This window comes from Toxotes jaculatrix, chromosome 15 (assembly GCF_017976425.1).
Source record: "Toxotes jaculatrix isolate fToxJac2 chromosome 15, fToxJac2.pri, whole genome shotgun sequence".
Classification (NCBI taxonomy): domain Eukaryota; kingdom Metazoa; phylum Chordata; class Actinopteri; family Toxotidae; genus Toxotes; species Toxotes jaculatrix.
In genome coordinates, this window is record NC_054408.1 from 8,898,926 (window position 1) to 9,167,709 (window position 268,784).

The 268,784-nt window shown below is 40.5% G+C and overlaps 24 protein-coding genes and 1 non-coding gene across 45 annotated transcripts; 14 read left to right on the forward strand and 11 right to left on the reverse strand.

Annotated features, from left to right (window-relative positions):
- Window positions 1-926: 926 nt before the first annotated feature.
- Window positions 927-11,454, reverse strand: jam2b (junctional adhesion molecule 2b). Its single transcript, XM_041057571.1, has 10 exons — window positions 11,304-11,454; window positions 8,149-8,214; window positions 7,822-7,932; window positions 7,491-7,640; window positions 5,944-6,125; window positions 3,065-3,173; window positions 2,864-2,971; window positions 2,048-2,066; window positions 1,902-1,947; window positions 927-1,747 (listed from the first exon to the last, which is right to left on the reverse strand). The coding sequence occupies exons 1-10, from the start codon at window positions 11,353-11,355 to the stop codon at window positions 1,709-1,711; spliced, it is 882 nt and encodes a 293-aa protein (XP_040913505.1). The 5' UTR covers window positions 11,356-11,454; the 3' UTR covers window positions 927-1,708.
- A 12,330-nt stretch (window positions 11,455-23,784) lies between these two features.
- On the forward strand, window positions 23,785-26,938 carry mettl21cb (methyltransferase like 21Cb). Its single transcript, XM_041057651.1, has 4 exons — window positions 23,785-23,906; window positions 24,101-24,264; window positions 24,348-24,465; window positions 26,322-26,938. Exons 1-4 carry the CDS (start codon window positions 23,786-23,788, stop codon window positions 26,717-26,719), a joined length of 801 nt encoding a protein of 266 aa, XP_040913585.1. The 5' UTR covers window position 23,785; the 3' UTR covers window positions 26,720-26,938.
- A 979-nt stretch (window positions 26,939-27,917) lies between these two features.
- On the reverse strand, window positions 27,918-31,429 carry LOC121194369 (rhodopsin kinase GRK1-like). Its single transcript, XM_041057225.1, has 7 exons — window positions 30,731-31,429; window positions 29,763-29,890; window positions 29,113-29,270; window positions 28,941-29,024; window positions 28,697-28,821; window positions 28,393-28,594; window positions 27,918-28,207 (listed from the first exon to the last, which is right to left on the reverse strand). The coding sequence occupies exons 1-7, from the start codon at window positions 31,427-31,429 to the stop codon at window positions 27,918-27,920; spliced, it is 1,686 nt and encodes a 561-aa protein (XP_040913159.1).
- Window positions 31,430-33,291: 1,862 nt separating this feature from the next.
- Window positions 33,292-42,687, reverse strand: tfdp1a (transcription factor Dp-1, a). Of its 2 annotated transcripts, none has more exons than XM_041057054.1 (12): window positions 42,544-42,687; window positions 40,380-40,464; window positions 40,112-40,178; window positions 39,781-39,902; window positions 38,952-39,073; window positions 38,628-38,793; window positions 38,327-38,473; window positions 38,145-38,213; window positions 37,438-37,589; window positions 35,702-35,868; window positions 34,880-34,958; window positions 33,292-34,751 (listed from the first exon to the last, which is right to left on the reverse strand). In XM_041057054.1, exons 2-12 carry the CDS (start codon window positions 40,389-40,391, stop codon window positions 34,613-34,615), a joined length of 1,242 nt encoding a protein of 413 aa, XP_040912988.1. In that variant the 5' UTR covers window positions 40,392-40,464; window positions 42,544-42,687; the 3' UTR covers window positions 33,292-34,612. The 2 variants fall into 2 exon arrangements, with proteins under 2 accessions (XP_040912988.1, XP_040912987.1); XM_041057053.1 differs by lacking the exon at window positions 42,544-42,687 and adding an exon at window positions 41,290-41,375.
- Window positions 42,688-45,435: 2,748 nt separating this feature from the next.
- On the forward strand, window positions 45,436-50,429 carry dcun1d2a (DCN1, defective in cullin neddylation 1, domain containing 2a). 2 transcript variants are annotated; one of them, XM_041057056.1, is made up of 7 exons: window positions 45,436-45,486; window positions 47,300-47,516; window positions 47,672-47,840; window positions 48,145-48,275; window positions 48,360-48,442; window positions 48,830-48,926; window positions 49,028-50,429. In XM_041057056.1, the coding sequence occupies exons 1-7, from the start codon at window positions 45,484-45,486 to the stop codon at window positions 49,105-49,107; spliced, it is 780 nt and encodes a 259-aa protein (XP_040912990.1). In that variant the 5' UTR covers window positions 45,436-45,483; the 3' UTR covers window positions 49,108-50,429. The 2 variants fall into 2 exon arrangements, with proteins under 2 accessions (XP_040912990.1, XP_040912989.1); XM_041057055.1 differs by lacking the exon at window positions 45,436-45,486 and having other exon boundaries at window positions 46,996-47,516.
- A 1,930-nt stretch (window positions 50,430-52,359) lies between these two features.
- LOC121194571 (growth hormone-regulated TBC protein 1-A-like) lies at window positions 52,360-57,134 on the forward strand. 2 transcript variants are annotated; one of them, XM_041057509.1, is made up of 8 exons: window positions 52,360-52,527; window positions 53,050-53,198; window positions 53,297-53,455; window positions 53,583-53,707; window positions 54,185-54,281; window positions 55,173-55,345; window positions 55,451-55,636; window positions 56,334-57,134. In XM_041057509.1, exons 1-8 carry the CDS (start codon window positions 52,466-52,468, stop codon window positions 56,433-56,435), a joined length of 1,053 nt encoding a protein of 350 aa, XP_040913443.1. In that variant the 5' UTR covers window positions 52,360-52,465; the 3' UTR covers window positions 56,436-57,134. The 2 variants fall into 2 exon arrangements, with proteins under 2 accessions (XP_040913443.1, XP_040913444.1); XM_041057510.1 differs by having other exon boundaries at window positions 53,053-53,198.
- A 920-nt stretch (window positions 57,135-58,054) lies between these two features.
- lamp1b (lysosomal associated membrane protein 1b) lies at window positions 58,055-63,452 on the reverse strand. Its single transcript, XM_041057932.1, has 6 exons — window positions 63,055-63,452; window positions 61,430-61,620; window positions 61,208-61,336; window positions 60,948-61,014; window positions 59,874-60,041; window positions 58,055-59,787 (listed from the first exon to the last, which is right to left on the reverse strand). The coding sequence occupies exons 1-6, from the start codon at window positions 63,113-63,115 to the stop codon at window positions 59,648-59,650; spliced, it is 756 nt and encodes a 251-aa protein (XP_040913866.1). The 5' UTR covers window positions 63,116-63,452; the 3' UTR covers window positions 58,055-59,647.
- Window positions 63,453-66,125: 2,673 nt separating this feature from the next.
- Window positions 66,126-72,257, forward strand: LOC121194177 (T-cell surface glycoprotein CD3 zeta chain-like). Of its 2 annotated transcripts, XM_041056847.1 has the most exons (8): window positions 66,126-66,372; window positions 69,181-69,247; window positions 69,435-69,532; window positions 70,285-70,320; window positions 70,504-70,536; window positions 70,644-70,703; window positions 70,802-70,831; window positions 71,493-72,257. In XM_041056847.1, exons 2-8 carry the CDS (start codon window positions 69,196-69,198, stop codon window positions 71,559-71,561), a joined length of 378 nt encoding a protein of 125 aa, XP_040912781.1. In that variant the 5' UTR covers window positions 66,126-66,372; window positions 69,181-69,195; the 3' UTR covers window positions 71,562-72,257. The 2 variants fall into 2 exon arrangements, with proteins under 2 accessions (XP_040912781.1, XP_040912780.1); XM_041056846.1 differs by lacking the exon at window positions 69,181-69,247 and having other exon boundaries at window positions 66,132-66,372.
- On the reverse strand, window positions 72,257-94,108 carry pou2f1b (POU class 2 homeobox 1b). 7 transcript variants are annotated; one of them, XM_041056844.1, is made up of 14 exons: window positions 94,063-94,108; window positions 87,199-87,264; window positions 86,392-86,483; window positions 84,277-84,456; window positions 83,231-83,348; window positions 83,019-83,110; window positions 82,691-82,864; window positions 82,330-82,471; window positions 81,979-82,124; window positions 81,528-81,716; window positions 81,268-81,382; window positions 80,844-81,180; window positions 80,637-80,725; window positions 72,257-79,152 (listed from the first exon to the last, which is right to left on the reverse strand). In XM_041056844.1, the coding sequence occupies exons 1-14, from the start codon at window positions 94,106-94,108 to the stop codon at window positions 78,881-78,883; spliced, it is 2,058 nt and encodes a 685-aa protein (XP_040912778.1). In that variant the 3' UTR covers window positions 72,257-78,880. The 7 variants fall into 7 exon arrangements, with proteins under 7 accessions (XP_040912778.1, XP_040912773.1, XP_040912777.1 ...); XM_041056839.1 differs by having other exon boundaries at window positions 81,979-82,133; XM_041056843.1 differs by having other exon boundaries at window positions 81,528-81,713; window positions 83,231-83,351.
- A 3,847-nt stretch (window positions 94,109-97,955) lies between these two features.
- On the forward strand, window positions 97,956-101,873 carry LOC121194747 (cell surface A33 antigen-like). Its single transcript, XM_041057755.1, has 7 exons — window positions 97,956-98,007; window positions 98,372-98,538; window positions 99,605-99,821; window positions 99,973-100,137; window positions 100,279-100,395; window positions 100,986-101,109; window positions 101,198-101,873. Exons 1-7 carry the CDS (start codon window positions 97,956-97,958, stop codon window positions 101,871-101,873), a joined length of 1,518 nt encoding a protein of 505 aa, XP_040913689.1.
- A 1,174-nt stretch (window positions 101,874-103,047) lies between these two features.
- Window positions 103,048-116,790, forward strand: ildr2 (immunoglobulin-like domain containing receptor 2). 3 transcript variants are annotated; one of them, XM_041057903.1, is made up of 10 exons: window positions 103,048-103,177; window positions 107,248-107,577; window positions 108,126-108,245; window positions 111,576-111,632; window positions 112,651-112,797; window positions 112,912-113,073; window positions 113,398-113,511; window positions 113,931-114,132; window positions 114,498-115,164; window positions 116,143-116,790. In XM_041057903.1, exons 1-10 carry the CDS (start codon window positions 103,138-103,140, stop codon window positions 116,176-116,178), a joined length of 1,875 nt encoding a protein of 624 aa, XP_040913837.1. In that variant the 5' UTR covers window positions 103,048-103,137; the 3' UTR covers window positions 116,179-116,790. The 3 variants fall into 3 exon arrangements, with proteins under 3 accessions (XP_040913837.1, XP_040913839.1, XP_040913838.1); XM_041057905.1 differs by lacking the exon at window positions 113,398-113,511; XM_041057904.1 differs by lacking the exon at window positions 111,576-111,632.
- Window positions 116,791-119,299: 2,509 nt separating this feature from the next.
- ildr1b (immunoglobulin-like domain containing receptor 1b) lies at window positions 119,300-128,027 on the forward strand. 2 transcript variants are annotated; one of them, XR_005895406.1, is made up of 9 exons: window positions 119,300-119,566; window positions 122,043-122,213; window positions 122,457-122,606; window positions 122,792-122,911; window positions 123,042-123,188; window positions 124,757-124,882; window positions 125,139-126,040; window positions 126,385-126,487; window positions 127,082-128,027. XR_005895406.1 is itself a non-coding variant. In XM_041057790.1 (8 exons), exons 1-8 carry the CDS (start codon window positions 119,518-119,520, stop codon window positions 126,421-126,423), a joined length of 1,704 nt encoding a protein of 567 aa, XP_040913724.1. In that variant the 5' UTR covers window positions 119,300-119,517; the 3' UTR covers window positions 126,424-128,020. The 2 variants fall into 2 exon arrangements, 1 of the variants encoding a protein (XP_040913724.1); XM_041057790.1 differs by having other exon boundaries at window positions 126,385-128,020.
- Window positions 128,028-128,804: 777 nt separating this feature from the next.
- On the forward strand, window positions 128,805-138,621 carry me3 (malic enzyme 3, NADP(+)-dependent, mitochondrial). Its single transcript, XM_041057294.1, has 15 exons — window positions 128,805-128,970; window positions 129,421-129,650; window positions 132,539-132,672; window positions 133,519-133,668; window positions 134,101-134,176; window positions 134,271-134,432; window positions 134,670-134,773; window positions 134,847-134,956; window positions 135,285-135,382; window positions 135,527-135,640; window positions 135,725-135,830; window positions 136,460-136,602; window positions 137,015-137,188; window positions 137,330-137,428; window positions 137,810-138,621. Exons 2-15 carry the CDS (start codon window positions 129,426-129,428, stop codon window positions 137,969-137,971), a joined length of 1,857 nt encoding a protein of 618 aa, XP_040913228.1. The 5' UTR covers window positions 128,805-128,970; window positions 129,421-129,425; the 3' UTR covers window positions 137,972-138,621.
- A 472-nt stretch (window positions 138,622-139,093) lies between these two features.
- Window positions 139,094-144,903, reverse strand: nxpe3 (neurexophilin and PC-esterase domain family, member 3). The gene is made up of 6 exons (XM_041057295.1): window positions 144,875-144,903; window positions 144,078-144,271; window positions 143,227-144,002; window positions 142,763-142,833; window positions 142,425-142,646; window positions 139,094-142,325 (listed from the first exon to the last, which is right to left on the reverse strand). The coding sequence occupies exons 2-6, from the start codon at window positions 144,168-144,170 to the stop codon at window positions 141,760-141,762; spliced, it is 1,728 nt and encodes a 575-aa protein (XP_040913229.1). The 5' UTR covers window positions 144,171-144,271; window positions 144,875-144,903; the 3' UTR covers window positions 139,094-141,759.
- A 221-nt stretch (window positions 144,904-145,124) lies between these two features.
- cep97 (centrosomal protein 97) lies at window positions 145,125-150,258 on the reverse strand. Its single transcript, XM_041056820.1, has 11 exons — window positions 150,143-150,258; window positions 149,099-149,241; window positions 148,783-148,941; window positions 148,546-148,647; window positions 148,317-148,430; window positions 148,015-148,181; window positions 147,743-147,907; window positions 147,454-147,632; window positions 146,660-147,314; window positions 146,403-146,478; window positions 145,125-146,249 (listed from the first exon to the last, which is right to left on the reverse strand). The coding sequence occupies exons 1-11, from the start codon at window positions 150,177-150,179 to the stop codon at window positions 145,743-145,745; spliced, it is 2,304 nt and encodes a 767-aa protein (XP_040912754.1). The 5' UTR covers window positions 150,180-150,258; the 3' UTR covers window positions 145,125-145,742.
- Window positions 150,259-150,763: 505 nt separating this feature from the next.
- On the forward strand, window positions 150,764-154,173 carry rpl24 (ribosomal protein L24). Its single transcript, XM_041056821.1, has 6 exons — window positions 150,764-150,819; window positions 150,946-151,021; window positions 151,912-152,022; window positions 153,137-153,273; window positions 153,768-153,831; window positions 154,043-154,173. Exons 1-6 carry the CDS (start codon window positions 150,815-150,817, stop codon window positions 154,121-154,123), a joined length of 474 nt encoding a protein of 157 aa, XP_040912755.1. The 5' UTR covers window positions 150,764-150,814; the 3' UTR covers window positions 154,124-154,173.
- On the forward strand, window positions 152,248-152,429 carry LOC121194973. The gene has a single exon (XR_005895423.1). It is a non-coding gene; the product is annotated as a small nucleolar RNA SNORA23 (small nucleolar RNA).
- An 871-nt stretch (window positions 154,174-155,044) lies between the features above and the next one.
- Window positions 155,045-159,970, reverse strand: mpc2b (mitochondrial pyruvate carrier 2b). Its single transcript, XM_041056822.1, has 5 exons — window positions 159,599-159,970; window positions 157,779-157,819; window positions 157,408-157,492; window positions 156,767-156,878; window positions 155,045-156,135 (listed from the first exon to the last, which is right to left on the reverse strand). The coding sequence occupies exons 1-5, from the start codon at window positions 159,690-159,692 to the stop codon at window positions 156,087-156,089; spliced, it is 381 nt and encodes a 126-aa protein (XP_040912756.1). The 5' UTR covers window positions 159,693-159,970; the 3' UTR covers window positions 155,045-156,086.
- Window positions 159,971-161,495: 1,525 nt separating this feature from the next.
- On the forward strand, window positions 161,496-183,371 carry dcaf6 (ddb1 and cul4 associated factor 6). Of its 4 annotated transcripts, none has more exons than XM_041056535.1 (21): window positions 161,497-161,890; window positions 167,121-167,182; window positions 168,355-168,447; window positions 169,218-169,403; window positions 169,519-169,632; window positions 170,968-171,103; window positions 171,917-172,128; window positions 173,939-174,032; window positions 174,383-174,502; window positions 175,189-175,542; window positions 175,850-176,026; window positions 177,793-177,852; window positions 178,747-178,939; window positions 179,330-179,430; window positions 179,923-180,289; window positions 180,474-180,515; window positions 181,167-181,305; window positions 181,781-181,937; window positions 182,041-182,129; window positions 182,479-182,584; window positions 182,760-183,371. In XM_041056535.1, exons 1-21 carry the CDS (start codon window positions 161,794-161,796, stop codon window positions 182,816-182,818), a joined length of 2,958 nt encoding a protein of 985 aa, XP_040912469.1. In that variant the 5' UTR covers window positions 161,497-161,793; the 3' UTR covers window positions 182,819-183,371. The 4 variants fall into 4 exon arrangements, with proteins under 4 accessions (XP_040912472.1, XP_040912469.1, XP_040912471.1 ...); XM_041056534.1 differs by having other exon boundaries at window positions 161,498-161,890; window positions 175,850-176,032; XM_041056538.1 differs by lacking the exon at window positions 175,850-176,026 and having other exon boundaries at window positions 161,496-161,890.
- Window positions 183,372-183,881: 510 nt separating this feature from the next.
- On the reverse strand, window positions 183,882-192,730 carry gpr161a (G protein-coupled receptor 161a). 3 transcript variants are annotated; one of them, XM_041056539.1, is made up of 6 exons: window positions 192,555-192,692; window positions 191,286-191,673; window positions 188,625-189,346; window positions 188,035-188,142; window positions 186,931-187,056; window positions 183,882-186,741 (listed from the first exon to the last, which is right to left on the reverse strand). In XM_041056539.1, the coding sequence occupies exons 2-6, from the start codon at window positions 191,627-191,629 to the stop codon at window positions 186,464-186,466; spliced, it is 1,578 nt and encodes a 525-aa protein (XP_040912473.1). In that variant the 5' UTR covers window positions 191,630-191,673; window positions 192,555-192,692; the 3' UTR covers window positions 183,882-186,463. The 3 variants fall into 3 exon arrangements, with proteins under 3 accessions (XP_040912473.1, XP_040912474.1, XP_040912475.1); XM_041056540.1 differs by having other exon boundaries at window positions 191,286-191,676; window positions 192,555-192,660; XM_041056541.1 differs by lacking the exon at window positions 191,286-191,673 and having other exon boundaries at window positions 192,555-192,730.
- A 2,266-nt stretch (window positions 192,731-194,996) lies between these two features.
- Window positions 194,997-199,361, reverse strand: otc (ornithine transcarbamylase). Its single transcript, XM_041056543.1, has 10 exons — window positions 199,199-199,361; window positions 198,928-199,066; window positions 198,732-198,813; window positions 198,200-198,287; window positions 197,865-198,018; window positions 197,657-197,779; window positions 197,362-197,415; window positions 197,124-197,273; window positions 196,497-196,634; window positions 194,997-196,375 (listed from the first exon to the last, which is right to left on the reverse strand). The coding sequence occupies exons 1-10, from the start codon at window positions 199,279-199,281 to the stop codon at window positions 196,316-196,318; spliced, it is 1,071 nt and encodes a 356-aa protein (XP_040912477.1). The 5' UTR covers window positions 199,282-199,361; the 3' UTR covers window positions 194,997-196,315.
- Window positions 199,362-201,335: 1,974 nt separating this feature from the next.
- LOC121194748 (X-linked retinitis pigmentosa GTPase regulator-like) lies at window positions 201,336-204,649 on the forward strand. Its single transcript, XM_041057756.1, has 10 exons — window positions 201,336-201,366; window positions 201,640-201,765; window positions 201,898-201,990; window positions 202,265-202,327; window positions 202,427-202,585; window positions 202,681-202,830; window positions 202,998-203,156; window positions 203,734-203,889; window positions 203,999-204,123; window positions 204,404-204,649. The coding sequence occupies exons 1-10, from the start codon at window positions 201,336-201,338 to the stop codon at window positions 204,647-204,649; spliced, it is 1,308 nt and encodes a 435-aa protein (XP_040913690.1).
- Window positions 204,650-204,780: 131 nt separating this feature from the next.
- Window positions 204,781-211,426, forward strand: LOC121194751 (transcriptional regulator ATRX-like). The gene is made up of 5 exons (XM_041057759.1): window positions 204,781-204,792; window positions 205,057-205,609; window positions 205,764-205,843; window positions 207,693-210,229; window positions 211,399-211,426. The coding sequence occupies exons 1-5, from the start codon at window positions 204,781-204,783 to the stop codon at window positions 211,424-211,426; spliced, it is 3,210 nt and encodes a 1,069-aa protein (XP_040913693.1).
- A 2,166-nt stretch (window positions 211,427-213,592) lies between these two features.
- Window positions 213,593-228,214, forward strand: srpx (sushi-repeat containing protein X-linked). Its single transcript, XM_041056323.1, has 11 exons — window positions 213,593-213,610; window positions 214,336-214,514; window positions 219,797-219,853; window positions 221,547-221,735; window positions 221,979-222,155; window positions 222,642-222,768; window positions 222,892-223,013; window positions 224,131-224,310; window positions 225,728-225,861; window positions 227,195-227,316; window positions 227,474-228,214. Exons 2-11 carry the CDS (start codon window positions 214,454-214,456, stop codon window positions 227,655-227,657), a joined length of 1,353 nt encoding a protein of 450 aa, XP_040912257.1. The 5' UTR covers window positions 213,593-213,610; window positions 214,336-214,453; the 3' UTR covers window positions 227,658-228,214.
- A 1,365-nt stretch (window positions 228,215-229,579) lies between these two features.
- sytl5 (synaptotagmin-like 5) lies at window positions 229,580-264,548 on the reverse strand. 3 transcript variants are annotated; one of them, XM_041057986.1, is made up of 18 exons: window positions 264,450-264,548; window positions 246,363-246,705; window positions 246,056-246,271; window positions 245,051-245,163; window positions 244,198-244,315; window positions 243,551-243,694; window positions 242,853-242,955; window positions 242,614-242,743; window positions 241,447-241,547; window positions 240,890-240,985; window positions 238,369-238,434; window positions 236,565-236,743; window positions 235,729-235,831; window positions 235,448-235,609; window positions 235,239-235,347; window positions 233,803-233,941; window positions 233,497-233,705; window positions 229,580-231,934 (listed from the first exon to the last, which is right to left on the reverse strand). In XM_041057986.1, the coding sequence occupies exons 2-18, from the start codon at window positions 246,479-246,481 to the stop codon at window positions 231,792-231,794; spliced, it is 2,250 nt and encodes a 749-aa protein (XP_040913920.1). In that variant the 5' UTR covers window positions 246,482-246,705; window positions 264,450-264,548; the 3' UTR covers window positions 229,580-231,791. The 3 variants fall into 3 exon arrangements, with proteins under 3 accessions (XP_040913920.1, XP_040913919.1, XP_040913922.1); XM_041057985.1 differs by having other exon boundaries at window positions 242,847-242,955; XM_041057988.1 differs by lacking the exon at window positions 238,369-238,434 and having other exon boundaries at window positions 242,847-242,955.
- Window positions 264,549-268,784: the final 4,236 nt, after the last annotated feature.

Consider the following 268,784-nt stretch of genomic DNA (forward strand, 5'->3'; position numbering starts at 1 on the left):
TCTGGGACACAATGAACACCCAGCATGTACATTTTTACCTTTTACCTCGATAAAGTTAAAGTAGTGACTGTATTTCCATCTCGAAAACGCCGTCTTTCCCTGTGACTCCGGACTCGTCATCTGATAGTTTGTGTGTGTGCTTCTATGTGCTGGGTTTGTGTGCAAACACCCGCCCACCTGATGTCTGTGGTTGGCTTAACATAAAATCTTACTCCAATCATCATTACTTATGCGGTTATCCCCCGCCCCCCCTCACTAAAGGGGGAAACACACACACATTTGGAGCTCCTGTGTCTCTGTGAGCCACTTCGGAGCTTCAGTAACTTGTAGTAACGGCATGTTGGTAATGGTAACGGCGTTCTAACGATAGAAAAAGTAATTAGTTAGATTACCCGTTACTAAAAAAAAGCAACGGCGTTAGTAACGGCGTTTATTTTAACTCCGTTTTTCCCATCACTGGAGACATGCATGTGTTGTGTATTATTTAGATATCTATGTACTATCTCATCAATACACCAATGGCTCCCAATGATCATTCTAAAATGCTACTGTTTAGCAATAATATTTTCCACATTCACTGTCTTTTTTAGCATGCAAACTAATTCGCGCTAAACAGGAAGCACAGCTGGGGTGGAAATTTGCAGATATTTGGTCATTAACCAACTTTGAAAAAATTAGAGGGTGACATGAGGATCTGTACCAAATTTCAGACTCATTTGTGTCTAAATAATAAAATCAAGCAAAGCATTAACTGGGTTGTGACATGCAGGTATATCAGTGCTGGATCATAACTATGTACATTTCCTTTTTCTGACACCGATTAGACCTCCTATTCCCTCTGTGTGCCAAGAAAACTGATCAATTGGGCACATTTGATTCAAATATGCTGATTTTTTTTTAAAAAATCTTTGTTTATTGATCAAAAAATAGATTCACCAAATATTTGAGTTTCAAAAATTTGAAAAAGCCTCCAAAGCACCATTCAGTGTGTGCAGACACCTGTTCATTTGTCACTCGATTTACATCATTTAAATTGATACAACCAAACGTTAAACAAAGAACAATTATGAGATCAACACACGAGCAGGTTTATAAAAATATATAAAAATGACAAACAGAAAAATTAACCTCATATAAAACAACATCTCTATATGTAAATATTAACTGAAAGAACTAAGAAAGATAAAGCTATTTGTGACAAGCTATATACAGCATTTACCATTATCAGTGTGGACAGTTACGTGCCTATAGGTGGCATAAGAGAGCCAAGACATCGTCTTGCTAGACTTGTCTGAGAGGAGGTGTAAAAAATAGATTTAAAAACAAGATTTTAAAAACTGGATAAACTAAAAAAAAAAAAAAAAAGAAGATAATGAAACATTACACAGCATTTGAAAAAGTTGAGTTGAACCTTGAGTTTACAGTACTGGTAGTGTGTAGTAGATTTGGACATAGGAACCCTCTACCAAACTGGCAACACACAAATGTCAGTGTTTGGGAAGCAGCAAGGTTTTTTTGCAAAAAATCTTGTTCAACTCTTCGGTTTTTCTTGATATTAGAAGATATGCTTGTTTCTATGTCCGTCAAAGGCAGAAATGGGCAGACATCCAAAACCAAGGCGCCAGCTGAGTACGTTTCCAGTGTGATGAACAGTGAGTGTACACTTTAGAATCTGGATGGTCTGAAGTCAGACTGACAGAGTGTTTCCTCAGATCATGAAGGACTGAGTTTGTTTGTAGTGCTTGAGCTGCAGAGAGCAGAGAGACATACAATGAACCATTTCCTTTAATTCGCTAGGGACCAGTGTTATCAGCAACCTATCAAAAGCATTTAATGGCAACCCAATCATGGCAGCAAGCAAAACAAGACCTGACACGATAACAATCCCTTTGATCACTCACATTGCGGGTGGGAGGAGGTGGAGGAGGAGGGTTGTAAGACTTGATGCTGAAAGACAAAGGGTGGCAGTTCAGTCTGAGCTCATTACCGGTCAATAACACATTGCTAGAGGCGAAACAAGAGTCCGGCTGAAAAGTGAGACACTCACCTTTTTGTTTTCTTTTGCTCTGTTCAAAGACGAAAAGGAAAAGTCAGTGAAAACAGCAGAATTAATGTTTTCTATGATCACTCTCACACCTGATGTTGGACATGTTCCTCATTACATGCAGCCAGTAACTAACATGTTTACTCATACCTTTTTCTTTCATTGTCCTTGTTACTCAATTATTACAAGGCTTTCCATGCACAACATATGATCAGCTGACAAAATATGATGCATTCATCAAACTGCCCAACAAAAAAAAATGTTAAAATTAGCTCTACCCCCAACAACTACAACATGAAAGAGCTGCTTACACAGTAATTCATCAGTAACAGTAATTAATTCATTATTAATTAATAACAAAACAATAATTAACACGTGTAATTCCTCCACATAATGAGTACTTTTACGCTGCTTAACACAAACACTCTCTCCAGCCTGGTTAATGTTAATATTAAGTAAATATCTATAATCCTCAAAGACAGTTCTATCCAGCAGGTTAAAAAAATATTGAATTTCATACTGAAGGCGGCTGAAATCATAAAATACCTACTCATAAGTTTGTCTTATTTGGTCAATCTCGAGAAACAAACCAAAACTCTAATTCACTTAATGCTGAAGGAAATATTTTTGCATCAGTTGGATAAATTAGAGGAAGAGTTTTACGGGTGGGACAGAGTCTAAAAAAAGTTTTAAAGTTTAAAAGTTAATTACTCTGACTCAAATTTATTTATTAAAGTAGGCTAAACACATTGCATATGAAGGCAGTGATTACACGAAATAAACCAAACCATACATGCTGAACAGCAGTACAGTACTCACTCTTGCAGCAGCCTCGACGTCGGCAGACACACACACAGATGCAGCAGAAAAGGATGAGCGTCAGAAAACCTGCAGCACCTGCTATCAAAACTGTCATATTCAAAGGATCTAGGAGGAGGGGAAAGAGATTATTTCATCAGTCTCTAATCAGTGGAGCATGACACATAAACACCAACAAGTAGTTTTATCAAAACCACTTACATTCCATAACTTTCAGGTGTTGGGCCACACAACTCTTGGGTGCCCCCACACTGTTGGAGGACTCACAGCGGTACATGCCTGCATCTGTTTTGGACACACTCTTAAACTTCTGCTCCGGACAGAAGAATGAAAGGTGAGAGGGGAAGTGAAGATACATAGATAGATATACATTTGTCTGCATTTGTATATGTGAGTCCTTGTGTGTCTACCACTACATCAGTATTAAAGGCCAGTTTATACTTCTGTGGAGAATGAACACCATATTCTCCTGAGACCCGGCAATTCATTTTTGTTCTCTGTGGGGGACATGAGTCTGAGACCCCTAGGTCAAAATATCATTTATAGAATCTATCTCAATCGTACTGTCCTTTTAAGTGGACATCCTGGGCTTTCCTTTGATGCCTCAGTTGTGGGGTTGTGGCCAAAACAGCAAATGCACTGTCTTTTCAAAGTGGCGGGAAGTCCAACTTCCACATTTTATGGCAACAAGAGAGATAAGTCATTGATTTTTTTGCAGATATCATGTTTCTGTTGCTAAAAAACAAGATTTTTCTTTAATATCAAAGTCTTGACTTCAATTCAGTAAGTTTTTTTTAAAAGCACAATAATTTTTACCCGTTCAAAACACATTTTTGATTCAATGTCCTTTGTAGTGGACATCAGGGCTTACTAACCCCAATTGTTAATACATTAGGGAGCAGAGGGCTAAGTGAGGCAGAGAGGATTTTGCTAAGAATTGTGGAGGGAGATTGTGTAGAAAGGGAAATGAAAGCAGTTTTAGTGAGGCACAGTACACAATCATTTAAAAGCTTGATTTGGCAAACTACTTACCTTGTTGATTTGCAGATATCTGCTAAAAATTGATTAAATTTATGTCTCCTTTCTTTATCACTTTTCAGAATTCATAAGAATTGGAAGCCCTCTGGCTACTTCCAACAGAACATCGATGAGAGTTTATTTGAGTATTAATCTCAATAAAATCTTGGGCGTTCTAATACGTTTAAATTCTGAGCTTTGGCACCATGTTTAACTACCTCGGTTGGTAAGACTGAATAATTTTGTTAGATAAAAAAAAAAAAGAAAAAAGAAAAAAACCTGTTCTCTCCTTTGGCCCTGATTTGCTAGCTGGCATCTTTCATCTTTGCACACAGACTAACTTTCAAGTTGCGATAGTAAAGGTCTGACCAAAATGTGCTGATTTCCTCCTTCATTTAAAAGGATATCCATAAAAATAGCTCAAATTTCAAGTGTTCAAATATGTATTGTTCATGTAACTGTTTTTATCTACTTTAATGCTCATGAAATGAACATAATTTTTAAAGGATACAAAAATCCATACAAAAATGATTTCAGTATTATAACATTACATCATTACATTATGTATCAAGCAAGACCCGATGTCCACTACAAGGGACAGCTGAAAAAAATAAATAAACAATGTGTTTGGGAAAAAAAAAAAAAAAATTGCAAAAACAGCACCCTGAGCGAAAGGGGTGTTCCTTGTAAATGGTAGAGTGCCCAGGTCTTGGCCGGGGGCATGGCTGGAAAACCCTGAGTACAAGGCCACCCTCCTCTGTCATGGTTTTGCCTTTTATACACTTCCTCATCACAGGTCACGTGGCCCCAAAGCCCGCCACCCTCCTCTGTCGTGGTTTTGACAAAAATTATTTCAGTATCATAACAATACATCATTACATTATGTATCAAGCAAGACCCGATGTCCACTACAAGGGACAGCTCGTAAAAAATAATGTGTTTGAAAAAAAAATGGCAACATGATTTTTTCAACTACAATACTAAAATTATCATAAAAAATCAAAAAGGCAAAACCTTTTTTCGTCTAGGTCTCAGGAGGTTATTTGCACATCCTGCAGTTACAGAGCAACATTATCATTAGGGTTGTGTCTCTGGCCAAATGGTGAGTGTAAGTCCAGTAGTCACTCTTTTGTTTAGCTCTGATTTAGGTCACCACTCCTGGAGGAAATATCTCGCTCTTTAGCTGCTAAATACTCCAAAGTATTCAACAGCTATATGTGATCAGGTGTCTCCTGATCTGAGCAGGTAGTGCACAGTCATTTTTTAAAAACCCTTTTCTCTTCATTTTTCTGAAAACCAAAACAGTAAAGTTGTGGGTGGACAGCTGAAAGCAGAAAAGTACCAGCTCTCATAGAGAAATTAAGCTGTTTTTATCAGACTGTTCAAAATGAATGTGTAAAGTAACTGTTAGTGGAAGATCCATAAAGCATTAACTCGATCATTTTTAATGATGAGCAACAGAATTTCAGGATACATCCTGAATTAATTCATACATTAAATCATCAAGACTCATCTATTAGTTAATGTGTTACTTAAGCGTTTTGCACCCTTGTTATAGAGTGTGCCAGATTTTTAACCTTTTTCTGTGAAACATAAAGGTTTCAAGTCAAAATAATAAATGGCTTGACTATAAATAAACAATGAAACCTAAAATTTCCCATAAAAGTAGTTCAAAATTTAAGTAGATGAGAGCTACTACAGGCTCTCCCGGGCCTGCAAACCCACGAGCGAGGAGCCCGTTCACTGTGAATGCTATAGATGGGAGCTACTACAGGCTCTCCCGGGCCTGCAAACCTGCGAGCGAGGAGCCTGTTTGCTGTGAATGCTATAGATGAGAGCTACTACAGGCTCTCCCGGGCCTGCAAACCTGCGAGCGAGGAGCCTGTTTGCTGTGAATGCTATAGATGAGAGCTACTACAGGCTCTCCTGGGCCTGCAAACCCACGAGCGAGGAGCCCGTTCACTGTGAATGCTATAGATGAGAGCTACTACAGGCTCTCCCAAAGCCCGTCAATCCTACACAGAATTATAAACTGGCCTTTAGATATTTTAGTGCGTACTCACCAGTGTGCCCTTGTTTGTGTCAATGCTGTATGGAGTGTCTGCTGTGGCCGTCAGAGCTTTGTTGTCTTTGTACCAGCGGTAGGTGGCAGGAGGCATGCTCAGTTTGTCCTTACAGAGAAGTTCAAGGTCTGAGCCGACAAACACAGAGCTTGGCACCTCACAGGATGGGACATGAGGAGGCACTAAGAGGGCAGAGAGCACAGCTTAAGTACTTATGAATAAATAAGAATACAGCATTTATCATTTTATGAAAAGATATATCCCCTTTAAAACATTTCAACACTTAAAACGTTAATTTTGATGATGGACTTTGTTGTTTGGTGGATCCAATCTCTCTAGCTTCAGCAATACCCATGATCCAGTAACAATAATATTAGTATTTAATGGAAACAGATGTATGTCTATAGTGTTATTTTATATGTGGTGTGTAGTATTAGAATTAATTGAGAAAGAAAAATAATTAGCACTCTTGAACTGAATTGCCAACTTAGAGTAGGCGTGGGTTAGTACATTTATGCTTTATTTTAAACAAAAGAACAGACAGACAGACAGATAGATATAAAATACAAACTCTACTCAGTCTTTCCTCGAGAATGTTTTAAAATGTCAGACACCACCCATGCACCTATTATTTCCACTTGTCCTGCAGTGGCATGGTCACACTCAGCACACATTGCGTGAGAAGCAGAGTAGAGCCTGGACAGATCGCCTGGCTGGCACATACAATCCAGAATCTCCATTTGACTCAACCTGCACAGTCACCTTTTTGAAGGGAGATGACAGTGGCAGCAACTGAGCCAATTAAGTGAATGTCAGATATCATTCATGCCCTTCATATTTCATTCCTAAGTGTGACACTGAAATGTAGAAAATATAAAACCAATTACCTTTGAGAAAGCATGGTAAGCCAAGGTAACATGCTTTCTTTTGTTGTCAGTTGCTTAGCAACAGTGATCACACAAGTTAGGATCAATACGGAAACTGAATCATGACTGAGATCATTTCAAACTCAAAATGAAATTGTGTCAATCAGGAATCAGGCATGTAGTCATGGATGATCTGGTGCATGTCAGTATGCCACGGTATGTTATATATACTTTATGTTATATATTTATTTAGTAAACATTAAATAAATAAACCACTTGAACACAGAGTATGTTCTGGGCATGTGATAAAAACACATACACACTTATACAGTACTGTGTAAACATTCGAGGCACTTAAATGTTTATATTTAATCAATATTTTAATCTGTTTGCAATATCATCTGATCAGGTCCCAAATCCATTCTGCAGCAAGACAACAACCCCAAACATGCAACCAAGTGTCCCAACAAGAACTGGTGCTGCTTTAAAGACAAAAGGGGCGGGTACACCAAATACTGATTTGATTTAGGTTTTCCTGTTTTTTTTTTCTTGTATGAAGTTAACTAATAAGAAAAACTATTCATGACATTACTTTTCAAGGCATCCTCATTTTACTTTTAGTGCCTAAATCTTTTGCGCAGTGCTGTACATCCATATTTATATGTTGGCACAAACACATACCAAGCACATTGAGGGTTACAGTAGCCTCTCCCAGGGTAACATGGTCCTCGCTGGCAGTCACCTCACAGCGGTACTCCCCCGAGTCTTTCTGAGTAACAGAGTGTATCGTCAGCGTCGCTCCTTCTATCTTGGCCCGCCCCAAGTAAGATCCTAAGGTGGAAGGTAATGGAAAGATGACAGAGGGTGGACAAAGCTTAACCAAGACGTAAAAAGAGAGAATCAAAGGTAATAAAGATGAAAGAATGATGGCAAGAATGGATGACAGTAAAACATCAGCTTTTTGAAGTCAGGGCAGTTAGAGGAATGTATGCAGTAAAAGTCTGTCACTCACCAGTAAATTTGTTATTAAAGTACACAAATGTCACCCCCTTTCCTTTCTTCTTCCACTCGATTCGAGGGTTCTGATCTTTCTCTGTCCTAAACTCACAGGCGAGCACTGCATCTGAGAGGACGGGAAACAGGCCAATTTTTACTTTTACTTATTTATTCATCTTTTTATTTTTTAACTCTTTGCTAGTGTGTCCTAATTAAACCATTAGCAACCATTAATAAATATTATTAAGTGTAAATACTGGACATTAAATGACACTAGACAATTTTAAAGACAGATGCATGATGTTCAGAAAGGTGAAAACACAGTGGAGAAAAACAGTCTTACTTGTGTGCTCGTGGACCTCCACTTTGGGTTTACTGCTGCTCACAGTCACTGACAGACAGACAGGACCTGATTGGGATGAGAGATTAAACATTATAAACTGTAGACCAGTTTTGACACTCAGGCCACAAAGTACTACAGTCTTAAAGTCCATTTTTGTCACATTCTTGCTTAGAAAAAGAATCGCATCTCTCTGTATTTAACATGCTAAATATATCTGTACTTCAGAGTGAGGTACTGCCAGGGTGTTTTGGTCTCCAGTGCATTCAGAGACCAGTAGCACAATCAGACATGTAAACAGGATAAAGAAACTCATGCGACTGAGACACAGCCTACACATACCTAGTCATACATACATAGTCATGCGTTCACACAGATATGCACATCCTCACCATATAGAAAAAAAAGGAACAGTACAGGAATTTCAATTTCCCACAACAGAATGTGCATATCTGCCTACTTTTTGTATGGATGCAAACACACAAAGGTCAGTCTTGTCCTTACTCTGACGGTTCAAAACTGAAATTGGTCCTCACAAGAAGGCAAGGAAGACAAGCAAGCTATGCAAACCCACACACACACACACACACACACACACACACACACACACACACACACCGACAGAGACATATATTGTGTGTAGCTACACCCTGGTGGTGCCAGGAGCGGTGGTGTGTAGGAATGCAGGTGATGGATGACTGTCTGACAAGCTGCTTTATCCCCACCTGATAACCTCTTTTAGTGATCAGTCCCTTCAACAATCACACACACACACACACACACACACACACACACACACACACACACACACACACACACACACACACACACACACACACACACACACACAGGAAAACAAAATGCATTTAAAGTGACACTCCAAGCAAAAAAATAGTATCAAACACTCAATTGAAAGGTGGCTGGAAAAGTTAGTGTTTTCATTCTCAAGTAACAGAACCTGTAGTTAATTTGACTTAATGTTAGTTACAATAGATTTTACAGGTTAAAAGATTCAACAGCAGAAAAGTCTATCTAAAGTACGACTTTAAGCTACAAAGCTTTGAAGCTCAAACGAGTACAACAAAGTAGCTGTCCTTGATACCACACAGCACACAGATGGACAGAATTATTATGCTGCAGATTAGAGAAGTTTCTATTGATGTTATGCTGCTTTTATGTCATGAAAACTTATATCTGCCATGAATCCACTGCAAATAATATTCATTCAAGCTGTCCTCAGCTGTTGTTCCCTGTGAAAGCTATTGAGTATGCATTTATATCAGCATCCAGAACCACAGGGGTGAGTGATAATTAAAAAAGAAAACTGTAGTTGGAGAATCCCTTAAGGGGTTTTTATTTGAGAAATATTAAAGCATATTTCTTTGGTAGGATGGAGAGGGAGAGAAAAAGTTCAAGGAGAAAGACTTTCACTGTATGTGTGTGTGTGTATGCATGACACATGCAGTATGGAGCACACATGCATGAGAAGCTTGCTTTTCTTATTTATACAAAGCAGCTCTTTATGGCAGTAACCTTACACCTCTCAGCTGGCATGACACACATACACACACATACACACACACACACACACACACACACAGACATCAGTATTACACACTTATGAGGCTCTATGCCGATTGAACTCTTAACCCTAAGCCCTCTGCAGCGTATGCTGTACTCTGACCTTCAGTCTAACCCTAAACCTGATTCTGACTTAACACCGAACCAGAATCCTTGCAATCAACTGATCTTAACCCATGAAAACAGAAATCATATTTGAATATACAGGCAGTGAAATACACTGAAAACCAATAAAATAATGGTTCATGAACATACAGTATTGTGTTGTCCATATTGATTGTCATTGATGTTTTAAATGCACTTAACTTGAAATGCATTTATGGCATTTGGTTTTTATTGTAATTCATATAAAAATGCATGTCTTTCTGATTGATGGCAGTTAATGTTTTTGGCAATGCTCTTTTTTATATTGGAAATACCTTTTAGAGACAGGCTGTTGCAATTGAAACACCATCCAATACACTGGAAACTCATCAAAAAATATTCCAAACACATCTCTGTACTCGCTTTGTCCAAACAGAAGTTGAAGATTTCGATCTTTTCCTCTCATTTAGGTCCTCATGAGTAAATTCAAGAAAGATCAAAACACACACGTCAAAGATGCAATTATTGACATAGAGCATGTTGTCTGAAAAGCTCTTTAAAATTCCCACAGCAACTTCAGATGCATTTTTTCTAGATAACAAGTGGTCGTTTTCATCTCTGTCCAATTAACAGCAGGGTCAGTCAGGGGCTATCTTCAAACTGAAACAATGGCATCTCACTGGGCCACGTGATGTGTCCCATCAGCCTGTGGATCTCGGGTTCAAACAGCATCAGAGTGGGTTCAGTGTAAACATGACGCCCAACCACAACCACTCCCTGCACAATCTCAGCCCCTGGTGCAGTCTTTGGACACATCACACCTCCTCCTCTGCTTGTGGGGTTGTGCACAGCCTCAATCACACAAATTAATTATCAGCAAAACAAATCCCTTCATACTAAAAAAGATAAGAAGTTATCACAGTAAACGAGTTGTCGGTGACACCTTCCATTATTTACATAAAATGTAATTAATCTAATTAACGTCACATTTGAATAATTCGTTAATGCGGCCTTTCTGTGGGACTGTAAGGAAAATGTGATGGAGGAAGACTGAAGAGAGGGCAGACTGACTCCCCCCAACTCATAATTTTCGTGGAGTCCCATACAATAGTCTTAGATATAGGCTTTACGTTAGTTTTTTGTTTCTTCTGAGCACACCTTCAGAAACTTTCCTATTTTTCTCTGAAATTAACGTTACATTTAACATACATAAACATGAAATGTTTCAAGTAGAATTAAACATCTAAGACAACAGAATCAATTGGCAAAGTGGCAAGTAAAAAACAAACCACAGACCGTGGAAATACTGGCCACCAGAAGGTAAAAAGCTCCTTCTCAACATGTCTGCGCACATCCTAAATTGACCTAGACATGCGTGTTTCCCTGAAAACTTTTAGCGGTGTCTTTGTTATGACAACAAAGCCTATCACAAATTCTTTTCCGTTAATAATAATTTTTAATTACAAGTTTCTAAAATCAAAGAACAAGCTCACTGTGCAACAAAGCGATGAGAAGAGGCAACGCCAGCATCTTCGCTGTGGTCATCTTCAGTCTCGTCTCAGGGGTTCGGATCCGTCCTGCCAATTCTGCGTGTGTCCGCCGAGTCCAGATGAGATTCAGTTATTTTACTCCAAACTCTCTGCAGCTTCCTCAAGTTTCATCTGCAGCGTGCGAGCGCGCGTTCACGTATCCCGGACAGCTGACAATGAGCGCGCACAGGCGGGAGAGCTGCTGCTGTCTTGAGGTCCACTGTCCACTCAGCAGGCATAGCAAGAGGGGAAAACATTTTTACGTTTTTAATGACTGTGTTCTTTAATCGTACCCAGTGGTGGTTCTATATTGAATTACTCCATGGACTCCCACTCCAAGCGCCCCCCACCCCAAAAGAAGAAAAGACATTTAACACTAACAGCCATGTTTTAACAATATTTATATTATAACAATCTCCAACTCCAACATTGCCAAAACAGTTCAGAAATTAAAGTTATAAGAAATTAAATAAATATACTCTATATACATCAATTCATTCATCTTGCTTTTATAATATACACAGGGGGCTCACACTCTACCCACAATGCCCGCCGCCCGTCCCTTGTGTCGCGGTCTTGCTTTTATTATATACACAGGGGGCTCACACTCTACCCACAATGCCCGCCGCCCGTCCCTTGTGTTGCGGTCTTGCTTTTATAATATACACAGGGGGCTCACACTCTACCCACAATGCCCACTCAAAACTTTTTGCTAAATTCTGCTGAAATTCTTCTACTGTGTAAAAACTCCAGCAGTGTTCATCGCAAAGGCCTTCTTCTTTTACAAATATAGTCACATATTAATCTTAACTGCCTTGTTTGCTTTTATTCATGCATTTTTCTTAAATTGTTTTCTTAAAATCATTTAATCTTCCTTTGAACTGGAGGTGAAAAGATGAAACTCACCATGGTTATTGGGGTTGTGGATTGTCCACGTCACTAGTGATGAGTGTAATAGGAGGTGCAGAGATGAAACAGCTGCTGGCTGAGCTACTGTGTCCTTGGCTATTAGGTTTCTCACCACCAGCGCCCACACAACAGCACATTGTCGCTCTTTCTGGTTAATGTGCACACATGCTTGCATTTGTGACCATATGCACACACAAAGACCCACACAGGGGTCGTACACACAGACACGTGTGCATAAACACGCACGGAGAACAAGAGTGAAACACTAACTCACAAAATCTCAGCTGCAGCACCTGTTCACAATCAACAATCCCAGCTGCTCTGCTGTGAGCAAGACACACTGATGTCAAGTAACAGACACACACATACATCCATAACAACAAAGCTCAGTACCCACAAACATGTTTTACACAGACTCTCCCAGATACTGAATTCTGTGTGAAGAAAGGGGTGACTCCGAATGCATCGTGATCTCTAATGACAGCAATGTTCAAGTTTCATTTTAGTTTCATTTTAAACTTTACTGCACAAAATTCAACAAAATGCTGTAGCTGGTTCGTGACAACTAGCATTAAATCCCACCCATGTGTTCATTCTCTTGCCTGAATGCATTAACCCTGACCTAAAGCTAAACAGGATCTAATTTTAAATTCTGGTTTTAAAGCTTTAGGAGTTTTTATTTATAATTTTATATAGCGCTTTCCACAATCAAAATTGTCTCAAATTGTCTCAAACCTTTACAGAGACCCAGAGCTTGACCCCAGAGCCAGCACTTCAAGCAACAGTGGCAAGGAAAAACTCCCTTTTAACAGGAATAAACCTTGAGCCGACCCCAGCTCATATGGGGGACCCTCCTGCCGATGGCCGGGCTGGGTAAAAGGAGGAAGATAGAACAGCTGGGAATGAAGGATAGGAGGAGAAGAACATGCAGCATAATACAAGCAGGGCTGGCAATGGACAATGTTAGAGGGCCAGCATTTAGATTACAGATTAGTGAACAGTGGATAATGTGTGCTCAGCAGATTACAGTTATGATAGGAGACAGAGCACAGGAGCATAAAGCTGTCATAATTGGTAATTGCATAGAATATTAATCCAAAATGTGGGGCAAAGTGGAACATTAAATGTATAATAGTAGACAATAAACAGCAGCAGGTGGGTGGAGCCAGGACCACAAACAGAGAACATGCAGCTCCGGAGCCAGAGATACCCACAGAAAGGTACAGAGAAAGAGAGACCAGAGAGAAACAAGCACAGGGGTGTCACTGTGGTCCTTTACTGTAGGCCAATGGTATCACCAGTTCAACTTTTACTGGGACCTTTGTTGCATGTCCCTCTCTCTTTCTCTCACAGCAAAGGTGAAAAAAACCTAAAATAAATAGCGGCAGTGTTAGTGTAAATTAATGTTGGTGAGCAGCGGTGCTGTGGGTGAAGACATCTTTGATAAGTGAGCCCAGACAGACGTGCCACATTAGCAAATCAAGGCTCAAAACATCTTAGAAAATAACTTTTCAAAGGCATCACAGTATCAGAGGATCAGGATTTGGCCATAAATCACCAAAACTCGGAGACTGACCTGAACAAATATCCATTCTGATACAGTAAACCATAATTCCTGGGACACGTTACTACAGGAGGAAATGCTTGGTCTACTACATGCTAGACCAATTAATAATTATACTCATGGTCTAAGTATCACAGTGAACCTTTTTTATTTTTGCTGAGCAGATCCATTTCCTCCTGGCCATGAGAGACAGAATACAAAGTAATTTCACCACCCTTACCAGGAGGTTAAATGTTTTTATGGTACCAGTGAATAATGATCAGTTATTCTTTCATGCCTGTTCAACAGGTCAGAGTCCAGATGCGAGAGGAATGTTTTTGTGAGAATTACATGTCAGCTATTCCACTTATAGTTATCAGTTATTGTCTTTGGTCTCCAACAAACCTTCTTGACTACATTTAAATTCAACAATCAAGAAGCACCATCTACACTCACGCATCTATAATTATTTTACACGTCTTGCCTCTGAAACAGATGCACATGAAAACAGCCTCCTGATTAACTAATATATTTCTCTACTGAGATTTAAATTACTGTGTTCATTTGTCTGGAGGAATAGCGCTGTACCAGGTTTGATTGTCTGATGAGGCCTTAATAAGGTGAGCTTTCTTCCGCCTTAATTATGGCCTCGTTCTTGCCACAAGGAAACAAAAGAGAACAAAATATAGACAAGATTTTTATGACTTACTGAAAGAAACAAGAAATAAAAAGGGGCAGGACTTATGTTGTTCATAAAGATTAGGAGTACCATAAGCAAACCCTGATAAACAGCAGTTACAGAGAGAAGAAAGACATAAAGGCAAGTGGAAATAACTGATTGGTATGAGGCACATTTGACAGTAAATCACAATCTACTACTCTAAAAAAATATCATTCAAATTTTTTCACAGATCAAGATGAAGACGCTGGTATTGCTCTCACTAAGCCTTGCAGGTAAAAGATTTAATTTTTTACATTAGTGTGTTCTACAAAAAAAAAAAAAAAAAGATTTCTTCTTCTCTTGTAAATCAGGATTTACAATAGAAATGCTGTACACTAGTCATCAACACTCAATTTTCAAGCTATGCTTTCAACTGCTTTGCTAAAAACTAAAACTGTAAATTAAAGCAGAGCACCTGTTTGAAGTGACTGTTGAGCTTTCTTACTGGAAAGTCACTCAAAGGACTACAAAAAGAGAGGAAAAGACTACAAAGAGATGCAAACTGAGATGTGAAATTACCACAAAAAGACACAAAACAACTGCAAAGAGATGAAAGATTAAAGAGAAGGGATACAAATCACAGGCGTGTGTTGTGTCTCTTTCAGTCTGAGTGACTTGCCCCTGTAAAGCAGCAGTCAGGGGCCTTTTAAGTGTCCATTGGTCCATTGTCTCATCTGCCTGATTTTAAAATGAGCTTTTCTTATTTACTCTGTGTAGTGGCTCTGGCAGGGCCCGCATCTCCTCCTGGTGTGGCACAAAACACTGATTTGATTAAAGACGACCAGAGCCCCCTGCTGGGGGACTGGGTTCCTTTGCAGGGTCATGTGGAGTTGGAGGATCCTGCACCACAGGCCAGACTGGGCTCTAAGGAGCCGCAGGAAAAATTGCCTCCAGTGCCAGCGGACATGGAGCAGAGCCAGATTCAGAACGTGGTGGAACTGGAGGTTAAAGCTAGGCCGCATGTTAAGGTGGAGCAAGAGGGTGAAGTAAAGACAGAGGTGAAAATGGAGCCAGAGCTCAATGCAGAACCAGGGGTTAGGGTGGAGCAAGAGAGTATGGTGGAACTAGAGATTAAAGTAAGGCCAGATGTTAAGGCGGAGCCAAAGGTTAAACCAGAGCCACAAGTTAAGGTGGATCCAGAGCCAGAAGTACATCTGAATGCAGATGTTATGGCTGAACTAGAGGTTAACATGAAAGCTGAGATGGAGCCTGAGCTCAAAGCTGACCAAGACTTTAAGGTGGAATCTGAGGTTAAGGCAAAGCCAGAACCTGAAGAGGACCCCATGTTTAATGAGGTCCAAGAGAAGTTTCAGGTGCAGATGAACCTTGAGGCAGAGACTGAAACAGGTACAACAGAGTCTGAAGAGAAGCATATTGACATGGAGGGAAACTATGAAATGGTGGGTGAGCCGATCATGAAGTTGGAGCCGCAGGATGATGACAACGTGTTTGGAGAGGAAGCAAGCGACACAGAGCAGTCAGGAGTGGAAAAGTCTCTGAGGGCGGCATTTCAGAGTCCTGTTGCTGAAGAGGAGGAAGGGCTCATGAGGAAGAAGGACCATGTTTTAGATGAAGAACCAATCATGGAACTGGAGCCAGAGATGGAGAAAGAGCCATTCCAAAATGAAGAGGTCATACCAGATGGTCCTGCCATGGAAGAAGGGCCAGCTCAGATTGGTATGGAGGTAAATGGAGGTAAAAAAAAAACCCTGTGTCACATTTTTTTAATTCTTAAAACTACACTCACATGTTCTTATGTACTTTGAAGAAGTTGCTTTTTGTCCATGAAATGAATCCCTTCCTACCACAGTTCCAGAGTAAGAGATGGAGGTATGCTTTGTGATTACAGCGACCAAAAACTACCTCGGTGTTTGCATGTGTGTGTGTGAGGTTTTTTTTATGATACATGTTAACAGTGTGAGCCTATGCTTTCATGAACAGCACGATGGAAAGTGTAATTCTACCTCTTGGCCACAGGGCAGCGCTATTGTCCTGGTGTGGAATTCGAGGGTAAGTGCTACCAGTTCTTCAAAGGACCAATGAGGGCTGCAGATGCTGAGGTATTTACACGTTGTCTGCCATCTCAAAGATAGCACAATAAAGTATTTAAAAAGTTAGACACCTGTTGAACCACTCTGTTGAAGAGATGCCTGATTCCTCTGTCACTGTCTCACTATTTCTTTGCAGTTCTTCTGCCAGAGACAGTTCCCCCTCGGACACCTGGCCTCCATCACAAGCCAACACATCCACAGAAAGGTGATGAATATGATGCTGCAGCAAAACGGGGCGTATACACGCACCTGGATTGGAGGACTCCGATATTTGGAGGTGTGTATGTTCAGTCAAGGAGTGGGTCATATTTCTGCTGCTGCAAGTTCAAAACAAATACTTACCCTTCACTGATCGCACAGTGAGAGGGGTTCATGTCATGCTAGTATTTGTATCTGCAGAATAAATAAAATAAATGACTCCTCTGTCTGATTGCTCCTCTTTAATCTCCTGTTGCCTGTCAGACCGGTCTCTTCATCTGGTTGGATGGATCCCACTGGGGCTATGCTGATTGGCTGTCGGGGGAGCCCAATGACACAGCAGGTGTGGAGGACTGTCTGGAACTGCTGGCATTTGGTATGAGCAAGTTGGCCGTTTATCCTTCTGGGGGAGATCAGTTTAGTTAACTTTTGCCAACTTTCTATGCATGAGTCCTCATTTTGTCATGTATAAAGCTGCAAGGAACCCAAAATTCAAGAAATAAGAAGTATTTCATAATAAAATAATCAATCAAAATATGATTAAAAATAATAAAACATACTTTTTTCCTTTTGTGTTTTGGCCAGATTAATGATGATTATTGAACTGTTGCTAATAACTCTCTGATTGGTTTGCCTGTCTTTCAGGAAATGGAAAGTTCAATGACTTCACATGCTGGGAACCTCAGTCTTTTATCTGCTCCTACCCTTATCAGTGAATGTACTATGAGCACTTCTTTGTCTGAGGTGAAGCAGAGTTTGCTGCTTTTTCAGGGTGCTTCAGGGTCTCTATGCATGTTGCACATTATATTTAATGGTGATTTATTTGTTTTTAATAACAGGAAAATATACTGTAAATAAAGAAATATTTTATTCTTGAGTTTGTTGTGATTATAACTCCTGTATATTGTTTATTATTATTATTTTACTAGCCTCAGCCACCCTGCATTTCTTTGCATATTTGAAATATATGTGACAAATAAACCTTTGAATCTTGAATCTTGAAGTGTGTTTTTTTTTTGTTTTTGTTTTTCTAACAATGTACCTATGTTTTAATGACAACTAATTATCACATATATTGATAAATAGTTTAGTGTACTCAACTGTCTGTTTTGAGAAACCATTAAGTTCGTATTAAATGTGTGTAAGTACTTTAAGTCTTTTTGTATTGATGCTGTTCTTTTTCTAAAATGTACTTTGTATATTTCGAAAATACGTTTTCTGGCAAATTTTAGAATAAGTAAAAACAAAATGTTTAACCTAAAGTGTGTCTATATTTAGTACAAAAAAGTGTACTTAAACACACCTCATTACAACTTCATGGCGTCTCAAAATTAAGAATATATTATAAATTGCATTAATTATTAAGTGACAGTTAAATATATAGTTAATACACCAGGTACAAACATAGCATACCAAAAAATAGCTTAAAAATAGTTTAACAGTTACGGACATTGTAGCACACTTTGGACATACACGCGTAATAACACACCTGAATGTGTATATAAATTCAGTCTTTATATTCCCTCTCAGTTGAAGCTCCACTGTTGTCCTGCAGCATGGGGCCTTGTTGGGGTTTAGGTGATGAGGTGTGTTTATCAGGAAACAATCATACAACCATCAGTCTGACAGATGCATCTAAACCTCCAGCTCATCCAGGACCCATATACAACATCCTCAAATCACTAAACCCATGGAGTCCAGGCATTCCGGTTTATTTTACAGGATCAGGGAGCAGTCGCTCTGTCTGTTCCGATGCCAAAAAGCTGTCATGGTGGCAAAAGCTGTTCACACCCAGATTTTAGACTTCATGTTCACAGTTTGCAACATTGCTGGCTGGATACGTACTGTATGTTTGATTATGTTCTACTGCCTATGTGCCATCTGGACTCATTGAATATCAATCTTCACCCACCCTATTACAGGAGCTTAGCGCCCATTAACTAATGTATTCACACACTCATGCTGCACATGAGGCTACTGTGAAACCTTGCAGGGAATCACATGTTGCTGTGTGTGACTGTGACTCATTTTCCACTGGCCTATACAACCTCTTCCTGACCTTTGGACATGGAGGTGAGGATTATCAACTCTAAGGTGATGACTGGTAACTCTTTATCCTTCTATTTAACTGTTCCACATACACACACACACACACATACACACACATACACACACATACACACACATACACACACAAACTCATCAGTGAATGTGACTATTCAAATTATACAGGCCAACACAACCCGTTTTTTGAGAAATACAATCTTTGACACATGTGAGCTTAGCACATTTTCCATTGTTCCCCTACCAGGAAAACTGACTTTTGCTGGATTTAAGAGATCACAGTTGAATGAGCATCTCCCGTCTATTACTGGAGAGATATATCCAACAGCTTTGCTGAATACATTACAAAATCATATTTTTAGACCCAGTGCCTAACCCGATCTGGTTAGTCATCATCACCAGTCAGGTACATGCATCAAAACTGACAGATAATGCTGAAAAAACTGGAATGATTTTGGCAAAACTTGAGAGTTTGTGCAAAATGACTTTCATTAATAGTGATTAATGAATGAAAGAGAGTGGGGCCTCCCGGTGTCGAAATCCTGATGCTCTGGAAATCCCCTAATACCTTGACTGATTATTAGTGTTGCTGTTTAGATGAGAGTGACTCAGTGTTGATGCTTGCCATCTGTCAGTTCAAGTCATTTTCTAGGTTTGTGCAGCACAACCAGTTGTTTGCTGGCGTGTGTTTATGCACTGAGACTGCGAATCCTCCCACCTAAAACCCTACAGCCAGGCTTACAAGCACTTGGTAAAATAAATACCACTGTATCCATGCTCAGGCGTAAACTTTGCATCAGAGGCTAGACTCTGCCAGTGGTATAAAAACAGACTGTAAACAGTGTTTACACCATTGCCTTTTATAGTACAGATACATACCAGCACTAATCTGTGTGCTTCAATCATCTGTGTATGTGACAGAGCCATGTAAACAAATAACCGAATTAACTTGTTCGCAATGCACTAAGGAAATTTTTCAAATGTGTAAAGTAAGCTCTGCAAATTTTGACTTTATAATATTTTGGACCATTTGTGAATGTATTCTACTAACTTCTTTTAGATTTCTTTGGTTATTGCTGCCCGTGTTTTTGTTAACAATCAGCTTGCATTAATTCCTGAAATATTTGAAAATCAGTTCACAGACTCATAAAACTTACCTGAGCTGCAAAATCCATCACAATAAAGCTACACCACAAAGCTACACATTGTGGTAATGCAGCTAAAATGGCTGATTGATTCATAACAGTGATGTATTTTGATGCAGACTTGTCAACTGCAATGGACTGATTGTCATACTGCAGGTACATGCAAACCAATGACTGATTGAATTGGAAGCAAAAGTAGATTAAAGCTTATAGGACCAAATAGAATTTAGCCTATTTTCTACAAATAATGTACAGTATACTTTAAGTCACAGCTAATCATTCTGGAAGGCATGTTGCTGTGTTTTAGAAGTTCAACAGTGCTCATGGCACAAGTTGCACTTAAACTGCTTTGTAAGTATCAGTTCATGAAGTTATTGTGAATTTGTTTAGCAGTGTTTACAGTGGTATTATCATCTTGATGTACGGAGAACATAATGATGCAGCATCTTTTGCACTGTGTGGTCATTTGGTCATGTAAAACAGCCTAATTAGCTACTGCATTTTGATGGTTTGCATCCCTGCTGGTGATTCAATCTGTTACCTCTGTTCCTCTTCACCAATGCAGTGGGTTGGCATATGGTGTTTTTCTCTTGTCACACTGAGGGATTGTGTGAAAATTATCAGGGGGGGTCATTAATAACAATGTGTCATTAATAAAACACTCGAAGAACTTCAGACAGAAGTTTGCAACCTACCTGGTTCATCCAGTCTGGCTGATGACGTTTGCTGTGTCTCTCCGCTGTTGCTATCTGGTAAAAGAAAAACAAAGTGGAAAAAAATATTCACATGTAAATCAGGATACATGATTGAAGAAGTTCTACCTGGGTTGCACTGTTAATATTACTTTTGACATGTTGTGGGGAGGATGTTGCAGTCAAGAGAGAAAAAATTAATAACCCTGGGGAGGCTCTTGCCTATTTTTTTTTAATTTTTTTTTTTAAGTCTCCCTCACCACCCTAAACATTTTCACACAGTTCCAAAAATAGTTTTCCAGTTTTTCCTAAAGGTCACACAGCTTGTCACTGGATTTTAAACTTCTGCAACTCTGTGTTGTTGTATTTGTTGTTGTTTCTCAGCCATCTGAAAGTTTTATTCTGTGGTTGATTGACTAATACACTTCAGACCACGGTGTTTATGTACACAGCAGATACAAGGTGGAGGGGAGCAGAGAGATGGTGAGACATGCGGGATAATGTCACAGGGATAAAGAGGGGGAAGGATAAATGCTTGATGAAGGTATTAAAGGTGGAGGCATTAGCTCCAGGTCAAGCCTTGGTAAACAGTTTCCACCCTGTGCTGCCGATTGCATTAGAAATTAACACCATTTTCCTTGGAGCATGCCAGGTGGCAAACATCCATTTCACACATGCATGACAGACATCATACATATCTGCCCTATACCCTCCAAGGATAAACATAAATATGCAAATTTACTGGCACAGTGCACAAAGTGAATACATTTTGTTGTCAAATGTTTGCATGTCCCTTCCTGAAACTCCTGCTCAAAGCCAGATGTCTAGTTTGTTAAGGACGAAAGGAGGGAGTAAGAAGCTTAGCGCAGATAAGTGTAAATGAAGTGAAAAATCTTCCTGGTAAACAAAATGCTGGATATGATTTTATAGCCACAATAGAGCATGTTATATCCAGAATACACACACACACACACACTCTGACAAGAGTTGATGTTAGAGTGCTGGGAGGGGTCTGGATTGTGTATATCTCTCTGTCAGATGTTATAAATCTGTTTGTCTGCTTCTGTGTCTCAGATCTGGCTGCCAGAGACCACTGCCTCACTCAGGGGTGTGTCATAGACGATGCTGCCTCTATAAACACAAGAACACAGCAGAGGTGGACACACAACGAGAAAGGAAAGAAAAGAGGCCACTTATTCAGACAGGTAGGTCTCACTCATGCACTCATTCACAAGAGCAACATATTTAAAGACTTTGTTTTGTTTTTTTACTTTTTCAGTGAACAAGAAGAATAAGGGGGAAAAAAAAAAAAACTATCACTTTCAGGGATTTCAGATGACTGTAATTATATTTAAATTACATCAAGCAGCATCCTTTGCATGTTTGCATGGAAGTCCAGTTAAATGTGGCATGCGTCTGAGATATAGCGCAATTTAATGTATCCTCTGCATCCCTGTAAGTAGCTTGTTGACCTCTGTGGGTTTAACCAGCTGTGGGTTTCTGGGCTCCAGACCACAATCCAATGGCAGCCAAAGAGACCAGTGAACTAAATCTAGTCCATTTTGAATCTGTTCCAACTTTTACTGAATTTAAAATAGGTCACAAACACACAAGTCATTTAACAAATACACTAAAAATAAACACAGATCGTAGCTAAAGAATAAGCCACAGGATTTAGGATAAACCAAATACAGGAAAAACTGAAGAAATTATGACATGAAACTGCAGAAAATACCATTTTTAAAGGTACCATATTGTTTATTTTAACACATATTTGTACTTGTCAAATATATTGTGTGGGCAGATGTTTTAGTAAATACAGTGGGTATGGAAAGTATTCAGACCCCCTTAAATTTTTCACTCTGTTATATTGCAGCCATTTGCTAAAAGCATTTAAGTTCATTTTTTTCCCTAATTAATGTACACACAGCACACCATATTGACAGAGAAACATGAAATTGCTGAATTTTTTGCAGATTTATTAAAAAAGAAAAACTGAAATATCACACAGCCATAAGTATTCAGACCCTTTGCTCAGTATTTAGTAGAAGCACCCTTTTGAGCTAATACAGCCATCAGTCTTTTTGGGAATGACGCAACAAGTTTCTAATACCTGGATTTGGGGATCGTCTGCTATTCCTCCTTGCAGATCCTCTCCAGTTCTGTCAGGGTTAGGGTTAGGGTTAAAGGTGGTTTCTGGAGCTCAGCCACAGAGATCTTTGGGTTCTTCTTTACCTCTCTCACCATTGCTCTTCTCCCCCAATTGCTCAGTTTGGCCAGATGGCCAGCTCTGGGAAGGGTTCTGGTCCTCCCAAACATCTTCCATTTAAGGATTATGGAGGCCACTGTGCTCTTAGGAACCTTAAGTGCAGCAGAATTTTTTTTGTAACCTTGGCCAGATCTGTGCCTTGCCACAATTCTGTCTCTGAGCTCTTCAGGCAGTTCCTTTGACCTCATGATTCTCATTTGCTCTGACATGCACTGTGAGCTGTAAGGTCTTATATAGACAGGTGTGTGGCCTTCCTAATCAAGTCCAATCAGTATAATCAAACACAGCTGGACTCCAATGAAGGTGTAGAACCATCTCAAGGATGAACAGAAGAAATGGACAGCACCCGAGTTAAATATATGAGGGTCATAGCAAAGGGTCTGAATACTTATGGCCGTGTGATACTTCAGTTTTTCTTTTTTAATAAATCAGCAAAAATGTCAACAATTTTGTGTTTCTCTGTCAATATGGGGTGCGGTGTGTACATTAATGAGGAAAAAAATGAACTTAAATGATTTTAGCAAATGGCTGCAATATAACAAAAAGTGAAAAATTTAAGGGGGTCTGAATACTTTCCGTACCCACTGTATTTGCATCATGCAGTTTGTTGTGTTTGTTTATCAGTTTTTAAGCATTGGCATAAAATAAACTAATAATTTTAGTGATTGTAGTAAGGATACAACTTTTATGCAATGTTTAAATTATTTACAGCCTTTTAGATGAAAACATGACTGAGAGTTCACAGCCATGCTGGCAGCTCTCTGAGGCTGTCCTCAGAGCCAGACGCTAGAGCCGGCATGTTCACACCCAGTAAAAACTTTCCTTTCAACAGTATTCAACACTATTTACAGATCATGGAGAGATTGTCCAAAGTCAACCAACCGGTCCGACAGAATAATCCTGGAAACCAAAGGGAGCCGAATGATAAGATCCAGGATGGGAAAGTGCACCTGAAGCAGGAAGCCACAGATGAAGGTAAACTTGGATTGAACAGTCACATCATTTCAAAAGAGACTGTTCCAAAGTGAAAATTACATCTACTGTATCCTGTACTACCCTCACTAGTCTAGTTTCTGTAGTGCAGAGGAGAGATTCAGATTTTTTTTTTCTTAAAGTAGATTTGCAGAGTAGGTCTGCAAAACTGTAACTTGCCTATTCCTGCTCTCCAGCATCAACAGACCAAAAAGTGATGGCCGGAGAGGCTTTGGACAGGAGGAACATCTGGGAGCCGAGTGTTTACTACTCGCTGGGAAAGGAGTCTTTTTATTTTGCTGGTCATGACATCAGCATCCGCGAATCTATAGATACTTACGGCGCTCTGATCTGGCCTGGGGTATGCCCTGTATTCCATGACGGCACGTTGTTGTTCATGTTGGCTGCTTTGGTTTTTACTGACGATGAGAACTTGTTCTGCAGGCTGTAGCCTTGTGCCAGTTCTTGGAGAATAACCAGCAACAAGTGAACCTGATGGACAAAGCAGTGCTGGAGATTGGAGCTGGGACTGGCTTACTCTCCATAGTGGCGAGTCTACTTGGTAAGTCTATGATAATGAAGCGGAAATGTACAGTATGTACATACTGTACATTTCCGTCTATGATAATGAAGCGGAAATGTACAGTATGTATGGAACAATGACATTGTCCATAAGAATTTCACCACTCACCAGTAAGTTTTGACACTTAACTCTTAAGTAATGATATAACTCATAACAGCCCTTTTGCCAAATAAACAAACATATTTGTCATTACATACAAATACCAACAATAACAGTTAATTGTCTATCAAATTGATAATTGAAATATTATCAATCACGATTTTTTAAAATAAGATATGTCTTTTTTTTTATTTAGGACATACTGTGTTACTCTTTGATTGTGATGCAAGAGGAAAAGCCATAAAGGGGCATATTTATGCACTGAATATTTTACAGATATCTGTTCATCTTTTGCATAAATCTAAAATTTCTGCCTGGTGCTGGAAGTCGAGGAAAATCAGGGAATCACTGAAAACACTGTGATTCATTGTCTGAGGACCATGACAGTCCACCCACACCAGATGTCTTGCATTGCAAACGGGCCAGTAACTGTAAAGAAATTGTAAAGATATTTTAATGAACAAAGTGGTCATTGGACTGGTAGTGTCATCCTTTGACCCCTCTATCATTCATGCAGTGGAAACATAAGTGTCAGTGTATTCCCCATCAAATAAAACATCTTTTCAGATAGAGGGAATCATCACTTTGCCACAGAATTGTTTCCTCTGTTTTCTGTTCATTGGTCTGTCTCTATCAACAGACAACGAAATGAAATCCATGAATTTATGACCATTAATTCACAAACACTTCAACATAAGCATTGCTGACCTTCCAGACAGACCTAGGCTTTAACCACTGGCCTGAATGTCTTCTCTGTCTCTAAACACGCAGCTGGTCCTCCCAAGGGCAACAAGATCCAAGTGAGGTTGTGCAGTATTGGTGATATAATCAAAGTGGAATTGGTTTAGGTTTTATCATCAAGTTCAACCTTTTAGTAATCCACACGTATGTTTTCCTTTTTCTTTATAGCCTGTAAGATTCAACACTTCTGAAAAGACACATGATTAAGAAATAGAGCACAGATTTCACATAAAGTGAGATTTGAAAACACCAAAAAAAAAATACCAAGAGCAAGCAGCTTTAGAGCTGCTAAAAGTTAGTGTCTCCATTTTTTGGCAATCCACAATTATTTAAAATACTGTGTGTGTTTTTAATTACACATTTAAAAAATACAAGGCTGTGTATCCAATGAAAAGACCAAAAGCAAGGCTAAAGTCCATCCTTCAACATGTTCTGATTGTCCTACGCCATCTGTAGTTCTCAGTCCCAAGTCCATTGGTTCCTACTGAGGACATAAATCTTGACCATAGATTTTAGCAAACAGGAGTAAACAGTGCATTTGTTGGGGACTATTTTCAGACTCATATTAACACAGTGAGTATTTACGGCAGCAAGATGGTGTTTGGTGAGATTAATTCAAATAAACCACAGTGCCCATGTTGATCATAACAAAGAAGCATGACATCCCAAGGGCATCCCAAGATGAGGTTGATTTATCATTTGGAGCTCTGTGACACAGGAATAAGTTACATCAGGATTTGGGTATATAGGCAATACTTGATAGCATCAGAAATGTATTGCTGGTTTTGGTCTTTTCATGGGATTTGTTCAAAATGGCGAATTTTACACATTGCCATGTGTATTATGATTTAAGTGCCAGTTCTCTCACCATAGAAGTCACAGGTTCAGAAAAAAATGGGCAAACCAATAAATTTGCTGTAGCTCTTTAAGAGTGTCTGTCCATGGGTCTTCCCTCCTCTGCTTCAGCTGCCTTGTTTTTCTCTACTCTTTTCCAGGGGCTTGGGTGACAGCTACTGACCTGCCAGATATCTTGTCTAACCTGGCCTTTAACCTTCTGCGAAACACCAAGGGCCGATCCCGCTACACCCCTCAGGTGACTGCCCTCACCTGGGGTCAGGACCTGGAGCGAGACTTTCCCTACCCGTCCTACCACTACGACTATGTGCTCGCGGCTGACGTAGTTTATCACCACAACTGTCTCGAAGAACTGCTGAAAACCATGTGTCACTTTTGCAGGCCAGGAAGCCGAACAACGTTGCTGTGGGCCAACAAGATCCGGTTCCAGTCGGACCTGAGGTTCGCTGAGCGCTTTAAGAGCAGTTTTAACACCACGCTGCTCACTGAGCTGCCACAGCAGGAGGTGAGGATATACAAGGCCACAGCGAAGGAGTGACAGAGGAGCCTCAAGAGGGGGAGTTTGCTGAAAAGTTAAAAGTTTTGTGTTGAGTTTGAAGACATTTATCATTCAAAAAAACAGGAAATTCCATTTGCTCTCACTGACTGACATTCCTGGAGAGCGCTGTAATTGTCACGCAGAAAGCAGAAATGAAGTTCCTGACTCAAATTTCCATTTTAATAAGCTATTTTATTTGCCAGTACTTTTTAATACATTTATTTCAGACTGTTTTTAAAAATAAATTGATTTACTGTAAACATTTCTTCTATATTCAAATTTGTCTCTTGATAACTAGTCTACATAAACCCTTATCAAAGGTGCTCTGCTTTTGGCTATTAGTGCAAAGAGTCCATTATTAACCATGAAATAAACACTTCAGAAAATGTTTTCCAAGAGGATGAGACTTGGGATTTCTGGTGCCTTAGCTTTTGGTAATTCATTTAATATAGCTGTAAATGAGTAAAAACTAAGAAAACAAAAGCACTTTCCATAAGTAGTATACACTCTACAGGAGCACATATGCAACAGAGAGAAATAAAGATCTTACATGTTCAACATGTGACTGTCACTTAGCACCAACGGTGCCACATAACTCTATCCTTGCTAAAAAAAAAAAAAAAAAATGTGATTTTTAAAAATGCAATTTTAAATCTAAAAGCATCATAATAATGTAACAAATGCACACATTAAAGGGGCAATGTGTAAGAACTGGCCAACTGTCAAATTCATACTCCAGCCAAATGGGGGGGCAGCATGTCCACCTCTATCATAAGAAACGAGGAAATGCACTCTGGTCCCTTCTCCCCCCTCACCTTCCCTTGTGCCATAGTCGGACTCGCCACTGGGCCACAACATTTTGAATGTTTTAAACTAAAATACTTACACATTGCCCCATTAAGAGTAAGAGTAGGGGGGACAAAGAAAGTGAAGGTTAAGAGAAGGAGGGACTGTGGGGACCAGTGAGGATATAACGATAAGAATTTTCAATTTATACTAAATCAATGGTTAAGTCCGCTTCAGGTTGGAAATCCACCTCCGTTCTGTTACTGTTTCTTGTGCCCACCAATAAAAGTTTAAAGTAGCAAACATTTGTAATTCTGTGATCAGAAAGTTCAGAAGAGACTTGTGTCTGTCCTGAGTGTTTGAGTCTGTACACTGTATAACTTATGTGTTTTCAGGGTGTTTCACAATGACTCTACGATATGCAGCAGGTTGATGACTTTGGCTGCTCTAGTATGGACTCCCTGCGGAGGTCGTTCGGGATGCTGCCTTCAGGACCCCAAAGGTTGAGTTCTCCATAAATACCCATCTCGATCATCTCCTCTTGCCAGGGGATGGGGATGTTGCCAGAGGAAAACTCATCAAAAAAGGTCTTATCAGGATCCTCCAAGGTCACCCCCTTCACCGAGGAGAAAGCTCCAACGTCATCCAGACTTTTAGCATACACCACTTTAGGGTCAGGGACAAAAGGAGGAGGTAGAATACCTGAAGAGGTGAAATACGGAAATTTAAAAAACAGTCAAACTGTTGGAGGAAGGAAAAAACATCCAGGTCTGAAGAAATTTGAAATAAGTGACTTTGAACGAGGCCATATATATTTTACACTTCAGAAGTTATACCCAACCCTGAACAAGACGGAAGAATAAAAGAGTAAAGGAAATAGATCATGCCTGCATTCAGTTTCCTCCAGTTGATACCATTAAAGAATGGGTGTGCTCTGATCTCGTCACAGGATCCGTTCTTAAAACCCATCCTTTTGTCGACCTCTTTGGCCAGCAGCCCATCGCAGAGCGACTTTGCATGCTCACTGACATTGTCTGGATAGGCCACCACCCGTGTCAGAACACGCTCCTTCATCTCCTCACGTTCAACCTAAAGAGGAGATAAAGAACCTCTCATTTATTTCACAGAGTCAGCCATTTTTGTGCACAAGGTAAATAAATCTTACGTTGCAAAAAAAAATAGGCAACTAACTTTCTCCCCTCTGTTTCTGAAAGGGTTCTTAGCAGCCATGAACTCAAACAATGTCACCCCCAGAGTGAAGTAGTCGACCGAAGTGTCATATTTTTCTCCTTTCAGCATCTCCGGAGACATGTACCCTGAAAGTGAAACAATGACAAAAAATAATGTTCTGATCAAGTGATCAACAGTGAGTGAGATTACACCTTTAGATACGATATTGTTTATTCATTGCTTGGTAGATGCACATGAGACCCACCTGGTGTCCCGGCATAGCCTTTAGTCATTGTTTTGCCTTCTTTGAGCTCCACAGCAAGACCCAGGTCAGATATACGCACATTCCCTGTTCAACAGCATACAGAAATTCTCATCAGCCACTAATTATACATGGGTGACAGTAAGTTTACCTGTGTTTGACTAGAAATTATTACCGTCATTATCTAGCAGCACATTTTCTGGTTTGAGATCTCTGTAGATAATTCTTTTCTGGTGGAGGTGCTCCAAGCCCTGGATAATCTGAGCAATGTAAAAACAGGCTCTGGGCTCGTCAAAGCCCGGGTTGTTCTCATCCACCAGGTAGATGTGGTACCTTCAGGGAAGACAGAACAAGTAAGCTTTGGGTCTGTCCAGTTAAGTATTTCTTTTGACTATGTGACTTAAAGTGACTGGTGCTTTATGAGGAACCGCTCAGGATTATTCTTGTCATCAAAATGAATTTCTAGCCCCCAGGGGAATAACTGTTTGCATAAAGCCTGCAGTCAGGTGTATCTTCAACAACTGGCTCTCCCATGAAAGTTATTGAGATACTGTAACTAATTCGCATTGGTGGCTCTACCACACATGTGTAACTACACCCATGTGCCTGTAATCAGACATACAACAGTTTAGCAACTAAATGTGCTGTAATTTCAAATTACCACTCAGAGATTAAATGTGGCACATTTGCCACAATTGGTTCTATCTGCCAAAATTAAGAAGGCTGCAAATAAAACAACAGCATGATAGAAAGAGGGAAACAAATGAGTGCTATCACTGTTCCACCAATGAGCATACAAGAGAGTTTTTCAGAATGTGAAGTTACTTGAGGTCTCCTCCATTCATGATGGTCATGACCAGACAAAGTTCTTCCTTTGTCTGGAAGGCGTACGCCAACGACACAATGAAGCGACTGTGAACCTTCTCAAGAATCCTCTTCTCCACCATCGCACCCTACAGGAGAAAGTTAGGAAAGACAATTTTGAAAAATAATACATGAGGGGCCCTTTAAAAAAATGTGAAACTGCAGGGACTTTCCTTCCAACTGCTTGAAGAAAATGTGCAATATGTTTTCATATCTGTGCCAGGTTGAAGTATATTTCAAAGAATGACCTCAGACAAGTCAAGGGCAAGATATAACTGTGCCAAGGAGTTCCATTCAGAAGAGCTTTTCACTAAAGCTCCCTGTAATCACTCTATCCCTGTCTCAGTGTTTAATACTGCAGGCTAAAGCCAAACAAGACAGAGGCAGGGACAAAGATGATTAGCACCATTGCAGGCTGCAGGCTCGGTGCAGGGCACTTTCTCTGGAACATACAGCCAGTAACACACCTGTATTAATCAAAACACTACAAGACCAGTTACATGTGTACATGTGTTTCCCTTAAATCTCATGTGAGGAAACACAAAAATACTGCATTCATATTGTTTCATAGGAGCCAAATTTCATCTTTTAGCCAGAAACATATTTATTTTCATAGATTTATTACTATTTGACTGATATTGAGATCACTTATGTTAACTGCAGGCACTAATATATCACACACTGAAAAATATTCAATTTCATACAATAAAAAGCCCAAAACCTGCAGCATGTGTTTCATTGTGTCCTTAATCGATCCTGTTAAACGTGTTTGGGCACAGTTAATATAAACAGGATTAGTGTAAAGTTCAGTCCCTCGTTTAAAACTATATGTCTATTAGAATTAAAAATTGAAAACTATGATGGCCTAAAAAGACCAAGATCACGGTGATTAAAGGAACATACTTTATTTACATATTTTGTTCTCTCACCTCATAGCCTTTCCTCTTCTTCAACCTCTTCTTGTTGAGTTTCTTACAGGCATAAAGTTTCCCCGTGGCTTTCATCTGACAGGCCGACACCTCCCCAAACCCACCTTTCCCCAGCACACGGAAGTCTAGGAACCAGTCTGCATCCATGGGCTGCATCTCCAGCCACTTCCACTGCAGGAACCTCTTCAGGTACATGCTCTCCAAGAAGAAATTGTAGGGGGCCTCCCGCAGATAGTCCAACGTTGTGGCCAATGCTGCAGCAAACAAATCATCCCCGACAGCCTCCTGGCCTTCCTTCACCTTAGCTATGATGTCCTCAGACAGGAATGGGCAGTAGTGTTTGGCAGAGGGGTCCATGTAACGCAGGACAATCTTTGAGGCCTTCTTTGCCCTGTCAGAATCCTCTGCCAGGTCATAGTCCTCGATGTCTTTCCACAAACGGCAAACCCCATGATATTCTTTATTCGCATCCAAGAATTCTCTAAAGAGGCGTTTGCCAATAGGTTGTTCCACACAGACCAAGTCAAAGGCCAAATCCAGGGTTTCCCTCAGGCCCTCGCACACAGTGATGTGAGGCAGTTTGAGGCGAGAATGGTACTTCTTATCCCGAGCTGCTGAGGCATTAGAGCCATCGATGCTTCCACGGGCATTGATGTAAGCAGAATTTGCTACCACTGTGGTCAGTCCTCCAATATCCATGTTGAGGGTAGGTGACTGTTAGGCGACACAAAGGGGAGTCATTGCAAGAGAAAACAGAGGCAGAGGATAAATGCTGCTAACCGATGTGCAGGGGTGAGGCAATAAAAGAATGAAGCCAAGGTGAGAAAACACGAAACGAATCACAGAGGAGTGGCAGATGGCGCATGAGAGAGAAACAGGGACACGCAACTGGTGTCGAACAAGATCCCAGCACACTCTGAGCACCGTACCACCCTCATTCACACACACACCTGAGTCAACACCTTTTGGTAATCCATTAACACCCTAATGCCCCAGACAAAGTGTGCGAGCACATGCTGGAACAGAACAACACAGGCAACATTCAGTACACAACTGGAGTGACACCAGCAAACCAACTGGCAAATAACAGCAGTGGGACATTCATGTGGACTTCTCGTGTGGTTGCTTCACAGGCTAAGATTTAGGAAAGCAGTTGTGTTTATGATAAACTGGGAGCCCCCACAAAATCACAATACATTGGAATGACGTTCGTTTCTATTAAGATGTACCAGATGGTGTTTGTTTCTAAAATAAATCTTCATTAAAACAAGATGCTCCTTAAAGTGTGAAATATTAAAGGTTATGTTCATATATTTTCAAATCTGTCTTAATACTGACATACCTGTATGTCCATTGGAAGGATTACTGGTTGCTGTAATCATTCCTCCTGTCAACACTGGCTGCAATGAAGTCCCATCTCAAAGCAAATTTAAGGCAGGCCAATATCAGGCCTCAGCAGCCTCAGATTTTGACAAGTCAAGTGGGTGTCTTCCAAAACTAGCAAATCTGGTTCCAAATCACTGCCTTAAAATTTAATTTCAGAGGATACTCACTTCATAAAGTTTAATATGAAGTTTCAGCTAAACCTTTGAATGCATTTCAACACAGAATGAGGACTGAATCCTCACACTGAAACTGCTCCAGGAAGAGATTTCTTTGCGGCCACTGTGGACAGGAGGAATGATTACAGTGGCCAACGGCACTTTCAATGTACAGATGGGCAGGTCAGTATTGTTTTAAAAGACTGCCTCACTGATTTATCATCGAATGCCTATAAATACAATCGAACTGAGTTTCAAAAAAAGGATCAAAAATGATGCTGCAGAACCAGATATATATTTTTTATTATGTGAATTCTTCTTCCTCATCAAATACCTGATACCTGCATTACCCACAATACAGCGCAACTGCTGATAGCTTGGTCAGAGATTGAGGTGTAAAGCTAGCAGCAGCTAATGTAGCCTCAAGCTGCTAACTTGAAGCTGAAATGAGGAGCATGAGGAGCAGGGCTGATAAACTCATTCAGCAATAACTCCCCAAAAGCTGGAACATACTTCTGTTGTGTAAAATCAACTGAGCTCCCCATTAAGATAACTTGTGATAAAAATGCTTTAAAACATGACATATCCTGCTGCTTCTGGATCAGATGTATTAACAAAGAGCACAACATATGACATTGGAAAAACATCCACATTAACCAGTGTCTGCAGCATGTGCTACATTTTGGCCCTTAGCGGTTCTCAATGTCAAAAACATTTGGGCACACCTCATTAAAAACAGGGCCCAGTGTCAATGTCAGTAGTTTGCCCTTGTAAACCCATGTCTATATTACTTAAAGTCAAAAGAAGATGGACGTAAAACTATATCAGTTTAACGTAAGGACCAAAGGCATGGAGAGTAAAGGAGTGTATAATCGTTCTCACCTCACAGCCATCCTCTTCTCGAGTCTCTAGCATGCAGTTTCCCTGACACTTTCCTCTGACAAGCAGACACCTCCCCAGACCCACCTTTCCCCAGCACAGATATATAGGAGGTACTGTAGATCCATGGGTTATTTTTTGTTGTTGTTGTTGCTGCTTTTTTTGTTTGTTTTGGAATCTCAAACAACTTCAGACTCTTAAAAACAGAGCTACTGAGATGTAGATGGCTTGTTTGAGGAATACAACTTACAAGAAGCCTTCATCTTTGACATGGCAGAGAAAAAAAAATATATACTGGGGCATAAAGTGTGCCTGTCTGAATTACCTGTAATTTGAGGAATATTAACATAATGCTGTTCCAGGCCTGATACAAATAGAAAGTCAACTTTTTGTTGCAACAAACTTGCATAAATTATAGATACAAACTTATTAAAACAATCTATATTTAATTTGCAAACTTATATTAGATTACAGAAAAGGTTTTTGGAAGTCAGTACATGTGTTGCTCAGTTTTAAAATGGAGATCTTTGAAGGAGCACATCAAGACCTACACAACCACACATTGTTACATCAATAATTTTGAAGGTTTATCTTTACCACTGGCCTCTAAAGGATACTATAAGCTACAATCGTTGTAGGATTCATATATGTAATTAACAAACAAAGCTTATTTACCTATCAGGAGCCTGGGTTATGAAAGTCCTTACCTTGCTGGTGCCATTATTTTGTAAACACTACCAAGGCGTTAACAGGGCGGTGATGGAGAAGTCCTCAACTCCAGAAATACAAAAAAAAGAAAACTAGCAAACAAGATCAGGAAAGCAGCTGCCTACAGAACAGAAGGAAGCCGGCCCAACACAATGGGGGATAAGGAACTATATCAAATTATTTCCCAGAGCACAAAACAAAAAGTACCAACACATCTGATGGAGCCCCATCCTGAGATGCCATGGCAACTGTATTAGGCCATTCAGAATCCATGGTGTTGCTCTAACACGTTAAGCAGACAGTTTGGCCATCTTGTAACATTTTGATCATCATCATCATGTCCGCCATATGTAATTGCAAAAATAATAGGAATAACTATTCAAACAAGTACATTATACATTCTCCAACAGCAGTAGCTTTTACAGAGGGTTTTTTTTAAGTGGGATGGCTTATTGAGAAGTGGATTAGACATACAAAGACTTTAGCGTGGTGGCAGGGCCGCAGACCACAGTTCCCTTGGACGACACCTCCCCCAGAGCTGTAGTGCAGGTGCACGTGATTCAGGAGCAGAAGAAGATAGGTGCAATACACACCTCTGTTCAATATTCGTCTACACCCCTGAGAAAGCCAGACAGAAATACAGGCATGGGAAACGGGGAAAGGCTGAAGAAGCACACACAAAGGGGGACTAAATTCCCATGATGAAGGTGGTTTGAAGGACTGTGCTTGTTGGAGCGGCGAGGCGTAGACAGGTTTAGTCTTCATCGTCATTCTCATCGTACTCGTCCTCGTCATCATCATCACCCATGTACGACACTGGGGTCTCCACACGGGACCCGCTGTAGTGAGAGTCATTCGAGCTGGAGGCCATGGTGCCGTCAATGCAGCCATCACTAGAAGGAAAAAGGGGGATGAGTTTATCACTTAGATAAAGGACAAGGTGATAGAGCGGGGGGGCTAAGCATAACAACATGTGCTTTCTGTCACATTTGTTTGTTTAATTACAGGTAAGGCTTCTCACCTGCTTGCAGGGTAACGAGCTCCATTAGCTGAGGATCCTCCAGTGATGTAGACGTTACTGATGGGGCCCTTTGCCATCTCTGGAAAAAGAAACAATAAAATAACCTAAAGAAATAAAATAGCCTGCATTCATCACTCTCTGCTGAAGTCACACCACTGTTACAATGAACACCCCCTGGAAGTGAAGAAATCGCACTAAAGCTTCTCTGCAACTTCTCCCTCACCGATGAGTAGCTTGCTCACTAGCAAATAATGTGTAAATCAGCAACCTACGATTTCTTTCCCCAACAATTTATGACTTTGTGTCTCTTCACTGTCAAAAAGCATAAAAAAGATGGATCCGTCATTAAGTAAAAGCAGTCATTTTGTAGTGTAAGGGTTCAGAAGGCTTCTTTTTAAATAAATTACCAAACTGGGTGTGTATCATGATTCGCAACAGAAATTACACAATTGCATTACACAGCATTTGCTCCGCATGTGTCAAATGACACCTGTTGTATCATAAGCAATCTCTGCCATGGACACATCAAATGTGGTTTAAAAACAAAGGCAATGGCAAAGTGGACTGACCCAAACTCAGATCAATCTTAATCTAACCAGTATCTATTCACTAGTACTGCTGCTTCTGTCACTGTTCAATTCTTCATCTTTAAAAGTGACAAAAAAAAAACTCTGAAAAATGTCCTACAGTTTGTCTTCACATTGTTTTGCTACTGTCTCAGACTGCCTTTCCTCTAGGTGCTTAACAACAGCACATTTCCAGTGGATGACCAATGAAAGGCTTTTGATGTAAAGAAGGAACTCTAGGTACATTAGGACTAACCTATAACATAGGGCTCCAAGGCTTTGGGCACCAGATTGCGTGCAACCTTCAGATCCTCTGCAGAACACTTTCCCACCTCCAAACCACAGGCCATGCCCATACGTTTCAGCACCTCGATGTCATCGTGGATCTCAAACATGCTGTCAAAATTGAACAAATACTCAAACCTGCAATGAGAAAGAAGAACAGGAGAAAGTGTGAATCTGTTCAAGGAGCAGAAGACAATATTATAGTTCATATTTCACAGAATGATAGACACTAGAAATTACAAAATTAAAATAAATTTTAAAAATTAAATTAAAATACACCAAATTTTGTTCACTGTGCAGTGCACTTTGTCAGTGTCTAATTTTAAACTGTGAGTTAGATCTGCAGTTTAGAAACACACTCATGTCTTGAGAAGCAGTACAGTGCAGGAGGGTTGCAACCAACACATGTAAGCCAATTTACATGTATTGGTTCTTAAACGCTCATTTTTTTAAAAAATGCCACAGCTACGAAACTGTGGGTAAACACCATGAAACGTTATGACAAGAATGTAGGAGTGCTTACATTTTAAAGTCAAGAGATTTTTAAAGTATGTGGCTTGACGTCATTTGGCTGATAGAAAATGATTATCTACTTGGTTCTCCAAATTTTGTGGGATATCCTGAGACACTCAAATGCCATAAAAAGCATTAAGGGTTCAACTTAACTCACATTTGGCTGGGTGCAGGCACTGCAGTAGAAACAATGTGACTGGCTTTGTTTGTTTCACAGGTAAATAGAATTTACTTAAATGGCCTAACCAGCCTGGCTTTTCCTGTCCTAGTTCCATAGCCAGGTTAAGAAGCTAACAGTCCATTTTCAGACTAGTGTCCAATAAAAATCTCAGAGACAACAATGGTATAGTGAAATACTGTTGGCAGCGTATTTAGTACACATTCTTTACATTTCCCACCAAAATAAAATGTTCGACTGTGGGTCTGAGGAGCAGTGCATTTAGTACATGTGTTTGTTGCAGATTACACTATGATAGATTAGATTGGGTTCTTGCCCCTGCTGATGTGACTACTGCTTCAATTTTCACAACCAAAGGCATGTAATGAGAACAGTAAATGTCAAATTTATATACAAGGTGATTAGATTCAGGGTGCAGCATTTAATCTAGCCATAACTGCCACTAAGCTGCATTTGAGCCATGCACCGCAGCACCATGAGCAGCACACAGTGCTCATTAACATCATGTATTATTCTTTATGTTGGTTTACATAAACAGAACAGGATATAAGGGACCCGGGAACAGGACAAGAGTTTAACTGCATGTCAGTGGGATGGTAATGTTCCATCTGTTGCTGCTGTCTGTCATTTGTTTTTCAAAAAGGTGGACATATTTCTATCCTACATTAGCCTTAATTAAAATTTTGCATTTAGGTGCCAACTGGAAAGTCTCACATCTACATCTCCAGAGTCAGCTGCTTAACAGCTACATACTGAACTGTTGAGTCATGTTCTCAAGAAACTGCATCTCTGTCTTTATCAGGCTCATCCTGATGACCAACCTTAATTACTTGGCACTCAAAATTTTCAAACCACTTTTGGCTTCCTTACCAAGAACTGGAAAAGTATTAACCTGCAAATAATACATTTTATTGTACTGAGTTGGTAATAATGTGCCTTGAGTAGTAGAAATTTTCTACTACCCCAGAATTGCTAGTGAGTACAAACATTGCTAGTGCTGAAAATGAAGTATGTACTTGTCATTGGAGATGCTGCAGTCGATGACAGTTTTCTTGCTGGTGTTGACAATGATAAACGGAAGGTGGATGATGGAGTTGGGAGGTGGAGGTCTGTTTGCCTGCTGCTCTGTCTGTCTGTTCCGCTGAACCAGGTTCTTAAAAGCTATTTGCTGTAAGACAAGATCAAAGAAAGATGAAAACTTTGATGCAGCTACATAAGAGCGTTGGCTTTGGATTAATATCACATTTGACGCTTCAGAAACAAAATATTTCTGCTACATCCTTCAGGCACACTTTAGCTGGATTTACTCTCTAGCATTGTTAGAAAGATCCAGCAAAGGAAATGTACGTTATGTAGGATATAATGGACATTACCAAGATTTGCATTCATTACGCACCCTAAGTGATCCTACATTTCTTGAACTCACAACTGTCGTAGGAAGAAAGTGAGAGGGGACATTATTTAACGTGTTCAATGTTTACTTCACAATGAACAATCTTTCCCAGCATCATGCTGTCTCAGAAACATGTAGAGGAACACACAAGCGGGCCAATCTCAGTTCTCATGGTCTCCACATTGTATCTTTATAGCTGCTGTAGCACTGACATGTGGTTACATTTGAAGTGGTACATGTTAGCTCCAGCAAAACTGGCATCATAGCTATGGAAGCTAGATATAAAGATAACCCTGAACAGACAAGTGCAAGCACTCAATTCATTCCCACCTGCAGTATGAGCTCCTGAAGCTGTGATTGTTTCTGCTTAATCCTCTCCAGCCGCCTTTGTCTTTCCACCTACAGTTAATATAAAGGAAAAATGATTAAGAGGAAAAAAAAAAACTGGTGACAGAGAGTGGACATTCCCAATACAAGCTAATATAAGAATAGTCTTCACTGTGTGTTTCTACCTCTAGGTTTTGGCACTCTTGCGCTGAGTTGGTGGGCAGACCAATCCACTTGATTTCTTTTTTCTCTTTAGAGATAATGTTCATGGCCATGAGCACATTAAGTGCATCGTACACACGCCGCCGAATGTTCTTCTGGTCATACACATGCTAAAAGGGGAAAAAAAACACAAGATTAAAAATATTAACAAAAACATTTAAATTGTTAAAAGATAATTGTAAAATCTAACCCTACAAAACCCTTTTTCAAACATGTTTGTGCATGTTTTAGGCTGAGATAATGTCATGCAGCTGTAGCACTTACTGAGTCATTGGGCGACATGTGGTTGTCTGAAGAGCTGAATTCTGCGACCAGTTCATCTGCCACCTCATTGTAGGTGGTTACTCCTTTCTTCTGCACCTTCTCACACACTTTCATGGAGAAATGCCTCAAGCCCTTCCCATTTTTTTCCCCTTTCTTACCACGCTTTCTGCGGACCGAACAGAAACGCAACGATTAGTATGTAAACACCTATGTATTTTCTTTCTTTATATGAAAATGTGTCAGATTTCACACATACTAAAAACACTTAACAAGAGCTCAACAACGTCCCAAACTTATAAACTTAAGACCCTTTAGAAGACTTACCCTGATGACCAAGGAGAGGCATCGGATGGTTGAGTCTGAGTGAGGAACTGGGAACTTGGTGTATGTGGACTATTTACCAAAATGGTATTCGATACCGTGGGCCTCTGTGGTGTTCCAATCACCTGCAAAGGACAGGGTAAAGTAAACATTAACACTAAGCACTGGCAGTAATTTTGTGAGGCCGTCAATGTAAAATGAGCTTTTCTCTAAAATTAAGTGTATTCAAATCTTGATATATGATGAGGGTATACTTAACACCAACAGTACATTTTTAAAAATCCATTTTTTTTTTTTACTGAAAGGAGTAGATAACACTTCAGATGGAAAAACTGTATAGGGCTCACTCGCATCAGGAAGAACACTTTTAGTATTTCAGACATCTATACTATCAATTATTGGTGATGAACACAGCCACTGATCAGATTAAGAAATTGCTTAAAATTTGCATCCTAAATAGTAATGATGTATCTAAGAGATAGGTGATCTATTCCTTCACTAAGGTAATATCTAAGCTGATTTCCGTTATGTATACATTCCATGTATATAATGGGATGATGGGTGTAATCCTGCTGACTGTAGAGTTGATAAGCTTAGGATCAACTGCCTCCACCTACCCTCTGCCCGGTCACCTCACAATGATAATGGAGGGGCTTACACAACAGTAAGACACAGCAGAGAAACCCAGTAAGCACATCTCTACACAAATGCATCTACAGGTAATTGGCAATTTAGAAAGCTGAACATTTTATATCTATTGAGAAGTTCTAATCTCTCATACAAATGAGGTTGTGAAAGCAAAAAAGGCGGACTTTTATGGAGCATCACTCACCATATGTGGCACGTGTTGCATGTGTGTTGCAACATTCACATTGGATGGCCCTAGGGTTTTGGGAAGTAGCTGTTTGGCCACAGGGGCAGCTGTAGGCTGGACAGTAACCAAAGACAGGACACCTAACAGAAGACATGGGAAGACCAGTAATGAGCAGAGATCTTGATTGAAACTCCATTGCCCCCTATCGTCCTGCCACCATCACACAGGCCTACACATGAATACACATTTTCCTTGAGGGCTTGGCAAACTATACTGTATATCACATATGTCAAGTAAAGAAAATACTGTGTACAATTTCTGTACAGTATTCTGTACTATAAATTTGTACCTTTGCTGGGGCTCAGATTCTGATCGATGAAAACCTTCAGCTCTCCATTTGTTTCAATCAGACCAGCCTGCAGGGAACAAGATATAAATACAGTACAATATTCACCACATTAAACATACTGCATGAATCCAGTTAAACAAAAAGTGTACAGCAGAACAAACATGGTATTAGGGGACATGTCATAAGTAAGTTATAGGAACTTAACATCTACCATCAGCAAACTAAACAACTGCTTTCCAGTAAAAACCATGTATAAAAAATTACTTACATCTTTAGCCATGATCCCAAAGGACCGGAGGAGTTGAGCTTTAGGCTAAAAAAAAAATTTCTTCTATCTGTCACTCTTCAGACCCCTGTAGACAGAAAGAGGGCAAACCATTAAATAAAGACTGCAGCTAGTTTCCAACTTCACCTTAAACATTACGTTTTTACAAAATATTTCCCAGTGTTATACAAAATAAACACAGTTTGTGTTTTTTATGTGTAATTAAACTAAACTCTGAACTAAGGCCCATCTGAAATGCTTGCTGCCAGCACACTGTTCAAAGCTACATCACTAACGTTAGCTTGAGTCACCGGGCATTCTTCTTTCAAGACAAATTAACCGTGTATATGTACATATTTTAGCCCAAGCTCAATTATATGAATCTTTGACAGGTGTTTCTGAATGCATAGTGTATGCAAAAAACTACATTAAACCATCCCTGGATGGTCACAACTTTTACTACGCTAAGTGTGCACAAGGCCTACTTCAGGTACCGAGCACGTCCGGAGGAGAGGCATCGTCGAACTTCTGCTACAGGTCACGCAAACATGCTAACTTTATCACAGCAGCGCAAAACTATCAATGTGACTAAAGTGATAGCACCACATTGTTACATATATTGCGGATGCATGCAGGAGTAACAGCATTCATATCATACCACGACAGCATTGAACAATCTTTTGTTGAATGCAGCTAGCTAATTGTTACAGCTAACAGTTAGCATTACATTCAGCTTACTTGCGTTAGCTAGCTAGTTAGCTTCTGCACGTTTTGAACAGATTCCCATAAAATTTAGCATTTATTGGTTCCCTTCTGCAGATTCCCGACAAAGCCGAGTATGGGTTAATATTTACGGAATGTGTGTGCATGACGCACGGTGAATAAAGTTAATATAGTGATTCTGTGCACTTACGAGTGCACTCTTCTGTTTCTTCGACGGCTGTTGTTGTTGGCATTTGAGAATGGAGGAAGAGGAGGTCTAAATCCCTTCCAAACAGGAAACAAACTAAGTAATGTCTAAGTACTTTTTAACAATTCTACACATAAAACCAAGGATAAAATATTTCTTTGTGTTGAGTATTTAACTCTTGTGTTTATTTTCTCCTAAAGTTTCTGTCCTTCGCCGTTGTACAGTAAGTAATACCAGAATTTGCCGGTTGGTCGATAAGGGAAGCTGCATTTAAAAAAATGATCGTTTTCAACTGAATATAAACGGATCGCAGAGAAAAAGCAAAAAGCTGAGTTAAAGCTCAAATAACAACAAGATGCTCTTTTTTCCGACCCTGAATGTCACATTGCATTTAAAAATAACACCCAAAGTATTTCGTCACAACCCCTGAAATGCCTGTTACTTGTAATTGAGATTATTCTTGTTTAGTTAATTGTGGTTTATTGACAGTTGCGGATCTCCTCACTGCCTATCACCAACAAACATAAGAATAGTGGCCTCTTTATCCCGAATTTACATTAAGAAACAACTAATTTATTTTCTTCTATCAATATTCAAACTACTTATAAAACAGGCTGAAATTTTAGCTTTAAATAAAATATTGATATTTTCGTCGTATATCGACTAACTTTGGCTAAATTAACGTTACTAGTGCCATCCTTTAAACGGTTGTTTTCATGGCACGACACGATATGTAACGTTAAAAGCTCTAGAAAAATAATCGTGTCGCTGCACAGCAGACGTTAATGCAACCGATCGATCATAATCACCGCGGATCGTTACACCAAACTAAAAGCCTCACTAATGACTCCGTAAATGTTAGCTATATAAGCTACGTAAGTTAGCAGCATATAAGAATATATACTAAAGTTAACGCCTAGGGTACAGCACTTGTACTTTACTAATCAGAAGTGCTTAATAGTTATTTTAGCAGCGAGCTAACCCGCTATTATGGTTGAAAAGCCAGGACCACCGTCGCTTTGTTAGCCAACTGGCGTTACGCTAGCTCGTAGCTAGCGGGCGAGCTAATCTACAGCTGTCATCGACAACACTACCAGAATTTAGCTTCAATTTTTACCATGGTTAGCTTTGTGTCTGTTGGCAGTGTATTTTCTAAACATTTTAAAGCACAACAATAAGTAAAGCAGGTATTAAACTTGAAGAACTGTCTTTTTCTGCCGCTTGAGAGCGAGCCAGAAGTCAATAAATGCGGCTTACCGGTGCACTTCGCAAGTTAGCAAACTGATTGTTAGCGCTTTCTATCAGCTCTCTGTTAGCCTTGCTACAGCAGCGCGTCTCACAATCTGATCTTGGCGGTGTCTCGCTTTAGAGGTGTCTGATTGGACAGCATCGATGAGACGAAAGCAGAGCAGTCAAAGTAGTTCATGCCCACAACGCGCATCTCTTGGGACTGGAGGATATCAACGAGCTTCAAAGATGCATATACCGCCATCTTCTGTACAGGAGTGTGAGGGTGCATTTCAGCTGTTTGTCTAGCGTTGACGCCTCAAGACAGCTGACTGTAGGTAAGTTTTGGTTGCACCAAAAATGCAGTGATGATACATTAGGATCTCATTGCTTCAGCCACATTAGGAGATGGTCAGGGATGACTACATATGAATTAAACACAAATGAGTTCCTAAATGGATTAAAGGACCAATTTTGTTGTGTGTAAAGCAATGCAGTCAGTGTTGTTAAACTTGCTGGCTACCACCTTGGCTTTATGGCAGAGTGCAAAATGTGCATTTTTTCCATTTGGTAGCAGTCGTAGTTTTCTATAGACAACTGTGAGATGGGAGGCAAAATTTTGTCACAAGTGGTAAATCAAGTCATTGAGACACAATCTGATTTCATGTGTGAAGAGCCAACCAGTTCAGCTGTTTGTCATATAGACCAGAAACAAGGAGGTCTGAAGGGTCAAAGAATCAAACTTGATTGTTTAAACCTGTATAAACATTCCACCACCTAATTCTGTCTCAGGTCCATCAGTCAGCCTAGATGATGCCTTTAAGCCAAGTCCAAACCAAAACCTGTTCCCCAGGACCACATCTCCAAAAACCCCCAATGTGCACCTCCTTCACAGATGGTGGTCTGAAGGTGGTCTGTCCCCCTGTCATGATTGATTTTTCTTGCGAGTGCCACCCAGCAGTACCTGAACATCTCTTCTACTGCATTATCTGTAAAAATATCTGCAAAACAAACAGTTTTCAGTCATACCATCCATCATACCCAAATCTTTAAGAAAAAAAAAGGTTGAACATTCCCCCAAACATGCCAACCCATAATCAGCCTCCCTCTTCCATGCTATTATATACTGTCCGTCAAGTTTTTAATACTGTGTTTTAGTATTTTCGTATACATATGAATCAGTGTAGTTCTAAATTAATTCTTGTTACCACAAAATATGAAAGTAAGCAACTGTAAGTGAACCAAGAAATGTCACCTGATAACACACCTGATCAGACATCTGACCACAAACACCACATCCTAATGTTTACAATCAGCGTAGAGTCCGTAAATCAGTTGGTATGGATGACAGTAGTTTTCCCATCAACAGCGCAGTAACTCTCACTTACATGCTGCACCCTGTGAATGTGATTGTACTAGGAAGTGTATTCAACTCAGGCTGCCATTTAGTCCTTCCTCACTGTAAAACCAAACACACAAAAAAAGGAAGGCTGACGTCCACAGATACTCTATCAGCTACAGTGCTGGGTGTGCTATTCTCACTTATTGAAGGGTGGATTCATTTTCACATGAGATAAACTCAGCTGAGCTGTCAGCCCAACAGACTGTCAAATATTATTTGTGCTGTATGATAAGTCCTTGGGGTTTTTGTCACATTATATGAGGACTTAAATTCCTCATTGTTGACCAAGAACTACACAACAATGAAAACAAAAGAGATGAAAGACACAGTTTTGCTTTAACAATTTTTGGAGCTGGAAAGAAAGAACATCTGCTAGTACAGGCTGAACCCATTGCCTTGAACATTATTAACATTATTAACAACTATATAAGGTTTACAGTGACAGGATAACAATTCAGAGTTCAAAATAAAAAGACAATAGTCCACTCTTTGCTACACTACATACAACTAACAACATACATTAGTATACTGCACTAATTTCTAAAGTTCAAATAAAACTAATACTGTTGTACTGAACACACTTTTGCCCCTTGGTTGGATTAACCTGCCAAAGAGCAAAATGAGCTGCTGAGCCCCCTTCATACTAGAACGCTGCATGGATCCAGATTTGCTGAGTCGTAATTTGATTGAACAGTCAATATATCTGTTATTATAACACTGTGTTATGTGTGGTGAAGGAAGTACTTCTTATCACAGATGTAATGTTTTATGGTGTTTCTCCTGTTGGTGTTGCTAGAAACACGGTAGGGTTCTGTTTTATTTTCAGCAGTGTTGTTTGCAGATTTTGGGAGATTTCCTGTGGTGTACATGGTAAAACAATGCAGTGTCAAAGTCTCACTTTTTTCTCAATCACACACACATATGCAAGGACTAATCTTTAGTTGACATTTGCCTCCCTCTGATGCCTGCCGAGACTCATATTGCTTTTAAGAACCTTTTAACTGGCAAATTAAATACAGGTGCACATAGTCAAACAATGGTCAAACAGGCAAGCCTGTAAATGTACAGTATCTTGTCTGCTACGATTAAGTGATCAAGTCTGAATCTATTTTCAAATGGAATTACCAAATTTTGGAATAAAAAAAAAAATTCAACTCTCGTATTTTCAGATATTCGTATATCTACCATCAACTCAGAGTAGACTAATGTGGTCTAATGCAATACTCCTGTAATAAAGCCTACAGTCTTAGTTATAATGTTCAGTTTTGGTTTAAAGTGTTTCAAAGAGGTGTTGATTCAACTTTGCGGTTGGTTTGAAGGCTGTAGTTTGTGGTGTAGCTGAATTATATTGTGTTACACTGAGAGACATTTCTAATATTTAGTCTACCCTTTTTGATAAACAGCTGTCATTATAAGCCAATACACTTCAATGGCAGGCAAACGACAGCAGCAGTTAGGGCAAACCTCATCTTTCTAATGAAACCTTTAATAGCTGTTCGACTACTTTCGCGCATGCGCATAATGCGCGACTGTCGGGCTACAAAACTGGTCAAACAGCGGGTGTAAAAATGGTAGGTAACCAAAATAAACACAAACCCAGGCATTGGCTTTAGTGCCATTAAGGCTTACCTTCAAGACTAGTGTCGTATTATTAAAGTACATGCCGTGTCGCGTTTTGGCAAGCCTACAATGGTCAGGTACTTGTGTTTGCTGCTATTACAGGGAAGGTCAGTTGATATTTTGAGAGCAGCTAGCTAGCTACACGTCCCTTTTTGGCAGTCTGGCAACTTGGGCTGCGAGCAGGTCAGCCTTTAGACCTCAAACACAGACAGACACAGGGTCGTATAAATGAAATCCTGGCATATCGACGACCATACTGACAGCCTGATCATGTGGTATTAACTCCATCGTTCATGTCAGTGATACATTCCGGCTAACTTAGCTAACGTTAGCCAGCAGAAGTTACTAGCTGGTGGTATGCAGACAATGCTAACCCAACGTTACCCATTTGGTGACACAGTAATCCGTGCTGTTGTCACAACAGACTGTTGACTTAATGCGGTCCTTATTAACAGAAATCAGTAACTGTTGGAGAAGCTATTAGCAGCTCGGTGAACTCGCACTGTTTTAGTCTCCGGTTTCAGGAAATGCTGCTCTTCAGTGAAGTGCAAGTGCTCAGCTACTGCATCTGCTGTGAGGAGATGGCATGGTGATTTTTCGACAGAGCTGCGGGATATTTCAGGATAATATCCACTGGGGCTAAAATATAAGATAACTTCCATTATCAATTCATCTGCTATTTTTTCTTTTAATTCGGTAAGCCGTTTGTTCGGTAAACTGTCAGAAAATAGTGGAAAATGCAAATCACAGTTTCCCAGAGCCTAAGGTGTGCTTGCGTTTTCAGATGTCTTGTGTTGTCCGATCAAAAGCTTGAAATATTCCAGTCATTATGGTACAAAACAAAAAAAATCAAATCTGCACATCAGGAAAAAAATGACTAAAATTATATTTCTATTATGAAAACAGTTGCTGATTAATTTCCAGATGACTGACTAATCAACTGATTGTTTCAACTGTGCAATTGACGAACTGATTAATCGACTAATTGTAACTGATATAGTGTTAGGAAACCAGGTATCATCTGGAATTTGGTTGAAAGTTTTACAGTGACTTTAAAGCGTAACTGTTGATTATTGCTGCTCTTTAATGGCTACATTACAGTTTAATGATGCTATTCTGAATTTACTTGACTAGCCCTTGCCAAATTAAATGTACACTGAATGATCATAACTGATTTCTTAAAGATTTATAATGTGCATGTTTAGTGCAGGAAAGTGCGGTTTTCCATACCAAAATATATCTTCACAATGCCCCTGTTAAAGTATTCTGACAATATTGTGTCATTTGATTTTTTTTTTTTCCTAATTTGATATTTCTGAGTATTTTAGGCAGGGTGCTTGTGTTACACTCCAGACTTGTTGCACCTCTAGGTCCCGGTGATGGCATCCCATTTCCCTACTCATGTTACATCTATGACTGTAGTTATCTGAGGGGCCCTCAGGGGTACAGCATGTGCTTTGAGAATCCACAACATCCCCCCTCAGAAAAGACCATGTAGCTTTTGGACAGGACATAATTACCACCACAGCGTCTTGGCTGGCCTCCTTTAATGTTTGTCTGCGTGACAGACTAACCTTTTAGATATGTGTGAGTGTTTCTGAGTGTCTCCCGGTCTTTCCTGTCGCTGCTGCCTGAATGCTTGTAGATGTGTGTGTCTCGTTGTGTGTTTTTGTCTGTGTATCGCTCTGTGTTTGCATGTTGTTGTCTGTACTCCCTGGCCTGATCGCGCCAGTGTCTGACAGCCCCTGTCCTGTACTTGCACAGCATAAGCTGAAGTCTTCGCAGAGGGACAAGGTACGACAGTTCATGTCCTTCACACAAGCTGGGGAGAAGACAGCTGTGTACTGCCTCACACAGAATGACTGGAAACTAGAAGTTGCGACTGACAACTACTTTCAGAACCCAGATCTTTACTGTAAGGAATCCATGAAAACCTCAGTAGACCGGAAAAAGCTGGAGCAGCTCTACAATCGCTACAAAGGTAAATGGGATAACTTAACAGTCTGTGTTTTACACTGCAACATAAAATAAACATAAAAATAGAATAGAGTTGTTCAAAAAAGGACAGTATTTTTGGGTTATAACCACTACATGTTTGCAAAAGGTATGTGTTATATATGTATATTTTCCTGCTAGATCCCCAGGATGAAAATAAGATTGGTATTGATGGGATCCAGCAGTTTTGTGATGACCTCTCACTGGACCCAGCCAGCATCACTGTGCTGGTTGTTGCATGGAAGTTTCGCGCTGCCACTCAGTGCGAGTTCACCAAGAAGGAGTTTCTGGATGGAATGACAGAGCTGGGGTGAGTGTTGACATCAACAGCGTGTGACATCCTACGAAATGGGACGTAAACACTGCGCCTGAAGTATCTTTGCATGGTCGATCTCTTAGTGTAGCTCCAGGGAGGGAAAGCTGTCTCTATATATAGACTCACTGAACCACAGCTTGAGTATTCTGTGTCTTCGTGGAATGACTCAATGGAAGAGCTGCAGTGATTTGACTTTTGAGGTTCATGTGTCAGAATCAACTGCTGTAACTGTTTGGGTTGTCCATGCGCAATCATGTGGAGTTTATTTATTTGTTATTTAAATTCTCTCTTAATTCAGGTGTGACAGCCCAGAAAAATTGAAGGCCCTTTTGCCAAGATTAGAGCAGGAGCTAAAAGACAGCGGGAAGTTCAAGGACTTCTACCAGTTCACCTTTAACTTTGCCAAAAATCCTGGACAGAAGGGCCTAGGTAAGCAGAGTGGCAAGAATAACAACAACTTGTTTAGTGATATCACTGATTCAAACAAGTGTTCTCTTTTGTGTCTCTGAACAGACTTGGAGATGGCTGTAGCCTACTGGAACCTTGTTCTCTCAGGACGTTTTAAATTCCTTGATCTTTGGAATAGATTTCTGTTGGTGAGTCAAAAAAGTGAAACTGAATGCTCAGATCAAATATGTTGAATTGGTTTTGGCGCCAGTATTGGCTGCTTATCATCCATTCACATTTTATACAGCTTCTTTGTCACTGTCAATTCATTTACATTCATGAGTCATGGCAGGCCACCCACTGAGTTTTTCTGGCCACACCCATCGCTTGCCTCATGTTACTTTACATAAAAACAATGCCATGAGGTATACAGATTTTAAATTTGAGATTTTAAATTCAAAATTAGAGCAATATAATTCGATTGGCATTGGAGTTGAGGCAATGGAAATAACTGTGAACACATCAGAAATGATTTAAAAGCAAGAAGTGTGAAGCCGTGCATATACCCATGTAATCACCAGCATTGTCCATTACAGGAACACCATAAACGATCCATCCCAAAGGACACATGGAACCTATTGTTGGACTTTGGTAACATGATTGCAGATGACATGTCAAACTATGATGAGGAAGGTGAGTTTGGAATGGCAAAATGGATAAAAAAAAAATTCCTTCAGATTAATAATTGGTCCATCGCTGTGACACTAATGCTGTCTTGGTATTTTTTTTCTCAGGAGCGTGGCCAGTCCTTATAGATGATTTTGTGGAATTCGCTCGACCAATTGTAACAGGATCAAAACGTAAAACTCTCTAAATCCAATTACAACTCTGGAAAACCAGAATGTTTATTTTACAGTGACTTAATAGTTTTTTTTAAGACTTGTAAAAAAAAAAAAAAAAAAGTGAAAAATGTAGACTTCAGAGAGCAAACAAAAGCACTTGAAACTGTCAGGAAACCAGCTTTCAGGGAGCTGAGTAAAAACAACTGGCCATATTTTTTGCCCTCGTGAGACTGAGGCGTCATATGGACATGGCCAGATCCACCTCTGTCTCTCCTGTTGGATTCTCAGCATCCTGGACGCCCCTCTGCTCTGCTCCAGGAGGAGCACTACCTGTCAAGCCACAGCCCTGTAAGTGGGAATGGACACAGCACTGAGAGGAGGTTCACTGGCTGTGTGTACTCTAAATGGACTGGAGAGGAGAAAGCAGTGTGTTTTAATATTCTTCCTAGTCAGCTTTGTTTTGTTACATGAAGCTCTGAGTGACTGTGCAAAGTTCCCATGTCTTGCTCTAACTTCGGGACAGAGTGCTCTCTACACCAGCACCAACAGAACTGTTGCAGTTTTTACTGTACATACTGTATCTATTGGGACAGTTTACAAAGAGAGCTATATGAAGAATAATATAAATATGTTGAATTTATAAATGCAAAAGATGATTTCTTTTATGTACAGGAAATGCTAAGATCTCTAACGGGATGCCTCAATATTGTGGATAATATGCTGTTGGTTTAAATGTTAGGTGGATCTGTCAAGTCATGGAATTGTGAGCTGCTCACTGAAAGCATGTTAAACACATTTTACTTCACTTTGGCCTGGTTTCACAAATAAATTTTCATGTAAAGGCAGTGCTTTAATTTAGGTAACTGATATTGATTTGTGGTATTCATGTACGGATAAACGCAGATGGGAGTGGGTCTTGAATCCTAAATGTAATCGGTTCTGTCCACAGTACCATGATTTTTGCTTTCAAAAAATAATTTCTTTCTGACTGTTGAGGAAAGAGTTTTGTTTTTTTAATCTGTTTATCCCTCTGAGCAATCTGTTCAGCAGCAATTAAGAGAAATTTAAAGTTAAATTACGGACCCTTAGGATTGCATGGCACATATCTGTATGTTATGGCAGTGCGAAGCCCTTTGTTCGGAAGCCAGTACACTAAAGAGGGCAACAACAGGACAACAAAATAAGCCTTAAAAATAAATACCTGTCTGTTCAATATTTATGTTTCTGTTCAAGCCCATCTGTTCAGTGTTACTGCAGGTAGTGAAAATTAGAATATATTGTTAATACATCATGTAAGTAGCCTAAGTATATTGTTCATTTAAGAAAGATGAATAAAGCATGAGTTTTTCCATAATCATAAGTGTATTTAGTTCTTTTGTTGTTAATAAGATAGATAATGGACATGTTTTATAACACACATACAGTACAACTGCTTAGACAGTGTGTATGTATGTGTGTATTTAAAAAAGCAGAATTAGAAAGATGGCAAAACAACTGTAATAAGTATTTTGTTCATGTGCTTTTTTTCCACAGCAGACATTTTGACATGTCACAGTACAAATAGCATGTGTAAATAAGAGAATTAATGATGGCTGATTTCCATTTAGCTGAATTTGAACTGGAGCAGAGGATAGTCCAGATCATGAGTTAATTACTGTAATAATGTGTTTTTATTTACTCTTTGTTTACAACTTTAAAGTGAAACAGATTGATGATCAGCATCTCTGTACCTCTTGGTTGTTCAGTTTCAACATTGCATTTTTTTTTATTCCACCAATAATTCACAGCAGGTCAAGTGACTGAAATCATTTTAGTCCCACTTCTTCCTGCATGTTGTGCCATCCTTTGACTACTTCATAGCCATCCTCAAAAATTTCTTTAAATACTATTTTTATAACATTAGCATTCAGAGTTACAGGACAGGAGAGAGAAAGAGTGGGCTGTACTTCAAATGAGAGGAGACAGGATCAGGGGCCACTGCTGAGCTAATATCCTCTGTATTGTCTTTGGAAATTTGGAGGATTTAACAACCTGAGGAGGAGTTTTGTGTTCTTGTGTTCAATTACAATTACACATACATCCTCAAAGGTGGCTGCAAATAAGTTCAACCTGCATTTGTTGATTTTGTTTGGATGAGCTGTAACAAAGCACTGACACATTATCAATCACCTTTCAGAGAGTAACTGAACACCCTCTGAGAGTCTTGTTTTTGCTGACCTTAAGTGGTGGCACCTCTCATCTTCCTGCAGTGATGCTGACCTGTCCTTTCTTTGTCAGGTGTGGTTATAGGTGCAGCAGAGCCTGACTACACCTCTGATAAGTGCTGGGTGTGGCTGAGGGGTGAAACAGGCTTAAAACTTTCAGTCAGAGAGGGCAGCATAACTCCGCTTCTCAGCCTGATTTACTCTTTAAGTTGATGTGAACTTTTTTGGCAAATAGTTGCTTATTCATACATCAAGCTGATACAGAGCAACATTATGATTTATTTGCAGTGGTGTCTCTGGCCACCTGATGAATTAAAGTCCAGAATTCACTCTTAATAGCTCTGCTTTAATCAGCTCCTTTGTCAACTCCTGAGGGAATTATCTGGCACTTGAGCAGCAAAATGCTCCACTGTGTTCACAAGCCAGTCGTCAGCTGTGTCTGTCAGCTGTTAAGAGCCGGTTAGGGAAATAGCTGCTGGCTGTGACCAAAAACAACGCTGATGAGAGCTGCACCTTGAGGGACAGAACACCAAAATAATGACATGAAAGACCCTAAAAAGCTGAGGCTAACTGCAGAGTTAGGTGACAATTCTGTGTGGGGTCATGACAATAGACCTTTTTCTGTGTGGGGTCAATCCACTGATTATATAAAAATACAAATCATGGGTGCTTTAAATAAATTTAAAGAAGTTTGTGTCCATGATAATAATATTTCTGGCAGCAGGGAGACATGGTTGCAGTGGGGGAATTTTGAATCATCACTAGTATTTCTAAAATCCTTGTTCCAGCCATGGCTAGGAAATAATATTTTACCATCTGCATTACAGCTGCTAATACTATTACCATTATCACCACTACCATTACCACTGCTACTAGTATTACCACCATTTATCGTCATGGACTGAGATGTGCAAGAGCAAATAAGAGCAAACATCACAGTTTCTCCTCCTCCAATAGTTTTGCATGCAAACAAAGCATGTTACCTGTGGATATTATCTGGGCGTTTCTTGAACTGGCCCCTCCTCTCAGTGAGTGTTGAAAGGTGAGACATTTGAAACTCAGATGGCTTTGTTATTTACCTTGACAGCAGCCAGTTCTTTTCCGAGTAATAAAAATGAAATAGCCTCCACGGCGCTGGTTGTTCATAGCCTTGGTGGATTACTGTACCTGCAACACGTGACACACAATGGAGAGGGAAATGAAAGGAAATGCTGCTCAGCCCCTAACATGCAATAATGACAGTGAAAGGTAAGCTTCATGTTGACAGGGTGTTCTCTCTGACTACATGCGTCATCTTTCTTTTGCTGAGTTTCTAGTTGGTTTTTAGATGTTTATTCTTGCTGTTTCCTTCCTGGCTACCAGTTATTTACATCACTGTCTTTCCTCAACAACTCCCTGTGTTTGAACGTAATTATTTTCACTTGACAAACTTATAAAGCTGCTACCAGGCTTATCAGAAATATTATAGCTTAGCACTGTTTTGCGGGGGGGAAAAAACATGACATTTTCTTGGTTATTTTTTTAGCTTGAATTTTGCCACTTGCTCCTAATCCCCCTTGACAGTAATTTAAAACTTACCCGTCATCCAGCTTCGGCATTTGATCTCCCCGCTCCAGAAACCCTACCCAGTGGAGGCTGTTGTAGTGTCTGTCATCAGGGAATAGAGAAGAGAAAGGGGGGGTGACCCCCCTGTCAGTTCTTTCTTCACAGTATTTATCAGCTTTGTTCATTCATTTGTGCGTGGTTCTGGACTGTGTGGATTTGTCCCAGCAGGATTGACCCCTATGGCTTTGAGAGGCATCATGATTTTGAATCCTATAAGGAGATGATGAATGAGTATGTAGCTGTCCTCAACAGAAGGTCCATAAGATGGTCCAAGCTCCTTCAAGAGAAACCTCATGTAGAGAAGAATTTGACAGGTACAAGACACATGCATTCAAACACACCAGTGCTTTGTTTTGGTGCCTTCTGGTGCTCTGCGGTTGTGTGATTGTGATTATAAAATCTCTTTTGGAAGTGAAGAGGTATGTGCGTAAAGGTGTGCCTAATGAGCACCGTGCCAGGATATGGATGGCAGCTAGTGGTGCCCAGGAACAACTGGAGAGTAGCCCAGGGTATTACCAGTCCCTGCTGTCAATGGAGCATGACACCAAGCTGAAGGAAACTATTCGTACAGGTGAGACAACACTGTCTTTCCACCCTTCCTACAATCCATTAGCACATCAACAAACCATGCAAACCTCAATTTCTCTCAACACTTAAATTGGATTAAATTAGTAAATATAAATCTCCTTTTTTGGCAGATATGCACAGGACCTTTCCTGACAATGTCCTCTTCAAGAGCAAAGCCGAGCCAAGCCTCCAGAGGGCTCTATACAATGTGCTGCTGGCCTATGGACACCATAATAAGGAAGTGGGGTACTGTCAGGTGAGACAAACAAAGCTGACTCACCTGTCTCATATCATTACATCTGTTTACCTAAAGCAAAAAACTGTCTGGTTCCTTATGAACTGAAATACATGTGTAGCATTGTCCCCAGATAAATCTAAGCTACATTCATTGGTCCCCGTTAGCTCCCTATACAACAAAATCCAAGTCCATAACCATAACCATATTTTGATGTAGATTGTAGTCAAAACTTTTAGCTCAAGATACTACACAAGTACTCCCACTTTGGATTAAATAAAAACAGAATGAATAATTGGGGGTACTCATTACAAACATGACAAGTTATCATTCGAGTATGTCATCACAACTATTTTAAAAAGCCTGGACAGACGTTCTTGCTGCAGAGATTTCTAAGTTAAATTCCCTAAAAACAAATCCATCTCCTGAATATGTATTTTTGTCTGCAAAGTCAGTGACCTACAGTCTTTACATTACCTCTGTCTCCGTTTATTCCAGGGCATGAACTTCATTGCAGGATACCTCATCATCATCACCAAAGATGAGGAAAAATCCTTCTGGCTCATGGATGCGTTGTTGGGCAGGATACTCCCAGGTTGAGTGTTTCTTTTACTCCTCACACACACAATTAATGTCCCTACACACTCTGCCTGATCAGAGGCCGCTCAAGTTGAAGGTGGGCATGGCTATCACAAAACTAACAGGAGAGTGACGGAGATGCTTGCAATCAAGCTGATCAAGCTCAGCCTGCACACAAAGTCCTGAGAAAAGGTCCACCATAAGTGAAAACACCTGTTGGGGTGAACCAAGGGCGTAAAGGGTCTTTTGCTTTACTTTAAGTGAATATGTACCAATGGAAAAATCAAAGAAACAGGAGATTAAAGCAAAACAAACACATGGATGTTTAAACACATAAAATAACTAAAAATCCATAATTTAGTTAGTTAATGTAGGAGTTCTCTGTTAGAGAGAAGATGCAAAAAGCCTGTCTTTATAAACATGTTTTAAAATCTATTCTACAATTTATTGGATTGATTGAAATTAGTTGGCGGAAGTGTGGGGAATGCAAACAAAACTTTCAACACATTTATCTTTTTGGGACAGACCTGGGAGCAGCACAGTACAGTACAGTAGCTAAGCCTCCGTGCGTCAATGGTCTGCATTTTGTCCTGTTTATGAGGAGAAGAAAGACTAGATCTTATCTTTATGAGAGAGAGACAAAATGTTGTTTCAGCTGTTTTCCTTATATGCAGCTGAAAGGTAAGATCAGCAATAACATCCAATTTTATTTGCGGTGTAATATGCTGTCTGTGTTTTAGTATAGCTCACTTAGACCAGAAATGTCAGAAATTGATTTATAAGGTAATTACAACAGCAACAATATTTGTAAAAACAACTAAAGTTGTGGCTTTCCACTGAAATAGATTTGGTTTTGATCTGATTTTTAAAAAAAATAGTGATCTCATCTAAATGTGGGATGTTGTAGACTACTACAGCCCGGCCATGTTGGGCCTGAAGACAGACCAGGAGGTTCTTGGGGAGTTGGTGAAGGCTAAAGCCCCTGCAGTAGGACAGCTCATGGCCCTGTATCCCGGCATATGGACCCTGGTTGTGTCACGCTGGTTCATCTGCCTCTACATAGACATACTCCCAATTGAGGTGCGGAAAAGTTGGTGTTTAATGGTAAAGACAGACATAAGGATTTCAAAGTGAAGTTGAAGCACATCATTTTACAGATATCTTGCCTATGTCTTGTACTTGCAGACAGTTCTGCGGATCTGGGACTGTCTTTTCTACGAAGGCTCCAAGGTTCTTTTCCGTGTCGCACTGACGCTCATTATTCACCACCAACCGGAGATCCTGAGAGCTCGCTCTTTGCCCGATGTGTGTGAGTGCTTCAAACAGATCACCTGTGGAGCCTTCACTCTGGACTGCCACACCTTTATGCAGGTGAGATGAGCAAGGATAAAAAACAAAAAACTAATACAAAACAAAACAAACAAAAAAACTAATAGAAAACACAGACTGGTGTTATATGGGCCAGTTTCGTCCTTTCAAATGAAATCTATCCAAGTTAACATTCCCATTTAAATAATGGATTTTTTTTACTTGCTTGCAACTCTAGCTTTCCACCACTGGAAAACCTCTGCAAAAATTCGTCTTGTTTTGTCAAAATAATTGCACTTTACCATCATATCAGATAAAGAAAAACAATGGAACCTTAACAATTAAGTGGCTTGAATCAACAAATCGCTGGCCTTTTTTCTTGAAAAATTAAGTGGTTAATCAGTCATCTGTTCTTTGTATTTTTATTGGTTCACAGCTGTGCCTATTTTTAAAAGATGGGCCTTTAATTTATCTCCCCAAGACTAGTAGACATCACCTATTTCAAGATGATCACCTTGAGAAAGATTCTCCTGGTAAGAAATAACTCCTAAATGACAAAGAACAGAGGAGAAGTAGGTAAATCTGCTCCAGGAAACATTTTGGACCTAATTTTAGAGAGTGAGTACTTCTGGTTATTTGAGCTGTTTGTGGAACTTAAAGGCTCCATGTAAACACAGCTTGCGTATCCATACTTATGTAAAAGGAATCATCTACAACCTTTGTCCATTTGTTGACAATCTCTCAAACTATCCTTCTACAGAAAATCTTCACAGAACCTGGGAGTCTCTCAATGGCAACTATTGATAAACTGAGAGAGAAATGCAGACAACGAATCCTGGAGGAAGAGTCCAGACAGCCATAAAGCTTTGGATTCCCCATTTACTATCAGGACCTTTGGATGTGCTGAAGCTTCTCAACTAATGTCAAAAATGTTGAACCTTGTCTTTTGCTGAGGGTCCCGTGGTCCCCTGCATTTATTTGCTGCTATAGATGCTTCAAGATCTTCACACCTGACGCTTTGTTTGAAGTGTTTAAATCTGTCATATTATTTGTTTGCTGACTATGGAGAATAACAGTTGTGAGAGTATAAATTCAGTTTAATTCAGTTTGTCTGTGCTCCTGTGCTAGAGACATGAATTAAGCTGAATTCATGTCTCTAGCACAGGAGCACAGAATTAAATAATGTTTTATTATTTGAAACGTCTATTTCAAAATACAAAGTAAAGTTTAGAAGTATAGGATTTGGTGTGGTGTTTGCAGAAGACTGTGCTTCACTTTTTTATTGTTAACAGAAACTTGATAATCTGTTCCCTGATTTAACTGGCCTCAAAAACGTCTTTGCCAAACAAAGGTTAGAAGAAGTGGTAATTTTAGTGTTACATGATCATTTTAACCAACAGGTTATTCAGTGGCTCTAAACGTGTGGCTGTATTAGCACTGTTGAGAGACAGCAAAGTCAACTGAGCAGTTTGAATTTTTGCAGAAAATCAATTGTAGACAAGGGTACAATTCAAAGCTTCAAAGCTCTGATTCTTGACAATAATAAACACATACATAATGAGCTGCTGTTTGTAACTTTAAATAACCTACAGCCACCACGGACAGATTATGAGCATAGACTGTATAAAACATTATGATTATGAGACAATGGGCCGCTGGACACAAACCAAAACACAGCCCACCCACACAGCTGCATAAGCATTTTGTCTTTTCATGGTTGTTTCACATCTCTCTTTTCATTTTGTGTCACTTCAGTTGTTTTAAGGGCTCCTTTTAATTATATTAGGTCCATTTTTAGTCATTTTGTGTTTCTTTTTATGAACAAAGCAAATACATACAGAGGCTCTGGTGCAGGGGCCCCAGGGCCTGTGCCCAGTGGTGACCCCACTGACACCACCTGTGCAAATCAGAAACATGGATTGATGTAAACAGACCTTTTCCTGTGTTTATTCAGATAATTTAGCAAACATGCTTTGTGAAACAGGCTCCAAGGGGCCTGAGGACTGTTGTAACTGTCAAACATGTTTGTCAAACATCTTTGAACAACTTTCCCCCACCCCGCATTTACAGGCAGACATGCCATTTGTTAATATAAAGTTTAGTTTGAGGCAGTTACTGGAAAATGTGACAAAACTAGTAGTAAAGTAAAGCACTGTATTTCATGGTCCTGTGGGTTTTCATTCCAGCCATTTAATTCAAAGACTGATTTACAGCTCAAGGACATGAAACCGGTATGGCTGAAAAATCAACTCAAACTGGGGTTTAACAATTCAAAAAAGTAATTGACAGTTTTATCATTCAGTCTATTATACATGATAAACAAACACTATTTAAAATGGCGTAATGCATTTCCACTATTCAATATCACAATTATTCTCAAATAATGAACCTCCACTTCTAAGCAGTCCAAACAAACAAGACCAAGCAGGAACAGGTTTGACAGATAAACTGTATGAAGGCAAAGCAAAAAGTCAAACAGCCTTCTTCATTCACTTTTATTGACCTCTCCTTTAGAAAACAGTTCAAACAAATCCATTAAAACCTTATTAAATAACTACACGATATTTAGATGAGGGAGAAACAAAAACATAAAAAACATAAATAACTGTACTTTCTCATATTACATCAAACAATGCATATTAATGGTAATAACAGTACATGAAGGCTATGAGAGACACAAAATAAATGTCCCATACATGGCATCACATAGTATCAGTCAATGAGCGAGTAACCTCTGTGAATATTGGCTTTAGTTAAATCCCATCCATGTTACAGCTGGGAAGGCACTGATGAAAACCGACCAGAGCATTTTGGCCATTTTTAATCATTACATGGGGCTGTTCCTCAGGACTTTAGTGCAACTATTTTCCCTTCAGCAACCAAAATCCCAAGTGGGCTCAAACTCAGGAAAAAAACAAACAAACAAAACCACCCAGTGGACTTAAACAAAGCAACATAATTATGTTCTTACAGTGATCTCCTGAGCTTTTTCATGCACTAAGCCAACAGTACCTTTTACAGATTTTTTTTTTTGTAGCAAATCCTGGGATGTGTTTATTTTGTAACAACAAGACGTTTTCACTTTAGGAAAAGAAAAACTTATTTGCTTTTGTGCTGGGCTGGATGAGAACATCAAAGCCATTTCAATGTCTGTAGAGTGAATATCGAGCTGCAGCCAAAAGACTGTTAGCTTAGCAAGGCGAGCTGCTTCCCCCTGTTTCAACATTTTCGTGCTAAGCTAGAGTGGTACTGATCCTCTCTTCTAATTCTTGGCAAGAAAGCAAATGAGCCTTTTTTCCCAGAACTCCTTCAAGTGAAATGGAGAAAAACTAAAAATGCCTCCAATCCTACAAAGCTGCATCTATGAACTTCATACAGAATGTTTTGAGTATCTCTAATACGGAAAGACGGGCGTTCTATCACTAATCCCGGTGGACAAAATGAATTTCTACATGTAACACACCTACTATGAAGTCACCTCACACGTCTTTTTCAGGATTAGGTTACTGTGCTTTTTCAGGAGCTCCCTAAAATCTGCAGAGTTGCAATAAAAAAAGTCAGATCTTTACTGTCTGAAGTGGATTAAGATAAGCAGGCAGAAATATTCCCTTTATAGTAACAAACCTTATTTAGGGCGAGGCCACTAAATACTTTCACCCAAGAACAAATAAGAAAAGCTACAGTAGCAATTCCCTCAGATCCCACAATGCCTCAAAATTCCTTTCACAGAAATCATAAATAGTACAATACAACTAGAGGACTCTTGTGGACCCTCTGATCAGCATCCCATGCTTTACATGTTAAAAACTTTTTCTTCATTTCACCACAATCTCCAAAACAAAGTCCCTTTTTTTCATGAAAGAGTGGGTCAGTTCAGAAAGCACATATCAACCTTGCAAAGTGATAATGACTAGTGTTAATGATAAGGGCAAAGAACAAGACACAGAGAGATGAAAGAGGGAGGGACAGAGGGATACAAGGTAGAGTGTTAAGTCTCGTAACAGTGGTTAATGTCGGGGGTTGGGATAATCACGCTCCGGGCCCCGAGAGAGGACATGAGAGTGACGAGCCACCTCAGATGGTTTGGTAGCCAGCATGGCTCCTCTTCCTGCCAATGAGGTAGGCGAAGAGTACAATCAGGACAAGACCTGCTAAAGCTGCTCCGACTATGATGGGGATCAACATGTCATCCTCATCCAGCTGGCATTCCTCAGCTGAGGGAGAGAGACATGTGAGGAAGGATAAGAGCAAGAGAGCAACAGATTCATTTTCTCACATTTTAGCTGTCACGAGTGTTTACCTGCTCCAAACTGATTTCCACTCAGACCGAAGGGCTGCAGCTGCACCTGGAAGGTGTTGATGGAAAAATTCTGGGTCACTTTCAGGGTTTGCTCCTCTCTGCACATGTATGAGAACCCAAGGGAGCCCCGCAGGTAGTCCAGGCTGTTGTTATGGGCTAAGACGGCGTCTATGGGAATGAAAAGATGGGAGAGGGGTGTCCGGAGTTCAATGTGAGTCATGTGAAAGGAAAAAACGGATTAAAGACACATCGAAATGAAAAAAGAAAAAAAAAGTTTAGTGTGTTAATTTTAATGACTCATCTTGAACATACATAAATACGTCCAATTAAATGTGATTTGGGGAGGCTACCTAACCAACCCAGCCATTACATAAACCTACACTATGACTTGGATCATAGCAGCTAGAACTTAAATTTGTTTATATGTCCTATGAATGTGGCTGAAGGCCTAGAGGATCAGTGGAGCATAACACGCAAACACAACTTAACAGGTTTGATAGGAACCTAAACTAAAACAACTATATTTTTATACCTGAGACTACTAGACTAATAGATATGTGTCTACAAACATACAACTCAGAATAAATAAAATAAAATAACACAAAGTCTCCAACAATAAATGAATGAGTAACAAATATTCACTGAGGTTTAAAAGGGAGCATTACTTTTAACTAACTAATAAAGCATTAAGAAAGTTTCCTGTGCCATATTTGCCTACCATGGAAGACAGAGTCCCTTTACTGTGTAAATTTAAATCACAATCACCATCACACAGAGCTACATGAGGTAAAACAGGTATGTGGGAGTTCACACACCTGTTTAGGTCCTAAATAGATGCGTGAGGTCCCATATTCTGCCTTAAGTGGAAGTTTGGGATCTAGTGCACATTTAAAATTATGTTCTATTAGTTGACTAAGTCACAGTTGTGGTGCTACCTTTCATTCATTCCATGACTTCCCTGATTAGACTGCAAAAAATGAACACTATCTTAAGATCACAGCATAGGTTGAACACATGCTTATGAATCTGATAAAAGTTAGCTTGCATGAACTCTGGGAGGTTAAGTGCACTCACCTTTCATATCAGGCCAGTCTGCTGACAGAGACACTTCACTCAGATGATACTTATTAGATGTAGTATTCTGGAAAAACAAGTCAGCAACACTGCAGTCAAGACGGTTTTCCTCAAGCTCTAGCTGCCATCTAGTGGCTGTTTCAGGAAGTATAAGATGAAAAATAAAACTGCCCACCATACAGGCAAGAGGATAAATTTCACATGGGTTTATGTACAGGGTCATGATGTACTAAACAGTGAGAGCAGATGCAGTAACTTACCAGGGTGAAGGAAAAGTTGAGGCTGGTTTTGTCGGCATCCGTTATCAGCCGCAGGGAGGCGCTGTCTGGGTCACATGATCCAGAGGTCCTTGTCTTATTGGGCTGAAGGTTCAAAACACCCTGCACTGTCTATAAATGAAATATGCAACGTTTAGCACTTAAAATTTGGCTACACTTGTAGATCCAAAAGTATTCGGACAAGGGTTGAGTGTGTTTAAGCACCTTATTTTGAGACAAAGAGCTGAAGGTGACGTTGAGCTGAAGGCCCATGGATGCCCGCAGACAGACAGTACCATTACTGCTTTTCACCTCGTAGTCTCCTCTATCAGGTCGGCCGGGGTCCTTGTGCGGTGCAGCAGTGGTTGGGACAGTCGTAGGGGCAACAGTAGCCAAACCCTGGTGCAGAGCAGCAGCTGCAAAAGGTAAAGTAGATTTAATATAGTTTTTTTTCTTTTTGATCTCATCAACAGAAAAATATCTTTTAATGTCAAAGTGTGAAAATATCTCTATAAAGTGATCTAAAGTAATTACATGTCAGAGTAAATATCCACCACGTTTTACAGGACAAAATGTCAGAAAATAGGGAAACATTTATTAATACACCAGTTTGACATGTTTATGTTAAACTGCTTGTCTTGTCTAACCAACACCTAAAAATCAAAAGATACTCAGTGTACTATCAGAAGGTTAGAAAACCTGCAAGTATTCATGTCTGAGAAGCTTGAAGAAATTAATTTGGTGTTTTCGCACACAAAAAAACCTAAATTGATTATCAAAATTGTAGCAGACTATTTTTCTGTTATTTCAATCAACTTTTATTTAATGTACAATATTTGCCTCTGAAATGTAGTGAAGCTTAAATAGCATAAAACTAAAGAGCCCCTCCGCTCAAAACTGTTTTCTTTTTACTGTTGCTTCACAAGTTTAAGCTTCACTGTGCAGAATGATGTGTGCAGAGTTTTACTGTCACTTTAAGTCTAAGATAAAGCGTGTTCATTGAGCCAACTGTGGTCAAACACGCAGCTTGAGTGATGTGGACACCTGAAACCTCCAGTGAACATTCACTGAGAATGGACAGAGAAGTATTTTGTCTCCAGCAGCAAACTTTATAAATGAATAATCTTTGCATATGAATAGACTCTGGATTTTTAATGAGGGAGAAGGAGTAGATGTAATTTTCATTTTAATCAGACACAAAGTGCTATATTCTATTTGTGAAAACAAAATAAAAACACAAAAAAGGGCAATTTTGCTGGTTTTTCCACACAGATTGACCTCATCAGACCAGTTCTACATCAAGAACCACTGCACTTAGAGAGGGTCAACCCCAGATTGGACAGGTGTGAAATACTAAACAATGTTTAAAAATACAGACGTCATTATTATAAAACCGTTATATGTAGGCTTGTCAAATATGAACTTTGAACTTTAATAAGGAGAGTTTATAGATTGTTTAAACCACTGTCAGATTCATGAGACCTTTTCCTCTATCTTTACCCTATCACAGATCTAGATCAAAAACCAGTGTAACTAGACTTGTCAAATCTGGATTAGTTAAATGTAGAGGGTTTAAAGCACGGTCACATGTGGGAAAGCTGCTGATCGGGATCTAACCCTCAGCTTCGCTGTTTCATAAGAGAAATGTGAACTCAGCATTGTCCAATCCAAACAGCGTTTATGAGTTAAAACACTAAAGCTGCCACACGTTAACTCACCCTAACGTTACATGTGTAGGCCTAAAGTTAGATTATCTGTGTAACTATGAACGTAGACTTGTTTTCACCCAGTCCTAGCACTGATCATCTGTGACCTTCGGGGTTTGGTAACTGTAGATGACCAATACTCACCTAAAATCAGCTGTAACGTTACTCCCAGGCCCCATAACTGGACGCCGCCGATCTGTGTCATGTTTCTCCGGTTTCTCTCCGGCTGCTTCGCCGCTGGTCAGGACGAAATCAGTGCAGCACAGCGACAGGCAGGACGCGGCGGGTAGCTAGGCGAGGAGATGTTGTGCTAGCTGGCTAGGCTAACGTTAGCGTCACAACAATAACGGCACGAGAAAACACAAGTGACTGATTTGCTGAGATGGTAAAGCGCTGCTCCTGGAGGCAAAACCCCGTTAACGTGTCTGGATACACGTCTCCACTTTTCCCCCCCTTTTACATTAGAATAAGCTAGCTCTGATGATAATTCAGCTCGGATTTAGGACTTTATCAGCGCCACCAGAGCAAAGACTGACATCAGGATCATGTGACAGACGGTTTAAGAAACACCTAGAAAATCACGTGGTAAACAGCGGACCGTTTGTTTCAGCTTGTACAAGCGTTTAAGGCTAAATATTACAATATAATACAAAATACAAAACAACAGTACAAATACTTATGTACAGTACTTGTATATTACTTAAGTATATGGATTTTATGTTGCTTCATAGATGTAGTGCTCTACAAGGAGACAGGATTTTTTTTTTTTAATTTCACTACATCTATTTAACAGCAGTAGAGTTAAGATGAACCAACAAATAACCAATGTGGAAGAAGAACTCAGATCTTTTACTTAAGTACAAGTCCTGCAATCAAATTTTACTTAAGTAAAAGTACAAGAGTATTAGCATCAAAATATACTTAAAAGTAGTTGTTACACATTAAATTTAATCACTTTAAATGAATCTTAATCTATAATTATACATTACATTTTAAATTCTGCAAAGTAACTAAATTTATCAAATAAATATAGTGCCGTTAAAAGTAAAATATTTCCCTCTGTAAATGTACTGGAGTGGAAGTATAAAGGAGCAGAAAAGGGAAGTCCTCTACTTTCATTTCTCCTCTTCATTCTTCCCCTGGTTGGGAAGAATGAGACATCTGAAACTGAGGCCCCACCTTCAAACGTCTCTGAGTTTTAAGTAGTAAAAGTAAAGATTCCAGAGAAGTTAAAAAAAAAGGATTTGTATATAAAGGTGTTCTTTTTAATTGACTATGATTTATCCTGTGACCTTCCACACTATCCACCTTGAACAGCTACAACAGTAAAATGCTACTTACACATTGATGCATCAGTATTAACAGTATGATAATGTCATATATGATAACATGGCAGTCACAAGGGGCACTTTTCAAGAAAGATTTTTTTTTGTTGATACACTAAGTTCATTTTACTTATGATATTTCTGTACCTTTGCTTAAGTAAGGACTTTTACTTGTGCTCATTAAGGATATGAGTACTTCCTCTATCATTTTCCTTATGAATATTTAAAGTTGCTGGTTGATCTAATTATACTTTCTGTACATACTAGCTGTGAGGAGACCTGACTACTTTTTAAGAAATGGGGAACAAAATCCACAGTCCTCTTCAAAAGTTCATCCAATGCTGATTCGAGGCCTCAGCAGTCTGAGTTAGTCAAATCAAGTGGGCATCTTCACGGGGCAGACCTAATTCTTTGGGGGCCTTAGGAAAGCCAGGAATGGGGCCTCCCTTGTGCCTTGAGAGCAGGAACATAATCCAAAACAGATGTGGAGAGGGAATATGCAAACAGTTGTGTTTATACCAGATTAGGTGGTTGCATATGATGAAATGTGAACACACATTTGACAATCCATTTGGTCCACGCATGTGGATAAATAGGTTTTGGGCTGCAGACAGAATCTGAAAATGGGAATGTAAATTAAAATGTTTATCTATCTGTTAGTTGCTTGTAGGGTCCAAATGCTAATTAAAGGTGCATAAGGTCAGGCCTCAGAAGTCCCTGAACATTTTACACACCCGTGTCAAAACCAAGTCTCCTCTTTGTGCAACTTAACCCTGCCTCAGTGATCTGCGTGCCAGTTCAATAGTTTCCTTTCATGTCACAGATCAGTGTGATTGTGCAACTTGAGCCAGACGCAACACTTTGGAAAGATGCGGAGGTCACATGTCTGTAACTCCTTTCTTTACACAGACACACTCTAACATTTAAGTTATCATGAGGCCAACCTATCTTTTGACCTTTTGAACATGCAGTTACTTAAACAGACTGTTAGCAGCTGCAAATGTCAAATCAATCCTTTTCCAACCTTCTGATGGACTGTTCACTTTTCTCTCGATAACTGTTAACCAACAGGCATTTTGAACCTGCACTATCAGATTTTTGATCTCTCCTTGATGAACATGTGGTTTAGCCTGTTTGCCACATTTTTAGAAACATGTCACTGACGCAAGTATCTGTATCTGTATCTGTAAAGATCCAGAGTGATAAAGGAACAAAATTCTCCTAAATCCCGATTACTTATATATTCCTTTGTAAAGTTGTCTATCTTATAAGTCAGTACACATAAAATTTGCAATTCTATATATAATCCAGCACTATAAAACTGACACTTTATATGCACCCTTCTTACCTTATGCAGCATTTACAAGCAGTACAAAACACTTAATAGATTGTTTATGAGACTATAATGTAATTGGAAGCAGATTTAAGGACATAAACTTGTGTTTATTATGTTGTCTACAATTCCTCCTATGAAGCATCAATAACTGATGCATAAACATGTAATGAAAGCTTGGCAATACAGTACAAGATTCTGTAGCTGTAATCATGTGTAATGGATGAAGAATCAAATACACAGCATGTTATCAAGGATTTATTAAAATGAGTTTTTTGTCTTACAGTTGCCACAGACACTGGAATATCTGAAAGGGCAATTAAAATTTAAACCTGTTTATGTTTCAAGACTTCTTGAAGAAACACTTAAATGCTCATAAATATGTTTCCAGCTATGAACCATATTTATACTGAATGCTAAATGGGGTGCACAGAGAAGGCAGAGGCAGAGGAGCTCGTCCATGATGCTAAAATAAGTCTAGAGGAACAGATTCTGTGACGTTTTGAGGAAAACAACTGAAAACGACAGTCGGTGAGACCATCTGTGGGGGTTGAAGTCTGCACGATGCTTTTAAGTACACGCAACCAAGTCTCAGTCCACCGACAGGTAGTCAGTTCAGCCACTTCCTCTGATCAGAGCGAGGGGAAAATTTGAGTGAGGCAACGACAAACAACCAGGAGAGAAAGAAAACCTTCTTGTAACAGACAGAAAGAGATAGAGAGAGAAAGAAAGAGAGAGAAATGGACAAGCTGAGGACTGGTGTGTTTATGCTGTTTATGCTCCTGGAGCCTGTTTCCTGTTCAAGTAAGTGAGACAAATCCATACTTTCCTAAATGACTTTAATGAGTTTGGAAAAAGGCCTGAAATATATGTTAACCTGAGGAAGGAAAGCCACATCACCTGGTGGGTTTTGTGAATGAAGTGTTAAGAGGCTGATTCTGAATTAATTCAGCAACACTAAACTGCAATGCATTTTGAAATCTCTGTGATCTTCCACCACACAGGCCTTCTCTCTTCAGTCAAGAGAGTTTGCTGCATCCAACCCTTTTAAATGACTTTAAATCACTTCTTCACTCATATTTGGTACGCGTAGGGACGCGTACGTTTGTGATCACCTCTGATTTCTGTATTGCAAAAGAGCAAGAGGGTCACAAACAAGATTAGAGGAGCTATTTCTTGCACGCAGCATTATCATGTGGAAAAAACAGATCTATTTTTGGTTTTATTTGAAGGTAAGGAAATTATTCATTCAGCAGTTCATCATTCAGCAATATGGCAATATATACATGGAACACAGGAAATGAAACAATAGAGAATTTTTGCTAAGCTTTCTGTCCAGAATTATATTACAGTATAACACACAATATATATATATATACAAATATACATGCATATTTCACTTAAACTTTACATACTGCAGAGGCATTTTTGTTGTTTTATTCCTTTCCCTCTATTTAGAAATAAATCTATGTGTGACCATAATTCACAGCAGTGTCATCACAGAGTATAAAATAATGTACTCCCTTTCTTTCCTTTGGGTTTAAGTTCAGACGTTTGAGTTTTCATGAGCAAAAGTTTGTGAGCGTTTGATGTTTCCCAGTCTTTCTCCTTTATGTCGTAGTTAGAGAGAGTTTGTGAAAAAAAACATATATATAAATATATTTTCAAAGTGATGAAAACCACTTTCAAATCCTGTCATGTATTTCAGTCAGATTCATCATGATGAAGGGATTACAGCCTGCATAAATAAATAATCTCCCTCCCGACACTACACCGTGTGTGAAAACACTAAAGGTGGATTTCAACTGTTCATTTTCCACAGCGACTTGTGATGTAAGAGGATAAAACATCAAATCTTTCACAGCAGGAAAAAACACTGTCATGAGTAAACAGCAGTTGATGCCATGGGCGTATTTATTTTTATGTATTTATTACTTTGGCGCACATTTGTAACCTTGTGACTTTGTGTCACTTCCATGAGACAATCATTTGCTATTGATTTGGAAATATGTGCAGTGTGAGCTATAAAGCTGAGGAGCGTGTTCACTAATGATTCAAAGCTTAGTTTCTTCTTTTTGTTTCACCTTGAAGTAGCTTTCATGGTGGAAAAATTATCTTATTCTGCACATTACCTGTTTCTTATTTTGTTCCAGCTTTTAATTTGAGCAATATGATGAGTAAAATATACAAAGGTCTCTGCTTCGTCATGGCTGCACCATTTCATGAAATGAAAATATCTTCAGATGGTTTGTGCATCTATTTATGCACATTTACCCCAAATTCAGCTGGATATTTTGGCAAATTTGGAACCTTTAGGATCCTTTAGGAACCTAAAGGTTGAATTTTGTGGGTAATGTGTATTAAAAAAAAGATGCACAACAAATTAAAACATTTTCATTTGATGAAACAGTACAGCCATAAAAAAACAAACAAGACTACAACAAGTCAACTATTTACACACGTAAGAGTCACAGGTGAGCTCCACAGCTGCTACCAACCATTTCAGTGACAGTAAGTGCACAAGTTGCTAAATCAATCTAAAAATAATTTACATCCTGAAGCAACGTTTGATGATATGATGAAGAATGTATTGCTTCAGTGAATCACCACCACTGGCTGTTTTCTCACAAGATGGTTTTTATTTTCCAACCGCACACTGAGATAAAGGAGCCTCACCAAAACCTCAAAGCAGCCCATCTCACTGACAGGAAGAGACTTAACATACTCGAGTGTAGATATCTTATTTCCTGTTCTATAGGTCTTACTCAACTCTCATATGTGCTTCTCTACGTTACACAGTGACCATATGTGCTACTTTTATAGTTTCTCTCTATAGAGTCAGAAATCAGCCACCGAAATTATTTTATATACAACAGGTTAAAATAATACTATCATAACAAAGAGGGGTAACACTGTAAATGTTACTTAATTCATTTCTCATTTAATTTTGTTTTGTTTTATCTATTTAACTCAGCTTGACAACAGTTAACAGTCAACAGAATGGCTTATGGGACACAATAAGGTCTTTCTTGTACTCGCAACATCTTGTCTGTTCTGTGAAGTAATGTTTAATATAACTATATACACTCCATGTATTGATGTAAGATCCCCCACAGTAACCAGGAAGTACTTTGGCTTTTTACTCAAGGAAAAGCAGTAATGCAAAAAGTGTATTCAAAATCTTTCTGAAGTAAAAGCACTTAAGTATTATCAGCAAAATGTAATAAAAGGAAAAGCATGCAGAAAAATGTCTCTGCAATAAACAACATATTATAAAATTTATAAACCAATTGAATTTTAATTTAGATGAACTTGTTTAAAAATGTCCCACAATTCAGTGTATGTAGCTCGAACAAAAAAAAAAAAAAACATCATAGAAAATAGTTGAAACAATTTCAAGGATTCAATTTTGAATGGAACATCTATTATAGTAAGTTAGTTATAGTATAGTAAGTTGGTATTTTTCCATATTTATGTTCACACAGATACTTGCACAATTCTAGTAGACAGTTTAATACAAGGAATTGTAATGCACACATAGGTTGTGTCATTTAATTTGCTCAATTTAGAAATTAAACATCTTTTCAGAAGTTTCGTTTTTTTTCCTCTTAGGCCGCCTTTTGTGCCATGCTGACATGGAAAGTCTTATTACATCTGAATCTGCAAGCTAAAGCGACTGGTGTGTACAGCCATCAGATAAAAATGGTGGGCTAAAAAGAACCTGTGCAATGTATGTAACTGAGGAAAATTATATACACAAGAGAGAAACACTCAAGTACCTTAAAGAAAATGTGCTTGAATGAATGTACTTAGTGTCCCCCAGCGTCTTCCTGCAGCTGAACATTTCTCTCTTTTGTTTTCTACAGTAGAGGGTTTTTTCACTAACCCCATCATCTGTTATGTCCTGGACGGGTTCCTGATTGTTTACTGCATCTGTGCCACTGCATTGTTCGTCAAAGAAAAGGTTCATTATCAAGTTATCTGCAGATTGTTTTCTTTATTAATCGATAAATTGTTGAAATTGTCCTCTGTAATGTCTCAAAGACCAAATAGGCACAGATTCAACAATTCAAAATGTTGTCATTTATCATATGCATCAAATATAGAAATAGTTGCCTGTTAGTTAACCTACAAATTACTGCAGCTCTGAATTTAGAATAGAATAGAATAGAAATACTTTATTCATCCCAAGTTGGGAAATTTCACTAATTTATCATTTAAGTGATTTCAGCATTTGAAAATAATATTTCTGTTATAGCTTCTCAGATGTGAATTGTCAATCAGATAAAGAGTGAAATTTGAAGTGGGGCTGCAACTAATGATTATATCTATCAATTAATGTTTTTTCTCAATTAACTGTTATTAACAGTTAAAAAAGAAAAAATTGTGAAAAAAGGAGCCAAAGATAACATCTAGGATTTTTTTTGTCCAAAACCCAAATTTATTTCATTTAAAATGATATAAAACAGAGTAAATTAACAAATACACTAAAGAAGCTGTAACCAGAGGATTTTTGACATTTAACACAATAAGTTATCAAAATATTGTATTCATTTCCTGACGGTCGCCTAATTGTTTCATCATTTAACTAAATGTGCTGGGTGCCTGTAACCTGTGATGGCTATTTGTGAATAATTAGCAATGAAAATAATTAGCTGCAGACCTGTTATTCAGTGTTTTAATTTATTGGATTTTATTTTCTTTGTCTCTCTGTAGTATTCCCACAAATCATCTGTGGCTTTTGAAATGCCTGTAAGTCTCTTTTTATTCACATACAATTTTCAAAAAGTTTTCACTCAGCATCTTTATTGTTTGACAGTGGCTGCTCATGATAACTGCTTCTTGACTGGTTATTAATTGATATTAAAATATTAAATAAATGTGTGAATGCATGTAAATAGACTTATTTCAGTTCATTCTTGTGTGGTTCTTCAGGATAACCAGGAAGACAATTGCGCCCTTTACCAAGTAAGGAGGACTTTCTCACCCCCACCTCTCACACCAGAGGATTTTTAGCTCTGCTGCTCAACTGTGTGGCGCCATATTAACTTATTGTTTCATATTTTACTCTCCAGGAGCTTGAGAGGCCAAAGGATGCTGATCCCTATCAGGTGCTTGAACCATCAAAAAGAAAGGTAAGTCCCTTCTTCTCTTGATAAACACCTTTAAAGGCCTTTTCCTCACCTGTTCAGGCGCCTAAACTGTCAGTCATTATGTCATATTTCTTCTATAGAAAAAGGCTGGAAAGAAAAAGAAATCTCAGGTAAGGGGATTCCCTCTCTCACACAGGAAGCACTCTGGCAATTAGAGCTGTCGAATAAAATTAACTTCTCAAAGCTGTGAGATATGGTCAAAATAAAAGGAAACTGTTTTTGGTAAGAATGGTTAAAATGCTTTATTGGTTTTTCTGAAAAGGTTATTATTTAAATCAAAATTAATATATTAAAAGCATAAAAACTCATAAGATCTTATATTTATATAACCTTACTTCAAACCACAGGCTAAATGTATGTAAAAATTCAAAGGTAATGCTAAAATTCACACAATTTCAATTTGATCTCATTCTCCCATAGGCCTAAAACATCAGCATCATTGAGTTGTTTAAAAGGTTCATTCAGAATTCAAAATATTCATTAAACACGCTGCCTTGTTTCTAGGTTTGGAAACATTGTGGAAAAGAGATGATAAAGTGTTTCCTCTTTGTGATCCAGAATGGTTTAATGGCAGGACAATAAACATGTTTCTTTATATTTTGACCATTTTGAACACATGATGTCAGATGCCAGATTTCTGCAGCTTCTCATCACATACAAAACTGTGGCTAATTATACAGTTTCTTCTGGCAAACACTGCCACATGGTCAGTGTGAACGCAAACCTGCAAGTCTGATCAAGGCACAACTTTAACTTTTCTCCCCCTTTCAGTCAGCCCAACCTGTGGAGAACGGATCTTTGGTCCCCAGTGTCCCATCTCCACCTGCGTCTTCCCAGTGATGTCCTGCATGGTCACACCTGGGTCAAGAAACAGCATTGTTCATTGTGGCGGAGAAGATTAGCTGATTAACTGATTTGTTATGTTGCTGGGATTTTAATCAGCATGTTATTGTGATAACTAATTGAATCTCCAAGTCATGCATCAAGCAAAAATGCCAAATATTCTGTGGATCCAGCTTCTCAGATGTGAGGATTTGTTGCTTTTCTCTGCTTTATGCAACAGTAACTTCAGTACCTTTGGGTTCTGAACTGTCTGAGCTATATGCTAACATGCTAATGCTACCAGTGACAATGCTGTTTGTTGCCTGTTAGCATGCTAATGCTTGCTAATTAGCATTAGCATGCTAATTGGGTAACATTTTACTAGCACTTATAAAGATATATAAACATTTAATAAACAGCTTATAACACATTAGTTGTAAGCAGATATAAGGACATTTGCAAGTGTTTATTAATGTATTCCTCAACTGTGTTTTTTACTGTATTTTCATACAGTAAAACACACAGATGTGAATGTATGTAAAAAAATCTTACAGCAACAAATCTGATACTTCTTGGGACAGTTTAGTCTAGACCAAAGTGATGCACTAACCAACCTACACTGCCTTCCACAGAGCCACCTGCTGTAAATAATCACACGTGTATGTTTTACTGTGTGACTGAATCCAAATAAACGACAATGCACATGTCAAAACACTTGGAAAATGGTTTAATGATGTTTACAACAAAAGAGAACTGTACAGTTACAGTAAAAGATTATCTTTATATGTGTATAAAAACAAAACAAACAAAAATACAGCAGACAAATTCGTCAAAATCTACTATGTATCCTGATTCACATACTTAAAACTCCTACACAATCTTTCAGTTCTATGCCGCCATGACTGGGGGCCTTTTTTTTTTTCTTTTTTTTTTTTTGTCTTGTAGTCAGATCGGAGCAGTGTCCCTCAGTGTTGTAGTCCATAATGGAAACCAAAACTCTTTACATTAGAGTCCAGGAAAGTCAATTCTCATCAGACTGCAGAATAAGAAAAAACAGGGAAATAAAACGGGGACACATTCCTTTAGATGAGCCCAAGCTTCCAACGTGAGTAGTAAATGTTTTACAGAATGCATTTCTTGAGATACACAGACTTAATATGTACATGGTTGGCGTTTTTTTTTTTTCTTTTTCTTATTTTTCTTTCTTGTTGAAAGCCATGGTCACTTGGGCTGTGAACTGATAACCACACACATGACACACCCAAAAACATACAAAAATACTATATCTTTAACCTACCAAGAATAAGACAGTTTTGCAATTAGTTCCATGCTGTGACAGAAAAAAGAGATTACAACAAACAAACAAGAAACAGACGCTTTTCACGCAAGTTTTTCTCAGAAATATACCAAAATATACATCTAAGCTTTGGAATTACTGAGGCTAGGACTAAAGCCAGTGCTGGGTTTGTCTCTTAATACACATGCTGCAGGGTGGAAGGGAGAGAAAACAGAGAGAGAGACACACACAGGACAGAGAGTTATCTTTGGTATCTGCATTTGTCAAAAGTTAAATATTTGGATTTTTTGCTTTGGGATAGCGCTTGTGAGGTCCTACAACCTCACCTAGAGTAAAGCATTAAACAAAGTGTCACTGAAGCCCGTCGGCCAGAGGTCTGAGCCAGAGGGACACAGTCCATGCAGAGTGAAGGACCATGATGCATAGTGTCACAGCTGATCAGAAGTCTGTAGTGAAGAGACGATGTCAAAGGAGAGAGCAGAAGGGGAAGGGGGCAAAAGGGAGGAGAAGGTGGAGGAGGAAGAAGGGAAGGGGGACACAGCAGTGAGTTTTAGCGCCAGCAGGACGTGTATTCCTGAAGACAACAGGGTAATGTCCTGGGACTACAGTGTACAGGTGATGAGGGAGAGACAGATGCACCGTGAGAGGCAGGAACAGCATTTTCACCACAGTCCTTGAGAGAGAGAGAGAGAGAGAGAGAGAGAGAGAGAGAGAGAGAGAGAGAGAGAGAGAGAGAGAGAGAGAGAGAGAGTGTGTGGAGGGGGAACATCCTAGCAACAGCGCTCAAGACAGACAAACATATAGAGTCCTGAGCATGTACAGTGTGCACAGGATTGACCCTCAGTGTGTATTAACAAACATCACCCAGCTACCACCAGATTGGTTTGTGTCTGTCGGAGAGAAGCCCGCTCAATTCCCGTTCCATCCCATCCAATCCCCGCCCACAGGCACTGAAACCGCTGCACCGGCAGGATGCCGGAGTGTTTTTCCGGGCAGATACACATTCGCATGCAATAGAAAGCTAACTTTTTTGTTGTTGTTTTTTTGTTTGTTTGTTTGTTTTTTTGTTTTTTTTTAAACAGATGAACCGAGGACTCGGGTTTGAGCGTGCAGGCGGGGTTTGATGCTGAGCAGTGAGGCGGGGATGGGCGAGGGATGGTGTCATTCGTATACAATCAAGTTAGAAGTCTTTGGTTAATGTTGGTACCACAGGGAAGCGAGAGCGGGCTGCGACAGCGCACCGTCATGTGGGAAGACACGTACATACCTGTACCTGGTCAGAGTGATAATGAAGTTAAAAAAAAAAAATCAGGATTGTCAAACTTAAAAAGATGTTCAAACATTAAGGTGTTAAAATGCAAGTCTGCCTACACCACATTCATCAAGTGATCTATTTATATAACAGAAAGTAACTTTAAACTGAGAAGTAAGGATAAAAGAAACATTTATCTCAAGTTACAACAAATAATTTCCATCCAATGCAAAAATATGTCAGTGTTGCAGCATAAAAACACCAAACTGTGAAAGAAAAACAGCAGACATTCATAAGTACTGGTATGTATTCTGTCTCCCCCTTGTGGCGGATTTTCCACAACCCTTTCACTAAGTACAGGTATGACTGGGCTTCTCCACTGACACAAGTTTGTGTATTTTCCTCCTTTTTTTTTGAGATTTTATAAAATATTTTTCTTATTTCTTAAGTAGATTAAAGCAGGTTTTACTCAGTCTTGAGTTAGAAATGAGGTATACAACAGCTCCTTTTTCCTTACTGGTGCCCCACGCTTCTTTTGTCAGCGTTAAAAACCAGCAAACCAGTGTGGTGGGTCAACATATGACAACTCGATGTGTGGCTGATCCACAAGAGCATCTTAAAATCTCTGAATCACCAACTGAAACAGACGCAGTTAAAGCCAAGTCAGTGGCAAGAAGATCAGTTGTCAGCGAAATAAGATCATAAGTAGAACACAAACTTTAGTTTTACCATTATAAACCAAAAACTGGCTTGGTTAAAGGCTCTAGTTAATCAGTAGAGAACCCCCCTCTGGAAAAACAACAAAAATAAGTATTCTCATGTCTCACCTTTAAAAAAAAAAAAACAAAAAACAAAAAAAAACAAAAGTCACTCTCAAACACCCGCTGGAAGATGGGAAAAAATGCACTATAATGGTTTGCAGACTGCCCTCACTATTCTCTCTTTGTAAGACACACTCACACACAAACACACACTGTCACACACACACCTGCTGGAATTATTAGTAAAGCTTTTCTCACAGGTATCCTCAACCTGTCTGAGTCACACCTAAAAAACCTAGGTAGCAACGTAATCATCCCACGCGCCAAAAATGCCCAAAGTACACTGTATTGTTTCAGTGAAAACAATGCACCGGGTGAGCTCAACGCTAAAGCTCTCACTCACACTCGCACACAACAACAATGCTACAATGCTCATGTCTTCTACGTAACAATAAGGCATAAATGATAATGTTAATCTTCTTTGTCAAACTAAGAAAGCCAGTGATCTTGCCCTCTGACACTATACAAAACAAAGGCATAAAGTAATATTTTAAAAAAACAAATGATTGTTAAAGACAGCACAGCAAATCAAGTCCACAATGACTCAACCAAAAAAGACAAAACAAAACAAAAATCTATTAAAAGATTAAGATCAGATGCTTCAGAGTCTCCTACCAAACCACAGGGTCCGTCTGTCAGGAGCGCCAGAACGAAAGCCTCCCATTGAAAAGACCTCGCCGATACACGACAGACACAGGTGTCAGCGACTCACGCTCCATTGGGGCGTGGCCTCAGATTTCTTCTCTTATTATTATTATTTTTTTTTTTTTGGTCTTGACAGTTTAAAAAAACAAATTTGCTCTTTTGCAATAATAAAAAGGAAGATTTAGGGGAGATTTTTTGAGTAAGCATGATAAACACTACATTCAGTCTTGATAACATACTGGTTCAAATATAAAATATGAATATCTTACAAGTGTTTATATATATATTTATATGTATAGAATTAAGAAAAGATTGTTTCTCTAATTCTTAAGTCTTTCCTCAGATAAATATCTCAGTAACATTGTATGGTGCCGATGGCAACTGGTTCATCTTGCTATCACACGTCCAACTCTTTAATAACAAACAGCACTGGAACAGGACTGAGTCCTTTAGGCCCGTCGTGGCCTCAAAGACAGGGAAACCAGCAACGTGAGCAGCCAGACACCCGCCCAGCTGCAAAGAGAAAGGCTTTTACTTTGGCAAGAAGGATCTCAAAATAATATTCAAACCTGGAAATACCCCATAAATAGTAGTACTAGAAAATAGCAGTAGTAGGTTGTCCTTTTTTATGTATGGTTCCTATGTATGTATTATGTATGGTTCATCAGTATAAACTCTGAATGGTAAGCCAGACAGTACTTATACATTCTACACTGTTGTATACACAGAAATGTCTAAAGGTGAACCTTATGTTTAAGTGCTGCTGAGGTATATTCAGTCAAAATAAATCAACAACAGAAAAGAAGTACACAAGAGGATAACATGGACAAATGCTGCTGCTTACAGTCTCACTGATTCGATAATCACTGTGGTAACTCATTTTCCTATTTGGAAGCAGCAGAACAATGCTACTTTTGTTTGGGGTTTAGATGAATGTGTAGCACAGAAGAGTACTTAGCCCCACGACGTGTTGGGTAAGGTAATTTGGCAGGTTTTAAACTAGTCCACAGGCAGATTTAGGGAGCAGCATATCGTTTCCAAACATGCTGGTTCAAAAATGGTGGTGCTGAGAGGAGGTGTAGTATGTCGTCTGACGAACGGATCTATTCATTTACATTGGTGAGCCCTCCAGATGGAAGGGTCCGAACCACAAAACCTGATTTTCACAGGATGTAGTCATAAAGCTATAGGAAAGCATGCAGGCCTCTCAACAGCGCAACTTCACCAGGAGCTTCAGCAGCAAGTTGTTAAAGCTAAGTTTCTGTGATCCTTATCCAGCAGCACCAAATCAGGAATTATCGACCGAGGTGAGAGAAGAAGAAAATATTTTGCTTTAGCAGTGTGGAGAGTAGAGATCATGAACGGCAACTTGTGTGCTCGGACAGGCACAGCGACTACTGAGGAAAACCACTTTGGTTCAAGCTGTTGTTTTATGGCTGAATATTATTACAAAACCAAACAACAGAACCTTTCTATCATGCTTCAGAAAAGTCCAAAACTGCTACCAAAACGGCCAAAACTGATTTAAAACAAGAAAAAAAAAAAAAAAAAAAAAAAGCCATCAAATGGCTCAAAGAAAACCAAAATCAGGCATTAGGGGCGAGGCCCCGCTGATAAAAATCAATTCATAAAGCGTAAAAGGAAACTACTTTCTCATGCCCCAACCCACCTGTCACTCTCTTTTTGGTCAGTTGTGCTGCCAATTAAAAGTTGAGCTATGAGACACTTGGTCAAATTTAAAAAAAGCAAAACAAAAACAAAACAAAACAAAACAAAAAAAAAAAACGGTCATCTTTGGAAAATGATCAAAATATTGCATTTCTAATATCTGTTGACAATGAAGAGAGATTCTGTACTCATAAATATATTGACTAGACTAAGCTACACCAACTACACACAGCAATTATTTTAACAAATATTTTTGGTATATCTTAAAGTACGTAAGCCAGTCAAGTGACTGCAGACAAAAAAAAAAAAAAAAAAAAGACAGAATTTCATTCCTCCCAAAAAAGGCAGACTGCAGCTCATCAATCCAGTTTTTTGGTACAGATACTGTGCACAAGTAGATACAACGGTACTACTATAAAAAGAAACAAACAAAAAAAAAAACCCACAATACAATAACCTCATCTAGCCAATGCCACCATACTTTTGGTATGATGTCCATGCCCTTTGACTAGTCCTCCTCAAAACAGACCAGTCGGCCGCAGAGCCTTATGCAGTTACTGAACTCTCAGCATCTGCCTGAGCTGTAGACAACACATGCAGACTTTTACTTCCTACCTCTGAACCCAAACACAATGTACAGTTTTCCAATGGATCACCATCCAAAACAAATCACCATTAATCAGACACGGGACTGCACGTCTGCAGCTCTTTTTAAAGCTCTCAACATAATGTTTTCAGTCATGTTCTATCAGTGTCTATGATCCACACCGAGACCGCCATTTTACAAAAGCTCAGCGGCTACTTCACCGCCACAGCACGATGTAAAACTCAGTGTTTCCAGAAAGAGAGACTCAGAGAGACACATCTGGTCCCTCCGACCCTTAAAGCAATGATAACCTTTATGTCGGCCACTTATTACTTGTTTTTAAAGCCTTATAACCACGATTAAAAAGTGATAGTTAAATCTTAACTTAATATTAGACTTACAAAGTTCTGAAAATGTCAAAAAATACAGACAGTTAAGATAAAGGAAAAAAGTCTCTAAAATATAACTTTGATATGATTTACGTCAAGGCCTGTCCAAAAACCCAAAACGGATAATCAAAATATGGGGTCACACACAAATCCCCATTAGTGATGATGAATATTGTGAAATTAGTAGTAAATCAGTTTAGTTTGAATGTTAAAAGAGCAAAATCCTAAAGTTTTTGGTTAGAAGTATTTCAGAGAAAATTCTGACCTGGAAATAGGAGGAGATATATATATATATATATGTACAAAATGTGAATAACTTGATGGTACCAAGGATATTTTGTCCCTGGACACTTTATGATTTCATGAGGAGCGGCAGACCAACAACAGTGTCCATCTGGCGACTGTTTGTGGAATAAACATCCAAGAATCATTAAGAGGAAAAGACAGCAAAAAAAAAAAAAAAAAAGGAAAAAGTTAAACCTCTACCTCGTTTGAGGTTCTTTTCTTTTTGGTGGCAGCAAAAGGATTAAATAATGATAGATACAATGGAAAGAATGTGGGGTGGTTAGTGAAGCACAGAGCCTATATCAAGCGACCTCCCTATTCCCTACGTGGTGTGATAAGAGTAGTGCACGACATAAGAAATAGGGCGTTAATTCAGGATGCAGCCTGACTGGCTTCACTGAGCCTTGGAGGCAGTGGTAATGGTCGAGGCTTGCACAGGCACAGCAGCCGTGGTGGCTTGTTGATGAGCATCAGCGGTGACCTGCAGCCCCCCCGCTCCGGCTGACACCAGGCTGACGGGGTTGCTGGTGAGCAGCGACAGGTTCTGGGGGTTCAGGAAGAGAGGCGTGGTCACCAGGTTGGGCGTGTTGCCAGCAGAGGTGTTGGCGAAGAGCAGGTTACTGCCATCCAGAGAAGTGATGGGGATCGTGCCGCTCGATGCCAGAGCTGCGGAGAATATGGAAAAGAAGAAGCAGGTGGTGGATTTAGTGTAAGATGATGAGATGTTTGCCAGCTCTCTCCTTCTGCAGGATGTTTTTTTTTCTTCATCAAATCTATTATTGCTCAGCAGGATTAATTCCTCTACTCGCAGAAGTAATTTTCTCTCAGCAGGATTAACTTCATGGGCGTGGTCTGAATTATTCTACCCTCAATATGCAAATGTCTTGTGTTCTCATTAAATTTTTGCTTTGATTATACAAATTACACCAACAATGGGTTATCTTGATGACCCCGTGATGAATTTTCTTTTTTTTTTTTTTATTATTATTATTATTTTCTCTGTACATGTTCTAAATATGTTCATCTATTTTTGCTCATTTATGTACTCCTCAATTTATCTGGCCGTTTATTAACGGATTAGTAAATCCAGCGAATCAGATTTGGCCCGACATATCAGAGGTTCCCAGCCTCCCCTGAGCTGGAGACCTGAACTGTGCTTTTATGAGATGGTATAATCAATTAAAAGATAAAATAACAATTATATAAATGTATAGACTATTATAGATATTTTTGCAGTAAAAAACACCCTACACACCCAACACCCATTAACTGATTTTTTTATTAAAGCTGTTAATCAGTATGTGCAGGGCTCGACAGTACAGCACAAAGATCCCTGTCCTGCTGTGGAGCACTGGCTGAGCTCAAAGAGGTCACAGAAATGATCATATAGTTCATACAATCTTGTTTATACAGTTAAAAGCATAACTTCATACTTACTAAATAAATACGATTTGAAGCAGAAATAATTAAAAACCTAGTGTACTTTTTTGTAGACAAATAAATCCTTTTTATTGTGAATGTCTGCTCGTATCACTTTATTTATCATTATTTGATCAATTTTCATTGTGCCCTAAAATCCTTTATGTGCTCTTTGGGGGAAAAAAAGAGAAAATGAGGTCCTGATGGGAGGTATCCAGTCTGTTATTACCACCTTTCAGCATGCAGAAGATTAAATCTGTGTTGCAGAGTATTTTTTAAATTTAGTAAAAAACCATTATGAAATGCTGAAATCAAATCAAGTTAATTTTGGCTTCAAGCTCTTTTATGCTTGTTCACTCTCTCTTTTGTGCAAGGTTTCTTGCACACTTTCTTCTTTTGTATTATTTATTTCTTGGTTATTTTATTTCTTATTTTATTGTATTATTTTAACCTTAAGCTTGACTCTGGGGAGGGATGCACAAAAATTCCAATGCACATGTACTGCAGTGTATCTGTGCAAATGGCAAATAAAACTCTATTCTATTCTATTCTTCTCTGTCTCTTGAAAGACCAACCGCCCAAACTAAATGCTACTACAAAAAAAAAAAAACAGTTCACAGTTCAGAAAAGGTTGGGAACCCCTGCTCCATACCATGCAACTGGATACACCTTTTGTCTCGCACAAGAAAATATATTTAATGTGTTATTTAATGTATGACATTAGTACACACCTTGAATGGTAGCCAGAGTGCTGTTACTCATGAGGGCTGGACTCAGCGCACTGCCAAGGCCACCAGGAGCCAGACTGAACAGGGCTCCCCTAGACAAACAGGGACAGGAAAAGATCATATAAATCAATAGAGAGGACACCTGAGTAACTGAACGAGGTCAACAGAGGTGATAATTAGAGGACAAGTTTGAACACGGCCAGCACTAACCCTTGTGTGAACTGCGAGGAAGCCATCAGCCCTGGGTTGAGCCCTGCAGCAGCAGCCATAGCAGCAAAGTTAGCACTGGCGGGTAACTGGGCAGCACCCTGCAGCGCTGCAGACAGCCCCGGAGCAGCCACCATCACCTGACCCGTCCCTAAAGTGGTGGCTATGGATGTCGGAGCCTGGGTGACGATGGTTTGTGCCTGAGTGCCAGCCTTGCTCTCTGTGGTCGTGGACTGAATAGTCGTTGGTGACGGGCTTAGAGATGGAGAGCTGGCTGATGTGGTAACCATAGGTGCGGTGGAGATGACGGACGCTGTGTTTGTGGCTCCAACTGTTGTGCCTTTGGGGGAGAATGGGGAGACCTTAAATTCTGTGATTTTTTTTTGCATGATGAGAAACACACTTTCTTAAAGAAAAAGACACACACCTGTGAAAGACAAACTGGAGACACTGGTGCTGGTGAGAGGCATCACTGGGTTTACAGTCAGAGTGGTGGGTGTGTTAATAGTTGGACTGCTCACAAGGCTCGGTGTGCTGGCCACCTGGGCAACAGAATAAGAGTAAGGACCAAATGAGCTACTGTGTTTTACAGAATCATTTAGTTACAGCTACAAACGCACAACATTTCCTCCTCCTCTACATAATAATCCTACCACAAACATTACATTTAAGTGTGTCCACTCTTACCAAAGGGCTACTGGGGGTAAAGATGGTTTTGATGGGGGTGCTGCCTCCTCCGCTGTTGCCACTGCTGGGGGGGTTAATCCTCTTCTCCTTCTGCCGGCGATTGCAGAACCAGACCCGAATCACTTCCTTCTCCATGTTGAGCTGGTCAGCGATTATGGTGATCTCTTCAGAGGTAGGTTTTTGGTTCTGCTTGAAGAGGGCAAAGAAGCCAGGGATTCCCTGTCAGCACTAAGGAGACTAAATCTTTCTCTACCTCCAAATCCCATTTATACTGTGAGAATTTTACATTCTTACAAACTGGTGAAATGTCCACAATTTCTCCCAGGGTTGAAGATTAGATGAAAAAAAATCTCCACTGAAAACCCCCAAATCATTTTTTTTATTTATGGGAACAAAATGTTCCCTGCTTAGATCAATATTGGTAACTTATGGAGGTTCTGGAGTTCCTCACCTCCAGAAAGCTCTTTTCTAAGGCCACTCGGATGTTGGTCTCAATACTGGTCCTCTTCTTCCGTCTGCGGTTGATCCCCTCTATGCCCATGCCTGGGGAGCCCAGGGCACTGGGGCTGGACAGGGCCTGGTCAGATGTCAGGTTCTCTGCACAAACAGCACCGACACAAAGGAACAGGAGGGAGGTAAAGACAAGGTACTGTAAAGATGCACAACTTGTCCTTTGCCTTATCCCAACAGACAAACACAGAGGTGAGGAAAAGACAGGCTACATAGGTAGATTGGTTGAAAGTATTATCTCTTTATGTCATTTGTTTCTGTACCACTCATTCAGGCAGGTTCTGGGACAAACCTGCATCATTAAGCCACTTCTCCAGCAATGGCTTCAGTTTGCACATGTTCTTAAAGCTCAGATTCAAGGCCTCAAAGCGAGAGATGGTAGTTTGGCTGAAGTCGTTTCCATACAGCTTCCCCATGGCCAGGCCAACATCCCCCTGGAGAGAGAGAGAGAGACAGAAATATGAATAATGTAAGAACAATTCATTTCACCCGCAGAAAAGAGCATGAGTAAATAATGGTATGTATTATATGTACTAAGAATCTGAGCATGAGAATATCAACTGACGATCATTTGCATAAGAAAAACACATAGAATTATAAATCTGAGAATCACTCAACTCGAGGATAAGAAATCTATTCAGTCCTACACACACCTGTGTGAAGCCCAGTTTGATACGTCTCTGTTTGAAGGTCTTGGCAAACTGCTCCAGCTCCTCCAGATCACTAGGCTCCTCCAGAGTGGGGGTATCCAACCGCTTGGGTGGTGTCTGACTGTGGGGCAGGGACTGAATAGGTGTGGCTGTTGTTGTGCGGGTTGGTGTTGCAGGCTGCAGAGAACGGCAAAATGTTATTGGGGTTGAGAGGGAGTCTGAAAAGGGGAATAAACTTAAATGCAGAAGAAAATGTAGAAGAAAATGCACAGCCAGAGTAACTGAAATACATTTTTCTGAGTTTAAAAGAGGTGCTTGCATCATTACCAACCTGAGTTGCAAGAGTGATGCTTGGTTGAGTCGGCAGGAGGTTAGCTTGGCTTTGAGGTAGTTGAGTTAGAAGACTCTGGGCTTGCAATATGCCTACAGAGTGAAAGACAGGCAGGAGAGGGAAGATTAAAAGAAAGCTTAGATTACAACCTAATGTTTGAAATATATCTTCTTTCTTGATTCTGCATGCAAATCAAACACTGTTGAGCTCACCCTGTTGGGCCTGTGGTGTCTGTGAGATGATGAACTGAGTGGGCTGCAGTGGTGTGGCGATTGGGTGGCCAGGCTGAACCAGAACAAACTGAGGCAGACTTAGATTCTGCTGCTGCAGCTGCTGGAAGAAAAAAAATATATAATAAATTCATCACCACACTCATGTAGAGGAACTCCCGACCCAAGATCTGGTGACTTTTTCACAACTAGAAAACATACAAACTACTTTTATGTTTTATGTCGAACCATACCATGAATTAAAACACTGTCTGTTCGGTTTGAATTATGCAATAAACATGGTACTTTGCTGTCATGGACTTAAAGAGCCTGTCAAAGCCATACATGCTAGTGCTGTTATCTTTGTGATGGTTTGTCTTGTCTGAAAGCAAACACTAGTCACTTATTACATTTCCATATCTTCCACATTTCAATTAGTGAATTGCTGCCACATTTGCCTCCAGAAAGACGTCAGCAGTTGATTCAATAAGCAGAGAAATACGGCATTCAGCAGGCCCTGCATGCTGTTTGGAAAATATTGTCAGTCACATGCTGCTACAACGGAAACTTAACATATGATATTTGCATCCTCTGCACTGACTTGGAACTATTGTTCAAACATGATTCAGCATGTTTATTAATGTTTACTGTGATCCTGACCAAAAAAACTGCTTAGTTATTGTACCACAGAAAGAAGCCTAAACCTAGAGGTTTGCTTCACTGGTAAAAATCTACAATAGAAATATAAATTCACATGCCTTATTTAACAATTTTACAGCCAGATGGAAACTGTCTTAGTTGGTGTCTGTACATAATAAAAGTTAAAAAGGTAATTTTGTGGTGCCTTTAGCCTTCTCACTGAGTTTCTTTATCCTATATTGCTGGTGAAATAATTAAAAATTGTGCTTCCACTAAAACTAAATTTAAAAATTCAAATTTGATCTTATAGACAACTTTATTCAAAGTCTTTTAGGGGCTTTTGTGAAGTTTTGTGAAAATATCTGTTAAGGATTTTTACAAACGCTGGTGCATGGATGATTTTGTCTTACTTGGGTGATCTGGATGGGCTGTGACAGGGGCAGTTGGGTAATGGGTGTGGCTGCGGAGGCCGAGATGTTCGCCCCAGTGGTGCTGTTCTGCTGGCTGGCCGAATGCTGCACGGCAGCAGCCAGGAGCTGAGCTTGGGCCTGCTGGATCAACAGCTGCTGCTGCGCTGGGGTCAGGGTCAACTGAAAAGACAGCGACAGAGAAACAGACAGGCCGAGGAGCACAGCAGAAACAGGAGGTTACAGAGAAAGAGAGAGAGAGAGAGGGAAGGGAGACAGAAAGACGACAAGTAGTGTTTAGACAAGTCAGAATTAAGTATGATCATAGCGACTAGATGTGTTAGTGTTGTCACAATAGTTTTGGCTTCGATACCTCTGAAAGGTTCAATATCTAACATAACTCCTACAATACCACAGCAGGATATTACAAAAATGTGTGTTGCATAAAAGACTTGTGACATACTTTACACACTGGTCTTGACATGTCAGCTGTAAATCTATCTTCATTAAGTAACATAAGACAACACAAGTAACAACACTTTATTCCCCCCTGGCCCCAGTTTTATCAATAACAGCAGGTGGACTGCATAAGTTGATGCTGTTCCCAACGGCTGTTTAAACTGTGGTTTACTGACATGAACTACAGCTCTATTTAGTCCAATTTGTCAGTTTTATTATCCCAAATTGTACAAGTTCTTACAATGTTGAAGTGGATTCCCCACCATTCTGAATACATCAGGTAAAAGTACTAACTGTTTATGTAAATCTAACTACTGAATTAAACCTTTCACAGAGGTATTGAAGTAGTATTGAAACTCTGGCTATCGTGGCAACACTAATATGAGCCCAGGCAGGTAAATGGAGAGAAGACTCATGCAGCCAGTCACAAGTGCAAATGAGCATGTTGATGTCATGTTCAAACTCAAAATCCACATGCACAGTGACCGTTCACTGCCACAACCTGCCCGGTCATCTCAACTACAGTACGGCCTCAGGGAGAAGATGGATATGAGATGTGTCATGTGGTTGGCCCGACCATGAGTGTACAGACACACAGACTAAGTCCAAACACATCCCTCTATTTCCTGATATGGAGGAATCTGGACATAGCCTAACAACCACGACAATGAACAGACAGACAGGCAGAGGAGATACCAGCCTTAGCCACAGAACGAGGGTAAGCCATCATTTCATCACCAAGTCTCTCAGCCAGGTTTGATCATGTTCCGGTGTCACCCCAGATGCATGGCTATGACTAGGTTTAATTCAAGGCAGTAAGGCAACAGGCCACTTACTCCAGCAATCTGTCCCCCGGCCAACATTAGCTGGGTTTGAGGCAATACGCTCTGCTGGACGGAGGTCGGAAGAGCACTCGAGTCTTCCGACTTAGACTAGTGGAGGTGAAGCAAAGGGGGGGGGGGGGGGGGGCTTAGAGGAGGTCTTCCTACAGGCACAACTGAGCATTGCTGAAAGTGTTAGGTAGGCCTTCTCTTAATTTCATCTCATAGCTGTTATCATAAAAAAATGACTAAATGTTCCTAAATATTTTAACTAAAAGCTATCAGAAAGAATATTTGATTCAGACAGGCTAAATAAAGAGACAAAAACTAAAAACACAATGAAAGATCAAATCACTGTGTACCTGAGCAGCTTTCTGAGAATGAGAGAGGAATTTAAATTAAAAAGGAAGTGAGAATGTGGGTATTTCAAATGTGCTGCAGCCTTCAGAGACAAGAAAAGTGAAGGGAAGGGAGGAGAGAGTTGAGATGCTAATTAAAATAACTGTTATGCAGTGCATGTAAATTCTGCATAGATTTGCATATTCTCGGCCATCTGTTTCCGAGCAACCGCAGAGCAGCTAATTAGCATACAGGGTTGATTAATCTGCCTCGTTGCCAGGCGACACCAGGAGAGCCTGGCTCATTTAAATGAACTCTTTCTGCTTGTGCATGTGTGAGTGCAGATGAGCATACCTCTGTTCAAACTTCATACATTTTTTCCATTATAAAACTGTGTCAATACACCAAAAATTAGGTTACACATCTGCTCCTTCCACAAAAACAGGAAAACAAGACGTTACTCAGCTTTAAGAGTGTGGTGGTGTGCATCACATGTTACCTGTTGGAGGAGGGCTTGTGCATGTGCATTTGTGATTGCACTTGTGGTTGGCACAGTCTGCCTCTGAAAGTCCAATCCATTGGTTTGGATCCCTGAGAACAGAAATACAGTTCATGAAATGTGCTGCCAGAGGCGTTGAAAGGTGTTTTTTTTTATTAAATGTGGTTAAACTGGCATCTATGCTTAAAAAATGAGGAACACAGTACTAGGAGAAGTATACTTCAGAAAAACAAACAGTCTTCAGGTGCAAGGGATACTAGTAAAATGACAACATATATAATGGTATTGGTGAGCCAAAGTTTTAAAACTGCTGCATAAATCTGTTCAAACGCAGGCTGGTGAATCATCAGAGCATTAAATATTAACACTGTGGGCATACACAAAAACTGGAAGCATACAGTATCATTAATATTTACTTAATTAATCATTAAACAACAGAAATATGAGGCTGAGCACTGAATCTACAACCTGCACCCTGAGTTCGATAATTTGTATCACCGAATCCCTGAAGCACAGAGACAGAGCGAATTACTGTGACATTCAATCGGCACAAGTGAAGGAAACTGCTCTGTGAGCTAAACTCAAGGAGAACAGCTCACAAGGATTTTGGAAAGCTGCCATCACTTTTTTCCCCATAATGGCCTAATAATACAAAAGGTGGACAGATTTCAGCTGCAAAAATGTTCCCTTTTTTTTCATGTGAATTTGAAACCTGTTGAATGTGGAGGTAAAACTCGGCACATCCTGATTTCAGCCCGGCAAAGGAACAACAAAGAAAAGAAAAAAAAAAAGGTGGAGGTCACTCACCGCTGTTTCCGTCACCACTTTCCATTGCACATTTAGTAGTTTCTGACTGATTATTCACTTTAGCATCTGGAAGAGCCAGACAGAGATAGATAGTGAGACACACTCACACCCACTCCCGGTAAAAGCATAACACAGCCCTATCTCTATGATTTGCAGACTGCTCTCACTTTTGTCACCTGAATCTATCCTACTTGGATTGATTCTCCACAACATTTCAATGATGTTCAGCATTCAAAGCAGCAAACAGCATTACACAGCAAAAAATAATCACCAAAACAAACCAGCTGTGTTTATTGTCCGGTGTAATATGAAAAGAATAACATGATAAGTGTCATGTTACATTAATGTAATAAACTATTTTAAGTCATATAACAATGCAAACTGTGCCAAGTGAGATGTTCGCTTTTCATACAACAACAAAACCCAGCTGAGCTCCTCACCCACAACCTCATCAAAAACTCACCCACTCTTGCTCCACCTGTGTTTTCCAGCATGGTTGCCGAGCCTATCAAGGAAAATTGCCTCTGCCGGGCAAACCCACCGACAGGGTGTCCGGCACTCTGTCCCTCCTCCCACTCCTCCCTCTCTTCACTCTCCACTGGTCAGCAGCGAGCAGAGTTCAATACAACCAGAGCTACACACAGACACAGTGGCACTGTCCACCGCACGGTTCACTGAGCAACACTGGGATACGCACACTGTGAAAGCCAACAGGGTTTAGGCAAACAGCTCTCCTTCCCTCACTCTCTGCACCCTCTCTTTTCTTTTCTTATAGCTCAGCCCCTCTCTCTTTACAGTGCCTACTTTGCACTCCCTCTCCCTCTCTCTGTCTCTCTCTCGTGTGCCAAGATTGTCTGTACTTCTGAAAAAGTTCACCCTCTCCCCTCTCTTGCTGGAATGAAACAAACGACAAGTGCAGCTGGCGGCCTCCTCCAACTCCGCCACCACCCCCCCACCCTCCAACTCTATAATGAAGCATAATCAGTATTCAGCTGATTAAAGCCGTATGCAAATCTGCCCCTGCCTCGTTAGCAATGCAAGGCTTTGAAGTCCTGCGAGCGACGCATTTCACACCGGGCTCTGAAAGCTTTCTGCATAATTTAAACCTCTATAAATATTTATCAGCTCATTAGCATATTGATTGGATGGCTTTTGGAGAACGATAAAAAAACAGGGGAATAAGGACGACACAGAAAAGGGAAAAAAAGTGCTCAAACTAGCACTTGGCGCAGCAGAGGGAGGGGAGGCAGCAGCACAAGTCCAATTATTGTGCGAGTCCACGGCTAAAAAGTAATTAGCTAAGAGCAGGTAACAGGCTGAAGATATCCCAGAATGCAGTGTGAGGCCTGTCGGCGGTGGTCTGGGCGTGTTAGCAAGGCGGCCTGCATTAATAGAATGTCTAAGACTGCTCGTTCTGAGAATCTCCAGGAGTCATGGAGACCTGGACTAACTGCTAAAAAAGGGGGGAGTAGGATGGGGGGAGGGGGGCATATGAGTGGGAGGGGGACCCGCTCAATCGGAAATAAATAACTCCACATTAATCCACCACAAGCCTGTCATTACTGCTAGACCCCCTGTGGCTAAAGCATTCCACAGCCAGCGACTACAGAGAGTGGGTGGCGGGCTTTTGCTGTCTATGTTTATGAAGTGTTTGGGGATTAGCATATTTAGATTAGCTTTACATTCCATTAGTATTTAATTTTGAAGCCTTTTAAAATCCATTTCCAGCATGCTCGGAGAGTTAATACAGCAGGGAATCAGCCTTGCTATGAAGCTGCACAGGTGTCCAGTGAATCAGAATGACTAGACTGGAATGCAAGGCTGGACTGTGGTCTACAGAGGAAGGGGCTTACCAACTAAATCCACAACAACAACTGCTCCTGGCTGCAGCTCTAATCAACTTCTTTACTTCTCCCACTGGCAAAAGGCATTTACGTACTAACTGACCAAATCAAACAATGGGCACGGTAGCGTTAACACAGCATATACTGAAAAACAAATAGACCTTTATCACCAGTGCGAGGACATGAGGGGCAGGTCTTCAGTCACAAAACAGTGTTGGCAGCTGTTTGTACACAGCAGTGTGCTTTCATAGAAGTTCTTTTTGTCTGATATAGCCCAAAAAAGTTATATTAGATAAGTTCAAGTACCCCTGTATCAAAACAGCTCATCGCCTTTCTGTTGTGTTCATTTGAACTTCATGTTTGGTCTATGAAATGCCTAAAAATTGTGAAAATGCCCTTTGCAATTTCCTAAAACTGAGGATGGCCAACAGTCCAAACTCCAAAGATATTAAGTTTGCTGTGATATAAGTCACAGAAAAGCAGAGTCCAGAACCAATAAATATTTGGAATTTGCTTAAACTAATGATCAATTCTTAAAATAATTGCTTTCAGCCTTCTAATTTTTTTTTTTTTTTCCCTGCACACGCGCTACCTTGCTTTCCACAAACTTTCAATCACAGTGGTGGTTTTAAGGTGTTACAACTGAATACAATCTGCCTGTTGTACATGGCAGTTTATTGATTATTAAGATAATAAAAATACTTAAGATCAGCCTTGCACCAATCTGTCATCGTATTTGTGTGATTTTTCTATTTTTCAAATTGTTGGCAACTTCAGAGCTTCGTTTGGAAAACACTGATGTGAACAATAAATGAACACTGCATTATACTCCATACCACTCTGCTGCTTATCCCTTCAAACAACACAGTGTTTAGTTTAGCTCCAGCCTACTGTTTACCAAGGTGGCTTCACAGAGTATATACAGTTGTCACACTTGTGTAAAATATCTGAAAAAGGTCATCCCAACAAAATGTGCCTGCGAGGTTGAGAGATTAGTCTGTTTTAACGACCTCTTCAACAATCACATCATGCAACCAAATGAGAAGACAAAGAAGATGTGAATGCAAAGGCAGTTATCAGCAGTGCACTTCAACACATGTACAGTTACTTGGTTGAATGGTTTGCAAAACCCGGCTGTGGAACAATGCATTATACAAATATCCTGCAAAGAGAATTTTAAATAGGTATCTCATTAGCACTGTAATATGGGAAGGCTGACTGAATACTGCAGAGCCATTAATGTGAGCGTAAAGATTCAACATGAGACAGAGCAAAAACTTAATTAGCACATCCACATTCTGCCCTGATACCTATATTCTTCATCTTAAACTCAGAATACATCAAGACCACTTTTTCTCATCTAGACCAGTCTGAGCACTAAGCAGATTTTGGAACGGTCACAAAAGATAATCTTTCACTTTGAGGGAATTAATAACCAAACAAGGTAAAGCTTGCAGGTTCAATGCATAGTCAACATGAATATCAAAACAATTTAAAACAGATTCTAGTCAATGTATTAAACCAACACAATCTGACCATAGAGAGTACAAACAGCAACACTGAACTGCAGCACAAATGAACAAATCACAGGATGCAGTGTAATCTGATAAACAGTAATGGGGCTAACACTACTGTAAGCTACCGTGGTATCTCTTGGGTGGTCATTAGCCAACTGTCTACAGGCTAGGTGGAAAATTCAATCAAACTAAATTAAAGTGCATTTTCTAGGGGGGAAGGCATGTAGGAATATTCAACTACTTCCAATCAGTGCATGCAGAGGCCAGTCATGATTCCCTTTTCTGCAGTTTGTTGGTACAGACAACCTGAATTCACATGTAAATTCGCCACCAAGGATGCTGATATTAGCATTAACTGCTGGTTATTCATGTGTAATTGTAAAAACAAAATACGGCACTTTCTTTTTCTAGATTTGAACCATTTACTACAATACGCTGCCACCTCTGCCTCATGTATTTAAAGAAGACACATTATTTCAACTGCAGAAGAATGTTTTTAACTTGACTGAACATCATCTTGCCAAGGCCTATTTTGTCCTTAACCTGCTCTGTGTTTTAAAACTGTTCTACTCTCTTCTTCCAAATGTTTACTGATGCTCTTAATAATGAGGGACACATGAGAGTCATCAGGGACAACATGGCAATTGTTGCTTGGTAAATGCAACAACTTGTAGGCCATCCACCAACCATAAAGTACTCTCTGTCTGTGTTTCCTAAAAGCCCCCATTATGTAAAATAACTCCTGTACCCTACATGATACATACAATTTCCCCATTGTGCGACTAATAAAGGTGTATCTTATCATATCTTATCATCTTGGATCCTCACTTGTACTCACAGGTATTTTGCAGAATAGACTTTACATATATGTATCTCTTCCAAGTGCTGAGCCTACAGAGCCTGATATAGCCTGACAGCTTGTTTGTCCTAAAGAAACCACTTTTTTAACTATAAAGGCCTCTTTCAGACAGATGTCTGTTTTAACTTGCTGTACTAGTAATAAGCCATTCTTGTTTTGCATTGTTTAGTTAGGAATGACTCACTATACTGCAGATCACCAGAAACAAGTAGTTATCTGTTTAGAGCACAGCATGCAGTTCTTATTAGTTATGATTTTCTTTCTCCACATTGAAAAAGCTTGTGTGACTGCAGCCTTCATGGAGGCCTTCTTGGTACTCTGAGATGGCATGTCCTGAATTTATTACTGCAAATGATGCATTATTCATAACAACTCTGTTTACATCGATGAATATTCATGATGGAACTACAAGGCTGGAATGAGGGTGGAACTGTAAAACTGATTAAATGAGAAAAGTAGCCTAAGTGTGGGGATGACAGAATTATTTCTCATCTGTTCCTTAAGTAGCCCATTTTAATAAGTCAATTATTTTTTTTTTTATGCAAGGGAGCCTATTTCCAGACAGTTGCTTTAATTTCACAAAATTATAACGAACAAAAAACTTTACAATGTAATTATTCACAACATTTAATGAGTATTAATAAATATAAAGTGCTTAAACTCTTTTCCTAGCTTATCTTAAAATAAAGGATTTAATTTAGTATCGTCCCTATCTTGCAGTATAACATAGAATTGCCTGTAATGCAACTCTATCATTATTGTGGGCAAAGTTACCCTGTGATTCTCCTTGTAACAATGAATTTAATATACCTGGATCACAAAGAATCGAGTCTAAATCACAAGTAAGGCCTGGGGCATAAAGTTGAATTGCATTATTAAAACAAGCTAAGCAGAGAAACATGAAGCTGCAGATCAATTCAATATCCATTTTTTTACTTGCAAAGATAGTTATGTCTTCCTCAGTATTTTTCCCCCCAGTACTAAAAACAAGACAGCATGGTTGTCTCCAAAGTGGTTACTCCTTATCCATCACACACAGAGACTCTGGTGGTAACAAAACACCTTTTCAGCTGATTCCAGTGTAAAAACAACTTGAACTGTTCAGTCAAAAAGCAAATGCTCCAGTATTAGAGATGATAAAATCACCTTCTGCAGTGGTATTACAACAGACTACAGACTGCTTCATTTAAAACAAACTAACAGTTCCTTTCAAAAAGTGCCATCAAGCTGTGTCTTGCCCGGCCATGAAACCGGCAGAGTGAATAGTAAGAATGCCCTGCCTGTTATTATTGTGGCCTTCCGGAAGTGGGCCTCACTACCCCTCCCTGTGCCTGAGGGGAGAGGGTGGGTGAGGGGTGGAGGGGGGGTACACAGGTACAATCTTTGTATTCCGCACACACTGACTAGGTCAAAACAACTGCAACAACAAAGGGCATAACAGGTATAAACTAAGTTTCCAAAACAGTCAGGAGGAACGAGTAGTTGTAAAAATACATTAAATATTCTAATGAGGCAGATAAACACCAGCACCATCCCCGATGCCAGACTACCACCACTTCGAGAAAAAAAAGTGCTCGGCACAACTTCTATCAAGCTGTAGTTTTAACTACATGAACACAGACGAGGAACACAATAAACACAACGCCGTTTTCATTACCCCCAGAAGCTAATCGCTACAATATCGTTTCTATTTTAGCGGAATCAAATTAACGCAAACGTAAAGTTAGCATCTAAACCACTGGACCAAGTTAGAGAAGGCAGCCAGTTAGCCACTCCGAAGACAACCGCTTCAACTCTGAATAGACATTTTTTTTTTTAATTTTCCCTCTTTTTTGTTTTTTTAACAAGCACCTTTCCGTCTTTATCATCACAACGTGTTGTGTCGACACGCAGGATGAGCTCCAGCTCCTCGTCGGCTGATGGAATATGCTGAAGTCCGCACTCTGGTTCAGGCAGGCCCACATGAATAACACAACAGGCTGCCGGAGCTCCACTGCGCCGAGCACACAAAAGGCTGGGGCAGAATGCTCTGCTATAAAATCACGTCGAGCTGGGTGCACACCGAGCTGACACTGTGTACAACAAAAGCCAGGTTTGCGACATTTTTTTCAACGTATCCCCCTTTCCCCATAAATAGCGCTTGAAAAAGAAACAAGCGCAGCCACTGCCCGACTCACCAAAAAATGAATATGCAAACCTCTTACAAAAGCTTCAGTGTGCATCAACACAAAGCCAAGCGTTAGCAAGAGAGCTAACGCTAGCCCGCTAGCATCTTCATTTCAATCAACCCGCGTTAGTCAAATATCTAAATATATCATATATGAACCAGAGTCACGTCGTCGATTACTAATAAAATATGCTAAACTGTATTTGTCGGCAGAGGTATGAATATGTAGCGGCGTACAGCCGTCTAATCACACAAAGGGGGGAGGCATGTTTCCATGTAATTTGCCGTCGCACTGCAATAGCTCGTTTCCTCCTCTGTCAAATTACAGTTGGCTAGCTGAGTGTAAACTAAAACAGAGCTGAATTGCACCCTGATCAGATAGTCGGCCTGCGTTCCATCTGTATTCCGTTTATCATAAAATTGTGAGTAACACAGTTTGAATATGAGTATGAATATGTAAAATGCTGTAATCATTACCTGGTCCTGAACTCTCATCTTGACTCGCTGCTCCTCCGTCCGCCATTTTGAATATTTAACCCGAAATCCCAGCCCTGAGCCTGCCTGTGACACACACAAATACACACGCACACACACACACACAGAGAAAGAGCGAGACACACACACACACGGACACACATGGACTTTAGCAAAGTAGAGGGCGATGTGTGTGCTGGGTGTTGTTAGCTGCTAAGCGTTGCAAACTTATTTACATACTTAAATAATCATCTGGTTTTTCTTAAATTGCCCAGAACGACATGGGTGGATCTGACTCGGACTGCATTAACGCTTTTATCTTAGACAACAACTCCAATACAGTCTAACTTAACTGTTAATTGATCCCAGATACAAAGGCCTGTAATTGATTGACTCACTACTCAGAAACCTGTGATCAGCTGAAGTCAAATTTATTTCTAGAGGCACAACAGGACACATTTGCTTTTCAAAATGTGTTGCAGTCTGAACAACAATAAGACACGCTCAATCTGTAAAGTGCCATTATCTTTATCCATGACTCAGACTTTTAGACAGAAATAACAGAGGAATTGTGAGTAATTCTGTATTACTCAAGATAAAAAAAAACAGACAGAAACATTTTTATTTGTGGCTAGAAAAAAAATATCCTAAAATGTAGTCAATTTTTGGCAGTTTTGCCTCCAGAACATTTTGAAAATCATATACAAAGCATGAAGCAGCATTACAATTATACTCCACTGTTGTCATGTTGTGTCATGTTTTATGTTGATGAAAAATTGTGGTTTTCTTTTCTTCTTTTTTTATGTTGTTTTATTGGAAATTGTCATTGTTGTTATTTTGCATTTGTATTCTAAATGCATGTTACATGCTCACACCTGCACTTCTCTGTGTCACATAATAAACATGCATCCTAAAATTTAAAAAGATAGATGACCTCTCCCTGACCAGAGTAGGGAAATTTCACTTCTCTAATATGTAGGGATGTGAAGTGGAGACACATTTCCTTTTATCCCTGCCACTTCCTGCAATATGCCCTTTGAGATGAACTGCACATAGATTTTATCACCCATCTTGATTCACTCACCCAGTAAGCAGCTTGATTAGCAGGTCAAAGATATACATTTGCAAAGGACCGCACCTGCAGTTTTGCATGTTTTATCTCTTTTATTACAAATCATAAATACTTCAGATGATTATTTTTATGACCTGAAGAATCCAGAAAAAAATCTAATAAGTGGACCGTGAACATTTTTGTCAAACAAGCATTTCCAGCTCAACATGTCTTCCTATGTTTTGAACACACATAAACTTTTTAAAACCTGCCTTTTATGTGTATAAATGTTTTTATAACACACTGTTAGGATTTGTTCATGTGGTTACAGCCTTGTTACGCTGGCTTATCAATCATTCATTAACTGTATACACCAGTTATAAATTCTTCATTTACAGACAGAAAACTTGTTGCTAATTAGTGTTATTCTAGAACAGGAATGCTATTTAATTCCGGATGACTGAGCGCCTAATGAAGTTGTCATGTTTTGTCTACAGTGTACACTGTACTTGATGGGAACCGAGTACATGCACACTGCGCAGAGGCCGGTGACAGAGGGGTTAATAGGGGCTCAACAGCTAATATTTGCCCTGGGGCCCCTCACCAGGTTAATCTGGCCATGCACAGCCCCCACAAAGTCATACCATACAGAACTGAATAGAGAGCAAGAGGCACCTGGAACTGTAGAAAACATAGATACAAGTATCCAAAACTGTTCAACTGTTAATTAAACAAGAGCTGAACTTGTGATCTTGTAAATTCACTGGTCCTTTAATTGACCATAGTTGAATAGTATAGTAGTAGCACTCAAATTTTTTAACAGCCAATGACAGATATCAGCCAAAAGATGTGGACAAATACATCCTTCACCTGCTGTAGGTTTTAGGGAACAAGGCCTACACTTATTTATGATGTGGCTTATTTGATCATGTTGAAAGTTTTCATACTACATTCAGAACACTTAAAGGAACATTCCTCTCATTGTTTTACTTTTCCTGTGTTTTTTGAATCAAAGGATTTAAAAACAGGAGGAGCTGAATGCATTTACTGTTAGGCTGTACTTAAGTATGTTTTTGAGTCAATTGTACTTTAGTATTTCGATTTTTCCCTCTGCTCCAGAACAATTCAGAGGGAACTCTAAATCCTCTGGATTTATTTAGTTACTTTTCAGATCAAGATTAAAAGGTTCATAAAATACAACATATTGTTAAAGATTAAACTAGTGATTCACAATCTTTTTGGCTTGTAACCCCTTCCAAAAATACATGCCCATTGTTCTGTGTGTTCAGCTGTGTCTGTCTGTGGCACCTTGTTACATTTCAGATGTCTATAGTTTTTAGTAGTTCCACCAAAGAAAGATCCCCCCCAAAAACTTCTCCAAGAGGTCAAATTATCAATATTTCACAAAAAAGCTTTTCGCAGCCCCTCAGTTTTACCTTGTTACCCTGTAACATATCACTCACAGAGGCCATTTTTTCTGCAGAATGAGAACTTTTACTTTTGATACTTTAGATTTGGTTTTGTTGATAATTTTTCTGTCCGTTGAAAAGTAGGAACTTGAACATAGGACTCACTTGTAATCGAATATTTTTGCATTGTTGAATGGGTCGTATAGTACGTCCCTTTTCCACACCTAGAGATGCACACAACAAATGGTTAAAACGAAGTATTCAGTCTTTCATAGGCTTAATGTAAAGCTTATGATAGATTGAATTACTTCAAGACAGCTGACTTGTTGGCACACGCTGGCTTACATCTTTATCCAGAGTCATGGACACATATTTTCTCACACACAAGAGTATTAGAGAAGAGTTTCATGAACATTATATTTTAAAACCAAACCGTCAGATAGAGGTCCAGCTTCAGTTCACACCTTCTCCCTTTCAGCTCTCTGCTCTAAATGAAATACCGGAGCAAGTTAAAGCAACAGGATCAAAAGTAATTATTTCCTCAGTTATATTTAAAATCTTTTTACATGTGCTGTACTACATTATACTTAGAGACATGTGATAATAATTTTGTACTGAACACATGCAGCGTCACTGTCAGTGCCATACTGCAGCCTGCAGGTCAAACTGAGCACAACACCAGCTGGTGATATCCAATATAAAGAAACAAAAACAATCTGGCTTTCTAGGAAGGTCAAAATCCACTCAACTAGTTAATGACTGTGATCAGTTCAATTATTTATTTCAGATTATTTTTTTCATTTTTTTAAAACACTTTTTGTTCAATGAACTACTGAAATTATCAAATTGAACGAATCGGTAACACTTCAAACCTCTCGAGTCTGTCTGTTCTATGGTGGATGTACTGTGAGCGTCTTACTAATGGTAACATCATTTTACTTCTCTTTCCTATATATTTTGTTTTTACAACTTTTAATTATTTAAAAAATCCATCATTTACAATGACATACATAGACTTTAAATGCCAAAGGCACAAAACCATGTTAGGATAAAATCAGTTTGCATGTCAACAGACAAATAATATATTGACCAATGATATGTGCATTTTATAGCCACTTGTGTCTTTTTCTTATCTATCAGGGATCAATTAACAGTCTATGTCCGTCTGTGTATGCAAAATTGAATGTTTAAGCCTTTTTGTTGTATATCCCCTTCCTCGTCACATTCATCTCTTAAAGCCAGGTTGAATCAAGGGACAGATCAATCATTGGCTCTCTGTTGACATGTGACCTATAGCTGTTGACTTATTACCTGGAAGAGTCAACCTCTCTGTACCTGGGAGTTCACCGTGAAGGTTAGGCGGGCTCTCACTCTCAGACTGAGAGCATCAGTTGCAGACTTTTTTAATGGATGGATGTTTTTATCCTCTTTTAGCCATGGCGACAAAGAAGCAGCTTGGATGGCGAGAGCTATTTCTGATATTCACAGGTAGGTTTTATGCTTCATTTCTGTCACTTTTCTATGAACCACCGCCACACCTTTGTGGGATTATCACCGCTGTTAATTATTAATCCAACGTCTTGCTACTCAGCCGGAAGCAGGATTGTGTTTTACTCAAAAGAAACCTGTGGATAAAACTATTTTTACATTTGTATTTATTTATTTATGTTACATATAGTGTATACTTAATACCACAAACATAAAGTTTGAGTTAGTCAGATTAAATCATACCAATTTTTCTCTGTCCCCAAGTTACACGTTACCCAAATGTCATTTATTTTGCAAAGACACCAAACAAATTGACTGGAGAGAAGACTGGTTATCATTTATTATATATTTCTTTTTGTTTCAGTACTTCCCTGCTGCAGGAGTTTACAGGTTTCTATTCCAGAGAAAGAATACGAGGTCGCAAGAGGAGGTGATATAACTATGAACTGTTTCTTCACCCCAGCCCGACCAGACTTCACCACACTCATCCTCACATGGGAAGCTTACCCTGACAATATTAATGATCCAGTGGTAAGAGGTTAAAATAACTGCTTGCAAAATGTGTGATGGTAACATTTTCTTAGAACAGTAATATTATGGTAAACTACCTAAAGGGGACTGATTTTACACATGGAGATCAGTTTACTTGTGGTGTGGAGTACAAGTCAGCCTGTGAACACTGTTGCATAATGTCTTCTGAGGCTTTGCCAAGTTTGAGGGTAAAAAAACCTTGATGATGTCTTCAGGTTTATCTCAGCATAGGGTGGGAGCCTACAAATTTATAACAGAAAGTAAAACATGTGAGTGGTAAAAGACGTGGGTGTTTACTAGACAGTGAGAGTATTGTATTATGAGAAGAAGTATATAGGAGTATTACAGGCGCACTCCTTAAACAAACAACATCAAATCAGTAACATATCCATTTTATACTCATGGTATTGTGTACCTTCCAATCTTCGACAAATCAGTTAACATTTTTAATCACACTTATTAACACTCTCCTTAGAAAATGTTACATGTTAAAAAATCACAGGGTCAAAAGTCACTGCATTAGAAATGTATCCAATGTGGGTCAACATACCACCAACACGACGGTTAACAAGCAGCTATTTTTACCCAGTAGCCCAAAAGTAATGTACAAAAACAACTCACTAGTACTGTATAAAGTTAATCCATTATTGTGTCTTTGCATATTGATCCGCAGTGATTTAACCCAGTGATTTTTAGTATGTATAACAGATTCTCTTCATTTCAAGGCCGTGACTGATACTTCCTTAAATGGACACTTCCTGAAATGGACAATGATCTACCAAAGTGAATCATAGTTTCTATTGCAAACAATGTTTCGCTCTCATCACTTTCAAATTCAAGCTCACAACAACTTTAGATTTAAAATCTAAATCACTTCAGTAATTGAGGTTCAGCAAATTAATGCTAAAGTTTTTATTCCATGGGAATTTATGCTAAATACTTATTACATTATTTTTTAATTGGATAAATCCTGTACACAAAATAATTCCAAATATACATTGTTCTGATATTGTATTATTATATTGAGCAGAGGTCTTTGTAAAATACACTGTTTGTGTTTCTCTAGAAATCCGTGGCCACCTACTATATGAATAGTCCTGACACTGACATTGCACCTGCTTATGAAGGCAGAGCCTCTTTGGAGGTTGACCTTCAAAAACAAGTGAGCACACTCCGCTTGACAAAGGTGACCATGCAGGACAGCCGCCGTTTCCAGTGCAGCGTCATGATCCCCAAGGATGATGAGGGAACAACAGCTGCCACCACTTCCCTTTTGGTCCTGGGTGAGAAGTAACCACTGATGTATTTTATTTGTCTGTCTGATGTGAATAACTATATTACTGTTTTGTCTCCGCAATCATGTTAAATCAATACAGTTCTCTAGTAAGAAACAGACTGTAACCTTTGACATCAATTTATTTGTTTTGTCCCCAGTTCCTCCCTCTCCTCCAATCTGCAGCATCCAGGGAAAAGCAGAGTACTGGCACAACATCACCCTCAGCTGCATTTCTCAGGAGGGGTCCCCAAAACCCATCTATAAATGGACGAGCTACAATGTTCAAAACATTCCCATACAATTTCCACCTAAAACAACTGAAAGTATGCATTTTAACCATCCACATGTTACTTTGAAGCGCACATCTGTGGCAGCCTGCCTTTTTATCAGTGTTAATGTAAAGAATGACAAAATGGCCCGTCACCTCAGCATTGTTTGACCTATTGTTTTACATTATTTTGCAGATGATGGAGTTCTGTCTCTCTTCAATATTTCAAGAGAGACGTCAGGGTTCTTCATTTGCACATCAACAAATCGAATGGGTTCTGCCAGCTGCAACTTTACCTTAGCGGTTATGCCAAGTGAGTGTTACAACATGATTTATGTGCTCGCCTGTTCACAATGAACTCACATTTTTAGCTTCTTTTAGTTCATGTGCCTCACCTATTGCACTTTCTTCAACCTCATTTCCAGCAGCAGGCAGGTGTTTTCAGCACAAAAACTATCGTAAACTATCAAGGCATTTTACTCGGGAGTTTGTGGAGACCAAAACAGAGCTAAACTTATAGTGCTCATGGAAGTGAAGACTGTTAATGTTTAATGTAATATTGTCCAAAAGAAAACATTTGAATAACAACAAATATAACAAACATTACATTGCTTTTATTCCAACCATAGTTTGTACTAATCATCAAAATACTCAAAAAGAGGAAGGTTGTTTGAAGTTTCATCCACCCCATTCTGTCTCATGTTAAAATCTGTTTCTCCTAAAATACCTTTTGCTAGCGAAAAATAATTGAATGGAAGCATGATTTGTAGAGGAGCAGGCTAAAATATTTCAGACACAAATGTGAAAGGTCAAAATGGCTAACAAAGCTGTAAATTGTAGGGGATCTTAGCCCTGGACTAAGTATAGTGAGAAAATCCCATGTCTTTTCTCCTTTCTCCTCAGGTAGCATAAATGAGGCGTCCATTGCAGGCATAGTTGGAGGAGTTCTTGCAGGTCTTCTGGTTCTGGGGATTCTCATCTTCTGTTGCTGCCGGAAAAAAGGCAAAAAGAACAAGTATGCTGAAGGGTACGTATTGTATGTCCTGTTTCTTCCACTGTAAACCAACACCAACAATTAGGTTAGTGTATTGATTATTAGTATCCCTGTTTGTTAGTGCCCCTGGAGAAGTGGAGTTTTACGACAGAGATGCTCCTGAAGCTGGAGAACAGTATTGCGATGACAAGCCAAACAGCAAGACCAAGCAGTATGAAGACAAAGAAGTTGTTCCTCAAAACAATTACAGTGTAGAAACAGCTGGACTCAAGTTTGAGGAGGATCAACACAGTCTTAGTAGAGGTAAAGAAAGGAATTATGGCAAGGGCAGTGACACTGACTCCCAGCGTTACCAGGACGACCAACATGATCACTATCGTGGAAGTCGTGATCGCCTTGACGATCAGCGAGATCATTACAGTGGCAGTCGTGATCGCCTCGATGATAAACGTAACTATTACAGTGGAAGTCGTGAGAGGCTTGATGATCAACGTGATCGTTATGGTGGCAGCCATGATCGCCTTGATGATCAACGTGATCGTTACGGTGGCAGCCGTGATCGCCTTGATGATCAACGTGATCGTTACGGTGGCAGCCGTGATCGCCTGGATGATCAACGCGATCGATATGGGGGCAGTCGTGATCGACTTGACGAACGACGCGATCGATATGGGGGCAGCCGTGATCGACTTGACGATCGACGCGATCGCTATGGTGGCAGCCGAGATCAACTCGACAATCGACGCGATCGTTACGGCGGCAGTCGTGATCATCTCGATTACAGTGATGACCAATAGAGAAACCGATAAGAATAGCCCTGTGTTACTGAATGCTCTTTTAAAACCTTTTTTTTAATACACTTTTTTAAATGTGCTTATATATGGATTGGCATAGTGTTCGATCACATCATAAAGCGACAGCAAAATTAATTTCTCACAAATGCCATAAATTCTCATGTAAAACGCGGTATTAAAATAAGAGCCAGGGGTGTGGCCAGCACAAACTAATAATCAATCAGGGATAGGTACCGTAAACAAAACTCATTAATGGTAGCTCAACCTGGTTGGGAAAAAAAGACAAAGTGGAACACCAAAGTGGAACACATGACTCTTGCTGTACTAATGGATAATACCAAATTTATCAAGACAACAGGTGATCGTTGCCATGTTTGCATTGACCAAATCAACTTTTGACTCTGCGCACACCAGCCGCAGTGTGCTAACATTGTACTGTAATTTAACTTGACCTGCATGAAACATCATACTTCAAACAGTTAACAGAAATGATGAATGTTTTTTTTTTTTACAAATTTTAATTTTTTTTGGCTTAAATATTGTTTAATTGTTGGTTTGTCTTTGTATTCTCATGAAAACTTGATTTTAAGTGTCTGCTGAACTCTTAGTTTGTGAATAAAAGTAATAAAATGTCTGTATTTTAAGCTTATTTTTAAATTGTGGTAATAACCCTCTATATATTGCCTTGTATTGCTTATGACATTTTTGCTTTTGCATGTCTCTGATTTAGGGAGCAAAGTAAGGAGATGCCAGTTTATACTGAAATTAATTTTACTTATAAATGATCATTTGTAACATTTTTTGCATTTTTTTTTCATATTTTTTTGTGAATGTAAGAACATTTCTCATATAAAGAAAAGTCGAACTGAGTTCAATAAAGAAAGTGGGTAAACCGAGTCTGACCTGATTTTATCCACAAGTCTGCCCCCTCCCTCCTCCACATTCACACCGGGCAGACCTCTCGACTCTGCCCTGTAGACACTGCTGCAACAGGAAAATAAAAAGTTAGATTCCAGCAGACGTACTAAACAACAACTCCAAAAACCCTGCTCTTGTGTTTTATAGACAGGGAAGCACAGGAAGTCGCCAGTCCTTCTTCTTTTTTTTTTTTTTCTTTTTTTTTTTTTGGGCTGGGACTCACCTCTGTACGAAGTGGTACAGTCCCGTTAGTCGCAGTGTGAGACCTGCTCGCAGCAGCTGCAGTTTGCGGACAACGAGATGACCAACATGCGGATAAACTACAGTTTACTATAAAACGGACAATATAATGAACCTTTACCAGCTGGCTATTTTACTGGGAGCATCATGTAAGTCTCATTCCCCTCTTTAAACTAAGCCATCTTTACCACAACAGCGCAACAGGTTGATCCTATGTAAACTTGCTTATCCAAGGCACCGTGGCTTCAAACGTATCCGTTAACTGAGGACTTAGGAAAGTGCTGGTTTTTGTTTTAGATTTTATTCGGGTGAATTAAGTTAGATGGTTTATAGTAATTATAGCAATGACTTGCCCCGTTTTTAACGAATTAATAACACATTAGTGGCTTTTTGGGGCAACTCTGGTAATCCCTCTGGGATTTATAGTGTGTGCTGATCAGTATTGGGCTGATTGGACTTCATAGAAAATCAAACCAAATAAAGTTCATTTATATAGCACGTTTCAAACAACCAACACATTTTAGTTACAGCCATTGCAATAGCATACGTTATCTCCTCAGGTATGATAATAATAATCCTTATGGCTAATAATTTCTGCTGTTACAGGCCTATCTGTACAGGAAACTACCCTGGTTTACTCAATAAAAGCAAAATTGTACATTTTGGAGTACAATAGTACAATGCACATCCAGGTAGAGCTACAATGATTAGTCCTGTAGTTCAACAGTCAATCAACAGAAAATTAACCTGTAACTATTTTGATAATTGTTTAATCTTTTAGTCATTCCCTAATCCCGGCATCTCATATATGAAGATACAATGCTTTTCTTTGTCATTTATGAGTGCAGTTATTTTAATACATCACTCTGGGTATTTTTCACAATTTTATGACGCTTTGTAGGCAAAGCAATCGATTTGCAGGTTAATCGATGATAAAGGTAATCGTCAGGTGAAAATTAGTCAGGTGCAAAGTTGCTGCAAATTTGTATCTTAGAAACTACAAGAAGGTGTGACTAAATGCACAGGAGGTCTTAAGAGTGCTGAAAAAATACTTGTGATGGTTCATGTGTGAGCAATGAACTCCTGATGATAAATGTTTTTAACAGGTTGCTGTAACATTGTAGTGAAATCCTTTATCAAACGCGAAGACTATATTCACTCTTATCACAGTTTTTTGTTGGGTCAATGAGTCAATGTGAAGGAATGCACGGCACAGTCAAGGCAGGAAATGTGACAGCTTTGGAGAGGAAAAGTCTGATTGTGTTCAGGAAACATGCAGCAGCAGAGCTTTGACCTGGAATACATTTGTGACCACACGCTGTTTTAAAAAGTCGTCTGATCTTGAAATGAGGCCTGTACGCAGGTGGAGGAGGAGACTATCTGCTGTCTCTGTAAACCTCTTCATTAACCTACAGTGAGTCACACCTGATGTGAACTTCATATAAACAATAGTTAACAATGACTTAAAGGTGATGCGTCTAGCAGTTTCTGTATGTGTGTGTGTGTGTGTGTGTCTGTGGACTTCATCTCACCTCAAAATGATGGCATTCATGCAGTAACGGTTCGGTTTAAATCTCTAGCAGATAATTGGTCTGTTCACACCCAGCTGGACGAAGCCAGATACTCCCATTGGTTGAGAGTCTGTGACCTCCTCCCCCTCTCAGCTCCTCAAGTGGGACGGGAGGGGTGGAAGGGTAGCAAACAATGGACTGGTCCATGAAAAAAAGAAACAAAGGGAAGACCAGTGCTCTTTTGTGGGAGGAATTTAGGAGCTCGCTCACCCCTCCTGTTGTTCTCTTAGTCTGTAGAATTATTCGGCTTAATCACCATCATAACTGTTTGTCTTTTACTTAGACATGTGTGGTTGAAGTAATAGACCTAATGATGCTCATTAGACTGTGCTCTTATTATTATAAATAAAACTTGTTTGAAACTCGCCATGATGCAGTATGGGTGCTATAGGGTTGAATTAATTAGTTGATTAATCGATTAGTCGACAGGCAGAGAAATAGTCAGCAACAATTTTGATAACTGATTATTAGTGCCAAAGATTCAGTGGTTCCAGCTTCTCAGATGTGAGCGTTTGCTGTTTTGGTTTGTTTTAACATCAGTATTGTTAATTTGCATTTTGAACTCTTAGTCGGAAGATGTCAACTTTGACTCTGAGAAACAATGCATCACAAAAGGTTTATTATCAATGAACTATATTGATATGTCAGAAAATGGTTTAAAATGCTCTCTAAACCCAAGGTGACATCTCCAAATTACTTCTGATGTCTGACCAATAGTCCAAAACCTAAAAATATTCAGTTCACAAACTTATAAAACAGAGAAAATTCACACAAAGGAGAAGCTGGAACTGGGTAATATTTGGTATTTTTGCTTAAAGATGGACTTAAACTAAAAATCATTTAGTTGGTAATAGTTGGTCATTGTGCAGTTCTAAAATTAACTGGTGATGGAAATAATAGTTTGCTGACTTGCTCTTATTTTAGAAGGAAACTAGGAAAAAGCATCCATTTTAGATAAACACGATAAACGCCAACTGTATGAACGCTCCTCTTAGTGGTCTAGTGCAGAGGCAGGCTGGTGGACTAGCTTTTGTTTTGATTTCCTGTCTTCTGGGAAATGTTTACAGTGAGTTCCTGCCCCACCTAGAGCTAATATGACTAGCAGAAAGCACCCACGAGCGTCTGACCGCTTCATCCCCTCCCTCTGTGATGACAACCCCCTGCCTCTCCACAGACCTCCCAGCCCCCTACACACACTGGAATTTAACCTTCCTGACCCTGGTACTGAGCACCAGAGGAGCCCCCACACACCTAATCTCTGTTCCCGTCTTCTCTCCCCCGTTTTGATATGACCCACGTGTTAGAATCATCATGAATCATCTGTACAGCCAAAAAAGAAACACAGCTGCAGTAATCAAGATGTAATCATGTGCATCCTTTTCCAGGCTTTAATGACACTCAGTTAAAACTAATGCACTGTGGCACAACGGCCTTGTAATATTTTGTCCACCCCATTTTTATCAGTGATGGTAGACTAAATATATTAGAGACACCTTAGAGTATAACGCAGCCTCCAAAATGACCACAAAGATGAATCAACACCTCTCTGAAACAGTTTAAAGAACAGGTTCACATTTTGTCAAGTCTTTCTTAAAACAACACCCACATGCCTCGAAAGTTTTTGGTTGCTGTAATTGTTTATACTGGCTGAGGAGAGATGCCTTCCTAAGGCAAGGGGACAAAATCCACCATCCTCATTCTGTGCAAAAATGCTTTATATGGGTTCAGCCAAAGCTAATAAAAGCTCTCAGCAGTCTGAGTTAGACAAACCAAGTGGGTATCTTTCAAAGATACAGTCTTTTTAGTACCAAATTTGCTGTTAATGTTACTATCCCTCCATCGCATCTCAGCAAGAAAACGCTGTCTAGAGAAACAAAAAAAGGAAATTTCATAGTATCAAGACTTTAACTTTGGAGGAGACCCACTCAATTTGTCTAAGAATGATGACCCCTGTCACTTACATCAGCATCTCATTAGGAAGGGCCCACCACATTTCCAGTATGGACAGGAGGAACAATTATGGTAAACAAAAACTGTTGCAATGTATTGCATTAAGCTTGACTTGAAAAACTTGTGAACCCTTTAATCAAAAACTGAACATTATAACCTTCTGTTGTTGTATTACGCAGCATTAGTTTTAGCTATTTATACCTATTAAACTCAGTTAGGGCTGAAAAGATAAATTGACCACCAGTTTTCAATGATGTTCAATCAAAAAAGGCAATTTGAAGACATCACCATGGGCTTTGGGGAATGGTAATAGACTGTTTTTCACTATTTGATGACATTTTTTAGACATTTTATAAAATAATCGTTAGTTGCTGCCCTAAACTTAATGCCCATCTGTGTGTCATGTTGGGAAAAGCACTTTTCTTTTGGGCTTAAAATAAACCTTATGTCAAGGTGCTTGGTTTCCATCATTGCAGGATAAGTACGTGACCCTGTTTTTTCTAAAGGCTGATGCTGTGCTGTGTTTGAAGTTAGCTGCACACACTTTTATCTTCAAAAGTGATATTTGCATGACCCACTGAAAAGTCAAATCACATGTCCAGGAGTCAGACTAAAGGCTTATATTTGGGTCTGTTTTTAAGAGTGAACATTTCACTTATCTCTATTTTCTTTTCCTGTTTGTTTATGTCTGGTGTCAGTGTGCGTGTGTGATGGGGTCCATGTCACAGTGCAGCGGAGGCAGCAGCTTGGGATGCTCTTCCAGTCTGTGGTCCTCCCGTGTCAGTATCAAACAGCCTCCACCCAGACCCCGGTGGTGCAGTGGTGGTACAAGTCCTACTGTCGAGACCGCACGCGAGAGTCCTTCAACCTGCCGGAGCGCCTGGGCATGCAGGCTTCTGAGCTGGGACCCACGGCCCACCTGGAGTGTTCCGACAGCACCCGCACGGTTCGGGTTGTGGCCTCAGCGCAAGGAGCTTCCATGACACTGGCTGAGCACTACAAAGGCAGAGACATCTCCATCATAAACAGTAATGTGATCATTCTTACCTTCTACAAGACAGAGGTGATTTAATGATGAAGAGTCGCTGCAGCTGTTTGACCACTGCGCCCTGAAATTCATCCCAGGAGTCAGAGCTGACTGTGCTTTGCATTTCCTGTTCTCTAAATAAACTTCTTTTGTCTTTGTCTTACAATAGAGCAGGCATTACACACACTCATGCGATCACCACCTCCTGCTCTCACTCCCATTCATGTCAGCACTCCTTTTAAACCTCAACCTTATCAAGAGAAAACACCTGTCTTCTATCCAAATGTGTTAGTGAGACAGACAAATTCAACAATGCCCTTCTGTCGTCATTCAGTACAGTTAAAAAATACTGACACAATAAATGAATTGTTGGTCATCATTTAATTCTAAATATGATGAGGCTTTTCTTGTTATTTACATGTAAACATTCTGTTTTTAGTCTCATCTCTGTTGATTTGAATTTACAAATGGAGCGGTTAAATGCTCACCTGCCCTTTGACCTCTCAGCTTTCTCAGTACAAGTAAACCTTGTTTCTTGTCTCTGTGCAGAAGCGGACCTGAGGATCGGGGAGCTGCAGTGGGGCGACAGTGGAGTGTACTTCTGTAAAGTCGTTATTGCTGACGATCTGGAGGGGAGGAATGAAGGCCACCTGGAGTTACTTGTGCTTGGTATGCATACACTTCATTTTTCTGCTAAAGGAAGGATCAGGATCTGTTGGCTACAGTTTTGTTTATATGTTTGTTTGTGTGCATATTAAGTTCTGTGAAGTGTCTTTCTATAATTTAGTTAAGGTTTTACAAATGGCTTTTTGTTTCCTGCGTTCCAAAGTGTCCATACAACAGCTTCCATGGAAACGGCCAAATGGTGTTTGCCTCTTTACATGGTCCTGATCCTCCATGACAGGCTCTATTGTTTAGCCACTTTGGAGGGCTGACGTGGACTTGGCTGGACTGTACTTTAGGTATATCTTAACTCAGCTGGACACTATGAAAGTCAGGGTTCTGCAGCTCAAAAGACTATATGGGATCATATTTTCAGCTACTCAACAGTTTATGTTTGTGCGTTTGTAGTGTGTTTGTTGCTGATTAATGATTTTACAAAGCGCCTGAACCTACACTGAACAGCTAATGTTTCAGTGCCCAAAGGTCAGAGATTCACCATGTACTGTTAATGAAACCTGGAGAAGCACGTCCACTCGCTGAGAGAGAAATTGTGGAGACCATTGTCGGCAAAGCCACTCCTTAAGCTGTTACCGTGGCAACGTGGAGACAGGAGCATGTTAAGGGTTACTGCTGTTGCAGACATAAAGTGAGAGAGACAAAGAGAGAGAGAGAAAAACCAGGCTGAACTCTCATAACAATGTGAACTGGAAGTTACCCAAAACAGTTTTCTTCCGTTAAGTTAAGACTGACTCGGTGTGCTTGTAGTATTAAAGTCTGCTCATTCATATGGCCCTCCTCCGCTGTGCGCTAATCTGATTATAATCAGCTCACAGGAGAGAAGAAGGGGGGATAAAATTTGCGAGAATAACAAAACTGCACTAGGTTTTTGGTACTAGTTTCTTTTAAGCTTTGCCATGTTACATCTAAGTGTGTAAAACAACTTCGGCAGCAGATTGGCACTTTCCTGCTGAGCATTAGATGACAAGAATTGGCACCACTCTCAGTTCAATAGCTAGTTTATGACAACAGCTGTTTAGTTTAGCTTGGCGTACACTGGAAACAGGGGGAAACACTTTACCTGGCTTTTTCTGAGAGAAAGTCTATCAGCACCTCTGTGTTCACTAATTAATATGTTATATTTTGTTTGTTTAATCGATAAATAGTTTGGCACATAACTTCCATTAAAACTACACATTTTCTTTAAGATAAGCTAAGTTCACCAGCCACTTACTCTAGCTTCATATTTACTTTACAAACATGAGACTTGTGTCAGTCTTCTCATCTGACTTTCTACAGGAAAGGAAAAAAGTGTTTAAGCAAACTCTTGTGCTGTTTCTTCTCTCAGCATGTCTCTAATCTCTGCTTTAATTTTTCTTTTTGATTCATTTTCATCCCCTCTGCTCATTCTTTTTTCTTGCAAAATCTTCATCTGCACTCCTCCATTACTCTCTCCTCAACCTTCCATGCTCTCCCTGCATCTTTCACTGCCTCCCTCCCTCTCAGGGCTGCATAGCTCCTCAGCTCTCTCAGGTTACTCAGTGTTACTGAGCTTCATGGTATGTAGATGAGTGTGCCAGGTCAGGGTAGCAAGATTACTTATTTTATCAGGGCAGGGTACACTGTTTTTTTCCCCCCCTCCATAGAAACAGCATACTCAGCAGTCTCTGGGGCCTGACGGCCCGTGGTGGTTTGAGGTGTCTCTCAAACAGATCAGACAGTGACTGGTCTTTACACTAATTATAGTCTTTTGCCACCTCATGATAAACACACCCTAGAAACATGAACACCTGCAGTAATGTTTCAGTCTCAGCACACCTGTTACAGTGTCTTCTCTTTTCCGTACAGTTTTCTAACTGCCTTGAATCTTTTGTTTTCTCCATTTTGGCCTGTTTGTCTTTCATATGAAGCACAAAAGAGGCATTGTTTCAGAACCATACAACTTGTGTGACCTTTTTTTTTTTTTTTGATGAGCTCCCTTGGTAAATTGTTGTGTGCCCCAGTTTCCAAAACCCCCTCTTTGCCTTTGTTGGCACCTCTTGATATGTGAGTTTATGTGTCTGTGTGCATGTGACATCTATAGCAGCATGTGCAATCACTCATTTGTGAGCTGCTTTAACACTGTCAGAGAGGCACATGTTTGGTGTTCACCTCATCACAGAAATATAGCACTGCAGGCCTCTTGCTAAAATTAGATTCAGAGTAAAATAAGTGTTGCTTTTGAACTCTGAACTTGGACTTATGTGACTTAGTTTATGTTCACAGACTAGTAGTTTTGAAAGCCCTTCTAGGAAACTTTATGGTGTCATATTTTATTAGCATGAACTCTGGACAGCAAAATATATCAGTGAGTTTACAACCATGTTAGCTGCTCTGTGAGACTGTACTTACAGGCACCACGTTGGTTTGAGCGTAATGCTAACATCAGCATGCTAACGTCCTCTCACTGACAATGCACCATCTTGGTGTAGCCTGTTGGCATGCTAACATTTACAAATTTGTGCTAAATGCAAAGCACGAATGAGGCTGATGGGAATCTCATTACCTTTTGCACATATTTAAACCATAGCCTGTATAAGACATGGACGTAGAACCCTTGATGTCACCCATTGGTTTCAGGGAGTTGGTTTTGTGACCAAACCATGGGCATTTGAGCTGCGCCATCTTGGATTTTAGTGGGAGTGTACTTTCCATATTTGGCGAAGAGGCGGTTACTCTACGGGTCACCCGGGGTCAGCCGGCCGAGAACCCGGCCACTTAGCTCGGAGCAACCGAGCTAGCCTAAGGCTAATCAGCTAGGCTAACAAGCTAAGCGGCAGCTACATGCAGCTACATCCACCACACGACAGTCTCCGAGTCCGACTAGCTCAACCCTGTGTAACCGTGACACACAGCATACAACAGAGATCGTAATGTTGCTGCTGTGTTTTAAACATGACTGAACGTCTGATCAAAATTTAATGGCAGTTCAAATATTTGTCGAGATATTTCAGTGGTGGACTGACCTACTGACTGTAATGCTGCTATCGTGGCTAGGATTTAGCATTTGTGTTCATTCTTCTTTAAGTAAAGACAGCATGTATGATGTATAATTCACAAAATCAAATTTATAAAGGCAAGTTCATATGGGCACAAACATTAAATATACAATGATTAAACTTTGTTACTTCATGTTTGCTGATTGCGTGAAAAGTTCATCCCTTCAGTTCTTCAAGTAGGCCTACTGCTTGACCATTAATAATCCACTCTGCTACCAAATTTTCTAATTTGCCTGACCCATTGATTCTTGCTTCCTGCTTCCTCTTCCGGCCTTCACCTGTGCTCTCCCTCTCTCTGCAGGCAGGACAGGTCAGCGGGACGATCTCTTACCTGAGTTTGATATGGAGATTATGCCAGGTATGGCACTTCACCTGCACTTTCTTCTCACTGCCTGTCATCCTCTAGCTTCCCTAATGCTGCCTAATGTTTAATTCTCGCTGACCAATCAAAACTCTGACTAACAAACGTATGTTCACGATCCAGTGATGACACTGAACTTTTATCCGCTACTTCAGATATTGAAGCAACGTAAAGAAAAATTCACAGGATTACATTTCCAGTGTTTCCCCTAGATTTACAGCTTTTTTGAGGGGGGGGGCTAATATAATGGTAGGGGAAACACTGATTTCTTATCTTTTACCTCTGGTTATAATTTAAATTCCACAGGGGATATGTGTTGACTGATCAAGGGGTTTTGAGTGGATTTTGCTTTTCGGCACACCCTGAGGAAGTGTGTTGTTAGAGCCTGGATGCTACAAGAGATGTGACAATGGATAAGAGACAGAGTTCTCTAGAGATTCCTATTTTGAAGTTTCCTATTTTAGTTGCTCTGTGGTTTTTGGATACGTATTTGGACACAGAAACATAGCATGGTTGTAATGAGAATTGTAATGAATTACAGCATGATATAGTTCTTGCCAACATTTCTATCAACTTCTGAGATTTGCAAATGTGCAAGTTAAAACAAAGAAGTTAAACACTTGAGAAAACAAGATTTTCAACTGCTTACAGTTTTGTCTGATTGTCATAACCACTTAATTTGGAAGTAAAACTAAAAGTGAGTGAACCTGAAATATCAGTAATAATCCCTCCTTTCAACTTAATGTTTTGCTGACCTCCAGTGATTTAACTTGGAGCCTTGCTGCAGTGATGATAAAAATGTACTCCGGGGTGTGTCACTACACTGTGACATAATTTAATTATTAATTAAAGCTTCTGAATGACTTTAGAGGTTGTTATGCCAAACTTGTTGCCTCGTACATCTTATTTGTAATTGGACATTTGCTAATCGTATTTCATTTTTGAGGGAAACTGGAACAGAACATTGCGTCTTTTACTGTATTTATTTGTATTTGTGTGTGTGTCTCTATTTCAGAGTGGGCATTTGTGGGATCTGTAGTCCTGGGCAGCATCTTGTTCCTGTTGTTGTTGGGAATCTGCTGGTGCCAGTGTTGTCCTCATTCCTGCTGCTGCTACGTCCGCTGCTGCTGCTGTCCTGACACTTGCTGCTGCCCACGACACTGTGAGTGACAAAAACAACTACATGATTTGCTTAAAAATATCACTTAATGTGAATCAGCTTGACATGAGTCGCTCTGCATGGAAGGTTTACTGTCACTGTCATTCTCCCATACAGTGTATGAGGCAGGGAAGATGGCAAAGAGTGGACAACCACCCCAGGTGCCAGTTTATCCCTACTACATCCCTGGTGTCCCTACTGTGGTCCCTCTTGCCCCTTCATCCCACATGGAGCCAAAAATCACCTCTCTCCCTTCAGTGGAGAACAACCTGGCTGGAGGTGAGTGTCATCAATGTTGTCCGTAAGGTGTAGAGATATTAGAAAGCTCTGCAACAGCCTGTTGCAGCAACACTGACTTGACTAACCCTCATTTCATCCGTCATCCTCAAGTCTGTCTCTAATCTAAATAGAAGCCAGACAAACTACAGAAATGTCTGTCAGCTACATGCATGTTTGTCATTTAAATCTAGCCTTAACACGTCTGAGTTTGGTTGTTAGCTTTTGCCTTGTAAGAATGTCCATTTCACACAAGTATATACATGTGTGCTGCATGGTCACTGTATGTCGCTGTGTGTATATGGGTGTGTGTGTCCACATCAACAGTGCGCAGTGGTTACCGACTGAAAGCCAGTCCAGACCAGGACTCAATGAAAGTTCTGTACTACATAGAGAAGGAGCTGGGTCAGTTTCCCTCTGCCAAGATGGCTGCACTCAAACGTAAGACTGCACAGATTAGGCCAGTTTCTGTAATCTGTGGCAGTGAAACAGTGTGTATGTGTCCAAGTGTTTCTCTTTTTTGTGCATGGTTTGTGTAAATTAACTAGTGCTAGTTTTCATCTAATCCTTCCATTCATTTCATTTCATTTCATCACATCACATCTAACTGTCCTTACTGAAATGAGAAAAAGATGTTTCTCATTTTCAAAAACAAAGATTTAAATGTAGGGTCGCTCTTTTTTGTCCTCTTTGTAATCAGTAATCCACTATGAGGTGTGACGATACATACACACACACACACCCAAAATGTTTGACTGCAACATTTCACAGCGCACCTGAAAATTGTGAAATTTATTTTCACGAAGATTTTTGTGATAAAAACAGTAAATGTACTTTTTGTGACGTGTCTGTCTCGACAGCTAGTAGCCTATCAGAGCTGAGCTCTCTGCATGATGGAGGGACTACAGACTTCAGACACACCTATCAGACGGTCCAGATGAAGGCGCTCCCGCCCATTGCAGATCTCGATGACCATTCAGTGGTGAGAACTGCTCCACCTGCACAGAGTCGGAGGCCCAGGCGGGACAGAGGAAACCACTCAGATGATGAACTAGACAGAAGGTATAATTGCAATACATGTTGTCTGTGTTATTTAGTGCTTATGTGTTAAGAGAGTAAAGGTCCCATGAAATGTTATTATTAAGTCTTTGACCTGCCCATTACATGGGATCATTTAACACACATTTAAAACACACTGGTCTAGAAATCCCTTCATTCTCTTTCAGAGACTAGAAAATATGTGTCTATACAGTCAGACATTACAGACATGTTACTATGCTAATGTTCAGCTGTCCATTGCCCCTGCATCTCACCCACCCAGACAAACTGCCTCATTAAAACAAAGTCATGGAAACCAAATTCTTCAAACTCATTTCATGTCATATAAGTGGAAATTCCTTGTCACCGTGAGCTCTTCCTTGCTGTAGGTGGAACCCTCGCTCAGAGCACCTGAAGAGAAAGACTCTGAGCAGAAGAGGGCGTACCGGCTCCCTGGACGAGCTGGAGGAATTCGCTCGTTCTTACGGTTCCCGTGGTCGACGGGCTGAGCCTCCAGATCAGGTCTATGATCGGGATTACAGCCCTCCCAGGCGTTTCTACAGAGATGAAGATGATGGCTGGAGGCGCCGCAGCCCCTCACCTTTACCACAAAAGAGAAGGGACACATGGGACAGTGATCGCCCCTCTCGGCTTCCCAAAAGCCGAGATTACGACAACACCTTCCTCAACAGTGTGCTGGAAAGCAAGGCGAGGGGGCGGGGAGGGGACAGAGGCGCTGGGAGGATGGACGAGGACAGTGACACTCCCTCCAAAGGCAGCTCCAGGGGAAAGGGCAGCGATAGTTACTACAGTCGGTCACCTAGCAACCGTCCAGAAGAGGAGGACCCTTTGCCTCCGTACACTGAGCTGGAGGCAGAGCGGTACCGCAGGGCTGACCCAACCACAGACCGGTACCGCACTGCAGAACCTCCCAGATCAGAGAGATACAGGACCACTGAACCAGCCATGAGGCCTTTCTCTTACACCCGCCCCCACCAGGGGATGTCCCATACACTACAGGGGGGCAGAGAGGAGAGAGACAGGAGTCGGAACCTGGTGAGTTACTTGTAGCAGGAACAAGGACTTCCTTCCTCTTCAGCTCTTCAGGAAAAGAGCCCCTATATCCTGTAAACAGTTACACTGACAATGCCAGTGATATTCTACATTTTTCTTATTGTCAACAAATCCCATGAAAAGACCAAATCCAACAAGGGAAGGATTCAAAGCCTGATGTGGCCTGTTTGTCTCCATTATCATCCATAACGTATTAAAAATGTTGTGATGACTTAAGGGTTTAAGACCTGGTTCAAGTCCAGTTAGGACTTTGGTTGCATGTCATCCCTTCTTTATCTCTGCTCCCTAATTTCTTGTCAGGATCAATAAAGGCAAATACCCCTAAAATACTTTTATATATTTTTAAAAAACTACAAACCAAATATTTGTGACCCCTTTTTACATAGTTATTGCTAAGCACCACAGAGAAGTTAAAAAACTACTGAGAGCCAATATAAATTGTGATCTTTTCATGGGATTTGTTGACAGTAAAAATAAAACAAAACAGTACCAGCCCTGTGCATAAACATTTAAAAATGTTTTATAGTATTATGTACATAATTGTCTCTTGTGCAATGTAAAATGCAAAATTTATAGTCTTAACACTGAATCATTATAACATAGTTTTTATGTGATTTCAAATAGGTAGCTGTAACATTTTAGTATAAATATGAAATTAAACAATGAGAGCATGTGGAGTTGATTAAATTTACATTTGAACGCAAACATGCATAATCTGTCCATGCTTGCAATCATCACAGTGTTACAAATGCTTACTTTCTGGCTTGCTAAATATCTAAAAAAAAAAATCATGAGGAATCACTATCAGTATTAGTCGTTACTAACAAGGCTTGAGCTGCATGACTGCTGTGCTGTGAAACGTAATAAAGCTTCAATACCTCAGACATCAGGCTGGACTAACCTTGCATGAGCATGAACTCAAAGTCTCTAACGTGTGGCTCTTGGTGTTTTCCTTAACAGAGCACTGCACTGAGCAGGGACTCTCTCATAGTGTGACAAGGTTTCCCAGCCTCCACCCGCACAACAATGCCAGTCCGTTCGTTTAATCCGTCCTGTTGCCACACAGGAGTGGGATAACTGTTCTACCATCAGCCACATGAAGTCTGACTCTTCTCACTGAAATAACTGCACTGAAAAACAACATCAGTGGATGGAAAATGAGTGTGCACGAAGCAGCATGTGCAGACGTTTCTGTGGGTGCAGGACATTTTTACTCAAGTGCATGAATTAAACCTGTGTATTTCTGCATACCTGTGTATTTCTGTGTGGCAAATGGTGATGGTGCATGTGTGGTGTGTGCACCAGTTTAATTTGTTGAATTTGAGTTGAGTTGAGTGTCTGGATTTACTTTATACCAGTGCCAAGATGTGTATATATATATTTTATAAATTATCTGCCAAATTCAGAATGGTCTTTTGTAAACTAAGCAGAACACTACAGTCTTATTATTTTCCTACAGTCTTCATACTCAGTACACTGCAACTCAGGTTCGCTTTATATTTTTGTTTCTGTTGATATTGTGCTGTATGTAAGTACTGTACCTTGAATTTGTCTGCAAATTTTAATTGCACTGCTTTAAATACTTTTTGAATAAAGAAAACTCAGTAAGAAAAAACCGTTTATATAGTTTTTATTTTGTATATATCACAGTTACTGTACATCCCTTCTCTCTATACCAACTGCTTAGACTTTTGTGTACTTTAGATGAAGTAACTCTGTAAGCACTTATGCTACTGTTTGCACAATCTGCTTACATGCTAAACTTTACTTTGTTATATACTTATATTTGAGTATGAGCTTAAATATCAGTATGATTCATTTTTTTTCTGCATCTTCTATGTTTTTTTCTAAGTCTTTTGGATAATGCATCAAATGCCAAAGGTTGTTACTAAAATAAGAGTTCTATATCACAGAGATTTTACAGAATAATAATTTGAATGTAGAAAAAAGGTACAAAAAGTAAAGTCACCCAAATGACACAAGTATAAGTACAAGATTTTTTATGTGTACTTCTCCATAATTTCACACTATACGTAATTATACTGTAAATATAACTGGTCTTTGAGCTGACATGTTTGCATTTCAGTTATTTTGACATGATTGTTTCTGATATATAACACCTATTGTTTGTCACAGACTATAATCCCTGAGTGGCTGTTAGGTTTGATAATGTGTGTGTACATTGGACAAAGCCTGTGTTTTTTTATCGCAGCTTATCAAATATCCACAGTTAAATAAACACTCGAGCTTTACTGACAACGTCCATCTACATAGTCAGTGCATGTTAGCCCTAATGTAAAGCATGTGCCGCGCTTTAAATGTTTATATTTAGTGTTTTAGTGTGTGAATAGCACATAATAATCTCACATTTATAAAATTATTAAAAATGTGTTTTCACTCATATTCAGAGTTCCCATTCATGGCAGTTATTAATTGTACATGATTAATATCCACCCTGCTTATTCAGTGTGACAAGTCAATGTAAATTAAACAACTTTAAATGATCTAATATGAAACAATATCAATATTGATATTTGTAACATCAATTAATCTGGACAGATTATGAGAGGATGGGCCCCTCGACTGAGACATTTAAAAGGCCCCCCACCCCTCCAAAACGGAAGCAAGACACCAAGACCAAAAGAGACACAAAACAGCCACAAACAACGCAACTGCAGAATTAGCAGCCATTTTCTGTCACTTTATGTACATTCTGAGTGTCTTTGGACATTTTATTTCTCATTGTGGATGTTTTGTGTCTCTTTGTGGTTATTTGATTGACTTTTGAATGTGAAATGCTGACACTCACTTTATACAGAGGTTCTGGTACAGTGGCCCCAGGGCCTGTACCTGTTCAGTCATCCATCCATGTTAAAACAAGTCAACAACCTATGACCCTCTAACTCTCTTAGGAGGGGCACCAGGGGTGGACTTTTGGGGGGAAAGGGGAAGCCCCACACCGACACGTTATTGCTGTTTGTTTAGAGCAAAAAACACACAGGAAATTACAGTTTAAATATACTGACAAGGAAGTAATTCAGTCTGTGTCTGACACAGACACAGATGTGTTAGCAAAGCTTTTTTTTCATCCATGCTGCATTTTTCACAGGATTTCAAGCACACTTCAGGGAGCTGAGAGCAGCACTTGAGTTCAGCTCAGGCGGGCTTGTTTTGTGTCAACAATAAATGCCCGCTGGGGTCCATGTCCTGGATAGGAGATGTAAACATACTCGCACAAAGAGCACCAACACTCGTTCAACATGACTCATACCGAGAGTGAACTTTATACTCAGGCTGTTTGCCACAATCAAATAAAGGGATACCATCCAAGCCAACCTCCCTCTACTTCATTTGGTTTATAGTCAGAACACGCTGGTTTCCCTCCTTTTAATTTCCCTCATTTTTCTTTTTTTTTGTTCACATGCTGAGGGCAAGCAAGAGTGCATTCTGCTGCCAGGTATGCCGCATTTGACAACACTAAGGGAACAGATTTACCAAGCTGTCTGTCTCTCTACTGTTCTTGCCAGTTAAAGATGTTTTTGTTTAAGGGGGAATTTTTTCTTTATCCAAATATTAAGGATAGATGACTGTATGCTTAGAAAACTGATTGAGTTTTCTAAGTTTAAATAATCTACATTGCGTTACATTTTCTTCATCTATATCATGAACTGTTGGTGAATGAGTTTGGTAGCTAATTAACTACAATTGGAAACAATATCATAGTATGAAAATACACCATTACAAGTAAAAGTCCTGCTTTGAAAATGTTATTTAAGTAGAATGATGCCTTAATGTGTGAGCAGCATTTTACTATAGTTAGATTGGGTGGAACTAGCAGAGTTAGGAAACTATTTCATATTCATGGGTCGTTTAATCTATGTTAAGTAAAATTACATAAGTATTTTAAGCAAAATGTACTTAAAATAGCATGAATTAATAATTTGAGTGAACAATCCACCTCCCTCCTCTGTAGGACAGTATGCTCTTCCTACTCCTCTTTTCTTTCCTCCATCTTGTACCTGTCAGAGGGGGCGTGGTCAGTGATGTCACCTGAAGCTGGACGGGGTGAGGGTGGGGGAGAGGGATGATCCGCCTCCGACAGGGGAGTCTGTTCGGAGAGGGTTGTTGGTTTGATGTGGTTGCGAAGACTCGTCTATCGCCACGGGAAAACAAACGCGGCCTGACTGAACATGCCGTGCTGAGCGAAAGGCCGGATTATTATGCAGAGCAGCGCCTGCATGACGTGTTTTCCCAAATATTCACGTTTTTTAGTGGCTTTTCAGTCGCCTACAGGTTAGAGAACAACGCTTCCGCGGAAGGCGAAAGAGCAGCGAGATGGGAAACGTGATACTGATGGCGCTTCTGCTGGTTCACCTGCCAACAGGTGAGGCTTTAAAGTCTTTAGAGTAAACACGACTTTTTCTTTAAGTTTGTACTTTATACAAGTGTCATTTGCTTTTTTCCCGTTTATATGCAGGAATGTGGAGTGAAGCCGCTTAACCAAACAGTCGAAATTCACAGTAAAGTGAACAAGTTAATTATCGACAGCTGTAAACAGCACAAGGCCGACTGTTGTCACGTGACTGTACACCTGTAGTAGTTCTGTGTATTCTGCATTTTCTTTACAATATGTAAACATATTAATTAAAGTTTATTTGGTGAGGGAGATGTCAAAGATTTTATTGTTTTTATCAACATTATGTTAGGGTCAAAGGTCATGAAAAAACGATGAAAAGTAAGGAGGTGAAAATAATTTATGTATTTCAATTGTGACTGAAATCCAAACAGTCACATACTTAAATAACAGCCAAATATTGGCCATGTTGGTCATAAATGGTCCATAGAATATGCCTAGTTCAGTTTGCAGTGGCAAGAAAATACACAAACAATTACAATCTTTAGGTTTTCTTTTGAACACACACCCTTCTGGTCGAACCTCCTTTGGTTTGGCCCCCTGAGAACCTGAGACTTCTGGTAGCTGTGGAGCTATGGTAGCTCAGGGGGAATTTTGCACCATTCGTCCTAACAGAACTGCTTCAGCTCAGCCTGTGAACATCTCACTGGAGCTCATTCGACAGCATCACTATTGGGCTAAGGTCTGGGATCTGACTGGAGCACTCCCACAGATGGATTTATTTGTTTGAAGTCATTCTGTAGTAGATTTACTTTGATGTTTAGGGCCATTGTCCTGCTGCATCACCCAACATCTACTGAGCTTAATCTGGTGAGAGCCACCCTGACACTGTCCCGTAAGACACCTTGATAAAGTTGGGAACTCATTTTCCCTTTGATTATGGTGAACTGTCCAGGTCCAGAAGCATCAAAGCCCCAAATCATGATTCTCCTTTCACCACACTTCACTGCTGGGATGATGTTTTCATATTGGTACACGGTGCCCTTTTTACACCAAATGTAATCTTTTTATTTTTCCAAGGCATGGTTCACATCAGCAGATGCTTATTATGAATGGCAAACTCAAAATGTTTGTGTTTTGTTTGTTTTAAAAATTTAGTAGCTCTAACACACCTCCAGCCTGGTGGCATTGATTGGACTCCAGATTTGCTAACTCCTGACTATAATTAGCTTTTGTTCATGTCATTGGCTCAGAGTTCACATTATTTCCTTCTTCCACCCACACTGTGAAAGTTTGAATGATTTATTCAACGTGGACAATACAGTGATTTGTGTATTATTAGTTAAAATAGATTATTTATCAATGTAACAGATGAAAATCTGACCATATTTTCAGATAAATTTATATATAAATGCATGAAATTTCAAAGAGGTCATTCATTTTTTCTTGCCACTGCATGTTCTCAGACTTATGTTGTATTTGAGTTTCTGTTATTTATGACTTAAATTGTATTTTGCAGTTTTTGTGTCTTTCTTTTAAATGTCCTCATCTTTTTGTCAGTTAATGTGACTTGGCTGCAGCTCTCCATTGAGATTAAGTTTCTTAATCCAATTCAGAGCTGTAAGAATAAATCTATGAATCACTTAGTCAATCAATAAAAATTAATCATCGGTTTTGATCAGTGATTAATTGATTACGTTGATTATCAAATCTTTTGTCTGATGCAGATGTAGATTAAATTGACTTGTTTTGCACTATTGTTCAGATAAAAGAAGCAACTTGAAGAAATCACCTTTGGATCTGGAAACATGATTCATTAATACATGATTAATCAATCACTTGAAAAATATACTACATTATACCACATATAAATAATGAAAAATACAAATACATACAAACAAATGTATGTGTTTGTATTTGTAACAAATTGTCGGTAAAGACAAAATCATCTTCAAGTAACCATTTAAAACTAGAGCAGTTTAATCCAAAAGTCCTGATTTTGTGACATTTTTTCACTCTTTTCTGGGATTTAATGGATCAAACGATTGATTGATTTCTTAAGAAAATAATTGGCAGACAGGCTGTTACAGGCAGGCAACTCAGAGTGACTGCTAACATATCAGACTCTTGCTATAGAGCTCTATCAGGATTTGGACAACTATTTCACAGAGGAAAGTGTGACCTTTGACCTTAAACCTTAACTGATGCTTTTCTCAATTAGCAGAGACTGCCTGTTGTCAGCTTGTTTTTCTCTTTCTCTGAATCTCTGATCATGATTGACAGGTGTTGTTGCTTCTAATGAAATAGTACAATGTGCGCACAGTTAAAGACTTATTGAGTAAACTGTTAACCAGTCTGGTCAGATTCTTATCAGTCCAACATACAAGGGCAAAGCACGCAGAAGTCTTTCTGGTTTAAAATTGCTGTATTGAATCATGTGTCAGGGAGCCTGGTATTTTACATTTTATCCTCCATGTCATCTCATTGTCCTTCCTGCTCGTATCAGAGCTGCTGTCCATCCAGGTGATTGTTCCAGAAGCAGAGAGGAGTACAACCCTGTTCGCCTCTGTGATTCTGCGCTGTGACTATTCAACCTCTGCAAACCCTCAGGATGTCCTGGTCACCTGGAGATACAAGTCCTTCTGTAAAGACCCAGTGCTGGAGTACTACTCCACAGGTGAGACCATGGGTGGAAGCAGACTGTGATTTTAAATGTGCCATAATATGGGCAAACCGCAGGAATGGTAGTTAAAAATAAATAAATAAATAAATAACAGGGAGGTTCAAATACTGTGAACTTTTCACAGTAGTTTTCACATTTTTGCAAATGCCACAGTTAAGATGGATTCACTGACTGCACTGACACTGATCTAAATGACAAATACATTAAGTTTAACCTCTTTCCTCTTTTTTTCTGAAGCTTTTCAGGCTGCTCTGCAGCTGGGTCAGGACCCCTCCAATGACTGCCCAGATCGCCAGCGCACAGTCCGCACAGTGATCCAGAAGAGAGGCCTTAATGAGCCCATGCTGGGTGTAGACTACAGAAACCGCAGGATTACCATTCAAAACAGTGAGTCTGATTCCATCGTAATGACAGTGGTGTTCTTTCAGTCTGAACTGCACACTCTGTTGGCTGCATACTGTATGTCTCCATAGAAATCAGATAAAAAACATACTCACTTGTACTCATTTATTAAGACACTGCTCAGAACATTGTAAACCCAAATATGTTTTCTTGTTGTTCTCTGTCCACAGAGGCCGACCTGGTCATCAATGAGATTATGTGGTGGGATAACGGTGTGTATTTCTGCACCATCGATGCTGCTGGTGACACGACGGGAGACTCAGATCGCGAGATCAAACTCATCGTGTACCGTACGTTTCCTCGGTTGGGTTCATGCTGAGCCTGGATACACTTTCAGAGAAAATGAGTGGGTTTACTATGAAGGAGCTTGAAGTGTCAGTAGTAAGATCAGTGATCATATTTTCCCCTGGTCTGTTCCAGACTGGCTGACAGTCCTGCTGATCATCATCGGTGCCCTCCTGCTCATCATGCTTTTCTGCATATGCTGCTGTCAGTGCTGCCCGCAGAAGTGCTGCTGCTACGTCCGCTGCCCGTGTTGTCCGCAGACCTGCTGCTGCCCGGAAAAAGGTAGAGGAGATGGTTTTTATTTAATTCTTACCCACAAGCTGATTAGGAGGTGAATTCACATAAGCCAGTCAGGAGCTTGACGCGGCAATACCACAATACACTAGTTGAAATTAGAGTACTACATTCAAGATCTTACCTGAGCGAAAGTACAGAAGTATTCCAAACATTTCTAATATTATAAACATGTACTTAAAATAAAAGTGCTCATTATACAGCAGAATGACCCCTTTCAGTGTAATATTATATATATATATATCTTTATATACATTTGAGTAGTTTAATCTTGATCAAATGTTTTATATGTAAAAACTGCAAAGTAATGAGTAACTAGCTGTAGTGGGGTTAAAAGTGTTGTATTTGCCTCTAAAATTTAGTGCACTCGAATTATAAAGTTGCATGAAAAGGAGGCAGTCAAATAAGTTGTATATTTTTAAGTATAGTACTTGAGTAAATCCACTAAATTACTTCCACCACTATTTATTTCAACCTATCAAACTATATCACACTTCACAACATGAGGAAATTTGCGATCTCTTCTCCTTTACTCACAAAAAATGTTTTTCATTTGATCTTTGACCTCCCATTCTCAGCATAAGAAAATGTCCTGTAAAAATTTATATTTTACACAGCACTCTGAACAGCACTTTTTCCAAAATACTTCACAGGCATAAACAAGATACAAATAAAAATAAAAATAAAAACATGCAGTGTTTTGGTGGCACATCTGCAAACCACATTATGATGAAGAGGATCAGTTTATTAGCTACGAAAATTAAAGAAAAAATAAAATGGCACATTGACATAAATTTGATAATTATTTCGTGACATTAGAAAGAGGTTATGTAATACAATTAAATACAATTAATACAATTAAAAAGGTTTGTGTTGACCTTTTGTTGGAAGAATCTGAAACAATGAAAAAGCTGTTTGACTTTCTGCATCGTCAGATTATTTGGTCAACACATGGGTGGAGCTCTTTTATTGTAGGTCTTGAGTCTGTTGGTGTATAAAACTTGTTTGACTTTCTTTTGTTTTGCTTCCGAACATGGACTGAATGTGACCTGCTGCAATGATCGTTCTTTTGAACATGAATGTGAGCTGCAGGATGTCTTTTATTTATATGTGGTGTTATTGTGTGTCCTGTCATCCCATGTGGGCTCAAACTTTGCAGTGTTAAAAGACTCAAAGGATTAAAATACAGTACTGTAGATTTATTGTCGGTTTACTTTTTCTTCACTTCATTAATGAATTTTATATCATGAAATTACATCCCAGTTTATTAGGCTCTGTTTCTATCATGGATTGTGTTTTCTGTACCTGGATATTTAAATTCATCACCTTTAACTACTGTGATAAGTCAAAATATCTACTGTGAAAAAAGCAGATTATCTGTGGCTTTTGAAACCAGAAAAGACTGTGAGGTGTTGCCAGATCTGTACTTTAAATTTACAACGAAAAACAGTTCAAGCTCAAACACCAAAGTCTATGCAGCCGTCACAGATATCAGTGAGCTGAGTCATGTGACTAACTTTCAGCTGCCTCCCTTCTTCCCTCTGCTGTGATTTCAGCTGTGATGCAGCACAGGATGCTGCGAGAGGCTCAGAAGGCTATGGTTCCATGGATGAATGGCCAACCCATTTACGCTCCCATCAGCTCCAATGCCTCCTCCCAGGGCGTCCCCATACTGTATTCAGGTGAGTGACACAGAAGCACAATCAGAATTAATGCTTTGTTGAATGCTTCGCTGGCCACAAACACAACTCTATACGAATGCTAATGTTGTTCCATATCTGCTGTAAATAGGCAACAGTACATGTTATTCATGTTCACCATGTCAGCTTCATAAGGTGACAAGGCTGCTGCCCCCAAGTGGCCAGACAAATAAATGATTTGTCTTCAAATTCTGCTGTAAACTTTTTTATTTTATTTTTATTATGTTATTTTTTCCAGGCTCATACTCAGACTATCCTGCCAAACAAAACTTTGCCATGGCTCCCATGCAGCTGTCCCCCATGGCCCTGCAGCAGCAGCCCCCCCCTCCTCCTCCACACCATGTGAATGGGAGTGCACAAGGCAGCTTTCAAGGTGCCAACCAGGTGTTGGACTTCCTGGAGAACCAGGTGAGGGGGCTGGATTTGGGGCCACCTCAAATGGCTCCGTACACAGTACAGAATATGCACCCATTACAGCCTCATCCTCAGATACAGCCCCAGCCGGCTCCTCCAGCTGTTCCCTTCACACCCGGGCCTCCAAGTATGTTGTCAGCCCTGGATGAGATGGGGGTGAGAGGGATGGAGAGAAGAGTGATCACCTTGCCTCCCATAATCCAACGTGTACCCAGCTTTTCCTCTCGAAGGGGGCCTGGACGTGGCGATGGAGCTCGGGGTGGCCCCAGAATGACTAGTCAGTCCAGTGGGAGTACAAATCGCTCTGGAGGAGGTTCCCACCTCGACAGTCGTGGCTACAGAGACAGAGACGTCTCTTCTCCAAGGCGGGGGATCCTACGCGATTACAGCGATGACTCAGATTGGGAAAACAGGCGAGGAAGAGCGCCGCAAAGGGGTTCGAGAAATCAGAGAGGAGATTCAGCCAGGAGGAGAGGAGGTGGGTCCAGACCGCGAACCCGAAGTCGTGATGACCTGATGGAGGAGGTGTACAGAAAAGCGGTTCGGAGGGAGAGGAGCTATTCACCTCCTCAGCGCCACAAAGGGTCCTGGAGCTCCGATGAAGATGACAGCAGGAGACAAAAAGGCGGAAAAGGGAAGGAATGGCCAGAGAAGCCCCCCAGCTACTTCTCCATTGAGACTGGGCCTGAACACAGCAACGACCGGAGGAACTATAACCGCCTTTCTGTAAGAGCCACACACAAACACTGACTTTAATATCTCAACAACTATTTAATGGGTTGTCATGAAATTTTGTACAGACATTCATTGTCCACAGAGGACGAATCCTACTGATTTTGGTGGTCCCCTGACTTTTGCTCAGCATTAGGTTGACATTTGTGGTTTTAATGCACTGTCTTAAAAAGTATTTGATGGATTGCCATGAAATGTGGTTGAGATATTCACATTCCCCTCAGAATGAATTGTAGTAACTTTGATTATCATTAGGTCAAAATTTTGATTCTTTGGTTTATGACTAATCGTATGCCTCTCTTTAACTTAATCTTGCCTCTGTCACTTTTCTATTCTAGGATAGAAGCTCCCGTAGCGGCACCAGCGTAGTCATCTAAAGCATTTCCATCTATTTTGACCTTTTTCTAAATGTTTCCAGAACGGTGAAAATGAAGACAAACAGTAGGTACCTTAATCTGTTCATTCAGTGTGCAAGGACGTAGTTTTTGTTTTGTTGTAGTGAGTCGTGAAAATGTATTGTATGGCTTAGGGATGTCATGATAAGAGAAATTTGGTAGTCTGTACCGAAACCACTGAAATTCCACAATTTTCAACACCAAATTCACTACCACAGCATGCACACGCCTTCGTTTAGTCAGAGTGCAAGCCATAGTTTAAATTATCTAACATTGTTAAATATTCATTTAAAAAGTCATCATTATATTTTTACAGACCGATTGACAGTAGCCTACTAACATTGTGAGCACCCAGATCATTATGAGCTATGGCTATGTCAGCCTGAACAAGAAAACATTAGCCTTCATGAACACTGTGCGTGGAGCACTACTACAACAGATGCCAGCTGCCACAGTTCACAAACAATAGCAATATCATTTCAGTAAATTAACATTTTGACCATGTGTTGTTAATAACTGCATCTTAATCACCCTAAATCCTGTCTGCCTGTCTTTGAGGTGCTCAGATAAATTTGAGGTGTTTCCTCCTCTCACTCAAAATTCTCTGAAACACTACTGAGCATACACTGTTTGTGGGCAGGCTTTTGGTTGTCTAAACTTGAGGCGGACCATCTGGGACAAATGCTGCATTTACACTCGCTGCCACCTTTCCACGTGGTGTTGTTACCATAACTGCGTCTGTGTTCCTTCTGCATCTTCCCTTTGCATTTGACATCACTTGTAGGGTTGTTAGCTGCCCTCATCCGTCCCAAAAGAATCGCCATCTCCAGTACCTGCGATATCTGCTGTTGCTATGGTACTGTAGAAAAACAAGTACCATCAAAGTATGGTACAGAGCATTGGTTCTCATGACATCCCTGCAATGGTTAAACGTTTACTCTGTATGCACTGTATGTAATTGCGACAAAACTATAATTTTTAGATATGAAGTAAAATGGTTCAGCTGCGGCTGTAAATTGAAGATAACATGCAGCTATACTTGGACTCTTGTTATTGAGATAATTACTGTGTGTGATTAAATGTAATTTGTGTGTTCTCTTTCTGGTGATGGATAGAAACATCATTCTTTTGATCTTGTGAAGTAGACATTTAACAGTTTCACCAAGCAGATTGTTTGATGATATGAGATTTTGTTGGCTGTTTAGGTTTGTCATTGTGTGTGTATGTTATGTGTGTTTTTGCAGATAGGTACTGTGTATATGCATTTTTTTTTATAATTTCTTTTTTTTGAATAATTTCTTGTGTCTTTTTTATGTTTTATATCTATTGTAACATTATTAAACTGTAACAGCAAAGGAAAGTATGCTACATGAATATTTGTAGAAAGATGGACAGAGTTAGTGGACACTTAGGAAGCTCTTGCTGTTAGTATTGAATGAAAACAAAAATATAATTTAGATTTTCCTTTATCTTTGCTTTTGTTACAAACATGAATGGAGATGTACCGTCAAGAAACTTACGTTTTTAGTAAACTTTTTTTAGATACAGCTAGTGTGGAGTGGGTCATTTTATACTCAGACATTGTATCTAACATCTGAGGGTCCTAACCAGACAGAAGTGATCCTCAAACTGAAAAGCTGTTCCTAAAACTGGATTGCCAACTGGACAACATGGGAAACTGTGAGTCAGTGTACTGTACACATTCAGCTGCCAGTTTATTATGTACATTCAGCTTCCGGTCTAATACATCAGTCCTGCCATAAATCCTCCCTTTATGAAGGTTGTAATGTTGAGTTTTTGTTGTACCTGTTTTAGAGCGGTGTTGATCCAAACATACGTGTGATTGTGTTGCATTATACTGAGAGGTGTTTCTGGTGTTTTGTCTTAGGGGTACAAAACATGGCTTGCCTGCTTTTCTGACTGGGAGACACTGGTAAATCCAGCAGAGGGAGCCACGGGCTTTTAATGTGAAGTGCATGCACATATGGCTTTTGTGTTTTGTATGCCACAGTGGTGTTTATATGAGGGAATGACTAAGAGTTAAAAAATGTTAGGGTTTTTTTTCCCCAACTGTGTGGGCGTTATGAAACAGGATTAAGCCCTGAAACTTGAACAATGGCAAAGCGCTATTAATGATACTATCATAAGAACATAATGGTAAAATGTCACACCATTATGTGATGTATTATTATTCTGAATTTTGAGTGCAGATGTTCATCTGAAGACAGAGCCTTTGTTTACTCTGTGAGAGCAGGGAGAGGAGGTAGGGGTTGCCCCCCTCCCCGCTCGCCGCGCTGGGGTGTGATTGGTGGCTCCGGTGCGAGAGGCGGACTGACCGGGGGAAGTGAAACCGTCAATGTCAAAAGATCCTGGATCAGCTGTTTGCTGACGATTACCCCCCCCCCCCCCCCACACACACACACACACATCATCCACTGATAACAGCGATCGCTAATACGAGAACCGGGTACCGGAGTACGTCCTATGAAGATTGAAGTCAGGTGCACAGCAGCTTCACGTCGTTTTCAGGTAACTGATTGTTAGCTGCAAGCTAGCTAGCATTAGCTGCGCAGATTTTTCCATAGAGAAAATACCAGTTATCATAAAAGCTGCGGACTGCTAACAGTAGCTAGCTGCGCTGATGGAGCTCACACACAATAGGATTTCTGCAGGAAAACACTGAACACATCGGCTGGAGGTTTAGTCTCCATAACCCAATAATTTCCGCATAACTACAGTTTTTATTAGTATTAATAGTATTAATATTTTTCTGTGGTCGCGGCACCTGTTGTCACCGTGACGCAGCTTCCCTAAATGCTCCATATTTACTGTTGACACTTGAAGCAGGTTGTTTACAGGAGGACAGACTTGCTGAATTTGTATTATTCCCGGTATGTCTCGTTTCTAGGTCGAGTGTAGTTTGCAGAGTAACGTTACCACGGTGCCATGTGTTGTGTTTTGCTCCCTGGTTTTCTGCAGGCAGCATGAACTCTCTCCCAGGAAGAGCCGCACTGTCTCTGTGCTGGCGCACGGCAGCGGGCGGGATGAGGGTCTTCGCCGGCTCCCCGGGTCACCCTGCGGGGATCCGGTGTGCGGACCGGGCCTCTTTCCAGGCGGTGCGGGTCTGCCACTCCCGGACAAACCGCAAGGGCAGCGTCAGCACCAAGAAGCGCGGCTACGACATCACCAGAAACCCACACCTCAACAAGGTGAGCTCACTCTCCTTTCTGACATTACTCCAAGCTCTACGAAAAAAGAGCCCTGCTCCCAGTTATTATTATTTTTAAATTCCACACGACAACATTTTTTTTACCACAGATAAAGATGCGGGTGTGAGCTCACCTGCAGTATACATATAAGGACCATAGAGTTTATATATAGGACACTATCCCGTGCTGTAGTCATATATGAATGTTGCACAGCAGATTTTTACACCTTTCTTGAGTAGTTTGCATTTTAGGGCAGCAAATATTCATTATTTCCATTGTTGATTCACCCATTGACTATATTCTTAAACAAAATGAAGGTTACTGAATGCATTCTTTAACAAATGCAACACTCACCATTCTGGTCTTCATATAACGCACAGAGTTGGCATTAATATGAAATGTGTCTTAAAGCATTAGATGTGAGAGTGTGCAACTTTAATCAGCAAAGTGCCTCAAAATCAAGTCACCTGCTGTGTGTGTGGGAACCTGTGTTGTCACTGCATTCACGACTGTGTCCACAGACAACATTGTGCCAGACATACCATGTACTATGGTGGTGTGACATATATTAACAGAGAATACCATATAAGTACGGCCTTTATACAGCACAGGAGCGCCCCATGAACGTCATAGCTCCTATCTAAAGTGAGACAGTCAAGTGGTCAGAGCTATGAATGGTCTCCCTGTAGATATTGCAAAGGTGTCCACACTACTCTGCCTGTACCTGCTCCCTCTTAGTCTCAGCAAAACAAAGAATGTCATAACACAGACGTAAAGTGAATGGACGACCCTCTTCTCTTTAAAAATAATCTTAACCTATTTCACAATTTATATTCTCCAAACCATTCTCAGATCAGAAAATGACAATAGCACTGCAGAACCATATCCTGCAGCTAAACTGATGGTGTCCGAACTGATCCAGAAAAACATCCAGCAAGTGACTCACCAGTGGTTTTACAGCAGGTTTTCCAAATTCCTTGTATAAAAAAGGAATTCTTTTTTTTTTCCTGCCTTGCTATAACGTCGGGACAGATACTGAAGCTTCAGCTGAGTTTGTTCCTCTGATTTAGGCTGTTAGGAGGTCGGTCACTGTTCCTTCCTCTGTTGATGTCCAGTCAGCAGGGACGTGCTGACTCACAGGTCAGTTCAGTACAAGCAGTCAGGAAGCTGAGCCCTAGTTTTTGTCTGAAGTAAATGTTATTTCACAATAAATAATGAAATGGTGGTTTGCATATTGAGAGCATGCTTTGGTATTCTATTAAAGTATGTGGAAATTCAAGCTAAAACATTCTTTAACTGTATTTTTTTTTAAACAAAATGTTTATTCTGTGAGTGATAGCACCAGATCTGTTTCATTGACCCTATATCAACATTTACACATATTTTGATAGGGATATTATGTATTTATGTATTTATTGTGATTATGTGGAGTCCTATTGTGTTGTAACATCACAGTAATCCATGATAAGGTTTGAATTGGAGTTGTTACAAAGGTTAATCTTACAGAAGTTTATACGTCTCCCGCCCATGTTTTGTTTTATTTTCTCCCTTTGTCCTTGTGTGTCGACAGAAAGCGTGTAAGAGGCTTCATTACAGCTGCTGGTTTGAAGTGTCACCTTAATGGGTTTACTTTAGTGCGTCTTAACGTGCTGACTTTAATAGGTTTATCTTAACTCTGTTAATCTGTGACTTTCTCTTCGGTCATGTTCACAGTAATGTGGATCATGGATGAATTACTGAATAGGCCTATTGGGCGCAGGCACCGGAGCCCAATAGGCCCCTGGACCTCAGCCTATGTATGAAGTGACTGGTTTGGAAATTGGAAAGTCAGTTAAACAACTACAAGGAGACAAAGCGACTACACAGATAACTACAAAGAGAGGGAGACTTTTATATGTCTGCTCCCAGGGATCCATTGTTTTATAATCTGTCCCTGTGAATACACGCTATTTGTTAAATTTTCCATCCACATGGTATTAAGTGTTTTTTTTTTTATATTTCCCTCCATGTGGACTTTCTCCCTCTCTCTCTTGTGTTTGATATGTAAGGCATCAGTGTATCAGAATGTCTCCTTTTAATGACCTCTGGCAGGCCAACCTTTTGTTGTGCAGGCAGCAGTGTATGCTACTATACAGTAATGCAGCTTAAAGATTGTTGTTCAGCTGTTCAGCATCCATCACCAATGGGGAAGCACACAGCTTGTGGACAACGGTAGATGTAACCATTATAAGCTGAGCGTACTATTAGTAACCAAATATCACAGACAGTATCACATTTCACCCTCGACTCTGCCAACATGAATATTTTACCAGGACACTGGTGTGTTCAGAAAATGCACAGACCCACAGTAAAACACGCTGACATTAGAAGGCCAGTTTATTCTCCATGTAGGTCAGTAGTTCCTTTTGCGTGCAGGAATCCAGAGGAAACGGAGAGAGTGAAAAAGCAGAGAGGAGGAAAGAGAAGTTGAGCCGACTGGGGAGTGAGTTCAGGCTCCCACACTATTGGGCAGAATAAATAGATTAAACCTCACACTCCCCTCTGATCGCTCTTTGGGAAGCCTGCCAATGAAGAGGCAGAGGAGCAGCAGCACTAACCATAACCAGACAGCAGACGGCTTACCAGAATAAAAGCATGGCCACATGTTCATATTATATAGGACTTTTCAGTGTGGTCTTACTTTGTTTTTCTTTGCCAGCGTTTCCATGCAAAAAATAGTAAATCATAATTTGGAAAAAAAGATAAAAAAGACCACTTTGTTTGGTTGCATGAGTCATGATTAACTTCACAGCGTGATGACTAACACATGAGTCGCTGTGGTCTGGATTGTGTGATTTCTTATTTAGCTTGTGGACTTTTTGAATAACTGCTGTTCTTCCACCCTGCAGGGAATGGCATTCACCCTGGAGGAGCGCCTACAACTGGGCATCCACGGCTTGCTGCCCCCCTGCTTCCTCTCCCAGGATGTGCAAGTCCTGCGCGTCATGAAGAGCTATGAAACACGCACCAATCCTCTGGACAAGTGAGAGAGCAGACTCAGACATCATGCTGAAGTGCTCTTCAAGACTGTCACACTGCAGCTGCAGATGTTAAATGAGCTCGTCTTAATCTGGGCTGTCCCACTTGTTTGGTTAAATCTTCTTTAGCGTGTCACATCTGTTGCCGGTGCACCATCAGCCGTGTGTTCGTCTCTCGCCATGCGATTAAAAGTTTAGCCACTCACATCAAAGGCTTTGAAAGTGGCCTCCATTGGCCTAATAGCTGAGACACACACTGTATAAACGTCCCTGGTTTGATACCCACTGGGGACATTTGTTGCTTCTCATTTCCCTTTTTCTCCTTTTTATTTCCTGTCTAATGTCTTGTAGTATAAAGTCTAACGGCTTGAAAAGTCCATGCATATGCGCTTCAGCAGGTTATGATGTTAAAACATTTTGCTGCTCAACTCAGTCAGTCAGACTCACGTCCTGTAGCACGTTTGGTGCATGTTAGTGAAATTCAACATGCTTTACAGATGCCTGACAAGCTGATAATAAGGCAGGACAAATGTAAACAAATGCAAAACAATTCAAGACTAAGGCACATGAAAAATGACGTGAAATAATGAAACCCATACATTAATTTAAAAAAACAAACAATAAAATAGATCAAAGACAGTAACAAATATATAATGAGGTGTGAAACATGTCAAAACATGAGTACAATCAAATAAATAATTATTATAATATAAATAAAATAAAATACCTACAACACCAAGGCTACAGAGGATATTTATAGTGTAGTTACTAGTGATTTATATCAGGGAAGATCATACAGATTTCTAAAACAAAAATCGTGATGTCGGCTTTCACCAATTTCTCTGTCTTAGGTACATCCTGTTGATGACTCTGCAGGACAGGAACGAGAAGCTCTTCTACCGTTTGTTGACTTCTGACATCGAGGAGTTCATGCCCATCGTGTACACCCCCACTGTCGGGTTGGCCTGTCAACAGTACGGACTCGCCTTCAGGAGACCACGGTGAGAGTTCACAGGGGAGTTTAATTTACACAGCGCTAATTGTTGAGGCATCATCCAGTTCATACATCTGGCTAAACTATTCATATGAAAGGAACTGTTTTTTTCATGTTTTAATAAATGACAAATTTTGCTTCCCTGACATTCCTGCCTACCATCTCCCACAGAATACAGTTTTCAGATCAATATCCAAAGCACCAATCAAGAGCTTGATTTCTATTTATTTCAGTGCAGTCAACTGAACTCGCAAATACTGAAAAGTATTTTTGCTTAATAACATTACTTTGAGTCAAACTAAAGTGTGATGGGTTATTTGTTTCAGGGAATCTCTGCATGTGTATTTTACACAATTTGAGGAGTGAATGAAAATCAGGAAGCTGATCTAGGCTATCGGCGTGTACTGATGTCTTATCCTTACAAATTACTTGTTTACAGAGGTCTCTTCATCACCATCCATGATAGAGGTCACATCGCCACCATGCTCAACTCCTGGCCAGAAGAAGACATAAAGGTACGCCCCTCCCTCCACACACACAGACAGACTACTGCTTGTTCTTGAAATATTTATAATGCATCATTATGATGATAATATGTGTGTTGGTTAGGCCATTGTGGTGACAGACGGGGAGCGTATCCTCGGCCTGGGCGACCTGGGCAGCTATGGGATGGGGATTCCTGTTGGGAAACTGGCGCTCTACACAGCCTGTGGAGGTGTTCGCCCACAGCAGTGTCTCCCAGTGCTGCTGGACGTCGGCACTGACAACCAGGTGAGTATGAGGTGAGCTGCATGAAGGCGGGAATCCGGTTTTATGAGCTGAGGCAGCACATCATCTCTGGCTCTTATCATCACAGATTCCATATCATATCAGTTTAGAGAATTACTGATCTGACTTTGTAATCATCTACTGATTCATAGGCGATATCAGTTCCAAAAGCAAAACAGAACGGTAATGGCAAGTTGTCTGTTACTGATTTACAGATTAATTGTATTATTTTTGATCCAGACACTGCTCAATGACCCCCTGTACATTGGACTGAAGCACAAGAGAATCCGAGGAAAGGAGTACGACGACCTGATCGATGAGTTCATGCAGGCGGTGACAGACAAGTGAGTAGAAACATAAATGAGCAGAAGATGTGCCGGTGACCTAGATTTCTGACTGGTTACTGTGGCTCTGCAGGTACGGGATGAACTGTCTGATTCAGTTCGAGGATTTTGCCAACAGCAACGCCTTTCGCATCCTCAACAAATACAGGAATCGATACTGCACCTTCAACGACGACATCCAAGGTACTGAAGTCCTCCAGGAGCAATCCTACACTAATGCCTTTCTCCTAACCTCCATCAGGCAGCCTGCTCCAGTAAATAAACTAATGTATCTAGTATTAATACTATATTATACTATATTATACTATACTGTACTATACTATACTATATTTTTTAGTATGTTAAAAAAAAAGTTGTGAGATGTTTAGGGTAGGAAAGTCAAAAAATAGAAATTTATTTGTTCTAGTCAAAACAATACAGCTCTTCACTTTAATAAGTCACAAGCCCAAAATGATTAGTTTAAAACCAGTGAATCAGCTGAGTTATCACGAGTGTTTTCTTTTTCTTTTAGGCACAGCGTCAGTAGCTGTTGCCGGGATCTTAGCCGCTTTGAAGATCACCAAGAACAAACTGTTAGACCACACATTTGTTTTCCAAGGGGCAGGCGAGGTAAGAGGATGTTCTCACCGGGATTTTATTGTGTTTCAAAATAGAAATAACTGTCCTTAATCCACAGCAGATTAGACCATGCTTTTTTTTTTTTTTTTTTTTTTTTACTTTTTTCTGTATTTATTTATTTATTTATTTTACCAGGCTGCTCTGGGTATCGCTCACCTGCTGATAATGGCCATGGCCAAAGAGGGAGTAACAAGAGAAGAAGCTGCCAAGAGGATCTGGATGGTGGACTCGAAAGGTCTCATTGTGAAGGTAGTGTGTGTCTCTCAGCTTGCTCAGTCCGCTCAGATATCCCTGGCTTGCCTTGGATAAAATTAGCATTTTACACAATTTTAGGGAAGAAGCCATCTGAACCATGAGAAAGAGGAGTTTGCCCACGAGCACCCACACCTGAAGACCCTGGAGGAGGTTGTAAAAACCATCAAACCCACCGCAATCATAGGTGAGTTCAGAGACATTGTAGCACTAAGCATCCTGAAGTATTCCTCACAGGACATTGTTGTTTTCAGTATCATATATAAAACCTCTTAGTAACCCACATTGTTTCTTTCATCCATATACGGTAATACCTGACCAGTAGTGGAAAAACACAGAAACCAATTGAAGGTGAATTTCTTTTCCGTCCAGCACAATAACAACTTGGTAATTTGCTATAAATCAACTAATTCGCTGTTTATTTAATTTAAAGCCTCAAAGTTTCACAAAGATTTTGTCGTATTCATCCATTGTATGTATGAGTATGTTTGATTCTTCAATCAAATCTGTGATAACATAACAGCTGTTCAAAGATAACGCCCTGTGTGTTTTAAGAAGAATTAAAGAAGGAATTATTTGAAAATAATTCAAAGTAGAAATGGATCCAGGTTCAAACTACAATGTGGAGACTGTAATTTTAAGCAAGCTAAACCAGATGCAGTGATTGCGGCTTGAGGGTAATTGACCCATTTGGTCTGAATCCTTCAAATGACCCCATGGTTCACATTGTCTCGTTTGAGCTTGTTAAAGTTGAGTCATTTCTCTTGGAAAACTCTGAGGGATTCTTACCCCTGCTCTGTGTCCTGAACATTAAAGGCGTGGCTGCTATTGGAGGAGCGTTTACTGAGAACATTATCAAAGACATGGCGTCCTTCAACGAGAGGCCGATCATCTTTGCCTTGAGTAACCCTACCAGCAAGGCGGAGTGCACAGCAGAGCAGTGCTACAAGCTCACGGAGGTAAAGTGGAGCTTCACTCAAGTGTGGTACATGCAGTATTATAGATACTGAATTCAGAAAAGAGCAGAAACATTTGTTATTCATGAAAATCAGGTTTAAATTCAGGTACACAGACAAGTTGCTTTGTTTACATCCAGTGTTTGTCACCCAGATACACTAAAAACGATTTCACACATACAGCTGGTATAGTGCTTTTCATCTGGTAGATATGGCCAAAGTTTTTAAATTTGTGAGACAGCTTTTCTTGACAGGAAGCACAGTGATGATTGTGGAAATCTATCCTTTTTATGATGACATCCACATCCTAGCACACTTGTGCATCACTGCCATCTGCAGACACAGCATCAAAGTGGTAAAAAAAAAAAAAAATCCATCATCTCTCTTTCTTCCTCTACTTCTGTGTTCTGATCAGGGTCGGGGCATCTTCGCTAGCGGAAGTCCGTTCGACAAGGTGACGCTGGCTGATGGACGCACCTTCTACCCCGGACAGGGAAACAATGCTTATGTGTTCCCTGGAGTCGCTCTGGGTGTAATAGCCTGCAGAGTGCGCCACATATCTGATGACATCTTCCTCACCACAGCAGAAGTACATTCTTCAGTTACTGATTTATTTATGACAACAGTATTAGTGTTTTTTTTTTTTTTTGCTTTTCTCCTCTTCTTCAGCCTAAACTACAGCTTCCTTCCACTTCAGATCAACTTTATTTATTCTGTCTTTCCCTCTCAGGCAATAGCTGACATGGTAACAGAGGAGCACTTGGCTGAGGGAAGACTTTATCCTCCTCTGAACACCATAAGAGAAGTGTCCTTCAAGATTGCAGTGAAGGTAGGTGTTCTCTCCTCACAGCTGAAAATTATCTTATTGAGGATATTCTTTTTTTATACAGTAACTTCGTCATGAAGCAATTTTTTATTCTTTAGTTCAGTATGATGTAGAAGGAAATTGTGAAACTTATTAAAAATAAAATTTCATTCACACTGTGAAAATGCTGTGAGTGTTTCTGAGTTAACATCATTGCCTTTACAACAAACATTTCAACACAGCTCACTAGTAAAACCATCATATCAACTGAATGTATTAAAACATCATAACGTTTTATTGTTTAAAAGTAAATTAACCCCTTGAATTTCTGACTGTCATTAATCACTCAGTCCTAACACATACAGTATCCTGTACCACTTTTCCTTCTGTTTCCTTCTCTTCCAGATTGTCAACTATGCATACAAACACAACATTGCATCGGTGTATCCCGAGCCTAAAGACAAGGAGGCGTTTGTGCTGTCTCACGTCTACAGTCCTGATTACGACTCCTTCACTTTGGACACATACAGCTGGCCATTGGAGGCCATGAGTGTCCAGGACGTGTGATCCTAACCATCTTTGTCTCTGTCTAAACTCAACATGCTGCCGTGGCATCACATACTATTTTTTCGTTTCATCCGTACAGAAACTTAGCCAATGATTCTTTGCCTTTTGTTGTTGTTGCTCTTGTTTGTTTCTTCTTCCCTGATTTGTTCAGTTCAACACACAGCACATAGGTTAGATGCCCAGAAATAAGTCAACCAAACACTGCATAATAGTGAATATGTTAAGGATTCTCTATGTCGACTTTTCATGTACAATCTGCTTTTTATTTTTCTAGTGCCGTACATTTATTTTTAATTTTTTTTATCAGTTCTCTGAAGGTCTGACTGAAAAAAAACTTTTTATATTCGCACATCATATCGAACATCATAAGCATGTCGTCTATAACTCTAACTACAACTTAAACTACACTTCTTTCACTAGATTTTCCAGCTAAGATGTTGTAGTATTTAGTGCGTGCAATGATTCTAAATCTGTTTTTCGGAGATGGATCTGAGCTGGTGCATGAAAGTCGAAGTCGTGGTTCACTGTAACACACAATGTTCTCTCTGGTTTTGACACAGTCGAACAGAGGACTCATTTTGAAGCTTCATCTAAAAAAAAAAAAAATTCTGACAGAAACTCTCAGTGCCTCCTTTGTGACCTCAGGACATCAGTGCTCCATATTATGAGTTAAAACCTCTGCATTTGTTCGGTGGGTAGCAAAGATCTGGCTCATCCCTGAAGCTGCTTCTTCATGTTTTACACTCCTGTCAACATGCGCACATGCTTTAACTGAAAACACTCCAGGATAAGCCTGTAATTTCCATTCAGTGTCTCTGCTTCCCTGTAAAAATCATTTATTCTCAATAGGAGGCCTTTTGCTGTTTTCTTGAATATGTATTCGGAGGAGTTATTGTAAGGGATTGAGTGTGACCATCATGTTTTCCTTTAGTTTTGTACAGAGCTCTTCCTGTTGTTGTCTTTTTGCCAAAGTTACTGATGAACTTATCTTTTACTCTTAGAGAATAAGATGCTCAGCAAGCTTTAGTACCGAGAGATATGCTTGAAGTTTTCAAAGGGAAAATGAAACTTTTTAAATAAAATTGACAACAAAAATAGAAGTGATTGATTGCATTTGATCAATTTTCAGTGATTTATTTGACAGTTTTACTTAAGTACTCAATAATAAGTCAATGTACATTTTCAATGTGGGATCCAGTGGTCTCTGTTCCCTGTATCCCATCTAACAGGAAGCAGAGCTGTGCAAAGGAGCAGCTACAGCAACTGTTATTTTGACAATTCAATCAGCATTTCTGTTAATTCTACCTCAGTTCTCTAACTTTCACAGCAATCTGTCAAAATTTGTGTAAAAAAGACACACTTTTATTATGGTTCCAACAAAATGATATAAAGTTGTTCCTCACAGTAACTTTCGGTAAACAGCTGTAGTTCTGCTCTGTGCATCCCCATCAACTTACTTTTATGTATGTAAGGCCTGAGGCTGTGTCTCATGGTTTGAGATATAATATAGATATATAGATAAACAGTGTGCTTCCAGCTTTGGGCAAGGCCCTTTCATGTTGAGACACAACACTCCAGTGCAGAAAGTCAGGCCAGTTAAACCACTTTGTGTGTGTGTGTGTTTCTTTTTTAGTTTGGTGTGGAAGGTATCAAACTCAAACCCATCAAATATCTTTGGAAGGAATTAAAACGCCGACTGTGAGCCAGGACTGACGGCCTAACATCAGTGTCTGACCTCATTCTTCGTTTTGTGGCTGAAGTGGAGCAAATCCAGGTCCAGGAGGAGGCTGTTACAGCAGCAGCACGTTATCCATGCCCATGGGTTAGGAGTGAGATCATCAGATGCCATGTCATGTGTGAGTGAGATATATAGCTCAAATAATGCTACATTACGAAAAAGTTGAATGCATTAGTAGTTTTTTTGTTTCATTTGCAAAACATTTCATTACATTTTGACAGGTTTTAATTTTATTCAGCAGGTAAGTCATTGAGCACAACTGCCGCAGGTAAAGGCAGTGAATGGTGCAAGCCACATGTAGATTAGAAGAATATGAGAATAAGGGACCTGGCGGGACTAACAGCTGCGTCAACAAATATAAATTAATATCCAAAATCTATTCCACCGTATTCCTTATATTTTCGTGTTTCCCAGACATTAATATATGAAAACAACAAATTATTTTCCTGTTCTCCCACAGAAAGAAAGCACAAATTAACTGCAGTCACTGTCCTTCTGCATAATATCTCCTTTAATATCAACTGAAATATGTGCTTTTAGAATTCTCTAAAATCCCCTGCATTTCCAACATGCTGTCAAACTAATAAATATGTAACAGTGATGCAAACCTGTCAACTACAGCTCTGAACCAACGAGCACTCAGGGCTTACTTGGCAGCATCCAATCCATTATCAAATGTGACTGAGAGCTGCGGTGGCTCAGTCAGTTGTTATTGTTGTAACAGTGTTTAAACGCTGCCCTCTTGGCCAGAAACAGCAATATAAATCTTAACAAAACATTTACCTGGTTAAATACATGAAAATCAGAATGAATTTTAAGTTCATATGAATAAGAGTCACTGAGACTGATCTGTGACTTCTAATGCCATTGCTACAATTTAGTTTACTGAATATCACAGGCTTTAAGATCATTCATAAATCAATCAATCAATCAATCGTGGCCACCTTTAGCACCTCATTGTGATATTAATCTTGTACTAACGCATCACCCAGCTCCAGCTCAGGCCTCCCTTTACCACATGATCTGAACCACAGCTATGGCAATGGCTTCCAAACACTGGTCCAAACTTGTTTGGTTACAAACTGGTCCTTTTAACAATGTTAGAAAAGCAAAACAGTTGCAAATACATGAAAGCATCTCAGTTCTTATAAATGACTAAATACTATGTCTCTGATGTTGTCAGAGACAGACACAATTAGATATAAAATAGGCACATTATCTCTTTACACCACACAGACCTGAAACCCCTCAATAAACAGCTTTCACTCTCCTCTCCCGGCTTCCAATGACAAACATGTGACACATACAGTACTTGATCATATTACATTATTATTACGTTACGTTATCCCTCAAATGTCCCTATAAAACACCCAGAATCGAAACTGAAGACAGAAAGAAAATTATTTCTGTAATAAAAAGCTAAGAATTAATACAAAAGAGTCATTAGAAACGTACGTAAAGGTCGAGTCTCAGATGTACACACACCACTGGCAGCGTTTGACTTAATGTTCACGAAACCTTGCTGAAAAGCAGGTTTCTGAAAAACTGAAGTTATGGTTTAGTACTTTCTGATGTGCAATTTCCTGTTTTTTACAGCTGTTTTTAGAATTATTACTGTCCTTTATCTACAGTGCTGTGCTGCTGCTGGAACCTTAATACCCCGGGGGGACCCTGCCCAAGGGATTAATAAAGTTCTATCTATCTATTGAATATGGGCGACGTAAGTAAGAATATCACACAGACAAAACATTACACGCACACATAGTGATTGTTTTCAAGTGTTTTTGTTACCAAGGTCTTTGGCATTCCTGGAAAAGAAATTAGCTATGTGGGGAACAAAATTAAATGTAACAGCCAAGGAAACAGAGATCAGTGGTATCAGTCTAAATCTCTCAGTAAAGGTGGTATTTAAAGGGTATGTAGCTTCAGAGAACACTTGTTTACAAGTCTTCAAAAAAGCTGAACAAAGAAGTGAGCGTTTGGATTTGAAGAACCGATTGCTGGATTCAGAAGTAAAGTCTCCTTCAACTGATCCATGGTCACTGTGCCTCTATTTCTGTTGGCTGTTCTTCTTCTCTGGGCAAACGTAAGACAGAAGCATGTCTATCATGTTCTTCACAATGGCTGGAGGTGGATGGAGGGCATGGGGGAGGTGGTGTGCTAAAGTCATTTGCCAGGCGTCCACCAGCAGAACGCTCATTCCTTTGAACATGGTCCTGAGTACATTATCCAGCTGCAGAGAATACCAGTCGCTGTTGTACAGGCTCACCTCTTGGTCCAGGGCCTGGAGGTTGGCTGAGCGGATCACAACTAGCGTCCCTGGCGCTCGGTCCAGAAGTCGCACCAGCGCCCGCCGAATGTGACGGAGCCGCCGTATGTATACCTGCACGGGAAAGGTGCTGAAATGGGCCCAGATGCTGAGGACCACGACGGTGTTGGGACCCCCAGAAAGGCCGTCCAGCTCATTTGAAATGTACCTCAACTCGCTGGACATGACGGTGGAGAATCGGATGGGTGGGCCATGGCAGCGGTACTTCAAGAGAATATTATGAGTGCTGTCCACTGCCATGAAAGGCCCAACGTTTTTAGGACTTTGTAGATTGAACTCCTTCAACTCTGGGGAGAGTGGATTAAATGGAAGATCCAGTGGGTAGGACGTACAAGGCAAAATGCAGACTGCAAAAATCATAGATGAAACAAAAAGAAAACCCTCACCTGGTACAAAAGCAATGAGGTGCTCAAACCACTGCCTGACGGTGGAGTCCCCGTACATGTAAATCACCTTGTTCTTCAAACACTGAGTGATGGCAGATGAGTCACTGAACCGGCGCATTGTAACCCCACCTAGCGGCCTCCATGAGTCTTCGTAGTAATATCCAGATGGTTCTAGCGTAATAGCTTCTGGTTTTATACTGCTGCTTTCTACCTCTACTTTATCTGACACAAGGCGAGAAATGTTGCAGACAAAATGAATTTAACGGAATAAATCAAAGCATGCACAAACCGTGAACTGACACACAAACTACAAATGTTACTCTGGAGTTGTACTCTACCTTTCCTTGGTGGCAGCACATTGATTCTGTCGGGTCCTGAAGCATGTATGTGCACTTTGAGGTTTACACCACTAAAGTTAAAAAAACAAAACAATTCCATTTAAAAAAAAATTAGGCAAATGATAATCAGTATTTCACTGTTCACAAATCCCATAAAAACCAACGAACACGTTAGGTACTGCTGAAGATATAAATCTTCAGTCATAACAAGACAAGCAACAACTAGGTTCATTAAAAAAAACTGAGTAACTTCTTAAAACAGCTGGGCACTGTAGTGTTTAGCATTACTCAAACTGGAGTGAAAATAAATTGCAGTGCCCATTTTCCCTGAAATGAAGCAATAATACACCCAGTGCAATAGCTGGATTTTATGGGATTTGTTGAAAGTAAGAAAAATTGAAAATATAATCAGACTTAGCCTTTCAGAAAACAGCATATATCCCTCTTTCAAGGACACTACGAACCTCTGTAAGAGCAGTGCCTCCTTGTTGGTGATGAGGTGTTTCAGGTAGCCACCTTTGGCGTGGTTGATTCTGGTGTCACAGCTGAGTATCTTGGGCTTGTAGCAGTACCAGGGTTCCCCTGTGTACAGGTCCGTGTAGTTGCACAGAGGCTGCTGATCAGGGGGCAGGCACATGTTGCACATTGTAGTTTCAGAAATGAAACCCAATCGGAACAGGCTCTTAAAAAACACGCGATCAGGGTGCACTTCCCTCAGCCGTTGCAGCACAGCAACGGCCTCGCTTGAGTGCACCAACATAATCTCAACTTGTGCAGACCCAACCCAGAGGAGTGGGAAGAGAGCAGAATAAAATCCATTCCTGTGGTCCAGCACTGCGCCTGCTACACCTGCTCCGAGCTCCGGAGAGTGCAGTCTGGCCAAAAGGAAATCCCCACCATAGCGCTTGGGACGGCCCTGGAAGTCATGTATTTGGATGAGGGCCTCCAGTTGGTCACCGACATGCCACTCCCTTCCTCCTTTAGCGGGAAGGATGGCAAACAGGCTGTGCACGGGGTCACTTGTCTGGCGAAAGGCAGTTGGCATAGAGCGAGGTGGAGGCCCAGGCCAGGCAATAGAGTCCAACAGGTAGCGTTCTTCCAGTTCATCTTCTGGTGAGGGTTTCTGGCCCAGGTGAGCGCAGAAGGTGTGGTTGTGATAAAAAGTGCTGACTGGGATGAAGGATGAATGGATCCTGCTCTGTAGCTGGTAGAGGGCTGAAATCGTGTGGCAATTCCAGTTCTGGAAAGAATAAGAGAGTTTTTCACATTTTCAAAATTCAAAGGTCACATATGAACCCCTTCCCTCCACACTCACCTCCACCGTGTGGATGTTGCGGAGCAGGAAGATGAGTCCAGACACAGCTAGGAAGAGGAAGAGGAGGGCATATTTGGACAGATTTCGGCACATGATGGCCTCCTCCCGTCTCCCATGATCAGGCCCTGCTTCTGTCTCTGCTGTCACCACGGCGATGACGGAATCTCTTCGTCCACAGGGATGATGAACAGACCCTGTCAAAGAGAGAAACAGAAAACTAACACGGGGACAAAGGGACACGATTCACGTTTATGCAGAAAGGAAGAAAAACTACAGTTGATGGAGGATGATGAAGAGCTATATCCAAACACGTCAGGTCAAGACAAAGTTGCATTAAAATATTTGACGCCAGGAGTCAGGCGGGCGATGAATATTACCAAACAATAACATTTTGCCCACCAGAGAATCTACTATTCCTTATTCACAAGCCCAAATCAAAGTTACTGCGCCTGTTGTTCTTCATCTTACACCATACACCCATCCATGCCTACAAATGTCGACATACAGATTTAACAGCCAAGTACACACAGACAGTCGCACCGCTCGGGTGACTGTGAGCATCCCACCGGGTTTCAGACTTATCTTCATCACGAGCCAACGAGAGCGATCAGCTGCCACGGCTATCACATGAACGGCTGCAATGGCGCAAGAGCCAACAACAAAGAAATGGGTGGATTATTAAATCCTATACACGGGTGGAGATTCCGACATATTTCTATTGACATGCAGATTTTCCTTTAGATAACGTCAACACCGGCGATGCGGGCGTTTTCGCTGAGAAATGCTCGGATACTTACACGGTCCGACGGCGGAGGAAGGAGATGACGCTCCGTACAGCTGCGGATTAAGGCAGACGTGAGTTGGGGGTGTTTAGTGGAGGGAGGGGGGGGGGGGGGGGGGGGGTGTTGCTGCGTCCTCTGGTGGTCAATAAATAAATAACACCTCCGTGTTTAACGCATTGGATAATTATTAGCTTCAGCTCCATTTCTTCCCGTCTTTCAACATAATAAGAAATGTGTATCCCAAATAAGAATGTGTGGAAAATTATAATTGCAGATTTTATTACATCTTTCTTAAGATAAATATATAGTACAACATTTTTTATGTTGATCATCAGTGTGATCTAAAGTCGATAGAAACAGGTCAACCATTAACAACTATGTCACAATAGATGGTATGCTTGTTCATCTGTGGATACAAGTGCACTACGTTTAACACATCAACTCCTAATCTGATTTATTGCAGTTTATCAGTTAGGCATTGATGGATATCAACAAGGAGAATATGCCTGGTCTCTTCATCACTAGGGGAAGCAGCCTACTCACTGTATGTCATCAAAAATTGCTTTCAAGTTGCTAATACCTTCTGAAGCTAGGTCACAACCAAGCAATCAATCTTTACAGGATGACAATGTCCATTAAATAAGAGAATAGTGGTAATAAGTAGTGGTGTATAAAATTTTGAGTTACATTCACAGTAAAGTATTGTTTCCAAGCCTGCCCTGGGTTCAGACTTGAGTGCATGGTTATTTGAGATCTGGGTCAGTAATCACGGTGAGTGCAGTTGTATGACATGACCAAAGTTCAATAGAGGGAAACATATCTCAATCCTACACTTTACACACACACTCAGGAGTTCTGTACAGGTGTCTGTAGGTGTAGAGTCTCAGACAGGGCTAAGAGTGGCTCCCTCCGTTCTCTGCACTTCTGCCGCCTTCTGTGGGGAGTTGGACTGTGCTGTTTTACCAGGGGAGATAGGTGAGGAGGGCTGTGGTGTTTCTGTTCTATCACTGATCACCTCCTCAGCCTCCTCCTCCCTCTGTTGCACAGAGGAGAGGTATTGCTCCAGCAGGCTGCAGTCTGCGCTGTCTGCACCATCGCAACCACCAGCAAAGCCGCTACGAACAGGGCTCAGTGCTCGCACGGTCTTCAAAGAGTCTTCTGTCCCACTGCTCAGGAAGCTGTCCTCCTGTGCTCCCGGCTGATCGCTCGTTGACTGGAAGCCTGAGTCTGGGAAGGAGACGTCTGTGTTGGGTGGGTTTGTTGTGCTGGAGGCAACAGGCTGGGCAGCCTTACATAGTCCAGGAGATGAAATCTGAGCCAGGTTGGCAGCCTGGGTAATGTTCGCCAGCTGCTGCTCCACAGACTTCTTCCACTGCTGCATGGACTGGAGCTACATGGAAAACACAGGAGAAGTTGAAAATTAATGATCCAGCCATGTAAATCAAGTAAGATTATAGAGTATCTCTGGAGATGATACCACCAAGACCAACATTATATGACATAAATACGACGCAGTGATAAATAAACAACTTCAATCACTGACCTCTTTCCACAGAAACTTCACAGCCTCCTCCTGAACCAGCCTTTGTAACCTCTCTTCTTCATACTGCTTCTGCACACTGCAAACACATCAGTATGACCTTTTAGTGCCTTACAGCTGAATTTATTATGTATATATCTGCAACCATATATGAAAGTAGAATCCTTCTTGTGCCATGAATAAAACAAAAGACAACTAACAAAAATGACTTGTTACTGTTAAAGAAGCAGTCTGTTATTTGCTGATCGTCAGTCAGTTACCTGTTCAGCTTCTCAGACAGGAAGAGGATATGTTCTTGCATCCTACGCAGGCGGATTTCGCTGCGCACCTCTTTGGCCATGCGGTGACAACAGCGAGTGTAGTGTCCCCTCCACCAGGACTGTATTTTAACTGCTGCCCTGTCTGCTTCCATCAAACTTGATTTGCTGGCGCACATATTGGCTTCTTCCTGCTTGGAGGCTTCTTTCATCTCTGCTTTACCAAAATCAGAGGATGTTTCCAGATCATTTTGTGATATGCCAACTCTGACTCCCAGTGGGACGACTGTTGTGGCTGCACTCGAATTAACTTCTTCTTCAAGGGTCTTCCTCTCTTGCTTATCCACTGGGGGTGAATGATTTGTCTTGTTTGTGTTGTGCTTTTTGGGCTGTGCTGGCCGTTTTGGGGCCAGGGAATCAGGTTCGAACGTCTCTGTCTCATCCTCGCTGTCAGACTGGGTCATTTGTGGATCCAGATCAGACGTGAAGGGGAGAAAGGTGGACTCTGAGGAAAGCATGCTGCCATTGAGTTTATCTTCATCTGTCTGAACATCCTCCAAACAGATGTGCTCCTCTGCGAGCCTTGGGCTGCGAACCACTGGCAATGATGGGTGAGAAGAATCGCAGCTCACCCAGGTGTTGAACTGCACAACTGGCTCTGTAAGTTTAACAGAAAACAGATAGCGTTATTTAAAAAAAACCCTTTGCATAAAAATGGTAACTGGTAAAAGACAAACAATAAATATAAAGGTTGGTTTTGTGGACCCAAGCATAGCATTAAGTCGAAGCTCTCTTGCCTGTTTCCGGGACTGATGGAGCAGCAGCTGGTCCAGGTGCAGTGTTTTTCGTCACCTCTCTGGATCCCCCCTGTTGCGAGGCATCTGAAGGACTGTGCTTGTCTACATCTAGTTGATTTGGACGTGGAGGACTGGCACAGCCTCCCTGGGTCTCCTCTAAGAGCTGCCTTTGGTGAAACCTGAGAGAAAAAAAAAATGTCAGAACAAACATAAGCTCATTCAAATAAACATTTTCCATCCATAGGCATGTGTTGCTTGTTAAAAAGCTTTCTGTAAATCAGATTTATACCTCTGCTTCCTGAGGATCTTCTCCAGCTTAGCATCTTCTGCCGTCTCCAAGGCCGGTGATGCGGTTAGAGGGCAAACAGTGGTGAGGTACTGAACCAGCTGTACATGCTGACCTGGTCGATATGAACGGCCTTTACCCTGACTGTACAGCCACTCTGCTTTTAGACTATAATTGTGACAAGGACACAAAACAAAAAAGAGATTCAAACATTTGGATACTGTTCCTGTGTGAATCCTAACATGCAAACTGTAACAGCATACAGATGTACGCACCCTTCTTTTTGTGACACTACATAGCCGTCTAGGACCTTCAGACTCAGGCACCAGCTCATGATATAAGGCCGATAGTCAAATCCTGGCAATGAGGGGGTTGCCATAACACAAGGGTTGCTCATTATGGACAGCTGCTCCAGTTCATGAAGGGGTGCCAGGTATGACACCTATGGAGTAATCGGAAATAACAGAAGGGGATGCAAGTAAAAAAGAAACAGAAATCAGTCAATGAAAATAAGCTGCTAAACATATTTTAAACGGAAATCTGTGCTTGTGTATTGAGTTAGGAGAAAGATAATTACTTCATTCAGATCTCTTATCTCATTTTCTGCCAGGGAGAGAATGGATAAATGGGCAGGTAGGTGTGCAGGAACTGTTCGAAGTGTTGTGATGCTGTTTCCGTGGAGTAAAAGTGTCTGAAACATTCAAAGAAAATTGGTCATGACAGAAAACTGACTCTATAACATTACATTATTACATAATAATTTTTGGTTTAGGCTCGCCTTTGACCTAAGAGGCTGCAGAACTAACCTTTAATGCCACCAGTTTAGTCAGATCACCAATGGTAGAAATGTTATTATCAGACAGATCCAGGTGCTGAAGGGAAACACAGTTGCTGAGTTGCTCAATGACCTGTGTAAAAGAGCATACTGTCGGTCAAACACACAACATATTAACACACGGACTGAAACTAATCTGTGCAGTGGTGGTTTTGTACATAAATGACAATTTGTAAGTGAAGTATGTGAAAATCTCGGTTCTCCTCACCTTAATATTGTTTCCAGACAGGTTGAGCCAATTGAGGTGAGGCAGATCTCTTAGCCCCTCGATGTAGCCAATGCTGTTATTGGGAAGATTGAGGACTCTCAACTCCGTCAGCCGAGAAACTCCCATCATTCTCACCAGACGGTTACTAGCTACAGACAGCTGTAGAGGAAAAAACCAAGACTTACCACAGGACATCAAATCAGCAAACTGTACACAGTATTTAGACCCAGAGTCACTAGTGACCATGCTATAATTCTGTAAATAAAGAGAGTGAAAACTGAATAAAAAACAGCCTATATTTCAAAGTGAAAACTACCTGTTGAAGGCCTGGGCTCCTCTCCAGATGATCCAGTTTCATGATGTGGTTACGGTCCAGAATGAGAGTGTGAGTGTCTTCAGAGCAGGTGAAACTAGGGTCCAGCTTTTGCATACCCTGGGCCGAAAGATCCACCACAGGTCCTTGTAAGAGGAAAGAAAGCGGAGATTAAACAGACTGGAAAACCACAACAAGTGTGAGCTGTTCATCACTATGACTACATAACACACAAGATCTTAAAGTAGCCAAGCAAACATACAGTATACACATACAGTAAAGTTGGGGTCAGACACTGCACTGAATTTTTACATAGAGGTCAGTTTGCTGTCATCGGGGTTGCCTTGTCTCAGGCTTGAGACCTCAAATATCTGACAGAAAACCTGGGTTGAAAGGACATTTACCAGGCAGGAAAACTCTAATTAAAGATGGTTTTGAGCAGCATTTAAAGGAGTGCAATATGCAGTATTTTTAAGCCTGTCTTGAATAAGGCACTGTTTTCCCTCTGCATCACCGACTTTGTTTTAATCTATTTCTGCAAGTCTTCCAACTTTAAAAAGTTGTGCTGCAAAACCCCTTTAAGAAAAGTGGTCACAGTAATCACATCTAAATCTACAGATCTATCAAGTAACAAAAGAAGATATGTAAGTCATTCCAACATGGCCACAGTCCTTCACTAGCTTTGTTTCACATAATGGTCGAAATATTCCTACTGTAGTGCAATTGTAACTGCTGATATTATGAAATCTGAAGGCGTGAAATCTGAATATCAAGGGCAGAAAAAAACTGAATACGCCGCCAAATAAATACATCGCTACGATCTGCTTCTTACAGTCTAGAAAGAGAACTTGCAGAACACACCCGCTACAAGACCATTTGTATGCCTAACACGGGATGTTTTAATCTCCACCTCTGGACACAGCTAACAGCAGAAGTCGGGTGATGCACGTAAGCTAATGTTAGCTAGTAATAAACCTATTCAGTCACCATTACCCAAACATGAATCATTGCTGCTTATCTGACCAAAACAACCGTTGGGCCACTTACCAGCATTTATATCAAACTGTAAATCTGATACACCCATCCTGCTGTCCCAGACAAACACCCAACGTTAGCTAACAACTCTAATGTGCCGCAGACAGCAGTGCGAGCGACAAGAAGCATCAGTCGCTTGTCAAAAGGCTTCACCAAGGAAATCTGGGAAATGTAGTTCAAAAAAGACTGTTGCGCTCATTACGGAGTGGCGCGTTTGTGGTCCGAAAAGACTACAACTGTCACTGTTTCCTACAGCGCGCAAATGCTGCAGAAAACCGCCAGGCAGGTTGTAATAAAGGGTAATAATCTAGTTAATAACGTTAACGACCAAACAGTCAAGAACTGATGTTGCTTATTTTTGCTTTGTTTAATCTGCTTGATCCACCACTTCAATATCGTATTTTTTAAGTAAGAAACTATTGCTTGGCCGGTTACTGATACGCTTGCTAGGCAACCATCAAAATGTGACGTAAATGTTGTAAAGGTTGATCAAAGTATTTTTTGATTAAAAGTTTGCTTAAAAAATAAATTATGAGTGCATTTACGCCTAAGGTATTAACTAAACGTAAACAGACTAAAAATTATTTACTGTTTATTAATTTATAAAAATTATTTTGACGTCTCCCAAACCAGTTTCCGCTTCCTTTATCTTCCTTTCCGGTTTTGTGCCCTCTCGTAGCCATCATGAAGTGAGTTAACTGAATACTATCAAACACCATCTCCACTCTTAAATAAACATTTTAACGATGTTATATACGTTAAGAGTACTTTTGTATAATGATCTTTAAGTGATGGCTCATATTTTTCTTTTTCAGGGTCGAGTTGTGCAGTTTCAGCGGGTATAAAATATACCCCGGCCATGGCCGCCGATACGCCAGGATAGACGGAAAGGTAAGCACAAAGTCCGACACCTGTTTGTCTCAGCTTTGTCCGCATATATTATCTGATTTAGAATATGCCCGTTTAAACCTAGTATTTATCGTCTTTTCAGCTTAATGTGTGTGTATAACATTAACTATAGTCTCTGGAAAGGCCTTGGCGGCTCTATGTAGCTTGCTAACGTTAGCTCGCTTCGTATCTTGCTAACGTTAGTTGCCAGCGTCACAGTGAAACATCTAAGTAAGTTTTAAATTAATACCCAGGTTTTCTGTGGTACTGGTGCTCGCCTCTTAACCGCTCTAGAGATTGGTAATGTGGACAAATTCAGATGTGAATGTATGTTGTACCTGTTGTAACGAGGTTGATATATAAATTTTGACAGACGGGGTCTTCATAGTTCACTAGTGTGTTAAGTAATGTGCTTCACCTAGCTGTTCTTTACATCCAAGTTATAAGAATATGCAGGTTGTTTCTCAGCTCTTTGTCTTTTGACGTCCTATAGCACTTCATATATATATATATAATTTAGTTCACTCTGTTGATTTTGCTTCTGAAAATTACAAATGTTTTTTTTTGGCGTATAGCTTCTTACAGACTAAACAATTAATTGACCATGTGATCAGCAAAAATGAAAACAATGTAGTTACTGTCCTAAATTTATGTACTACACTGAAATTGGAGCACTGTATATGGCTACTTTCTGCCAAAACTCTCACGAAACAAGTTAATGTTTTGGTGATGTTAAAAAAAAGTGTCATGCAACACACCTGTCATTGAAGTCACAAAAATGATCCAGATGATTGGTAAGTGCCTGAAATCTTAACTCGTCTCAAACTGTTGAGGGAAAATGAATGAACAAGTGATAAAACAAGTAATTTACCTGCGTTTCCTGTGTTCACTAGGTGTTCCAGTTTTTGAATGCCAAGTGTGAGTCTGCTTTCCTGGCCAAGAGGAACCCCAGACAGATCAACTGGACTGTGCTGTACAGACGCAAGCACAAGAAGGGCCAGTCTGTAAGTAACAGCCTAAGTGTGAACTGTCACTAATGTAGCAGCCAGTATTGGCTTCAAAAATAGCATTTGTTGGTTGAGTGATTATCTTTGTTGCTTATATTTGGTTGATTGTGAAATTGGTGTATGATCTTTTCCTGCTATATGGACACCTGTACTTGTTATTTAGACTATTAACCACAAGTCAACACAAGTTCCCACTGATTCACATGTTTTAGTTTGGCTGCGGGTGAATGGTGTGCACGGTGTTGGTCTGTGTTATGTGTTGTTGCCAGACTGTGTTTTGCAGTCTGGGCAGCAGTGCTCACTCCACACTTGCAGCCATACAATAACTGGAGATCATAGTACTGGCCCTTGACGTCTTTTATTGACTTCTCACCATTGGCCGGCCTCCAAACTCTCCAACATGCTACAGTACTTATAATACATGATTTGCTGTCTGAATGCTTTACAGCTAGTAGCAGTTAAATACCAGCATTGCAAGGTTACTGCAGAGCATAAATTGGTTTTATAATTTAAGATGTGTGGAAATCCATCTCCACCAATAATTCTAACTTAACTAGTGAGAGCATGATAACTGGCTAAGTAAATGACATTGTTGTAGTTTGGTTTCATAGTGAGTAGTTTTCATAATCTAAAAATGTTGTTAATGGTTATTAATGTTCATGTGGAGAATCGGAAAACAAAAGGTTTTAATGATGGTTTGGGACCTTGACAGGGATGCAGGTATCTAGGAGTGGATTTATTTTGAGTGGCACTGGAAAAATGTATTAATTTTGGGGGTGCCTGAAAACACTGGTAAAGTTTACAGATACAGTGGTGAGTGCAGAGCAGTGGAAGGCAGTCCATGCCTAGGCAAAGTTTCATTCATAAAGTTTTGTGGTTCAGTTAAACATCATCAGTTTCTGTTCTTACCTTCATCAGTCTGGTGACAGGTTTTACCAGCACTTGTAGCATTTGGCAGGTGAGTTGAACCAGACACCAAACTGAACATGTAGGTTACTCCTGGACCTTGTCCTCCTCCATCCTTCTTCAATGAATAGAGTTTGGGCTGGGTTGGACGTGTTGTATATTGAGACGAATAAACTAAAGTCTCTTTGTCCTTTGGCTTTAACAGGAAGAGGTGGCGAAGAAACGTACCCGCCGCGCAGTCAAATTCCAGAGGGCCATCACTGGGGCCTCCCTGGCTGAGATCATGGCCAAGAGGAACCAGAAGCCCGAGGTCCGCAAGGCCCAGAGGGAGCAGGCCATCAGGTAAGGAATAAACTGTACATGTATACACCTGATTTTAAAGTGTTTTTTCCCACTAAATCAGGCTCTCGCATCACAAAAAACTGAAAAGTTGAGTGGCTGTCTGACTAAGTTCATGGGATATCCCAGTATTGACTCTTTATTGTTTGTATCTGCAGCATACGATTGTGCTGAACTATACTATTGGTTTAGACAGCTTTTAAACACTATATTTTTTTTATTCCTGTTTTATACCAATGAATGTGTCCCTCACATATTTTTGGGTGTGTCAGACGTTTGAGGGAAATATAAATTTTTTAATATTTTAGCATCACTTTGATGAAGACACATTTATGTCAGGGTATTTTGTCCATGAATAGTTTTTCCACTTGTACTTTTTCTCCTGATAATTTACTTACACAGTATAAAACTACATGATAGCACAAAGATAACAGAAATTTATCCGTATCGTCCACTCCTGTTTAAGTTTGGCTGATTGTTCCTCATTATTTTCTCAGAGCTGCCAAGGAGGCCAAGAAGGCAAAGCAGGCAGCTAAGAAGCCCGCTGCCCCAAGCGCAAAGGTAAGGTCTCCTGTTGGGCTGCTATATTGTAGATGCGTTGCTAAATAATATAAACAAGTCTCGTATATGCATGGTTTTCAAATGTGACTGAGAAGGGTGATTTTTAGGATTGTGGCTTTTAACGTACATTAATAATAACTTCCTGCTTCTCAGTGTTATATTGTATCATGTGTAACAAGGTATTGCACTTGATGTGTTTTTCCTTCTGTAGGCCACTACTAAGGCTGCACAGAAACCCAAGATCGCCAAGCCTATGAAGGTCAGCGCACCCCGCGTCGGTGGAAAACGCTAAGCCTGACTCATTGTTTAAGGTTGTGAATAAAATTTTTTGGTTAACCATCATTTGTGTGATTTCTAATTTGAAAACAGGACAATGAGAATGAGAACCATATCAGATTCATGTCAGTGTGTCAACTTGCATATAAATATTTTTTTAAGTTAGAAGCAGATTCTTTTTATGCAGTTCAGTACTAAAGGTGGGGAACACTGCAAATGATGTGAAATTTACAAACAGAATTTGCGATAGTTGCATGGTATATCTTTTAGGGCTGCGACTAATGATTGTTTTCATTATTTATGAATCTGCAGATAATTTTCTCAGTTAAATGCTGAGTCGACAAAGGTCAGAAAATAGTGAAACCGCCCCTTTGGTGATGTCCTCGAATTGCTTGTTTCAATTTGCTGTCACATAAAGAAAAGCAGAAAACAGCTGAGGAACTGGAACAAGGTTAATGTTCAGCATTTTTGCCCGAGAACTGACCCAGGTAATGATTCGTTTATCAATAGCAATTAATTCTCTGTCAATCTGTCCCCTTAAAGGGGAACTCCAGAGATTTAGTGTTGTACTGCAACACAGCTCAGAGGCAGATTAAAAAATGAAAGCACCTGGGACCAAAACATCCAAATTTTTTACTCCTTTATATGGGTGTAAATCCAAAAATCCGACAATTAGCATATTGTAACTCAGTTTTTGTTAGAGCCTCCATGCCTATTAACACAAGCTTTCTATTTAAACGTTTCTCGACTCAAGACATCCTCATCATTATAATTTCTCTGATTTGTGGTAATTGTCATGCTGAGAAGTGCCAGCCACAACAAACTCATCTTCATGTATAAAATAGTTTGGTGGCTCCTTTAATCTACTAATATCTCTATGGTCAGCCTCTTTGTGTAACTTTAAACTATGAGTTGTCCATGCTTAAAATCAACTGTGGGTGTTTAACAGGATTTATTAGCAGTACATAACCATTATTTAGCCACAGAGCCGTAACGATCAACCGTCAAAGTGCCATTTGTTCAAACAGTCAGCAGATCAAGAATTATTTAAAAATGATGACACCAGTTATTGCTAAAATCGTCAGGGGATCATTATGTGTAACAACAGAAGGAACATGTCAAAGAAAGTACACAGAAAAACATAAAACACCTTTCTAAACCAAAGAGGTATCAACAGCGTGGCTTTGATATTAAACAGTCAGAGCTGGCGCTTCAGTATAGGTGTTTACTAGTTGACTCTGTGGTAACAATCAATAAAAAGCTGCACAGGTTAAATATGTGGCATTGGTGTAAGTATTCCTGAATGATTATCAGCAAATAACAGCATCTTTCTATACAGTTTTGACTACAAGAGAAAATTTTTATCAAGTGATTCATAAATTAGGATTTGTTCTCACACAGATTAAAATACTTAAAGCTATACAAATGGAAGGAATTGTTACATGGTAATCAATAATTGTTTAATAATCGCCGAGGTACAGATGCTGTGACTGTAACCAAATTATAAATATGTAAATGAAGAGATAAATGTGATGGCATCGTTCTTCATTTCATTTGGAAACATTCTTTAAACCACGTTCAACACAAATCATCTTTTGGGAAATTATTGCATGAGGTACCTATTTGCTACACCTGAAAAACGATGGAAAAAGCAAAAATTCCCAATTAGTGCATGATATATAAAGCATGAACAAACTATACAATCATACAATTGGTTGAACAAGTAGTACTTGTGCGTTGATGACCACCATTCTTGTGTGCATGTGTGTGAGTTTGTTTTTTAAGATCCTGAGGAAATTTGAAACTTAAGGAAAAGTGCTCATTTCCAACAGGGACAACAGGCTTAATGTGGTAGGATAACGGTTATGGCATGAATGTTATGGAGACAACATGAGATGATGAGAAGGGGCAGGTTGGTGCCTGGTGTGAGGTCTCCCTTTCAGTCCACTGCAGGTGGAGCGCTGGCAAAAGAAAGGCCCTCAGGACTCTGCGGCCTCTTTAGCCTGTGCCTTCTTATCCTGCTCGTACCTATTAGAGAAAAAAACTAACATTAAGATCTAAATTTGCATGAAATGTGCTTTCATCTGTTGTTTGTAGAGAATAAATCAACAAAACAATGTCTAGCACATCATCAGTCAGAAACAAAAATGAATTTAAACCAGATGATGGCGCCAGAGACAAAAGTCAGAGAATCACCAAAGTCATTAGGATTCAGAGATATTTCATTCTAGACCAAAGCAGTGGACCAATCTACGTTATCAACCTACAGCCATACAGTCTGTGTAGCTACAAAGTCGTGACACTGATCGTTATTGAGGCTCGGGGGTTGAATCTCAAATGATTTAGCTCATTTCCCTTTTGCAGTTCAGTAAATTGTTGACAATGGAAAACTAAGCACACATGAAAACTCCTGTATGTTATACATTTACCACAAAACTCTTACTGTGTCTGTGGCAATGTGCTCAGTTAAACATTAACCTGGTGCCATGATTTCATATCAACAATGATTAAGGTGTGCATATTTACCAGAAAGCTACTGTTCACTTCTAATGGCTTTCTTTCTGATCATTGACAGAGATAATGAAGTCAGGTAATTAACTGACAGGGGCCACTGACTGGTCAGTTACAAGCGGGTGCTCTTTATAAGTTCACCACAAACCTCCAGATCCTGTAGAGCTGGGAGGCTCCCGCGCTGCCGACAAAGAAGTTGACAGCAAACAGGTTCCAGTTCTTCGGGATTATGACCAACGAGTATCTGGACCAGATGAGCCCTGGTGAAGAAGGACAACAGCTGAGAGTGAAGGTTATGCACACTAATGCTAAACCAGCCACAGCTCAGGAGAACAAAATCTATGTTTTGGCAAAAGAGTAACAGATAAGATTTGTTTAAAGACACATATTGCAAAAGCAGATGCATCAGATGACCTTTAGCACAGATTGGCCAAATTCTCTCCGAACTCTGAACTGATATACTAACAAATTTGAAATATTAATCAAGATTCAAGTTCCAAAAATCCCCACAATTCATTCCATATCTTGAAAACTGTATTTAGTATTATTTTATATTATTTATATATATTTTCCTCTAAAATAAAATGTGAAGGGAACACAAACACAAATAAAATATATTTTCACCCTAAAAATTTACTTTTAAAGAAGGGGACAGGTAACTTAAATCAGCAACAACATTTTCTGAAGCCAGCTATATTCTCCTGAATCACACGAGTTCTGTTTTAAATTAAACAAATGCCTGTTTTAAACCGGAACATTAAGACAAATCTGATTAAAATCTCATCTCACCTGTGGCTGTCAGCACTGCAGACTGGGAGGTACTGAGTTTTTCTGCTGGTCGAGTCATGTCAGCCAAACCAGCTACAACCAAACCCTGCAGAGAAGAGACCACATTGTCCTTATTCCATCAAACCTAGTGTGGATTTTCTACCGTATTTACAGTCTGACAAGTAATGAAGTTGAACTGATATAACTATTACACAATTGGTGACAGGTTATGTCCTTTATGCTTATGGCAATGGTTCCCAACCTTGGTGTTGGGACCCCCAAAGGGGCTGGGAGATGAGAGTACTGAAATAACACAACTTGCATTACAGATTTAAGTGGCTACCACACAGATTTTCACAAGTAGATCGTAAGCAGTGTGAAAATGCACTTACCCATTTAAACACTGGGGCCCAGAAGAAAACGGTTTTAGGACCTAAAAAAAAACAACAACAAAAGAAATGGGAAATGTGAATTTCGCAGTCATGTTCTAACCACAGACAATACATGATCTTGTTTAGTTAAACAGGGTTTGTTACTCATCAATTTGAAGAAAATGCATTTGGAGGCTTGATTTTGTGCTTTCAGTACTTGTAATTGCCATTTTTGACAGTACCAAAAATTGATCAATTGATCAAGAAACAAACAGTCAGATTAATCAATAACAGTTAGCTACAGCCCTACACAATTTAACAGTGTGCAGTTGCATTAGTTTGGGCACAGCAATACAATTTAAACATATTTCGATCTTTTACGGCAACACCTTTGAACTCCTCTCAAACTGAGAATTTAACACATTAAGTTCCAAAGAGGAAGCACATTTCACGTTGTTGGGAAAATGATCCCAGCCCTTGAAAAGCATGTTATACCAGTATATATATATGACAGCAATTACACAGAATGTTTCTCCTTAAGATAGTTAATCTTCCAACCAGGCTTTTCTAAAGGGTGAAAAGATTAAACGCAACCCCAGACAGTTAGGCCTGAGTATCTTGGACACCTCAGTGTATCCAAACCACTAGGAACAGACTCACATAAACTTAATAAGCTACAGCACAAGGGAAGAAGAATGTGAGGGACCATAAAAGGCTGCTGGTCTGGCATCAACTTTGATGACATTCCCGGCCAGAGCTGCAGGCTAAACAAAGAGTAGGACGTCCGTCCCTGCAAATCATCTCTGAGGGAGTTGGCCTTTGTCGCCGCCCATTTATACCTGGTCAGAAAGTCCTTGTCGTACCCTTGCACAGACAAAACAAAGATCAGATTGTCCCCAGTGAAGTCAGTGACTCCTTAATCTCACTACCCTCTAGTTAATATCAGTGTCAAATAGAGCTCAATGTGTGTGCAAGTTGTTGTATCTAAACAGGAGAAACACATATGTTCAGTTTATTAGGTACGCCTAACTAAAAGCATTTCAGGCTAATGCAAAAAAGCCTCCCTGCATGAATGTTATAATGTTGAGTTTTTGTTTGAACTGTTTTAAAGTGATGATTCACCATTCTGGAGGCGTGTTTCTGTTATATTTAGGATTCCCTCATTTACTGAATGCAGGTCTACAAAATATACTTTCATTAAGACAGTAGTTTTTTCAAGGCTGTTGTATTAGATTGGTATAACGAATAAACCTGAAATGACTTTAGTGTCCATCATTGTGTTACAACCCTTGGACAGAGGTGAAACAATTATTGAAGGAATTTTTGTTTTCTATCCGTTGCAACATAAGAGTCACTGACCATGTTACTATGAGCTGTATGTTATTTGTAATAAAGTGACAGTCGTGTTGGTTACAGAATGGCTGAAATTTTGATTTACTTGTTTATTTTATGGTAAGACCTTTGAACTTCTCTCAAACCCAGAACTTAACACTACAATAAACTTCGTGGCTTGAGGACAAACAGGTCTGCACACTCCCCCTGCCATGAACTCTGCTCTTCTTCATAGACAGAGTTGCTGAGCCGGTGTTATCCCGGCAGATTAGGGTCTCCCGGAGCAACACTGTCACACTAAAACAACGACTTTCGTGCAGCACAGATAACAAGCGTAGACAGAAGCTGGTATTTACTCCCTCCAGGATGCAGTCAAGACAAGTTAGTGCATTCACATCACTCCCGTCACCTCAGATCACAGCTGGACGGAGCCCCGCATCTGTCACCCACCATCGCAAACACAGACCCAGCCTGCTCACACGGAAGTTGGGTGATCTGCTTTGCATTACCTGCCGGGTGGTTGTAGATAGGTCTCAGTTTGGCGGGCAGTATGTGCTCGATCCTGTCCAGGATCCTGTGATAGGACGCTCTGAGCGCAGCCATGACTGTAGATGTTCAGACGGAGAAGATGACACTGAACGAAACTTGGAGCTAGCTCGCTAAATCGCTAGCTAGCTACGTGTCTTTCTTTAAAATCCAGAGAATTTAAAAACAGCTTGACTTCGCCTGTTTGTACGATGTCGACAAATAAATAAACGACTGGTCGATGAAAGGGTAGAGGCAGATGCTCCTGTCCTACTAGCGACCTTGCCCCGGCGGCTCAACGACCATGCTAGCACTGCTAGCACTCTGTAGCTTTCTTCTGACCGACACGACGAGGTGACTTTCTGTTTAGCGCAACCTACCACGCGAGGGGCGGAGGTCACAATTTCCTCTATTCTCATTGGCCCACCTGGTCAGAAACACAAAATGATTGGTTCAAACAGTATTGTTAGTTTTCTCGCCCGCCATACCTCAACTGGGTGGGTACAAATTAACAATTTTTTACAGAAAAAAAAAATAAATTAACGTTACAAACAGACTTTACAACTATTAATTAAAACATAGTTTGGCTGTAAAAATCCAAAAATGTATTTTGTTGAATTTTGTTGCAAATGACTGGTTTTGATGGCAACATCTTTTCCACAGAGTAGCTGTGTTTACTCTGCCCCCTCTCTAAAATGGCACAAATTGAAAAATAATATGTACACAATACATCATTATTATTGTTTTAAAAACACCGAGAATGTAATCGACCTTTATCCTTTCAACATATATATATATATATATATATATATCCTTTTATTCCTCGTTTGTGCCTTTTTTCCCTTCTTATATTTTCACATATATGATTTAATTTCCAATTAACTGTTTAACACTTTTGTCTTTATAGCTTAAAAACTGATTTTTTTTATCAGTAAAAGTTTTGCATTTACATACTACTTTAATGTAATAGTAATAATAATTTATTTTTTCCTCATGCTAAATGAAACCACACCACATGAAAAGGAAATGTGCAGTTGCAAGGCCCCCTAAATCTATGTTTAGCTGAATAATTGATTCACACCATGTGAGACTGATTAAAAATCTATGACTTAGTATTTTCCAGCAACACAGTAGTGTCTTTCAGCACATCTGGATTACTAAATGTACAAAGTGGGCAAGGGGCTCAAAAGCCTCAGATGCAGATTTTTTTTCTGAATTGAAATTGTTACCGATTTCCACCACAAACATAAAATATTAAGTGCTGCTCCATGACTGCCTGGTGTAAACCATCCAGCTGGTTTACACCAATACAATGCTGGATTAAAACCAAGTGGCAATCCAATATAACAATGCCCCAAGTCAGTCATATTCCAAGCTATCTACAAAACAAACTTTCTTTGCACCTTCTTGCAATGTCAGAGCCATTCCCTGTAAATACAGCAAGTAAACTTTATTTATGTGAGATTCCATAGCTAGGGTCCGATAGTTGGAGGCTTACTGTGTTAACTAGCTTGAGTGTGACAGTAAATTCTCAGTAAATTCTTAAGAAACATCAGATGAAACATCATGAAATTTATGCATTCAGTCTGCTCATTTTTGCCCCGGAATCCTGTAGGTCAGTCTGGCCATACATCTTTGATATTGTTTAATCTTCAATCTAATTTAATAATCTAAGCAAGATTAAATGAGAGGTAAAAAAAAAACAACAACTAAAAAACCCAAACTGTTTATTCTGTGGCAAATTATATTTTTAAAAAATGTAAACATTTTCCAGCAAAGGTGGGCCCCGTGACTTTCAAACATTTCTGGAAACACTCCGCCCCGACAGCTCTTCGGCGTCATGAAACGAACGTCCCTCTGTTATCGCGTTGTTTGGACACAGCTGACCGCTGTCTGCTAGGAGAAATAAACCAGGCTAGACTAGCAGCACGGACAGTTCACAGCCCAGAGAGCAGGGGTATAGTCTGCGTAAACTCAGCAGAACCGCGGAGACAGGACCGGAGCGAGTCTTTCTACCGGCAATGCAAACGCTGAGCGTCGCAGCTAGCTAACGTTAGCACTGTCCCGACAGACGGGGGACTGAGCCCGATGGCAAAACCGGAGCAACGTTAGTGGAAAGGCGACATAAACAGGGGACGGCTAGCTTAGTTTCAATGTTATTGTTAATTAAAAGCCACATATGGTCACAATGTCCTGCTCTGGCAACCTGGTTTGGGATGTAAATAAACGCTTAATTGGATACAGCGAGCCTAACACCATCAGGACCAACTATTTAGGTAAGAACAAAACAAGCGTCGTTGATGCTAGCGGTTACGTAGACGGGATTACAAGAAAATGCATAATTTCATCATTGTCTTTAACAGACAACTCCTTTGCAGGCTGTGATCAGATGAACTGACAGCTAAACCCAACATGGCTGTGCCCCAAGCCTCCGAGCTTTCTTCTTAATGACAGAGAGCTGCTGCTCCTTCTTGCAAAGTCAGAGCCGTCCAGAGTAACCGCATGTAAATTTAATTTACTTCTGTAAAAGAAGAGATGCGAGAGTCCAGGGCTAATGCACTGGGTAGATGGGATTAAGTGTTATGTATAACCCATAATTGTGCAGCTCTGCGCGGTTATAGCTAGAACAACATCATATTTATATCCTCTTTAAGAGATTAAACTAGTTTGCGCACGAATTGTAGCACAGATGTGGTTTCTGTGCATTCACAGATTTTTGTGCAGAGAGGTGATATACAGCAAAACAACCATCTGCAGGCAACATTACCTTATACTTATTTAACTGAACTCTGAGGTGTAGCTCTGAAATGATAAAATAAATAATTAAATAATTATAATAATGGAGCAAAACCAGGGATAAATCGTGTAATGCTTTTATGAAGGCTTAAAGCATTGTAAAGTGCCTTCAGTTTAGCAGGAATTTTTGACAATAGAAAGGAAATCATTCACAACAAAGAGTTCAAATTCTCAACAATTAAAAAATTACTCACAGCAATAAACACTGATCAGCCACAGAATTAAGACAATTGAAGAAAAAAAACATGTACACAATTCAAACCTCTAATAGAAACAGTGATATCTGGTGTCAGTAAACTTGTACAACACTGCAAAGCATTGAACTAGTCTCACCAGATCATGATATATTGACATTGATTATTTGTCCTACCAGGTATAAACAAGACCGTTTGTCAATATATTGTGTTCCTTGAGTGATTCATAGCCTGTGTTTCATCGTGGAAAGATGCCATGTGGTTTAAGTCCAAGTCTTGTATCCAAACTGGAAATAATCTTAATAACCTTAAAGAACAGCACAACATGCAGTGCAGTAATAGATCTTAGTAATGGCAAACCTAATGACTTTTAAAATACATTATATGAACTGCATTCCATTTTTCATTAATTAGAATTTTTTTTAAAAAAGTATCACGGTGCTGTACTGTGTTGAAATTGTCACAGAAGTAGAAAACATGTTAAATTATTTGTCCCACAACCTTTAAAAAGATTTATACAGTTCTGTTTTTTTTTTATTAATGCACTATGATCCAGGCCAACGCTATAACACAGATTTTTCCTGTGGATATAGTTCTCACTGGAGAAACGTCTGGATGTAAATCAGTCTTTTTTTGCTCTGTATTGGCTGTGAGAGAACAGCATGTAAGAAGAGCAGGGTCCGCAGAGTAAACAGAGGAGAGTACTGCCGGCACAGGCAGAAAGGTTTATAAGACTTGTCTGCAGTGTGTCCTGTCAAAAAGTCAGCACCTGACAGTGGCTGTATGAAGATTTACAAGCCTGTAGAGGTGGGGCAGGGGCCGCTGAGGTTTAGTCAGTGCTGTATTTAGCTTGACTGAGATATGCTTTGAGCTGTTGTTGTGTATGGGTAGAGGATACATGCAGTGGTGTGTGGGTCAGAGCTCTTGTAAGTTATATTTAGTTCTATGAAGGGGGGTGACAAGAAGTGGTCTGTATTACATTCCAACGCAGAAACTTCCGGGAAGGTCAAGGAAAATTGCATTTACTCATTGCAATATACATTTAATCATTTAGTAGATGCTGTAGGACTTTAAATGAAAGATGAAGGAGTTATTATTGACATTGGGGGCAGTTTTACAAGGTGATGGGAGACTCAGAAACTCAGATGAGGAAGGAGCAAAACAAAAACAAGACAGTAGAGACAGACATGTAGAAAAACAACATTGACGTGGATGCATGGTTAAACCAGAAACAAAACAACAAAATGCATTTATTTGGCATGTCTGAGTTTTATTTTAGTGTATATCTGGCCAAATACAGGCTATGTGTTGTCACATTGGAATACAATTCATCAGTGAATCTATTAGTTAAAATTAATCTAACTGTTTTGATATCAGATAATTTTGATAAATGTCAAACATTTGGCGGTTCAAACTTTTCCAGTCCAAACATATTTGCTGCTTTTGTTTGTTTTACACTCTTATAAATTGATTATTGCTCTGGGAAAGTGTCATGAGCATTTTAATCAGAATTAATGGATTTATCCACAAAAAAGCAGATTCACTGATAGTGAAAATAATCATTTGTTGCAGTGTGACATTACATAGCCTCTGCAACAATATTCACATTCCCATCTTCATCTAACATGTCTACAGTCCCGCCAGTAAGTTAGTAAATAGTATATTTGTTGTAATTAACTTTTTAAACGAGAAGTGTCAAGCACATTATACACAAGACATTACAACACAACATGTAATAATAGATGGACACATCAAAAGGGAAACGTCTTGTGGGAGCAGTCTGATTATAAGTGAAAAATTATTTATTATTATTTTTAGAATATTAGGCCAAAACTTTAATATGTGGCTTTAATATTAGTCCTTGTGATCTGGAGCTTCAGAAGAGGCCATGACTGTGAATTACATGAACCACTCTGAATTCAGGCCTCCAGTGGCAGAGAACAATCCCTGCAGCGCTACTAAAACCTGCCAGAGCAAGTTGGATATAAGGCACCTGGCAGCAGAAGAGACCTGTCTGCCCACAAGGCAAAGCTAGAGCAACTCTTACTGCAGCTTTTGCAACTGATCTGTGTTTGATTAATCATTCAGAAAAGAAAAACTACATTAACCACACGGAATGAAGAAAGATGGCTTCTTCAGCCGATCATTTAAAGGAGTAAAAGATCTTTAGCAGGGTGAACACGTGTGCAGTGAAGAACATTTATCACCCCTGTCTCACAGAGGACACTGTCGCTGTGTCCCAGTCCGAATGTATTTGTTTTGTCCCATACTAATCATAACAGTATCAGTACAGTAGCAGTTAGTATACAAGAAATCATCACACTTAACCATTTTACATTGACAGGAGATTGTTGGGCATCAGTCAGACTGTGACTTTAAAATGCCAGCAAAATGTTTTGGTTTTTTTTTTTTCAAATATGTAATATTTAATATTGCATTGCAGCTGCCTATTGTCAACAGCACATTCAGTATATTTTTTTTAATCTGCCCTTTGATCACTTCACATTGTGACCACACTATACCACAAAACCTGCTTAGAATTAGTGCGTGGCATGGATTTGGGACACAGACTTAAAAGGGATGAAAACTATTACAAATATTTTACAATTACTGAACATTAAAACTTCTAGCTATTCATTTTCCACTTTGTTTTGTTTTCCTTCCCTCTTAGTCAATTACTAGTTTAGTCAGTCGTTCGAAAAACAATTTGCAACTATTTTGATAGCTGAATAATTTTTAATGTTGGCTTTCATATATAATGATTTCTCGTTTTCTCTGTTTTATATCAAATTAAAGTGAATATGTTTGGTGTTTGGACAAAACAAGACATTGGACTGTGAGAAACTGGGATGGACACCACAGTTTCAGGTTGAACTTAGAGTAGAGCTGAACGATTTATCGCTTTCTGATCGAAATTGCAATTTCAGACAACGCGATCATGTGCAGTGCTCCTGACCCAGGATTTGTCGTATCAACTTTTTTACACATGCATGCAGTCTCCCTACCTGCCAAGTTCACCAATCAGAAGCGGCATGCTGCTCGTGGACAGGTCAGGCTAACGCAATCAGTGTAACCTGCTGCACCTGCTCCTTAATTTCTGAAATGGCTTCAGCTGGACCAGAAGCGGAGTTGCGGGATTTAATCCCCAATAAAAACAGCACGTTGGTCATTTGGGAGTATTTCGGGTTTGAGGCTGCAGACCTGCACCAGAAACAGGTACTGTGCAAAAAAAAAACTGTCGCGCTAAAGTTGCAACATCCAGCGGAAACGCAACCAATTTATACCGGCACTTGAAAAATCACCACAGGCATCTGCATGACGGAAAAGTCCGGTGAAAAGCCTAGAAAAAAAACTGCCATTGTTCAAAGACTAAATAGAATGTACATGCATGTTTCTGAAATACGTTTCAAATCAATTCTTAACTTTAGTTTTCATTCTTGCGTTTGAGTAATGGTATTTGCACTGAAGCTTGATTTGAAGAAAAATCGTGAATCAAATCGAAATCTGCCAGAAATGAGATCTTTTCCTAAAATCGTTCAGCCCTAACTTAGAGCCAGTCCGTCAGTCGCAGAGAGCGCAATTAAATGCTCGCTGCTGTCCTGGTTATGATTGGCGTTTAAGTATCATCCTGGTTCTGTGCATCCTGGCTTCAGAAACCCGAATAAGGCCTTATCCTGGAAATTGGAGCTGTCTGATAGAAACCAGGATACTGTGACATGTAAACACCTAATCATTCTTTGTTTGTACAGAACGTAGTGGCTGAAGTGGTGCGAAGCAAAGACTGTGAACAGATGATCAGAAACCTGGTTACTGTTAGAATCATGTAAAGATGGAGACTAATTACTAAGTTTCTCTTGCTCCCATTTCAACACCGTGTCCTGAACATGATCAAACACCGGGTTGAGACTTGAAACCAGGACACTGTTGCACTTGATGTTTAACTTCCTTTAATGCCAGTTGGTTGGGTATAGTTTCCCACAGGTCTTCATTATTACTTGTTCAGATGAAGAAAGAAATCCAAAAATCATCGTGACTTACAGAAGTTATACCGTCATCCTGAATCGAATTCATTCACAGTGAATGCGAGATCAGCATATAGTTGTTTTTCTGCACAATTGAGTCACTGTCACTAACTTGTGTGTTTTATGGTCTGATGTTCTACAGAGAAAATATTTATCTCTCATCATGAAATGGCAGAAAGATGTCCACTAAATGAACCTGAAATCAAATCTTACTAATCGTTACTAATAGCACTTTATGACCTCTTTGGTATGAACTGTTGCACAAAGTACAGAAGTAAAAAGTACAGTTTTTTTTTAAAATTAAATTATATTTTTCTTTTTTAAATATATAATTGAGTGAAAGTGAGGAAATACTGAAAAGATATGCGATCTGTGACATTTTATACTAGGACGTAGTCTTATAGATGGATAGAAAGGTGTCAAACATGATACCCGAAAAGCTATAAAACATGACATGACGCTCTTTCACAACTTGCACTTTTCTCTCTTCACAGGTAGAAGAGAATTTGTCCAGAGGCTTAAACTTGAAGCGACGCTGAATGTACATGATGGCTGTGTAAGTGCCCCATATATCTGTGGATCTGCTCTTATAACAGTGCTAAAGCTCGAACTTACTCTGTGACCTCATAATAATGTCACCAGTTCAGACGTCAGAGGTTGTAAATAGACCTTCGAAAGAGTATATCGATTGAGCTTGGGCCAATGAGGCTCCCTTAGATGAGGTGCCCTGGACCTCCACAACATCACCTCACATGTCAGAGGTGAATGAGTTGAGTCTCTGATGTCTCTGGAGTTTCCTGCTCTGGAGATGCTTTAAGTCGGCGTGCAAGAACGGGGCCTTGGGAAAGCTGTGCTTGACTCATTGGTTGCGTATGTCTCATTTGATTTGACAGATGAGAAATGAATTCAGTCAAGTCTTAGGTACGTCAGTCAGAACCTTACTTAATCTATCAATGAGCAAAATGTGGGAGTCTCACCCATCCTGAGTGTATCGTCACTGCAGCAGAGTAATTCTGTGTCGGTGATGAGCATCGGTGTTGTAATGCAACACTGAACGAGGCTTCGCAAGCAGATGTTGATGAAATACTGATCCGCAGAGTGACATCGAAACAGCAGAGCGGATGATCTGCACCCTGTTCTACTTTAGAACCTCTGATGGATTACGGTCAAGTAAACTGTGACCACAATTTGACGGTAGTTTTAGTTAATTAAATGTTAATGAACGTGGTTGGACTCGAACAACACATGAATTTTCTTGTTGATTACACCTCTAGCTTTGAATTGATCGTTTAGACCTGTTGCACCCAGCCTTTTTCTGCTCGTAACCCTTTGTCACAATGTACATGTTTAAATCCACATTAAATGTACTTTATGGAGGAAAATTTAGCATTTCTCTTTTTACGCCCTTGACAATATCTCTCAACCCCCTAGATTCATTTTGTGACCTCTCATTGGGTGTCCTGGCAATGGTTTAGCCTAAGTAAAACACAAGAAGATTGTGAAAAAGTGATGTCCTCAAATTGTTTATTTAGATAAAATGAAGAAAGCTGAAAGAAAATTTTTAGTTTCATAAGTTACTTAAGGAATTGATTGTCAAAATAGCTGTTAATTAATTTTCTGTCAGTCAGCGATTTGATTAAGCAACGGTTACAAGTGTTTCAGTTTGCATGTAAACTGCAGTGTAAATATTTCTGTCTTCTCTGACTCGAGGCTGTTATCCCTCCGCAGGTCAACACTATATCCTGGAACGACACAGGAGAATACATCCTGTCGGGGTCAGACGATACCTTTTTGGTTATTACGAACCCGTACAACAAGAAGGTAGGTCTAAACTAAGTTATACAGTGTTCCACTTTAAATATCTGATTTTATTTATGTAGGAACAACATAAATAGAAAAGAATTGCTGTCTATGAGTAAACAATAAGTGTACAGTGGAAACAGTGGTCATTTTTCACAGCTTAATTTGGCACTTGACCACTAGTATCTCAGTTATATTGGAAGCACTGGGGGTCTTTTTCTAAAAAGTTGAAATGTGTTGTTTTTGTTAATTAATTAATTTATTTTTTTGGGTACTATGTAGAAAAACCAAAATTTCAAACCCCGAACCTACTAACACATGCTCTCAGTTGCCTTAGCAGACACTAAAGGGACAAATGGTGCTTGTTTATTTCTCGGATGTAACTGTTATGTGGGTGATTTGTACATCCAGTGTTGTATGTTCCATTATAAGGGTTGAAATGGATATTGCTGTATTTGTTTCCCTCAAAGCAAATTCACAGATAATGGCAGGTTACAAAAGAAGTGGAAGAATGACCTCATGTCTTGAACATTTCGGTGGTGCTCCAGTAATTGTTTCATGCTGAAGAACACATGGAGCACCTACCTTTTTTCTGAATTTGTTTTGGGGGAAAACAGACACATTGCAGCTAAAATCAGAGCATAAGTATTTCCCCTCCATGGATATGTGTAGGTCAGGCTCAAGTTCTGGGAGGATGGTGTAGTTTTTACATTCATGAATTGCTTTCTTCGTTCGTCTCCTGGCAGACCTTCCCTGTAAACAGCCATGTGTTTTTTGCTTTGCGTCTTCAGGTCAAGAAATCCATACGTTCAGGTCATCGGGCAAATATCTTCAGCGCAAAGTTCATGCCCCACACCAATGATCAGGAGATCATCTCCTGCTCCGGAGACGGCATCATCTACTACACTCATACCGAGAAGAGTCCTGAGTACAACAGGCAGTGTCAGTTCACCTGCCATTATGGCACAGCTTATGAGGTACTGAACCAGAGCAACGTTAGTCAGCATATCACAGAACCTGTGTAGAAATAACATATCTCTCACTCACATCTTCTGCCTTCTGTTTGTTTGTTTTTTTTTCCTGCTTTGCCAGATTATGACAGTACCAAATGACCCCTACACGTTTCTGTCATGTGGGGAGGACGGCACAGTGCGATGGTTTGATCTTCGCACAAAGACGAGCTGCACTAAAGAAGACTGCAAAGATGTACGGTGATATTTCTTTTCTTCTTCTGATGTTGTGGTTGGGGTCTCTTTATCACTAATATATGTTTACTTGTTAACTGGAGAATACATTTGTTATTGTTTGTAAAAACAGGCACATTGCAGATGAAAATATTTGGTTTGTTACAGGTGATTGGCTGTAATTTTTAGCAATAAAATAAAGTTTATAATAGTAGGTCATAAATAACTTTGATTGCTTGAATTACTTAATTTTGTTTTTTTTTTTGTTTGTTTTTTTCTAAAATCCAAAATTTGTCTAATTTCAGATAAAATGAGCCAGGATTCATACGAATGTAATTTTTTGTCAACATGTTTCTGAACTAAGTTCTTGCTGTATCCTTTTGTTTATTTCATTTTATCTTTTGTATTTTTGATTGATAGCTGGAGTTGATTTTGAAGATTTCATCTGCCCCATTTTTGCAATGTGTTTATCCTCCGCACTGCTCTCGTCACAAACAGCTTTCTGTCTCTGGAGTAACTCAGAAAACAGTTTTCTTGGCTTCAGGCCAGTCTGCATCAGAGGGAGCTGAGTGGCTGATGGATGGCTGTGTGCGTGTGTGTGTAAGAGGGAGACTGTGCCATCCCAGATTGTGTTGCATCTTCTCGTATTTCATGCTGGAGATCAGTACCTGTGACCTTAAAACTTTCAGTACAGTTTTACCAGACTCTGTTACCTCCCTCTCTTAATTATCCTTCAACATGTCAGTGTTACTTGTGAACCGCTCACAGCTGGAAAAATATAATTCTGAAGTGAAGATCATTTTTCTGAATTGCGCAGATAGACTTAACTGTTGCAACTGCAGCATGTCTATTCTTACATATACTCTCTGTTGGCAGTTTATTAGGTACATCTAGCTAAAAATAATCTAGTCTAATACAACAGCCCTGCAATAAATCCTCCGTCATGAAGGTTATAATGTTTTTATTGAAACTGTTTTAGAGAGGTGTTCATTCGACTGCATGGTCATTTTGGAGGATGAAGATTGTGCTGCTGTTAAATTGTGTTGCATTATACTGAGAAGTGTTTCTTTGATACACCCACATTGAAAACATCAGAAACACTTCTCTGTATAAATATCAGTTCAGCATTACCTAAAACAAAAACTGAACATTATAAACTTCATGAAGGGAGGATTTACAGCAGGACTGTTGTATTGGATTTAATTAAATTTATCTGGATGCACCTCTGTATTTTGATTATTTGTTAATAATCAAAGGTACAGCTAATCATCAAGGTACAGCTTTTAGCATTACCGAGAAGAAATATGTTGGCTTTATATGTTAGTTCTTCACCACATTGCGTTTGCTTTGGTTTCAGGACATCCTGATAAACTGTCGGAGAGCAGCGACCTCTATATCCATTTCTCCACTGGTGCCGTATTATCTGGCCGTGGGCTGCTCTGACAGCTCAGTGCGAATCTACGACAGACGCATGTTGGGCACTAGAGCGACAGGTAAACCTTCCTGTAATACTTTAAAATTCCTAAATCACTGCAGATGTTCGTGAGAGAGAAAAAGGAGCTTCACATATTAATAAAAGACAATGTGCGTTAAACTTCACCTTTATTTTGATTTTGTTGGCAGAGTGTCTTCACACTGTGCCTTTGCAGCTATCAGCAGTTATTAATAAGTCAAGGTGACAGATGAAGGTAATGAGGCAGACCTGGAGGGATTCTCTCTGGGTTTTTGGTCCCATCCCGCTGTGCTGTGCCTGGACTCCTGTGGGAGCTGTCTATTGTTAGATGTGTACATGAATATGACATTATCCTCTTCCTCTGAAATGCTTCTTACAGCTAGAATAGAGTATAAACTTTATTTATAGAGCATCAGTCGTATACAAAATGCAGCTAAAGCTCAAGTTTTCTGGGATGTGGAGCTAAAAAACTGAACGCTACTTCTCCAGACCTGGTGCAGATGATCTTAGATGTCTTGATGGTTCATAACACAGCAGCGTGTGTGTGTGTGTGTATGGATGTATGGATGTATGGATGTGCCTTTGAAGTGTCCTCAAGTGTGTCTGAATGAGCTGGATGGTGCTTGTGTTTTAAAGCCTCGTGGTGAGTTCAGCTCTGTCGAGATACCAGCTTTAAAAAAAAGCATCTATTGTTGCTGATATCTTCACTTTCAGAGGCAAAGAATGCTGTCAACCTTTGTGAGGAACTTAGTTTTGAGGATAGCAGCATTAGGAGCAGTCAAAGGCATGTTTATGAGTACTGTAAGAATCCCATCAATCCAGCTGGCACTGTAAAGCTCTTTCTCATCCTCAGGAAACTACATGGGCCGGGGGACGACGGGCATGTGCGTTCGTTTTGTTCCTGCTCACCTGTCCAACAAGTCGTGCAGGGTGACGTCTCTCTGTTACAGCGAGGATGGTCAGGAGGTGCTGGTCAGCTACTCCTCCGATTATATCTACCTGTTCGATCCCAAAGATGACCAGGCCCGAGAGCTAAAGGGCCCGTCTGAGGAGAGAAGGGAGGAGGTGAGGGCACAGGAAGACTCGAGTCACGCGGATCTCGTAACATCACATGTCACATGAGTCCTGACAGGAACTGTGTGTTTTTAACCACGCGAGCAGCCTGGCTCTGCGGATGGTAATTTTAGATCTGTTTCACTGGAATATCTCAACAACTATTGGAGGGATAGCCATGAAATTTTATACGAACACCCGTGGTGCCCAGAGGATTAATCCTAATGACTAATGGCAGGTGACTGATGAGGTTGACACTTTTTGAGTGAAGTGTCTCAGCAACTATTTGAATAATTATAATCACTTTGATTCCCTGACTTTAAGTTTTATCTGAGTTTAGTGTGCTAGCATGCTAATATTTGCTAATATTTAATTTCATGTGAATCCGTTCAGTAAATGATGATTCAGTTTGGACCAAAGCCCTGGATTGAGCAACACTACCATCCCAAGAGCTATGCAGCTAGCCTGGCTAAAAACATAGTGATCCATGCCCAAGACATCCATCACGTTCTGAGAATCTGAGGTTACATCTTCAAATCTCTTTACAAAAATCCTTTGCTCAACCCAAAAATATTCAATTTGATATGGTATGAAACAAAGAAAACCAACAAATTGAGAGGCCGGAACTAGAAACACTTGAGGTTTCTAGTTCCAATTTGCAGACAGGCTGCACTGTCCCCTCCAGATGAGGACTGTTTGAGCAGGTAGAGCCTCTATCCTTAAACAGTGATGCCTGCTGTCCCATATGCTCCACATTAAAATCATAAAACCTTGCGTAGCTCAGAGGCTGAAGCTGTTCCTAACTCTTACTACTTGTATGTGTACCGTAAAAGATAAACATAAGCACATGTGGTCACTCAAAGTCTTCCATGCAGACAGTGATGATTTTATTTGGGGGGGGTGGAAAGGATTGTTCGTTGTAAACAAAGCAGACCTTGTTGTTGCTGTCTGCTTCTCTGAGAGCACTGCAGATATCAGTGCTAAATCTGTACTGGCTGATGCAGTGCAGTGAGGGGAGTAAATGACCCTGAAAAACCAAGACAAGGAGGATGGAGGAGAGGGGAAGAAATACAGTGATAAAGAAAGAAAAACATGATGGAATTATTAGCAAAATCAAATCTCAAACATGAGTGCTTTTCTTCTTGGTTGAATACTTAGTTTGGAAGTCAGATAAATGAACAACCTGAAAAGCTGGACCTCAGATAAACTGAAGTGCGAGCACTCGGCCTCACGTGTGACTGAATGTGCTGGATCATGGTGCCAGTGTTTCAAAGCCTTGTGGCGAGTTCAGCTGTGTCGAGATGCAACCACTACACACATTCCTTTCCAAATACAGCGATCGACACAGGCAGTGTTCCTCTATCCTCCAAAATAGTTCAGGCTGAGGGGGGTGGGGGGTTGGTCAGCCAAGTAAAGGCTCTTTACCCTTCCCTCCCTTTCCTCCACCTGTGACACAATTTGTTCAGGGTCCCTTTCTCTCTCGTTTATTCTGCTATCTCTTTCATCCTCTGCCCCTTTTCACCACCTTCAGCCCATGTCCAGACCTGATGACATTTCCTAAGTAAAGCAGTTGATAGTCCCTGCTCTAAGACCCCCCTTTTCTATTTCTGGCTCTCGGCCTGTTGCCCTGCAGAGAGGGCCAGGGGACTGGAAAGTGAAGGCAACCTCAGTCGTGCAGCCAAAGGGGAGGGGGCACTTTAAAGAGGACACTGACAGAGACGAGCAGTGTTTTGCTTTGGCAGCGGAGCTATTTTTGACCATGCTTTGACTGACAAACTGCAAATCTTTCCGTGGGTGCGTGTGTGTGTGTGTGTTTCCACAGCTGAGGCAGCCCCCAGTGAAGCGCCTCCGTCTACGAGGTGACTGGTCTGACACTGGACCCCGAGCTCGTCCTGAGAGTGAGAGAGAGAGAGATGGTAAGATCACAGTACCGCAGCTGACATGTATGAGCTCCTGCTTGTTTAGTTTAAAGCAGAAGTCTGAAATTACTGATATGGCCCCTGAGACAATTTCATAAGGCCTCCTAAGTGTTAAGAATTTATTGTTAAATCTGGCCCTTAGATTTTTGGAGTCGTGTTTCCAGTATTCACAATGTTTTGTCTTGGTCTCAAGTCTCCACCAGCTCTTAATCCAAATATCTGTTTACTGTGTCGTCCAAATGTTGCAGCATCCTCCTACTTGAAATTGCATTTTTTTTTTTTTTTTTTTTTTTTTTTTTTAAACTAGTGTGTATAGTTAACACCATCTTTTTCCTTCACTCCTGTAGGGGAACAGAGTCCAAATGTATCTCTGATGCAACGCATGTCCGACATGTTGTCTCGTTGGTTTGAAGAAGCCAGCGAAGCTCAGAGCAGCAGAGGAACCCGACCACAGGCGCGACCCAGAGGTGAGGCTTCAGCTGGGACTGACACACTGTACTTTCAGTCTTAGTCAGTGAATAATCAATGAATCGTTTAAATCATTTTTTCTATCAAAAACATTCATATATTTCATCCTCTCAGCTGTGAGCATTTGCTGCTTTTCTTTAACTTATTTGACAGTAAATTGAACATGTTGTGGTTTTCGGCTGTAGGGCTTTATGAAACTATTCTCTTACAATCTTTCTAGACAGAAAGGTAAATCGGGAAAATAATTGGCAGATTAATCAATTGCAAAATAATAATTAGTTGCAGCCCTGATGTAATATGCTATAAACTGTGCCAGGGAGCAGGTTGGAGCAGGTTGAGTACTAAATGTTTCAGGATTCTTCATAGGAGAGATAAAGGCAGATGATCAAATTAGATTGTAGTCAAATTAACTACTTGTTTATTAGGTCTATGTGTCATGACCATGACTAGCGCAGCTTCACCTGCTTCCATTGTGCATGGAGAAGGGGAAAAGTCTGTAAAGTCTGACTTTTTGTGTCAGATTTTATTCAAGCTTAGTGTGCTTACAATTCATTAGTCCATCTTGCTAAGACTTGCTAAGCAGCCCTGGCTGATGGTTCAGCTAAAAGAAAAGTGTGTATGTGACCAACAGTGCTGAGTACAGTCTTAGTCAACACCAAATATCTGTCAATGTTCTTGTTGTCAGGAACCGCTGCCCGCCCAGAGGGTGCGTCAAATCCTCCAGCTGCCCCTGCAGGAGACTCCAGTCAGGAGTCCAGTGCCCCCGAGAGGCCTGTGGGGACAGACACTCCAGAGGTACCTGCTGGTCCTGCTGCTGCCGCCGACGCCGCCCCCATGCCTAAATCCACTTCCTCTTCCTCCTCAGGGTCATCATCAACAGTCACAGCACCTCCTCCTTCCAGCTCCTCATCAGTGGAGAGTTCAGCCCCTTCCTCCTCTCCCCTCACCTCCTCTCCTGACTCAGAGCAGAGGAGTCAGGCTGACACGACCGGGACCCCAACGCCGACGGCCACGCCCACCTCAGAACCTGCACTCTCTGGTAAAAACACAGTCTGTCTTTGGCACAGTGTATATGTTTTCTTTTCTGTTTAGTATGTGGAGGGTGAACTCAGTGGACCCTGTGTATGAATGTGTGTATTTCTTGGAGCCACTCCACTCGAGCAGCAGCCTCACTTCACTCTTTTCTCCTTTCAGCATCCTCTTGTCCTCCTCCCCTTCCTTGTTGTTGTTTTTTTTTGTTTTTTTTTTTGTGCCTGACTCTCTCTCTGCTCGTCACATCCTCCTCCCCTCCTCAAGTCTTCTAATCGTGCATTCACTCTCCCTCTCTTCCTCTGCCTCTTTGTCAGAGTACGGTCCTCACCGGCTGCCCATAAGTTTAGTGTGTAGACGTTTGCAGAGGTTACTTCGGCTGGCCGACCCCCCAGGACAGGGTCAGCGAGCGGCCCCTTCTTCCTCCTCTGCAGCCCCTGAGAGACAGTCACAAAGAGCTGCTACCTCTGCTGCTGCTGCTGAGACGCAACCCTGTACAGGTTACCCTCCCCTCCGAGCTCCCCACCCCCGCAGCACCCCACCCTCCATACACGGGCTGTTCGCCTGGGCCCCCCCCCCCCCCCCCCCTGCCCTCGCCATCCAACCCTTCCCTGCTATGTAGGCAAAGCAGACATGTCTGTTTGTAGAGACAGTCAGGCTCCACAGAGACCCGGTCTTGCCAGAACTGACCACTAATCCCACAGTGATCCTCTTTCCATATTCCAATAATGCACCTTGTACTTATTAACCTCTGCAGCTGCCACTGTACCTGCTCTCCTATGTTTGCTCAGCCCCTCACTCACTGACGCTCTCACTCCATCACTCCACTTGCTGCTTGAGTTTTCACCTGCAAACTCTCTTGCTGGAGTGGCACCAGCCGCAGTTTGAAGTTGTGCTTTGGCATCCTCATGGCTCGTATGGTTGTTCACACACAACACAGGACTTGATTCACTTTGGTTTGATCTCACTTCAACCTGAGAATCATAACTAAAGCCCTTTTTAGACATGGATCTCGTATGTGTTTACCTGTCTGTTAAAGTGATGACGTGACAGAAACTCCAAAGAAAGAGCCACAATGCTTGCCCAGTACTTTTATTGGCATAAAATTTCTTTTGCAGGTGGAGCCTCAATTAATGAGCATTGTGAGGTTGAGGGATGCTCACCGCCACTTCTCAAAGTGAATCCACTTGTACGACTTTCATCATTTACTAGAGACCAAATTCAGCTGCCTTATTTTTTTCATGTCCGACAGTGCACAGGCATAGAATGACAAGATGTTAGGCTGGGACTCTAATTTAAATCCTAATTGCAGCAGTGCTGGTATGAGGATTTTTGTGATACACCACAAATGGAGAAACAGTCGCCCCAGTGACTCATTCACAGTGTTTCCTGGTTTTAAAAACTGCAGGAAATGATAATGAAGTGATACGTCTATTACATAAGAAGAGAAGTCTCTGCTTCTCTCTGGGTGTTTTAACGAGTGCTGCTCGATGACAGCATTAAATTCAAACCGGTGTTGAATGTGTTACTGAAATGCTACCAGGTCTGACATAGTTGGTGTTTTTACGTGAAAGTGACTCAGGCACTTATTTGGACATGAGATTGAAGTGTAAAATTGCCATCGCGCTCATGAAATGAGCTCTTCTGTCCGAAAGGGGCTTTAGTGGACACATTGTTTACTCACTCACTCACAGAATAAAGAGTCATTCCTTGTTTGTATGTGTTTAAGTTAAAACCAGGCCTCACAGAGGAAGAGCAGAGAATAGTTTTGTTTACTAATTTATTCTAATGTAAAAAATACGTTGCGGACTGTTTGGAGCAAGCAGAATTTTATGACAAGGTTTATATTTGCTGTCGTATTGTTATCTTTCATCATAGAATAAGAAAATCTTGATGGTTGTGGTTTCTCAGCTTATATAACATCACAGGAATAAAACATTCATTAGTAGTAGTAAGCATGTTTGATTTTGGTTCGGATTTACTAATCTCAGATGCTCAATTTGCGTGTTCAACCTGAAGCTGCACCTGCAGTACGTGAATTGATCCTGATCCTGATATCAGATGAAGCTTTTTTTGTTTCCTTTGGCTGATTTTTACAGCTCCTCCTGCTTGGCCTTGGATTGTTTTTTTGTTTGTTTTTTTTGTTTTTTTTTTAATATTTTGTGACATTGAAGTTTTTAACCCTCGTGCTCATTGACTGTGTGAGCCCTCAGGTTTGACCTGTGTGTCCGATGTTTAGTCGGTCTCATTTGTGTTCCAGATTCCCCCTCGTCTGTGGTAAACAAACAGCTGGGATCCATGACTCTTGATGAACAGCAGGGTGCGTCCTCTCCCCCCACCCTCACCCTGCCTCTTGCTTTGTCTTCTTCACCGTCCCTCAGAAACACTTTTCCCCTTCCTGAACCTCTCCACTGTCTGTCCTCCATTCTTTTCATACTTATACTTTGTCTCTCTATCCACTGCTTCACTTTGCCATAATCTGTCCACATGTACATTCAAGTGCCTGCAGATAGACACAGCACATCTATCTGATCCAAGGTACTGCTACTTGGACTGAAGGATAATAATAATAAAAATAATAATTTTAGAATTGGAATGAGATCACATTTCTTTAAAACAAGTTTCTATTTCAGTGGTATAGATATCCATCATGACTTCCAAACCTGAGATTGAGTTATCTGTTTGTGAGGTGTTTCCACTCACATTAATACAAGGGACCCAAAAATGAAAGTTGACACTTTATAACTCAACATGAAACATGCTTCCCAAACACAGTGCCCCGGTTATTCTTGATATTACACAAATATTCCTGTCATCAGTCTTGATTGGGAAGTAATTTGTTTAAGTAAAAAAAAAAAAATCTCTAACACTTTGTGTGTGTAATGATCCTTCAGGGTCTTTGACTTGTTTGTTCCTGTCTTCTTGCGATGTGTGTCTGTCACAGTGTGTCCACCTTCGTCTGCTCTGTTAATATCTGCTGCATGTTCCCATCTCTGTTCAGCGCTATTAATCAATGGGAAGTGATGCAACAGGCGGTTGCACGTTTCCTGTGTGCTTTTACAAAACGATTACATGCTGTGAACAACAGGAAAAACTGCTCAGTTATAATTTTTCAATTCAAAATGATAAAGTTAAGCAGAACAGCCTGTATTTTTCTGCCATACTCATAAATCCATCTTGTGTTCTTTGCCTGTGTCTTCCTCTCCACTCTCAGGAGGAGCTGAAGCTGCAGGTTCACCTCCTGATGAATCTGTACCTGCACCAGCCACCACCAGCAGCGCTCCCACCTCCTCCAGCACCACGACTGGCGCCGGTCGACCCAGCGCAGCAGAGCCGGTTCTCAGCCTACACTACAGCTCAGAGGGAACCACCACCAGCACCATCAAGCTGGACTTCACTGATGAGTGGTGAGTGATCACCTGAGCAGTGAGGGAGAAAAGTCCACTGAATCTCTGAAATCAGTGTGACGGTCTGTTAGAAATATTGTTGTTCATACACCTTGAATGGATTCAGAAACATGATAATGGACCATCCAGAGGCTGCCTAATAACTAATACTGAGAAGAAACCAAAGTGAAAGTTTACATTAAATATCAGGCATAACTGACCAAAAACTAAACAATAAAAAAGCTCTCTGAATTTTTCTGTGCATGAAAATATATATGTGGCAGATACAGACACAACATCAGCTTTGTACAATGAATTCTTTATTGAGCAGCAATTAAAAACAAATGTAAACCATGTAGCTGAAGCCTTAGAGATATGATGGATTCATTCACTGTTTTCTTTCCTCTGTAGGAGCAGCACCTCCAGCTCTATGGGCAGCGCAGCTCCCAAAACATCTGAGACCGTGCAGAGCAAAGAGAGTCTGTCGACGGAGAGTTCAGTGTCAGAACAAGGTGAGTCGTCTCACTCATCATCATGAAAACTGCCCTGAATCTCACATCGAATAAAATTTAGAGTAAAAGTGCGAGTAAAAACCTGTTTAACATGAGACAAACTGCATCACTGATGACAGTGGTTGGTTGTGGTCAGAAGTGGACAATTTTTTCCTTTTTTAAAAATTTTTTTTTTTTAAATACACCTTTTTCCTCATATAAAGTTCAGTATATGAAAAATCTTAACAGTGTCATCAAGTGTCACACTGGGAAAAGGCAGTACAATACAAGAAGGAAAAATAAAAACAGTAGAAATAGATTAATTAGTGAAAAGAAAAAACTGGGTGAAGCGAAAGGGTAAATCTAGATCAAGATGTGGTAGATGTTAGTGGTTTAAATGGTTTTGACAGCCTTCTTATTTAAGGAGGGTGAGATGGTGGCTGTACAAGTTTTCTTTACCCTCAAAAATACAGTAGTAATTTCTTCCATGTATTAATGTGCGTTTCCCCTCAGCTCCCTCTGACTCCCAGAGGAAGCAGACTTTGCCGGCCGCCTCCACGGAGCTGCCCCCCTGTGACGCCTCCTGCTCCGGTGCCTCCAGCAGCTCGTCTGCAACGGCCCCGGCAGAGGGCTCCTCTGAGGGGGACAGCGTGGTGTCCTCGCCGCTGGAGAAGAGTCAGCCGGAGGGTACACAGGACACGTCAGGAGGCTGCAGGAGAGCGGAACCCACGGCAGAGATGGAGGGCCACTGTGGGAGAGGCCCTCTCCTACCAGAGTGGGAGGGCCAGAGTCAGCCTGCACGGGGCAACCAGGACTCTGATGACAGCGACGATGATCCAATCCTCATCCCATCAGCCAGGCTCAGAGGACAGGGACAGAGGTATGTTAGACAAGATTTTGCTCCTATTTCTTCACATGCTACAAGCAAAAAAACACCCTCATGTGTTTGAATGCAGGTTATTATTTCTTAGATCCAAATGTTGCTCACCTTTATCGGGTGGGTAAACTGATTGGGGTTTTTTTTTGTGATCCCCCTGCCATTGACTGTTTTACTACAAATATAGATTTAATACCAGAGGATCTGCAGTAGGAGATAGGATGATCAGGTAAAGTCTTTCCACTGGCCACTAAAAGCATCTAACCTATCAGGTGTGTGACATGCAGCAAAGCATTAAAACCCAACAGTGTGTAGTATGAAGGTAACGGTTTTCTGTTTGATCATTTCACTCACACACAAAAAAAAAACTAATACACACAGAGCTAACTGTAGTGCATGTGAGTACTGACGCCCACAGACGGTGTGTGCATTTTGAAGATGTTCTACCAAAGAGAGGTGAAAAATGAGCGTGAATGACGAAAGGTGCATGACACCCTGATGGAGAGGAGCCGAACAATGTAAAGCTTTAATTTTCTTTGTTGGACCTTTCTGAAAAAAACGTATCAACATGAACTAGTGTGTGTCTGACTGAATTTGGTGACACCATTGTCTTGTAGCGAACGGACAAAGCTTTGCATAACAGTGTTAATGGCTTAACTTAGTTTTGACACAGCAAGAAGGTGTTTTGCTTTTTTTCGAGTGGCTGCTTCCTGGCTTGGAGTTTGTTTTACAAAGCTTGTTATTGGTTGAAAAGATCGGTCCAGCATAAATTCAACGCATGGAGTTCATAAGCATCAATGACAGCATGAGGTCATCTGTCTTTTCTTGACTTATTGTGTGTTTAACGTTTACATGAGTCTGTTCTTTCTGTGTTTGTCAGACGCTCAGCGGCAGCTCGTATCCAGGAGCTGTTTCGCAGGAGGAAAGAAAGAAGGGAGATGGAGGAGAGCGAGACCCAGAATATCAGGAGGCCCTCAGTCAAAATGGTCTACAAGGGCCACCGCAACTCCAGGACAATGGTAAATCTCAGACTGCATGAGAGTCTCTCAAAGGAAGATGTCAACATTTTGGGGAAAAGGCAGATTACGTTACAGCATGTAACTCCCTGTTTCACAGGCTTGGGCACAGTGTCTTCCTGGACTCTTGTCCTCACTGTTAAGTTAGCAGGTTTGGCCTGTAGTCAGAGACGCTGCATGAAGTTCTGGGCAGATGGTTGTATGGAAATAGTTTGGCAGGAAACTCCTTCTGAAAACACAAATTGTCATTTTGACATTTTCGTTTGTGTATGAATTAAACAAGTAGGACAAGTGTTGATTTGTGAGCTTCAGAGAGACTAAAAGTGGATTTGTGAACTTCAGACAGAGGTTAGCAGTTTGCCTGTCTCTAGTCTTAAATGTGCCAGTCTTCTCATGTATTAATGTACAATCTTGAACTACTCCTTTAACAGTCAGTGGTTTAAAAATTGAAGGTGGTTTTTATTTCTTTTATGTGTAGATAAAGGAGTCGTGTTTCTGGGGCAACAACTTTGTGATGAGCGGCTCAGATTGCGGCCACATCTTCATCTGGGACAGACACACTGCAGAGCACCTTATGCTGCTCGAGGCCGACAACCATGTGGTCAACTGCCTGCAGCCGCACCCCTACGACCCCAGTCAGTCCCACCCCAGATCCTCCCACATGTATCCTTCCATTACCAAGGTGCTGTGACCGTGTTGTTTGCTACATTAATTGGTTCATTTTCTGGTCTGTTTCAGTTCTGGCTTCTTCAGGGATAGACTATGATATCAAAATTTGGTCTCCGCTGGAAGAGTCGCCATCTTTCAACAGAGTCCTCGCAGATGAGGTACGGGAGATCACAGAAATCAGAGAAGAGAGCCGATGGTTTTTGAGTGTTTGTAGAGCTGATTGTATTTTAGTCACATCAGGATCCTGGGTTTCTGTATTTAACACACAGGAGTAATGCACCCAGCTCTTCTTCACCAATAGAAATGATTATTTGTTGTAGCTACCGTTTTGTTTTGGGTTTTTTTTTTTTTTTTTTTTAAATAATGAGCAGTGAAGTACCAGAGGTCCAAGCCTCCTTTCTTACAGCAAACCAGGACTGTCATTAGATTAGTCACTGCCTAATGAAGTTCCTTCATGCTTTTTATTTACACACTTTTTTCCCTCCGGCTTCCTCCTCCTCTTTCAAGGTAATAACTCGGAACGAGCTGATGCTAGAGGAAACGAGAAACACCATCACAGTCCCAGCCTCTTTCATGCTCCGAATGTTGGCCTCCCTTAATCACATCAGATCAGGTACACACATACGTGTTTTTTTTGTTTTTTTTTTTTCAATGCAAATCATTTGAATATTTGTGCCTTTTATGGTACAGACTCTGTTTACTTGCTGTGCTTTTCTCAGGACTTTGTGTGGTGCTCGTTTGTGTCCCCCCCGTCCCTCTCTGTAACATCTGTCATTTCCGTCTTCCAGATCGACTAGAAGGCGATCGCTCTGAAGGTTCGGGCCAAGAAAATGAGGACGAGCAGTAGGCCGCTGGCATTTTATTTTAAGAAAACACAATTTCTTCTTGCTCTATATCACTTGAAAAAAACAAAACAAAACTGAGATTTGTACAAGTATAGTGTAGAATACTTCCTTTTGAAAATCAGTATAATTTCTAGCCCCCCTGTGTTTTTTTTAAGATGACTTTCTTACTGGTGTTTCTGTATGAGGATAAACTACATCTGTGTGAATGCAAAAGAAAAGGACGGCAGTAGATATATATAATAAGTGTGAGAATAATGGTGGGTGGTGCGCAAGGATGTGAAGTGCAATATAATTTTGTTAGGAGAGAGTGAGCCTCGATCAGTGTTAACGTGTGACATTTTGAATTTGTAGCACAAAGCTAAGAAATGTTGATGTGCTGCTCCGGCAGTTACGCATGTGAAACAAGGACTTTGAGTAAAACGAACCTGGAGAATAGTTTTGTTTTGTTGTTGAAGAGAAAAAAAAAAAAACAACAAAGTTGTGGTTCTCCTCAAAGGGTCATGTCACTAAATCAGAATATTTTACAGAATTTGGAGAAAAAAATAAAGCTAAAAAGCATCTCAAAGATGTCTGCAATTTTCTGGAAGATAAAAGCTAATGGTGTCTACTCAACAGTCAAACAAACTGACCCCTGGTCATTATTACTAAATCTCAAGTAATCATAAATCCCATTCATAAGCTCACAAAGAATTATGTAAAATAATTCGCAAAACAAATTTTGGATTCATTGAACTATAATGAACTGTCCACATTTAGGAGCCAGCTGCAACAAAAGTCGGAATTTTGATGACAGATTCATCCTCCTGGGCATGGATGATATCAGTCTTGCGCAAATCTGTGGATTATGTAATATCAATGTTCTGCCTTCCTTCACAAATGATTCCTTTCAGCTGATCTCTGTGGGAGGGGTTGTGTTGCTCTACCTCCCACTTTAAAGTACTTTTCTACTGGATTCAAGTCAGGGGGACATATTTGGCCAGGTCGTGGCTTTCTACTTTTTTTTTCTTCTTTAAAATCTCTTGTGTGGTTTTTGCAGTGTGTTTGGAGTCACTGTCATGTTGGTCATCTATAAATGTCACCTCTCCTACACCTTTCGCCCTCATGCAGCCCTGTATCCACACTCTCCCACCTCTGTGTCATCATCACCAAAATACCCCGGTAACCTTTTCAAATCACAGCAGCACATAACAAGAACAACACTTTGTTTAGAAAATTTTATGTAAACAAAAAAACCCAAAACTTTTAATAGAAGAATCTTGATACAAAACTTTAATGTAAATATTGGTATTAATAGTTACTGTAAAATGAAAATCAAAAGGTTACATCACTTCTCAGGTGTACAGCTTTTTCTTACAAAAGTAGTACCTGTTCAAACATAATATGAAAATACGAGGTAAGACTGAAGCATCTGAATTGTGCTCTACTCATTATAAATCTGTCTCTTTTATAATAGTAAAGGAAATTGAGTGTATAGACTGAGGTAAAACACATGTACCTCATGATTAATAGTAAGTTTTGTAAAGACCAGGTTTTTTCCTTATGACAGAACTCTCTGAACACAATTTCTTTTTCAGTGAGTTGACTTTCAAAGACCAATAAAGCAACATACAGTAATTTATTTCTGACATGGTCGCTTTGCATTGCCCATTATGAGCATAATATTATGAAATGTGGGCTCTTGCTAATGCATTTAATTTAATAATGCATAAATATAACAATCTTAAAATATTGATAAAATGACTAATTTTGGATTTCATTAATTAATGAACCTGTTTTCTTGTTACCTCATTTGGCCTTGACCGCATCACTGCTTTTACACTGCTTCGCCTCGGACGGTATCCGAAAACACTGACCAAACACTAATAATCACCTTCTCTGGCATAAAATGAGAGTGGTTTCTGTGAAAACAAGTACACACTGTATGTTCAAGTGCAATTACTTTTTATGTGCACAGTCGTCTGTAGCAGATAATCATGAAATATCCCTGTGGTTACTGCAGGTATCTACACAATAATAAACACACCTCACTCATTATGCACCTTACTAATACTACAAAAGCTGGCCCACAGATTCTGTTCGTACGGTGAAGCTCGGGGCTGGGCAATACATCGATCTACTGTATCACTGTAATCACTCTGACGAATGCACACGTTAATTGTCCAAATCTGCCTGTTTCTCATGACAGTTAATTCCTGTGTATTTACACCTACAGCCAATTTAGTAGAGCTGCAGTGGTTAGTTTATTAATCAATTAGTCGTTTGACAGAAAATTATTTGCTAGCTCTGATGCTTTTCTTTGCCACATGTGATGATAAAGTGAATACTTTTGGGTTGTTAAGACAAAACAAGACATTCAAAGACGTCACCTTGGGCTGGGGACAACTATTACAGCCATTTTCCCCTGTTTTCTGACAGTTAATAAACATAATTAACAATCAATTAATCATGCAAATGATTTGTATATTGATAATGAGACTAACCACTGCAACCCTACACTTTTTCAATCTACCTAAGCAGCAAACATTTAGACTTGTCATAGCAGGAAAACAACAGCTTCAGTCTATTAGAGTGTCACACATTTGTTTTGTTTACTCCTGTTATTTTCCTGCTGTGACAGGTCACAGTGTTTTCAGTGGAAAAAGATGTTTTTCTTGGTCAATTTCTTCAGGGAGATTTCTAAAATACAGAGAGTGCTGGCTAAAAATGAGAAGTAGCTGTACAATTTGATGACCATCAGTTAAAATGATAACGGCTGAGTTTTCTGTATGTAAACAAAATTTCTGTCTGCAGTCAGTGTCACAAAAAGGACCTTATCTCCCAAAGGACTCGCAACTGTTTTCTGCTCCCTTCCTCTTTAAATTAAAGGCCTGCTCACCTGCACAGAAGTCTGCATTTATCTTGACTAATTAGACCTTTGCTTCCACCCAGTTTGTGTCAACAGGCTTGAGTGCTCTGGTGATGTGAACGTCAGCAGGCGGTACACAATCTTTTCCATACACCCCAAGTGATGTGAACGCAGCAGCATCATCATGGAGGAGGACGAAGCAATGCTGGGAATTACCTGAGGTCGTAATGTACCCATGAGACTGACTCGAGTACAGTCTGTACACACCCACACAGTCCAGAAAAGAGGTCTATCTATTCAGGCACAATAATTTGCTCTTCATTTCCACCTGGAAAAAAGTGTGATTTTGAAGAAATTTTAAAGGGATCTGATCTGACAGTGTTGTGAGTCCTTTGGAAGATAGAAATGCCAGTATTCCTTCATACTGCCCAGCCCTAATCAGGCATGTGTTCTTGTTATACATACAATTACAATAATATATAGTAGTGAGCAGTTTACTACAACAATCACACCATTTAGGTTACAGTAGTTAAAGCTTCCTATTTGATTACATGAATCCATACAAAAGCTTGCAAAGACACTGATGGTGTACACTTTGTGTGGTCCAACATAGTGGAATGAATTATGTACCTCCTCCTGTTTCCTAAGCAATTCAAGTATGGGGTTTTCGTATATAAAGACTTAATAATCCGTACCACAGAGCAGGACAAGCTTCACTCTGACAGGCGAAACCCTCACAGTTCACTAATCATAAACTGAGCGTGGTCTAAGCAAATCCAACAAGTTACCTGACCAGCTGTGTTCAGGCTGGTTTCTCCTCCACATCCTGCTCTTCTTCATCTCTGTCATCCTTGACAATCCCTTCATCGATACTCTCCAGCCTCAGTCTCTGACCGTCCAGGTATCTGGGTCTCGGCGCGGCCCTCGTCGTGAACAGTCCCCCCGGCAGAGCCAGACCCTCCCCAAACAGAGTGAGCTTAGCGTCACTCTCTATAGCTTTCGCCAGGCAGGAGGCAAAAGTGTCGAGAGATTTGTGTACCTCTGCGTGGACTTGGACCGAGGATGTGTTGGTGTTTTCAGCTGAGGATGAAAATGTAGATACTGAATTATTTGTGTCTATAATTCAAATGCTACTGTAAACATCTAATGTTTAATGTGTTTTGTTTTGTAGCTTGCTGACCACAAACTCATTTTTTTTCAAACCCTCAGTCAGCATGAAGTCAACTCCCTCCTCTCTGATCTTTTGTGGAGTGGGGAAATGACGGATACCTTTGGAATGCTCCACCTGGTCTTCAAAGGTGACTGAGCTCCTCCTCTTCCCGGACAGATTCCCATGCTGCTGTGGGTGGGAGGAGCCGTCACTGGAGAAGTTATCCAGTAGCATCACGTCTGTGCCTGTGGGGAAACAAAAATCCTGGTTAACTGAAGGAAGTACCGTACAAATGAGTTGAGAGACTTTTCTTTGTTTTACACGTGACATTACTTGCTCTATTTACACCATCCTCGAATGAAAACATGAGCTGTGAAACAGGAATGTGAGGCTGACTGTAACAAAGCTGTGGGAGTTTGATCTGATGCAATAGGGTCTTTGAACCTCGTGTTTACAACTTAATCTCCATTTTATGTCAAGTTTTAAAAGTTGGATAGGCATAGTTTCATAGCATGAATGAAGATATTTGTCAGGAAAGACCCAGCTTGTAATACTACCAGTAGCTCTTAAGGAAACATAAGGCCAACCCATTAAAAAGAACTGAGCAACAGTGAGTTTTGAAATGATTAGTCAATTAACAGGCAAATAATTTCCTACCAATCTGTTAACAAATAAATTCTTTGTTTAAGTAATTTATTAACAAAAATGTAAAACTGTTTCCAGCTTCTCAAATGTGAGAATTTAATGCTTTTCTCTTTATTCATCCATCCATTTTCTATACCGCTTGATCCATCAGGGTCCCGGAGGAGCTGGAGCCTATCCAAGCTGACTACGGGCGAGAGGCAGGTTACACCCTGGACTGGTCGTCAGTCAATCGCAGGGCTGACACACACACACACACACACACCTAGGGGCAATGTAGAGTAGCCAGTGAACCTAAGGTGCATGTTTTTGGGATTATGGGAGGAAGCCCACGCAGGCACAGGGAGGTTTTTCTCTTTATATAATTTAAAATTGAATGTATGTGAGTTTTGTATTGTTTGTTGAACAAAACAAGAAATTTAAAAGATGCCACATGCCACACTGGGACTCAGAGGATTGGTAACCTTTTTGGTTACCAATTGGTAGGCCTTTTTCTCTGTAATATCTTAACATTTAATCTGTGGACATACTGAGGAGGTCTCTTCCTATATCTCTCTGCTTCCTGTGTGTGCAACACTTACATGAGTCCTGAGTGAAACTGAAGCCAGTATCTCCTGTGCTGCTCCCAGGGGCCAACAGATGCCCTCCACCTACCAGCATGGCAGTCAGATGTGGGGACATACCCAAGTCTGAAAGAGCACAGGTAAGTTCTTGTCATACAAAATCATGCATACATACATACAAGACACTGTAAATCTAAGCAGGCTGTGTGTACGGTACAAAAACATTTATATATGAATATAATGCGCATATATCACTCGTATGTATATAATTAACTTGTTACACTACCCATTCAGTATTTATTTCAGAAATCTCTGCACTAACACTCACTCTTGCCCTACTGTATCACTGTTTACAGTTTAACCTATATATAAACACTGTACCTATGTCCCTGTACATAAGACTTTTGTTTGTTTGCCTTCCGTTCAGCTTTATTTGAGCTGCAACGATTAGTTGCTGAAACGATTAGTCAATCGACTATCTTTGATAACCAATTAGTTGTTTTTTCAAGCAAAAACTCCAAACATTTACAGGCTGAAGTTAATCAAATATGATGACTCTCTGCTTTTCTTTGTCATATCTGATTTTAAGCCGAATATTTCTGCTTTACCTGTGATTCTGTTAGAGATGCTGAAGAGCCGAGATGTCCTTTGCCGAGTGGCAAATGACTCTCTGTAGTAGCGGTCTCCAAAGCACATCCCCAGCAGCTCCTTCCTCACCGTCTTATTCCACAGACCATAGATAAGTGGATGGCAAACAGCACTGCAGAAAGAAAGCCATGCTACTAGAGTCTCCAGCCCCTGAGAAACACTCCCCTGTCCCCACAAAGCCTCAGTGCAAACTACACCGACATACGGCCCCCACGTCATGAGGAAGGTGCCTATCACCACTAAGATGGTGACGAAGGCCTTGCACTGGCTCCCTGCGTACACAAGGCTCCGTCGGCTTCCATTCGAGGACGTTGAGGTGCTTGAGTTCTTTCGTCCATTCCTCTGAGCTCCAGTGGAGTCGTCCTGAGCCACGACGACAGTTCCACAGTGTACTTTACGAGCTTTCATGCGAGCAACACGGAAAATGACACCGTAACAGGCCAGCATGATGAAGAAAGGGGGAAGGATGCACCAGGTAACCCAGAAGGCCGTGTAACTCGGCTCTCTGTGCCAAGACGCAACACAGGTCCACTTGAAGCAGTCGAACTCGAAGGAGGACCAGCCGAACAGAGGAGGCAGACAGCCCACCAGGGAGTGTAACCACACATAGGCGATGACCACGACTGCCCGATTTCCTGTGATCTTCATGGGGTAGATCATTGGATAGAGTACTGCGTAGTACCTGTTGAGACAAGAGAGAAACTACTGGTGAGGAAACTATTGAGTAGGGAAACTTAACACCTTTCTCAACGGAGCCTTCTGGTCCAAGTAACACAGAGACTGCTCCGGTTTGAGGGAGTGATACGGAAAATGAAGGCTGCACTTTTTCCCCTCAACAATGCTGTAAAGTGTTTTCTAAAAAGCCGCAGAGTAGAAAGAGAGGGGGTGCGTTGGAGAACAAAAACATGCACTGTAATCAAAAATTCCCAAAGGTGCTCGGGGTACTTAGGACAGAAGTGAGAACAGTGAGGACTGTATGCCACAGAGAAAATTTACAGTAGATCTTAGGAACTACATATTACAGCCCTCTATGATCCGTGACAACAGGAATAACATTGTATTTTAACCAAAATGCCTTTAAATGTTATTTCAACCTTAACTTTAAGAGCATTTCAGTAATTATTGACATTCATTTTCTGTTGGAATTAGTAAATTGTAATTTCGTATTGACAAAAATAAAAATGTTTTCTTTTTTTTCCAATTTAAAAAATATGCTTTCCTTCCCAAATACCTCAGTGTTACATTTTGTCTTTACACGAAGCAGCTACAAGAACTTTGCATAAATAAAATACAGTCCTAAATTAGCAAAATTACTATTTCACGCATTAAATATCTAATCGATAAAATGGGTAGTATTTAGTATTTAGTATTTGTTAATTAGCTTTGCACGTGTAGGTGGTTTTATTTGTGTATCAGTTTATCATTTCCAAATACTGGAATCAATGGAAATAATCTCAGCTCTGCAGATGAATGGTGCATTCATGTCAGTCGGCATTTGAAGTAAGCCTGTCTAATGCTTGTCACTTGAGCTGGGAAAATCTCCAGAAAAATACCACAATCTAAGTGTGTGGTTAACTAATCTTATTTACAAGGCCACAGACTGAACTTTAAGGGAAACACATCAAAAAACTAAACTTTTTGAATTTGTGAACATGAACCCGTTTCTTCCAGAGCCAGGAACAGCAGAAAAATATTCACTTCTTATTCACTGAAGAAGGTTGACGAAAAACAGCAGCATCAACATGGGGAGATGCTTTGTAATTATAAGGTAAAGACACAGTTCACGTTTACAAAACAAAGATGTATTGCTCTAAGCATATGAAAAACAAAATCCCTATTTATTAGCCTTTATAAAATCTCTTTTTCACAAAAGATGTTAATGGCTGCCACTCAGTGAGGGATATTATCATTGTGCGAGGAATGAAACTATATACTGCATATTTTGTTGTGCATGTTTATGCCAACTGTGACAGATGTAATCAGGCTCTAGCTAATCTCACACAGATGTTCTGTCCTTAAACAAAGTTTGTAAAGAATTTAATTTAACAAAACAATTTCAAAAAGTCAACTGATAGCAAATTCAAGTCAACACTTTAACCTTGGTGAGCATTTGACATCTGACTGTAATGAAATGGAAATGTCTCCAAGATCTGTGCTTTATAAATAATATTTTTTTAAAAAATCACATCAACCGCATATAGGGACCATACAATATACTATATGCATACCACCAGAGTGTTTATGATCATTTTATCCCTTGAAATGCTGCTGATTAACAAATCGACAAATCCACAAACAAATACTGGTCCTCATTTGCAAACAGCAATGTCACTAGTTTTCAGTTACAATGGAAAAATTCAGTTGAATTTAGGAGGTAAAACTTTCTCAGCAATATCCTGCTTCACATCCACTAACACGTGTAAGCTGCCTAATACAACCACAATCCGACACCACTGGCCAAAAGACTAAAAAACTAATAACTACCCCCCCCCCCCCCAGTACTTTATGCAAAAATCTATTGATGCAGGTTTAAAGGACACAACATTCACTTGTTGTTATTCTACAAGATGTAACAATAACAGCGATTTTCCAAGTGCCTACAATCCTTATAAAGCACTAACCTGTCAATTGCTATAGCTCCGAGGGTGAGCATGCTAGCAGAGCTGATGAGCAGGTAGAGCAGGGCGGTGAAGTTGCACCACACCACCCCAAACACCCACTCTCTCTTTGCCGAGCTCACAGCCACGAACGGCAGCACCAACATGGACAGCAGCAGGTTGGACAGGGTCAGGCTGAACACAAACTTGTTGCTGGGTGTGAGCAGATAAGGCCTGCGATATAGGGTGGCCACAATCAAGAGGTTCCCCAGGCAGGCGAGGAGCGTGATGGTCACGATGGAGACTGACTCCAGGGCAGCCAGACCCTCACCATTCCCCACCGCGGTGCAGTTTCTACTTGTATTCATGGTGAGAGACTGGACCACCAGACAGGTGAAGGAACAGTAGGAGGCTGCTGGAGAACAAGACTTGATTAGAAAGGAAAAAAATAGATAAAAGGATATTACAAAGAAAGCACTGCCAAAATATTTTGTTAAAAGACCACAGCAGTTTATTTGCACGTTTTAGCTCCTTAACTACAAATCATGTGCAACATTTCTGCTAACCAGTCCTAAATCCAAGATGTACAGTTCAGTGTTATATTTCCTGATTTTTCCTGCTTTTCCATAATTACATAATGTAATAATGCAACTATTACAACTCCAATAACATAATATCAGTGACAACAACAGATAATGTTCCTGTACCTAATAAGATTTTGAAAGCAGGACTTTTACTTATATTTCAGTTATTTACATTACTGCATTGCGTATAGGATCTGAAAACTTCCTCCTCTAGCACTGATTTAGATTTTCGCCATCCTCGGGAATGAAGTTAAACTCAGGGCTTGCAACTGAGCCACTGCTTATTTACTAGCTTTAAACCCAACTCAAGAGCGTGGAGACTAAATCTCCTCTATGATAAATCGCCTGTGTTCAGAGTTTTAGCCCAACAGGGACATGAAAATGTAACGTTAGCCTCGTTTTTTTAAAACATTATTTTGCAGCAGATCTGCTGCCATCTCTGTGCACGGTTTATGTTTTTGGGAGTGATAAGATGGTAGTTAAAGTGAACTTTAAAACAGTGTTCAGCGACATATTGGCTTTCCCTACAGCTCATTGCTGACTGATGTAAACTTTATAAAAGTGTAAAGAGGCTGCCGCACTGTAACTACCGCTAGCTAGCAGCTACGCTAGCTAAGACAACAACCGTTAGTTAGCCTAGGTTAGCTGAAACTTTCTCCCATTGTCACCCCCACCCTCCCCCGTAACACGGCCACTTATCCCTCTTTACCTGCTTTGGCTCGGCTCCGTGGTTCCACATTTTCTCCTCTGTGGTGACAAAACGTCCATCTTACTAGTCTGTTTTCACACTATGATCCAATAACCGAGCACGGAGCCTGAAAAATAAAAATTTCCGATAGACTCTGGACACCGTTAAGTATGGTAGCGTCTGAGCCGAATCACGGACGGCCAGCTGCGGCTGCAATGGCGTCCTCCTCCCACCTCCGCTTCAGCTCCCTCTCCCTGCAGACTCCTCCGGCTTGTGGGTGGTCGCCGAGGGGAGCTGCCTTGTTTTCATGTCCACCTTGTGGCAGTGATTTCGCGTGTATGGCAGCGCATGTAACGTGTGTGCTTTTTAGTCATCACGACACTGGATGCACTGAAAAACTTTAAAAGTACATTCTGTCCAGCTTCTGGTACAACATGTAATGAAGGCGTCTACACTCATGTTTCCAAAAACTACCTCAATATATGCATGTGTGTTTCTTTAATAACAAATTGGTGGTGTTTGTGTATAAAGCATCGATTTTATCCGGCTGGACCACCCACATGGATCAAAGCTTCCCGCACAAACTCGTCATCTTCCCTTATCCAATGACAACCGTGACACTACCGACTCTGTCCGTTAGATGGCGCAGTCTATCTGCGTGTTCGCCTATAGGTTACACCACGAACCAAACAGAGAAATAAAACAGAAATTCAAAAATAAATTAAATTATTAAAAGGAAACACAGCAAATACTTTACATCTGAGAAGCAGGGACCAATTACTTAAATGTTTATTTAAGTAGTTTCAAGTTCATTTTATGCCAATTGATTAAGATCTACTTATATTGTAGTGTTGAGTAGTTGATTCTAACATCTCACTGAAGCAAAAGTAAGTAAATGTGGATAACAGGAATAAAAAGAAGGAACAGCGACTAAGGCTGCTCTTGGCTTCTGGAAGTACTTATAAGTATTATTTCTTAATAAAAGTAAGGTCCTGAATGACTAAATCAATCACAATTATGCAGATTTCACAGATACAAAAACTGGACTACTGTAGACTGAAATTATTAATTTGTGATATCTTTATTTATAGTTGGTGAACAATAATTTCATTCCCTTAGTTTTGTTTCATTTCTGCATCACAGTCTCTTGAACAGCAAAAGTCAGAGACAGTATCAGAAATGTAGAGTTTAATGTAAAAGGCACATGCATACATTCATACATATAAAATGACATTTTAAAAAACATGTTTAACCACATGGTAGAGATATTCATCTTATGACAGTGTTCATTTGATTTAAGATAGCTACAGCACCTGTGTTTGTGTCCATTTTTAAGATCATTTGCTAAGAAGCGTAAACATTTTACATAGTTACCAGTCATTCTTTAAAGTTTCAATCAACAGCAACAAATTAACAACTGCATGGAAATGCAGTACTGATACTAGGGCTGAACGATTTATCGTTTTCTGATCGAAACTGCCATTTCATACAATGCGACCATGTGCAGTGCTCCTGACTGACCCAGGATCTGCTGTGTCAACTATTTTACAGATAGACCCCGTCTCCCTACTAAGGGGGGGAGTTGTAGGTTTCAGCAGTGAGGATCACTTCCGCGTTCAAAAAGCTCCTGGGCTGCAGCTGGGGTCTGGCTCCAGAAGTGAGCATTTCTCCATTGACCCCCATGTTAAAATAGCCAACTTTACAGCCTAAAAACACATTTACAGCCTGGTTATTTAGGCTTAAAATTCTTACATAAATTAGGGTGTAATTACGTTGTGTGACAGCTCCATAGACAGGCACTGGCAGTTAGCTCTTTGCTAATGTATCGGCTTGGCTAGGCGGCTACATCCAGAGTCCTCCGGCTACGTCCAGCGGTTGACAGGGGCAGCAATGTTCGGATAGGTTTTTGTGACAGTATGGCTTGTTGTAGCGTAGACTGTACTAACCGACCGTCTAAGGAGTCTGTGTTGCTAAGGTAAGTAATTTCTCACTATTTTACCTGGCTGTTTGCACTAATTAGCATGTATTAGCATATTTGCCGCTGGCTAATGGTCGCTGCTGATACAGATAGAGGACCGGAGCAGCTAATGTTAGGAACGCTGTTGCAGCGTGTTCCGTGCTCTCAGAGTCCGTTTATTGCGGGAATACTAGGCAACAATTTTATTTCGTCTCATTTTTCTGTTTAAAAAGTCCGACATTGCATGGATAGAGCAGCTCCGTCAGTAAGCGGTTGCTGTTGTTTGTGTGCTGCTGTAACTGTAAGTGGATAGTGGATGGAGGCAGCGGTGAAAGCCGGTAAATATGAAATATTGCTGCGACCTAAGTGGGCGGGTTCTGGGCCGGCTGACCCCGGCTGACCCGTAGAGTAACCGCCTCTCCGCCAAATATGGAAAGTACACTCCCACTAAAATCCAAGATGGCGCAGCTCAAATGCCCATGGTTTGGTCACAAAAGCGACTCCCCGAAACCAATGGGTGACGTCACAGGTGCTACGTCCATGTTTTATAGAGTCTATACTCCCTACCTACCAAGCTCACCAATCAGAAGCGGCATGCTGCTCGTGGACAGGTCACGCTAACGCAATCAGTATAACCTGCTGCACCTGCTCCTTAATTTCTGAAATGGCTTCAGCTGGACCAGAAGCGGAGTTACGGGATTTAATCCCCAATAAAAACAGCACGTTGGTCATTTGGGAGTATTTCGGGTTTGAGGCTGCAGACGTGCACCAGAAACAGGTACTGTGCAAAAACCTGTCGCGCTAAAGTTGCAACATCCAGCAGAAACGCAACCAATTTATACCGGCACTTGAAATCACCACAGGCATTTGCATGACGAAAAAGTCCGGTGAAAAGTCTAGAAAAATAACTGCCATTGTTCAAAAACTTCATAGAATGTACATGCATGTTTCTTAAATACATCTGAAATCAATTCTTAACTTTAGTTTTCATTCTTGCATTAGAGTAATGGCATTTAATGTTTTAATGGTATGATGTAATTTTCTGTCATGTTTGTAAATGTTACTGTACATTGTGAATATTGCACTGAAGCTTGATTTGAAGAAAACCGTGAATCAAATTGAAATAGCAATATCTGCCAGAATATTATTATATAGAATAATATTATCTGCCAGAAGGTTATTTATTTTCCTAAAATCGTTCAGCCCTAACTGATACTCGCTGATACTTGCCAGGATTCACTTGCCATTCAATGGGATCTTAACCTTGTACAGTATATAATTACATGTGATCCATACTATTGTTGTCATTTATCTTTCACTAGCTGACAAGCTGACTTTCTTACTTTGCTGATTCAGAAATGTAAAACTGTTACACTCAGCCTGCAGCAATGTAATGTTCAGTACACATGATTGTCATAGACTAAAACAGTGGTATAAGTCTGAGGAACTTGGTCTGATTCCTCGTACAAGTCACTATTGGAGAATGTTGCAGAACGGTTATCTTTTCCTTTTTTGTAACACACATCTAACGAAGACATTTTCACTATAAACCTCAAACTTGCCACAATCCTGGCTCTCAATCACAGTAAACGTAGAATGTAAATGCAAAACTTTGCATGGCAACAGTCTCCTATTGAAAGCAAACACTGTGTGTGTACTCAATCTGAAAGTGAATTAACCAATGTAAACGCAATTCCTTTGGAGAAATCCATCTAGCCTTGCATTGTTATCCATGAGTCAGCTGGAAATCAGCCCCTGCTTCACCTGCAGTATGACTGTCATACATGATCATAACACCAATTAACCGTCACCTTAAGACCTGAAGTTATAACTTTATCATGGGGTTCTGTGGAGTGTAGTCAGTCAGGAGAGAAACCATCAGACCCTGAAACAGAGGAAAGACGTTCTGATTCATACTCTGTGCATGTTGGAGGCAAAGACTATTCTGACAGGACCAAATTAAACTCATGAGTTTACTGTAAAACCATAATAATGTTTCATCTCACCATGATTGTCCACTTCCTATTCTCTGCCTCAGGGAAGACGAGGGAGCGAGAGGAGTAGAATACCTGGTCATCCACCTCCTCTATTTTACGGGGGAGACAATGCAGGAAGGTCCAGTCTGGTTTGGCCACACTTCCTGTCTGCAAAGAATCAGGGCCAAAACATGAAGGTATTAGTCTGTCTTAATTAAGTGTGTGGAAACACTTGAAGAAACCAATGTACAATCATTGTATATGCTCTACTGTGTCATTTTGGCTTTTATTCCCTTGGAAATTGTCCAGAATTCATTTTTAGTGCTTTTGCCCATGGACAGTGCCAGAAATACAATATACCAAAATACTTTACTGTGTATTTTCCACATAATATCACCCTGTCAGTTTTGTGCATATAATATTGTACTCTGCAAAGCATTTTATTGCTTCCTTATTTATATATTGGGTGAGGTCTGTAGTCTATCATACAGATGGTTTGCAGAAGGTTTAATGCTGCTGGTTAGAAAGGAGAGTTTTTCACCAAAAGCTACTGGCATGCTGCTGGGTAGCCCTTATGGATTTCTACACCAAAAAGAGAGTCTTGGAAATGTTGGATTCTGCCTTTAATATTAATACTAAAATAAGGTCCTTCTTTACCTGCATTGTTATCTGGTAACCTTGAAAGTCTTTGAGCCTCTTTTTCTTCTCCTCCTCCTGTCCCATGCTGACCCATGTGTCAGTCACCAAAACATTGCTGTCGTGGGCAGCCTCCATGGGGTCGGAGGTCAGGACAAGCTGGGTCCCATGCTGAGACAAAATGCAATATTGTATTAATTCACAAGAAGTTCTTTGACCTTTGTCTGTTTATAATAATGACACCTGTAGAAGAGTTCACCTCTTTGGAGAGTCTCTGTGCCTCCTGAATAATGCTCTTCTCTGGCTCATACCCCTGTGAATGAAAATACAGTTTTAGCCCAGTTAAGGAATAGTAATAGTGATGTACATTACAGTACAGAACCACCAGTTTTTGTTTCTCAAGCATCTCCTCTCACGAGACTGCAGAGATGAGATGCCCACAGTTGACTGCATGCATCTATACCTGGAAACCACAAAACAACAATCTACAAACAAGAGGATAATTGTAACAAGAGAGAGGTCAAATGTTCATGATAGTGTACAAAGAGGCAAACCTTTGGTGTAGCAATCTTGAGATGAACTCCCAGTTTGGCTGCGGCCATCATGAAGGAGTGGAGGACATTGTTGCCATCTCCAATCCAGCTCACTGTTAATCCACTGAGGGACCCATAATGCTCCTGGAAAAGAATGGTAGTAATTTAGAAAACACTGTCATTATCATTTACTGGATGGAAATTGTGCTAAATTGAAGGGTTGCAATACCTGTAAAGTGAGGAAGTCAGCCAGAATCTGGATTGGGTGGTAAAGGTCAGACAGACCATTGATGATGGGGATGGAGGCTTCCTTATCCAGCTCCTCCAGTGTGGAGTGGCTGTACACTCGTGCCAAAACAATATCACAGAGTCCTGAGAGAACCCTGTGGAAAACATTTAGAGATTACATGTACTGTCATTCAAATGTTGTCATTCAAAGGTGTTGTATCAGTGAACAACACAGTTGTTCACTGATACAACACCAGAAAACTGTTATCAGGTTTATGGAAAATCAGTATCCAAAAGAGACAATTCTGTAAGTGGAACCATAATTATAGGACTCACCTAGCTGTGTCTGTACAACTCTCATTCACTCCCAGGTGGATATCCTGAGAGGTGAGGAAACAGGGGTGTCCGCCCAGCAAAGCAAAAGCTGCAATTATGAAATTAGGGCAACTTTAACTCCCCTGAAAGCTAATTAGTGCTTAGAAATGTGTGAGTATTTAAATCAAATAAGCGCACAGCAATATGTCAGTGTTGAGGGGGGACAGTGCAGGGAAAGAGGAGTGAAAATGACTGTTCAGAGCCAGAGTCCTTTGTTCCAGGGATGCACTGAAAGTTGCCTTTCAGCAGTCCTTTTGTGTCTATATTAACAATGACTGGTATCAGCGCAGCTAACAGCAAGATACATTTTGAAGGACTGTTCTTATAAATGTATATAAATCAAGCTCACTTGTGTAAACCTAACACTTGGAAACCAAATTGTGTCTTTATAAATTTTGCCTGTAGTGACCCACCTCCATTATGATTCATATGCATGTCTGACTGAGCCACATGGCACACATCAGTGTAGATGTTCATATACAAAACTTGACACCTGTTTCTGTGGACATTCTTGTTCTGGTGCTCCTCTTCTCAAATATCATAGCAATAGACTTTCCTTGCAGAAGAGGGAGATACTGAAATAGAAATGACAGTTTCCTTAACTGACCAACACGAAGGCTGCACAGTAAAACTGAAATCACTTAATAAATACACACTGGAATTAGCATTAGATGGCTAAAGTAAGACACCTGTTTTTCATGTTTGATCCGATGTTTTAAATCCCCTGACACCCACAACAGCTTCTTGATTTCATCTGAGCTGAAATCTTTCAGTGTGAGACAACTACGACCCTTTAAACTCACTGAACCAAGGGAAGCAGCTCCAACGCTGAAAAAAAGGAACAAATAAAAGCATGATGCATACAATATTCCCTGCACTAGCAATACTTTAAACTAACTAACACAACTTGACGAATCTGCATGCTAAATCTCGGAATAAAACTAATCTGGAGTTTCTTACCTAAAGCCTCGTGCCGAGCGGTTGTGTAAACTTTTCAAACACTTGAAAACTGGACTGTTCACAGACAATAGTTTAGCTGACATTGTAGCTCAAAATGTTAATTCAGCGGAGGAGTAATGTCGTGTGAATATTTCATCAGAGGGAAAACAACTTTGATTCACTGCCTTCTTCCAACCTTCCCAGGTCTAACCCAAACTCATGCAGCCGGAGCTGAAAGCCAACCGGCAGCGTGGCTGTAGCTGACATCACCGCAGGACGAGTAAGCGAGGCGTGGCTTCATTTAGTGTTAGTTTCATGTTGCTGCTTTTTGGCTGTTAGGTGTATATTTTGTGAGCTTTAAAATTAGATTTTCGTGTGGAGAATACAATAGGTGGGGATAGTTTTTAAACTGCTCAAAAGTGGTTGTCACCGTGACGTTACGCTCTGCTTTGTGAACTGCCTCGTGTTGATACGAGTGAATCACAATGCTCAGGATGATAATGCTGCGTTCATGTCAAATCGTAAACGGTAACTGCGGTTAACCTAGTGGGAAAAACCATTGAGACTGACCAAGGGGGGTGGGGGTTGTAGGTTTCAGCACTGAGGATCACTTCCGCGTTCAAAAAGCTGCAGTTCCTGCTGCTGGGGGATGGCTCCATAAGTGAGCAATTCTCTATTGACCCCCCATGTTAAAATAGCCAACTTTACAGCCTTAAAAAAAACATATTTACAGTCTGGTTATTTAGGCTTAAAATTCTTACATAAAATTAGGATGTGTTTACGTTGAGTGGCAGCTCCATAGACAGGCACTGGCAGTTAGCTCTTTGCTAAAGCATAGGCTGGGCTAGACGGCTACATCTAGAGGCCTCCGGCTACCTCCGGCTATCTCAGCGGTTGACAGGTGCTGCAGTGTCCGTGTTTGTTTGCCAATGTTCGGATAGGTTTTTGTGACAATATGGCTTGTTGTAGTGTAGACTGTACTAACCGACCGTCGAAGGAGTCTGTGTTGCAGTTTTTTCGGTAAGTACATTTCTCACTATTTTACCTGGATGTTTGCACGAATTAGCATATATTAGCATATTTGCCTCTGGCTTATGGTCGCTGCTGATACAGATAGAGGACCGGAGCAGCTAATGTTAGGAACGGTTGCGGTGTGTTCCGTGCTCTCAGAATCCGTTTATTGCGGGAATACTAGGCAACAATTTTATTTCGTCTCATTTTTCTGTTTAAAAAGTCCGACATTGCATGGACAGAGCAGCTCCGTCAGTAAGCGGTTGCTGTTGTTTGTGTGTTTCTGTAAGTGGATAGTGGATGGAGGCAGCGGTGAAAGCCGGTAAATATGAAATATTGCTGCGACCTAAGTGGGCGGGTTCTCGGCCGGCTGACCCGTAGAGTAACCGCCTCTCCGCCAAAAATCCAAGATGGCGCAGCTGAAATGCCCATGGTTTGGTCACAAATGCGACTCCCCGAAACCAATGGGTGACGTCACATGTGCTACGTCCATGTTTTATACAGTCTATGGCTGAAAAGAATGAAGCCTGCGAATGCAAAACAAAATCCAATTTTAGCTCTAACAGATCCGGCTCAGCTAATTTTATAGGATCCACATTTGCTCCAAATATGTAACATAACAAAAATAGCTCATTTTAAGTTTAATAATGTATCTGGTGTGAGTACAATATTGGCACCAGGACTTTGGAAAAATGCAGTGACACTTACAAGAAATATTTTTTCCCCATTCTGCCGGCATTACGTGAATGCAGCTTAAAGTCAAAAACTTACTGCAGTGAACCTGGCGGATTAATATGTTGGAGATACGATCGCAGATATACGTTTGAAATATGTATGACGGTTACCTTTAAGTTTGAAAAACTTAAAATCATACTTTTAAGAATATGTTTTGTTTTCATCTTTTGTGTTTTGTCCTTCCAAATTAATAACGCCACCAAAATGCTGGTCTGCTCACGCGGTATACTTAAAAGCAAAAATATCAGTATCGGTCAGTTAAAACTAATCTTCCATTGTTAGAACAAGGACAGCTAGCTTAGCTACTCCTTTCTAAGTTCTTGCCCCTCCCTGACCTGTCCTTCATCTGCCGGTCCGTCAGCACGGAGCTACACGGCAAAGGTGAGGGGGTGTAAGCGGGATAGCGGTGGAGATGACGGGACAGACCGATGTGGACATACCCGGTGAGAGTACACTTTACACATCGCATTAGGCAGAATACCCATCCGCTTTATGTATGGTTCTATTTCTCTTCCCATCATCCTAACGATATGTGTGTGTGAATGGTGAACCTGTTGCTATTTCTGTCAGGCTGCTACTTAAATCGCTTGAGATCTGACAGCAGGTTGGGTTGGGATTTAGCCGGTGTTAGAGAGCAGTTAGTTACTGTTGCCTGTAAGTCCTGTATCAGTCCTGTCAAGTCTGTCTATAACGATGACTCACACATTTGTCATTAGAAACAGGAGCCATCTTCACATTTGGAAAAAGCAGCTTTGCAGACAATGAGCCCAGTATATTCTGGCTGAAGAATGACCATCCATTGCATATATCCTGTGGTGGAGAGCACACTGCTGTCATCACAGGTACACACACACACACACACACACACTCTATGCATATTTTATTTTGTGATGAATGCTTACAATGTTCACTAATAGATAAAGTGTAATTTACTGCAGCTAAGTCAAATTTCCATGTCTGTAATGCTTTTTCAGAAAATGGGAGGCTGCTCATGTTTGGTGGTAATACTTGGGGCCAACTGGGTCTGGGATTTAAGCCCGCTGCCAACAAACCTGCCTCTGTGAAAGGTTAGTTGCTTTACATTAGGGTTGTGATTCATAATTATTTTCATTATTGATTAATATGCTGAACATTTTCTTGATTAATCCTTTTATTGTCTGGTCAGAGAAAACAGTGAAAATGTCAATACTGACATCTCTGAATCACTTGTTTTGCCTGACCAAGAGTCCAAAACAAAACTAAATTCAGTTTACTATCACTTACTGATTAATACATTGATTGATTGATTGATTGATTGTTGTTTTTTGTGGTAATAATAGCTATGTGTTTTCTTTTTTTTAGCCTTAAAGTCCGAGAAGGTGAAGCTTGTAGCTTGTGGGAGAGATCACACAATTGTCTGCACATGTAAGATGATGAACAAATGACTAAGAGTTTTACGTAACAGACATAGAAGTCGTCCCCAGTGCTTGTTCTTGTATTTAACCAGGTTTTGTATATTTTTAGGGCGGGGTAGTGTGTATGGTGCTGGCAGTAACCAAGACGGGCAGCTTGGTTTGGGCCACTGCAAAAACACTACATCCTTTCACCTGCTGCATCCCTTCTGTGACCAAGCACCAATCAGGATGCTTTCTGCAGGGTGCAACACCTCAGCTGCCTTAACAGGTTAAAACAGTCACAACTTATAATGTCACAAGTGTCTGTGGTCCAAGATCCAAACTGTATGAGTCTATGCTCTCTTCTTGTTTGTGTGTGTGTAGAGGATGGAAGGCTGTTCATGTGGGGAGACAACTCCGTGGGTCAGATTGGTTTAGGAGACGAGGGATTTTCATCAGAACCCAGAGAGGTGAATGTTGGAGAAGCGGTGATGTGGGTCTCCTGTGGGTACCACCACTCAGCATTTGTCACAGGTACAACACCAATCAAATACTGCACAACGACTCACTCTTCAGTAAACGGTATCATTCTGTCAATCTCTGAATCACATGCAAAACAAATAGAGGGAAGAGGCTAATGCTTAACCTTCAGGTATGTTTAACATGATTCACAGTGCTGAGAATATTGTGTTGGCTTTTAGTGGCTGGAGATCTTTACACATTTGGTGAGAGTGCAAACGGACGGCTTGGTCTCCATGTGGAGCAGCTTGCCAATCACAGAGTCCCTCAGCGGGTGCAAGGGATTCTGGGCCATGTCACCCAAGTGTCCTGTGGAGGGGAACACACTGTGGCACTTACAGGTAGGTTAACAGTATATAACCTTTGTTATAGAAACAGACATCAACACTGTAAAACACTGATATTTCTACTTTTTTATTTTCTCTATTCAACTGTTTATATACAAAATCTAAAATGCCAGTCGAGTTAAATTATTTCAGCCTGTTTCCAACAGAAGTGAAATTGTTTCAAGAACTTTTTGGAAATTTGTCTGAGAGTCTTGAAAGAAGAATAAAAACTCACTGTTTCAGATTCAAGAAAAATGTCAACTATTTCTAGAAAATTCCTAAAACTAGTTGACTTCTAAACTTCTATTAAAACAGGTTAGAATTATGTTCCTGCCGCTTTTCACTTGCTTTAAGTTAAATAAAACTTTTAGGACTCAATACAACTCAAATAATAGAAATTAATTTTGTAGTGTTTGCGCAATGCAAATTTGTAATCTACAAAGTAATTCAAACAATAAGATAAATGTAGTACAGTACTACTCTCTGAAATGTAGTGGAGCATTAAAATAAAATGGCATAAAATAGAAAGTGCCTTAAGATTGTACTTAATTACAGAACAGTAAATCAGTATAATTCTTTGTGTCTGTGTCAGAGGAGAACGTGTACACGTTTGGCAGGGGTCAGTACGGTCAGTTGGGCCATGGAACGTTTCTGTTTGAAGTTGATTTGCCAAAACCACTGGAGCACTTTTCTAACAGCAGCGTCAGACACATCGCTTGTGGAGGAAACCACACTGCTGTGATCACAGGTAAGCTACCCCTGAAGTTTATTCAAACAATTGTGATAGTATTTCTTTAACTCAAGGCTACTGAATGCAGCTTTAAAACCTTATTTAACGTATTTTTCCTCTTCCGCAGACAGTGGGCTGCTCTACACATTTGGTAATGGTCGTCATGGAAAACTGGGGTTAGGGGAAGAGAACTTCATCAACCAGTTCAGCCCTACACTTTCCACACGTTTTCTCAAGTACAATGTTGAGTTGGTATGTGAATGTGATGAAAGGGCTCAGGATGGTACAGAATTTGATACATTAATTACATGGGAGGTTGTTTCATCCCTAGATCCACCATGTGGAATGTCCACAATAAGAAATGTCCAAAACACTAAACCCCAAACTCTTCAGCTTAAAATGCTGTATAAGTGCCTCCCTCCCCAACCTCCCTGAAAGTAAATGGGTATAAGTGTGTGGGAGAACAGATTAGAGGAAATTCACTGTACAAAGAAATAAACTACACCAAGTCCATGTGTTTTCTTGCGTTTAGGTGTCCTGCGGTGGTAACCACATGCTGGTACTGGCTACACCCAGACCACCAGAGAACCAAGAAGTGGTGCCAGAGAAGGATGTCACAGTCAGTGACAACTTTTTGGAGTCAAGTTACGCAGAAATTCTCCTGCTAGACACTTCGACTCATCCAACTCCACTAGTTCCACTCTCAGCCCTCGCTGCTCGAGCACGCCACAGAGAAAAAGTGAGAACCTACACCTTGATGTGTATCTTCCAAACATAACCGGGTCTTCATAAGACTTCTAAAACTAGTCATTAACTTTAGCTGTTTGAAGCTGTGTACATAGTTTAACTTCAGGGCATCTGCAGATCTTGAAAAGTCTTAAAATGATTTGAATTCACTTCACATCAAAAATGACTTACAAGGTATCAAAAAAGCCCATCTTCAGCTTATTTTCTTTTATACTTAACCAGTAATGTGTTTATATATATTGTAATGGGGCTGTTTACTATATTGTTAGCTTTGAACAATTGTAATCATTGTTTAGCTCCAGTAGGGAGCAGTGCTACACCAACATGTGGCTCTGCTGCAGTGCCACTAGCTAACTGGTTGGGGGAGCTCCATAGATGTGGCTTAAACCTTTTAGTCAGTAATGGTTTTTGCTGTTTTTTTCCCCTCTTGTCTTTCAGGAAAGCTCTGTGGAGCTGTTTGGGGAGATGTTTCAGAACCTCCCACGTCTAAATTCTGATTTCCTCAACTCTTCCTGGCAAATGTCCAGAAATATCTTAACCCCTAAAACAATTTCAAAGGACATCACCACCCCTTCATCATCTCCCAAACCTTTATCAGACATAGCAACAAGCCCACCATTCTCACCCAGATCTCTGTCCAAATCCCCTCAGAGTCCAGTTTTATCCTCCAATCCATCAAGCCCACATTCTCAATCATCAGACATGCTTCGGAGTAAAGCCTCCAGCACCTCCTCTAAGTCTAAATCCAAAGAGTTGCCCTCTTCCTTACTGTCGCCTAAGTCTATAACTAAACGTAACCCTAACATCCCAGTCTCCCCCAAAAAGACAGCAAAACATAGAGTACAACATGTTGCAACTGCTGAAAAGGCCTTAAGTGACAAGTTGTCTTCTCCCCCAACACCTAAAGAACCCTGTAGGCCCACCACACCCCCCACTCATGTTCCCAGTAAACACCTCAGAGAGAAAGAGCATCCTCCCTCACCACAAACAGGTACATCAAACCTATAACAACAGTTTTCAGAGTGTCTGTTGAAGCTTTGGAAATCCATGAAGGTTTATCTTGGAAATCCATCAGAATCTATACAAAGATAGATATATTTGTGTACAGCCTATGCCTATTAACTGACTCTTGTCTATTCTGTCAGAGGGAGAAACTGTTCAAAGAAAAATCATCATTGAAGATGTGGAGGATAAAGGACTTGACTCGGACTTTTTGCCAAATATGGTAAGGAAAGAGATTTTTAAAAGCTCCTTGTTCAGTGGTTTGACTTTGATAGAGTAGAGAAATACACTGCAGTATATTGTCCATAGAGTCATTTACACAGCCAGTTGGATGTTATTTTCCTCTTTAGGCTTCTTGGCTGTGGTCTAGATTATGTGCACTTCAGGGCAGGAAACAGCAACTTTGAACACTCTCTTACTTTTCCAGGAAATGTGCATAGCTCAGCATACATACTGTGTGTGTGTGTGTGTGTGTGTGTGTGTGTGTGTGTGTGTGTGTGTGTGTGTGTGTGTGTGTGTGTGTGTGTGTGTGTGTGTGTGTGTGTGTGTGTGTGTGTGTGTGTGTGTGTGTGTGTGTGTGTGTAGAAAGTTTCCACTTGATATAACACTGAGGTAAACTACGAAATTGAATTTGGTGTTTTGGTCTTTCAATTTTTCACATTCATTTGTTTTTTTCCAACAATATCTGTATAATGAATGTCCTCAAAACAGATTGAGATATTTGGATTACTTCTGTGAATACACAAATGTGTTTGGGCTCCAGCCTCTGATACACACACACACACACACACACACACTGCTTTGGAAAAGTTGGCAGGAATTTTGCCACATCTCATCAGTGTTTCCACAGCCAGGGATGAAGCAAGCTGCGAAGGAGTCTCCTACATTGTAGAGTGTCATAAAGAAACATGTGGTGCTCAGTAACCCATTCCTGTCCTAGTTGTAGTGAATGGCTTTATGGAGCCAAGATTCGCATTCAGATGATAATTCTCTTTAGGTTTATTACTGTGACTCAAATCAGTTGTTGCCATAGATATATTATTGTTACATTTAGAGATAAAGGACTCAGTTAAGGGCTAAAATGACTCATTAAACTGATTTTGTGCACTAGGCAATGCCTCATATTTTACAAAGTGTTCATATATTTTGAATATAAAATCTTGACATGGAAGTAAGTTATAAATTTGCAGAAAATTGATAGACTGAAGCACAATTGCCACAATATTGTACTTAAGTACAGAACTTGAGTAAATGTATTTACTTACTTTCTACCTCTTTTCATGTGTTTGCTCATACATGTGTGTACTTTAATCTAGAGAGGTACAATTGATGGTTACTCTAAAGAATGTTAATCAACTTGCATTTGAACAGTAAGGCTGCCCCGACAGTGACTAGATAACACCTCACTGACCCCCCAATTAACCGCCGTCTGTTTATCTCCACCGCAAAAGGAGAAGATAAGGATTCCTCTTGTTTCTGATTCCTCTTCCACCATCACCATGGTTTTCTCCCACCCACATCTGTATTTAAGCCTGATGACAGATTTGTTGATGACTCATTTGTTATGTGTGCCCACCATGCACATATGTCCTATGATATTCTTGGTATTACCCACACCCCATAAAAAGCCATCATTTACATATACTTAAAGATATTTTTTAAAATATGTTTCAAAAACATTAAAAACAAATGTTCAAAAAACATTTTTGAAAGTGATGTAAATCATATGCTTTTGCCTCAACTCAACTGAACACCTATGGCAGATTGTAGACTAGCTTATTTCACAGCTCTCTCCACCACTATCATTCAAACACCAAATGAGGCAATATTCTTTGGAGGTATGGTGTTCATTCCCCCCCGTAGAGTCCAGAGACTCCAGAGACTTATAGAATCAATGCCAAGGCACAGTGAAGGTGATCTGGCAGCACATTGATGTCCCAACACCTTACCAGAACAATTTATGCAGTTTTTTTCTTTAATTTATCACCCATCTGTATAACTATGAACTTTTTCTTTTCTTTTTACTTTTTTACATCTTACTAAATCCATATTTTCTCTTTGATTTATTACAGGAAAATCAAAAGGGCCGAGCTCTTAGAAGAGCTACAAAAGAGGCAGAGTTGTTTGCCAAGCTCCAGTCCAGTAGGAAGACAAACCAAAATTCTCACAAGGCCTTACCCACAGAGCTCCTGAAAGGCTCGAGCTCCTTAAAAAAAGAAGTGTCTGCACTGAAGAGCACAAAGAAAAACCCCAAAGTCACGTCCAAAGGAAAAGAGAACATAACCAAGCAGTCCAATAAAATCAAAACACTTAAATCACCAAAACAAAATAAGAAACAGCCAGAATTTAGCCCAAAAACTTCACAGTCTGTTCGGAAGACACTGACTGAAGCACAGCAGAGATTGACTGACGTGAAAGAAAATGCCAGGAAAAATAGAAATTTGCAACAAGGTAATATAAACCGAGAGGATTTGAAAGACAGCTCTTTAAATAAAAACTTGATAGACAGTCCAAGAAGGGAGGAAACTAAATCATCAAGTTTGGACAAGACATCTCCTGTTATTAAGGTCACAAAAGAAAATGAAAAAAACAGCATATCTGTCCAAAGTGGAAGTTCAACATCCGCAGAAAATGTTTCAAAGGAAGACATCAAACATGCCCAAACCCAGATGAAAAAAGTAGACGTCAAATCGACTCCAACAAAAGATCAGCACAAGCTTAAATCTGCAGCAGGAAAAGTTCGAACTAAAACACTGAATGTTAAATCACCACTTGTGAAAAAAGAAACCACGCCTGTCACCACACCTGCTCATACTAATACTGAGAAATTCCCAAGTGTGACATCTACACCTGTGACAGTCAAAGGGAAGCAACAACAGGTCAAATCCACACCAGTCAAAGATCGAAGTGAAGATGCAAAAAAAACTCCAGTTAAAAGTCGAATTGAAGATAAAGTAAAGGACAAAAAGAAAACAAAGGAATCTAAACCAAAGGCAAAGTCAGGGGGAGAAGAAGGAAAGGAAATCAAAGTTAAAGGTGAAGCTAATGGACATGCTAAAGATGAAACACGGGCCAAGCCGTGGAGTAATAAGACTGAAGCTCCGCAACAGCATATACCTATTGAAGCAGTTTGTAACCCCATTCCCTCACAAAGCCCTGAGAGAACAGAGGTGGTTTCTGTCAGCGGTGCCAAATCCCTGCAAGGCTTTGAACCTGCTGATACAGATCTGCTTGTCTCTCAGAGAGACAAAGAGGAAACTAAAAGCCCAACTGAAGAGGAACCAAGGTGGAGAAAAATTGTTAGTACCGCAGCCTCTATTCTTCCTGCTGCTGGAATAGCAGGCCCAGCTATGGGGGTCCTTAGTGAGGCTGTGACAAGTGTACAGGCTTTTCAGTCAGACAGTGACACAGCTACCTCTACATCACCCAGAGCACCCAGTCGAGCGAAGCAGTTCACGAAGCAAAGTGCAGTCATGCAGCCATCTTTCTCCTCCACACTGTCACGTTTGTCTTCAACAGAATCATCAAATCCAACAGAAAAAAACAAAAAGAAAGATGCTCAAGTCAGTGTCCTATCAGAGTCAGGGAGTGCAGCGCAAGAAGAAGAAAGTAATGATATCACTCGCGATGAGTCAGATCAGGAGGCGGTAAAAAGTGACATGTCTGAGCAGATCGAAGGTGAGGACATTTCACAAACAGTGGGGAAGAGCAGTGGCACAGACACGGAAACTTCCAAGCAAGGACTTGAAGAAGAGGAGGATGAAGATGAGAAAACCTCCACGGCCCCCACTGAGGATGTGGAAGAAGAAGAAGATGAGAGTAACAAGGGAGAAGAAACAGATACTGAAGATGAGGAGAAGATGGAAGATGGAGAGAGTGGAAGTGATGTGAACGGCGAGGAGGAGGGAGATGAAAGTAGTGATGACACAGAGGATGAAGACGAGAATGTTTCTGGAGAGGGTGAGGAAGAGCGAGATAATGAATTTGAGGAAGAAGAAGGTGACGAAGAAACAAGCTTCAGCAGTGAGGAAGAGGATGAAGGAAGTGAGAAGAGTGATGCTACAGAATTTGGAGGGGAGGAAGAAGAGGAAAGCAGTGAGAAGACGGGTGGGGGAGAGGAAGAAGAGGAAAGCAGTGAGGAGACAGGTGAAGGAGGGAGTGATTCTGAAACATCAGAGGAGGAGGAGCAAAGTGAAAGTGAAGAGTCCAGTGAAACAGAGAGCGAAGAGAGTCAAGAGAACGAGGATGAAAGTGAGGTGAGTGAGGATGAAGAAGATGAAAGAAGTGAAGAGTCCGGGAGTGCAGCTGGAAGCAAGAGCGAAGAAGAGGAAGAGGACACAGGAGGGAGTGGCACTGCAGAGTCTGCAAAAAGTGAGGAAGACGACGAAGAAGAAGAAAATGAGGTTGAGGAAGAGGAAGAGGGTGAAACTGATGAGCAAAAAGATGATCAAGATTCCACCGAAAGTGAGGATGAGGAGAAAAACTCAGAAGAAGATGAAGAAACAGATGAGAGTGAAGGAGAGGAAGATGATGAGAAACAGGATGAAGCAAGTGTTGAGACTGATGATGAGGAAGAGGAAGACAGTGAGGCTGACCAAGAGGAGGAAGAGCAAGATGAAAAAAGTGATGAAGAAAATGAGAAGGAGGAGGAGGAAGAGGGTGAGGAAGAGGAGTTGTTAGATGAGGGGGAAAGTGAGAAAGAGACCGAGGCTGCAGAGGAGGAGGAGGAAGAAGATGAGGGACAAGATGAGGATGAGATGGCAGAAGAGGAGGAGGAGGAAGAAGGGGATGAGGGACAATCTGAGGAAGAGACTGCAGAGGAGGAAGAAAAAGAGGGTGGGGAGGAGGAGGAAAAAGGGGAGGGTACAGGGGATGAAGAAGAAGAGGGTGAGGAAGAAGTTGTAGAGGAGGAAGAAGGTGAAGAGGAAGAGAGCGATGGTGAGGAGGAGAAAATAAAGAAAAAAAAGCAAAGTATGGAAACTAATAAAAAGGCTATGCAAGATACGGAGGAGGAGGAAGAGGAAGGTGAGGAAGAGGAGAATGAAACAAAAATTAAACCAAAAATAGAGACAGTACTCAAAACTCAGAGAGAAGAAAGAAAACAAAGTGAAGAAAAGAAAGGTCATGACTCTGTGGAAAATGAAGAGGGTGAGGAAGAAACGGGTGAGGAGGAAGAGGAAGAAGAGAGTGAGGAAAAAGGAAAGGTTGCAAAGGCCAAACATAGCAAAAAACTGTCTGAAGACAAACAGGAGAGTGAGGAGGAGGAAGATGAGGAAGGAGAGGAGGAAGAAGATGAAGAAGGAGAGGAAGAAGGAGAGGAAGAAGGAGAGGGAGAAGAAGAGGGAGATGAAGAGGAAGAAGAAGAAGTCAAATCAACAAAAACAAAAAAAGAACACACACAGAAGGTGCCTCCTAAAGCCGCTCCCCCAGACGGAAGAGAGAGACAGCAGAAAGAAAAACCCAAACCAGCGCCGAGGACGAAGCAGAGAGCTGCAGGGGAGAAGAAACCAGATGAGTCTCAGCAGTTCTGGAACAACGTACTGCCACAGTATCTGGACCTGCAATGATGTCACACAGTGTAGGACTCAAAGAACACACTGTCGAAAGCCGACAGCAGCCAAAGTGTCATGCAGTAAGAAAGACCTGCACGCTGTGAGTCAGACCCAACCAACCAAAGTGTCAGCTACATTTTTAAAGTGCGTTTTTCTTATTGTCAACAAAAATGCATCGGCCCATTTCTCAGTTGCACGACTTCCCAACCCTGTCTGTGGCACTCAGCCACACGCAGCCCATTCATTCCTACTGAAGACTTTCACCTTTTAAAATGTGTCTCAAATATATAGTTTCATTTTCTCAAAAAAGCCTCACTAACTTCCTAAAACACCTGGGTGCTGTAGTTTTTAGAAAACATTATTCTAAACATTTTGGGGACTGTTTTCAGTCAAGGATTAATTAGCATTTTGTTCTTTAGCGAGTATTTATTGGAGCAGAGTGATGTGGGACTAAATTAAATCTGCGATAACTGATAAGTTGTGAAGGCAACACTGAGAAACGCTAAATGCTCCACCATGTTCACCACCCAGTTGCTAACAGTCTCTCTCTGCTGTTTGAAAACAGCGGCCTGTTGCAGCTGAAAATTACAATGAGAGCACACCAGTACTGTAAAGTTGCCATCGTGACAACAATGAGCGGAAACTTGCCATAAAGCTCACTGATCGTTTTCTGTAGGGTCACTACCACGAGCAACTTGTTTCATATTGTTGTTTTACACAGAGGTCTGATAAACTCACTTTTTTCTAACTCTGTACCAACTGATTTTTTTTTTTTTTTTTTTCATTTTCAAACTCGCATCTTCAACTGACATCAGACTTCACACAGATCCCTCTGGTGCCACAAAAGGCTTTATAAAACTTTTTCATATATACAGTAGCACTCCCACAGACCTGTAAACAAACTTTGATGTGTAAAATCAGCACACTTCTGATTTAATTGACAACAATGGAGGTCTCTGGCACAGAGGAATAAGCTATATCAGGCTTTGGCTACATAGGCAGTACTTGTTAGTGGGGCAATTCATTGTTGGTTTTGGTCTTTTCATAGGATTTGTTGACAGTAAGAAAAATATAGACCAACCAAATATCCTTTAAAAATATTCTTAAAAGAAAAAAAGAAAAAAAGAAAAAATATATATATATATATATATATATATATATCATTGGACTTTTTTTTTCTCCATCTGTCTACTTTTTAACATGTAACTCTTTTTAGTAAATTATTTTATTTGTAACAGCAGCAAGACCAATTGTGTATTCTGTTCTTTGTGTTCTCATAAATGTAATTGTGTTCCCTGTTTCTGCCTGGATATTGTTAAACTATTATCTACGATTAAGATGTTTATACACCTTTCAAAGTGAACCCTATTAGGTGAATATTCATATTGTGCATTCTGCACCTAAATCAGACCACTTTGTATGTACAGTAGGATCAAAAACAGTGCTTTCAAATGCTTAAGCCTTAAAGATTCTTCAAAATATACACGATGAGAACACCAGCTAATTGTAAGTCTGTGTAAACAAGAGTTAAACACAACAAAACAAAAAACCCAGAAAGGGTCTTAATCCAAAATCATTGGCTATAACACCACATCAAAGTGTCAGGCCAATCCCTCAGAGCCAGGTGAGCAAAGATGGAGTCAGTTAACTCTTTCTTCACCTGACCTGAGAGCGACGTTTCAGCGTATGCAGGCGTAACAGTTGGCTGAACCCACGTGTAATTACTGCTCAGGAGATCCTCTCGCAGTCACATCACCACACTCCCCTCTTTCCTGTTTCCCGTCAAGACAAGGAACACTTCAGCACCTTCATGTGTGGACTCGCCCCCTCACACGCACACACACACACTACACACACAGGGTCTATAACCCAACCTCATGCTTGTGGAGGACAAAATTAAACAGTGATTAGTCTTTCAACAGCACTGTACTTTCACCCGGCTTTCCCGCTATGTGTGTTTGTGTATGTGTGCAGCTCTTATGAAGCAGAATAATAATCAGCTGCAGAAGACTGTCACATAAATATCAAGCCAGAATTTATCTGGATTGCTAGAAACTTCCTCACATCATTAGTAAACAGGGAGTTGTACCAATGTTTGAAATTTCTTTCCACCTTGCAGCACTGTGTTACTGCTTCTTCTCACTGTGATGGAGAGAAGAGAGAAATATGGAACATCTTCTGGGATATATATTAATAGTCATGTACCTGCCAGGTGCTCTTATCTTTCCATGTGCTTTATATACTGAATATTCATATGTAATGTTCATAATGTCCTGAACAATTAGTTGTCTTGGTGTCACTCATCTTAATTTGTCCTGGGATTCATTTTCTAATTCACAGAATATCACAGCAAGCACCTCTGAGGACAGCAAGGGAAAAAAGCGACCAGAGCACATTGATTGATTTGCAACCTTGAATGGTGCAAAATGGACAAAGACGTGAGTAGTCAACCTTGAATAGGTGTACAATTATCACTGGATAACTGGTTGCACATGATTACAAATAGTCACCATAGCCAATGTCCAAGTTGTATATGTCACCACCTCTAGTAGGGGGTGACATTTTTTTTTCTACATTAAATACTCTATCTTAAGTCCTGCACTGATAATTTTACTTAACAATTGATGCGAGTGTATTATAAAATATACATGTAGCATCAAACTTAAAACAATCAACAAAATGTCCCTGTCAGTGTGATACATGCTTTTCAGATCATTTCATCTGTAGGATTTCTGAAGGCCTGAAGAGGTGAAATGAACCAGTATTTAACAAGAAAATGAAAAAATTAGAGAAAACTCTGAAAATGTAACTGAAAAATATAAATTTATAATTCTGTCCTATTCATCAACTTCAGGTTTATCTTGAGACGTACTGATGGAGTTCTGACCCCCAGATTGGGAACCACTGCTTTAACTGATAAGACTGCTTAAATTTCCATCAGCTGATCATGTTTTTTATGTTGAGTATTGCATGAATATTCAAGTACAAATTCCTCTAAAGTACAGTAACAGTACAGTGTATGAGTTGAGGGTCTGTTTTTAATGAGTGGGTTGATTTCTCCTGTGGACATAACCCAGTACATGTCACAGTTTACCCACAGGATTTGGCTCAGTCTTCACTAACTGACTCTCCTCTTGCCGGTGGCCGGGCCTGACTGTATTAGGAGAATCCTCCCTTGTTTCTGGAGCAAGAGGCGGGCCTTTGGAAAGCAGGAATGCGCTGGAAGTTTTCCTGCAAGCTCCCCTTCACATGTTGAAGAGCGTCCGTCCCCGCGTCTCGATATGGACATGTGGCTGCTGGTGCTCCTGCTCGTCCAGCTCTGTTTCTGCTCCGGGTACGAAGGTAAGGACCGATGAAGGCCCTCATTCTCCGTTATGACATGATTAATCCCTCTGGGACCAGACTGGTTAAATAATTAAACATCTTATCTTTGTCTGTTTAAAAAGTGTGATAGCACTGGCTTGAATCTGGATTTGATTTTTTTTTTAAAAGAAAAAGATTTGTGTTGGGAGAAGATTTTTCTTTAACTTTTTTTGAGGCTGCTTCTCCTCATCGCTGGTTTTTGGTGAACCGCGTTTGTGTTTACGTGGAGGGGGTGGAAAGCGGGGGGAGTGCAGTGTGCATCTGGGGGACGTTTCTCTGCACAGAGCTCAGTCTTTAATGAAAGCCCCGCAGCTGAAGTGCGCTGTACGTTTTGAGTCTCCCTTTTCCTTTGCCTGCTCTTTTAATAGCGTTACTAAGAGCGACCTATTCATCAGGCATTTGAATTAAACTGCTGCAAAGGACTTTCACATCGTGTGGCTCTGGGTTGATCTGGAAGTATTTACTGGACTTTACTGATGAGTTTCTGTCCTCGTCTTGAATAAAGACACAAGGCCTCCCTAAGACACACACATCAAGTGATTGCTAGAAAATGAATAACTATTTGTTTTGATAATTAATTTTCTAAGTCATTTTTTCTTGCAAACATCCCAAATGTTCTCTGGTTCCATTTTCTCAAATGTGATCATCTGCTGTGTTTTCTTTGTTTTATGTCATTATGACTGGAGTATCTTTGGGTTTTGGACTGTTAGTTGGATAATGCAAGACTCTGGGAAAATGATGGACCTTTTTCAATATTTTCCTCACTTTTTATAGATGAAATTATTAGTTGAAAAAATAAATCGACAGATTTATTGATGCTGAACATAATGGTAAGTGAGTCATAAGACATGAGAAAACATCAACAGGCTATCCAGAGGGAGATGGAGGAGCCAGACTGTCGCCTGCAGTGAGGAGCTGAAATGGCTTCAAAGCTCAAGTTTGGATGGAGAAGTGGTGTGTGTGTGTACGTGTGTACGTACTTCTAGACCTATCTTTGTAAGGACCAATTTGAGCATAGACCTTACTAAGTGAGGACATTTTGGTCAATCCTCACATCTTTAAAGGGCTGCTTCAGGGTTAAGACTTGGTTTTAGGGTTCAGGTTAGAATTGTGTTTTTGTTAGGGTTAGGGAATGTATTATCTCAATGAGTGTCCTCACAAAGATATAAGTACAGGTGTGTGTGTGTGTGTTGTGGCTATGTGCCTGTAGATGGTTTGAGAGTGGCTCACCACTGCTGTATGATCATACAGGCTGAAACATGAACACAAGCTGCCGAGCAGATTTACACTGACAGACTAAATGCAGCTTCTGAGCTGACAGTCAGGACTCTGGTCTGTGTGTATGTGTGTGTGTGTGTGTGTGTGTGTGTGTGCTTATGAGGAGTTTATTTTACAGGGGTATGTTTGTGTTTGTTCTGGGGCTCAATTTACCCATTTATCAGTTGTGTGTGCATGCCTAAAGCTGGGTGGGAAAGGTTTTTTTTTTTAAAGAACAAATCTGCAGCAAGTATTAGTAAAAGCCTGATCATATTTTCCACGATGATTCTTGTACAGATGTGGGTCAGAGGCAGAAAGATCAATCCTTCACACACAGGGAGCTGACTCGGGGAAATTCCAGAGAGCACCATCCCTGCAGAACAGTTACTCTACAGTTGTGTGTCTGCCAGAAAAAAAAGTGTAACACATTGGAAATTGGAAGTGCACCATTATTTCATGAATGACACAGCCAGAGACAGCAGAACTCTCATTAAACATTAATTATGAATTAAATATTCAAGTAGAGGTATTATAAAACAGCCGCACTAGATGCCATACAGATCAATAAAGTATAAATACATAAATAAAAAGCATATAAATAAAAAAGTGTAAGTATGTAATTGTAACACATAGCTATATGGCTAGTTAAGAACGTTCAGGCAAGTTTATTTGTCACCAGTAATACTGTATAATGTGGTGAAGCATGTGCGTAAAGTCATTATCCTGCTGCAGGATGAACCTCTGACCAACCAGTCTCTCTTTTCCTTTGTTACTTCCCTTTTCTCATCACTCTGATGACAATATACAGTCCTAGTCCTGCAGTACAGTATTAATCTAATAATGCATGACAGGGTGTAGTAACACTGTTTGTTCCAACACTGGATTTGTAAGAAATTAACAAACGTTGGGGCTCCTATAGGAACTGTTTGCAGTAAGGTTTCATTTACTTCCATTGCTGCAGGAAAGCTGTAAGTTAACCAGTTTCTTAATCCCTGAAAAAGACCAGTTTTCTATGCAATTTCATCATTTACAGAGAGTGAGCTTCCACATAATGACTGTTAGTATTAGAGGCCTGCAGAGAAAAGCTAATTGGAATATCAGGCTCTGTAATTTAAAGTTTATTCACTCCCAGAGGTTTTATGCTGCCTGCACCATTAACATTTTGACATCTGTCACGCTAAGAACTCTTTTGAAGAGAGTTGAACAGGAAGATGATGCTGGCTGCTCATCCCACCTCATCATGCTGACAGATTTATTAGATACGAGTGAAGATTAGTCTCAGATCAAATATTCTCATCCTAGGCTTGTTTGAATCTGGAATGCTTTTCTCAACAGGGACAAATCAGGTTCAGCCAACTTAATAGGACTGCAGAGCTGCAGTGTAAGCACTTTCAAGCCTGCAGGTCCAGTCAAGCCTGCGCCACCTACATGCAGGAGAAGGAACAGCAGCAACGGCTTGGTGACAAAATGATGTTCCATTTTATTAGTGATTTTATCTTAAGGTACTTATGATGGAGTTTTGGACCCATTTCTTCTGGAGAGATATTGATTATACGTCAGAACTGAGGCTTATGTATCTTGTACCTGTGGATAGTGATTGTGCTCTGAATTAGGGCAGAACGATTTATCATTTTCTGATCGAAACTGCGGTTTCAGACAACGCGATCATGTGATCGCCAAAGCTGCAATTTTTTGCAGTGCTCCTAACTGACCCAGGATCTGCCGTGTCAACTATTTCACACATGCATGCCGTCTCCCTACCTGCCAATTTCACCAATCAGAAGCGTCATGCTGCTCGTGGACAGGTCACGCTAACGCAATCAGTATAACCTGCTGCACCTGCTGCACCTGCTGCTTAATTTCTGAAATGGCTTCAGCTGGACCAGAAGCGGAGTTACGGGATTTAATCCCCAATAATAAATAAACAGCAGGTTGGTCATTTGGGAGTATTTCGGGTTTGAGGCTGCAGACCTGCACCAGAAACAGGTACTGTGCAAAAAACCTGTTGCGCTAAAGTTGCAACATCCAGCGGAAACGCAACCAATTTATACCGGCACTTGAAAAATCACCACAGGCATCTGCATGACGGAAAAGTCCGGTGAAAAGTCTAGAAAAATAACTGCCATTGTTCAAAGACTTCATAGAATGTACATGCATGTTTCTTGAATACATTTGAAATCAATTCTTAACTTTAGTTTTCATTCTTGCATTAGAGTAATGGCATTTAATGTTTTAATGGTATGATGTAATTTTCTGTCATGTCTGTAAATGTTACTGTACATTGTGAATATTGCACTGAAGCTTGATTTGAAGAAATTCGTGGTTCAAATCTAAATAGTAATATCTGCCAGAAAAATCGAAATTTGATCTTTTCCTAAAATCGTTCGGCCCTACTCAGAATGACTCGTTCTCTGTAGATTTTATTTATGATCTAATGCCTGTTTTATGTTTTTATCACCTTGTACTGTGGGTGATGATGACACTTGCAACACTTTTTCATTCACTAATATATAAATCCTATCAAAACATTTCATGAAAATCTTTTTCAATTTATTGTTAGAATTTTAAGATGCATTTCCATGAGGTTAGCTGCTTTTGGAGAAGAGAGAAGTAATCATTGTTTGTAGCCTCCCTTTGCCATGGCGTAAACTGTTATATCCTGTTTGCTGCAAGTTATAGAACTGATCATTTGTCAGGGGAAGTGGCTCTAAATAATGTTCATTTTGAAGAGAACTCTCTCTCTCTCTCTCTCTCTCTCTCTCTCTCTCTCTCTCTCTCTCTCTCTCTCTCTCACTCACTCACTCACTCACTCACTCACTCACTCACTCACTCACTCACTCACTCACTCACTCACTCACTCACTCACTCACTCACCCACCTGTAATTAGTTTTCCATACCTTTCTCTGCCTCCCTCCTTTCCCCCCATTAAGAAGCAGACACTAAAGTTTTCCCATTAGACAGCTAAATCTGACTCACTCAGTATGTGGGTTTGCTCTGCACAATCCATGCTGTGTGATCTGACTGCTAAAACCTCAAAGCTTGTTGTGTGTGTGTGTGTGTGTGTGTGTGTGTGTGTGTGTGTGTGTGTGTGTGTGTGTGTGTGTGTGTGTGTGTGTGTGTGTGTCTATTAGATGACTTGCAGCATTTTGGTCCAGACAGCTTTTATGAAACTGACAGAAAAGCCATGATGAGGAATGGGGCGGGAGATGTGCTCACAGTATCAGGTTCATTGACCAACATGCGGCTGATATCTGAAGCTGGAGGAAGGTTGAACACTCCTTCCTTGTGGATCTTGAACAGAGGACACATTCAGATCCCCCACCTACTTTAACCCCTTCCTCACCCATTTCCTCTTTCCTCTCTGTTTTTATTGCTTTCTGACCTGCCCCCCCCCCCCCCCCCCCCCCCCTTCCTTCTCTTTCCTAAAATAATCCTCCTTGCTCATCACAATTCCCCTCACATCTGTCTTTCACCAGTGTCACTCAGCTGTGTCCTCCACCAGCTCTGCAGCCACCACTCAGAAACTTTTCAGTTCTTTTTGAATGCTGCTGTGTTATGGTCTGAATATCTTTTGCTCTGTCTGAGAAATGTGTTCACTGTTAAAGGTTAACTCTAAATGGATGGCTTTCTATGGTAAGTATGATGTATGGGAGCTGTTTCGGAACAAAATTACAAAATAATTTTGCTCCTTTCATTTCTACTAAACGCAACATGGGGGCACAGAGTCAATCTTTGTGCTATACAGATTGATTTTTTCCTGGACCTTTTGAGGTTTGTCCTTTCTGCTTGTGTCCTGTGGAAAAGATCCAGATCACCCCCCTGGAGTTTGGTTCAAATGAAAAGTTAAGGCATGTTTTTAAGCCTGTTCTTGGTGCTGTTTTGCTGTAAAAAAGGGTTAGGGGTCAGCCCAGAACAATGCTTTCAAACATTTCCTAACATCTTAGATGCAGCTCTTCTCACCGTATTAGTTTCTTTTTTTTTTCCCCTTGTCTTTCTTCCCTAGGGTCAGGACAGTATGCTTACGGAGACGATGAAGACTGGTATTCTCGTAGATATAAAGGTGACTACGTTCTCTGTTTGACACTACCAAAACACACATGCTTACATACAGTACATTTATTCTGAAAATTTACTCAGATTTCTTTTTAGGGAGTGTTTACACTCTTTCTTTGAGAGTTAATTAAGTTCCTCTAATCTTAAAGTCACAGAGAAATGTCAGCTGAAGCACCTTCTGTAAAGTGAGATATATCAGAGCGATTTAGGGGATTTAAATAAAATCCTTCAGAATTGATTGGCCTGCTCCATAGTGTAGCTCAGATGGAGCTGTAGTGATATATGGCGCTACACAGGGCTGTTAGCCTCTACCCACACCTCGCTCATAGGCATTGTTTTATCAGGAGTAAAAGGTCAAGGGAGAAATGTAAATTTGAGTGCAGTCGTACTGTCTTGAAAATTTCAGCAAAGTTTTTGATGGTTCAGATCCAAACACTCACCTCTGACTTTACTGCTCTGCTAACTACTATGACCCACGAGCTAACAGTCAATGACATTTGATTGGTTAAATTTCTGCGTACACCCCAGAGATCAAGATGCGTCACTGAAAATAGTTTTACAGGAAGAGAAAAGAGAGGGGTTTTTACGTAATCCTCAGGATAACGATGTACAGGAACACAGGATTAAAATCAGAGAAACTGTATTTTTGTTATTTTAACTGTGTCTCTAAAGAGCCATAATTTAAAGCCAGATAGTTTAGCCAGTTTTGTAAACTGACACGGACTTTGACTGAGTTATGTCAAAGTAGCTTCCATCTTTAAATTTGGGGTCACTTAGACGTGGAACATTATGGTCCAGGCCAAACCAAACTCTCCCCTTGTGTAAAAACTCAAATGTAGTATTATTTTCTCTTCCTCAGTGGCTCTGGAGACTTTGCCAATGCACACACAAGCAGAGAGAGAGAGAGAGGGAGCAAGGGAGGCTTGCTGTGTGATGAATACTCATTTTTATTCCAACTGGAAATTAGCCTAAGCTGGTGTGTATTCTCCTCTCCAAGTGTGTGTATACAGCATGTGTGTATGTGCTGGTCCACAGAGCTCAGTGTTTGTCCTGAGCCAGCAGGAAATAAACTGCAGATTTCGATTTCCATGAATTGGAAACGAACCTTGTGGCCCCTCAAACTTGGCGTCAAACAAGGAATTCTTACACAAGCATTGTAGAGATGGACAGAGGTGTCTACCGTGGGAGGAGACAAGTTGAAAGTAACTGTAGTCGTCTGGTAGGTCTTGCAGGAATAGTTTTTAATAAGTGTTTTAGGAAATGTGTTTTTTTGCTAAATCAGGGGATTATGTGCAGGACTATTTCTTGGTCAGGATCAGTAACACATTGGTGCCTCCTCTGGTTTCTGAACCTTAAGTACTCTCTGCACATCATTATCTGTCTTCTCCTCAAGTGATTATCTTTTTTGCCTCATGAGACACTGTTGGATTAAGGGATGTCGCAGATAAGGTAAAGAGAAATCCACCGTATCTGTCTGAACTCAGATGATGGGTGGGTTTTCACACTTTCACACTTACTGGACAAGGAACCCTCTCTTAGCTTTTATAGTCTTCAGGTAAGAGATTATTGAACTTTCATTGAGTACTGATATTACCCTTCTTTCCCATTTAAGTTTAAGGTTGCACTATAAAAAAAGAACATATAATTGCCTTGATGTGGTGGAGAAAAGGTCAGCGTAGTTGTCTTTCCTCCATTTTTAGGGACACCATGGTGCGCGCCCATTAAGGTGAAACATGGTGATGTGAGCTGTCGCACACCCAGAGGAGAACACTACAGGAATGTGATGGGAACACGCTGTAAGATCCGCTGTAAGCAGGGGTACGAGGCCCAGAGCTCCGAGGTGGTGTGTATGGCCAGCAAACACTGGTCCTCTAACTACGCCTGCCGAGGTGAGAAGGAACATCCACCTGAAGAAACAAACACACACACACATCTCTGGATAAAGATATTATCTGTAAACCTCAAGAAATGCATCTTCTGTGCAAGCATCGTGAAAGTCATAGTTTAATATGCTATATTTGTCATTTTTCAGTTTTTGCTTTTATTGGGCTGTGGTGGGATATCTAGTGTTTGGATGTGAAGACTTTGAAGTATCTTAAATAATAAACACCTACTGAACCCACCTCTGACAGAGATCCGCTGTCCCAAGCTGAACATGCCCGCTAACGGCGGCTACAAGTGTTCGGACGGCTCCTACTTCAACTCTCGCTGTGAGTTCTTCTGCTCCCCTGGATTCAGTCTGAAGGGCCAGAAGACCGCAACCTGCCAGCACAGCAAGGTGTGGAACGCTGGTGTTCCCACCTGTGTCGGTAAGACTTTGTGTGTTGTTCTTTTGTGCACAATTTATTCTCCCACGCAGGACTCAAGCCTGCACACTACAGAGCTGCAATGGGAAAAAAGCTACTATGGAAACTCGGTGGATTAATTAGTTGCTTAAGGCACAGTGCCAGCTACAGAATACTGCATGAAAGTCTCAGATGTACATGTGTTTTTTTTTTGTTTTTTTTTTTTATCTTGAGGGAGCTGACTTCTTGCAAGGGACATGTCGGCTTTAGCACAGCATCAGGTATGGAGCCGCCAAGACTCCTTTAGCAGGGTTCTCGCTTTAAAAGTCGGCTGGGAACATAGAAAAATCAGCACGAGATGACATTTTCAAGTGGCAGAGCTACTGTGCTCTATTTTGTAGTAATACAGTTAAGTGCGGATCATGTGATGTGATTTAGAGATTTGTTCTTATCATTTGTATCTTATCTTTGTTGAAGTTTTTAGTTTTCTTCCCTTCACTCTCTCCGTAGATATTGATCCCCCCAAAATAAAGTGTCCTAATCTTAAGGATAAGTGGGCGGAGCCGGGAAAACTAACAGCGAGGGTGACCTGGGACACACCAGAGGGTGTCGACACTGCAGATGGCATCCTTACAGAGTCAGGCTCATCCCCACCACATCTCTTTAAGCCTTTTCTTCCGTATTGTTTTTTTTTTTTTTTTATCCCACTCTGAACAGGAAGATCACAGTGAGGGATTAAAGCTGAGCCTGTCTTTTGCAGTGTTATCCTGAAAGGGAGACCTTCAAAATCAGACTTCCCAGAGGGGCTCCATAAGATGTCCTACACTGTGTTTGACCGTGCCGGGAACAAAGGATCTTGCCGCTTCTCTGTCAGAGTGCGAGGTGAGCCTCTAAAGGCAAAGTAAGAGAGAGCATATTGAAAATCTGTGTGGAGAAGGTAACGCTTTATTCTAAGGGGTTATTTCCTGGAAGTCTCCTGAAAAAAACTTGTAATTTGGTGCTACTTCTGGGAAAAATCATGGACAGTCTTCAGTTGTTACACCTCTAATTATATCATATTAATTGCTTATATAACCTATGTGTCTATTAGCCAGGGCACTGCAGGTCAGCTGAACATGCAGAAAAAATGATAATTGTCTGCATGTAACATTTTCAGTAATAAGTTAACAGATAAGTTTAAATGGTGCTTTTCCATTATGGAAACTCCCACGTTTTCTCTATGATTAACACCAAATTACATAATTTACTAGGGAATTATCTGGAAATTATGGACCCATAAAATAAATCTTTTCTGAGCTTAACTCTCCTATCTACAGGAAGTTGTTTTGAGGAGGTCAGAGGTTCATTTCTGGAGTTGGAACAGTGTGTGGTTAATGGGCCTTTGTCAGCTTGTTGAGTCAGAAATTCAGAGTTTTGAGTTCAAAGTACAATTTATGACCTAAATCAAACTGATGACTGTCCAAGAGTGAAGCAGGTTAATGGAAAATATCTCCATATGAATTAGTTTTTTTGTGTGGATTCTGTGGAATTTATTTCTGGCCTCCATCATTGTTTTATGCGATATATTCAACAGGCTTTGACAAGTACCTGAACCAAATACCTGCTAAATACGAAGTGATAATGTGACTTAACAAATTCACGAGGATGATGGCTGCATTAATCAGCACCTTTGGAAAGAGGCAGACCATGTTAGCCAGTTATGATTCATTCATTCATTGATTCTAGTCATACAAAATTCAAAAGTTCCAGCTTCTGAATTAAGACACTACTACTCCATTACTCCCACTAATCTTTGTGATAAATAAGTTTGATCCTGATTCTTCCACTTGAAGTGCAATGAAAAAGCAGTTTGTCTTCCAGCAACATTCTGTCCATTTAAGAATTTGTAGATGCATGTTGTGCTAGTGCCATTCCTCCTGTTTCTCCTTCCTTTTATATTGAGTTTGTTGCTTCATATATTCCCTGACATTGTGTGTCCCATGTCCCTCCGTCTGTTAAGTGCGCCGCTGCAGCCCACTGTTTCCTCCAGACAACGGTTACATGAAGTGTGACAGTGATGGAGACAACTACGGTGCCAGTTGTGTTTTCACCTGCACCGGCGGCTACGAGTTGCAGGGCAGCGCTGCCAGAGTGTGTCAGTATGGACTCACCTGGTCTGGCACAGACACTACCTGTGCACGTATGTACTGCATGCAGAAGAACGCACACAGACACAGAAACGAGCTTTTATTTTTGAAACTTTTTTTTTAAAATTTTAATTTAATGTCTTAATTTGTGAAAATGAATGTTGCAGATGCAAGATTTGAATAAAAAATTATAAACAAAGAGGAAAAAAGTGAAAAAGTAAAAGAAGTTATATCACTTTGGTGATCATATGATCATTATTTCTAATTAGTTTTAAATGTTTTTGTCCTTAATTCTATAATTAACTCTCTAAATTTCACATATTTTAATCTCCTGGTCCATTTACTCATGGAAAGAGCACCCCTGCCATAACTAAAAGAATATTTTGTAAGTACAAATGTCCACAATCTTCCATGATGATGCTCTGTTCTGCAGCATTTGAATTCATTTGGAAGGATATCTCCAAAACTTTGGTCCAAAACTTGGGAGACGACCAAAAAACATGCAGATAGTTTCCAAAGTGTTCAACTGCTCTTTCTCCAGTAGACTCCTCTTAGTTCTGGTTTTATTTTTAGCACTCTATTTTGGATTCAGATCTGTTGATAATTTAATTCCTTTGGTATTCTGGCCAAGTATTTACATCAGCAATGACAGGGATATTATTATATCTTTTTTTCCAGGCAGCGTTACTAGGCAGCTTGTGATACTTTGAGCTGTCTTTTGCACAATTTAGACGCTTACCCCCAATGAAAATTTAGACATTATTCCAATCAATTAACCCCCCCGCACTTTGTATCACTCAGATTGACTGATTGTGCACTCTGTTCAATAGGCTCAGCACACAGTCACTGATATATAGTACACAATTCTTTTTCTAAATTATTCTGCCAAGTATTCTACTACGCAGCATAATGGGGCAGTTCTGGGTATAAAAACAAACCTCTGTTTGCCATTGGAAATAAAACGTGGGCTATTTTTATGCCAGTTGAATGAGGTTGAGGCTCTGATTGGGCTGCTCCCAGTTATTTCTAATCTTTTCATGTACTGTCTTGTGCCACAGCAGCAATAAATAAAAAAAATCTTACATCTTACTTTGCCTACCTGTGCTAAACTGGTTCTCTGTGAGAAGGTCAGTGGAGGAGAAAATGGCCCTCTCTGTTATCCATCGATCAGAAAAATCAATACTGGATGTACGTCTATTGAATGTCTGCATCTGTGAGACCTGAAAAAGTAGTGGACAGGAGAGACTGTGTTGCAGCTTTTGTGCAACAAACGCTGAACGCAGTTCACCGTTGAATATACTAACGATAGTGCACAAGTTTTTATTTGATTTCATGTGCCGAGCAGCCAAAAAGAACAAAATTACACCGCAAGCTCACTGTAATATTATGCTGTAAACAAATCGTCTTCTCTTGTACTGTGTGTCATACCTTGTATATTATCACTTAATTGTACATTCAATGTCATCACAGCCATGAACATTAACGTGGGAGTGCGGACGGCTGCTGCACTGCTTGACCAGTTCTATGAGAAGCGACGGCTTCTCATTATCTCGGCCCCAACGGCTGCCAATCATAATTACCGCTTCCAGATGACTAACCTACAGGTGAGGCACGACGCACAGAGAGAACATGAGTTGTATGTGGGGTGACTGAGATGGAGGGAAGAGCAGGAGTGAAGGGAACAAGACGAGTCAATACTGCAGCGATTTGTGTCCTTTCTAATGCTGCTCGCACGGAGGGAGGACCACAGTGTGTTTGTGTGTTTGGTTTTCTTTCTCGCTTAGCTGCCTAAGTGGGACAGAGCAGTGAGACAAATAAATAGGAGGGAGGGTGTCCTGATGAACAGAAAATGTCAAGGCGATGAATAAATGAAACTGACACTGGCTCCGAAAAGGCTATTCTTGAGCTGGATATTCCCTTGGCTCGTCAGAAACCATTAAGTCAGAGCTGTCAGATGCCTGAACTTTCAAAGTGACTGGGTTGTCAGCTGAAACACAAACTGGTGTTAGAAAGGCAGTCGGTTTGTGAACAACCTGAGTGATTTGTCAAGGTAGTTTGGTTATTGGGAGTTGTTTTGTCTGTGTTATCTCTAATCAACAAATGCTTTGGTAATCAATCATTTTTCCAGCAAAAATGTCAATTATTCTCTGGTTCCTGCTTCTCAAGGTCTGAAACAAGATTTAAGATTTCTCTTGTTTTATATCAATGAATGTCTCACAAATACAAATAATAACTTGATAATTCTTTAAGTCCCCTAATTTGTATTTATGACCTGTATAGTAATAAACAGTACAGTGATAATAATAAATGGTTTAATGTAGTTGTCAGCAGATATAAGTACATTAAAGTGTTGTTGGATGACAGTAAAGTAAAGCTATTATATAGCTATTTATAGTTCAACTATTTATTGAGCGATAAGTCATCTTCATGGGAGAAATTATATTATAGCTCTTATTATTATAGCTATTATTATAGCTCCTCCACAGGATTATAAACCATTTATTAAATGTTTATATGCTGCTTATAAATAAATAAAAGGCAGACTCAAAGTTAGGTTTTACCAATAGGGTAATACCTAACGAGCATGTAATGCATGCTCTGTGGAAACAAATTTCCCCTTTGGGCGCAACAAAGTCGATCTATTTATTTATACTGTGTTACAAACTGCAAATCAAAAAGCACAAACTGTGGTTGTGAGGTAGAACTCAGTGTTTCATTATGGTTAAGATTTTTTAACTTCCAAGTGAAATAACAATAAGCAGTGGAAGGGGACTTTGATTAATCATGAAAATAATAATTGGCTGCAGCCCTTGTGCTCTCTCTTCCAGTCTGTACTGTGAGCTTTGCTCAGTTGTGTTTTGGCTGCATAGGAATCAATAACAAAGCTATAACACTTATGGATCAGTCTGTCTCCTTCTGTCTCTGCTGTGAGAACAGCACGCTCAGTGTGGACTGGACCTGAGGCATGTGACAGTAATTGAGCTAGTTGGGACTTACCCAGCACAGATTGGACGAATTCGACACAGGCTGCTTCCCCCAGGCCTGGCCCTGCAGCTCAGGTACACACACACACACACACACACACACACACACACACTCTCTCTCCCTCCCTCCCTCCCTCTCCCTCCCTCCCTCTCCCTCCCTCTCTCTCCCTCCCTCCCTCCCTCCCTCCCTCCCTCCCTACAGCTGCTTACTGAGCTGATGTGCGTTACCTAGGTTACTGCTCCAGATCCCACAAAGGTCTTTCCAAATGGTGCTGGTAGACAAGCAGGGCATGGACAAGCAACGCTACCCGTTCCCGATCACAGCGGCCGAATTATTCACCACCATCGACACGTTCCCCCAGCGCAAGGACGAGATGTTGCTACAGCAGGAGGCTGGTCAGACATGTCAGTCATAAAACACACATGTGCCTTTCAGTGCACTTCTTTGGACTGTCAGCCATCTTTGATCCTTTTCCTCCTCAGTCACAGCAGACAGGGCCTGCTCTGATCTTAATGTTGTTATCCACATGTCACACACTCCTACCTGAACTCATTGAGTCCTGTATCCTGAAGGTGTGAATGTGTGTGTGTGTGCATGTGTGTCAATTGTGTGCCATGAAAAGTTTGGATGTCAGTCATGGTGCTGGATCTGAAGCAAACATTTATTGAAAGAGGTCACTGAATGGAATGGGTCATAACAGAACATTACAATCATATTGATTCCTGAGTCTTGTCTTTCCGTATGTCTTATTATTATTATTTTCAAGTCAGAAATATGTTTTACTATTTTGTACAAAAAGTCCTTTTACTGTATGAACTGGAAAACCTTTTGCCTGTCTAATATTTATGTCTCACTTCTTTAGTAATGACACTCTCTGGAAAACTGTGTGTGTGAGAGAGAGAGCGAGATTAAGTACAGTGCATCTGTACACTTTTGTCAGATTTTACACTGATTAAATACGTTTGTCACGGAGGATGTGATCTTCAGTGCATCAGTGTGAAGGCAAGAGATGTGAGATCGTCCGAGGATGAGTAAAGAGAAAAACCGAAGGAGGCAAAGGATGCAGCGAAACAAACTCCTGATCCAGTCATATTTTGTTGTTTGGTTGAGAACTGAAAATTATTCTTTTCTTAAAATAACAGTGTTGTTCTCCATTCAGTTAATGAGTATTCAGTGGAAACAAGCAGATGAGTGTCAGTCATTCAGTCCACCCCTTTGGTCCAGACAGAATTTTTTGTGAAGCCATTCATGGGCCTCAGAGGATCTATCCTACAGTCTGATCCTACCGACTGTCTGTTTGACCATGATATTAGGCTCAGACATTAGATGTTCCCCTCAGGATAAATTGGAATCTCTTTGGTGATCCCCTGGCTTTTCATTTAACACCAGTGTCAGGTCTTTGATATGAGACCAAATACCTGCAAAACTCAGAAAATTATGTCCTGCAGCATCGTACACTAATGACAATGAACTGTTTTTTTATCCAAACTTTTCAAGGTTTGTTTGTAGAAGGACTTGAGTGGTTTAATGACTGTTTCTCCAACCTGCCCCCAGCATGTAACCCAATAGGAAAAGATCACATCATGCATAACTCTCTCGGCTGTGACCATGGAAAAATAGATTCTAATTTGCAAAGCTGTATTTAATTGGTTTTTTATCCCCCTTTTTTTGGCCATTTCCATCAGCCTCAACTGTATTTTTAGGTCCCTGCTATTTACCAAATGTTTAAATAAGATGGTGAACATGATAAACATCACACCTGCTTAACAGCATGTTAGCACTGAGCATATTCCCTGGCTAATATTAGCATTTACTTAAGCACCACTGTGCCTAAATACAGCCTAACAGAGATGTTATCCTTCAAATCCAAAAACACAGTGGAGCCTCTGGTAAGGTTAGGGTGTTTTTCCCGCTCTATAACAAACACCCAGATGGCTGGGCACAGTGTGTCAGACAGACCTCCATACATTAACATCATTGTCAGAGCTTTGATGTTCGCTACAACACTGGTGCTCTTGAAATAATGCATAAAAACCTGTAACTAATTTCCTCATTCAGGCCTATTTACCACTTTGACAGTTACAAGCGATTTGAAGACCTCCTGCTATGGGAAATTACACCCATTTTTGTCTACAATTAATTCTAAAAACTATATTTTATTAAAGGACAATAAATATTTTTTTAAAAAGTGGGTAGGTTTTGGCAGGGTGCTACAAACCTTCAGTCATAATACCGCAAAACAGTGTTGGAGCAACCCACTTACAAAGACAACACTTAGTCATGTAAGTATTTAACATTGGAAATACATAAATAAATGAATAGAAAAGGAGTCAGTCAGTCTATGGAAAGGTGTTTATTTCAAAATATTCCTGTAACACATTTGGGACAAAATAGGTTTGGATACAGTGAATCTGATGCTTGGAAACCAGACCAAACAGAGCGAGTACATGTACATGCTGTACATCAAGAGTTTCTTATTGCACGAGCCTCTCATCTAAAGTATGTGGTACAGCGAACACCATGTATTATTACTATAATTGTGGAGTGTGAAACTGTTTTGCTCTGGGAGTTCAGAGCGGCGGGTTTGCCAAGGACAAGCAGGACAGAATTGGCATTCCACATGAAAAATGGTCACACGGGGCTCAACTTGAGAATCTTTTTTTTTTTTTTTTTTGTGAACTGTGATTCATCACAGGATGGTGGGTCGCAGAGCCCTGGGCAACAGGGACAAGGTGACTGTCACTGACTCATTATTAGGCTCCCCCTGAGATGAAGGCAGCTCACCTCAGTGCTGACTCACTCTGTAACACACAGTCCCCGCCTCAGGGTCCCTGGGAACGCACTGAAAATCGCACTTCCTCGTCTGAGTGTAAAGTGATGTCATTATCAGTGCTTTACGTAACCTTTTGTTCTTCTACCTCTGTTTTTTTCTATTACAGTACCATGCAGTTTCTATAATCACACTGATACAGTGTTATGTAAATTTACATTGAAGCTAGTCTAAATCGTGTAATCTGTCTAGACTTTGTGCCACAGATTTTTTCCTTTTTTTTTTTCCAGAGAACCAGGGGTGGAAAGTAACTAACTGGCAGTACTCATGTTTCTGCAAGTACGTTTTTCAAGGACTTGTGCTTGCTCACAATGACAATGCTAGCATGCTTACGCTAAACAGGTATAACGTTCAATATGATGAAGTTTAGCTTTAGGTTGAAAGAGTCTGTACAAAGTTTTGTAAATGTTGAGATATTTTACTCAATCAGTGCAAACTTCCACCAACTAGAAGAAGAAGTAGTCAGAGGATCACCAAACGCAATATGGTTCATCCCCTGGGGACCACGAATGTCTGTACAAAATTACATTTTAATCCTTTAGCTATTTCATTCTGGACCAAAGTGGTGAACAGTAGATCATGGACCTCAACATTTGATAGAACAGCTTCTCAAACGTGAAGATTTCCTGCTTTTCTTTGTTGTATTTCACTGTAAATTGAGAATCTTCAGGTTTTGCTCAGGCAAAACAAGCAATCTGTCTTCAGATTGCACATTTTTCTGGAATGTTGATAATCAATTAATTTTGATAATTGCTCATTTGTCATTTTATTATTTAACATTTGATGTTTCCAGGATCTTAAAGCCTGGTGCTGCTTGGTCGGACAACACAAGCTTTTGAATTTGAAGACATCGCCTAAAGCTCTAGGAAATTTGAAAAAGTAATCGACAAAGTTAATCGCCATCCTACTGTTTTCCATATATATCCTAAGATGAGTATTTCTACCTTCACCTCCAGTGGAATTTTCTTGTGCTCAGCTACTTTTTGAAAGGCAAGAATAACAGAGTAACCTATAGGACAGTACACCATTTTGCTTAGATAATATTTTCCCTCGTAAATCTAAGATAAAAATTTCACTGTGACCATACAGCGTGTAAGTGCTCTGAGAAGTCCAAAAAGTGCTACTATTGTACTTTTACTTCAGTAGCTGTCCTCACAGGCGATCATGATTCTGCTTCAGTAATAATCAAGTCAAGCAGGACGGTGCAGTGCAGTTGTACTAACATTAGTCACTTTCCACCTCTGTACACAGCTGTTTATGAGGGGATGAATCTCAGCATCATTGTGTGCTTCAGACCAGGATGCAGCTTTGTTGCTCATAAAGGGAATGTCTGAGTGTCTACATCACTGATCAGTGCCTCGTCTGCCGCCTCACGAATGGTCTCCGTCAGCTGTAACTACATGCAGAAATGACTCTGGTACGTGAATCACAGAGACGCGGACGGACACACCAGGAGTCACAGCGTGTGCTTATTCGGTAGGTACAGAAAGTTACATACATACAGCATGTTTTTTCATTTACAGCAGTACACAGCAGATGGGGCACGTGTAGATGTGTGTGTAAGGCATGACTGGCTGTTCTGGACAGGAGAAGGGTCTGAACAGGATGGGCGTCTATGGGTGGAGAAGAAATAGAGCCAAGTTGTAGGGCCACTTCTTTCTCTTTCTCCTCTCCCTCTGTTGTTCTCTTTCATCCTCTCGGTCTGTGCTTCTGTCCAGCTCATGTGTTACACTTGCGCATGCTGGATCGCAGCATCAGAGTGCACTCCTGAGGGACCTCTGGATTTTCAATCATGCGTTGCCACAGCCGCTGCTCCTCCCCGTATGAGTCCATCCAGTCCACCTCATTCCCGTAGCTTTTGCCTTCAGGGGAGAAACAAGCACATAAATATTTGTTTTACTTTGTTAGAGAGCCTGGAGGAGGTACATGCTCCCTCAGCACCACACTCAGTGGTTATTTGATGAATTGATATGTCTAGTTAATGTCATTATTGCAAATGAATGGATAAATGAATTAAGTTTTGTGTTATTGTGTCAACAACTGTGGGCTGACAAAGCACCACAAATTCACAGAAGCTAAATCCAGGTAAACAAAATTCTTTAAACATGTGCTGTGTCACAGTAGAGAAATCTGAGAAAATACAAATTAAATAGGGGCCATCATGCCCTCATTTCCAAGCACTGGAAACCAACAACATTAGACAATTTAAAGGAGCAGTTTTAACATTTTGAGAAATACAAAATTGTTCACTTTCTTGCCCAGATGTAGATGAAAAGATTGAAACCACTGTTTTGTCTGTTGGATAAATATAAAGCTGGAGCCAGCAGTTAGCTTAGCTTAGCACAAGGACTGAAACCAAGGTTTAATACACTTCAATTTTTGTACAGGTACAAAAATTGAAGTGTATAAAATGTGTGTTTGTGCTCACATTATGTGCTGACCATTTTAGACCTGGTACAGTGAGTTCCTGGAATTGTGGTTTTGACACTTTGGTTTTTGCACTAATTAAAGAAAAAATATACAGTGATAATGAGCTTCACAGGTGCTGATGGGCCGATTTTGTTACCTTTGGACAGGCTAGCTGTTTCCCACTGTTTCCAGTCTTTATGCTAAGCTAACCTAACGGCCTGCTGGCTCCAACAAACATGAAAGTGATAATTATGTTTCTAATCTAACTTTTGACAAGAAAGAGTATTAACATATTTCCCAAAAGGTCAAACTTTTCCTGTTAAAAAAAAAAAAAAAAAAAGCTGAATCACCCATCTTGACCTCTTTTCCAGGCTTTTGAGACAAAAAGTTGCTTATACACATCAAAATGGAAGAAAACCAAGCTAATCTGTAGGTGAGAATGCTTCAGGGTTTTGTCGAGCCACTTTATGGAAAACACTCTTAAATAATCAAAATATGTACAATACAAGAGAAAATGAGCCTCACTTTCAATTTCTCCCAAATCACACAGCTCTCACAAAAGCTGTTTTCTCTTTGAATATTTTTCAGTCTGCCAACATCAATAGCCAGAGGATGAAAACCAACTCTCAGCTGTGTAGCTAAAGCTTTGTGGCTTCCAGACAAACAAGATTGATATATAATTCAGGACTCCTGTTTGTTTGATATGCCTATATGTCCTTAATTTAGGGTTTTATATGATATTTTCAAGCCATTTTTCTTTTAATATGAACAAAAGCCTACTTTTATGGCATAAACATTACAGCACAAATTAGACATGAAGCTTTCAACCTCCTCAAAGTTCCAGTAAATCTCTTTAGTCCACTGAGAACTCTTCGTTTCAGAGGTTTTGATATCCTATTTAAAATTCTGTGCAAGACATTAATCTTATAATAGAAAAACATTTGTGGAGAAGTTCCACATACTAACACAGTTAAGCCAGATATTTTTGTTTCCCAGCAGACCCCCTCACACACACCTGTGCCAGCCCCCAGCCTGACTCCTCCCAGGAAGACGTTGCTGGCCAGAGCCTCTTTGTCCCACACGGTGAGCTCCAGACAGACGTTGTTGAGGTCTCCTGGCTGCAGGCCGCAGTAGGTGAAGGTGTGGTTCCACTGTGGGTTCACTGTGCGTCGCTCCACCGCCGTCTTGTGCTTGGTTGATTTGTTGCTGTCAGGGAGTAGGTACCTGGGGGAGAGAAGAACAGCTTTTAAACTTTACTGCACAATTTTCACGCTGTGTTTGTGTAAATCACGTGTTCTGCAACGGTCAGGCAGCATCTCACCCTTTTACAAAAGGATCAGAGGTGCCTCCAGACTTTACAGCCGTTAGATTTTTGGCTCCTTTGACCAGCAGCTCAACCATGCCCCCTTTAGGCAGAGTGAAGCTGCTCGTCTTCTTGCCTTTCAGGAACCCTTTCTTCACTGAAGGGGGGGAGGGAAGCAGACAGAGAGGAAGAACAAACAACTGTCAGTTCACAGGTTCAGGTTTATTTGTGTAACACTAGAGAAACAAAACACATTTGTAGTAAAGTTCTTTGGATATTATATGCACAGACATACACATGCACCTAGAATTTGCATAAACAAGCACATGCACTCAAGACTTGTATTTAAAATAATGAGCAGGTATTTTTTTTTACCAGTGAAAAAGTGAGCTACATTCAGGTGTAAACCAGGTAAATCCCACTGAGAGTGGGAAAACCTCTTGTAAGGGGAAGCCGGCTGAGATGGCAGCATAAAAAGACTAAACTGTTGAAAATTATTAAAGTACACAACACTTCTAAAACAGATAATATTACTAAATGTAAAATGTACGTTAAGAATGTAGACAGTTAACAATGGGCTAATTTACCATAGAATTTACAGTTGTCTTGAATATGCCAGAGATATCAGATTCATCAGATGCAAGTTTTTGTTTTAGTTTTTAGAGACCTGATGTAGTAAAATGTACCATTATTGGTTCTGACCCCCAGGTCAGGCTCCACTGCTAAAGAGAATAAATTGATCTGCATGACCCAGAGGTCAGGATTGGGACAATATGGTCCACTCTATTATATCTGGATAGCAGTCTAACAGCAGCACAATAACTGGAAATAAAATTCAGGGAAAGTGAAAGTTATTAGCACAAAAACAACTGCGCAGGTCAGACGGGGGCAGGAAGAGCTGATTTTTAGATGTAACTCTGAGTTTGGAAAAAAATAACCCTATTTACAAAAAGCTACTCACCGGTGGGTCAGTCATTATTCCAAATGCATGCTGTGTAGCCAAACATTGTTCAGACCCACAAATTTTTAATTAAAATTCTAGCAGAGATCTGAAAGTTTACAAATATACCAATGTGCCACTTTTTGGGGAAATAAATATAAAATGATCCGCAAGACATCTAGAACATTTCCATTTGGTGGTGTAGAGCACTGACAGTCTTTGGTTTGAGTATTTCACTCAGTGCAAAAATCATACAGTAACTTCTGACAGTATTCAGACCCCTTAATTTTTTGCCCACTTCATTTCGTGGTGGGTTTAATTGTAAATGAATGAACTCGCCATTTTTGCTGATTAATCTACGCTCAATAACCCATGATGACATAGTGAAAACATGTTTTTAGAAATTTTTGCAAATTCATTAAAAACCAAAAACTGAAATATCTAACTTACAAAGGTATTTACATAAAGCATTATTTAATATAACATATAATGGTAATTGCAGTTATGGATGTACCTTGCACTTGGTCCAGAGGCAGCATGAGGTTCTTCTCTGCAGGTATATATTTCAACACGACGGTCAGTTCTCCTTTATAGTGCATTGTGGAGTCGATACTGTTCTCCACCTACACAAACACCATTCACAAACCTCTCAAACACTCGATATGCGTTTGCATAACACAGAAGAAGAAGACAACATGTTTACATGCTAATAATGGTTCTGACCTTTGGCTGCAGAGTGTACCACTCCTCTATCTGGGAGTCAAACTCCCAGGTGTCAAAGGTCAGCTCCACTTCTCCAAGGAAGCTGTTGTGTCCGAACCGGTCGTGGTGCCACACAGAGACCTGCAGGGTTCGTGTCTCCAGTTGTGAGTGGCTGATCACATACTACACAACAGGAGGAAAAAAATTAGATGATAAACGATGAAAGTTTTGAATTCTACGTGCAGAGTTTATAGAACAAACAATGAAAGTTGGTGCTTGTTGAGTTTTTTTCAGTCACTGACCCTCAGATTCTCATTGAAAACAGGGTTAATGGTGTTGGCCTTGATGCTCGTCTTCCTCTTGCTCTGTCGTGACGTATCTGGCAGCAGGTAAGTCTTCACATAGCTGCAATGAAAATGACACAGTGACTCAGTTGTGCTCTGTAAATGTCTCTTTTTTTTTTTACACAAAGAGAAATGTTTGGCAAGGATCCGCCAAATCTGATCAATAAAGCACTGATATATTTAACTGAAAATTTAAATGAAAAAAGAGGAACAACTTCTGTTGCATCAGGATGTGAAAAATCCCAGTGTTATAATCCAGCACGACGCCCTCTTTTTCTTTGTATGCTGCTCTTTAGTTAATCAGGAACTTCATTATTTTAAATATATTTATTATTTACACAGTGGAAAGGAGTTTAAATCTTCTGGACCAATGTCAAATACATCTATGATATCTTTTAGTGCCTTTTAGTGCTTTATTAGACAGTGGTACTGTCTCAACCTTATTATGAAATTACTGGTTTTGAGAAATAAGGTGTAAATAAGGTAATTTTCTAGCTGCTGGAATGTGTATTTTCCATTTTTCCAGTGGCTGTTTCTTCCTTTCTGTGCTCAGAACGCACAAAGAAATTAACATGTCAGTTTTTTTCTTCTAACTTCTGGTAAGAACAAGAATATTTCCCAGAATGTTTACCTTTAAGAAAAATGATGGTGAAATACACATAAAAATTGAGCTTATGAAATGATACCAAAATTAATGCGTAGTATTTTGATATATCTCCTATACTGCAAAGTATCTGCAGTGAGCACATATCTCTGTTTTGTGTGCTTGTTTGTGTTTGTGCGTGCACTCTTACGCATCTGTGCGTTGCCTCCTCTCATCTCCCGTTGCCAGGTTGTGACACTCTTTGACCAGGACGTTGAGAGCACCAGTTTTATAGCTGTAGCTGACGTTGAGCAGGATCTCGCCGCTCACCCTGGCGTTGCCATAGTCACCAGTCTCACTGTACATACTCATCATGCTGTTTATGCTGCTCTGTTAGACACACAGAGGCAGATATAAGAGGGGGAGGAGGTCAAAGGCAGAAAAGAGAGTCAAAGACGTATGACCAAAATGGGGAGGAGGGGAGAGAAAGACAACAACACAATCTAAAGTGCTGATGAAATATGGGAGAAATAAAACATTTGCAGCCCTTTCTGAAAATGAACACTGCTCTCAGTAAAGCTTCACTGGAAAAATAAAGGCAAAACAAAATGTAACATATGGTCTGTGGACCAAAATCTAACAATTCTGTTAGAAGGGTCACTGTTATATTGTTCATGTCACAGATTTGCAGTTTGTATTATTTCCAGACATTAAGGTATCATCTGTGTTTCTGGGCTCAAAAAGCAGTGGTGCTTTATTATCAATCGTGACTAATGTAAATTATTTAGAGTGAGTGTGTGGAAAAGTAACTGCATTTGAATTGATGTGATATAGGATGTGCAATAGAAAGTTACTTTAAGTGATGCATGCAAATCATATTTATTTTATAAATGCATTAGTGAAAGGATGAAATTAAAGTACACAGCACCGATTTTTTAAATTCATCCTTTTGTTGATCGATGTCAAAATAGTGAAAAATGCCCCTAAAATTTTTCTAAAGCCTGAGGCAAAGTATTCAAATTGCTTTTTCGTGTCTGACCAACGGTCAAAACTTAAAAGATTTTCAATTTACTATCACATAAGACACAGAAAAGCAGCAAATCCTCACAACTGGTAATCTGGAACTATGTATTTTTTTCTCATTTTTGTTTTGAAAAATAGCTTGCTGTTGCTGATTAATTTTCTGATCGACTGCTCAATTAACTGCAGACTCATCTCGGCTCTAATTGCAAGCCATGAAAAAATAATGGGCAGATAAGATAAAAGGAATGTGAAACAGAAGCGTATAATCAGAAATAGGAAAATTAACAAAAACCCAAAAAGAAAACAAGTGACATAGTAAAAACTCCAGCCGTCTTATTGTTACCAGTGACATCCAGTAAAACTGTAAAACACAGAGTACTAACCTGTGTGACTGCACCTCCTGAGTTTCACAGATTGCCAAATTAAAAAGAAAAAAATCTTCCACAAACTAAAGAGCTTGGGGACCACATTTTACAAACTCATATTGTGTACCTGCCAAAGCCATTTCTTGATCTAAAGACCCAAACTATTACAACCACAGCAGGTAATTATGTCTGCACCATTTCTTGGAAAGCAGACAAACATGACTGTCGTAGCACTGGGCAGGATATAACTGGGATAATCACTGATAATAATATTCCTATCCAGGAAGTACAGAAGTCAAGAAGGCAGAACTGAGGCACACTGTGCTTCTTCTACTGTAAGTCTACCTCATTTACTTCCTGCAGGGAGCCAGTGTGATAAATTACAACTTTAATGTGAAGGGCTTAGACTTAATGGAAATAGGTGTGGCTAAAATCACAGTAAAAAAGGCGAAGATGAGCACAAAGATACACCAAACATGCAGGTTCATTCAGAACATGCTGGTATATTCAGGAAAAATCAGCATATATTATTGAATGTCATATCTGTGCTCTGCTGCTGCACCTGCACTGTTCTATAATGCAGTGGTGAATATGAATACATGCACAAACGCGGCAGAGGAGACTTACAGTCTCAGCATCCGAGTCGGGGACATTGAGGTACCCCCACCTTCTCTCTGAGCCAGGGGTGGAAGACTAGAGGCCGATTCATTTAAGAAACAGAGAGAGAGAGAGAGAGAGAGAGAGAGAGAAAAGAAACAGGGGAAGGAAGGCGGGAAAAGAAGAGAAGGAGAAAGAGATCTGAGCTGTTTGATGTGCTAGTGATAGAGGCAGACCCCGAGCACAGACCCCCGGCCCCCGAGGAAGAGCTGCAGAAACCCCATCTCCATCAGCACAGCCAGAAACCACATTACACACGGTTACCATGGAGATTATCAGATGAAACCACAGAGATTACAACTCATCTGGAATCGGCTGTGAGGTCAACACGCAATGAACACACACACACACACACAGAGGGCAACAGTCAGAATGACAGAGACGTGTAGTTCCTAAATGATGTTTTCTGTTTCTGTTTTCATTCTTTTAAGAAATAAATATTTTTAGCTGGGCTAGCTCTAGGAATGGCAGTGTTTGATATTTGTGGTTTTGAATGAAACATAAATGACTATTGGACAGTTTACCATGAGAGACATTCACCACAATTACAATTTGTCCAATACTTTGACCAGGGGTGCTCCTCATTTGTCTTCTTTCACTTGTGTCTTAATCCCTCACACATCACACATGAGGGCGAGATGTGAGTAAAGTATCACCTGAGGAAATGCTCCTCTGAGCAGTAATAATGGAACTGAGACATCTGAAATGTATTTGCTGCTTACTTTGATTCAGGGGTAAATCTGAATCAACAGAAGAAAAATAAAGGCATCTCTAAAGTGTGAAGAAACAATATCTAACAGATAATGGAAACTGCACTATGAAACACTGACACCACTTCACTTGTGCTTTCACTACCCACCCAAAGCCCTGCATGAAGTGAATCATGTAACAGTGGGTTGAGTATGTTAAAGCCTAATTCAATGACGGACACATCTATCTGCACAATGTCCCTCATCACCTCCTTCCACTTCCATTCATCTCACCAACAGCAGCTCAGTGACGGCTGTTATGAGATGACAATAAATGTGACGGGCAGGACGTCTGTCATGTCTGTTTACCTATGCACTTCTCAAATTACACACTCACACTCTCACAGACACAAAGACTGATGAAGACCACTGAAGGTGGTATGAGTCATGAAGCAGGACAGTTATTATTTAGGCCATTTGAATAACTGGATGCTCTGTCAGACTAAGTCTTTCGTGGTTTGTTGTGGGGGTGTATTTACATGTGTCAACATTGTTTAAGGCCCAAGTGTGAACATGGGAGAAGTCAAGTAAAGAGGATGCATGTTTATGTACGATTATACTAAATTTAACCATGAAGATAGCTTTAGTGCCCATGCACTGCAAAGGGGAAAGTAGTTACAATAACGACTGTCACTGTCACTGTTGTGGCGTCTGTGAATTATCCAACAGGGGTCATTCTTTCTGGTATGAAATGTTGCATGAGGTTTTGCTGTTGTTAGTGTTGTTGAGATGTTTACAGTTGTATCTTTATTTTTACTGGGCTGATAACTGACATCCTTTGTGTCTGATTTAAGATATTTAAAGTATTTATACATATATATTTTTTTGGCTGCTGAAAGAAACTGTAAACACAACACTGACAAATTATCACCCTGTAAAGTTAATTTGGTGAACACCAGATGTGGAGCACTATAAGCATTTATTTGGAGTCACGTTGTCGCCCAATCAACACATCCAAGTCTGATATCCACTAATCTCCAGCTTTGGTCTCCACCATCTGGCTCTTTAGCTACTAAATTTTCCATTATATTCACCAGTTAATCACTAACTGTGTGTTTGCTGTGGAAATCCAAAACAATGAGCTTACAGGTGCTAAAATGCTCTGTAGATCTGATAGGAATTTCAAAGTTAATGATAATTCTCTGAGGAGTCGTTGCTATGAGAGACCCCTTTCACTTTATCCATTGTTGATGAAAAATTGATAAAAAATGACAATGAAATTAAAAGTTCCCACTTTAAATATATTTTTTCTTCTGTGTATCGCAAAAAAAAACCCTTACATCCATCATTTTAAGGTTTGGAAATAAGTGTAGACAAATATTTCCAAACAAATAAAACTAAAACTTCCTGCATAGCTTCTGATACAGACCCTATAGTATGATTTGAAAAAAAAAATACTACATTGAAACACATCATTCTAATACGCAAAGGAGTATTCTTTCACATTATCATACTACAAGCCAAGTTAGTTTATGTAAATGCAGCAGGCTTCCTAAGCGTGCTGCATTTACTGTGCTGCAGGTGTTCGTGACACAAGCTGTCTCCTGGCCCCACACCTCACACTGTGTTTACATAGTCAACACTGGAGCATCCAGTCCTGACTCACGTATCAGGTGATGGTGAGCGTATGTGTGTATACAGCGTGTGCACGTACATGTTTGTACTGTATATGAGCATACAGGACTTCCCAGAATCTGTTTTTGATATTTTTGTGTTTGTACTAGCTTTAACACGGGTGTTACCGTTGACACTGCGTTGCTGAGGCGTCGGCTGGCAGTCTTGCTGTGGACTGACATCAGGGCATCGATGTCTTCCTCCGCATCCTCATCAGAAAACTCCTGCGGATGACAGCATTCAGATTTAATCAAAAGGGACATGGCATCTGGGAAGCTGGCCACAGCGTCTTTGTACTTTGCACAGTTTTCCCACACAGCAGCTCTGTGTGGGCGAATGCAGCCAGCTTCCAGTAATCCAATCAGACAAGTCAGGACAGTGTGTTGTAATCTGTTTACTCTTTTGTCACACGCAAAATCACAATGTCACTTGGTTTACAGTAAACTTGTGAGCGTGAATGAATGAGTAATTTTATGTTTAAATTGTGTGTCTGTCTGAGTTTGACTACGTGCTCGTGTTTCTGCAAAGCCCTTTGAATGCAGATGAACACTCAGTAAACACAGAGACAAAGCAGCCCTATACTGACCGCCACCATCCTCCACCTGTGTTCAGCCTACAGCCGTTTAGATGCTTATCATGCACTTTGAAGTGAGCGCTGAGGTGAAATTAACATTCAGCTGCTTACTGTTTCGTTGAGCCCGGGGACCGAGCAGCTTCTGAGACTGAAGGTGTCGTCGCTGGGCTCAGAACCCGGAGCTGATAGGTCCATCTCTGAGCGACTGTGATCTGGTGCAGGGAGAGAGGAGAGGGAAAGAGGGGATGCAGAGGAGGAGCAGTGAGTTTGAAAGATGCCGTTTGAAGAAAACGAGGGACTGGAAGGCAAACACTGAAAAATACAGACAGTGCAAGAAAGGGTAGAAACTAACTCATTGATCATCACAGTGTTATCTGCTTGGACAATGCAATTATGAATGTGGGCAGTTTAATCCATTCCTTACATCTCTGCTCTTGTGTTTTTGATTTGAAAAAGGCTTAAAAAAAGACTGTGTATGAACAAATGACATGTTAATTATTAAGCTTCAGACCCTGAAGACATTCTTTTTTAACTGTAACTGATCTCCCACTTCCAGTCTTTATGCTAAACAAATAATCGCCTTTGGCACCAGCTCCGTAGTTAATACAGACATGAGCTTTTTCTTACCTAACTCTCCAAAAATAAAATTCAAACTAGTAAAAATCAAACGAGGATTTTAAAATCTATCCAAAAAACTGTAAATACAATGCTACAAGACAACACGGTTATATCTTCAGTATCAATACATTACTGAACATACAGTCAGGCAGATCTGTGAGCATGAGTGGAGATCCTCTCTCGGCAGCTCGTTTCCAGCTGACAACACTGATTAGAGCCACTTTAAAATCTTGACACACTTCTTAGCAGCTGTTGCTGGCTGAGATAAAGGGTCTGACACTGACAGAGACAAAGTGGAGATTATACTCAGAAAAGGGGAGAGATCCACACTTAAAGAAGAGCTGCAGAAAGGGACGTGGAGCGTAAGTTAATCGTGTAATTTGCGCAGACGTGACATCTGGAGTACAGAATAATTTCTTCCTTTACAAGATAACAGTCTGAGTTGGACCTGAGTGTTTTTGCACAGCCCTGATTAGACTGTCTAACACACCTCTGATACCGCTGCCTCTAACACATCTTCAAACTGTGAAGCTGGATATCGAAATGTTTGTGTGTGAGCTGCGAAGCTGTGAGACAACAGTAGGAAGTCAACTCGCTTTAATGTGGAGAAAAAAAAAACAACAAGAGGAAATCAGGAGGGGTGGGTTATAATGGAGATACCTGATGAGACCGAGGCCCTTGACACAGAAATGGTTGGAGCGCCAGAGTTCGTCCTTTGATGGCTGGCAGCTTTCTTTTCAGGCACGCTGTCGCTGGAGTGCAAACTGGCAACGCTCTCAGCCCCGTCAGGCTGTTTGCAAACACAGTTAAACACCAAAACTGTTAGAAGAACATTTTAATCTCAACAGTTTCCATAAGTGTGTGAGCGCTGTGTGTGTCTATCGGTTGCTGACCCTGACCCTCCGGTTGTCGTTGGGAGTGGACGACCTGTCCAAAGTTTGGGGTCTCAGGTTGTTGGGTACTGTGGGCATCCCTGAGGACTCCAAGGCCATCGCACCACCCCTGAAAACCAGACAGTTCAAATATCAAATACTTTAAAAGACGCTTTAATGTGACTGAACTTTTAATAACTGTCATCTTCACTTGATTTCAGTAGCATGTATGTTTCTTTTCACCTCCACCAAGGAGGTTATGTTTTCACTCATGTCTGTTTGTTGGTTTGTTTGTCAGCAGGGTTACACAAAAGTACTGAACTGATTTGCACCAAACCTGCTGGAGGGATGGGGCACAGAGAATCAAAGAACCCAATAAATTTTGGTGTGGATCCGGTTAAAGGAACAAATCCAAGATCCATTTATGGTGTGGAGAGCTATGAGTTTGTTCAAAGTAGTACAGATCCTGATGATGATCTAGATCTGGTGGAAGGAAATGCTGCAATACACACGGTTCACTATGTTTTATGACAAATAAATCACTTTATCAGACTGCTTCCTTTTTCTAGCTAGAAAGACATGCAGGACTGTTTGGCCTTGGCAGAGGTACGCACTCTACTGAGTGCCATTCTAGTTTAGTCATCGAAACAAGTGTTACGAAACCTTGATGCCAGAATGTGCTCACTTTTCAGAAAGATGTAAAATGGCTGACACTTCACAGTTACCTGTTTGAACGTGGACTCGGAGCAGAGCGAACGCTTCGTACGCTTTGAGCATCCCCGTCTGAGACAGATTTGACACTGACGCTGTCGAGTCCGTTCTCTGGCTTCAAGGTCGGTCGGCTGCCTTTTTTATCCATCTTCATCCTTCTACACACACACATACACACACACAGATTTTTAAATTGAAGCACCTGAGAGTGATTTTTTTTTTAACAGAGTAGCACTCACACCTATTGTTTATCAGAGCTGCTCTGCTTTTTGTCTTTATGGCTTCTTTGTCTGAAACACTGTGAAACCTTCAGGAACCATTAGAGTGGAGCTAAGATGTAGAGTGATGTTAGCCAGCACAATCCAATTACTGTCGTGTTGCTTTGCCAAATGTATTTTAAAATGCATTCAGGGTCTCAAAAATCAAATGAGCATCCACTTGATCTTTTCTAATGCCTTTGTGCTGAAGCGAGCCCTCAACACACTGCAGATTTCTTTTAAATTCGGTTTGAGACAACTTTATCCTCAGCGCTCTCTGCTATCATGCATATTTCATGTTTTCATGTTGTGTAATAATTCACTGAGGAAACTCTATTAAATTCAGAATAAGTATGCATTTGCATGAACATAAACTGAGCTGTTGCTCTGTGTTCACGACTTACCCTTTCCTCCTGGCACCGTCACCAGAATTGATGATTGCGCTTCTGTTGGATCTTGGGGTGTCGGGTCTCTCTGACTCAGAAGGGGTCGACAGGTTCTCTGTAGACTTTTTGTCTGTGGCTTGTGATCAAAAACATCAATAAGCCATTCATACAATCAGCAAATATCCACTACGTCACCACCTTAGGTACTGCACTCGCCAAGCACTTTATTAGGAACACCTGTACACCAGCTTATTCATACAATTATCCAATCAGCCAAGCATGTGGAAGCAGTGAAATGTATAAAATCATGCAGATACAGGTCTGGAGAAGCAGATATTGTTCACATCAAACATCAGAAAGGGGAAAAAAAGTGGCTCAGTGACTCTGACTGTGGTATTATTGTTGGTGACAGATGGGCTGATTTGACTGATTTTCTGAAACTGCTGATGTTCTGGGATTTTCAGACACAACAGTCTCTAGAGTTTCACTCAGAACGGTATGAAAAACATAAAAAAGGCAGTTCTGCAGATGGAAACACCTTGTTGATGAGAGAGCTCGGAGGAGAATGGCCAGACTGGTTGGAGCTGACAGAAAGTCTACGGCAGCTCAGATAATCACTCCTTATATCTGTGGTGAGCAGAAAAGTATCTCAGAAAGCACAACAGGTAGCACCTTAGGGTGGATGGACCAGAATCTGGAAGGAAGGTTTCTGACATCTTGTGGAATCAATACCACAAAGAACTGAGGCAGTTTTGAGAGAAAAGAGAGGAACTACACAGTATTAGTGTGGTGCTCCTAATAAAGTGCTTGGCATTTATTATTTTTTGGCTTAGAGTCTTATAATTTTGAGTACACTTGTGGACACACTCACTGGTCGGGCTGCTCAGGATTGTCTCTTTGATCACTTCACTGCTGAGCACTCCCTGCTCAAAGCGTTTGGACCGTTCCTCCAGGAACCATTCCCCTGTCACCACCTTCAGCTCCCTGCAAACACACAGTCCACAGCTCACTGGAAATTCAGCTCCTCAAAATATCAGGTAAACTCACACTATTCGATATTATTAATAGTGATATGAGACTAGATAAAAACACACTGCTAACTGATTCTGAAGAACAGACTTCAAACCCAGAAATCAAAATGTTTCCCAGTAATGTTTTGGTTAGTTCTTAATAGTATTGTAGCAGAGATGGAAATATCTCAGATTATATACTTCAAAATACACTGCCTTCATTGAGGTTATGAAGTTCAGTTTTTATTGACTGTTGTTTTAGAGACGACTTCTTTAGAGATTTTGGAGGCACTATGTTATACAGAGAGGTGTTTCTGCTTATTAGCTTGCCCTCAGTGATATAAGTGGTGTGGATTTATTGCAGGCCTGTTGGATTGGACTGCAGTGGTTTTAGCTAGTGTTCCTAAGAAACTGACAGCTGACTGTATAAACCACAGTGGGTGCTTTGAGAACAAGAGTGCTGCAAAATTAATTTCAATTATATTTTTTACATTTTTAATGATGTTTGTATGTATGAATCATACAAAAACAAGGTGATCTTTACACGAATTACAATTTTACAGTTTCTTTAAAAAATTTAGACATTGAGCCTAACGAATTAAAATTCTTATTCATGGAGTGCATAAATTTAAAAAATCATATTTATAAAAGGGTGCTATAAAACCACTGGTATAAACAATAGGGTTTTTTTGAGTTGAATTTTTCCTTCAAGTCTTGGAGAAGATCCCAGCACTGAAACACCTCAGGGCCTCACAGACGAATGGAGACAGATGTGGTGTCATTAACCACCTAATACAAACCATCTGGAGTCCATTGCTCTTCCAAACACTAAACACCGTTCTGGTCCCTGCAGACATCACACTTACGAGATCTTGGCACAAACGTTACACTTCCACTGGCGTCCGTTGGGAGCTGTAATGCGACAGTCGTTGCAGACACGCAACTGACACTCCTCGCAGAGATCTCCACGATCGAAAATCAGACCCAAAGTTTTCTGGCAGCGAGCACACTGTCGCTCCCCCAACTCCTGGGGCCGACGGGAACTCTTTTGTTTGATCTCCAGCAGCTCATTCTTCAGCTTTCTGAAAAAGGAAAGAGGCAAACATAAAGAGATAATGAGAAAAGTGAGCGTGAGATGAAAATTTGTTGAAACAGTGATCCCGAAGTCCTCACCTTATCCTCTTCTCCTCTCGTTTCCTCAGTTTCTCATCTTTCTGCAACACCTTCAGGATCATTTCTCTTTCATGTTTCAACAGAAAGGACAGATTCAGATCCTCCTTGACCTTCTCCATTGATTCCTCAGTTAGACTCAGGCAGTCAAAAGATGTTGCATGAAGGGAGTCACAGAAAACTACATTATGATACAAAGTGCTCCAGTTTCTGTTCTGCTAACCATTGGGTTGTTGTTCTTTTTAGCGTTGGCATAATCTGAACGTCCCAGTGCCCCTCCAGTGTTTCCTGCTCTAATCTTCTGTTTCCTGGAGGAACGGACAAGAGCTGGCCACTTTCAGGAAGCCTAGACAAGGTCAAACAGACACACAAGGAAAAGTCAATAAAATATATGACATTAATAATTTAGTAGAAACTGTAAATGGACTGACAGTCAAAGTCCAGGTTGATGTGCTTGTCTTTTAGCTAATGTCAAAAAATAAATAAATAAATTAATTAATTAAAATAAGACAATGATTTGCAGGATTACAAGGGGAAGCATGAGTAACTGGTAGACATTTGACAGCTCCACAGCAGCTTAACAACCTCCCAATTAAGCTCCAAGGCTGACATTCAGAGCACAACACCCACATTTCTCAGCTCCCATTAGCAAAGCTGTATCTTTCCCTGAAATCCATGACAAGACTTGTACTGATTATCTGCACACCTGCATGCCAACTCATACAGCTACATTACATTCATTTGCCAGATGCTTTTGCACAAAGAGATTTAGCTTTTGTTCATGCAAGTGGCATGTCTCTATGGATTACAGTGTCCGCCTGTCAGCCCACCACTTTGGTTAAGACTGAAAAAAAATCCCATCAGCCACTGAGAACTGCCATGAAGCCTGTGGACTTTGGTGATCCCCTGAGGTCGATTTTTGTGGTTTTGAGTCAGATGTCTCAGCAACGATTGGATGGATTGTCATGAAATTTGGCACATCCACTGGTGTTACAGCCCCATCATCTCTGCTGTGCCTGAGCACAGCCTCACAGAGCCACTAGTGTGGGTGTAAACTCTTGTTTCCCCCTCTCTGTGCATACACACTCATCGTGAGCAGTCTGGAGTTTAGTATTTTGCCACACACTATGACATATGGACAGAAGGAGCCAGACATCGAACTGCCAACCCTACAATTCATGGCTCTACCACCTGATTATGATAAATGTTCCACAGGGAGCCATGTAAAGCAATGGAAATGTCACTCCTCACTGTGCTCTGGAAGTGCTAAGTGGCCCTGATTTCTTGTGATGCCCCTGCAAGTTATTGAGAGAAATGATGTGCTTTGAACGCTTTAAATGAACACACACACACACACACACACAGACGAGATTCTCCATCTCGCTGCAGTGTCTGAACAAGTAAACTGCCGTGAATAACCTGATTTGCACAAAAATAAGCTTTCCACGCTATCAATAAAATCAACCACGAAGATCAGAAACGAATATATACAGAGTTATACGAAGCACAGAGGAGAGGGACAAAATTCTGCCGGTGCTTGTGTAAATGACTGGATGAAGTGGAGGGATCTGCATAAGCCCACACCAGCCTTCTTCAGTCCTTATTCATTATCGTCTCTTTCATCCTCATCCTTTTCTTCTCTCGCCTCTTCCCTTCACTTTACATGAATTAGCACTAATGAACCGGCAGACATCATCTCAGCTTCATTTGCAGCCAAAGGCACATCACGACATCAGTGATTATAGCATTTTAAACTGAACTGCAGCTGCAGTGTAGCCAATGACGAGATCTGCCTTTACCTTTAAGGGGATTTAATAGAGGAAACAATGAGCATGGACAGATACCTTTGCATTTATATGATTCAAACTGCAGAACGTAGATATGCTTTGCTCAACTATTCACTTAACATTCACACCCACCTCATGCAGTGATTGGTCAGCTGTGTGGCGGTGAGGAAGTACGATTGGTTTGAGCTTCTAATTTCAATATAGGATCTCCTCCCTTTCTCTGACGGTCAGCTTTTTACTCTGCCTTTGAAACTTTGGTTGTGACTTCTCCTGGAGCAAGTCTAAGATTCTGCTGTCAAGGATTGTTGTTGCAGGCCATAGAGCCAGTGAGGCTAAAAAACAAACACTTAGGTAGCTGTGTAATGATGCATATTTCTTACTTTCTTTCTACTATCTGAAATACACACACATGCATGGACTGTCACTCATCCACAGACAAACACTGAGGACTGAACCACTTCTGTCAACATTCAGACAACACAAACATCCTCAAACTGGGCAATGTAAGTCAGTGACCTGGGCTTCAGACATTATATGGAAGGGGATGAGGAAGGGGATTATAACTCTCGTTACATCCACGTGCAGTTCAACTCTTTGAGTGATTATGCAGACAGTTTAACGTGAATAACTTTTGTGGTATTTCTGATTCAGGTAATTAAAAATTGCAAGTCAGCACTGCCTGAGAAAAAGGACAACACTGGCCTCCGTACAGTCATCCAGTCCATCGGTCTCAAGCACTTAGCACCCAAGGAGGTCCTTGGCTTGATTTGACCTGATTTGATCCCCTCAGACTTCTACCTCTTCCCAAAGATGAAGAAGGAGATCAGCAGTCACTATTTTCACAGTGATGATGACGTCAGTGCTCAGGCCTCTGTATGTTCCATGACTGCTGGACTAAGTGCATTAATGTAAGAGGGGACTAACAGATGTGTTTCCTAAAACTGACTCCATCTACATTAAATCTTATCAAGCACCCCTTTTAAGCATATCCACCACTGCGCACACTGAAATTAGAACAAAAGAATATGCAGATTTTAATTAAAATCAAATACGTCATTGTAAAGCAGGAAGTCATTGTAAAACAGGAAGTCAAAAATAAAAAATACAGGTTATGACTAATACTCGGTCAACAAACAAAGCGAAACAAATATTTATCTGAGCTTCTATAATATTGTAGTCATGCTGTGAGAGCACAACACTATCTCAGAGTTTAAACAGTGTGCTGCAGTAGGCGTGGTGTCCTGACGCAGCCCTCCCTGAGTACACACAGCACACATTCCCGCTGCCGCTCTCTCTGCCCTGAGCAAACACGAGTGAGGAGACAGTAAAACTTTGGCTTCTGAGCTGAGGAAAGGCACTCACTTCTCAGCCCTGCGCTAATAACATAGCTTCAAGGAAAGCACAGTGACTCACTGCTCTCTCAGCACAGTGTGGGGAAGGTTTTCCTTTTTTTCCACCATTCACGGTTTTGTGTTGTTCAAGCATATAACGGATCATTTGTCACTGAGTCTGTGCTCTACCTGGGACATCTGGCTACAAAGCCAAATTGTGGTCTTCTTGGTGTTTTGTGACTCAGTGGGATTTTACCACCAGTCCAGTCCAGCTTTCTGCAGGAGGCAGAGCTTACAGACGGCAGAATCAATCTACCAATTAGAGACCACAGGTGTGCTGGGAGCAGCTGGGCCACAGTTGGCAGAGAAGCGAGGTAGATGTGGATGAGAAACGAACATGGGATGAACATAAAATACAGTCATTACTGAACATTCAGCAGTTGGAAAAAGGAACAGACAAAATATGACTTTGAAGTCAGAAACCAAGGCCACATGTTGCCTCAGAACCGCTTCAGTCCTTTGGTACTTTCATCTCAGTCCTGAGCTGTATGTAGTTCAATGCTGGACTATTCTTCCAGATGGAAAAGCTTCAAATGAAAATAGTTTCAGTGAAAAAAAAACTGTGAAAGATGACTCATTTTATCTTTTGTGGCATTACAAAAGGGTTGAGGTTTGTGCTTTACACACCAGGTTATGTCTGGCCTTGGATGGAAGTAACAGCCCTGTCAGAAACAACAACTTTTTCAGGCTTTACGGGATAAGTCAGTAGGTTATTTTATATATATTTTTTATATCTTGTTGTCAACAAATTCCTTCTGAAGATCAAAATCAACAATGAATGGATTCTGCTAACAAATATTGTCTGTGTAGCCAAAGCCTGATATGACTTTTTAATCTCCAGTGTTGTCTAAAAACTATTAAAAATACAACAAAGAGCCACATCATTGCACTGGGTGACACGCTCCTTTATTGTGATGAACATGGGCACTGGAGTTTATTTCGAGTCAGTCTCACATACCCCATCCTGCTGCTGCAAATACTCAATCCTCCATCTGAAAGTGGCCCCCAACAAATGCTCTGTTTACTCCTGTTTGAGTAACTTTTGCTAAAAGCTACAGTGCCCAGCTGTTTAAAGCATTTACTTTACTTTAAACATGTTTGTTTGTATGTCCTGAGAACCACAGACACACCCTTTTCTTGGAATTAGTTTATAATAAATGTTTATAATGTTTGTTTTTCCCTCTTGTGACATTTTTTGTTTATGCTCTGGTGATTAAACCAACAAACATTTGTCATCTCCAAGTGTTTGCTTCTTTGTGGTTTCTGAAAATACAATTTTAAGAAAATAAAAGTGGTGATGATCAGACCTTAGTAAGCTGGAACATGCTGCTAACTGGAATTCAGCACTATATGACTGGTTTAACTGGACGTCTAACTGTCTGGAAGTTTAACTGGAATGTGATTTGGTTGAGCATTAAGTAGCACATAACACAATATTCGTCGGAGTATACACCCACACTCAAGCTCAGTCACAAAGTTAAGTAGCAAATGAGAGATGAATGCCCATCCCCTGTATCTCTGTATCTCGGTTTCATTCTACATTCCCCAGTGAAATCCTGGGCTTGGTAACGAAACAAGAGCAAAGTTTTCATCGACAGTGGTGGAATCCTACTTAAGTGAAAGCTCATAGTCACAGTCTTGCTAATTAATTTTGTTTTAAATTACAAAAGTGTGTGTCATGACACCTTGATAAGATTGTATCATAGCAATGTGATTTTGCTGCCATGACACTATTGGAAAATATCGCCCAGTGCTACATACACCTGCGTATTTTCCACTGATATCACGTTCTTTTTCAGCATCCTGCACTCTGCTCGGCTCATATTTCTACCTCTTGTTCACTCTTCACTCTCCTCAGCAGCAAAGCAGCGACATCCCACTGGTACAGAAGATTTGAATGCATCACGCACCTTTTCACTCTGTGTGAGTGCAGCTACAAAACCTTTCTGTGAGATAGTTAAAGTGTGACGAACGAGGTCGAGAGAACATCAATGGTGTGTGGTGTACTTTTTTTTTTTTTTTTTTGTGCCAGAAATGTGGGTCAGCTCTGTCCTCTTCAAACTGGAAATTCAACAGCTTTTGGCCTTGTTATTTCAGCGAGGAGCAGCACAAATCTTTAACTCCAGAGATCTCTTTTGCCTTAAAGATGGTAAATAAATCATAAAGCAGCTCCTCAATCTTGTATCAGCAGATTCTTCATCTCCTGGGAGGACGAGGTTTTTCCAGATAATTTCCCCTGGCGCTACACTGTCTAGCATCTACACCACCACACAATGCTCAGAGAGAGGGCCCTGAAGAGCACTGAGTCCAGATCATTAATAAATTATACAAATTGCCAGTTCCATGTAACAGACAGCGGAATGAGTCTGTTAACCATTACTCTGCCTAGAGGGTTTTCTTCAGGGTGAAAGTTGGTGGAACCTGCAGCTTTTAATGCACCGTTGCTCGGTTCCTTTTGTTTTAATGTATAACCCTTATATCCCCCCCCTGTGGTAACACAGGATGCTGGACGTTTTCTTCCTGAATCATTAATGTGACACAGATGGCCATAGACGGCGATGATGAGTGGCAGAGAGCGTCTCTGGTGACCAGCAGATTATAGCAGGTCACTTCGAGTCAGCCAGAGACCTCCTTTTGCCGGCTGCAGCCAGACTCAGGGTTTTATATGGAGCAGACACACACAAACACACAATGGCACACTCTAAGTATAGAAAGCATTAATAATTCATCAATAAAGGTCAGTAATGACACACATAACAGCTGCTTACACCAGTGTCATGGCACACAACACAGAATATGACATATACAGATATACTATATCTCTGTCTTATCTGCTTTAACAAGTGGGGGCTGTTTTCTGGACTCTAGGTATCTCCTCTTCGTCTTTAATCACCAACCCGTCATCCATGCATATGCTGCATTCTTTCTATATAGGAATTGCCATAATTTACCAGTTTCTTTCTTTGATACTGTGCATATAGCTTGCAATGTCTTATTCTCACACGCCACAGAGCTTCACAAAAATACAAAAACTATTTTTAAAAAAATGCATCTGTTCTGGGTGACATGTTCCTTCAGAACACAGGCATTGTAGTTTATTTTGCACCATCCTGCTGCATAAACACCAAATGTGTATTAATCCATAGGTAAAAATAGTCCCCCACAACATACTACACTATTTACTCATTATAGTCTTCAGTTATTTAAGTAAATGACCTAGTCCTAGTTCTGGTTTTGTCATATGAATTGCATTGTTGAAAAAAAAGAATTTTACTGCTGCTATTCTGGTTCGTAATATTTTCCTTCTCATGCAAAGAGAAAATCACTCCTTTCGAAATTAATTCCCACACAAGTATTGGACTTTTGGATACACTCTGTGAGCTAGTACCACCAGTACTGCAAATTTCTCGATACCTAAACATGAATTCTTCAGGATAAAAGCAACAGCTACTTGCTCAGTGCCTCTTGTGAAAGGAAGAATCACACAGGGCAGCAGAACAAACTGGACTTTAAAACCAGCCAGGGTGTTGAATGTGCCCGACTCATTTATTCAAGGAGTAACTCCAGGGGGAAATATCACAACGATGACAGATGCAGTTATGATCAAAGCACAGAAACACTCGGCAGACATAAAATTCAATTGCTTTTCTAAGTAAGAGGACGAGATGTAGCACAAAGCTCTTGAGAAAGCGTTTTTTAAAACCGAGAGTCGGGCCAATCAAATTTACAACAGCGTGTCTACAAACAGTGTTTCAACAGAATGAAAGTGCTCTTTATAAAGCAGAAAGCAAACACACAGTATCTTCCTTGTGATTTGTGTCTTATACATCAGAGTGCCGTACAGATTCTGACAAAGATCCACATGCATGTTGCTCTATCTCAACAGTTTCCAGCTCGCCCAGCTTATCTCGACTTAAAGGAAATGAAGCAAATAACATTTACCCAGCTATCTCAGCTGTGGATCTCCCTGCATGTAATCCACTTCCTGAGACCGGATGTGGTCCTGTGTTCACAGCGAGGTGAAATCAATAGGTAGACATCGTCTTCACAGAAAGCTCAAGATGAGATCTGGTGTGCTGGAGGAAACTGGAAAGGTTTCTGGGAAGAAACATTGGATGTTTTTGGGCTTAGAAGCAAACGAATGGCACATTCAATGATACATGACGTGTTTATCTGAGTGGAAAGTATCCCTGCCTGTGTGTATTTTACATTTAAGCGGTGACCTCTCTGTCTGTCTTTCTGTTGCTCTCTCTGTCTCTTTCTCTTGCTTACACACACACACACACACACACACACACACACACACAAACGCATTTATATACACACACGCAACACCTCGGGGCAGATAACATATCCGCACCACTGCAGTGCATTAATGACCCCCTTTCCCCTGCCTGTAGACCTGTCCATGCCAGTGCCAATCAAGCGAGGATCTGTCTGCAAACATTCACGTCACTCTTCCTCAGCCTCTGAACTCTCTGCATGTCAATGACTCCGCCGAAACGCAGCCCATCGTGGTTTGTCAATCAGAATCCAATTTCAAACCTTAATTACTCGGTTGGCTCAAAGGTAATGAAGGAACATTAGACACCGATATGAATAACTCGCGTCTGTCAAGCCTGACACTTCATGTAATGCTGACTAGCACGCTGTCCTTGCCAGATCTGGCCTTTTGTCTCTGATTATGAGTCTACAGGGAGGGCGGTGATGTCAAATTGCAGCTAAAAGAATGTTAGTTTCCACCAGAACAGCAGCCATCATTTGAGCAGGAGTATTGCTTGAAGTAAAACCAAGACAAAAGCGTTTATGGCTGTTCTGAATGGCCAGGGTGAAGAGGCTTCCGCCACTGTGAGGGGTGAGACGCGATAATCACTCAAATGCTGATAACATCACACATTTGCTGACAGTATCTCCACAAAGGCATTTCATTTTTACATATGAAAACAGACGTATGTAGAGTAGTAGTAGAGTGAAAAAATAGCTTTATGGAGATATTTTCACCTCCACCTCTCTCAAAAGGGAAAATTCCAGTTGTTGAGTCAGGGTCACAGAAGCCTTTGAAAGTATCTCTCCATATTAAGACATATTTTGACTAAAAAAAAAAAATCTCAGAAAAAAGTTGCATGCTGTAGCCTTAAACCCTCTTATTTCTAACACATGCATGCTTTTACTCAAGTAAAATGTTCAGAGCAGGACTTAAATGTATTTTTATATTACTGTATTACTTGTTTTATTTAAGTAAATAGTATGAGTATTTCCTCCACCACTGCCTTTCACAGCCTCTGTGTTTGACAACCACTATTGTTTGAGGCAGTTCCTGCTGAACCATGACTAACATTTAAAATGCTGCCCTTACAGCCATGGAGCACATGTCACTGCCACCGTAATATTACAGCTCTCCAAGGAGGTACTGTCAGTAATGACCTATCAAGCCTGCAGGCCTCTGCAGTTTCCTGCAGGGCTCAATGGAGCAGAAAATAGGAAAAACAAACCAACAGAGTTAGTGCCTCTAAAAACGTTATCCAGAGCCCCCCTGTCAGCTGTCCTCTCTTACACTCGCAGCACTCCTCCTTCCACTTTGGGCTCGCCTACTATCGCCTTCAGTGAACTCTCCTGCATTATTCTTATCTGTATGCTGCTTATTGTCCTCACATTGAAAGGTTGTTTGTGTCATTTCACCCACTAATTAAGAGGAAAGGGCATCATGGACTCAGGAAAAGGCTGCCTCTCCTCCAAACAGACCAGCAGAAAATGGATGACAGGTTTGGTTGGTTGTGTTGTGTTGTTGAGTGTGACTCATGGAATAAAAGACTACCAGGAAGAGAACAGGAGATCAGGACGTTAAAGTGGGAAAGGAGTAAGACAGTCAAACCAGGTGCTCAGTGATTACTTCTATGTTGGTTAAATGTTCTGACTTTAGTATAACATTTTTTTTGTACGATTTATCACCAAAGAAAAAAAAAAAGGCCTGAAACAGTTTGCTGGGAATGAGCTGGGAACTATAAAGCTGGTGGAGAGTGACAAACAAAGAGCTGCTGACTCAAAACATCCTTTACCGGATTTTGCAGCCTTTGATTCTTAGTGCAATGCAGAGAATAACAAGAGTAATCAGACCCCCAGTGAAAATCACACAGTAGCTGATGTGGCTCACATGCAACTTAGTTTATTGGGGGCAGCTATTGGTTTGGGGTTAAAATCAGGCTTAATCTCCACAGCATCTGGCGTATGAGTCTACAGCCACAGCAGCACCTCTGACTTCGGCACAGCGGTGCATCTAGCTGAACCATAACAGCATGCTAAGAAGCTGATATTTAGGAGATATCACATTTACCATGTTCACCATCTTACTTCAGTGTGATGCTGCATTTGCACAAAATCGGCAGAGTGAGAAGAACAGGAAAAACACCCCTTATTCCAACTTGGGAGTGTTCGCGCATTATTTCAAGGTGGTTAGCCCTAATGCTAACATTGTAGTCAGCCAATGAATACACTGTGTTAGTATTAATATTCAGTTTTATTTTGATATACTTTAACTCCCAGCTGTGGTGCATGCCACTAATAAAAGCATCCACAGTCAGGCAAACACACTGCCTGCAGTACAGGGCTTTACATTTCAATCATCCATTGTTAAACAGCCATATCCTTGATAATATCACAACCTCTCTGCATGAAGTATGATCCTGGTGATACTAACAAAGGAAAATCATGCTGTAAAGACAATAATTATCTTCTTAAAATGACACTGACACAAATCTAAATAATTATTCACTTCTTTCTCTCTTTGTTGTTCTTAAAATCTTCAATGCAAATTACTTATCTACCCAAACTCTCCCCCTCTTCTCCTTTTCCAATCTCCATCTGCACCCTCTATAAATTAGTGTGTTTCTTAATGAGATTAATTACACAGAGGACAACAGCTTCTATGAGACAGGTGACGGAGATGCCACAGACAAGCGGTGACCCTTGTTCTGTCAATTTTCAGCTTTTCTTGTGTCTGGAGTGTGGATCAGGCTAATTTATTCCTCCAAAACTGCAGTGAAAAAGGTCCAGATCTGAAGCCACCGTCTGCTGTCTATGCCACAGATCTGGCACTGCTAAGGCTTATGACAGAAACTGTGAGACAACTCAAGTGCAGGCAGTCGAGTTGTTGGATAAACACACACACACTGCATAGTATCTGAAATCTCTAGCCTTTGGGAACCAAATCATTACCAAAGCTTTTCTTTTACCATTAGCAGATATTCACTGTATATTCCTGAGGTAAAAAAAAAAAAAAAACTTCAGAAATTATCAACAGATAAAACTAAGATAAAAAAACCAAGAATTATGTGCATGTTTGATCTTTTATGATACGCACCTTTTATGACAGGAAAACCTTCCTGCTGCAAAACCCTTTTGTTTTTCCAGACACGTGTTCAATATTTCTGTGCTGTTACTATGAGCACTTAAAGAACAAGAGATGAGAGATTTTTAGATCAAGGCTGGATGTTATTAACCCAGTTTCTGTCATGGCCTCTGTTGCTGCTGTTTCCTCACAGAGAAGAGAGAGAGAGAGAGAGAGAGAGAGAGAGAGAGAGAGAAAGAGGGAGAGAGAGAGAGAGAGAGAGAGAGAGAGAGAGAGAGAGAGAGAGAGAGAGAGAGAGAGAGAGAGAGAGAGAGAGCTCTCCCTCTTTTCACCAACATGTCTGAATATTTCATAGCACTCCAGTCCTGTTTAACTGCTGCTTGCCTGCCACATTTCACCGTGCTTCGTCGTTTCAAAGCACTACCGGCTAATGGAAAGAAGGGAATTCTCTGAAAGTGTGTTCAGAGCAGGGTTACCATTAATCAGAGTGTAACATCTGAACATCATGCGTAATTTAAAGCTGAGTGGATACTAATGGATTATAATTTTTTTTTAAGATTAGCCCTTTGCCATTGTGCACAATGAAATTCTGTGTTTGGTGGACAGATGGGTGACTGGACTGGCTGTGCCTCCAGGACAGATCAATGATTCTTTCAGCAAAGACAAAACTCCAGTTTTAGGCACGAGTTTGTACCTTGAAACCTGCAGGTTTAGAGCACTATTAGATTTTAAAAGCATTTTACCACATTTATCTTTAGTATCAAATCGAGAGAGCATCAGTAGCCACACATCTAACTGGTCCTTTCACTCCTTTTTTCTCTTTTGAGAATGTCATAGGGGTTCATTTGCTCAGGATCATGGTGGCTGAGTGAATTTCAGCTGGCCGTGACGTCGTGACATTCATTCAAATACACTACTTGTGAAAATAAAACTGTAAACAACAAAGCACTTTCAGTTCCACATGCCACCTCGCAGCATCCTACGCATTTTAGGAAAAACCTAGCCATGTGTCAAAACAGCTGCATGTGTAAAATAAAGAGCATGCAGCAGCCAATATTTAGAGCTCAGGACATTTTGACAGAAAGGGCATCCTGATCTGTGTTTTGGCACATTCACAGACAATTACTGAATTATCACATAAGTGTCACTTTAAAGTTCAAAGATGCTCCAGAAACTTGCACTCCTCAATTAGCTGCTTCCTTCCTTTCTAATAAGGCACCATTTATGAAGGCTTAGCTGTAACTAATGGCTTTATTAATGGTTAGTAAATCATATTCTAATGCTTTACAGATCAGTCACAAGCCATCAAAAAGAACGGCTTTATGGTTTCCAGGCAGTGAAACATTTGGCTGGTGATTTTTGACACAGGCAAATGATGTTGCCCTGTTGTGGTGTCTGATCAGAAAACAATTATGTGTGTAGTTGCTAGAGAGCATGGACTAGCAAGGTATTTAGTCGTTTAATTTGAAGGACTTGTTTGGTCCACGTTTTGTATCAAGAATGTCCTCCTCAACACAGGACACCTCTAAGTGACGCTCCAGATGGCTCTTACAATCAGGTACACAATGCAACTCCACTATCCGAGGAAATAAAACAGCTAATTACAGGCGCTCAAATGACTGAACTCCTCTTGTGAGGAAAACAAGTAGACAGCTGAATACAAGGAGAACAAAACACCAACACACGGTCACACAAATCAAAAGACAAAAGCAAAATACGTCACTTTTACTTCTATCACGTGTATCTTTACAGACACTGCATCTCAGTGGTATGAACCAACCCAGTGAATACAGACATTTCATTATGGACTTTGCCCTTTACAGCAAATATGGGTGAGGTTGTTAGGAAATGCTACTGAAACTGGTGATTAATGCTCAAGATTATGTGACTAAAATGTGCATGAAACTGAGAACTATGTTTTAATCCTACACCTGTGGGTCTCCACCTGTAATGACATCATAGAGCTTCTACCTTGTATTGATAAGAGTGCTCAGTTTGACCTGAAGAAGAAGAAAACATCGCCTAATACCTTGACAGAAGATAAACAGGGAGTTCAGGTGCAGGTTTCTTGTACTTATAATTTGACATTTTTTAGACATAGACCAAGACATGCTAACAGTTCCCCCTAATTCCAGTCATTATGCTAAGCTAAGCTAAGCAGTGGCTTGACAGTTTGGGAAATAGATTTTCTTTATTTACCCAGAGTGAGATGAGAAGACTGATACCACTCTCATCTCTCCGTTAAATATGAAGCTAAAACCCAGTGATGTTATTACAGCTGGTCTTAATCTGTTCAAATATATTTATTGATTGAACACCTTGATGTGCATGACTTGCTAACAATGAGTGTTTTTAATGTCCGTGTTTGAATTACATTCTGCTGTGTTGACTTTTCCACACATCACACACTGGTCAAGATGCTGGTACTGAGAAATAATAAAATAATGATGTAATTTTAAACAAAAGGGTTTATTTTGAGAACTGCGTGTGCGCATCCCCGCATTTACCTAATTTCTAGGTTGAAGTGCCCCATCATCCAATTGTAACCCTCAGAGGTTCGGTTCAACATCAGTAGCGCAAAGCGCCCACAGAGGAATGTGTCCATTCACATTAGAGCTTTAGGGAGGGTAACACAGAAACATCACTCCCTGCAATCTATTACTTAACTGAGTCATTCCTCTCAGCATTGCCTCCAAATTACATTTCTGCTTTTGAGATGTGTGTTTTTTCCCTCCTCTCCCACATCTGCAGCAGGGCCGGTGAGTGGACAGGCTTCCACTGATTGCCTCACTGCGGCCGTGATTGAACGGGGATGCGATGTATCTCCATATGGGGCTATAAGCTGCATACCAAACGGGTAAGCAGCATGCACTAGAGAGCCATGGATAAGTGAGGCATCAGCGAGCGGGAGGGAGGGAGGGAAACCCTGCACAACACGGCAGGCACTACAGACATCAGACATTATTCAATGCAGCAGCACAGACAAGCTTTGTTACAGCACCTCAGGGTTAATCTGGATATAATAATGCAGATGATCACATAAATTATAATAGGTATAATAAGATAATGTTCAATCTGGCTCATGTTTTAAAGGCAGACTATGTGCATATCTCCACAACACGTCTCCTGTTACAGCTCTTTGTCAGAATACGAGGGAGTGGACAATATAAATAGGATTTATGTGAGAGACAAAGATGATGCCAACGCTACTACGGCTCTATAAAGGCAGAGAGCAGAAACTACAGAAGCAGTGAAGTTAAGAAAAAAGGTTTAACGTGTTCAGGCTGTAAATGCACTACACCAACAAAAATGGGTTTGCTTTATTGTTCATTTCAAGTTTATTTGTAGAAATTAAATATATCCCTGCTTTGCTATGTCTGTCCATACTAGTATTTATATCAAAATCAATTTAATACATGGGTCTACTATTTAATACATTTAGTTGAGTGGAGTGGGGAAAACTGTTCGTGTCAGTCTTTAACTTGTAATTACAAGTCAGGTAATGTTCATTTCTGACACTAACGATGCCTCCTAATTTAATGCAAAGAACCACAGACATGTCGACAAGCTAATGGCAGAATGGATGCAAATGCACCACCGATTGCTGTTACATCAAAATAAAATCCAGTATTAACACCAATCGTTTCAGCTAATTTTATGTAATCTATGTATAGCTAGAACTGCTACAAATATATAGCTCCATAAAAATAGCTAATTTAGCCTGTTTATCTGGTATGACAAATGCATGAACACACTCAGATCAGAATGTCTGTTGTTCTTGTTCTTCCGATTCTGCCGACATTGCCTGCATGCAGCATTAACTAAACCAAATACTAAGATGCTGGTTTATTAAAATGGATTATAGGTAAAAGTTAGGGTAAAATCAGTGAGACCATTTAGTTCTTCGGGCTAATTATTTTGGCATGATACTTAAACAATACTGTGGGGAAATGGAGTACATATAACAATATGTGCTCTTTTTTGGTAATTTTAACAAGTTTATATTTGTGTACAAGTTTATATTTGTGTACTACTATTAATATTCATATTTAAATCTATACAATTTAATAGATTTAAATATGTGATTTTGGTAGCTTAACCACACTAAATTACTGCCTCATTTAGTGTGGATTATGTGGATTAGTCAATATGTTAGTTTATTAAAATGGCAGGTTACCAACTAGGGTACAATCAACATGTAAATTTAGCTTTAGCTTCAGCTTATGCTGGCTATGGCTATATCACAAGCTAATTTTCACTTGCTTGTTACAGCTTCTTAAATGTGAGGATTTGTTGCTTTTCTCTCTTTCATCTAATCATAAATACAGTATCTTTTTAAAATTGTTATTTTTCACATTTTTCTGGAATTAACAATTAACTAATTAGTACAAACTGAGCGCCTGATCATGAAAATAATTATAAATTTCAGCCTGAAATGTAATTTATACCTCTTGCATGCATCATGTATGCAAACATCAAACCTTCCTATCTAGACCTCTGGTCCAGATAAGAGGCTACAAATCCTACTGCGGACATCTTCTCAGAGAGGCCTCATCTCTTTAATCTTCAATCTTCAATATTTTCCCCATAAGTGCTGTGACTAGCAGCATCAAACACAAGCAAAACACCTGCTTATCTGAGGCAAAAAACCACCTCTGAATTGGAATGAGGTCAGTATGTTTAGCCGTTTATGGCTGTTACCGTGGTTCTTCTGGGTTTTTAGCTCAGTTTTGTAGTTCCTGCAAATTTTACATGCCGTTTTCATTAAAATTGTACCCTTCAATTATCTACTTTAATATTTTTTTGGGTGGTAAAACAGACAAGAAAAAGTCAGACTATGAGTTTTTCACTCTCAGTGTTTCAGTTTGTAGGGCTGAGTACATCAGTCTGGCACCATGAGCTACAGCCTGACACAGAAATGCCTACCATAATAATGCATGTACACACACACACACACACACACACACACACACACACACACACACACACACACACACACACACACACACACACACACCTCTGCTCTGTCTTGCCAGATCTTGGAGACGCAGACCTCTAATGCTGTGTGACTGCACTCCCTAGGGCTTTCTTTCTGCTCTGCTGGATGAGCTCTGCTGCTTGCGTGTAGAGAAATCAGGGATTCCCTACATTCCCTGGCTTCTCTCCTCCTCTATTCACCCATTTATTCCCCCTCTAGCCTTGTGTGAGCTCGGTTATCATTAGGGAGGCATTCTCCCTGTGACAATGATAAAACAGCCTCAGCAGATACCGCATCTATTTCTTATAGTCAAAGCCAAATGAAACCAATTTAGGGAAGCGTCACTATGACAAATTACAGTATGGCAGGGTATCTTACACTGTAAAAGCTTGTTGTAAATGTGTATGTAAATGTAAAATCTGTGAGGGATGCTTCTTTTTTGTGCCAGTTTTAACATTAGGACAAAAGCTCATACTGTATGTAAACCTTAAAGAGACAGCTTACTTAAATATTACATCCACTAATGAGGCTTCATAATGAAACTAATAATGAAATATGAACTCATGAGTGTCATTTTAACTCATTAGTACAACTGCTTTGTTTTAATTTACAGCTGAGAGACTTAATCTTTTCCCAGCCAGGCTCAAGAATGATGGCTGACAGAAAGCGAGGGCTGTCTGTGGCTACTTTGTCAGTGTAAGAAGCCACTTTGGCCAACAGCCTCGACAGGTCTAATGGCCTGTTTGTAAGGCTGATTTGGCCTTTTATATTTTCATACCCTGGCTGTTTAAACTGGCTAATTAAAATGTACAGACTGACACGTGACCCCAAATAACTACAGCAAATAAGACTAAACCAAGAATTATTCAACATGTTTTGACCTAAGGGGTAGACCTCTTTCTACACTCAATCTGTGCTAGTATTTAACCAAATAATACGTGTATTGAAATGTAATTGTGCTGAGTAAGTAGTCAGTCATTTGATTACTTCATCAGCGCAAGAATAATCGACAATCATTTTTCTAATCTGATAAATATTAAAAGGAATGTGTGAATCAGCGTATTTCCAATTATGTCCTCTTCCTTTCAGTCCTTTTTTATTATGCAAAAATATTTTTCATGTTTGTAAATAAAAAATCGTTCAAATTTTTGTCCACTGATCAGTTATAAGAAAAAATATTATTATTATTATATTACTAATATCATTTTCAGAATTTTTGAATAAGCAAGTAGTTTACAGCTGAAACGATTAGTAGAGTGGTCACATGCCAGAGAACCTGTCAAATTTCTATAATCGATAAAGTTTAAGCTTTTGCTGCAGCCCTAAATTCGCGCCCCCCAAAAAAGCAACTCCTACAACCCTAATGCAATTTACATACATCCTTTATGCATCATGCAATTCAGTTTGCCACTCTCAAATCTTCCAGTCAGGACTTCTGGAGCTGAATTTCTGCTTCACGTACTGCAGACAACATTTCCCAAAAGAAGCTTTCCATCTCTTTTAAGTTCAACCACAACTGGATGTCTCATCAGCATTTTCCCCTCAAGTGCTGTGAGTGACAGCATCAAACACAAGCACCAACACCGGCTAATCTGAGGCAAACCTCACCTCTGAATTCGAACGAGCATCCGGCATAACTTACACCTCTCCAGTCCTGGTACACAGATACTGAGCATTATGTCCGATAAGGAGCCAACGCTGCAGACAATTCGTAAGTGTCTCAGAAAGGTGTTGATTCAACTTTATGGCCATTTTGGAGACTGTGGTCTGTGGGGAAGTTTGTGAATTGTACTGCGTTTTGCAGACGTGTTTCTATTATTTTGGCCACGCCATGCATATCAATGGGAGTACACTAAATAACAGAAACGCCTCAGTCTCCAGTACCTCAGTTCAGTGTTGTGTGTCTGTCGCCTTTTCAGTAACACCAGTCATCCCTGAAAAGCTCTGGGACGTGCTGGTGACTCTACATTAAACTACCACGGATATGGTCATTATTATTTATCAACTCTGAAGCACTAACGTATTAAAGAAACATTAAAGTGGTTCCTCTAGTTACTGTTTAAAGAAAATGTCAGGTGATTAACTGATCTATCCACTGTCCGTCTCTTCTAACTCCTGCATATTAATATTATTATTATGCGACAGGTGTCCTACCTTTCCATCCGTCTCTTGGGTTGCTGGAAGAAGTTAATTCATGCAACACATTCCCAACAGACAACAGAATTCACCTGAGTTGACTGGAGGTTAAATCTACCGCCGCAGCCAGCGGAGGCAACAAGAAAAGAAAAGGGGCTTTTTTTTGCTGCATTGCACCTGCCCAAACGCGCCTAACTTTCAGTGGGAAGTGAGCTGTCTGGTCCCGTTAATGTGAGATTAATCCTCCGAGGTCGTGGTCGTGATGTTGGACAGATCGCCCCCTCCCCCTCGCCAAGAAAAAAAAAACAAAACAAGGAAAAGACATAAATAAAACATCATTAACTGGAAACAAGCGGTAGCGGCTGACCATACGTGCCATATGCCGGAGAAACCACGGCGGTGTTTGGTGTCCCGGAGTGTTGCCGGTTGACCTGCAGAGCGGTGGTGTCCTACCTGGTGGCTGCGGACAGAGGTGAGCAGGAGAACACGGCGGGCTGGAGAGGAAGAGTCAGTCCGGAGATCCGGGGACAGTACGTGAGTGTGTCGGTGCGCCTCGGCACCGTCTGAAGGCAGAGATCCACAGCCAGGGTGTTCCCGACAGGAGGGGGCGTGGTGTGTGTGTGTGTGTGTGTGTGTGTGTGTGTGTGTGTGTGTGTGTGTGTGTGTGTGTGTGTGTGTGTGTGGCATGCAGGCAATCCTAACAAATAAGCTTATCTCTGACAATGCGACATTTGTTTCTGCTCCTACTGTTTGTATGTAATAAACGTAATGACCCAATTAAAGGAGAATTCCGTCCAAAACCAAGGCAAAAATCCTGCAGTGCTGGGCTCTGAATAGCTTCCTGGAAACTCCCTGTTGTCATTGGTGGTACATTGTGTGTTGCGGATTTCTGTGGTGTGTGGTGTGTATATATATGTATATACATACATACATATGTATGTATATATGTGCAATTATCTGCTGTTATGTGTGTGTGTGTATGTATGTGTATATAAGATCCCCTCCTGTATATATTGTATTTCTTTTCCATGTTTATTTTTCCTTTATACAGTATATTTATTTATTGCTCCTTGTGACTGCTGCTACAACCGAATTTCCCCACGGGGATTAATAAAGCTTAATCTTAATAATCATCATCAACTAATTGAAAATTGAAAAATCACAAAATCATTCAATGATCATGAAAATTCAAAGTTTCAATTTTCATTCAAGTTTGCATATTGCATTCACGTCATTATGACGCATTGCTCCGCCCTACACAAAAGTAGATAAGCTGTTTTTATGAGTATAAAAGTATTGATACTGGTATGGGTATCAGCAGTACTGGCCCTGTATTTACTTGGTATGGGATCATACCAAATTTTGCTGAATCTCACACTCCTATTGGTTTCTATGTTTTTTTCGTAATACATGACCTGAGATTTAATGGTCTGGCCAAACCATTAGCCAATCAGAGATGACGACCCACCTGGTTGTTAGAGGGGTGGGACTTAAAAAGGGCCAGGTGCAGGCCGGGAAGACGCCAGAAATAGGGGAATATGGAGGTGCTGTTTGTGAGTTCTTTCAAATCTGTGAAATACTGTTGTTCATCGGGTGAAAACCCGGGACTTTGAGTCAGTGTGTAACCTGATAAAACCGGACGGACGCTGAGCCGTGTGTTGGAGCTGGTTTCAGCTCGTAGTTTAGCTAAACCACGGTACCACTGAGACCAACACGCCGTGCACCCAGTCCGCCATTACCGCGCCGATTTTGGAGGAGAGGAGAGCGCGTGTGCGCGGAACACAGACTTCCACCGAGTTTCTGAGTGAGTATGGAGACAGTGCGAGCACACTGAGGGAAACAGAGCAGGTGTATCAGACCAGGTGTATCAGACAGTGAGTCTCTGTTCTTCAGATGCTGCAACAGAGGCCTTTCCACCGTGTGAGCCACAGACGCCACTTTCTGCTCACGCCCGCGCACACAGCCTCAGTGCGCGTGTCTCCATCGCACTGCTCATCTTGGACGGACGGCTTGGAAACGGCTTTCTGCACTTTCTACGAAAAGTGAGTACCCACAATATTTCAATCCACGATTTCAGACGAGCCCCCAACGAGCGCGCCAACTACATGGTTCCGAAGACAGTCACAGTTTACGGTGCCATGTTGCGCTCGTGCCACCTGGGGTTATGGTTTAAGGTGGAGCTCACCTGCATTACTTAAGTCTTGGTGCTCTGACAAATTTAAATTCTGGACCGTAATGTGGTTCATGTGGTAAAGATAAAGGCTGAATATGACACGCGGGACAGCGCAGCCGCACTGAGATAATTAGGCCTCAGCGGCCTCCTCAGTTCAGGTTAGTAAACCCTCAGTTCACCTCCCATGTGCTCAGGTTATCAGGGGTATGTGGAGACAGGCCTGTAAGTCCTGAGTTTTTATCCACATAAACATTTATTAGTTATATTAGAGTCCAGAACTGCAGGTCAGTGCGCGCGGACAGTGGCTGTCCGGAGCTAACCTGCTGCTTTGGCTCACAGGTGCAGCAGCGGCCTGGCTGAAGGTGAACCTGAGGGCGGTGGTTCGCTCTGAGTGAAGCTCGTAAGGTAAAAATGCCGTCATCAGTTTGATCAGTGTTGATTTTCCTTTTTACTGGTGATCAGAATTTAATCAATAAACAATATTTACAGATTGTGAAACGCTGCTCAGTGAAGAGAACATGCTGCGGGTCTCTAAACCACCTGCAGTCAGTCTGAAAATCTTCATCTTTCAGCTTCACCACAGTCATCCTCACTCACACATCACAGTCTCCTATATGATCAGTAACTATTACAGGAATGTTCCATAAGCTTGATCACAGCAGGAGAAATTATTATTCTCTGATCAGTGTGAGGTGTGTGTATAAAGCTTCACACAGATGGATTTATATTCAGTGAACTGATGTCCACAGAGTGTGTGACAGAGAGTGTTGGACAGGATCAGTCCACTCCGTGTCTTCACAGGTGAACTGGCTCTGACCTGCAGACTCAGACTGAGCTGCTTCTTCTTCTTTCAGGTCCACAAACAGATCAGCATGAGAAGAAATCAACTAATTGTAAGTGAAGTTTTTATTCTGCTGCGGTGTGTTTGTGTGTGTGTGTGTGTCTCTTGCACACACGCACACACATGCACACATGCGCACACACATGCACACACACAGACACAAACGCACACACACACACGGCCACTGTGCCAATCTGTCTCACCCTCTTTTTCTTTCTGTCTCACACACAGTCACCATGCCATAATTATTTGTCCGCCCGACCATTTGCCTGTTTGTCACACTCTCTTGCGCACTCTTGCACTCTAACCCTAACCCTTCCTCAGCATTGTAGCGTCGATTTTGACAACGTTGGATGAAGAGGCTATACGAGGTATAAGTTTCATTTCTTTGATGCTGGGATGTCTGGCCGCCGTGCCATAACTTTTCCTCCTAGAGAATTTGTTCCTGTCCATCCAGTGTGGCTGCCATTGGATGTCTCTCTATCGGACTGTTGGTCGGGCGGTTGTTTGTTTATTGTATGTTTGATTATTGTTTGCTCGTCGATTTTGACTACGTGGGAGAAGAGGCTATACGAGGTATACAACTCTCACTTCTTTGATGCTGGGATGTCTGGCCGCCGCGCCATAACTTTTCCTCCTAGAGAATTTGTTCCTGTCCATCCTTCCAACCTGGCTGCTGTCCGAGTCTTCAAGAGGTATGTGGTATTTGGTGTTTGCTCTGCCACCGTGCTGTCACTTTACCTTGTCTCTGTCCTTCTGTCTCACACATAAATACACACAGACTCACACTCACACCTCTCTCTCTCCCTCCCTCTAATCAGCCTCATAGGGGTTGATCTTGGGGCCCAGCATTGGGGCGTTTTAGCCCCCCCCCAAATAGCTTTATTGGCAGATCAGACCAACCTAAATACCAAATTTCCAAAGCAGACAGATGATTGTCAGAATATACAGTGATATATGTCAGCAGTTATGTCACATGACAAAATGCTTCAAATAAGACAAATTAAGTGTGGAAAGACAAATAACACAGGCAGCTCTTTAAAAGAAAAAAAAAAAACAATCAGGCATTTTCTTAAGTCAGACCCTCCTATCAACTTTCAGTTTGGATAGTTAAGGTGAGGTTAGGGTAAGGAGCTAAGGCATTATGCTTCAATGTGTCCTCACAACAGAAGTAAGACAAGAAAGTGTGTGTCATAGGTCTACTATATATAGAAGTGTTTACCGTTGAGGTAAAAGGTAGATTGTGAGCAAGGAGCCATCTACAGCCGCCATGTTGGTGTGTTGGCCGTCTCTCAGGCTCTGATGGCATTTCCTCCAAGTAGGTGCTGTATTTTAGTTTAATCAGAATCTGAATGTTAGAAAGAACAAAGAATTTTTTTTTTAATCTGATGAAGACACAGTTAAGGTTTCGTTTCAGTGCTTGTAGGAACAGAGTGAGGAAGACATGTTGAAGTTTGGAAACGCCATAAATTCTGCTTAAATTATCCTGTAACTGCTGTAGTTCAAATATGAACTGAGGCCTTACTCTTTGGCTGAACTTCAAGTGATGGTGTTTTTCTCTTTAACCATATTGTTTACTTTTACATTGTCTGTTGCACACATTTCTCCCAAATTGTCACTTCTCTGTCCTTTAGCACCTTTTCCATATACTTGTCATTTTATTTATTTTACGTTAACTTTACATATTTATGTGTATGGGGTTTTCTTATTTTGTTTTCGTAGTTATTCTTTTTCTTAAAGTTCTTTGTCATTGTGAAATTATTTAACTTTGTCA

Coding starts and splice junctions, on each gene's coding strand:
- jam2b (XM_041057571.1), bottom strand. CDS start 11,355: ATGACCACAGCGAAGATGCTGGCGTTGCCTCTTCTCATCGCTTTGTTG. Junction 7,933..8,148: donor GGAGGTCCACGAGCACACAA/GTAAGACTGTTT, acceptor CCGTCCTCTCAG/ATGCAGTGCTCGCCTGTGAG. Junction 3,174..5,943: donor ACACAAACAAGGGCACACTG/GTGAGTACGCAC, acceptor TGTCCGGAGCAG/AAGTTTAAGAGTGTGTCCAA.
- mettl21cb (XM_041057651.1), top strand. CDS start 23,786: ATGGAGAGATTGTCCAAAGTCAACCAACCGGTCCGACAGAATAATCCT. Junction 23,907..24,100: donor GCAGGAAGCCACAGATGAAG/GTAAACTTGGAT, acceptor CCTGCTCTCCAG/CATCAACAGACCAAAAAGTG. Junction 24,466..26,321: donor CATAGTGGCGAGTCTACTTG/GTAAGTCTATGA, acceptor ACTCTTTTCCAG/GGGCTTGGGTGACAGCTACT.
- LOC121194369 (XM_041057225.1), bottom strand. CDS start 31,429: ATGGATATTGGAGGACTGACCACAGTGGTAGCAAATTCTGCTTACATC. Junction 29,025..29,112: donor TGTGCTGCTAGATAATGACG/GTAATAATTTCT, acceptor GCTGTTGAACAG/GGAATGTGCGTATATCTGAC. Junction 28,822..28,940: donor AGGCTATGCCGGGACACCAG/GTGGGTCTCATG, acceptor TTTCACTTTCAG/GGTACATGTCTCCGGAGATG.
- tfdp1a (XM_041057054.1), bottom strand. Junction 39,903..40,111: donor GAATCTGAGCCCCAGCAAAG/GTACAAATTTAT, acceptor GTCTTCTGTTAG/GTGTCCTGTCTTTGGTTACT. Junction 34,959..35,701: donor CTTGGAGCCCTATGTTATAG/GTTAGTCCTAAT, acceptor TTCTTTTTCCAG/AGATGGCAAAGGGCCCCATC.
- dcun1d2a (XM_041057055.1), top strand. CDS start 47,171: ATGCTTGTAGATGTGTGTGTCTCGTTGTGTGTTTTTGTCTGTGTATCG. Junction 47,517..47,671: donor GCTCTACAATCGCTACAAAG/GTAAATGGGATA, acceptor TTTTCCTGCTAG/ATCCCCAGGATGAAAATAAG. Junction 47,841..48,144: donor GATGGAATGACAGAGCTGGG/GTGAGTGTTGAC, acceptor CTCTTAATTCAG/GTGTGACAGCCCAGAAAAAT.
- LOC121194571 (XM_041057509.1), top strand. CDS start 52,466: ATGGAGAGGGAAATGAAAGGAAATGCTGCTCAGCCCCTAACATGCAAT. Junction 53,456..53,582: donor GAAGGAAACTATTCGTACAG/GTGAGACAACAC, acceptor CTTTTTTGGCAG/ATATGCACAGGACCTTTCCT. Junction 53,708..54,184: donor AGGAAGTGGGGTACTGTCAG/GTGAGACAAACA, acceptor CGTTTATTCCAG/GGCATGAACTTCATTGCAGG.
- lamp1b (XM_041057932.1), bottom strand. CDS start 63,115: ATGACACAGATCGGCGGCGTCCAGTTATGGGGCCTGGGAGTAACGTTA. Junction 61,015..61,207: donor TCAACTTTTCCTTCACCCTG/GTAAGTTACTGC, acceptor TTGTTTTTCCAG/AATACTACATCTAATAAGTA. Junction 59,788..59,873: donor TGGAAATCAGTTTGGAGCAG/GTAAACACTCGT, acceptor TCTCTCCCTCAG/CTGAGGAATGCCAGCTGGAT.
- LOC121194177 (XM_041056846.1), top strand. CDS start 66,309: ATGGACAAGCTGAGGACTGGTGTGTTTATGCTGTTTATGCTCCTGGAG. Junction 66,373..69,434: donor GGAGCCTGTTTCCTGTTCAA/GTAAGTGAGACA, acceptor TGTTTTCTACAG/TAGAGGGTTTTTTCACTAAC. Junction 70,704..70,801: donor TTGAACCATCAAAAAGAAAG/GTAAGTCCCTTC, acceptor TTTCTTCTATAG/AAAAAGGCTGGAAAGAAAAA.
- pou2f1b (XM_041056838.1), bottom strand. CDS start 94,108: ATGGCGGACGGAGGAGCAGCGAGTCAAGATGAGAGTTCAGGACCAG. Junction 82,472..82,690: donor TCAAACTGGGCTTCACACAG/GTGTGTGTAGGA, acceptor CTCTCTCTCCAG/GGGGATGTTGGCCTGGCCAT. Junction 81,383..81,527: donor TTACCCCCAGTAGCCCTTTG/GTAAGAGTGGAC, acceptor TCTGTTGCCCAG/GTGGCCAGCACACCGAGCCT.
- LOC121194747 (XM_041057755.1), top strand. CDS start 97,956: ATGGCGACAAAGAAGCAGCTTGGATGGCGAGAGCTATTTCTGATATTC. Junction 100,138..100,278: donor TCCACCTAAAACAACTGAAA/GTATGCATTTTA, acceptor ATTATTTTGCAG/ATGATGGAGTTCTGTCTCTC. Junction 101,110..101,197: donor AAGAACAAGTATGCTGAAGG/GTACGTATTGTA, acceptor CCTGTTTGTTAG/TGCCCCTGGAGAAGTGGAGT.
- ildr2 (XM_041057903.1), top strand. CDS start 103,138: ATGAACCTTTACCAGCTGGCTATTTTACTGGGAGCATCAT. Junction 111,633..112,650: donor TGATATGGAGATTATGCCAG/GTATGGCACTTC, acceptor TCTCTATTTCAG/AGTGGGCATTTGTGGGATCT. Junction 113,512..113,930: donor CAAGATGGCTGCACTCAAAC/GTAAGACTGCAC, acceptor CTGTCTCGACAG/CTAGTAGCCTATCAGAGCTG.
- ildr1b (XM_041057790.1), top strand. CDS start 119,518: ATGGGAAACGTGATACTGATGGCGCTTCTGCTGGTTCACCTGCCAACA. Junction 122,912..123,041: donor GATCAAACTCATCGTGTACC/GTACGTTTCCTC, acceptor GGTCTGTTCCAG/ACTGGCTGACAGTCCTGCTG. Junction 123,189..124,756: donor CTGCTGCTGCCCGGAAAAAG/GTAGAGGAGATG, acceptor CTGTGATTTCAG/CTGTGATGCAGCACAGGATG.
- me3 (XM_041057294.1), top strand. CDS start 129,426: ATGAACTCTCTCCCAGGAAGAGCCGCACTGTCTCTGTGCTGGCGCACG. Junction 129,651..132,538: donor GAAACCCACACCTCAACAAG/GTGAGCTCACTC, acceptor TCCACCCTGCAG/GGAATGGCATTCACCCTGGA. Junction 132,673..133,518: donor CGCACCAATCCTCTGGACAA/GTGAGAGAGCAG, acceptor TCTCTGTCTTAG/GTACATCCTGTTGATGACTC.
- nxpe3 (XM_041057295.1), bottom strand. CDS start 144,170: ATGTGCCGAAATCTGTCCAAATATGCCCTCCTCTTCCTCTTCCTAGCT. Junction 144,003..144,077: donor GCAACATCCACACGGTGGAG/GTGAGTGTGGAG, acceptor TATTCTTTCCAG/AACTGGAATTGCCACACGAT. Junction 142,647..142,762: donor TGTGCTGCCACCAAGGAAAG/GTAGAGTACAAC, acceptor GCCTTGTGTCAG/ATAAAGTAGAGGTAGAAAGC.
- cep97 (XM_041056820.1), bottom strand. CDS start 150,179: ATGGGTGTATCAGATTTACAGTTTGATATAAATGCTG. Junction 149,242..150,142: donor ACAGTTTGATATAAATGCTG/GTAAGTGGCCCA, acceptor TCCTCTTACAAG/GACCTGTGGTGGATCTTTCG. Junction 148,182..148,316: donor AGATAAGAGATCTGAATGAA/GTAATTATCTTT, acceptor ATTACTCCATAG/GTGTCATACCTGGCACCCCT.
- rpl24 (XM_041056821.1), top strand. Junction 151,022..151,911: donor ACGCCAGGATAGACGGAAAG/GTAAGCACAAAG, acceptor TGTGTTCACTAG/GTGTTCCAGTTTTTGAATGC. Junction 153,832..154,042: donor CCGCTGCCCCAAGCGCAAAG/GTAAGGTCTCCT, acceptor TTCCTTCTGTAG/GCCACTACTAAGGCTGCACA.
- mpc2b (XM_041056822.1), bottom strand. CDS start 159,692: ATGGCTGCGCTCAGAGCGTCCTATCACAGGATCCTGGACAGGATCGAG. Junction 157,820..159,598: donor TATCTACAACCACCCGGCAG/GTAATGCAAAGC, acceptor GTTTTTTTTTAG/GTCCTAAAACCGTTTTCTTC. Junction 156,879..157,407: donor TGCAGTGCTGACAGCCACAG/GTGAGATGAGAT, acceptor CTTCTTCACCAG/GGCTCATCTGGTCCAGATAC.
- dcaf6 (XM_041056534.1), top strand. CDS start 161,794: ATGGTCACAATGTCCTGCTCTGGCAACCTGGTTTGGGATGTAAATAAA. Junction 174,503..175,188: donor ACCACAGGCGCGACCCAGAG/GTGAGGCTTCAG, acceptor TCTTGTTGTCAG/GAACCGCTGCCCGCCCAGAG. Junction 175,543..175,849: donor CTCAGAACCTGCACTCTCTG/GTAAAAACACAG, acceptor CCTCTTTGTCAG/AGTACGGTCCTCACCGGCTG.
- gpr161a (XM_041056539.1), bottom strand. CDS start 191,629: ATGAATACAAGTAGAAACTGCACCGCGGTGGGGAATGGTGAGGGTCTG. Junction 189,347..191,285: donor GGAGCTATAGCAATTGACAG/GTTAGTGCTTTA, acceptor TTGTCTCAACAG/GTACTACGCAGTACTCTATC. Junction 187,057..188,034: donor CAGTTTCACTCAGGACTCAT/GTAAGTGTTGCA, acceptor GTTTCCCCACAG/GCACAGACGTGATGCTACTG.
- otc (XM_041056543.1), bottom strand. CDS start 199,281: ATGTCAGCTAAACTATTGTCTGTGAACAGTCCAGTTTTCAAGTGTTTG. Junction 198,814..198,927: donor GGATCAAACATGAAAAACAG/GTGTCTTACTTT, acceptor TTTCTATTTCAG/TATCTCCCTCTTCTGCAAGG. Junction 196,635..197,123: donor GTTACCAGATAACAATGCAG/GTAAAGAAGGAC, acceptor GATTCTTTGCAG/ACAGGAAGTGTGGCCAAACC.
- LOC121194748 (XM_041057756.1), top strand. CDS start 201,336: ATGACGGGACAGACCGATGTGGACATACCCG. Junction 201,367..201,639: donor GACCGATGTGGACATACCCG/GTGAGAGTACAC, acceptor ATTTGTCATTAG/AAACAGGAGCCATCTTCACA. Junction 203,157..203,733: donor ACACACTGTGGCACTTACAG/GTAGGTTAACAG, acceptor TGTCTGTGTCAG/AGGAGAACGTGTACACGTTT.
- LOC121194751 (XM_041057759.1), top strand. Junction 205,610..205,763: donor TCCTCCCTCACCACAAACAG/GTACATCAAACC, acceptor CTATTCTGTCAG/AGGGAGAAACTGTTCAAAGA. Junction 205,844..207,692: donor CGGACTTTTTGCCAAATATG/GTAAGGAAAGAG, acceptor GATTTATTACAG/GAAAATCAAAAGGGCCGAGC.
- srpx (XM_041056323.1), top strand. CDS start 214,454: ATGGACATGTGGCTGCTGGTGCTCCTGCTCGTCCAGCTCTGTTTCTGC. Junction 219,854..221,546: donor GTATTCTCGTAGATATAAAG/GTGACTACGTTC, acceptor CTCCATTTTTAG/GGACACCATGGTGCGCGCCC. Junction 224,311..225,727: donor CACAGACACTACCTGTGCAC/GTATGTACTGCA, acceptor ATGTCATCACAG/CCATGAACATTAACGTGGGA.
- sytl5 (XM_041057985.1), bottom strand. CDS start 246,481: ATGGAGAAGGTCAAGGAGGATCTGAATCTGTCCTTTCTGTTGAAACAT. Junction 245,164..246,055: donor AACGTTTGTGCCAAGATCTC/GTAAGTGTGATG, acceptor GTGTGTTTGCAG/GGAGCTGAAGGTGGTGACAG. Junction 235,348..235,447: donor GGTACACTCTGCAGCCAAAG/GTCAGAACCATT, acceptor GTGTTTGTGTAG/GTGGAGAACAGTATCGACTC.